Source organism: Centrocercus urophasianus, unplaced genomic scaffold (genome assembly GCF_019232065.1).
Source record: "Centrocercus urophasianus isolate 14NV4802_14NV808 unplaced genomic scaffold, USGS_Curo_1.0 seq_30, whole genome shotgun sequence".
Lineage (NCBI taxonomy): Eukaryota > Metazoa > Chordata > Aves > Galliformes > Phasianidae > Centrocercus > Centrocercus urophasianus.
The window spans coordinates 10,015,865-10,304,222 of record NW_024884867.1 but is presented as its reverse complement, the minus strand read 5'-3'; the positions used below and the strand labels follow the sequence as shown (position 1 = coordinate 10,304,222).

General features: G+C 41.8%; 1 protein-coding gene across 1 annotated transcript; it reads left to right on the top strand.

Annotated features, from left to right (window-relative positions):
* The first annotated feature begins 115,812 nt into the window (after positions 1–115,812).
* GALNT9 (polypeptide N-acetylgalactosaminyltransferase 9) lies at positions 115,813–232,655 on the top strand. The gene is made up of 11 exons (XM_042828845.1): positions 115,813–116,053; positions 139,700–139,880; positions 160,930–161,096; positions 163,200–163,374; positions 172,720–172,917; positions 179,930–180,047; positions 216,484–216,669; positions 220,111–220,248; positions 222,469–222,564; positions 229,472–229,639; positions 229,919–232,655. The coding sequence occupies exons 1-11, from the start codon at positions 115,813–115,815 to the stop codon at positions 230,063–230,065; spliced, it is 1,815 nt and encodes a 604-aa protein (XP_042684779.1). The 3' UTR covers positions 230,066–232,655.
* The last annotated feature ends 55,703 nt before the right edge of the window (positions 232,656–288,358 follow it).

Sequence of the window (288,358 nt, the reverse complement as noted above, 5' to 3'; positions counted from 1 at the left end):
TCTGGTTGCCATTTGTATCAACTGCTGTTTAGAATGTAATGAGTGAATGGTTCTTAGTCCAGTGGTGGATGGACAAGTTTAGTCTGAGAGCTGCAGACAGGGCTGGTCCCCAAGGAGTTGGCTGACACTGCTGTAAGCTGCCTGCGTCTTTAGAAGCAGTGTGTCAATTGGAAGAGTAATAAACATGAGTGCCTGGAGGTGGCACAGGAGTGTATGATGGAGGGGATTTTACTTTTGCAAACTTAAGCTTGGGAATCTGATGCCATCTCTAGAAAACCTTTCTGAGTCTAAATTCAGTTTTAGGTCAGTATATTTGTACATATACACATGTATTTGGGAAAGGAGCTGCTAAGCTGCTGTTGCCACTTCTTGCTGAATTATACCAACAAGCTCCTTCTGGTGTTAGCTTTAAGTGACATTTACTGTGTAAATGACGCTGACATTCAAGATGGGTTGTTGGCTTTTGCAGCAGCTTGCTAATTCCTTGTAGGATCTCCCAGGAGAAGAGCCTGCAGCAAAGAGCTGCTGCAACAGGTGCTGCTTTGGCCTCCCCTCTTTAGGGAGGTGGTGAGCAGGTACAGCCTTGTTCTCACCTCAGCACTTTTTGCTTCCTTTCACATCTGTAGGAAACATGGGAACACATTGACTGACTTGTTGGATTTCCATGATCGACAACAATGAACACTGCATGTGTAGTGAAGGAACCAGCGTGTGTTTGCCTTGCTTACTGAATGTCTTCTGCTGGAGATGGAGTGAAGGTCAAGTGGTTGTGGATTGATCAGTTGAGAGATGGGGTGATGGAACGATATTACCACAGATTGCTGTGCAGTGACTGATGCTTTGAAAGATCAGAAATTTGTATTAAAAGATACGTAGCTTTGCAGAAGAAATTGGGATTTTTAAAGTTTATTTTATCTTTTTGCCAGAGGAGAAGTTTTAATAGCTGTGAGAAGTGGTTTTGGTTCTCTTTTCTTTCTTTCTTTTTTTTTTTTTTTAAAGGAGATCTGCCTGCTGAGCTGCTCTTCATGTATTTCAGAAATCTCTTAGTCTGCTAATCTGTCCATAACCCCTTTTTAATTAGCCTGTCTTTCTGGAAATCATGTTCAAAGATTATTGCTCTATCTAGCAGCTGCTAGAATAGACCAGTTAATGCTGCAGAACAACGTTCCAGGCCCCAGCAGCAAGTCTGGTCTGCATCTCCCAACTAATTTGGCTGAGGGATTTAAACTTCTCCCAAACTGTAGTTCAAACTCATTTCTGGTCAGTGATGCTCAGTGCTGTGGCACCAGCTGGTCACTTCATCAGATAGCCTAGCTTTGAATTTCTTGGCAGAGCAAAATATTCGAAAGGGAAAGAAATCAGTGACTGGGGGAGCTACAGAAGATGAATGCCAAGAGCGTGTGTGAGCCAGGCAGGAGATAATGGTGCTGCCTTTACTGTCCTGGGCACTCCGTCTGCAGCTCGTGTCACAGCCATGCTCCTGCTGCTTGGGATCAAGAGAGACACGTCAGTCTTGCAGGCAGGGTTGCAATCTGTATCTTGAAGTTGTTTGGAGGAAATCAAAGTCTGTTTTAATGGCAAGCTGTGCTTCTCTAGTGCAATTCTGTGTGTGGATGACAAGAGGTTTTGAAGCTACTTACATCATTTCTGCAGCTATAATAATAAATTCAGCTTCGCACTGGTATGTGGTCTTAATGCAGGGGAGAAGGAGAAAAGCAAGGACGGATCTTAGGGGTGGAGGAAGGAGTTAAGCAGCTGCTGTTTCTCCTGATTTTTTTTCCTGGCTCCTGCAGTTAATGTGATACTGATCTGGTGACACAGGAGCTGTTACGATGACCCCACTCACTGCATCATTGATGACTGGGAGCCAAGCAGTTGGGTTTCTGCTTGAGCTAATTCAGAGCTGGTGTGGATGTGTGTGGTGCGGCCTTCAGGCTTTTCTCACACCTGTTGAGCTCTGCAGTCAAGTGTGAAATCTGCCTGAAAGTCATTCCAACATTCAAATATGCACCAGAATTTTATAACACTTCATCTCAGCTTTTGACTGTTGAAGGTCTCAAGCCCATTTCCCTACATGCCAGCAAGGATATTATGGTTGTAGAAAGCCGGATTCTGCAGTGACAGACCCTGCAAGCAAGGGTCTGGTAGTTGTGGTGGAGCTTGTCAGTAAATGTGGTGGGAGCCTGAGGGCTGGGTCAGCCTGCAGCCGTCCTGTTTGGAGACATCCTTAAATGGCAGCACAGTAAAACTGAAACTGTGGTCATGAAACAATTGCAACATTTTTTTCCTTCTGTAAAAGTAGTGAAGAGGAGACTGAGCCCTGCCAGCCACCCCCGAAAAGGAGACCCTTCAGGCTGAGCTGGCTGCTGTCAGGCTGCTCGGGTGGGGGAGAAGGAATAAACTCTCCTATATCCTTTATATCCTTGCTCTCAGCAAGTCCTTGAAAACATCACCACATCCGAAGCACATGAGCTAGGAAAAACAACTGCCTTTTCTACTCCTTCTCTGCCTGATGAGGTTAATAATAACTTTGAATGCATATGTGCAGCATTAGCTTTCATGGTAACATGCATAATTCAAATCCCCCAAAGAACAGTAGAGCTTTGAGGAAGCAAACTTCCTTAATGTACTGGGCAAGGATCCAGCTTTTACCAGCTGTTGAGGGTTGATGTACAATTTTTGGTTAAGTGAATAATTTATCATGGATATTATCTGCAGTGTATCACATCCGTACAGTTTGTCGGTCTGTACATATGGCTCTCGAGATGCCACAACACTGCCATATGCTGCATGGCCCATTACCACTTCAAACTCCCCTAAGATGTTTTTCCCCTATGTTAAGCATGTTAGGAGTACAGTGGGACCGCTGGCTCGGTGCAAGAGCTGCCTGGCTGGGTTCTTTCCCTACTGGGGGGGGGGAAAGAAAAGGAAAGATGATTTGCTGTTCAAAACATCCACAGCTTTATCGTCCTTTTCAATAAGCTGTCTGTGCTTCGTGATGCAGATGTGGATTATAAATCCTGCACAGCACCTGCCCTGATCTCATCCCCAGCTATCACTGGTGTGGAGTCTTTGTGTGGTTACAAATCCAGTCACTGTAACCAAAGCCTGCTGCCTGTGTGAATCAAGCCTGCTCTAATCAAATGGCAAGGCTGCTCTGCCCTAGAGCAGAGCTGCAGCTCCCTCCCAGCTGTTGTAGGACTATGTCCCAAATTCCTCCTGCAGATATCCTGATTTTTGAGCAAGGATTTTTGGAACTGAGATCTTTGGACCCTCTTAGTTGAGGTGCAAAGCATCCAAATGCTATTCTTTAAAACCTTTGTGGAGAGAAGGAATGCTGAAGCTGAAGAACTTCCTGGCCTGTGCAGCAGCTACTGTGCAAAAGAGGGCAAAAACATCTGGGTGGTTTGTCAAGCTGATTGCTTGTATAGAGAGCAGCATCATGTAATAAAAACAGCTGAGTCAAGAATGAAAGCAAGCAGCTGCTTAGCAGTAATTATAGCTGTGTGTCCCTCATAAGGACCTGTGAAGGTTCTTCAGATACAGAACACACTGTTCATAAGCTCAGCGCTGTCATTTCCAAGAGAAATATCTTCAGCTGCATGTCAAGGTGTTGCTGGAGTTGTTGGTCAGTGGCTGCCAGGCTGATGGGTGCAGTTTGCAGTGAAAGAACCCCTGCATGAGTGTGGTTTTTCAGTTAGGAGAGAGAAAAGGTGCTTCTAGAATAGGAACTGTCACTGATGTTGGAGATGCTGGAGAAATTATTTCCAATTCAATGTCACGTGTGCTTTTCCTTCAGAAAGAAAGGGGTGTCTTTCTGAACAGATTGTTTTTCAGACACTTCTCTTACCTTCCAGTTAGTGCAGATTTCTGTGGGGAGAGCTGCAATCAGATTGCTTTGGTTGCCTGTGATGCTGTTTTTGTTTCCTGCTTGGATCAGAATTTTTACATTTTCACACCTCTTTTATTGTTAGTGTGAATATTGATCATTGCAGCATTGCTTTTAATTGCTTCAACCTTGGAGGTCTTGTGGGAAGTGGAAAAGGGCTGCAAAGTCCAGCACCACTGCGATGGGTTTCAGGTGACAAAGACATCTGTTCTGCTGAGAGCACCACTGAGTCCTGGCAGTGAAAATCCTCCTCCTTCACACCTCTGCTGAGGGGAAGGCTTGCTCTGATTATTGCTCTCCCTTCAGAGTTATGCAGAGAGAGATGCAGAGGATGCTGACAGCTAATTCCTGCTTGGCTGCAGAAAGGAAAACGGGCCCAGAGGAGCTGATCCCAGCTGGAGGAGCTGGCAGACAGCTCAGCTGGTTCTGAGGGTTATTTGTACAGCCCTAAAAGAACTGAGTGTGAATAAATTGCAGGTGAGGTGCTGAGTTAATCCTGCCAGGACTGAAATCTGTGTTTTGCTGAGAGCTGCTCATGCCAAACCCACTTTCCTAGGTGAAGCTGTGACCATTCCTGGCTGGAATTGGCTCAGTGGGCTGTGGCTCCATGGCTGGGCTGAGTGCACTTGCTGCCAGCAAGGGAATGTGCATCCAGTGTCCAAGGTTCATCCAACCTTGAAAAAGGACCCACTCAAGCATCTAAGTAACCTTCAAGGCAAAGCATGCAACCGTGTGTGTGTGAAAGGGCTGTCTGTGGCCCTGCAATTGCAGTGGTGCTATGTGGACCTTCCCATTTTTATACCCTCGTGGTCTGGATTTGACTCGGAACACTTTTTGTTTCTAAGGCACTTTGGTTCCATCATCTTATCCAGCAGCCTTCCCCCTAAAATATGAGTCATGCAGTAAGGTGTTGCTTTCTTCTTGTGTTTCTATAGGGATTAAACAATGCTGAGGTTAAGATCAATATTTAAACAAGCAGTTCTTGAAGCTGGCGCTCCTCTTAAGACGATCATGCACTGAGTTGAATTATGAGCAGACCAGTTCCCATTTCTTACAGGGGGAATTTAGTATGTGTCTTCTCCCATAATCATTACGCTCAATATAGTCTTTTGGAACCATCATATTAAATTAAGATGTAAAATGACAGCAAAGCTTTCATTCTTTGCAGCAACTGGCGTAACAGCTGGGGGAGGGGGAGGAAACGATTGCTGCCACTGAAAGTCCAAGAGTGACATCTGGTGGCTCCAAGGGAGGCCGTCAGGGTAACAGCAGGATTTACATTTGCAGTTGTCCCACATCATGCGAGGATCAGGCTCCGACATTTGAAGCCTTCACACACAGCCGTTTAAAAAAATAAGTACTGCAAGCTGAATATTTGTTCTTCAGGTGTGCTCTGCTGCTGCTGGTTTCAGTGGTCATTTATGGGTCTTTTCCAAGAAAGAGTAATGAGCACAGCAGTGCTGCAGGACGCACAGGTGTGGGTCCGTTTACTCAGTGCTTCTTTGTGCTTCAGTGGAGCGGCTTGTTGGGCAATAAGCGACGTAGCACTGAAAAGAAGGGTTTTGTGAAAGCAGTTCATGATGATATTTGAGTGTTCCCATCTTCTGTATGTACAGTGGAGAGGCTGATGATAGTGTCTGTGACCTTTGAGCGCCTTAAGAGCCCGTGGGATCTGATGAAGGTTGCATACAGCGCACGGATCGTGGCCAGCTTTCTGATCCTGATGTGATGCAGCTAATTTGGGGTTTGATTTGTGCTACGTGTGTCTGTTTTGGAATTAGGGCTCCACCTTTGCTTATGCTGCTGAATAGTAACTGGCTCTGCCTTAGTTTGGAGACTAGTTAGCAATTGGTTAACTTGCTCTTTCAGAGGGAAAAAATGCACTTTAAATGTGGAGCACATATGTGGCTATAATGCTATATAACTATGTAAATAGTTCGTAGTATTAACGCTCTACTTCCCTTTATTAAGAGAGTTTAAACTGATAGAAGTGGTGTCCTTTTATCTTTTAACCCAGCAGGCAGCAAATGAAGTGAGTTAATATCTTTGGAGTAAGGGCAAACTGTTACAAAGGGAAATCTTCATCAGGGTATAGAACTGAAAGGAAAGGACTCCTGGAACAATAAGTGGGAACACGAAGGGATAAGGGGTAAAGAAACAAACAAGCAGGCAGATACCTGCAGCAGAAACTGAGCTTTTAATCAGGAGCTCAATGCAGAATATCAAACACTAGTAAGTGCTTTAATTTCCAAAGGACACTCCCAGTTCTAGCACAGTCCTTATTAATCTCCGAAGTCTTCCCAGAGGGACTGCAGAAGGACCAAAAACTGTGCTTAAAGTCCACTGTTTTAATGCTCATATGTCCCTCATCCAAAGACAAGGAATGCAGCCACACCACTGAGCATCTTTTGGGAGAACAGTCAGAATCTTAGCGGCACAAAGGCAGTTCCTAGTGACAATATTGTCTTAGGAATAGAGAAGTGAACCAGGAGGAGGAAGGAGAATCCAGCTGGAGTGCAGCTGATGGACTTAGTGATGGGCATCCAGAGTAAGATCTGGATAAGGACATAAGCACTGTGATTCAGGAGCAATCAACTTGGTTGCAGCCCTTTTAGGCTTGGCAGTTTTGCGGCTCTCTTCTGGAAGAGAACTTAGCAATGGATTAGTCACCGCTTAGAAAATTTTTGCTACAGGTTTCTTTGGGAAGCTTTATTTCAGATGGAGATCCCTAGTGTTTGTGGACAAGCTTTAAATAGACTTGTCCTTCCAGATATGAGTTCGGGATTTTTTTTGCAGGCTGAACTCCCCAGTTGTTGCTGAGCAGAGGGCTTCCAGGCCGTTGCAGAAGAGAAACGTCAGATTCCAGTCGGGGCAGTGGGGAGGTGGAGGGGGGCAGCAGCTCTGCCCGGCAGGCGGACGTCGCCCAGGGTGTTATGGCCGCCCATGGCCGCTGGGTGGCGCTGCAGGCACACGGACACACGGCTGCAGCACAGCGCGGCTGGCGGCTGCTCTGCACGGAAGGCAGCCGGCGATGAAAGTTCTATGTAAAGAAGAAATGATTTCCCCAGAGGGCAGTGAGGCTCCGGCAGTGCCCAGAGCTGTGGTGCCTCACCCCGGGAGGTGCCCGAGGCCGCAGATGGGCTCTGGGCAGCCTGAGCTGGGGGGCACACAGCCCATAGCACTGGGTGGGCTTTAAGGTCCTTTCTAACCCAAACCATGCTGTGACTCTGTGATCTTCGTGTCTCTAAGTCCCCTGGCAGAGGTACAGCTGTACCTACAGTACAGTAGGGAATAAGAGGGCTGGAAAGTTCCCTTGATATAAATGAGAACCAGGACATGACTTTGCAGAGAGGCCTCCACTGAAATTTGGCAGGATTTGGTGTGGTGGTGTGTGGGTTTTGTTTTTTTGTTTTTTTTTTTAATTAGTACTGATTGGAAAGAGTGCTGAGTTTCAGAGCTTGCTGTTTTCTCTACCTGCTATACTCAGCACTAGTCTAGATAACGTGCTGATTGATGTGGAGTGATGAAAAGCAAGCTCAAGCAGAACGGTGCTTCGAGGATATCTGCTGAAAGGACTTCCCTTCAGCATCTGCCAGATGGACGGAGTGGATATCACAATGCAGACTTGTAAACAAACTCATCTCCATCTGGCTTAGAGATGAATTCCATTCCCAGCAATGTAATTCTTGCACCAATTTCCCTCTACATAATCCATCTTTCTCAACGTGTGACACGCTCTTTGTATCATTGACTTGCAAATAGAGAAGGTTTGCTGTGAAGCTAGAGAGCACGATGCTTTCCTGCTCCTCCTGATCGCCGTTTCCCTACTTTCCCAAAGGGCTGCAAGTTCAGGCAGCGTTCTGTGCCCAGCTGAGCATTTTCTGTCTCCCAGAGGGATGTGCAGAGGTGACAGGGAGCAGTCAACTCCAATTCCCTGCTCCTCAGAGCCTTTTGTTCTGCACGTTTCTCTAAATGTAGCCCGACTCTGCAAATCTCATTTAAGATAGGGAGTTTTTTAAAGAAAAAAAAATGATAATTGCACAAGCAGAAGCATCCCTTGTAACCGTGCCATGTCTCAGTGCAGACACGTTTCTCCTCACACTGCTGCTCATTGCCTGCCCCTTCCTGCAGTTCCTCCCTGCAAGCTGCCAGCACGACTTGTGCAAGAGCTTGGAAGCCCACTGCCACCACAATTAGTCAAATTGGTAAAATAAATAAATCACATCTTAGGTCCAAGTACACCAAGTTAAAAAGGATTTACTTGAACAAGTGTGAGTGGGATGGGCAGTGAAAAAGAGCCTGGAGATGGATTTATTCCATGTAATCCTTTGTGTCTCATTTGCCATGCTGTTCCTTTACTTATTCCCTCTCCCCCAAACACAAATAAATATTTACCCAACATCAGCTGAGAGCACAGCCTGCGTGTGCTGGAGATCCTGTCAAATTTCTGAAGTGCCACTTGTGAAGCAGCTCTGGCATTACAGCAGAATAACTTACATCTGTTAGGGTTAGGGTAGGGTTGGGGTTAGGGTTAGGGTGAGGCTTAGGGTTAGGGTATGGTTAGGGTTAGGGTTATTGTTTGGGTTAGGGTTAGGGTTAGAATTAGGTTTAGGGTTCGGGTTAGGGTTTATTCACATCTGTTTGTGGCTGTCGGTGGTCTTAATTATTTGGGTAACATATTCCATGGCAGTGAGTCCATCTGCCCAGAGCAAGGTTAAGGAATGTTTGGCATTTTATCTTTAAACAGCAGATTCCAAAAAAAGGAGGAAGAAATAAAAACATGCTGTTATGACCTTAGCTTCTCAGCTAGCATTCTGGAAACATTAAATTGCAGTGGTAGTGCCCTGCTTTGACTCAGTATGCATCCAGTGAAATGCTATGTAAATTATTTAAGATTGATTTTAATTAAAGCCAGACCTCTGACAAGGCCAAAGTCAGATGTATGGTGTTAGTGAGATGGAATCTACTTGCAGATTCATAGGTACGGCACAAAAACACGGCTATTTGTCCAGCTCAGCCCATCTGCACTGAGTTTGGAGGAAGAAACACAATAAAATTCATGCTAAATTTGCTCTTAAATTTGCTCAGTTTGTTCCTTCTGAAGTCAACAGGAGCTCTGTCCCTGGATTCAGCAGCCTGCTGCTTGTGGCTGAGTTTTCTCCATAACGCCTGCAGTTTGATAGTGGGAGCTGAGCTTGCCTGTCCAATTGCCCTCTGCCATTCCTGCTCCATATATTTTTACTATTGGCTCACTTGCCCTGATGTTTGTTCTTATTTCCCTGTTCTCTTCCACCTCTTTATAGAAATCCTGAGTCTTCGTGAGGGCCGACAAACCTACTTTCCTTCGTTGTGATTGGGAATACTTGGTGGGAAAGCTCTTCTATTTCGCCACTGATGGCATCCATCTTTGTAATAGAATTGGCAGATCAATTTCTCTGCTTGCAAATCAACATCCTTGTCTCCATCAGAGGATAATTTGGGAGTTTGTTTCCAAACAGTTTGCAGTTGTTGCTGTTAGCGACTGGAAAATCAGGACTTTGCTGTTAGAAGCAGTAACGGCTCTGGACATTTATCCTCTGGGCAGCACTTCTCTCCTCAGTGGATATAGTGATGCCTTAAAGTTGGTAGGGAAAAGATTACATTTTGTCTTCACAGGCATCTCCAGCAGTGTTCCCTGGTGTAGGCACCTGTGTAATGCTGTTTGTGATGTTTCCAAGGCAGATACAGGAGCAGAAGGAGAACTGGGGACACGTCTGTGGCACTGCATGGAGCAACAAGCATCCCTCCCCACTGCTGACACTCCTGCTGTGCGCTGTCTCCTTTTGACCGTAGTGGGGAAATTTCTGCTTACAGGGACCTAACAGAATCAATCACTGTGTTTGAGGGAGCAATGTATATACTTATATAAAATAGAGAAAAGCGTTTCAGTTCAAAGCTTAGCATAAATAATACATCAGGTTTCCTGTCTAAGCTGTGGCCTACCATCGTGCTGAGACACAAATGTAAAAGGGGAAGGAAGCTATTATACAGAGCCCAGCAGGCTTCCATCTTGTTACTTGTACATAAACCCAGGTATGTTTCTTCTCTGTTCACATGACGAGGTGATTAGCGTGTTGTTTAACATCAATTATGCATGTTCCATGTTTACAGTCACGTTAAATTATGCAAGCTGTAGTTTTTAGACTTTTTATTTAATTTGCTAAAAGGAAAAAAAAAAAAAAAGAGGAAATGTTTCAGTTGTATGGTCTCTCCTTCTCCATCTGCATGGTTTTTGCACCCTGGGCCATGTGAGCCCATGAGGCTCTGCCCCAGCACTCATCCCCACATGTCCCAGCCCAGCCTGGTGCACAGCTGGGTGGCAGCTGAGAGGGCTGGCGTAGCTGCAGCAGCAGGAGCATGGGACACGTGGCTCTTAGCAGAATAAGGGCTCTGTGGCTGCGAGGAATAAGTTTCCTCTAGTTTTTTTGTACAGTTATGGTTGACTGGGAAAAATAATTGAGTGTAGGTGGATTTTGAAATGCTTCCCTACCAGCAGTTGCCTTGAGTGCCAGGCACAAGTGAGCTCCTGCTCATTCTGGGACAGGTAAATGCAGTGTTCTGACAGAGGGTGCTTGAACTTAGATAGGGTCACAGGCACTTGAGCACCATGCTGCATTTATGATTTAGTTTCTACACTGGAAGGGCCTTTGTACAAGTGCTCCTGACAGAAAGTGCCAAAATGTTGCTGTGTGTTCAATGGCACTTCAACCTTACTGTGCTCAGGCCTGGGAAGTGGGGCTGGGAGCCTGACCTGTCAGCAGAGGCCATGGAGTCTTCTGAACTGCTGTGCACGTTTCCCTTAGGAATAAGTGATAGTTGCTGGTGGTTCTGAACCGTGTACTTCAGTGTATTTCATCTGCAGGGAGAGGAACACTCACTTTTAACAAAAATATGTTGGTTTTGAAATTCAGAAAGGGATTTATTTTTTTTTTACTTGAGTATTTACTGCAGGTGAGTGTCCCCTGACTTTTAGAAAGGCACGTCAGGAATGAGATTTGGATGGAGAGAAGCTCTGTGTCTGGAAGAACTCATCTTTCATGGCTAGATGTAGTCATAAAATACTGTGCAAATTTGAGATGTGTAATATAAAAAGAAGCACAAACTACAGCTATGCTGTACTGTAAGAGAAGAGCAGGAAGGCCCAAGGGCGTGCTGAGGGTTGTAGGTCCCTGCAATAGCAGCAGCTTGGTGAGGTGAAATTCCCAGCTGAGGGCCTAAGAAAAGAAACATGTCCTGAGTTATGAAAAATCAACAAAGGGGAAGGAAAAAGAAAGAGAGAGAAGCCTAGTGGTGTCTTTTCAACCCTTAGTATGTCAGCAGCTGGGAACGCAGCGCAAGCAGCCTGCTGTGTGCTGGGGGGGTTGTGTACAGTGCTTCCCTGAAAAAACAGCCTTACACGTTTTCTCTTTAAACCCCAACCAGAACAGTGGAAAGTGCTCTGCAGACAATGCGACAGCTTACAGTAGATAACAGTGCCTGCTGGGACCAGTGGTCTGAGAGCAGATATCTGGCTGCTGCTCTCTTCAGCTGAACTAAGTACACAGAGCCATCCCAGAAACGTGACATAAGCTGTGGTTTTTGCATCTTGTGCTCAAAGCAGTAGCAAAAGAACCCTTGAAACTACATCTTGTTCCTTAGGCTTTTTCTAACTGCTGAGCTGATGCCCTCGTCCGGACAGCAGGATGTGGTAGGGCTGGATCCAGAGCCCAGCCACCTTGCACAGCAAGCTCAGGGGCATGTCAGTATGGGCTGTTTGTGTTACAGGCATTAATGGCGTTTTTGAAGGGGTAGGAGGACCTGTTTTATTCAGGCTCAAGGCCAGTTAGGACTGACTTTCATTTAATTGTGCAAGATGTGTCTCCCCAGGGTATAACATTAAGCAGGAGGGTGGGCAGCGCAGTGAGATTACTCAGCAATACTTTGGTGCTGTATTGGCAAACAGATAAAGAGGAATGTGGTGCTAATAGTCTGCTTTACTATCTGCATAAAAATCCGGAATAATAACGGGCCAAAAATACATGCAAAGAGCTCGTAATCCCAAAACAATCTGTGTGAGACTAGAGAGAGTTGTTATGTGGTAGGCTGTGATTTGGTGATGAGAAGCTGGGATGTCCAACGTAATTTATTATGGTCACAGATATTAAATGTGTGGCAGGATCAGCAGCAAAGCAGATTCAGAATCTCATTTTACAGCATTGTCATGGCAGCTCCTGACAGGCTGTGTACATGCTGTGCAGTCAGCAAACATGCACATGTCTGGGTAATAGCTGTGTAGAGAGATACGCATACAGTATGTGTGTGTGCACACATCTCACAGAAACAGATGTGGAGGCTCGTAAAGTAAGTTTATGGAAAAGAGAGATTAAGCTGGAGAGGCAGCAAAATGCTCCAGGAACCTAAATGAGAAATATATGTTGGCAATGGGACAGTGCTTAGAAAGAACAGAAAAATCAATTATTGTTTAGCTGCAGTAGAGGACATGGATCATTTAGCAAAGGCTTTTAAAAAATATCCCAAGAATAGTAACATCCCTTCAAAGGACCTCAGAGAAGCTGATTATTCTGTGAGTTACTGTTCCCCATTACATATCACCACCTGCCATATTGTACAGAGAATAAGTCTGTTGAACCAAACTGGAGATGGATTTGAATATAGCAAAGGTTATTTTACGCAGTGAGCAGCGCAGCATCTCTCAGGATCCAAGATGTAGGATCTTGAAAATTGGACTTGTTTCTTTTTTTCACAGTCCCAACCTAGAAATAATCTTAAAGGTACAAGTAATCTATATATGCAAGGGAGTAAACAAACAAAAAACCCTAGGAAACCTAAAAGGAAAATGCAGCTAGTGATGATGCCATCTACAGTGCACAAACATAAAACTTTCTCTTAAAAAGAAGAGAAAAAAAACAGCAACGGAAAGAATAATTAGTAGAAGTCTAGCAAGGGCTTATGACTGATTTACTGGAGCTCTTGCAGTCTTGGGTTAACCTTTGGGTTTGCTATGCAGACTGACAAGGAAAGCAGCTTCTGTTTCTGTTCTCAGTAGTTGTTTGTGCCCTTTGCTGTGATTAGCATGAGCATCAAAAGTTGTAATCACGTTCTAAACAAATGCCAGCAGATAACTTCCCACAAGATGTCGAGTGGTCATTTGTTCTCTCTTTGCCTAAAACTTTACATGAAATGCTGAACGATGCTCCACCTCAGCGGGATGTTGTCCAGGATTTACAGTTAGTTTATTCCTCCAGGCACAAGGCTCCAAATGGTTCTGCTGTGCATTTGGAAAGGAAATGCATGTTTACTATGCTCCTGTACCTGAGACTTAGCATTAGGTACAAACACTGGGGATTCTGGCAGGGTATTTTGATCCAGTGCATAAATGAATGTTTACAAAGATTCTTTAGCATTGTTATTCACATAGTTGTTAATTTGGTTTCCTTACAATTCAGGTTTAATCAGCGGGAGATGTGTTTATTTATGTATGCATGTGCATCTACATGTCTGTGGGCACACAAAAATAATTTGCACTGTGTTGTCCATTATTTCCATCACCATTCATCAGATTACGCTACCAATATAATGAATGAAATAGTGAGAGCTTGCTTTGCTTTTATTTCCAGGGTCTGCATAAGTTACTGTGTTTATTTGTGCTTTACTGCTTCATCTTGCTACTCTTGCACCCCTTCCCAAGCATTTAACCTCTCAGCTTCTTCTCAAATAACATTGTTTGTTCTTAGCTGATCTACCTTTTCTCAATGGCACCCCTGCTCTGAAGAAAAGCCTTCCAATAAAGTGAGAAGCAAATAAGAAGCAGATGAGTTAGATTTAGGTTATTACTGAGAGCAGGGTGTTTCAGAGCAATAAACATCTGGAGTTTCTTGTGCAGCTCTTGTTTTTTTCAGAGTGACATTCACCAAATGTCTTTGCAATTCAGTCCAGACCTTATAATTTGACTTTGTCTGCAATCTTTGATTACAGAGCTGTGAGCTGTTGAAAGACTTTTCAGAACATAGTACTGGAACTGAAAGAGAGAAAAGGGGGTAGAGTCAGCAGATTGAATGAAAGATGTCTGTAAATGGCATCAGTGGTGATTGGCTGAGAATTGCAGCTCAAGGTCATAAGGAACAAAATTTTGCTGGTCTTTTCAAAACTCTAAAGGATCTTAATTTGGTGATACATGATGTAGTGACGTTTTGCAAACTTTGTCAGGTGTGTAAGTGTTGTGACGCTTCATTCAAGGGAGAATTAGCAAGAGTGTGATCACTGTAGTGTAGATCTATTGTATATGACACAGATGATAGCTTCTGTCTACCTCTTCCTAGTTAAATAGGACTGCTGATCAGTCCTATTTAACCTTTCCTATATATCACATATTGTTTCAAATTAGGACCCATATAATAGACTGGCAAGAAGTTCTCTGAGCTGAGAATGAGCAGAGCTGTCCCTGGGGACTCATCTCTACAATTTTCTTTTGTCTGTGGCTCTGAAGTTTTAAGTGCCACTACTTTCTAAGATCTCGTAAATGGGACTCAGGCAATTTTAAAGAGAGGCTATTTCTGATTATAGCTCACAGGAAATTCTGCCTCTGTGTAATTTGCAGCATTGGTGCTTCTTGACTGAAGCTCAGAAAGAGGCAGCTGGTTTCTAAGCCTGAGTATTCAGATCTCGTGGAAGACAGAGCCCTGCTTTGTTTCTATTCAGTTTATGTCATCTCAGTCCCTATTGCCACATCAGTGGGACATGAAAGCAGGTGATCGTGAAGGTAGGGTTCAGAAAAATAGATACCTTCCTCTGTCCAGCCCTTGAGCATCTCCGTCAGTAGGTCAGTTACACCAGAAAACAAACAAGACCTGTATCTTTGTTTTTGAAATGAACTCCAAGATGCAGATGATTCCTCTGTAAAACAAGCATATAAAAACGTAAGTGATATAACAAAACTAAGCAGTAGGCCAGGTCCTAACTGCTCTTGACAAAAGCACAGGAGGGTTGATCTACAAATGCAGCATTGCCAGGCTTTTCCTTGGAGAGCCAAATGTATCATCAAGTTCCTATTTTAGAGCTTTTTTCCATTTCCTCTGCTCTTCTTCTAGGTAATTGCCATCTGCAGCATACAGCACTGTACTTTGCCTCCCAGTGGATTCTTCTTAGGCAAGACAAACTTTAAGTGTCTTATTTTTGTGTCACATACACTGTGGTCTTACTCCCTGCTGTAAAATGGCTCCCAGTTCAGCTTTGCATGTCAGTGTTTTCTTGCTGTTCTCCTTGTTCATCCTTGGGATCTGCTGCCAATTCCTACAGGCAGTGTAAAAAGGAAAACAGTGCTTTTTGCATGGAATCCATTTTGTACCTTTCGTTCGTGTTGATGGCGCTCTTTTATTCCTAATCTTGAATTCTGTGTGATGGCTTCATACCTACGTTTGAAATGTGGCTGTTGTGATCGGATGAGACCTGCTTAGGATTTGTTCCGCACCGGTAACTGGCTCCGTAGCCAAGGGAGCCGCATGTGTCACTGTGACAGACCAGTTTCATACTGATGTAAAACCATTTGAATTATGCTGGAATAAATCAAGTGAATGACTTAGTGAATCTAACCTTTGTGGTTTGGTGGCCTGAAGAAACAACAACTGAACTTGTATAGGTATCTTAGTAGTCATCTCAATTTTCCATTTCCTTTTTCTTTAGGATAAGGAGAGGGAATCTGAGGCTATTTGAAAAATGAAGCCTATAGAAGAAGCAAACAAACTGCCTGCTTTTGTATTAGACTCATCAATCTTGGTCAGGCATTATTGCCAAAGGAGAACTGGGCTGGAAAAATATGCATGTCAGTATTCAATCATTACGTCCATTAGATACTGCTTGGCACTGAGACGTATTAAATAAAGAGTGTGAGATGTAGCTGCTCCAGTTTTCTCTGTGTGGAACAGCCAGTATAGTGATAACAGGTTAAAAATGCTCTCAGCAGCTCATTTCTTTATGAGTTTGTGGAGAGGAGGGGTGTTGGCAGCTGGACAGAATTTAACACTGTATAGAAGAAATTTGATCACGTGCCGTGAGATCTATAGGGGCAATCAACAACTCCTAAAGGATTCAGGTCTGGAAGAGAGGAGTGGTGCCAGGGCCAGCTGAAGTTACAGTGATGTTGGATGTATATGTGTGTGCATGTGTCTCTGGGTGTATATTTAGGGCAAGAAACAGTGATAAATACCATTCTCCTGAAGTCAATTGGAGGCTTAGCTTAGAAGCCTGTAAAAAGAAGTTATTAGCTATCAATAAAGCTCTACTGGAATTACACCTGCAGGTTTGAACTTGAAATGAGTGGTGGTGGGCACCAGGAGGTGTTTGGTGTAAGAAAGAAGAAAAGCAAACAAGTAAATGAGGTCTGGGCTGGGGGCTTTTTTTGTTTGTTTGTTTTTGTTTTGTTTGTTTTGTTTGTTTTGTTGTTTTCTTTTTTTGGTTTTCCTTGAACCTTGCTCAGCAGTAGGAAAGAGCACTGTTAGTGATCACTGTTAAATGAGAGTAAGGGCAGCACGCAGGGGGCAAGCAGCAACAGGAAAAAGTCTGCAGACTGTATGTAGCCAAGTTTTGTCTTGCTTTCTCATCAATGAAATGAATTTCACGGTGTGACTGCTCCAAACAAACGGTGTTCTGGCATCTGCACTGTAGGTATCTTAGCAATAGGTATACAGATGTAGGAGCCTGCAATTGCCAGCAGCAGAATTGCCTCCCTTCAAGGCAACATATCTCTCACTGGTAATGGATATAGCTAAGGTGGCCTGCTCCCTTCTCAGCACACTGCAAGGCTAAAAAAGTACAAGTGTTATATTAAAAAAAATGAGCATGGCTGTTGCTCTCCTTAGAGGAAACTAAAAACACTCGTTAAAAAGCAAAATGTTCCTTTTGGAAGATGAAAGCAAACATTTCTGAAGTTCCGACTGCTCTGAACAGAAATATTCCATTCCTGCAGCTCCAGGTGGAAGCTGTGCTTTGAAGGCCCGGTGCCCCTTTCTCCTTACAGGCTGCCATTCTCTCATCATGTTGTGTCTCAGTCCAACCAAGGGCTGAAGAAATCAAAGCAGGGAAGGATCCTGCAGCGAAACCAGAACACCTCCAGGCAGACCCCGTCTGAATCTTAGTGAGATTTTTCTGTTGGCAGGTAGCAGCAATGTCTGCTCCTTTCAGAAGGACACAGGGAACGTCGCTTGCCGGCTGTGTTTCCACTGCTGGATCCTAATCTGTTTTCAGCAGTCCCTCTGTCTGGATGCACAACGTTGCCTTAAAAATGGCCGTGTCCCTTGTGTCCATTCTGAGCAGCAGTTGTGCTAGCCATGCAGTTTCTCCTCTTTAGTCTGGTTTATGACATAGCTTTTGTTTTTCATCTCCATGTTTTCCATTTCACCACGATGAAACTTTGTGATTGCAAACAGAACTGATGGACAAAGTTTGAAAGACCCAGCTGGGAACAATTTCATTCCACAGAAGTGTTGGTTGACTCAGCTGGATGCCAGGGATGCCACACCCTGAACTGGATGTCAGGACTACATTTCCCCACTGACATTCTGTGGAGAGAACACCGTGTTAACTGACTTATTTTTCACAGCACTCGCATTCAGCCATTAGCAGCGATAGGGCCACGGATGTTGCAAACATGGCTGGATGTGCTTAAGGCTGCCATTGCTTCATTTCTGTGCCTCGATGGAGGACAGGAGGTGCTGTCTCTCCAAAGCAGAGCCTCTCAGCTCCTCCTTACACCTTCCCCAGCTCTGCTGCTGTCTGCCCGTGGTTTGCATGGGAATTCCTGCCGTGGTGCGTGATACCACGCGGTGCTGCGCGGCCGCTTCCCGCCTTTTTTCGCTCCTCGCGGTGCTGCGCGGCCGCTTCCCGCCCTTTTTTGCTCCTCGCGGTGCTGCGCGGCCCCTTCCTGCCCTTTTTTGCTCCTCGCGGCCCCGCTGCCGTTACTCTCGCGCGCTGCCCCCTCAGCGCCGCCTCATGGGGCCCCGCTGGAGCCGCTGCGTGCAGAGCGGGCAGCTCTGACATCGCCTGCCGGGGACCCGTGGCTACGTTCATCTGAGCAATGAGGGTAGGAGCTGAAGGAGCTGAGCGGTGCAGCTGACCCCGACGCACACACACGGCCACCCACTTTGAGACATTTCCTGAGGCGGCCCGGCAGTTCCCACATGGGTGCACTGGAGAGGATGTGCACAGCTCTGGCACCCACTGACTTTAGATCGTGCTCTAACATCAATCAAAGGATCTTTGCGAACTGAAGAAACAACTTTTATCCATGCTCAGCTTGTTTAGAAGCAGCAGTCAGACAAGCATGAAGTTCTAGTGCCTAAAATACCCAGTCCCCTGGGAAACCATGTCGTGTTTGTTTCCAGCTCTGTTTCAGGATGCACAGTCCAAACTGCTTGTGTCGCGCTCAGGATCACAGAGAGCCGATCCGCCTGAACCAGAGGCAGCATGGGCCGATGGAGGCTGTGCAGTGCTGCAGTGCACGCAGCCGGCCGTTGCTCTGCAGCTGTCAGGAGCTGCAAAGCGCCGTGTCTGAAATGGCAGACGCAGAGACTGCAGCTGTAGCACGGCTCTGTGTCCCATGGCTGTCCGCTGACACACTCCCCGTCACTGCTGTGCTCGAGGTAAATCCCGTTCTGACTATGATGCGAGTCACGGTCTGTCAGGTTTGGGTGACTTCGATGACCAGGAAGGTGAGTGGTTTTAACTAAATGAAAGAATTTGGGTGAATACTGCATTCACACATGGCCTTGGGCTCCTTTCTGTAGTATGAAATTATTCCCAGGGTAAAGAATGACTGAGAAGAGGTGTTTACAAGAAACACGAGGTGCTGTGGGTGAGCTCTCCAGTGTTCGTTAAGCATTTTGTCCTCAGAGTCTCCTCCCATCCAGACTAAGCTTGGTGTAGGTGCTAATGAGCAAAATTATCCTCGCGGCTTCTTATCTGAAATATCTTCCATCAGAATGCAGCTGGATGGGTGTGATCCCTCAGATGTGCTGGCTGTGGTTAAACAATGTTCCTCCTAAAGTTACAGTAGCTGTGAATACCAGCAGGTAATGCTGAGCCTGCCTAACCCTTCTGTTACAAGTATTTATTGCTTTCTCTAGATTTTAATTAATTTTGATGATTGATGCCTTAGGCTGACTTTGTTAGAAAGATTCAGGCCAAGCAGCAATTTCAAAGTTCTGGTCTGTAGGGTAATCTGTAGAAAGCAAAGACTATAGCAGTTTCTCCTTGAAATAAGTAAATACATCTTTTATGAATGGCAGTTGAAAGCAAGCTTGAACACTGTCACCTACACCCTTTTTTGGAACGCAAGAGCAAGGTTGAACTCATGGGAAATGTGGTTTATTTGGGTCACTTTTATGGTCTTCTGGTCTTTGGACACAAGCAGCTGTGCAGGAAAGCAGAGAATTGCCCCTCTGCTTCCAGAGCTCAGCTGGAGCTTCCTTGCGCTGGGGCTGTCCTGCAGGTGGACACTGGTTATCCAAGAATGGCTGTCATGCTCAAGAGGTTACCCTGCTATTTTGCCATCTCTTTTTAGACTGCTGTACATTGAAAGTAGGGAATTGCGTAAGAAATTTATAGTTAGCTAAGAACTCATTTTATAATCTAATTTTACCTTTTTTATAATTGGCGCTGATGAGATTTACTCAGTCACATTCTAAGTCCAGGACTTTGAAAATGGGTTTTAGCTTTGACTGGAAGTTGCAACTGCATTTTTCACATCCCTCTCAATTATGCTTATGAATAATTTGCTTATGATATTTTAGGATGCTTGCAGGGTATAAGAAATCCATCTTTGTGTCTGGTTTTTGTGAATGGCATTCTCCATTTCCTGAACCACAGCAGCGTGTGCTGGGTGCACACTGCCTTGTCTTGTCTTTATATCCCTGCTGAAATGTTTCAGGTAGCGAAGCAGAAGCAAAACTGTGTTACAAAACTGCACATCTCAAATTGCGTGCTGCTGAAATGGATGTTTCAGTGAACTGCCCAAAGTCTGGAAATGATTCATGCTGACTGTTTGGGAAATACTTTCAAATAATGAATAAATTTGCAGGAATCATGGGTGGCTCATGAAAGATTAATGATAGAAGAGGAGGCCTCTTTTTTCCTCCTTAAGCTTCAATGTCAGGCCTTCAGTTTGTATTGCTCTTGCTTTTGAAGTAACTGCAACAATGCTGATTCATTCGAGAGGAGAATTAGGCTCAGAATACTTTTAGGGAGTACGGTATACTGAAGTGTGTGGAACAAGTTCTGAAACCACCTGGTAGATCTGGAAAATATCACTTTATCTTCTGATTTCCAATTTTTGCTTTAGCTTTAATTTACCCTCACATTTTCTTTTAATGGTAAATTAAGATTACGGTATCACTAGAAATTATTTCCTTCTCATGATTAGAATGCGATGCTTCTTTTATTAGCCTGTTTTATTATGGGAAGTATACATTTCAGTGCTTAATAGTTTCTCCTCCAATCTGCTCATAAATTTGCTACTCACTTAGAAGCATTTTCCCTGGCATTGGCTTTGGTGATGCTTTGTTTTCCCTTAGTGTGCAATACAGTCACCTTTATTCTAGGTCACACTGGGCCTAGTAAGGGGAAAATCTGTTCTTTAGGGTGGTAAGTGCTCAGTCCTCCTATCTAAGTCACCAGATGTGATGTCTCCTCAATGCTGGAATCTGTGGGAAATGTAGCTGTGGATATGCATGTAGTATAGAATACTCAGTGTCCTTTTGCTGGGTTGAAGGCCAGGGGAAGCAGGACCTGTGGAGCCTACTGTAAACTGTTTCTAAAGGAACGAAAGCCAGAAGGGCCATGGAAAGAGCTGCAGTTCCAAGATGTGGGCAGGCTGCAACTGAGGCTGAGACCTGAACAGCAGGGACAGGATTTGGGAAGGCAAGAGAAAAATCTAAAGCACAAAGATCCAGCTGGAGATGCCAGTGGGGACCAGGTGGCAGAGCAGGGGATCAGGCTGACAGTGCTCAGGGGGAACTATTGGGCAAATCTGTTTGTTAACGAGTACAGTGCCAGGCACTGACTACATCTGTAACCTGTGCTACCTGAGGCAGTGTGACTGTGCAGTCAGCAAAGGGCCTCATTGATCAAATGGTGGCATTTCTAAATCTGAGTGAAGTGCTACTTGGCACAGTTTGTTTCGTTATCCATAATGATAGGTTGGATTGCCGTGAATTTCCAGCTATTCTTTTATACCCTAAGCCATGTTTGAAAGGATTGGTGTAGTTTGGCTGATAACTGTGGAGCAGAAAGAAAATGGTTTCTTAAAAATAGCTGAGCCTACACTGGGGAGCTCATTATTTTTGCTATACTGAAAGACACTTCATTCACCAAGACAGGCTTCCATCAAAGAAGCCATCAATGCAGCCTGCCATCATCTGTCAGAATACCTTGTTCTCTTCCCCATAATTAAAATACAGTACGGCCTATTCGTTACCCCCTTGGCAGCGTGTTCCCTGCTGCTTGGCTTATGCAGTGCTGCTGAACATAGGACCAAAAGCTAAGAGAGAATTCTCAATGCGCTGCCCTGTGATTGATACACAAGCGGATTATAATTCCTCTGTAAAAGTGGAAGTGTCTTTGAGCTGTTACAGGGGCACGACTAATACGTCATTTCAATTCTTGCATTGTAAACCACTCACTCCCACTTTACATTGCACTGCAGAGTGTAAACTTATAGGGATGCAACTTGTCATTGCTCGTGTTTCTATGTGCTGTGGGGCAATGCACTCTACTCGCTGCTCAATTTCCTTGGCTTTACTCGTCACCAAGTGATGTGGCATTCTGTGAAACCAGGTGGAGCACGTGTGAACTGCTGCACTAACCTCTTAAGTGGATTTAGTGGATGACAAATGGCAAATATTGAGCAGGAGTAAAAAATGCTGCTCTGTTGTGCTAGACAAAGCTTGAACAGGTCTTAAGCTCTTCTGTGATCTCCTAGCCTGCTGTGTTGCTACGTAATTTATCATAGAATCATAAATCACCAAGGTTGGAACAGACTTCTAAGATCATCCAGTCCAACCACCCACCTACAACCAGCATTTCCCACTAAGCCAAGTCCCTCAGAACAACACCTACACGTTTCTTGATCACCTCCAGGCTTTGTGGCTCCACACCAACCTGGGCAGCCATTCCAGCACCTGAGCACTCTTTCAGAGGTTTTTCCTAATGTCCAACCTGAATTTTCCCTTTCAGCTTGTAATGGCTTAGAGATGAAATCACCTGCATATATTAGAGGATAAATTAGTATAGTATGAATTAGAGGATGCCCGTTACACTAAAATACTCAGCATGGTGTGTGTCATTTCTGTAGCACTTATTTCCCTGAAAGTCAGTGCCAAAAGTGAATTAAATGATTTTTTTTTTTTTTGTTTGGGGGGGGGGGGGGGAGGAATGTGAAGGAAGTAGAATTCATTGGTTTGTTCCTTTTGTTAGTAGGTAGCAGTGAAGCTAATAAAGACAGAAATCAAGTTGTTCTAGAAAAAGCTAACTAGTTTGACTATAATTTATTTGCAGTATAGCAGCAGCCCATTTTTTCCCATATATGTATCCATAAAATTGTTATTACCACAAACTTCTTACAATTAGACTTTGCAAATGAGGAGTACATATTGGAATGACAAATACCTGCAGAAAGGACTGGCTGGATTTGCTCTGAGAATGAACATGAGGCATGGGCAGATTCTTTTCCTACAACATTTTTAAAGGAATAAATGGAGAAGGGGGAAAAAAAAGGACAAGAGAGGATGAAGCATACTGGACTGTTGTATTTTGGAAATGTGGAGTTCTCAACACCCATCTCTAAGTGCAAGAGAACTGTAAGATGACAGTGGCAAAAGTAAGTTCTGTTGTCTTAAGTGAGATAATTGCTGCTAATAATTAATGTAATAATGAGAGTGCTGAAATTTACCTTGTGTTGATAATCTGGAATGTAATTAGCTGCTCTACGCAAATGCCATCGTCCAATTAGCCATCTTGTCTTTCAGTGTCACTTTCTGACCTTACTGTTCTTAGGAGCATTGCAGATCCATTTACAAGTCAAAGATGCTATATTGCTGGTGCAAGTGTTGCACTTTGTACTAACCTGTGCAGCTTCCTCTTCTGACACTAAAGAACAGCAAGGATTTGCTACAAAGGAAGGGCAGATGGTTTTTCCACAGAAGTGATCCCCAGAGAGTCTTTTCTAAAATGGGAATCTACCATCCAGCTCTCGTTTTTCAGCAGTCAGTGTAGCTGCATCTATCTTTTGTAAACCTCAATTTTCTGCCAGGGCTGTGCTCCCTGTTTTCTTGCTGGGTAAATGGCCCAGATGTCTGTACCAGAGATTTGCACTAGCGCGGTTATATCAAGATTTGGCCATTACCGACAGTGCTGAAAGTAGTCCCAGAGGCAGATGATCCACGGTTTCTATCAGGGAATCTACAAAACCCTGCTGACAGAGTCTGAATCAATGATGATACATCTGTTCAGGTCCACTTTGCAGGCAGTGCCAGTAGGAAGCTGCTCCCGGGGGCATCTGCATGGTGAAAAGGGGATGTGAGATCACTGCTTTGTGAGCCCTGGGAAGGGCTGTTCATGTCTGGTTTAGAAATACGCTTCTAAACGTCTCCTTCTTAAAGCAGAAATCTCTTCTGTGTACCCATGGACCCTCTGCAAATCACTGATTACCTTAGGCATGTGTGGAACCCAGGTTAATAAGATGTGATCCCAGAAACATGGAGGGAGGTGTGTCTGACTGTGATAGCAAATGGCAGAAATGGGCAGAAGGAGCTGAATATCATTACTGGTGGTTTTTTTCCCCTCCCCTTCATGCTTCTCACATCGTTCCTCATACCCTTATGTATGCTGCTTAAAACAAGACCCTTGTATCTCAAAGCTCCCTTTCAGATATGTGGGGAGAACCTTATTTCACTTATTTTGCACCAAAGAAAAACATATTACTTTCTCTTTGCAGATGTGTCAGTCTGCCTTGCTTGCACTTTCCCCCAGTCTGAATTATTACAGAAGGTGATATCTGGTGGTGTGAATAATGCTATGCTCCTGCCAACAGGCACAGAACACATTGAGTATAGATCTCTTAAATGTCTGAGGTATACAAGGAAGGTAATCGGGGGTAGTTCAAATCCAAAAAACAAAAGGGGCTGAAGTGCAAAATTTGGCTCAGTTCCTCCTGAACTTTATGGACTTCTAAGAAATGAGTGTTCTTGAAAAGTGATCTGCAGTTACAGTTTAGCACTGATTTATCATAAAACATCTTAACAAAGAAATTCCAATGAGTGTATTGCAAGCTGTTACTGAAATTCAGCATTGAAACTCATGGGGACTCTTTGCTCCCCCACAGTGCACAGGCCCCTTACCAGCAGTTACTCTCCTATCCAAGAGAACCTGCAGGCAGAAAACACTGGGAGGCTCTGAAGAAGTCATAGCATTAAGCTGAGCAGAAATTAGGTCCCCCTTCTTCTGGAACTTATCACAAGAGAAGTTTGTCCAGTTAAACTGATATAATATTTTTCTGTGTTTATATGCTAATGTTTGCAGCCTGGAAGCTGGAGTCTGTGAAGGGGCACAGAATTCTCACCACATGTGGTACATATTGCTCTTCTTTAGTATGAAGTAATCATGGTCATCCAAACCTTTCTCAGTGCTTCAGTGCCTTTCTGATCTGCCTCTACAGGAAAGTCTGGAGAAATGTCCAGGAAGTCCCAATCCTTTTTACTGAATGAAAATCTTGCCTTTCATTTTCTTCTTCCCTATCCTGTCTCTACATGGTTGCAGTATCTGCCCCTACATATCCAGGTTTTCACCTCTTGCTTTCAAGCCACTGGTGACTGTTTTGACTTCTTTTTTCCAGGTCCCAGTTCTCCATTTCTCTATAGCTGTAACTCTGCTAGGTCTTGATTACTTGTAGCCAGTGTCTTGCTGCTGAGGTTTTTTTTCATACTTTACGTTTGCTTTTTTTCCTCATTTTCTTCATACAGTTGACCATAGACATCTCAAGAACAGAGATGTGACATGCCATGTTTTCTGTCCCGTCAGGATGTGTGAGAGCAATGACTGACAGTGGATGCTGTTGTCTCAAGTTAACTGTTCACTCTGAGCTTAAACGTGGATTATGCTACCATGTATTTCTCACTCATCATCTGCTCACTGTGTCAGTGATGGTATCTGCCTTTCACCTTTCAGGAACTCTGTAGTGACACCATTAAATTTTGAAGCAGCATCCATCTTTAGAGTGCAGTGAATGCCTCTACACTCTTCTTTTTAGTATCGTTTGAGCAGATAGTGATGATAGTAATGTAACTGGTCTGCAAAGAGTGCTTGGCTGGAACAGAACAGGCCACTTCCCATCACAGTAGGAATTTCTTCCAGTGATAACATTGGTAGCTGTTAGAAATCATGCTCTGTTCCTAATTACAGTGTGACTCATGATAACTCTACCATCTTCTAGATAACCGTGCTATTAACTTGTGTCACTGCTGTAATTTCTTAAGTATGATTTAATAAGAAGAGACTAATTTTTGCAGCTCTGTTTAAGGCATGTTTAGTTTTTCACTCCACAGAGTCGGGAAAGATAGACAATCTTTGTTGTATTTCGGGCTAAATGAAATGTAGAAATCTCATGAAATGTAATGGATTCAATAACTCCAGGAGGATTTCCTAATGTTTCATTTCATGTCCTTAGCTGTTATACTGCTATTCCGAAGTGAGAGTATAAACTTGAATCTTTTTCAACAGAGAAAAAGATTCTGTGTTAACTCCAATTTTCCCTTGCACTGAATGCCAACAGCAAAAATCATGATCTTTGGGAGGCCCAACTGAAGCTCAGAGAAAGATTAGCATGAAACAGTTAAAAGTAAGGATGAAAAGAAAGCAGATCTTCTAATGACATGAAGCAATCATTGTATTTTCTTTGTTTAGAACATGGCAATGTTATAATAAAGAATATCTTTGCAATATGGGTTGCTGTTACTGTAAATGTTTAGCCAGGAACTTCAAACTGCTCCAGAGCTTCCTGCCAAAAGTGGCAAAGTTCAGATTTGAGATTTGGATTCTAAGTTTGGTTACAGTTTCACATCAGTGGTCGACTTAAATCTTTACATTTTATGGAGAGATTGGGAAGTAGAAGCAAAGCTGAAGTGCTTTGGTAATTCAGTTGTTCAGAGACAAGTTTCAGATGTTTCTGCAGGACACAGTTTATCTTTCTGAATGCCTGAGGCAGCAGTGCTGGGATGAGGGTAGTTTGGAGGAAGGGAATGATGGTTTTGTATCTCCCTGTGGCTACCACAAAAGCCTAATGGATGCATGAAAGTACTATTGGAAGAACACTCTGCAATCATAAACAACATTCTGGTAATAAAAAGAAAAGAACCCTGATTAAAGATGGTGTATGATTTTATTGGAGGATGTGAAAACAGCAGTTTTACAATATGCTTTGTTTATGGAATTTATTACAGCCCAGCAATGGCCTCATTTGTGCTCTGGAAGAGCTGAGAAATTCTCCTAACGTGTCTCCTGTTGCGTTGAGAACAGGGATTTGCTTTTTAGATGGGCTTCGTTGGCACCGAATGTATCTTTCCATACTCCTTGCTGCCTTATGTAATAACATCTCTGCCCCCTGCGAACCTGCCTCTTGATTATTGTCCCTTTGAGGTTTAGGTCCAAAAAAACCAGTAGAATAAACCCGAGGCTATTATTCTTAAAGGTTTACAGCAAGAAAATGGGTGATTCCAATTAGGTATTTAAATAGTTTCATCACCAAACTTAGTGACTTCCTATTTATTTTAATCAGTAGGAAACTATTGTCCTCTGTGGTTGCTGTTTTACCCTTTAGATGGGTGGTCACTGTGTCTTGCAAATGAAATACTACCTTTCAAACTTGCTTATGTTCATCTGAAGCTGCTTCTTCAGTGCGGCTTAACAGGCATAATAGGCTGACAACTGGCAGCCTGTTAATTCGCCAGCATGTTTCCCCTAGGTTAATGAAAATGAGGGAAATGCGCTGTGTCTTCTTCTGTCATCTTAACTCTGTGAGCTGAAAGATGTCTGGAAAAGTGGCTCAGAAGTTTCTGTGAACAGCTCTGTTTTTCAACAACTGGTGGCAAACTACACTAGAAGAATCCACTAAAGTTTTGCTTGGGCAACTTAGGGACGTGTAGGCCTCTGTACTGCTCTACTGTCCTGATGGCATCCAGGATATGAGGTTCCTTTTTTTCTTGAGTTTGAACTATGGTAAATTTGCAGTGTATTCCAGTATTGGGCTGCCAGGAAACAGATGCGGAGGCTGACTGACGTGCTCTCAGAGAGAAGTGCTTGATCCCTGTCTGTGTGGGTCAAGATTGAAGCAGGCAGGAAAAACAATTGAAAGGAAGTTGTTCTGCTCAGGTACCCGCACTCTGGAAAAGTGATGAGGCTGCTTTAAATGAAAAGCTTATCAAATGGGGCATCAAATTCTTACCATTCCCATCCATGGGCCAGAAGCAGCTGCAGGCAGTCTGTGCAGTGTGAATAGATGAGAAAAAGAGACTGAATCCTGTGCAGATTAGCTGCTCCCATTTTGTCACTGCCGAAGTATTGAATCTTAAGGATCTACCCAGGCTGCAAATGGTTGTCTGCTTGTGTCTTATGCAGACAGGGAGGATATGGTGCTGCTATTATCATTCTTCTATTCTTTTTAATAAGTCTCTTTCCACGTGCCAGAAAAGAGGCTTTTGCCACTAGTGGTTTGTTCTTATTACAGAAAGCATATTGAAGAATTAGAAAAGGTGCGGGTGAGAGCAACTAGTAGGATAAAAGGTCTCAGTGGTTTAGAGCTATGTGGAGAGGTTAGGAAAATTAGCCTTGAATTTATTAAGAGAGCTGATTTAGAAAGGACATGATTGAGATGTAAAATTCTGGATGGAGAAGGTGGATGGAACCAAAGCTGTGTGGGAACAGGTTAGAAACAGGAACATATGAACTGAAATTAAGAAAGAGTGGGGGGAAAAGGGTAGAGGAAGATGGAAAAAACTAATACATCAAGTGAAATTTTAAAAGAAACTGCAAGCTACTACTTTTGGCTGGAGGGTATTCAAACAAGGATAGGGAAAAGAATGAAGTGTGGAGACAAAGGGTGAAGCACTGATAGAATGCTGCTTCACAGCCCCAACAACTGATGCCAACAATGGTTTAGCTGTTGTAAGACTGAGATAAGCTCACATGGAAGCAAGTGGTTGACATGGAAGTTGTTCCATAGAGCAGGTGGTTTTGTACTGTGTCTCATGTGAATATGTAAACGTGCCTGTGCCTTACAGCAAGGCCAGATCCTTATCCTCAGGCCCTCTGTGTTGGTGTCGTGTGTGGGTAACCACATAGTTGTGCTCACAGTGTTTTTGGTTTTGTTCTGCCTGTACTCAGTAAACCTTTCTCACAAGTCAAAGTCAAATAGCTGTCTTTCATAGATGCTACCCAGCTCTCTTTTTTTCAACTGAACACAAACCATTTTAGAACCCGCAGGTGATCTTGCAGCTCAGGAGATTTAAATTACAAACAAATCAAAACCCAGTCAGGTTTTTGGATATCACATTTAATTTTGCCAAGTGCTGTTTAATTCAAAGGTAATATTTCCACATGCTGACGTCTTCTGTTGCCAGAATCTGGCATTGGAAGGAAGGCATAGACACAGCTGCTGAGCATGTGCGGTGCACAGCTGCAGGAATGAAGGAAAATCTTAAGTCTGGAAGGATATGCTGGACTATCATTAGCTTTACTGAAGTGACAGTGGGCTGTGAGAGCTCTGCCTCAGTCCAGGCATCACTCAACTGCTGTGCAGTCTCCATAGCTGTTGCAGTAGGCGCTAGCGAGGCATTGGATGTGACGCGTTAGGACCTCCCCTGCTCTGTGACGAATTTATGACACATGCTTTAGGGGCGTAGGCGAAGCACGTAGGATATATAAACTGCTTTGTAGTTACAATAAAGGCCATTTGCTACATCCTCATATTGGTGTTTGTGTCGCTATGGTCCTAGCGAGGGCAGATGGCTAGCCCCCAACGGGATGCACCTCGATAATGGGGACAACACATACCTTAGGGGAGTGTTGAACTGCACGTTTCAGCCTGTCCAGTGCTTTGGCCACATGAACAAGTTGCTCAATTCCCACTTTTGCTCAAGCTTAGTGCAAGATAACTACGTTGGTTAAATCACATTTTTGCTTAAGCTGTGATTCTCTGCTGATTCGGAATTCTCTGTCTTAGCTCTGCTGGAGCACTAAGAAGGGACAGAGCACCTTATCCTTAAGGACTGTGCTAAACGGTGCCTAAGAACTCTGTCTCATCTTGAAATAAACTCTTGTTTTCCCAAAGAACAGCTTTTCCCTGGTGGAAAAAACTCCGGTAGAATCCTTCAAATTATTTCCTGAGGGCAATTAGCACGTAAGTCTGGGACTTCAACAGTACTGGATCACTTCCAGCATCCTCCAGTCAAGCTAATCCAGCTCTCTCCACCTAATTAAGCTAACGTCTTGTTTCATCACCAAAGTGCCTAGCAGCCTAGAGTTTTGCTTTGAAAGGACCTAGCCAGAAACCACAGGTATTCCAGTGATTTTTTTATTAGAAATATTTATCACTAGCAAGACCTTTCAGGCACCAGTTTTTAGAAGTCTGCACACGAGCAAAATGAAAGCTGAAGCAAGCTGTCAGGGACTGGAGAGAGGCCTTCAAAACAATCTGCCAGCAAAGCTGGCAGAGAAGTAACAGTCCTTAAAACATCCACTGTGGTCACTGTTCCCCTAGGAGATACAGCCAATTCCTGTCCCAGCTCTGTGCTTCCATCCACGCGTGGCAGCAATGCAGAGAACGCTGCCCCTGCTGCTATTGCTCACTCATCCCTTTAGGTCTCAACTTCTATCATATGCTTAACTTGCGGCCTTACGTGGGCACCTTTGGTTTATCCCTCCCTCCTCAGGGAAGGAGGAGGAAGGTCAGGAATCAGGAAGGTCATTACAAAGAAGTAACCACATACATCATACGAAGCATGGATCTAATTAGAAAATGATTTAATGGACATGCTTGTAACATGTTTCCCCCTGCCCCCAAGAGTTGACAAATTTTATCAACTGTGTCTCTGAGGACATTTGCTGCCTGTTTTCCTCTGGAAGTTGTTCTGAACTCTGAGACTACCTGTGAACATTTCAGTTCCTCTAAGTTTGTCTTACTTCCTTTCGCTGAGGTACACATTTCCATCTGCTCTTGAAGTCACACTTGAGTCTAGGATGAGGCATCATGGACAAGATGGTTTGGGGGAATTCATTTTAAAATCAAGTAAATTTGTATTTTCTTTAGTTATCTGCTTGGAACTAGTCACAGATCAGGAGATCTGTATATAGTCTGAAAACAAACTGGCAGTCCCCATGCTGAACACTTCGTGCCGTGATTTGAGGCAGTCAGTGAACACTCCAAATTTATCTGCGCCATATTTCAGGTGTTGATGGCTCTCAGGTACTTCACGTGATGACAGCGCTTTTATTTAAAAATAAGCAAAACTAACAAAGCAAGAAGTATCACTTTGAGCCACTTCTAGTACAAAGGATTGCACAAGAAATTAAGAAACATTAAAAAAAAAAAAAAAAAAAAAAAAAAGATGGTTGGGCAATGGCACCAGCAAAAGCCTTTGTGCTGTTTCTAAGAGGAGCTGACAATTTTCTTGATCTTCCTTCAGAGCTCAGGTAACACGCAAAAGGCAGAAAGCCTCCAGCTAACCCAGAAACCTTCAGAAAAATCTGTTTTCAGATGTCATCTATTTAGATAGCTCCAGGGCAGCACTGCTAACAAGACTAAAGTTCTCTCCATCATTTTAACCACAAGCCCTCGCATGTGGCAAGTTTCACAATGCCCATCATCAGCGTATTGTTTACACTTAACCTTAGCATTTGCCCTCTCTTAAAATGGAGATAGGTTAGAAAGGAAAGATTTGGCTTATTCTTCACAGCATTTATCGACATGAGGAGGCTATTATGATAGACTGCAAGTCCACAAGGTCACTTGCACTGCAGCTCTAATTTCCATAAAGCTATAGATTGTGTGAGCACAGCTGCTCTGTATAGGTATGTGTAGTCAACAGCTGCACTGAACTACACAGTTCAGCTCTGCTGAAAGCAGAGTCCTTGTGAGAAATCTTAGTGTACTGCCTGCTCTGAACTACCATTTATCATTTTGCCTTGTAGAAACACAAAGTGTTTGTGCATGCAAAATTAAAGTGACTTCATGTTGAAAACCTGTAAGCCCAAGGATATGTCCACATGGTGTCAGCCAGTACCAAGGCTGGTATTTTGATTGCACCACAGCAGCACAAGTATTGTCAGGATCGAGTATAAACCATATGCAGCTCACTACAGCTCACTTTGGAAGACCTCACTTTGTGTCTCACGTTACCATTCCTTCTCTGATCTAGACTAGACTTGCCTACAGCAAATTGTGTTTGGGACATCTTTGTGGCATCGCTGTCACTGGGGAAAAACCTGGCCCTGCTGATATTTATCTTCCTTCCATATCAAAGCAAGGGAGAAACAGTTTCTTTTCTGCTTTCCACGGAGAGGGCCAGATAAGAATAGATGTTGTGTCTAAGCCTTCTTACAGCCATGCTCCAACCAGTTATGCTTCAGAGGCAGAGCACCATGCCAGGCTTGACATCCAAACTCTAAGCCAACTATTGCATTTCCCAGGCATGCCTCCTGGACTTCACAAAATCACCGAATTTTAGGAGTTGGGAGGGACCCTTAGAGGTCATTGAGTCCAACTCCCCTGCTTATGCAGGTTTTCTACAGTAGGTCACACGGCTAAGAGTCCAGATGGGTCTTGAATATCTTCAGACAAGGAAATTCCACCACCTCTCTGGGCAGCCCGTTCCAGCGCTCTGTCACTCACAGAAAGTTATTTCTCTTGTTAGTATGGAACTTCCTGTGTTCCAATTTCTTCCCCTTGTTCTATTGCTGCACACCACTGAAAAGAGCTTGCTCCCTCAACTTTCGCACGTTAGATGTCTGTGAACAGTTATGAGATCCCCAGAGAGAGACCTGTGGTGTTTAGTGCTTCTCAAGCCATTTTCACCAGTGCAGCTTCAAGATGTAGGAATAAAATAATCCATGTGAAGCTGCAGCAAGGAAAATGCTGATTGGACTCTTAATGCATCACAGCCATTGCCTTCTTCCTTTTAATGATACCAACCAGTATTACAATAGTTAACAAGTTAACAAAGAAAAAGATCCATCCACAGTGCTATTCTAGTCAGAAGCTGCAGCTCTGTTGGCATCTAGGAGTGTCCACCTTTAACACTTGTGTATCTGCTATCCAGTCTAAAACTGCCATGCCAGACATTTGGTGCCAAGTTTCCTCTTCACACAACAGCCCATGGGTACAGAACTGGCCTCTGTTTCAGCACCAGGAATGGTGCCTGCGTGCCCAAAAGCAGATTATTTCTTTCTTCTGCTGTGGGTTTAGCAAGGATATTAGCCCCAACTAACAACATTGCCAAGATTTTCTCACATCTAGTTTCTCAGATAAATCTCCTGAAAGGCTAAGGCACTGGCAGGATGAAATAGTAGCTTATATCACAGTTGCTTTTCACATTAAAATACCGTGACTTACGTGGTATTTTTATTTGCTTGTACAAAATACTATAAAGCGATACTGAATTTTCCTGAAAATCTCAGGGACCAGAACACTGCTGTGGAGCACTTTTTCTGCATGGCAATATTTTAAAGTTTCTGGTCACGAGACCTTTTAGAAAACATCAACTATCCCTAGAAAAAAGACACTTTTTTTTTTTTTTTTTTTTTTGCTAACTGGGTTGGTGCTTGATTGGTTCCTTCTAAGATCCTGCTGAATCTGCTTGGCTCATGGCCAAGGGATGCATTTTCCCTTTCAGTCTGTATCAAATGAAGTATGACCATATTCCAGTTGCTAGGGATAGGCTGGTAGAAGTACAGACTACTAAATAAGCCTATCTCCTTAGCAACAATCCCTTTTTCTGCAGCACTTCTAAAACTCTGGTTTTCAGTGTTGCTCCATGCTGACCCACTCTGTCTCTTGCCCTTAAGTGCTGACACAGCTCCGGTCTGCTAAGCATCAAATCCAGGTGGTGTAAATTGCTCTGAAGCTCACCTTTCCCACTGCCTAAACAGTCAGTGCTGGTGAGACCACTATGCAGACAGACCTCTGGAATTCAGTGCAGGTGAGCCTTGCCCAAAGGGCACCTGGACATTGCACTATCGCATTTGTTATTTAACCAATGACATCCTTAATTAAGGCCAAGTGAAATCTTAATCCTGAGCACATCGTTTTTCAGAAGAAGACAATTACTGCTGTGTGCTGTATCTGAACAGGATAGACATTTTTTCCATGCTTAACACAAAATGCTTACTAGGAACAACGATAGATTCAGTTTGGGGTCTGAGATTTATATGCAATTGTCTTGACAGCCAAATGTACACCTGGTCCATTCTCACAAGTCTGAGTATTCACTACAGTCTGAAAAATTGGGAAATAGATGTTCCAAAGCCACAGCCATCATCTCCCCAATTGCTAGGATAATACCTCACCTGGTGCTGAAAGCCTACCCAAAGTGTGCTTTGTATGGCTTCAGGGAAATGGCTGATACACAGGAACTCTAACATGCGTCCAGAGGATTGCTGGAAAAGCACAGCACCAAAGAAGCAAAACAACAAAAGGAGCAGCACTGCCACTGTACAGCAAGCCTTTCATTTACATCCAGGAGCTGCTCCTAAACAGGTGTTCTGCTGGGCTTCCCCGCTGGATATGCAACTCACTAATTATCAGATTTGTCTTAGGACTACTGGTACTAATTAACACGGCAGTGTAATTAACCAGCATTTCAAATTCCACTGAACAGCTTTTATGCAGCTATTTTTGATATACACAATAGAGGGATTTTTTTTGGATTCAGAGTTTTTATTTGTTTTGCTTTACACTAGCAACAAGATCAATAACCTTGAGATTAGAACTGATCACTTTCTATTAAATATCTTCTTGTATTTTTGTTTCTTGAAAGAAAAACTAATATTGTTCTTGCCAAACTCAAGCACATACACTTCCCCTGTTATTTTTTTGTTCTCACAGTGTTTCTTCACATGACAGTAATCAATTCCTTAATGGTTGCTTGCTATAGATCTTGTTATCTCTAGCCTATAAGCAGTTCATGCTTAACAGGGGAGTCACCCTGCCACAACCTTTGAAGTCTGTGATATCTACAATTCCCCCAGTGCAAAACCTCACATTAAAAACAGATCACATTTGTATTCTCCAGTTTAGCTCAACTATTGTTTCTTCAGGGACGTGTGTGTTCCTTTCACTTGCTTGATGGTGTTTCAAGGACAAATGGGATATTTAATCTGGGCTGCAAGAGGTCAGAGCCCAGCATAGCCAGTCCCCAGATACTTCAGGAGTCTGCAGTATTGACAGCAAAGTACAGATTATCACTTGCTCAGACTAACAGTTTATATTAAGCCCTTTCCCTCCCACAAATTCTAAATGGATATTTAGCTTCCCAATCACCATTTTTTGCCTCTCAAGCATTTGAAATTCTGGTCTTCTCTGATAAGAGATCATCATGGGATAGCTCAGGACCCCCTGCATCTCCTAGAACCTCTACTAAAACAACTAGACAAAGATGGAAATATTCTTTAGTTGCTCCCTGGACCACATTAATTTCAGTCACGTGGGGAGGAAATGTCTGCTTTTATTTTTGTTAAAGCAGTGATTTTTAGTAGACACGACTGAAAAAAACAACTAGCTGCTCTAACTAAAAAATAAACTGAACTGTGAAATGCATAGATGGCTACAAATGCTACGTGCCTTTAAATAATCCACTTTCCAAACTGATACTCCTCTACATTTCTATGCAAGTTTGCCATAATCCTTAGCCCTGCAATCTATTATTAAGGTGCCCTGGTAGCTAGTTGTACTTTGTACTGCTTAAATAATTAAAAGGCAAGCAAGTAGGACATTACACAAACCTACAGTATACAGGCTGAGGGCACACATGGCTTTAAACAGTTCCAGTGCAGTTCAGTCCTTCAGTGCTTCATGAGCTCCAGACAACTCTTTATTTGCCATCCAGAAAGACTTCACTGGGAATCTGGTGTCCTATAGGATTTTATGAAGTAATAGAAGTAGGAACTGGGATTGAAAAGGTGCATTATATTCAGATCAGATAAAATCTAGGCCAACTCCAAAGTAAAACTCAGTAAAAGAAAACCTCCCACTCTACCTATGGGCTGTTCTGGAAGATCTGCTCTGCTGAATGATTTAGCAGCTGAAGGCAACAGAAGCTACAGGTGCTCAACCTGTCTGAAACATCAGCCCTAATGAGGCAGGCATGGCAGTGAGAGCAGAACTGCCAACTAGCACAAGCAGAGCTAAATCCTGATGCTGTTATTGACTCAACTGGCCCCAAGATAAACAGAAGTTAACCCATGTGTTAAACCTTGCTGTTTTTTACATTCAGTAGCACTGTCCTCACTGGTTGCACAATGAAGAACACTTTACTTGACCTAACAGATTATAATCTAAATGCATCTAAACAAGGAGAAAATGTAGAAAGGAAGATCTTTGTGCCCTTATGAGCACCAGGGGCCCAGACATGAAACCTCACTGTACTTGTCCATGTCTCCCTGTTCCCTGTGCACAACCACACTGAGAAATGCCAGTTCCTGATAAGCTGCAGCTGTTTAACACCAGCAGTTTGTTCACTCAATACACATGAAGCTATGTGCTTTTAAACTTGCACAGGAATTATTTATTGCAGATCCTCTGTCCCTCTGAAAGTTGTTTCTAATCTCCTGTTGCACTTCCATGCATCACTACATTTGTTTTTCAGAGTCTTTCTATGGAAGAAAGAGGGACTTGGCAATTATCCTGCTGATTATACCTACAGCTGGTGAAAATTAGGGAAAGGCAGATGGTGTCTCACCAATTGTTCTGCAGCTGGCCGCAATGAAGGCAGCTGGGGGAGACAAATGGCCCCACCATGCTTGTCACAGAACAGCACAAAAAGGAAATGTATCTCCTCCAATTTGTTTTTTGTTTGTTTGTTTGTTTTTAATAAAAATTGTTTCGTGTGATTACCAGAGGGGAAAAACAAGAAAATCAAGAAGCAACCCTGTAAGGTCTGTTATTTTGTGAAACCTGGGTAACAAAACATAGATTCATGTGAGCAAATCCCAAGGCACAGCAGCCAGCAGTGTCCTTTAACTGTAGATAAAGCCATGTGTCTTCCATGTGATGCTTCACATTTTACTTCTGGAAGACTGAGTTCCTATCATCTTCTGAAATGCTATCTTCCTCTCCCAAGGCAATGCTATTGAGAACAAATGCAGCTCTAAGGTTCCATATGTATGGACCATATGTATATTTTAAGCAAGCACATGATGGCTGTCAACCATTCATTACACAAATAATGAGATTAAATTAGGCTACAATGGAGCATTGCTCTACTGAAATGCTAATCTGAATGCTTGGCCTTTGATTTCTCTTTGTATTACACATGCAGACCTGCCTTTGAATGTTACAGACACCCTAAGCATCAGTCAGCCACCCTCCTACCTGAACTAATCCCAAAAAGGTATTTGTGTCTAAAGTTTTCCATAACTCTGAGGCTTCAGCTGACTGAGGTGGGAACTGATGTCTTCCCGATTTTACAGGGGATTTGGAAAGGCAGTTTCTTAAAGGGTCACAGTCTCATTTCTCTATGCCTTTAGTCTCAATGTATCCAAGAGCTCTTCAGGTGCCAAATCCATTCCCAGAGCACTTTCCATTGTGTCTCTCAGGCCTGTTGTGTCTTTTGTCTTTGCAGCCTTAACCTGAAAGTTCCACTGAAACTTTTTCCAGTGATGCTGGCAAGCACTTTAAAATTTCCACAGCAGTTGTACACATCTTACTGTTTTTTCTTCTTCACTTCAGCAGATTCTCTTAAACTACTCATGAATGCTCAGGAGCATTTACACACCTGCTGGACCTTCACTGAGCTCAGTGGGTCAAATAACCAAGTCGGGTACATTACAAAAAGGATAAAAAGAAAAAAAAAAGGTAATTTCAGTCTGCAGTAAGCTAAAAGCCACCAGCATCTTAACCTCATGACAACTAAACAGTGAGTGATGTCTCTTGTCTCTATCAGAAATTGCAAAAGATTGCAAATGAAGCTGAAATGCTCATTCTCTTGAGAAGGAAAAAGAGAACAATCTCCAGAGATGTGGTGACAAACTGGCACAGTCTGTCCATCACTCCACGTGCTCAGGCCTTTTGCACTCTTCTGACAGTCCATCTTTCCAATGTACTGATTTTCTTGCAGCAAAGTACCGTGCAGTGCTGCTTCACAGCATTAAAACAGCCTCTGCGTTTCATCCCAGAGTCTTCCCCACTTCAGTAACAAGGAAGGGATTCTCATGCATGCAGATTAGCTGGTTCTACTTTGTACAGCCAGCGAGCACGAATCTGAGGCTGTTGTGACAACCAACCTGTTTTCCAAGTGGGGGGAATCTCACTGTTTGTGCATCTGACCCCAGTAAGAGAGAGTATGTGCAGTATGTTTGAAAAAGGCCAACGTGTTCATTGCCACTGTGGCCACAGTGGAGACTTTTTAATCTGTAGTCTGAGAAATATTAGCTCCCACCTCAATCTATCTAGACATTAAAATCAGAAGTCCTGCTAGATATATACCTAGTAAGAATTGCACAAAAGAATAGCATGCAGTGAGAACATTTTCTACCAAAACCAGAAAAATTATTAGTTCTCCCCATGCCTGCTCCCTCTTAGGCACATCTGATTTGAAGGCAGCAAGGTTTCTCCAGTATTCTAGGACAATACATGACAACATATTTTTCTCTGTTCACTTAATAAAAGCAAATGTGTAATGTGCTGAGTGTTTTCCCAGAGTATCAGGTTTATACCTGCATGGATTTAACAAAGTGAGGGTGAAGAGAAATAGGTCAAACACTTTGGTGTTTCAGCAATATTGCAATGTTTATTTTTAATTGATATTGCTGATTCATACACCTCTGTAATAAACCAGCGAGGTTGAAGACATAGTCCCACGAACTTTTGTCCTTAAAGGTAGATATCACTGATGCTCAGGCCCGAAAAATGGAGAGAATTATAAGTAAAAATATTTCATGCAGGAAAGATAAAACACTGTAAAGTCAGTCTGTGTAGACCCAGATGGTAATTTACTCACTTAATCTAGAAACATTTTCAGACATTAAAGTGGAATGCAGCTGCAAAGTCTGTGTGGGTACAAAATAACGGGAAGACTGAAGAGAGGGGTAAGTTGAAGTGTTAAGATACTATATCTAGAACATATATGTTTATGCTCAAATCTCAAAAGTTCCAAAACTTTTGAAAAAATTCAAGGTTCTGTTTCTGCTATGTTTGATAGATTGTCTCAGGAATGTTTTTTGGATGGAAGAGGGAATACATTTACTTTTTAACCAGCTAAGAACTGAAATACTATGTGGAGCCCACACAGCTTCTCCCCATGTTATCCAACCAAGGCAGTCAGTATTTCTGTGTACACCTAAAAGCTTAACTACATAGTGCTGGCTTTTGCAGACTTGAGCAACCCCTTTCATCTCGTGCTGGAAAGGTAGGTACATAAACATAATGTATATGTGGTAAGATTTTCATATGCAGACAGAGAGATAACTTGTAAAAATAAAGTACCAGAAAGTACCGAGAATACAGTGGTACTGGAAGCACGTTGCTTTTACTCCAGGCTCTGCTTTCACTGTACAGCTACTACATCCCCAGAGCACTCAGCCCACACCACGCCATGCGGACCAGTTCCTCATCTGCAGCAACTGGCACTGCTCCAGTGACTTAATCAGAATTTCACTAATTAACACCAGCACGGGGCTGATGGCTTTGTGCCTGAAGAGAAGTGAGCGTTTTTCCTGCCTGCTGGCCTGTGAAAACCTTTTGTTAGCACAGGATGATCTTTTCTGGTGTGGTGGAGAAACTGTTGTGCGTTGTATTTCCAGAAAGAATTTCAGTGACTGCTTGCTGTGCCAACAAGGCAGGCTTCAGCTGGCTGTGGGCCTGGTAAGACCCACTGATGTCAAATGACCCTGTGACCACACAGGTCGAGTGGAAAAGCATGCTTCTGACACACTGCAAATGAGCTCTCCTCATGCTGAGTCAAGCAGTCTCCCCATTGCAGTGAAAACCCAGCGTACGTGCAAAGAAATGAACAGCTACCATTTAGCTCTGGAAACTAAATGAACAGAGATGGAGCTGGAGAACATCAGTGCCAGGAAACAATGGACCAGTTCTAGCTGGGAACAAAGCGCTGCAATCCCTGCTCCCACTGCACCCAGGTCTGCCTGCATACACAGTTCTGCAGAAGATAACTCTTTCCTACCAACCTGGCAGTATGTAATAGTGACATCTGTGACAAAGAGCACCTATACAGTCCAACAGAGATGGAATCCAACTGCACTACACACAAGCTCTTCCTTCAAAAGCAAAACACAAATTCCTGCAATGACAGTCAGAGTCCAGATTAAGCGATGTGACCAGGGTTATGCAGACAGCCAAAAGGTGCTGAAAATTTCTATTCCAGTTCCCTTCCTTTCCTACATTGGTAAACTCTAAATGCAATCCCAGGAGGATGGAAGAAACAGCCAGTGCTGCCAGGGACATTAGGCTTAATCAGAAGCACACTGATTTGTATCAATATGAATAACAGCATATAGAAAAACTCATGAATTGTATTGAGTGAGAGCTTCATTATATACAAAGAAACCAGACAGTAACGGGCATGGAGCTAATAGTATAAAAGCAGTATGGGGTCATAAAACTTCAGACTGATTTTTTTCCAAGAAAAGATGACAGCAAGTGATAAAGGCATTTCTACTAATTGATTAAAGGTGTTTGATCCCATCCCTTCTTTTAGGTAGGACTCAAGCTTATAGTTATATGTATTTTAAGATAGATGCGTTAAGAATAGAGGCAGAGGAAAAAACATGCGGTGCAATTCTTTCAGTTGACTTGAAAATGCAGGGTTGCTATTCTCATCCTCAGCTACTGTTTCTTTCAGTGTTGCCAAACGTTGCAGACACTCCGGAAACAAAACTCATTAGTCAACCTGGTACAATTTATAGTAAGATCTTTGCCTACATATAATAGGGCTGTGCCACAAGCCCAAGTTACGTGGATTTCTTACAGAAGATGCAAAGTCTGCATTGACTTCTAAGTCATAACTTAGCAGAAGAGCTGGAGCAACAAGGGTACTTTATTATTAGAGACTACAGGCTTGATTGTTTATCCATACTATGCACCAACTGGGAGCTAGAAAGCAGGTACAACCTTTCTCCCAGATTCATACACCTGAACCACTACAAGTCTAAGCAACCCCACCTCTTTACCAAGCATTGCCTGCAACTCCTCCTTTATTTAGCAAGACAAGCCTCACCTGATGCCTATCAGAATACATGATCAGTCCCACTGAGGTAAGAGTATAAATCTGGCCTCTGTGTGAGAGATGTTCTGGAGTGCTCTGTGACTCAGTGCCTGGGGATCCCTAAGCAGCCCCATGGGGGACTTGTATCCTTAAAGTGACAGCAGGAGTGGCTGTGGGATGACTCTCCCTGGCCCTGTAGCCATTCTGTTGGAAGAGATCTACTGCTGAGATGCAGCCTTTGAGTACCTGGGAAAAGCAATGGCTTTACTAGAAAAGGTGATTTTTATTATTATCTTTCACTATTTTTGCTCACGAGCTTCTATCTGATTTCAGTCTAATGGTATTCATTGAGCTTGGAGCATGATTTTTCTTTTATTTTATTTGGGGAAACTGTCACTTCATTAGACCCTTTACAGCTGAGTGACAGGGAATTCAATTTTCTTCCTTTCTTTGATACTGCTGAAGAATTCTTCCCTGTCTCTATGTCAAACTATGACATTGCAGTGATGCTTGTGAGGCAGAGATACTGTAGCACAACTCCTCAGCTCAGTGCTAATAAGTCTTCTCGCTTTAGTCTGGCGTCACTCACAGTCTTGTCTCTTATGCTATAAAATTTTTCATTTATTTGTTGTTCGAACAGCTCAGTGATTGATATGCTTTCTCATAGTACTCTTGGAAGGGTCAAGAAAATGGGCACAACACTGGAGGGGTTAAAGGCCTTTCGCTGTGTGATAGGGAGACTTTAGTCACACCTAGCCTGGCTGCTGGGTAGGGTCTAGTTTCTCAAATAATTATGTACTGGAAAGATGCAGCTATGGAATAATGTACTTGAGTAAGTGAGGCAGCTCTTGCCCTAGAAGGTCCTCCATTATTTCTAAGGAGGAAGAAAGGATCTAATTGTACAAGTTTTATGAAGAAAATGGTGTCCTACTGAGGATACCAGAAATTAATTTGCAGGAGTGGGAGGGTTGCCTATGCTCAGATCTGATCACTTGGGAAGAATGAGAGCATAAGTGAATTCATTGTTAGTTAGCTCATAAAATGGCTTCTTAAAGACAAACAGCATTTAATCCAGCTCATATTCCGTGGTGTGAAGTTTCAGTTTCAGTGCTTACCATCTTGCACAGACTGCTTTCCCTACCTCTCAGCCAGTCTCGTTCCCTCCCCATCCCCACTTAAACCAGTGCTGGAAGAGGAATGTTTCAGTTGTTTTCTTTCTTACCCCACGGTCCCGTGATCCATCACTCCCTTTATCTATGAGATGAATGAAGCAGACTTCACTCTTGATACCTATACTTGAAATTCCAGAAACTGAATGAAGAAAAGAGTGTAACAGTCCATTGGAAAACTTATGTTCTGCAACTTTGTATTGCTGCTATATAGCAATTTTCTGCTTCTGTTCTCTATCTGACCTATACCTATAATAGAAAACTTTCTCCTAAATTTCTCATAGTCAAGAGTTGCCTTATCGTCACGGAACAAGAAGATCGGTTCATTACTCAAAGGAAGAAAAGGAGGCGTCATTCCATGCTAGGGTTTTGTGAGTGTTTTGTTTTGTGTTTGTAAGTGGCCACTTACTGAATGGAAAATTACAGAGGAGAAAAAAAAAAAAGAGGAGAAAGCACAGCAGCTTTTCCCATTACTATTTTGCTTTCTAATTAATCCTGTCCATTCTAGCTTTATCTGCTTTGCTCATGTGGTGTTTGCTTTTATTTCTTTTAAAAAGGTAGAAGGGGGGTGTGAATGTCCTCCTCCACTAATGCATTTTGATTGCTTTTCCCCCATCATCTGGAATGCTTTTAGAAGCATCATGGCTCTCAATTTTTCACATGACACTGGTTTCCCACCACTCTGGGCTATTCAGCCTGGTAAACATTTTGTCTGAAGGGTTACGTTTACTTTGAGGCACAAGGTGGCTGAATTGAGATTTCAAACCTTTGTGGTTGCATTTGATGAAGATATAATTAAGACAGGCTAATTGTGTGTGTATGTGTGTGTCTTTAATAACTTTTGGATCGTCATCTGAGAAGTGAGTGATTGCTGTGGCTAATCACTACAAAGCAATTATACATCGGGCAAGAGCTTGAAGAAAAGGATTTCCCAATGGTAGGTGTGACATGGAAGTGTCTGTAAGCTGGGTGGCAGAAATTAAACTTCATCTGGCAGCTATGATTATGTACTTTATTTAGAAATACTGTACTGTTGAGTAGCTCTGTCCACGATTTCTCCTTTTGCAGTTTCTTTCAGATTGGACTAGCATGTGCTTCTAGGAAGTTTTGAATTCGTCTTTACAGTAGGTGTCAGTTTGAAACTCAACTTCAAAAGAAAAATGGAGTTCAAATGTTTGAAGAAGTTCAGCTTTTAAAACTTACAATGTTATGAAACAGATGTCTTACTGACATCAATTATTGCTGTAATTTTTCAATTAAAATGAAGCAAAGTGTGTTTAAAAATGCCTGTGAAATGTATTCAGAATGATTACAGTTTAGAACAGAAATTGCAGTCCACGATCCTTTCTCATGGAAGAGAAATTCCAATTATGGCCAGTGTTGGTCGTACTGAAGAACAGTTTGGAACTCATTGGTTTCCTATTTCCTTGTAGGTAAATGCCTGTAATGTGTCAGAGTTGAATAGGTCCATGTAAGTGCTATTGTTGTTTATTACTAATTCGCATCGGTGGATGTAGATCTCTCAGGTACATAATTAGAGTAGAAAATAGTAATATTCAGGCCTTAGTGCTCCCATTTGTTTCTCAGTGGGTCTTATTTTGAGACTTGGTGAGGAATGTTTTCTAGCTTTCCCTTGGTAATTCTGCAATCCATTAATGCTCAAATACCTTGGGGAGTCCAGGCCTCAAGCCATTTTTCACTCTGTAAATCTCTCTTTGGAATAACTAAAAAACGAACAAAACAACAACAACAAACCCTTGAAAGTGTTACAACAAATGCCAGATGCTGTAAGTATGCACAAGTTTAAGTTATAAATACCCTAATTCCATGGCAGACAAATCCTACTTTGTACACAGTATTTCTTTCTCAGGTTCCCTATCTGCTATCTTCCCTGGATGAAACTGCCAAGTCAAAGTGCGCTACAAAGCTGAAATGTCTCAGTGTCTGCCTGTCGCTACTCTTTAATGTGATATTTAGAGGTGAGATTGAAGATACACAGTATATCCACAGCTGACTCCATTCTAAATAGCTGTCTTGAGGACTTTTGCAAAGGCCAGGTCTCCAGGTGCTGAATGGCTCCAGCTGAATTCAGTGCATGTTCTGAGCAGGTCCTTGTTGAAGCTTCCCAGCTCCTGGCCTGTTCTACCCAGACTAAAGCTCTGGTGTGTACGCATCTTATAGCAACATCCTGCTGCTGCATCTTCCAACAGCACTGCAGGCGTTCCCTCAGGAGCTGTGAAGCTTCATCAGTGTGCTGCTGGGAGAAAGGTAGGCTAGGAAAACTACTTTTATACTTGAATCTGAAAGCGGTGCTGTTTCTGATCTGGTGGGGAAGGAACTGGCACAGTCCGTTGCCCAGTTTTGGAGTAATTACGTTTTCAGGACTGTTTAAAGCTCTCTTCAGGCGTTGGTTTTATTATTGCTCCTATGTCATCTAAATGGCATAGTTGTAGAGGCAACCCTATAGTTGCTTTGGAAAGGATGCTCAAATTTAGAAGTGAGATTAAGTAATGCCATACTCCAGCTATGTCTCCAGCAAGACAGCTGGAGTTGGAAGACACTTGTCTGTGATGGTAAGGCTTCTGTCTGTCAGAGCCAGAGAGCATCTCACCTAATGGAGGCAGATTCCCCTTGCTCTGGAGTTAGTCAGTGAAGCAGCGAGCAGAACAGCAGGGCGATGAGGGCATGGGGGGGAGACCTGTGTTGCTCAACAGGTAAGCCGAGCTGAATGTGTTTCAGTAGAAATGTCTGGGTGATTTAAGGGATTTGACTAATTGCCACTCTTTACCATGCAGGTTAGGTAATGTTCTGTAGGCATTTCCATTTAATGGACTCATTTTTCTCTTATGGCCAGTGCTCCTGAGCTGGGTGAAATTTCCAAGCATTTCTTTGTTCTCTTGGCTGTGCATAGGGAGAAAATGTGAGATGTCAGCAATGGTGTTGTCTATTTGAGTTTTAGCCCAAGGTAGCTTCCCTAGATAAAGACAGCAACACTTTTCTGTTTTCAGCTACAAGTCTTCTGCTTCCAGTCTGAAATTAGAAAACAAATTTACCGTTGAAAACAGATACAGACAGATGTATATGTTGTTTCCAGTAGGATATCTTCAAGTGGAAAAAATCTGTGGACATAGTAGATTTGAAAATGAAGAGCACACTGATAGTAGAAAAGGGAAAGATGGTGGTTGGCTTATTCAGATGAGCATCTTCCTTTATGTCTTCTGTGCATTACTATTTGTAAGCCTCTATCATATGCACGTTTGTGCTAATTTCATAGGTAAGGCACTGATAACACTCCCAGAAAGCTGTCATCCTATTGTTTGTAAAGCATCAGTACTGCTTTCTTTCTGCCAAATCTGAACTTTTTATACTGCAAGTCACTGTCATGGGTGATAAATGACCCTACAAAGCTTCAACTTCTGTGTGAGCATATTATCTGCCACCCCTTTCAGTGGTTGGTTTCCCAGTGTGTGTACTTCTTCCTTCACCTCCCAAACTTCAGTTTAGCATTTCGTTTTTTGCAGCTGTATGCAAAAAACACATTGTGATGTATTACCTGGGGCAGGAGAAAGCTTTGTTACCACAGTAAGTACACTTCAGTTCTGTAAATGCACAGTACTGCAAAGGGTGCTGCGACTGGGGCGGGCTGGGTCTGCCTTTGGTCACTGCAGTCCCGTGACTCTGATGCATAGGTCAGCAAGCAGCTGGCAGCTCCTGATGGCAGGGTACTTTCCTGAGGTGCTAGGATGTGGACTGTTACTGGAATGGACTCTCCTGCCAGATACCTGGGCTGTCCTCATTCCCTCTGATATGGTAATGCAATGTGCAGCTCAGATGCACCTGCCAGAAGGGATGATGAACTGTCTTTCTTGCTTGACCAGCTGGACACATGCTAAGTAAATCTTGTTGGTATTAACAAGGCTTTTAGGGGTGTTAGGAGAAGCTAACTCGCAATCTGTCATTGCACCTTTAAATCATGGTCAGAGCTAGAGCACTGAGTCTTCCCAGAACTGTATTAATTGGATTTTGTGCTACTGGGAAGATGTGTGTTTTGTGTCTTGCATAGCAATTACAGGCACAACCTCTGAAGATCTTAGTACCTCATGTTTTACTTCCTCCAATACTGCCATTTCTCTTGAAACTTTTAATAACCACCAGCTGCATGCCTTTGTGAATCAATGATTTGAAGGAATAAACAAAACCGGACTAGCTTTTCAGCTAATGCAGATCAGCTAAGGTTTTTGGCTGACTCTGTCAAAGTATATTTCTTTCTTTAACCTTTGGATGGTTTTCTTTCACAATGGAATGCCTGACACTGCGGTGGCCTTAGGTCCATAAAACAAAGTAAGCATAACTTATGCATCTGAAAACTGTCATCTTCAATCTTGATTTCGAGAGTGCATTGCTGACCAAAATGCAATTTTAAAAGCTTTATTCCCCCTTTTTCTGTCCAAGAGGTCTACTCAGAAAATAGTGGAGAATAAAACCATTTTTCAGCTCAGATGAAGTGCGTAAAAATTATAAATTGATTTTATAGTGCTAGTTGAACTTGCTTGTTCCATAATAAATTATTCCATTTATAAAGTAACCAATGCATTCTTTGTAACTACCTACTTTCTGAACAGTGACAGCCTACAACTTGTATTAATATAAACCATATTGAGCAATCAGCAGAGCATATGCAGTGTTTCAATGCAACATCAGCACTGAAATCATGATAAAATGCTTCAGAGAGCCAGGCTGGTCTGTGGCAGGGAGCTGGTGATTTAGTCTGGGCTACAGCAGTGCTCTTCAGGAGCCAGAGTTAAGTTAATATGGGGGGGCAGGGGATGCAGGTTGGCTGCCGATAAGAGACTGAGTGGCAATTTGTTTGTCTGTTCAAATCAAGTATCAGATGCCAATTAAGGAGGTCTCCTGCAGTTGCTAATTAAGAAGCACTGAAGGATTGATTAGCCTTTACCAATGACTGTTGGTGCAGATGCATTTGTTCTATTATCCCAACATGTACTTCAGGGAATTGACAGGTTTCTGTTAATGAATTTGAGCATGTTCATGTGATGAGCATGAGAGTTTGGCACAATTTGTTTTAATATGTAAGCTATTAATTTTATTGCGTGGCCTATGTTCTTCAGTTGTGGCTGTGCTTTCTGTGGCTTCAGGAGTTTGTCTTCTAAAATTATTCTCTTGGAAGACAGTAGCCGTTCAGGTATCAGCCACTGATTGGGAATGGTCAGGTTGTTGTTTGCATTCTGCCAGCTCTCTGGGCTGTCCTCTCCCGAGTGCCACGTCTAGGAGCTTTGTGAACCACAGGCTGTGTGCAGGGAACCTTTGGTGTGGGATGTTTATGTGGCACTGCTTACAGCTACCAGCTGAGCCCAGAAGAAGAGTTTGTGATTTCATGTCTGGTGAAGACAAAGGCACGCTATTGATGATTCAAAACAGAGCCTGAAAAAAACCAACCCAAAAACACACACACAAAAAAAATCAGGAAAACAACAGCAACAAAAAAACCCCACGTAATTATGTACTTGAAAACCTTAGGAAGATGAAAGGGGAACTCTCTCACAGGGAAAAAGCTGAGAATGAAACATGACTAACGCAGTCACTCAGATCTGTAGGATGACAACTTTACCACCTCATGCATCAGAAATCAGTCCTCCTCGTAGTGCTGAGATGGGAAATTCCAAGGGCTGTTCAGTGTTAGTACAATCAGGAATTACAAATTGGATTCCTCTCTCTGGGTGAAATTACTGTGCAATTGCCTCAAATAGTGTTCAAGTAATGCTAACTGGGACATGGCATTGGAGGGAAATTTAACAAAGATTGGAGCACTCCAGATCTTACTGTCTCAGAGTAAAATGTAAAAAGCCCTAGTGAAAGGAAAGCAAAAGTAGATGTTGAAGCAGGCTGAGCTAGCTTGCCTTTTTAATGTCAATATATTTTTGAGTTCAGAATACTGTATAAATGGCTGGCAGGTTATTGAGCTGAAAATGATCACACAGAAACTACTTCAAGTCCCAGTGGCATTGGGATTCTAGTGATATGCAGCTGAATTCAGAGAAATCCCTTGATAACCTCAATATATGTTTGGTTTTTATGCACAGAATGCTCAGGTCCTGCTATTAGCTACAGTGAGGACACCCAGTACCAGATAACAAAGCGATGGCGTGGATGTACTCTGAGGTCTGGATCTGAAGTGCTCTTCTTTAATCACACTTTTCTCCTGATGGTCTCATTCTGTGTTCCCCCCATCAGTTCAATCCACAAATAAGGCTTTGTTTTTCTCTTATCAATATGTTGCATATGCTAGAGGAAGGGGAGATTTGTACTTTAGTAACATTTGTGGTTACCACTAGAGATCTTGAGCTCATTCTTCTCCCTCCATTCCTTAGGCATTGCTGCTTCTGGTTCCTTGAGCAAATGGCTGCTGCTTGCTGGGAACACACTGTGTCCTGCGTGCCCGAGGCTGCGCAGTCCAAACCGTTGGGGAGCAGCCTTCCTGTCTGCCAGCCTTTCTAGTTTAATTTGGTTTTCTGTTATGGCCACGGAGAGCTACAACTTGCCTCTGTGATCTTCCAATTCAGTTCTTCCATCCTTCCTGCCTTTATTACATATTGCTCTCTGGGAGGCTTTGAGGCTTCCTGTAACTCAGAATGGTCTCAGATCAGAGACTTGTAACTTAGCCAAGAAGTTTAATAATCTAATCCATGGCCAAGTTCAGAGAGAGCCTTTTAAATAAATACCTGGGCTGGTGACACTTTAAACTTGGGGCTTTATGTTTAAGACAAGCAAGATCAAAGCAGCTGGTATTGCAGAAGGATGAATGCAAAGCCCACACAAGCTGATGGAAGGCCAGCCTGCCACGCACAGTGCGTGGTGTGGAGACAGGGCACAGAACCCTTCCTCCTGTGAGTGGTCTCTTTATTGCAGTGCTTTAATTGCTTGTTAGCATCATTCAATGAACTCTATTTGACATTAGCAACAGTGCGGAAAGGTGAAGATGAGTATTGAAAAAACATTGCTTTGAAAGGCACTAGCTGAAGATCTTTGTTGTGGTTCCACATTGAGACTGTAGCTAAAATTGAGAAGACTTTTGGGTCTTGTGTTGGCCTTGGAGACTCCTCCACTGTAAAACAGTAGAAATCCTGAGAACCCCAAGGACGGGATTGGGATTTTCAATGCTGCTTCTTGGGGTCCTTTTCGACCGTACCACATTCCCTAAGCCATGGGAACTTCATTTGGCAATTTCTATCCAGGGCTCTTGGAGCCTCCATTTTCTTTAGAACATCTATACAGCTGTGTTTTGATACAGTATAATACTTTCCCCACTTTATAATACTTTTCCCACTTTTCCCAGTTTATCTTGAAACTGATCTTTTTTTTAATTTGAAAAAAATGCTTTTCTGTATCAAAGTTTCCCACATCATAGAAAGAAGCATTTGGCCAGTATTGTTGCCTAATGCTGATATGTCTCTCTGGTGTAAAACAGCTGTAGCTGTCTCTTCCAGGAGCTGCATTTACACTGAGGTGCTGGGTGCACTTTGAGAGAGTAACTTGTGTATCGTGCCACCTCTGGTGCTGAGAGGTGGCGATCAACCAAATGCGTGAGGAAGTGCGTGTAGGAGAGCAGCTACCACCCAAGATCTTCATAAAGACAGAGTCCTGCTATGGTAGAAATTTTGATTGCATCAAAGCCTTCAGTAACACTTCCTGAGTTGAGTGGGAGCCACTTGAGACACCTTGGGAAGGGGATAAATGCAGGGCAGGTAGAACACGCCATCTTTATTTTAACCAAAGTCTGGTTCTTATTAAAAAGCAAATAAGAAAACAGAGACTTCCTTATGCCACGATACTTTGTTCAGCATACTGCTTTTTGATGCTTGTTTCAGAGTTTGACCCAATTTTCGCCCGTATGAAAGTCTTCCCTGGTCTGGATTTAATGTTTGCTGAAATTAAATTTGGAATGAGATCCAGTAAGAGGAAATATATCTTTAAATTTGATTGCTGAAAGAAATGCCTTTAATCTCTCTTGTTATTAGTACTGAAGGGGCTTTTGGAGAATAATAAAGCTATCACTCTAAGCCCCTTAATTCTTTTTTTTGTACTCATTTTTTCCTTTGCTTCTGCTTTTCTTTATTCTGATACACATTTTCCTGCTGTTTTTGTGTCATTTTCTCCCTTTTCAAAGCCCTACATCTAGTGCACTTTTCCCTTCCTTCTCCCTAACTATTTTTAAAGTCTGTTTGTTTTCTCCTCTCCCTCCTCCCTTTTAAAGCCTTCATTCTGCTTCATATTCCCTGCCATAACTGAGCTCTTTGCTGCCATGTCCCTATTTCTATCAGCCTGTCACAAAGGCTGATCCATGGTGGGACACAGCATGTCTGCATTTGCTTTTCCATGAACCCCCTATGCGGGGCAGCTGCTGGCCTTGCTGACAACAGCCACTGCCTGATGTTAGCCCAGAAGCTCTGCTTGTATGCACCACTCTGAGAGCTGTACAGCACAGGAATATAGCTGGCTGTTATTTTTGCTGTGGCCAGTTACATTGCTCTCCTTTTACTTTGGAATTAACAGCGTGCAGTTAGTAACAGTTAGCTACTGGCACTGCTTGTGTTAAACAGGGAGCTGTAGTAAACGATGTCACTAAGATGGTTCGTTAGAATCAGGAATATCAGAGGAGGTAATCAAAATTAGACTCATCTGATGATACATACATAATCCTCAGCCTTTTCTTGTGTCTAGACTAAGGAAAACTCAAGCATCACAATTTCTATGGCGTTTGCAATGGAAATGCTTGCACATAGAAATAAACCCTGCAAAACTGTGTTGTTGCTGATCAAATTATTATTTTATAATAATAAAATAATGTTGCAGTTACAGGTTACAGTTGTACCATCTCCTATTTGATACCTTGATACAAGCAGTTTGTGGTTGAAGAAAAGACTGACTTTTGTGGTAGAATGAAGATAGTTCTGTTGCCTGGTCTGTGTCGTGTAATAACGACATTAATGCGTCTTTCTGAGTGAAGAATTGGTGAGAGCTGTTAGCCGTTGCTGCAGTACCTCAGGGTGGCATCCTGTGGTGGATTGAGCATCAAGAGAATTAAACGTGAAGTGAAAAGTAGAGGCAGACAGGAGAGCAGGAGTGAGAGGCAGATGTGGGGTTGCAGCAGAGTGCAGGCACAGGGCTGCCTTTTGGGTCCTTCTGCCCAGCCAGAGGATGACTGATTGCCCTTCTCTGTCAGCACTGCTGGAATGGCAGATAACTGTACATCTCTATGCTGACCTTTCCTACTTAAATAAGGGCAACTTCTGCCCAGAAATGGTTGGTTTCAAGAGCTAATTACTGCTGAATTTTGCATGATTAATGCTTAGCAGAACAATTATAGTGGACGTTAAAATGTTTTTGGGTCTTTTTCCTTTCTCTTGAGAACATCTTGACTTACAAATTTGTGCTTGAAGTTTTGCCTGATTTAGGCATTTCTGAATCTCTATCTGAAATAAAGAATATCATAGTTTATTCTCTCATTTTAAAACTCTGCTTAGAGAATTCAGAATTCTAGTGAACCAGCCGGACTGTTTATAAAAAGTCTTTGAACAAACAGAACAGTAGGCTTTTGGCAACATTCCCTCTTCTAAAGGAGGGGGAAAAAGAATGAGAGCAAAAGCCCAATTATTGCTGAGGGTAAAGTACAATTAATTGTATGCTAGGATAAGCTGCTATGCATTGGCTTATATTGTGAGAGAGATGAGTTTTGATGATAAACAATCTCATCTGACTTTCATGTTGGTGTTTTTTCTTGGTAGTAAATATGGAAACGAGGGAAATGCAGAGCTGCCCTGGTACTGGGCATAACGAGTTGGATCTTTTAGAGTTGCTTTATATAGGGAACTATGTCTAAGTATTGAGAAATGTTCAATCCTGGTAATGGACATCAGGTAAAATAATGCATGCCAGATAGTTCAGTGCTCAAGCTTCTCAAAATGGGCAGCCCTATCTGGGCTGGCATCGCTTGGCTAAGAAGGATTATGCTTTTTCAGTGCTGTTTCCAAAAGCTAACCCTTGAATTCTTGTTAAAATTTCTGCTTTATATTAGGGATTGGGAGACAGGAGCAGGGAGGGGGGAGGAATAAAAGGACCTGTTCTTTTGAGCCTGTGGAGATAGGGACATGCTTTAATGAGGAATGAGATACAGGCTGTGGGCTCCTTCTGAAGCACGTAATTGGCATTGAAAAATACTCTGTAATACCAGGCAGCATTACCAGGGCCAGTATGTCTCAGAAAGATCCAAGCTGTAATGAAAGCTCTGTATTTTGTAAACAGATGTTTGCATCTAGATGTACTACAATCTGCCACATGTTTTATATTCACCTAGATTTATAGTGAATGTATGTGGATATGCAGGTGCACATCTTTATATGAAGGAGCCTAAACTGGATGAGTGACTTGGAAATATAAAACAAGGGGGCAATGGCCTGTTTCTGTGACCTGGAGTGACAAATTTCTTTCATGAAACTGGACTTCATTTTTAAAATCCCTGATAGGCTGCTTTTCCACTTAATTTAGTTTCAAAGATATCTTGGTTTTAGGCAGCTGTCTAAAATATCTGCTGATCAATCCATTCAAATCAGTTTAGGCTATCCTTAGGTAGAGAACTGAACAGGGAAAATGGTTTACACAGTGAATCCCTAATAGGGTGAGTTTGAATAAGCAAACTCCATGTAACTTTTGCCTTAAATATTAATGCGTTAATTTTCATTGACTGCAAGATCAACAATACTCACTCTTGTCTCCTACCATTAAAATGTTATCATGAAGCAAAAGGTGAGATACTGAATGTGAAAGCAAGTGTTTTAAGACTTAAGGCCTTAGGGATGATCAGATCTCAAGTGGCTTGGTAGAAATATCATGTAGAAGAACAGACGCAGCCTGAAGGTCCATGGCGTTCCACTGGTGCTGAGTGCTGCCATCAGATAGCTGGACAGGAGGTGGGTGGCTTCAGTGTCTGTCTGATGCTGAAGTGCAGTTTGATGCATTGCTTCTCAGGACCGTCCTTACCTGTTGTCAGTAACTCCGTGTTGGATGGTCACCATCCTGATGCAGCAGAGCGACTGTCCCAAGGCCTTTGCAATAGAGTGCTTTTGGAATGCAGGGGCTGAGCTCACCTGAGCGGCAGCGACTGGTAGAAGATGCAGTCTGAAGTCCCCAGATTTCTGAACTGATGAACTGCTTGAGGGTAAAGCTCATAAACCCTACTTGCCCCTGTGATGTTTTGCAAAGAGGATGGGGTGTTTATCTGAAAATTTACTGATGTGCTTTCTTAAGTATAAATATCATTTCCTTTCAGATACTTGCTGGCTCCCATTTGTCAAAGTGACAGCCATCCAGAAAGCAAACATCTCAAAAAATGATAAAATTAGCTGCAATTGATACTACATTCAAAGTAACATGATCAAGACTGCAAGCTTAGGTTCAGTTTTATCTTGCAGAATGCAGATGGCACCATTTCAGAAGGACTTGATTTTTACAGTAACCAAGAGCTGATAAGCACAGATCAATTTACAGTTCTTGTTGGCCAACTACGCTTATTAGGAGAATAAAATGTTAGGGGAAACAATGCTGACATCTGCTACAGGGTGACAGTTATGAGCTGTCACTGACTCCAGAACAAAATGCCAGATTACACAATTTTTGAGGACTGAATGCTGATTCACACTATTGCTGGTGCACGCTGAATTTAGTGAGGTGGAATCCAGTTGGGTCTTCACAATTGGAATTTTCATTGCAGGTGAATATAGCACTGACTAATTTCACTACTACTCCAGTGAAGAACTCAGGCAAGAGCCTAAAATTTGGGTATTTGAGATAACACAAGGTTGTTACTGTTAGTAATAACTTGGCAGCTACTCTGGTCAGAAGTAAAACAATTTTCCAGTGTTTGGGTCTTTACTTTCATATGTGATAGCTGTGCCTTTTGATCTGTGTTAATGTGACTTTTTGTTTTCCTGCTTGATGCCTTCGGGTCACTGAGATCTCTGCAGTGTCACTGGTTCATTGCCAAAAATTTCTATTAAGCTTAAATTTAGCACAGAATATTATAATGTTGTTAACTCTTGCATCATTAAGGTGCCTTTTGGTCATGGTCTTGAACAAAAGAATGGAGGGTTTGCTGGCATTGCAGATACTTATTTTTTCCTGAGTGCCTTCACATTATTGTCACATGGCCTGTTTCTTCCTTTCCCAATTGGGTGTGATTGATCCTGCCTGGAGAGATGCAGCTCTGGGGTTGTCTTGTCACTGTCACCCACTGCTATAATGCAGTGTCAATGAAGCCGTAAATCAAGTCTTCTCTGTAGTAGATACTTTGAGAAAGCTAAGTGTCTTAAAAGGTCTGTACAGTTCACTATCTAGATGGTAGATTGATCATCTTTTTCCAAGTTCGTACAAGCAAGATGTTTCCTGGTATAAGTGGAGGGGTGGCTGCTGGCAGAAAGCTCTCTGTGAAGGGATTTTTTTTGTGAATCTTTCTGATCCTTTACCTGCTTGCAAGATCCTTTCCTTTGGCTCTTTGAGGTCCTGCTGTAGGTGTAGGCTGAGGTGTTCCTGTCCTGTGTGGAAGTATTGGCAGCAATTGCAAAAGGGAGTAATGCAGAGTTTGAGAATAAGGCTTTTTGGCAGCTTTTGCTAGCAGCAAATCCTGAGTTTATGAACGCCTACAAAAAGAATGTCAGAAGTCAGTGCCATGCTAAAGAAAGCCTGAACTAATCTTTCAATTTTGGGCTGTAAGAGGCTGTTTTACAGTGATGTGTGCATGCACACCACGTGCTTTTGTATGTGTGTATAAATAAAACCTGGCCTCTGATTCTTGTAATCTCTTCCACCTGGAAGAAAAACCATGGTATTTTGTGGGGTTTTCAGTACGCTCAGAAGAAAAGCACATTTTCAATCAATGTGTGCAAGACAGCCTGTAGGTAATGTGTACAAAAAGCCTTGCAGGGAAGCTGTGAACTACCTTGAATGCTCTGCTCATGCGTTTGGGAAGTGGCTGTGTTGTTTCCATTATAGGTCACCTGTAAATGCTTTCTTCTGAGTGCATTGCTCCTACTCAAACTGTCATCTAACCATCAGCTCAGTGAAACACCAGACTTTGAGAAAATTTTGAGAGCACAGTTCCTTGTCAGACTCTTTCATGTGTCCAGTTAGGTTAAAATAACCTGCTGATGTGTGCTGCCGTCAGCAGCTTCATTGGCTTGGGCACACTGACACGTGGAGTGGCTATATTAAAATGTGCTCAACTCCATCTGTCCTTGATCAGGTTAAGTTTTAAGCAAATTCACCAATAGGAAATCCTCTTGCTGAACTCCTGATCCTGGAGAGGGTGATGCTGGGAGTGAGCACATGTCCAACTGCACGAGAAACAGACTTGTCCAGGTGATGCAGCTGTTTAATGATGTGCTGGGGTTAAGGCTGCCTGTGGTCTTGAAACTGTCTTGCTGTAGCAAGAGGTTGGCCAGAGCTTCCATTCTTAACAGAGGTAGCACTGCATCACACTGCCTGTTTCCCAGCCCTTTTGTAAAGTGTCAGGTAGAAATGTGTGGTACACAAGGACTTTGTGTTTAACTTCTTGCTCTTCAGCTTGACTTCTAACAGCTTGCTTGTAGCACAGAACTAAAAACATATTTGCCTTTGGTGTCAGGACAGGCTGACTCCTCTGCTTTGCAAAGCAAGTAAATGGTGCTTGCTGATTGCTCTGACACAAAGCAGTGCCTGTGCTTCGGCTGCCTTGCTTGCAAGGCAGGAGAACGTGTACTAACCTTGACTCTAATGTGTAGACACTGGAAGGTCAGTGCGTACTGCACATGAAAAAAGAACCTCATGGGTGGCAATTGAGAGAATCTGACCGTACAGCTCAAAAAAAAAAAAAAAAAAAAGCTACAGAGATAGGTTAATAGTAGCTGAACAATGACCAGAGAAGGGAAGATGGCCCAGCTTTCATATGCTCCTTCAGAGCTCTCCAGAACATGGCTTTCCACATGCCAACAGAAAGCTGATGATGACTTCATCTAAAACATTGTAAATAGCAAAGGATTGCAGAAATTAACTCATCTTAAAAATCAATAGCATTTAAGATGTGTGTTCCAAACAGTGACAACACTAATCTGAAAGTGTTCCCTGATTCAGCTGAATGGAAATATCCATTAGAGAACAGGATGCTTCCCACTGTTCCACCCACGCCTTTCTCTTGCTCGGAAGTAATTCATGTTCCTTCGCAGCTGGTAATGGCAATGAATTTCTCTGCAACTCTGAGGTGCTGAGGAATGAGGAGATCTAGCAAAAGAAGTCAGTCCTAATGTGCCTTTGCCAAAAGATAGACAAACAGCTTACATTTGATGTCAGGCAGGTAGGGTTGGTTTGGTTCCAGAGAGGTCTGGGAGTGGGTTTTGAGGTGGGCTTCAGGGGTTTGCAGGCAATGATTTTTAGCCAGATTTTTTTTTTTTTTTTTTCTGAATTTAGAAGTGCTTGGTTTTAGGACTGGGGAGGGTGAGTGAGTAGAAGTTAAAATGACAAAAAAAAAAAAAAAAAAAAAAAGGGGGGGGGGGGGGGCAGAAAACCCAGGCAATTTTTTTTAAAATGAAGGGTGGAATGCCTGATAGCATGGGTAGCAAAGGGCTGACAGATCTGCCTGAGCACATTTTCCTTGCTGCTAGCAGGTGTGGCTGACACTGGCCTGGGGTTCCCACTGCTGGGACAATGGGGACTGTCAGGTCACAAGACAGTGATGAGGACTTGATGTAGGATGATGTTTGGAAGAATATTTCGGGACCCCATCATAGGTGTAGCAGACATGGGCTAGGAGCATCTAATCTGGCAATCCAAATTTCTTGCAGGATTTTGAAGGGATATATAGGCCATGGAAGACTGACTACAGGTGTTTTTCTTTAATATTAAAATGGGACTGAAAAGTGGGTCTCTTTTAAAGGTAGTCACTCATGTAGAAATCAATTACATTTTCTCAAGGGCATTAGTGATTCATTTCTCTGGAATGAAAGGAGGGGAGGTCATTCAGAGAAGAGCGCCTTCATTTCACACAGATTTTTATTTAAACTTAAGCTGCGTTTGTGGGTATGGCTTCTGCTTCCTTCCCTCCAGAGTGATGGGCACTGCTGCTGGCCATGAGGTGCAGTTCTGCTCCATTACATCATACCTTCTGGTCTACTCACAAAAGCAGACTTAGCAGTAGCAGAGACCTGAATGCAACAGCATTACTGCAAAGCAATCTGAGCTCCAGAGTCACTGCTTCAACAGCCTCCTTAAAAGTTTGGCGAGACAGCAACCTGCAAGCTGCCAGGGTAAATGCAGAATGACTTCAAATTGGGCTCTGTTTCAAATGTAGTTTAACACTGATTTCAGCTGGGTGAAATTCTCTCTGTGGGGATCTGCAGTATGCGGAACCTCACTCCAGTCTTTCTTATGTTGCATCACCTTAGTTTATCTGGAGAGAGCTTGTGTGCTCAGTTCTTTATGCATTAGCTGATTCTCTGCTGACCTCAGTGCTCCTCCATTACTCCCAGCAGTCGGCTTCAAGAACAAAAGGAAGTTTCTTTATTACAGATCAGCTGCAGCCAGAGAGAAATGGGCTGAGATTCAGGGAGCAGCAGACAAAGTGAGAGTGTATATATGCTAAATTCTTTCTTAAACACAATAAAATAATGCTGAGGGGAAAACTAGAAACTCAGGTGAAATGAGAATCTTTAACTACTAGAAAGCATCCCCCTAGTAATTTATATCATTAAAAATATATTTGAGTGCTGATCTCTGCTTCTTTTTATTTTTAAGGCAGTCTGTCCTTGCAGAACTATCCTTTGCTCTTTCTAGAATCCACCAGTGAAAAATAACCCAAAGACAAACATAATGTTAGGACAAAATGAACCAACGAGTTCTATGTGGAGCAAAGAATTCTCTTGCCCTTTTTATACAACCCTCTTCTGTACTTCTGCTACACAGTCACTTCCAGGAAGAATCCTCTCTCCTTCAAAATGTCCATAACTTGGTGGAGATATCTCAATCTCTGCTCTTTAAGAGAATCATCCATGAAGGCACTGCTGGTACTGCTGCTTGCAGTAGGACTCAAGTGCAGATTTTGCTAAGTATGCTTACACAGCTCCACTGCAGGGTTTTGCTTTTTGATTTCACTGTGTCTGCTGTGCTTGGAGGATCAGTTTGTTCCTGGCTAGACTCCCCAGGTATTATTTTTCAATGGCTCCTGCACTGCCTCTGAGAAACCTGTTGCAGAAAGGGCTGCACATCCTGGTCTGAGAAGTCTGTAACAGTTGTAAAGGAAGTTGTGCTTCCTCTCTTTCCTGGCACAGTCTACCTCTGATGGCACACTCCTGCAAAACTGTGCAATAGTTTTGAGCTGCAGCACGTTTTACGTGGTAATCTGGTGATGGGACCCAGAGACAAGGGCCTTACTGTTGGTACCTGACTCCTTCCAGCTCAGCTGTGCAGTCCCTTGAATTGATTTGGATACAACATCTTTCAGAGTCTTTGTACATCTGAATAAATTTTCTTTATGCTGCTTTAACTGACATTGAAGTCTATGTTAGCCCAGATGAAATATTAGAGGTTGGTTTTACAAGAGAAAGTTGAGGTCCTTAACATAGCAGCAGGCTACCCTAACATGCTATCATTAACTTTATGCATCACACCAATACTAGATGCTGGTTGAGTGATCCTGAACACATAGCAACTTCTTCTGTAGTATCTTGGTATTAAAAATATATCAAGCAGTTTGCCTTTTCAAGTGCATTCAGATGCCTTTTGAACCAAGCGTGCTATCAAGTCAGCAAGCAGCGTGACAGTCTCTGTAAAAAACAAAACCAAAAAAAAAAAACCCACCCAAGAACAAGTCCATTCTTAGTTCAAAGCAAAGGAACAATGTTTTACCAGGGCATATGAGTCAGCACAAAATCTGGGATTTCTTTATGTTTATCTAGGCATTGTAATGGAACGGTGGCACACTGATATTGGTCTCTGTGGGAGTACAGTGCATCAAAATCACCTACTCCCAAGAAGCAAGCTTCTTTTTAGTTTATGAAACATGGTGTGGAATTAAACTGCGTCTCTGTCCTGGTTGCATTCCTCTAGCTCTAGCCTGGCTTAGTAAGGTACAAACCATTTGTGTGGCAGACATCTTAAAAACCAGCAAGAAGTTTCTGTGCTGCAGAGCCAGCTTCTCACAAAGCATCTTTCATGTTGGGAAGATGAGTGAAAGCCTTGGGGTTAGGCAGGGCAGCAAGGCCTCAGGGGTGACTGCAGCTGTGATCCCACTTGAGACTCTTTGAATCTGAGGGAGCAGGGCTGACCTGGCAGCTGCCTCGCAGAGGCTGCCTGCAGTTCCAATCACAGCTCCTTTGGGGAAGGATCTTTAATTCCAGAGGCAGCTGTGCTTGAGGCTAATAAATTTTCTTTTGCTCTTAATGCTGCAAACTTACAGTAAAAATGGAAGTCTTGTGAAACTATTCTGCAGCCAACCCCATCTTCCTGGGGGTGTGGAGGCACAGAATTCAAAGTGCCTGAACCAAATGAGGCAGCAGGAGCCCAGAGAGTGGAAAAAGCCATTTAAAGCTCTTCTGCTTGTCTCTTTTACTGCTGAACTTGTTGTGGGGGTAGATGTTAATTTAATGAGTACTCATTAAATGATGTTTCAGTAGCTGGGATAGGTCCCAGCAGGTTCCTCGAACATGACACAGGATTTTGTTTTGTATTGTTTGGCTTAATTAATTTATCTGAGGGGCTGTTACAGTCGTAACAGGAGAGGGTATAAAAATACCATTGGACAAAACTTCCTGGAGAGTACTTCCACTTGTTCCCACCTGTGCCCCTGGTATTTTCATGATGATATTTGAAATATAGTTCAGCTTTCAATTTTGATTTTTTTTTTTTTTTTTTTTTTTTTTAATCTAAAACCTTTGAGCTAAAATATTTTTTGAAATGTTAAAAGCAATAGCTTCACATAAGGAAAAATAATGCAAGGCAATTTGAAGTTAATCAGTGTTTATCTGAGGATTTTGCCTAGGAGGTAGGGGGAACCAAACCAAACACATTTCACTTGGGACCAACCTGAAGCAGTTTCCCACAATGTTTTTTTTCCCATTTCCCAGAGAAGAGCAGTTGTTCACGCAACGCTGTTATCAACATGAGTTGAAATAGATTAATTCCACTGCAGATGTCCAGTTGTAAGTGAAGCATGACATGCTAGAAGCATCATTTTAAATGGAAAAAATAAGCTGCTCATCTGGAATTGAAGCTCAGTAGAAAGGAGGAAAAAGTAGTAGTTTTGAATCAAGGAAACTGCTCAAAACTGGCCACAAATGGTGCTTTTCAAGACTGCCCCTGAACACTAATAACTGACATTACCTGAGCAGCCATCTTGCATTAGCAGTAACTGAGGACTAGTTAATAACAAGGATTACTGCTTGTACATTGTTCAAGTCCTTTAATGACTCAATATGCACAATAAGCTGTAAAATATTTACCATTTTCAGGATTCAGAAGGCTGTCAGTAGGCTCTGGAGGGACGTCTGTCTCTGAGATGTGTCTGCAGGCTCCAGCCTACCCATAAAGGTGATGTTCCAGCACCCCATTCCAGAAATATCTCTTGCTCATGTAAGGTGAAATGCAGATTTAACATGTGAACAGTGCTCAAACAGTCAAGGTCCCTTTCCTTGACAGCACAGCTTATTTCACTTCTTCAGTACTGGCTGTGCAATGTCCTCTGGGCTCCAGACCCTCCTCAGCTAACAGGAATAGAGTAAAAACACCCCAAGGTCTTCAGTCCTGCTGTTTTCCATATCACTGAGTGAGAAAGCTCAGATCAGTCACAGAGCAAATGAGTAGAATGCTCTACAGCTAATTTTGTGTTAAAACCCACATTTTTCCTTACTGGGACTAACAGCTTATCAGTGTGAGTCAGGCCTGGAGAAATGAAACGCTGTTACGTGGGTTTACATATAAATTAGCTCATATTTTCTCAGAGGCAGGCTGGACCTTTTCCATTAGTCTAGCAAAAAAATTCCCAGTGATTGGGGTTTCAAAGGCCGATGCAGCTTGTGCAGTGGGAATACTTGCTGATATTACAATGGAGTTTCTAGAGGAGGTAAGGTGCAGCCTGAGGGTTTACTAATAGCTAAAATGATGTGCCTTCTAATTGGAAAGGCAACATTATTTAAACAAACTCAGCTCTCTGTGGTATAAATATTTCAGGGAAATACAGAGACAATTTCAATTCCTTCTGGTAAGTAACATGTCAGAGGGTGCAAATTTTATTTTAAAATAAACTCTGTGTTAGTGTTTTCATGTGTCTGAAGCAGTCAAAGTACATCCAGACAAGGAAAACTAGAGGGTTGAAGATATTAAAGACAATTCAGGATATAAGGACCAGAATGAACTTATTAATGGGTGAGAACGTTCTGTATGATGAATCAGTTCTGAAGTGACTAATCCTCTGGTATGAAACATGGCAACTGAGAAATGTTGACTCCTACAAGGGCCACTGCTCAGCACTTTGGCCTCAGTGTGGATGGGAGCAGCCAATTTTGTGCTGGTTGGTGCTGGAGGTTTCTGATGATTATAATACAAGTGTAGTTGGGCAGATGGGGAGCTGAGATGAGAGAAGGGTAACTGAGGCTTCGACCTGGCCAGCTGGCATGAGTCCCAGGCTGGGAAGCATAAATACTTGGTGTTTCTTGGGTAGAAGAGCAATGCCTCTTTAGGAAGGAGCAAGGAGACTGCCAGAAATGAGTGCGAGAATGGTGGTTGTAGTTGCTTTTTATTACTTTCTTTTAAAAATAATTTTTATTACTTTCATTTAAAAATAAAGCTGGGGAAGGGACTCACTTTCCTGAGGACATCTATAGTACTTTACATAATAGACCTGTAGCTTCTGGATGATTTAATGATGATGTAGAATGTGATTTTATAGCAAACTTCCTCTACTTCGTGCCAGTCCCCAAAACAACACCTCCAGGAAAACCTTTCATTTTCTTTAAAAGTTCCCACTCCTGTTTTTTGTTCTTGCTTCCTTTGTTTTAGCTGAAGCCCCAGTGCTTTTCCACATTGTAGAAGGGAGAGTGCTTGGTTACCTTGCTTCAAGAAGCAATCATATCCCTATAAATGTTTGCCTTAAGTTATCTGCTTCTGAGGCTTCCTGAATGGAACTGGAATCTGATAAAACTGAAGGCGATCTAATACAAGCAGACAAGTCATAGCAGAAAATCAGTGCAGTGGTGTTAAATCAACAAAACCCTGGTAATGAACTCTTGTCTTGTAGACAGAGAACAGCTCTCAGAATTGCAAATTGTTTTCATACTCCAATACTCTTTCCATTATAAAGCAATTAACTCTCTTCCATATTTTTTTTAAGAAAAAAAATTGTTTCAAACTCAAACATGACATTTTTCTCTCTTTCCAAATATCTTTTTGTAATTTCTTAGTCTTTACTGCTTTGGATGAAGGATTCACATTCTTCATCATGTCTTGGACACAAGAACAGCTGAGGTGAATTTTCACCTATTCAGTTTCCTAGAGAAAATGCGTTGTTTAGGATTGACTTCTAATAATTTTTTCCATATTTGTTTCATACGTATGCAGAAGAATTCCTCCATCTTCACCAGGTAGATTTCAGCAAATTGATTTACCTTAAGTTGTTATTTCCACAAATAGTCATAGCAAATCTCAATTACCAGCATGGTATGCATTAGAGAGTTTATGCCACATCTTCAGAACAGCTGTTATTGTTCATAACTGGAAGTACTTGACTTGGCCATCGTCTTTCAGTGTGTTTTACTTCCCCTGCATGCTCTTTGAACTAATCAACAGCAATCAAGAGGGGAGAGGAAACACTGCATGCAGAAAGAAACAAGCTGCTCTAATTCATTCCATGCTTGAAGAAGCAAGAAGTACACTTGGAAAATAAAATTTTATCTTTCTTAATGCAGCAGCAACAATGACAAAAAAAAGTCCAGCTGCAAAAGTTCTATGAATATGTTTAAGACAGATTCCTACTGATTTGGAAACATGACCTCAGACTTCCTAATTTAATCCTTTTTTAAGCTTCTCTATGTGCTACTGTTCATATAATTAGACAATATTCTAAATGAAAATAGAAATTGAGTGTTTTCCTCAAAATGAAGCATGCAGCTTTACGTCTAAACTTCTACAGGATGAAAAAAATATTTTGTGCCTGTGTTTTATTTTATTTAATTTGTTTTCTTCTTGGCAAACATAGAAAGGTTTTGCCTTGAGGTGCTTTGTTAGGGAGGTGACCTCATCACCTATAAACATCCACTATTTATTCTTCTTTTTGGTGGAGAAAAAAAAAACAACAACAAATATTTACTGGCCAAAAAAAAAAAAAAAAAAAGTTATGGGGTTTATAAAAATGCTCTATAAGTTTTGCCTTTTTTTTTTTTTGGCTCTGATTTTAGTGGCAAAAAGGCATGGAAAAGGCACTTGGAATCCACAGGGGAGAGAGAAATTAGACAGCAGCTGACATGACTGAATTCTAAACTATTAGAATACTGAATATTTTACAGTTAGATTAGATAATGCTAGGTTGTGCTAAGCGTAGCATCAGCCTGTCTGGGGCTTTTGTTTTCAGATGCAATTTGAAAATTGAAGCCAGCAGCCAAAAACATTTAATATCTTTAACTCAAGGCATGAGTCACCATCGTGCCCCTGGCATAAGGCCCCTCTCTCACAGTGCTTGGCACTTGGTTCTAGGCTGGGAATTCTCCTGTTTTAGTTCTGCTTTGTTCTATTTCACTTTTTTTTTTTAGTAGAAAGTTGAGCATTCAGTACTAGCGTGCCGAATTGGCTGATCCAATAGAAACAGCAACGTATATCATAGAACTGAGAAGATGTACTTAGTTAAACTCAAGATGGTGTCGCTGAATACAAAATAGCCGTTTACTTTGATATTTTAAATATGGTCACAAATGTTTATGAGGCTGAAAATAAAAGCACAAAGCCGCATATTTTGCAGTCAGACAATTGCAAGTTCATTAGGCTGAGACGCAGCCTAGAGCATCGTGTATGAATCCCTTTGGATGGAAATGGGGTGAGGGTGAGTGCCAGACATCTGCTGGTGTGGATCAGTGAACTGAGGATAATTTTATTCTACTCTTTATTCTTCCACTGTAAACCAAATGAATGAAAATGAAAGTTCTGGAAGTCTTTCTTGACAATGGTGAACACTTACAAGTTGGATCGAAAGAGAGAGATGCCTGGGACTTGCTAAGAAACATTTTTTTGTGGCCATGTTGTGCCTTTAGGGCAGCCTTGAGGTTCTGCTGTAGGATGAATCTAAAGGCACCTTCCCAGTGCAGCTTCGCAGTTGTTCAGGTGTTGCAGATGGAATCGTGTCCCCTCAGTCATGTGTTGATCATCTCTCCTCTACAAGTGGGGATTGGATTAGGGTTAGGATTAGGTTGGATCTGTTGGTTTGCTAGGTGTGGATCTTCCTCCTCTGTTTGGAAACAGGCAGTGTGTTTTTCACCCTTAGGGCTGTGGTAGGTGCTCAAGGGGCTGCTGAGTTGAAGGTCAAGCTGCTTTTTCCTCCTGTAAAAGAAAAGATGTGGTGCTTATTTCAGTGTTGTAACATTTTGCTGCCATGAGGGCCCCTTTACGAGGTAACGCCTCTTAACATGTGGCTCTGGAGCCATTATTTGGTTACTGGAGCACAAAAATTGTTTGGCAGGAACTTGTCAGTGCATATGCTACCAGGAACAGCAGGCCAGGAGTGTGCAAATACATATTTTCTCCTTAACAGATCTGAAGTTATTTATTTTCAGGATTGTTTTAAACTCTCCTGGATTATTTTTTTATAGACTGAATTGCTGCTGCTGTCAGCAGGGAGGTAAGGAGCTGGCTTTTGAGGAGTTTTCATGCTCTTCAGAGGAATGCAATGAGAAAGGTGTTACGTCCTGCTGCAGCACCAAGGCTGTGAGTTTAGGATCTGTACCCATGTCACTGGCCCTGAATGAGTTTGTGCTTCCCTGGGAAGCCTGCCAGGCTGGCAACACCGTGCAGATGTGATCCTACTGTACAGTACCCACTTGCTTCATACAAATGACTTGGGAGGGAACGGTGCCAATACAACACTGGAATGAAGCCTCCCTCCGTTCTTACAGCATTCACATGTGAGGAGAGGACAGGGATTAGAAGGGTTTGATTTTTGTTGCAAGAAAGCATTGTCTTCTGCTCCTTATGCTCCATAGCAGTGACCACCCAGGTATCCAGCTCTTCTTCACTCTGCCTCGTGTGAAGTGCCTTGACTTGAGATCTGTGGTCAGTTCACACCGCCTGCACTGCCTGCTTTCTCTTTCTCTCTTTTTTTGTTCTATTTTTTAGAACAGATGTGTGCACACTACTTCTTCTGTTGGCCTCTTTTTTTTCTCTCCCCACTACACAGCCACAGTCTCTCGCATTGTGCTGACATGCAGAAGTTGTGTGGGGAGACATTAGCATATATGCCAAGCTCTACGGAATGTACTGTGTAACCTTTTATTGGGCAAGCTGTTTTCATTTTCTCACCTAACAGTCTTCCTCTGCCGTGTCCTCCCTGATTAATATGTTCAAGGCATCACCCATTTCTCCAATAAAATAGCTTTCTTTTTTTTTATGGCAGCAACAACTTGTTGTCCAGTGCATTCAGTAGGAAAGGTGCCTTAAATCTTTTCATTATCCGTGTGAAACCTGTTGGAAGTTGTAGTGTAAAAGGCAGAAAGTGATTGCCAAATGCAGTCACCACTTGGTAGCATGAGATGTGCAGCTGAACCCCCAACAGAGGGGCATCTACAGCATGTTAGTGGCAGGCCAGTATTGAAGGAGGGAAGAGGTAAGGAGTTGTGTGATCCTAACCAAGGATGAGGTTGTAGTGCTGAATTTTCGTGGAATAAAAGAAAGTAAGTAAAATTAAGGATGTTTTTGCTTTAATTGTTGTGGTTTTTTTCAAGGCACTTTTCAAGTTGAGGGAAATTTCATAGAAGTGGCAGTTGTACGCTGAGTGTAATTGCAATTATCACACATACACAGCAAGAATCCTGCAAGTCTGTAAGAATCTGTATTAAAAAAAAAAAGTTGAAAATTTGAATAATATATTTATGTGAATTCTTGGCATTAGACAAGCAAGATGCGCAGTTTCTTCATGTCCTCTTAGCAGGCTTTAAGCATGAATGTGAGTTGAAATAAAGATAAGAATAATAAGTTCTGCTGGTGATTATGGGGTGCTTAGAGGGTATCTTTCCATGTGAGCATCCAGTTCATGCAACCTTCAAAAAGGCCTCCGTTACTGCAAGTGCTGCCAAGCTGCTCGCCTCGGGATGTTTCAGTGTTGGAGGCACCTCGAGCTACTAAAGCTTTTTGAAAATCTTGGCTGTGAAGTCTGGAGCTGTGAATGTATAATAGATGATGGCACGAGGCCCAACTGGAGACCAAACACACACATACAAAGCCACGCAAGAATATGAGCAGCACTAACAAGATGTGTGCTCTGCTGCTGCTCTCATCACATTTCCAGAAAATGGCACATGGAAATTAAGAATTTACTCTGCCCATTTCTTCTGGCCTTAAGGTTAAATTCTGAACTTTATGGGACTTCCTGGTTTCCTCTGTTTTTCATCTCCTTTTCCAGCATAACGCTGCCTTTTGGTTTTATCATCTTGAAAGCTCAGAGATATTCTGAATTTTATCTGCAGGGAAGCTCATTTGTTTTTAAATGATTTTCAGTCTGGAAGCTGGGAGATTACAGGCAGCTGTAAAAGAAATCGCCTCCGAATAAAGATGAGTTTCTTGGTTACCTGAAAACCAAAACTAGTTCAAAATAAGAGTTTAAAGTATGAGATTATTTTAGCAGGTTGATCCGATGAGTTTAGGTTGCAAGGCCTGTAAAATAATGAAGAGGAGGACTCTGGTTTCTTCATCTCTTGTGGTCTGACAAGTGAGTCAAATGCTGAGCTGGGGCATGGCAAAAGCTGTGTTAGGTAACATGTGAGGGAATGCAGGTGCTTCCTCTGCGGCGCTGTGCTTGGCAGCTCTGTGTCTGGGAATCGCACAGGGTGCTGAGGGAAGTGGTTTTCTGTTCTCTGCAGGTCCAGATCCAGTAAAGGCAACCTGAAGATCTGTGGCAGCTGAGATGGGTCAGGTCCCCAGGTGTGGTGTCACGCTTGTGCACACTGCTTCCTCCAGTGAGCAGCAGAGTGCATAGGCATGATGGGGAAGGAAAATGAGGTGCGCTGGGCTGGAAACTTCATTGCATTCATATCAGTGGCAAATCCAGCTCATAACTATTTGCTAGGAGGGTGATACAGGCCCTCATTTATTCCAAGTTTTCCTTTGATATGAACTGGAATTCATCAAGGAAGGCATCTGCAACAGGGAAGGATGTAGTTGTCCTAGGGATCTGTTGTTGCATGAGGCAGGTATTAATATAATACTTTTTAATGGATGATTGAGTTTAATGTGGTTAATAGAAAATCATTTTCCTGTGCTGTGTATGAAAAAGCAGAATAGAAGCCCTGGGGAAGTAATTTTTTCTCCTTCTTTTTTTCTTTCTGCCTCCCCCAGTTTTAATTTCTTATTCTTTGCTTGTTTTTTCTTCTTTCTTTTGTCACTTCACTGTCATCAATTTTCTTTTAGGGAGAGATAATTGTGAAGGGAAAGAAGTTTAAAATTAAGACATTTCGAAGTTTGCCTTCTAATATTTTCTAAGGAAACTCAAATTGCCTGTGTTTTTCTATTTTATGTTCTATGCTGTGCTGTCCCTGATAAGAGACTTCAGTGGTTTGAGTGAACACCAAAGTATCAGCCTAAAGCAAGAAAACAGTCAAAAAAAACAAAACAACTCAAGGCTGTCTTTTAATGGACAGTGTTTGTTCCCGTCTTCTGTGATTCTCCCGCAACTGTGATCAGGAATTCTAAGGACAGCAGTACCTGCCTTGCTCTGCCAGAAAACTGGTGCTAATACACACAGGCACGCACAGTGGGAGGAATAAAATTGCATTTGATCTGAAGGATCAAACATCTTGGGGAATCATCTGATCTCAAGGATATCTGCTCCTTCCCTTCCCCTTATTACTTTTTAAAGATGCATCCCTAAGCAGCCTTTGTCTCTTCTCTGTAAACAGCAGTGCTGGAAGATAAAGAGATTGGCAATGAAAGAAGAGAGAGGTTGTCTTTTGTTGGTGTTTCAGTTTTTGTTAAATGTGCATCAGACCTCTTTCTTCTGAGTGTGAGGGAAGGGACCACAAGTGCTGAGTGATACAAAACCAGAGAATTAGTATGCAGGTTGTAATCATTGTTTGTTTTAGTTCTACAGCATACATTAGCTTGTTAGGTCTCCAAACCTGCCCTGTCACAGCACTGGTCTCATTTCACCTCCTCTCTGTCAGTGGCCGGGAGAATCATAGGATCATCAGGTTGGATGGGATTTTTAAGACCATCTGTTTCCAACCCCCTGCTGTAGGCAGGGACATCTCTCTCCAGCCCAGGTTGCCCACAGCCCCATCCAGTCTGGCCTTGAGTGCTTCCATGGAGGAGGCATTCACCACCTTGCTGGGCAACATGTGCCAGTGTTTCACCACTCTCACTTATTGGAATGTTCAAAAAGCCTGCAGAGTACTGAGCAAGCACTGGCCTTTGTGAAGGTCTTCTGGATTCCTCCAGGCCACAGCACCGTATCTTATGTTGCTCAGGATGCTGTGAGCACTGCTCGTGCAGTGCAGTCATCTGTATTGTGTGCAGAAGAGATCATTTTGTCTTCATTGCAAGGGGGAATTGGAAGCGTTTGTCCCAGTGAAACATTCTTGAGAGCTCTAAGCAAGATAGAATTATTCTTATTTGGTTCTCTTGTGCCTCCTAGCCTGCTTGTTGCTTGAATACTTGCCTTTGAGCGTTGTGATATGCTGGAAAGTCCTTGCTGGTGTGACTACATTTAACAAATGGTACACAATGGACCAGCCAAAGTACCTTATTGACACAGACAGCTTCTCCAGTAAGAGGGTTTAAAATACTTGGTAAGTTTCTCAACAGACATGAAGCAACTTCACCTCCTCCACCAAAACAGACGGTACCAGTAGAAGCCTTTTTGCTGCTTTAACTGCATCTGTATTAAGGCTTTCTCTGGTGTAAATCAACTGTATAAAATCAAGAGAATGGTGGTGACAGAGCGTGTGCTATGAGAGGAGAGCAGAGGGAATAGCGACTGCTGCAGTGTGCCACTACCTCTGGCTCATGCTGTACCAAGGGTGGAGAACAAGGGGTTGTAGCAATGCCACTGATCAGCTGGTGAACCTGCCCTGTGGCTATGAATGTCTGGGATACAGGGAGAGTTTCAGCCTCTGTTTTCATATAGGACTCAGGCTTAAAGACGCATGATAAAAGGTGCCTCAGTGCTGCAGTACTGCAAGTGTGGTACAGTTACAGGGCTGTTCTGTGTGCTCATCTCCTGAGCAGCATGGCATGCCTGCCAATAAATGGAGAATGAATTTTTCACCCGAGGGCTCTAATCCCTCTGGGGAAAAGAAGGGGGCTCTGTAAACATGGGGCCAGCCTTTCTTTTCACAGACTTTGGCAACATCTCTACCTATCTGTCTTTTAAAAGCATCTGAATTTGTCTAGGCGGCTGCCTGCCTAAAACTGCTACAAAAGCCATGAAAGCCTTTTTGCTGCTGCATCAGAAACCCAGCAAAATCAAGGCAGAGTTTTTTTTTTTTTTTTTTTTTTTTTTTTTTTGTCCTTCAAAGGCAACTTCTGTCTTATCGATGTGTCATGGTGCTCGGAATGGATTTTCACTCTTTGTATATAGCACTGTAGTTCTTTCTGTCAGCAACGTGTAGTTGGAAAAGGAGAAAGTGTGTAATTTCTTCAGTCTGCATATAACAACTTCATAAATTCTATATGGGATGATTTATCACTGGTTGAAAAAGCAGAAGTTTTTCTACCCTTTCCTGCATGAATGGTTACTAAACTGTTCATGTTGCTGTAAAGTAGTCACATGCATTTTTTTCTTTCTTTCTTTTTTCTTCTTTCTTGCGAGCATCAAAAGTTGACTTTCTGGCTGCACAGCAGAAATACGCTTTGCCACTTTACATGAGCATAATTTTGTGATGAAATTACTGAAGTCAGCAACTAATTTCATTGCTGCCTCAGACCTATTTTAAATGAGCAGGTATATTCATCAATCATATCCTCGCTTCTTCTAGTACTGGCCTAATCAATACTTGAAAGAGCTATTAAAACACTTTCCAATTGCAAACAACAAAAAGAGAAACTGTGGGTGGACAAAACAGTAGAATGCAGAGGGAATTCTAGGGGCAGACATCAAAGTTTGGTGTTATTCTGCATTAGGACTTCATAGATAGTCTCTGAGCGTGAAGAATTTTTTATCGATGCCCTTCCATCCAGCACTTTTAAAATGCCAAGAAGTGATCACGTTGTGCTTAAAAACTGGTAGCACAAAACAGTCATAAAGGGCAAAGGAAACAAGTGGACAATGCTCTGTGCTGGCCATCAGATACTCGGCTGTGTTGTGCTGGATCTTATGAGTATGTTGTTAATGTAGGTGAAACACTGTGCACTTGTTGAAAAGGGACAAGTCAAAGCTGAGCTTTACCAAAGGCTCCCAGAACAACATACTGACTGAAATAGGTGAGACAGCTTAAAATACAGCTATTGAAGGGATTACTCTGCAGTGTTGCTTAATCCAAGAGAAAACCTCATCCTGACAACAGGTACCCCTATGATAACTCCTTTCCTCCTTTCCCACCAGCTGGAGACTCTGTGCCCGTGTGGCTTTAGTAGGGTGCCACTGATGAGACTGAAGGTGGAGTGGTACATTATGTAGACTTCATAGCAGATCAGCCTTGGTGAGGTGGTCTGCAGTACCAGACCGGTACCAATCGGACCTGTGAGCCCTGGAGAGGAGGCTTAACTTCCTCTCCTGTTTTACAGCAACTACATTTTTTTCCCAGAATCTGGTGTTACACAACACAGACGGGAGTGCTGCCTAGTATTTCTCTTCAGAATGTTTTTTCCAGTGTTTTAGGCCTTTCCATACTTTATCACTCTGCAATACCCAGCAGCAAGCAATGCTGAAATGTAAACAGTGAGGACCGGCAGGCTTTAGCACAAACCATTTAGCATTATGGGACCAACTCAGTTCTCAGCGTGCAAGAGTACAAACCTATGTTGTATTCACTCTTACAGCTGGCTTCTCCTACATCCTCGCTTGCACTGTGCTCTGGCTGCTCTGTCCCACCTTCTGACTCTGCAACAAATAGAGCCTGGTGGTTTGTGTGACCTGCAGATGCCGTGTCTGCAAACACAGGGTTAGAGACCCTCTGCTCGGTAGAAGACAGTACAGAAAAGGTCTCTTCTGTTGCTATGGAACAGTGGAACAATTCAGATGAACCTCCACAAGCTTAGAGATGTTGGTTGTCTGCCAAAAGGCTGTTTCTCCTGGGAAGAGGACAAGGCTGACTCCTCAGAGATGCTGTTGTGGCCCCTTTCAGCCACTAATAATTCCTTCTGTATGTGGTAGTGAACTGGCTGTGAGTGATGTGAGATCTAGGCTAAGTGAAGATGTCTTAGCAGTAGCTATCCCTTGTGCCATATTTCAAGCCTCTTTGTTTCCTTCCTTTGAAAAATGTCTGGGGCTGCTTTTCTTCTATTTGCCTATACTAAAATCAATGCCTCTGAGAAAGGATTCGTTTTCTTCCGTGCAGTAGGGTACAACTCTGCTATCCAAAACCCTGAGTAGAAAGAAGAAAACCAATGCTGAAATATTCCCTCCTGCCGCTCCTCTAAATCCCTGTTGCTCTATAGGGGACAGAAGAGCAGAGCTGTTCCCTTCAAAGATGAGAACATTCAGATGAAGAAATTTTAAAGCTGTACATTTGCTTCACATGGATTCAATTTCACTTGACAGTAGAAGAGCCACAGGGCTATATTTTATTACACATTTGTGCAACAAGCATTAGATATTTCATGTTAAGAATGTATTAGATTGTTTAAAAAAAAAAAAAAAGCATGGAGACACACTCAGAACAGATACAGAAAATGAATAGTATTCCTGGGAGACTTTTGTTCATTTAAAACCTGAAGACTGAAAAAAGAAAGTGCTGAATATGATACAGAGAATTTCATCACTTCTTCTGTCCTAGGTGGCTCCATGCTATTTTGTGCGTTTTGCCATTTTGAAGGAGCGCTTCTCGTACTTCAGATAAACCCATCCTTACTTCAGCATTTAGTCATGGACTTGCTGGTCTGTAGCCTTCGTGAAAAGTCTGGCCCAAGGTGTGTTGGTCTGAGTGGTGTGAAAATCAATTTGGTGTATCAGTTCCAAAGAATTAGGGTGTCCTCCCATCTTTCTTTGTGCAGCATCTTTGATTCAGGTATCCTTGTGTATATTTGCTGAGTAAAGGTGGAAATCTGCCTGTTAGTCTCAGCATGGTAGTCTTCAGAGAGAATAATTTCTGGGCACACATGAAAAGGTAGAAATGGACCAGAGCAAGCAAAGAAGTGGGCAAAATCTGTGGTGTGATAATGCCCTGACTTCAGTTTGAGCCAAGGGAATCTTTCCTGCTGCAGCTGACTACAGCATTCATGGAACTTCAACCAAGAAAGGCAAAATATTTCTCTTCAATATACTTGTGAGGTGGTTTCCTTGCTGTTGTCTTCACTAATGTAGTAACATTAACACTGTAGTGGGGTTCTCTTGTGTTTGCCACTATTGGTTGTTTTGGAAACTGGATTTTTAGGAGGTTTTTGCTTCATATCTTCCTGCAGTAGTAAAGAAATACTTTCTTCTTTGCTGCAGCAAAGTGAGTGTGTTCTGACCTGGGGAGTCATAGTGAAGCAGATGCACAGATTGCTAATTGCATTGCCTATGATCATCTCCGTTTCATAGGCAACTTATAGCCTTCATTCTTCTTTTTCCATCTGGTATTATGCACACATTCCTTCATTTCTCCTTCTGCCTCCTAGCACCACAGCATTAACTACAATATGGATGCCAGAGAGGAAAAATGCCATCCTTGGAAACGAATGGAGGGATTGGCAAAGACTGAATGATTGGCATTAATCATGCTACAATTAGATTTCCTTGTTGGGACTTTGATACGTGTCTGGGTGTCCAGGCTAATGAGCTGCCAATTTCTTGTCATCACCAAGCTCTGTGCTGATTAGCATTTAGCCTTCTCAACATGGGTTTCTGTTTTCAGCATGTTAGAGAATCCAAGATAAAGGCCACTGTCTTGTATGCTTCATGTTGGTGCTACCTACCCTTCATCAACTTACACATGTTATCAGAGTCGTTCCTTTGGTGGCAAAGGCAGTGACAGTGCAGGCAGGGTGTCATTCTCTAGGCTGATTTACACAACTAAGAGCATTTAAAAGATCCTGGTGTGTTCAGAGGACAAAATAAAGTGTGGGTTCGTTTGTTTAAATTATGCGATAACCCCTGAGGCAACATTACTGGGGAGCTTGCATAGGGCAACAACCCAGGGTTTCACAACTTCAGCTGCAGCTGAATGCCTTTCCAAAATGCAAACAGTGAACAAATACAAGTTCTTAGTGCAGCTTGGCAATAATTCAGTAAAGCAGAACAATCTTACCTACTCAAAACAGGTCTGATCTAGCTCTGTGCATTAGTAACACCAAAAGAGAATATTCCGATATCGTAGATATCTAGTAGTGTCTTCTGAATAACTTTTCTGGAGCACCAACAGTGCAGTATTTGAAGGGTGATGTGTAATTTTAGCAGATTTGGAACAGCTCTGGATCCATTCTGCAAGTGGAAGCCAATATGACTCGTTTTAGCGCTGGAGGTTTCTCAGAGCAATGCCGTTTTGACGGCAGCAGTACGGCTTTTGTGTTATTGCTTGGGTTATCAGAGGACTTTCATCTTTGATTTGTAGTGAAGACTTCATTTCATTCACTGTCTGGGAAGCCTTGTCACGTTATGACCATTTGCTCATATGAACAGCTTACAACTGTTGACAAATGCTCTTATCTAGGCTGGATTATTTTCAGAGGCCTTGTGCGTGTTCTTTCAAAGGTGTGGAAGCTGGCACAGACCATAACAGCTATAGACAGGCCTAAATATATTAACCCTATCTTGACATCTTTATTTGGTATCTTTATATGGCAAAGATTTACTAATACAAAGATCTACATGAGCTCTAAAGCTGTTACAGAGGCAATGGCCTTAAAATATCTGAATAGCATTTTTTGCATGACGTCCCCTCATGATTATTTCCTCTTGTTTATCTTACAATAAAAACATAGAATTATGTTCATTTTCTGGGAGCCACAGGGCTGTTTGGTAGTGTGGTCTCTGCCTTGAGAAGCTTGGAGTCCTGTTAAGACAAAGAGTGAAGCAAGCATTACCTGTGCATGACTGAGGAGCATGGCACAGAGAGAAGGCTAGGTCACACAGTTACCTCGTGCTGAAGCTAATAATTAAATTATGGTGTCCCTGATTTTGATACAGAATCTTCTCTAGAGGAGCTTCCCTTTTCTTTGGTACGGGATTTAACTTTAATTACTTGTGTAGTTCTGGCCTACAGCAGAACTGAAGAAATAAACTGGGCTGGCAAGTAAGCATGTTCTTCTCGTTCCTGGAGAACCACTGGCTGTGCACAGATGTACACACTTCAGCTTTCGTAATGAAAGAAGCTGGCTACTGTTCTGACTGATTTATCTGTTCAGCCATTCTTATGTTTTACACGCACCTCATACGCCTGTCAATATTCTGAGGTACTTAACCACAAGCCTCTATTGCCTATTCATCCTCTAAGTTATGGCAGGTTAGAAAACCAATTCCAAACTTCCTCCTTCCTCTGCTATCACAAAGTTGATTTTGTTTTGGCTTTCAGTAGGCCTTGGAGGAAAGGGCTGAGTGACTTGGTCATACTGGAGCAGTAACAAATCAGATTGAGTCTTCATTTGTGATAGGCCAGGAGGCTTTGAGGCCATGCTTCTGCTTTTAAGAGTCAAGCCTAAAAATGAATTGACAGTCACGTTGGATGGGCTACAATGATCTACTCAAGCAGGTGATAAAGGGGTTACAATGCAGAAGACTTCTTTGAATTTGCCAGTGTGCAATTTGTGTGCAGCCAGCAGAATCTGAATAGGAAATGAACAATGCAAAATGTGTAGCGTCTGGCCAGGCTGCTATTCTCCGAGACAGACCCTAGATTTAAACTCGGGAATTTCATTAGCTGTTGCAGAGATGCTTGAAAATGTACCTCCTCAGGAATGAAATGACCATTTGTGCTTTGTCAGGAGGTATCGTGATAGTTTTTTGTCAGCAGCATTCAGCTTGATATGAGATGCGTCCCCATCGCTTGCTAAGGGATTTTGCATACAATACAAATAACTCTTGGGGCTGTAACAATTGCATACACTGTGTTCCTAACAGGACTTTGTAGCACATCTCACTGCTGCGGCCTTGCATTACTGAAGGCACCCAAGAAGACCAGCAAGGGCCATCTAGCAGCTGTGGCATCGGTGCTTCTTTTTGTGAAGCCTCACTCTGCCACCAGTGCTTGCTTACACAGCTGCAAAAGATCCTGCGATGTCAGCATAAAGAACACTTGAATGGCTTTGTTCAGAGTTACAAGCGTCCATTAGAAGACAAGACATGGGAAATCCTCTGTTCGTTTGAGCTGTTTTCAGTATTCCGTTCCCCTCTAGGATAAGGATCATCAAGCTTTTAGTTTTGGCTACAGAATTGCTTTTAAGAAAATATGCCAAAAACTGTCCCTGAAAGCAACTTCAAATAATTAAGTGATAGGGAAAGATTTCAGAATCCGAGAACCTGTATTTTAATGCACTTGAGGAATTTTTTTAAGCTTCTTTGTGTGCTCTGTAACATTGTAATGTCGGTCTGTTCTATTATGCAAATGTTTAATGGTGGCCTTTTTGTGAAGGCAATTTAAGGAAAATTATTACTCTGCATCCTAGAGCTAATCATGTTCTTGCTGCAAAATTCTCTTATTTTTGTGTTCCTTTTTTTTTTTTTTTTTTTTTTTTTTTTTTTTTGGAAAGGTTTTTACAAAATACACTGAAGCCAATGAGTTCAGCATTACTTCCACTGCTGTATAGCATCAAATCTTACTTGCTTTAATGGGAACGAGACCAAATTTGTACAGAAATACAGCTGTACTAGATGTCACTGAATCGTATTTGTGTTACTATTTGTGTTCTTGCTTTACTATAAATGCCTGCATGTGAAATGCAAGCAAAGCACATGCAAATTGCAGAAGAAACTATGCAAAATAGAGTTTCAGAATTAAATATGACATGGCATGATAACTTCACTGAAGGAGAAGAGTGCAACAATGCAGAAGACTGAATAATTCATTTGCCGATCCTTTGTACAAATGGTAGGTCCTGGTAAAGGAGGGCTTGGTGCAAAGTTCAGCTCAGGTGGGAATAAAAAGACATTCTTCCATTCAGAACTCGTGCAGTCCAGCTACCTGTGTCAGAGAGATGGCTATGGGGGAAAAAACCCACTGCACTAAAGCAAAATCCAGATTATCAAGTTCTAGAATCAAAATTCTGAGTCTTATAAGTTTTTCCAGTATCTGGTCCCATCTCTCTCCATTGCTCTTGGGGCCAGTTTGCTCTGCTCTCTTTTGATTGCCATTTGTTGCAGATATTTTTAACATCTTCCTGTCTTAATTATAGGAGTCATTAGAAGGAAAGATCGATACTGAGGATAATAAAACCACACAGATAATTAGAATAATAAAGCTCCAAAGATAATGAAAGCAATTAAACTACTTTTCTGGGTGGCGAGAGGAGATGGAGTAATCCTGGTAGGTCTGATATCTTGATTTTGATGAAATTGACCTCAGAATTTGGAGCAGAGTGTGAACAACAACAGAAGCGATACTGAAAAATAGCATTGATCTTTCCTTTCTTCTTCTTCTGGTCTGTCCATGTCTGTTCACCTGAAAAAATATTTAATCCACTGTCTTCAGGATCAAGTGGTGATCATCTGCTTTTCCCTTTGAGATGTGGAGCACCTTGGAGTGGTTAAGTTATGCTTGTGTTTTTCCCATCATTTTTGGCTTTTTATTCCTACTGTCAACCAAAAATGCTGTCCAGGTCCTCCCTCCGCCCGACGCTTCACTTTTTTTCTTGGCATTCAGCTGCTTTTGTACGAATAACATTGTGCTGAAGTGTGGTTCAAGTGGGAAGGGGAAAAGTGAAGCAGTTGTTCCCTGTAAGAGCTTTGCCTGACAGGGGCTCCTGCTGGGCTTTGGTTGTTTGTGTTCAGTTTTTTCCTCCCTGCAGAGCTGGTACTTTGTCTTATTTATGGAAGCTAAACTTAGTTATTTCAGTAGGCAACAATAAACCATCCCTGCAACTCTGGTCAGCCACTGCTATGTGTTGCTGTGTACTGGGACCTGCAGAAATGAGGGGAAGACAACTCAAGTGTTGTTGCAGCACTGTTACCTTGGTTTTGATGCCAAGAAAGGGTAATGCTTCAGAGAAGTAAAGGAAAGTCAGAGGTTTGTAGCGCAGTCCTGTGGAAAAGGTGCCTTTGTGAGCAAGAAAAGGAGAATAAACCCCAGTTCCTACTAGCACAGCTGTAAGGAAAGTAAAATTGATGTTCAGAGGCCACAAGAAAGCTTTGGTGTATCAAAAACCAATTTGGGGATGAAATGTTAACCAGTGGAAATGGAAGCAAAAGCTATGCTTGTATGACTGCATGAAAGAGAGCTTGGCCTGGGGGGAGAAGCAGTGTGCCTGTGCAGCTGCTGGTGCTGCAGGAAGATTTACTTTTATTTTTAACTCTATTTTGATTTTATGTTATGTTACTTGCTGTTATCTGGTTAAAAAGAAAGCTTCCCCTTTTCCCCCAAGAAGAAGGGCTGCTTTTCACAGAGAATTACTTGCGGATTTGTGGCTGTGGAACAATGGATCAATATTGGTTTGTGAAAAGCTTCAGTTAAAGTGGGACAAGTGGAGATTAGCTGGATGATCTGCTGGTTGTCCATCGCTATAGATTTTATGTTGTCAGCTTAAGAGGTTTATCTTGCCCTTCCTGTTCAGAGCCAAGAAGTGGTCTGAGCTGGACAGTGTAACTCATAGAAATTAAACATAAAAGCTGTAGGAGCCACAGTCAGTTGGAAAGAAGGAGCAATGTAGGGCAGATCTGAGCTTTTTGTGCCCTGGATAAAGTCTCCCTGCTTAAATACTTTGCATCAAAGGAAGCCCGAGCAGGCAGAGGTTGTGGAGTTGGCATGAGGTTGGTCAGCCTCCAGTTTTGTAACTGCTGCATAGAAATGGCCAAAAAACAGTGAAGAAGACCTCTTTAAGGTTTTTTTTTTTGTCATTGGACCTTTGTACCCTAAACAGAGTTGTTTTTTTTCCTTGGCTGCTTTTGCCATTGTGCCAGCTGCCATCTCTAGGGAGTTGACAATTGGCTCTTTTTAGAGAAATACTGCTGTATGCTTAACAACCTGCTGAAGCCAGCATAGCTCCAGTGGAACACGAGGGTTCAACCTTGTGGTGCACTGTGACAGGGAGCTTCCTCTGAGATTTGGAAATGCTCAGGTGGGAGTGGAACACGCAGTATTTTTCATCTAAGATTGTCATACAGTTGCACTCATTTTTAAACCATTTGGATTTGTCCTGGTGTTTGTGTTTCAATACTTAATGGTGGGACTCGGTGGTTTTTTCCGGTGACATAGATGTATTAAGCAGAAGTGTCTAATTATCTGTATTGATTAACCTTATCTTATAAAGAAGTAGCCACTCATTAGAGCAGTCCGTATTCTGTACAGTGCAGAAAATGATTAATTTACTCCCTGCTTTCTGCTATTCTGCATGCTTACAGGAGTAAGTGATGGATAAGGGACAGCCTGCGCTGTCTTAGGTCAGAACAGTAGGTCAGATTCATTATTTACCTTCTGAATGTAGAGAACTTCTTCTTTTTGCAAATCATGACCCTAATTCACTTGTTTACAGGAAGAGGTGGAATTGGGCACACAGCTGTTCTGTTCTGCCCTGTGTGTATATATATATTTGTATGTACAAATATATATGAAGTGCTGTAACATGGGCCTGTGATTTCTGAGATGAATTAGAAAAGCTTTCTGTTAAGTCTGTAGAGCTTTACTGTTAGTTTCTTTAAATTATACTGTTCAAAGTGGCATTTGCTGTGACACTAAGAAAAATTGGCCACAGCCAGAGTGCATATGTGCTTAGACCACTGATTTTTGTCAGGCTGTAATGTCCTGCTTTCTCGTGATCCACCATTTGTTGATCTTCCATCGTGCTCGGTGCCGCTCTTTTGGTTTACGTTTTGGTGTACGTTTGTAAGCCTGTGGTGCGCTAAGATCCTGCTGTGCAGCACCATGAGCACAGCTCAATGACGCTCTAGCCTTAGCCGGCTTTTTGTGTGGTATATCTGGTGTGAGTGCACCTGGGTGTGATCCGTGTGGGCTCCGTCCACATTTGGAGACATGTCCTAGAGAAGTCAAGCAGGAATGTTCATGGTATATTTAAGTCATGAATACATTGTAACTTAATTTATTGCAATGGAAACAATCCCAGAAACAAAACCAACAGTGACACAAGAACGCTCTTTGCCTGTGCCACGCTGGCTGACAGCTGAAGGTTTTGTAGCACTCCTTGGTATATCTCTCAGCCTCCCCTCTTCCTATCCCCTATCTCTAGGGTGTACAGATTTCTTTCTGCTCAACCAAGTAAGATTTTCCTCTAAGCCTTTTCTTACTGTCATGTTTCCTTCTGCCTTTTGAGTTCTTTTTTGCACGAGAAATTGTTTCAGACAAACATGAATGAGGTTGAGTTATCTTATTTTGTTGTTCTGACTGTTCAGCACATGAAGACAGGCTTTCTCTCCTCAAGTCCATCAAATCAAGCTTCACAGTAAGAATTTATCTCTGGGTATTCATATAACATTCCAAATCATATTGAGGCATACAAAATATTTCGTGTTCATCTTTAAGAGGAGGGTGAAGAAAATCTGTTCTGATAAGTCAAATACTTTTTGATGTTGGTAAGATAAATGTAATGAAGTCACTTTTGTCTTTGAAATATTTCTCTTTTATTTTATTGCACAGTACACAGCCATTTTGATGTGCCATACTTCTGGTTTGTGTGACACATCCATCTCACAACAGTTTGTTTTTCACTGGTCCAAACAGTGCGATTAAATGTTCCATGGAATAGCTCTGCTGTAACTTGAATGGTGCCTTTCCCATCTAGATATGACTGAGCAGCAATGGCGGCTTTACAGTGTGCCAGGTCCTTCACAGGGAAAGGCACAGCCCAGACAACGCAAACACACACCGAGTGTGTGACATGTGCTGTGCTGTTTGTGCTAGCTGCAGTTTGTACATGATCACAAACACAAATGGGCTGCTGGCTCAGCGCCTGCGTGCGAGCAGTGTGGCAAAGTCAATGTTTCAGTCTGGCATATCATGATATAACAAGCTGCTGGGTTATTTCTTGAGGATACTGCTCACTGGTGATGTTCTGTAGTTTGGGAACTGATGCCTGTAGACACAGTCAGGGAGTTCATGTCCCCACAGCATCTATATCGGCTCAGCAGCTTTATCTGTTATCCGGAATATATATATTTTTTTGGCCTTCAAGGATGTGAACTTGGCCTTTGTGTCCTCCTTGTTGACACAGTCCTAATTTTTATGATTTCTGACAGAGTCCAATTTATGCATTTCCTATTTCATTTTTTGTACTACATTTATTTCAAGACAACTACACAAGTAGATCGTAAGATTGAGTGATAAAGAGATAAACAGTAAATAGCATTTTTCACAGGTCTTGCATATGAAAATTTCTCTTTAAGTCAAGTCTTGTTTGACCTACTGACATGAGAAGTAGCACTAATGGGACCGAAGAATAATAGGAATTTTCCTTCTATGGAGAAAAAGAGTAATCTGCCTAGCACTGCTGATAATGTTTTCTGTTGATTTCTAGCTTTGATTATAGAGGAAAGCTGGGAGATTTGTTTTTTGTGTCCTTTTCTTTCCCCCTTCATGTATTGTAAGAGGATTTTTTTGGTTTCGTCTTTTGTTTTCCAAAGTTAACCCCCAACATTTGTTCTAGATGATTGTATCACGCAGTATAAAGTAAGCTGGTGCTAGATTAAAAGCCGTTTTATAGAGTTTGCACTTTGCCAGTTTTATAGACTAGCATAAAACATAAAGGTATCTTGGGATTTGTTTTGTTCCTCTGCAAGAAATTGGAGATGTTTTTCTAGCTGCTTGAAAACAGAATGCTTGGATTTGCACAACCATTTTCGTTGTGTTAATGCTGCTCTGTGGGGCAAATTCTGCCTCATGAGGGCAACTTTAAATCTGGAATAATTATGTTCAATTACAATCTGTAATCCAGGGCTTAATTTAATCTGTGGATAAAATATGTGCTTTGTCTTCATCTTCACTACCCTGTTGTTAAAAGGAACAGAAGGGAAACTTGTATCACAGAGAGAATTTGTTTTGGCAAAGTTCATGTTAGAGCTTTGCTTTATCAAATTGTGTGTATCAAGGAGACCTTCAGTTTCATCAGTGAACCTTTCTCTGCCTGGGCAGTTTAACCAGCACACATGGGAAGCCTCTCCTCCTGTTGGCCTTGCTGAGGGCAATGCCCCCACAGGTCGCTGGGCTCGGGGCCCGGTGTGAACTTTGCTCTCAGGGTCTGACTGACTCATGCTGCCATCACGTCTCAGCACCTGGCCCTGTTTCCTGAGGAAGTTGGCCCAAGGAAATGTGTGCTGAAGCGCCATGCACGGTGAGCTACTGATTTAGAGAGATCTGTAAGTCCACGAGTAGCATTTAGTGGATGGAAATCTGCACGTTTTCTCTAACATAAACGGCTGTGGTGCGAGAGCTGTAGGACCGTGTGTGGAAAGGGCAGCACCACACCATCTTACTGAGCAGTTAACAAAGGCTCTGAGTTGGGTGAGGTCAGACATGACGTACAGAGATGTGAGCTCCTCCCCCTGTGGTCAGATACCATTTGCTGTCTATCACAAATCTTGAAGTTGAGCTCGATAAACTTCTGCTCTTTTTGTATTACACAGGACAAAGCATCACTATTGATTTTTACAGCCCAGTGATTTTTATTTCTGCCTTCTTGCAGGATCAGCATAAAGGGAAAAAATCACAAATCATTGCACAGTGTTAGGGTAAATTTCCAAACTTCAATGGAGTTTTGTACTTGCCTCTCTGAAATGTTAAAAAAATATACATTTTGCACCATCCTGTTGCTAATAGTGTTTTTCCAGAAAAAAACATTGTTGAAAACAAACTGATTACTCATTGGACCACTTGCTATGTAGAAAATCAAAGTGTCATGAGCTACTGCCTGTGTTTTTCATCTGTTGAGTGAAATAGGAATGCACACCAGTTGCTCTGGCTGAATGGGCTGAAGTTATTGGATATAACCTCTCTGTATGGTGTCTTCATCCCGTGATCCTGCAGAGATCATCTTGAAGTCAGTAGTAAACTTCACTTGTGAAATCAAGTCAGCGTGAGCTTTGTGCCTCAGAACCTCAAAATCATTTCAGTTAGGAAAGGCTTTATGCTGCTAGCAATCACGTGAACCAGTCTGACATCTTAGTGGCTGGGAAAGCATAGGTAAGGCTGATTTTTAGCTAGCACTTCACTTGGTAAGGGGGAAAACTTTTCGCCACTTCAGACTATGCTGATATATATGTTAGGTGTCCTTGCTTAGAGAACTGCTGCAGCAAAAAGCAAGCAAACAAAATATACAGACCCACTTTAGATGTGATATTAAAGACAAAAGAGGAAAACTGTTCTGAAACTATTTGATCCATTAATTTATATTTGAAATTAGAACACTGTCTGTGGTTCTATTATCTTTTGCCATACAGAGCTGTCTTTGAAAGGGGAAAAAGCTTAGTGAAAAGTAATTTCAGAACCTCGGCTGCTTTTTGATTACAATTTGGGATTACTGTTTAATCACTGCTTATCAAGTAATACCACAAACCTCAGAGCATGACCATCTTTCTCAGGGGATGCCAGATTTAAAGGCCAATTTTCAGCAATCCCTCCTCTTTCTCCCAAACCCGTATAACAAATAGGAAGGGATAATATCTGCGGTGTTACGAGAGACCGTAAGCAATGTTTGAAACTCTCCACATTCTCAGATTTCTTCTAGGTTTTCTTCATTGGTAATGTACGTTTATTCAGCAGAAATACTGTTCTCATGTCTGAGCAAGCTCCTGTTCCAAGGCAATCTCCACGTGAGCCCAAGACATCACGCTCACTGCCCCTTTTGCCTGGCAGACGACAGGTGTTACACATGAAAACTTGTTCAAATAGATGCGCCTGCATGTGTTGAGAGGAGGTCTGAAATTAATCCTTCGTATTTGCATGCAGGTAGATAATTCAGACTGGCTTGGTGCACTAGCTGAAGCGCTGGATAAGATGTGTATTGGCTAGCAGCAATATCCACGAGAGATACTTGAGTTAAAAGATGTTTCCACTCAGAGTTAGTGATGATGCATGCAGGAGTGGGTGGCAGCCCTGTGTCTGAAGCAAGGTGAGAGAAGAGGGAGCTCTCAGTTCCTGCTGTGCAGCAGGGCCATGACTGCGGGGTTGCAGGGAGGAAAGGAAAAATTACATTCAGTGTGGTGCTTGGTGAGGAGGCAAAGAGGGAGATCAACCCTGAACCTTTCCTTGCATTTGCTTTGGTGACTGCCTCACACTAGAGTGTAACGAGTCTCTGCTGTGGGACACCTCATGCGTGTTCTTTTAAGTAAATACTGCACAATAAAGACAAAGTGCCTTCACTCTAGCATAAGACACATGTACCAAGATCAATCCCATCTCACAATTCTATCCCATCTTGGGGCTGTCTTAAATTTCTAGCTAGAGCCCAACAGTATTGATGTTTACAGAGATACTGCTTAGTGGAAATACAGTACGATAAAATTACCACTGATGGAGAGGTACATCTTGTGCATAGCTTTCCAAACACAAATTTGGATGGAAAGGAAGTTCTCTACCAGCTGGGAGGGCAAGGGATGCTAAATCCAACATAGTGCTGCTGGAGTAGAACCCCATCTGTGTTTATTGTGTAACAGCTTTCAGTCTCTCTAGAGTAGACAAAAACTCTCAGACAACCCAAACAGAAGCTTTTTTTTTAGGTAGCCTGGAAAGGGACATTCAGCAGCAGAGAAGATTGTTATAAGGCAGATGATATGTTGGCTTGGTTTTGCACAGTGCAGAATCACTGGATGTGCTGAATGCTTTAGCAAAGTGATCTGTTTGACCAAGCAAAATTTGGCTGACTGCTGACCTTGACTGTTGAAAAGCTGGGAGACACGGTCTCACAGCCCATAAGATAGGAGAGTTGGTGCTGCCCTTTGAGAATGCCAGTAGTCTGAGGAGTTTGGAGAGACTGAATTGGATTCAGAGCCTTCTGCACCGTGTGAGCACTGGAGAGGACGATTTTAAGGGACGCCGTTAAGTGATGAACTTGTACGTATGGCACAGTTCGCCTTCTGTCTGCTGAAATGTATGTTGTCCATCTGTTCTCTCTCTGCTCTGAGAGCAGTTGGGCTGCTGATCAAATGATCATGCCTAGCTGGTGAAAATGTCAGTAATTAGAGATCGCTTCCTGGTCTGCTCTGCATATAGATGGCTATAAAGAGAGTGGGGAACTGGCACCTTCAGATGAACCGTGCTGTTGATTGTGTAAATAAGTTTTGTGGTAGAGTCAGGTTTGGAAATGGTGAAAGTGTTCTGGTTTCTTACAGGAATACAGGGCTACAGACATCTGCACCTGTGTATGCAATAGTTTAACTTCTGTCAGAATTTGCCCTAAATTGTTTTCTCTGGTGATTACCTTAATTTGAGACATGGATGAGAGCAGGATGTTTGTACTGATTTGATTAGGCCTGGCAGCTGTCTCTCTTGCCGTAAGGGGTGCTCACAGAATGTTCCTCATCCTCCCTGTGTGAGAGATACCACAGTGTCCTTTCAGAGAGCTCTCTCAATTTTCCTTAAGGACACTGAGTTGTGTGATGTTGTAAGGTTCTATTTTCAACAGCAAGCTGAAAGCATGACAAGCAGTGCTGTAGGAATGCTTGTGAGTGCAACTTAATTTTTATGTTAGGATAACAACGATTTTAAAATATTCTTCAAAAGAGAGTAAAAATTTCTATTTATAATCAGAATGAGGCAAGCTGAGAGTCGTGGAGTCCTGAGCTTGTCAGTGTGCTAACCGATGTGATGTCTCAGGCTTGGGGAGCCTGGCTGATTGTTTCTGCTTACAAAATTAACATCATTTTCATCTGCGCCTTCTGTCAGACTGAATTAATGTGCCAGTCTGCTCCCAAAGAAAAAAAAAAAGCACAAATCCCTCCACCCTGCGAACAAAATACATCAATGCCAGCAGCCCCTACACATGAATGAACCTCAATAAGCAAAGTACTGTGCATGGGTGGCAGAGGAGGAGAAAAACAAGGAGTTGATAAAGAAATGTATTTCTCTTTCAGCCTTCTAAGATGTTGGCTTAAAAAAAAAAAACAAAAAAAACAACAGGGAGAGAAAATAAAGCCAGTCATTTTTTAAATCATGAAAAATACAAAGACAGTGACCTCCAAGCTGAAGTAGTTTTTCGGGGCTTTGTGGGCTTTTTCTTGGTTGGTGTTATTGTTTTTTGTGTTGTTTTGTTTTGTTTTTTTTGCCTATGGATTTAGACAGAGGCCTTCAGGCTGGGAATCTTTTTCAGTTGTTATTTCTGCAGCTCTGGTTTTATTACTCAAATGTGGATTGATCTTAAGCTATCTAAAAGCCCAATCTTTGAATCTTTTAGTGCTTGTAGCATTCTGCTGAGATACTGTGTGGGTCGGGCTGAAGCCCCTCATCTAAGAGAGCTGCAGGAAGTGATGATGTGCATGTGGTTGTGCAAAACACCAAAGCAAAACAACCTCTGAATTTGGATGCTTTGCAAGTAAATACTCCTAAGAGGACAAGCTGGATTGTGGCTCAATTCCAGTTAGAAAGGCTTGAGCATGATTTCCTCCTTAGTTACCTGCCCAGAAAGACCTTGATGGCTGCAGATTGCCCAGCCCACTCCTGGCCAATGGACGGATAAGTTGGGAAGAAGAGTTCCCTCTTGAGGCACAGCAGTCAGTGTGCACACAGCCTTCCTAAAGGGACAGTGCTGAGCCTTTCCTGATCCTCTGGCAACAGTGTAGGATGTCAGGACAGAGACAGGTGGCAGATTTAACTCTAAATGCTGGGGTGATATATAAGATGTATTCTAGCATGCACTTCATGGGGACAGAACATGTTCACTGCGTCAGAGAAAAGTGAAGGTAGAAGGTTTTGATTTTGTTAGTACCAATTCTGGCAAAAGCAACCTTAAAAAGAGGGGTTAATCTGGCTGCAGGCTATTTTGTGTTCAGCTTGAACACATCGTTTTATCAAACAGAAGCTCTGGCCTCTGGACTTTGAAGAGAATGACTGACAAGCTCAGGCTTTCATCAAAAGGGTGGGAAAAAAACCGAGCAATCCCTTTTGTTACATCAGTTCTTAAAGTCAGACTGTGCCATGACACCCAGTCCTGCTCTGTGTCCTGATGAAAAAGGCAAGTCCTGATGCACAGGTGTGTTTCCCTGCAGGATCCAAGCACTTTCTAGACTTCCATTCTGTCTCTTCAGAGGTTAGATCCTTGCTTTCCTGTACTGCTAGTAATATACTGAGACATAAAGTCTAAGAGCCAAATACTTAAAACTTAACTTGCCTCAGACTGTAGTCTTTTGGTTGATTTTACAAGGGTCTATTTGCATCTTCAGAGGTCTGAGTACTGCTTTGAAAACCTGCTTCTAGGTGATATGCCCAGATCATAGCATTAGTTCACTGCCTGTGGGCCTTCAAACGTCAGGTGAGACTTGCCAGCCTTATTACAGATATTGCAGGATAAGTCGGTGGCGGGGAAGGAGGAAGCAATGCCAGGGGACCCATTCACACCTTCCTCCTCTTTCTTGGTGAAGAACGATGCCCACAGGGCGCTAAGTTGGGAGGGTTGCCTTGCCCTGTACAGGGAGCGGTTTTGTAGACTTCCTTCAGAGTTGTGGTCATCTTTTACAGGATCAGAGCCTTAGGAGAAGGTATTTTGTTTGGGTTTTTATTTTTCTCCCATGCCTGGTGCATTACTCACCGGCACCATATTTGATTTATTGTGGCGTGCAGGTTTTTCCCCATGCATCTGTGGAAAACATGGAATAAATGACATAGACTGAGTGGAATCATATCCCCCAAGCTGCCTCTGAAATCTTAATTAAACCCACAGGGTCTTGTTTAAGGATAGAAAAACAGCAGAATATGAAGTACTGAAGACCAGTAAATAAATTATTGGTGCTTCTTGCTACTTCACTGTGCTGGTAGTGATCTGAAAAAAAAAAAAAAACAAAAATCCAAATCTATCCTTTCTGTTTGACCATTTTATTATTAGCAGCTACTGTGTTTTAACCATGACTTCTCGTTGAAGAAAACTGCGCTGGGGAAAAGAGAGTTTTTAAAAGTTGGACTTAGGCTCATAAATACAGAGGGAGCTTCTCCACTCAGCCTGAAGTTTGCTTCTCCCATTTTTCATCCATGGGATGTCACAGCACGCGCTGAGCTGGAGACTTAGGGAGGTGGCTTGGAAGCTAACGCAGCCATAGACAGGCTGCCTGGATTCAGTGCTGGCTGCAGGAACCAGAGGGCAACTGTGCCACTGAGAACAGAACATGCTGACATCTGTGGTATGGCATGCACAGCCAATCAGCTGGAAAATGTAGGGGCATCCTTTTATCATTATAATCCCGTGTCTGGTAACTTATTTGTATAAAGGAATTGTATTTTCTCTTTCTTGTGCTCTACTGAAATAAGAACTTGATGCCTCCCAGGTGAAGAACTGAGGTGAAGTGACCCGGTTAAGACCCCACAAGAAGTCTGTGTCACAGCAGGGGTCTGCCATGTTTTTCTGTGGAGTAGGCAGTAATGAATGGGGCTGAATAAAAGCACATGCTCTTTCCAAACTCTGGCAGCAAGCAGAGTAAGGAGCTGTGTGTAAGGAATGAGAGCTGCTTGAGTTTCTGACAGCCACGGGAAGGGCTGAAAATTATATCCTGCGGTTCCCTTCTTGTTTCTACAGAGGTGGTAGAATTGGAAGCTGACCTGGCAGTGTTTGACATCTTTACTGTATTTTTGGGAACCATGTGCTATGCTTTAGCCTTTAGAAATGGTGGAAAAAATGCAACATGCCAATACAGTCGTATTCCACAGGAGTGATGTGCCTGGAGGCTGTGGCATTATGGGGCTGGAGGCTGGCTAGAGGCATGAGCAAGGCCTTGTGATGCTGCAGCTGCTAGATGACATCAGTGACATCATTCCTTCAGGGTGCAGTGGATCCACCTTACTTAATTCTGCCCTCCTTTAGGTAGCTATTAATGAAAGGACACAGAGCCCTGGTCCTTTTGGATTCTAGTTATTAAATAAGGCAGTTTATTCAATTTAAGTAACTGTTGAGATTCTTTTGCTTAATGAAACTGAGGAAAAGGAAACCTCACAGCTTCTGTTTTATGAGTACAAATCACCCACCCTTCCCTCCCTTTTTCTTTACAGCCTTCCCTTTCAGCGTTGTAGATGCAAATAGAGAACATGCAGTGCTTGCCATTGCCATGTGGAAATGAATAATGGTTTTGGGCAAAGACCAAACTGAGTTTCCAGAGGGCTGCTCTTTCCTGCTCATTCATCTATATGATGTATAGAGCAAACATATATGGAATATATAGAATTTATATAGATGTATAGAACAAAAATATACTGTCAGGAAAAAAGGGCTGTTTAGTATTCAGAGGTTCAAAGACATTTAACAATATTGTCTTCGCCTAGGAACCAAGTTATTTCTTCAAGAAATGTACAGAGAACACTTTGCTTTCAATTTACAGCTTGGTCTGCAGGAACATTGCAGTGGTGAGAGTCCTGTGTCAGGAACATTGAATTTATACCAATAAAGGCTCTGAATAACTTCTTGCAGATCTGCCTTGTCAGTTGATAAGATGGAGATTTAGACCAGGAGAAATGCTCTTTGATGCCTTTTCCCAGCATTGTTACTTTTTCTGAAGGATGAATGGTTTACGTGAGAGAAGACAAAGAGGCAGCAGCCCTTTCAGCAGCAGATATCCCTCAGACTCTGGGTGACCTTCAGTGGGTAAATGGCTTAATGCATGCCTCAGTTTCACTTGAAAATTAGATTGGTTAAACTGGGACAACCTTCTCCCTTAGACGTTTTCTTCAGCTTGAATAGGTTACAAATTCTCAGTTCTACAAATGAGAATTAGAAATGACTTCAGTGTTTCTGAGTGAGTCCAAGACTTAGCAGGGCTGATCTGTAATAGACACCACTGTGCTGCATACAAATATGAGGTCAACATTTTTTGTTTAACCAGGATTTAAAAAGTGGTAGACTGACCCCTAGAGTTCTACACCTTCGTTTGGACAGAGCAGAACGTTTGATTATCTTGTTTCTAATTTAATTTATTTAATCTTTGGCCTTTTGCTGAGATTGCTTATGACAGGAGAACTGACTTCCAAATTTGCCAGCCCCCTAACGAAAATTAGGCTGTACTCAAAAGTGCTTTCATGGGCTGTTCTTCTTATTTGACTGTTCCTGGTCTGCTTTGATTTGGGTCTTGAGGGGAAGAAGGAAAAACTGGGGCTGGGATGGGAACTGAGAAGAATGCCAGAGATCTTCGTGCTGATACGTGCTGCTTCTGTTAATGCTAGGGACCTGATCGGAGTACTGCTGTGTTGTTTCTTTAATGCCACTGTCTTCACTCATTCCTGGAGGTATGAGGTATTTATTCATTTCCATTAATTAAATTCATATCTAAAGGCTATTTCTATCAGAATGTTTAGAAGCAGAAAATTTGTCTAATGGGTTAATCTCTTAAAGGAGAAAAAGAAAGGGAATCATGCCAAATCTAATTAGTATTATTGGTTAGTTCAACCCTTCCTTCGATTCTGGAGCAATTTGCTAACTGTGTGATAGCTGACGTGCCCAAGCTGCCTCTCATCTGACTGAGTGAGGAGTACAGCGTGAGCGTATGTGGAAAGAACATGCCCAATTCAGTGGGGACACAGAGGTTTCCACAGCAATTTTGTAGAAATCCATAACAAATGCATTGTTAGGTTGGTTTATGCTTTCTCTTTCCTGCTGTGTAAAGTATTTGATATTCAAATTAAAATGGTGCTTGTTTAGGACAATTCAGTTATAGAATAAGCCTGGTAATTGGTGCCCATGGGACTGTTTACACTCTGCTTGGTGTAATCCACTTATGGAAAATTAATGAAAGGCCATTTCCTCCTCAGTTGTAGCTGTTCTAATATGTAGGCTTTCTGTGTTGTTTCCACTCCCAGCTGAAGCTACAGCTGGCTATTTTGGGACAAAAGCTCCAGCAAACTCACATGCTCCCTGGAGAGCTCCTTAAGGTTAAGGGCGACTTTGGCAGCACAGAGGTTGCGTGAGCCCCACAGTGCTGTGACTCAGAATCGCCCTCTGAACCTCCGCTCTGGCCCCCCCAGGAGCACCGTGAGGAGTGCTTCGCTACCACTTTGTGTCCCTTCTGGAGCATGGTGCCAATCTGCACCTGTGGATTCAGACCAAGGGCTTCCTCCCTTCCCCAGCACTGGGGGTCTGCCTTTACTCCACAGGCACAAAGCTTAAGTCTTATTTGAGCCAACTGCGATTGATTTTTCAGCTCTGTCAACTAGCAGCCAAAGCTTCTTTGGTAAGTAATATGGAGAAGATAGAGAGGAAAATACGGGTATTATAAGATGCCTATACAGTCTGTGATATACTCAGTACACAGCATTTAAGGTGAGGTGATGCTGATAAGCTTTGTTATGTACTTGGAAAGATTTTACTTGTCCTGTGGACTGGTGAAGGGAGAAAACCTTTCATGTGCCTGAGCCAGAGCATCACTGTCACTACCCAGGGATTTCCTGTCATTTTGTCAGATGAGGGGAGAAACCAAAAGAAGCAGAAAAGCCAGCCCTACTCACTTTTCTTAGGAATATTTTCTGGTTTCACAGGGAGCTGATTGTAAGTGCAGGCTGTGTGTGAAAAGGCAAGTATTTCAATAAGTAACTGTTCAATTTTACAAATGGTACTAATGTGCAGCTTTAGGCTGTGGGAGCCTGAGTCAATATGGCCAAAGCAAAGAGCTCCAGTTCCAGAGCAAATAGCAGCAGAACTGGGAATACTGAGAGCAGAAATAGCATCATTTTGTTATTCACAGTGGCTACAGGAAAAAAAAAATTGCTGAGGAAATGCAATTCCTCCTACAAATCCAAATGCAGAGAGCTGGAGGTCAAAAAGGAGAACAAAATCAAGACCAAGAAATTACCATGCTGTATTGCCTGAAAGAAAGTGAAATGAAATCATTGCATCTTACTTCAGTAGTTAAATATCAGAGGCAACACATGGGAAATGTGCTTAGTTTGACCTGGGCCCATTACCTAGATACCATCTCTTCCCTGCCTTGCCCCAAATTCCCTTCATTTTCTTCAGGCAGTGGACAGAGTACGTTTTCTTTGTCATTTGTAAGAACTGCCATTTCTCCTTCTGCGCTCAGCCAGACTGACTATCTAGACTTTTGCTCCTTTGAATCAAGAATAACAGCCTTTTCTTACTACCCTTAAAAATGGTTCTCCCTGACCCAGGCATGAATGCTGAAGTCCTCTTTCTGATGCTCCCTTTGCCTTTTCTGATGGGAATTTCTTCTTTGGAGACCTGCCATTACCACTGCTTAGCATCACCTTTGGAAATTCATGCAGTTTCTGCTGTCTTGTACCCTATGTGTGGAGCACCAGCTCTGCACTGGGGAAACTGCTTTTTCAGCCCTCTTAGGATCTCCGTTTTCTGGGCTGCTGCCGCTAAGGAATGACTTGGGCTGGGTTAAGTTGACCACAAAGATAGGAGGGGAAATTCTGTTTCTGTGTTCCCCTTCATAACTTCCCAAGCATTATCTGCAACCATGAAAAACAGTAGTGGACAATTGAGCCCAAACCATGATGTGGGAAACATGGCTAAATGCAGAAATGTACCTGCATCTTTCTGTGTGTGGCCTATCAATGTATTCTTATTTGGGAAATGTGATGTTTGCCAAACTGGGACTCTGTGAGTGTGGGCCACAGCTGCTGTACTTCGTGTGAGTTCAAAGCTTTGCTCAGCTGTTGTTCTATCAGGCTCAGCAACGTCTCACAAACCGTGTTCCACAAACCATGCAATAGACCTTACCTGCACGGCGCTATGTTTCAACTATTAAAAGCCTGATATATTGCACGCAAGGTCCAACCCATAACAGCCTGCGTTCCACAGCTCATTTGATATTGTTCTGAGGAGCATCTGTCTTAGCTACTGGCAGTGCAGTCTTTGAAAACAAGCTTCATTTTGCATCTCTGGCCTTTGGAAGATGGGAAGGATTTATGACCTGCAAATAATGATGATAGGTGAACTTGCATCCTAGGGAATGGGAGGAGGCAGTGAGCTTGAGAGATGAACAACTGTAGGGTCATTTGGGTGTTCTCACTGGCATTATCAAATAGAGATGGATCAGATATGCTCTGCCTCACCACTCAGCTCTGCTCCCATGCAGGAGCTGCACCTCTTTGTAATGCATTTTCACGCGTCTGGGACATCTACAGGATGCCCTTGGAGATGGGCTGGAGGAGAGATGAGCAGCTTTGAAGGGATGTTATTCAACATTCAAAGAGAATTGGGAAGAGAAAGTTTTGGGGAAAATTATTTTTCTTCAGCAGTCTCTTGAATGTCATTGAGAAGGACTGTCTGTGATCTCCAGGTGATTGACACCTGCTCTGGAGTGAAGGGGGCTTTCTCTTCATATTAGATTATCTCTTATTCTTTTGTCACTTTTGAAATCCCTGCAGACTTTAATTTTTTCTTTGGGCATGATGAACTTGATTATAATTTCATTTGAAGAAGTTGAAGAAAAGGGGATGTTTGAGAAGTGTCCTTTCTCCTCTGGTTTCCTAAGTTCAACGACTGCTATCTTCAGTTGCCCTTTCACAGGCTGTTCTTGGCTTTTGCTTGGTATTGAATTGTCTGTGGGGGTACCAGATGTAATGGTGAATATTCATTATCTGGAGGGAGGTGTATTGCATCTCTTGCTGCATAGGGACCCAGTTGTGGAAGGCAGAGTGTAGTCTGTCCCACTGCATGACCTGGGCAATGTTTTCTAACTGGGGAATTGTTTAAATAGAATGCAAAACTCAAATCCATCTTGGAGGAAGTTGATGGAAGCTTTCCATTGAATGGAGTGGTAACTAGGCAGTTATTTGCTACGTATTAGATCTCACAATGTGGACATGAGGGCAGGAGCATGGAATGACTTTCTGCATGTGGACCAAGCTATTTCTTATCCTAGGAATCACTCACATGAGCAGCTGAAGTAGTATTTTGCACAAGGATCTGTCCTGAAATTATGTTGAACCAGTATATGAGGAAAGATATTTGGCTCTATAACGTAGCCCTTCTAAGCAAGTGAAATAAAAAGAAACAAACCACCCCTGGCTCACCCCTAGTGACTAGTTCTTCTCTCGTCCCTGAATGTTATGTGCAAGTCATTGTGAACAAAAGAACAAAACCCGAAAGTATCTGAAAATCACTGTCCATAAAACTTCTGGCAGATACTTTTCGTTTAATTCATCCAGGAAATCAATATGTCTTACAGAATCATTTGACTGTGCTTGGCAGTGAAATGATAAATATACATGAAAACAGAATTGGATTAATAATTTTTGACAGGGAATACAGTGCAGCTGTTGCTGGATGATATTAACAAGAGGAGGCATGTTAAGTTCCAATGTCAGAGTAAGGCTAGGTGGTTATAACGTCTGAATATATTTCATTCTCTGACTGAAGACTCTCAATGGCAGATGGAAATCAGCGTTATAAAGTTCCAGTAAAAGTCCTTTGCTTTGCTGATTCTTGCCTCCTTTCACCAGTCAGAAGTCTGCTCATTGATCTTGGCTGACTAAAATAGAATTTCCCCACTTTTTCTACCTGAGCCAATAGTTTTGGTTTGCTCTGTACCGAGTTGTGAGGAAGGGGAAACGTCACCCTCCTGAGATCAGCGTCCCAGGGAAGGCTGCTGCCATCTGAGCAGGGCAGCTTTCTGACTCCCGAATGAGACAGATTTTAAATTCTTTTCTTTGAGGTTTATGAAGTGATTGAAAAGCGTGTATGAAAAACCAAATGTCCTCTGTGAAGGACCTGAGGTCGGATTTTCCCAGTTTTACTCCTTACACTCTTCTTCTCTTTTCTGTTCTACCCCCGTTGCCCAGTTCCCTCTCAGCTCTCACTTGTGGGAATATTTGCCCCCAAGCAATGCAAAGCAACCACAACCCACCAAACCTGCCTGTGGATTTCACATCTACACCTTCTCAGTAAGGTTGGATTTTTTTTGTTTTTGAGGAATTTCTTATGGAAAAAACTCCTGCCGGGTTTCTCCAAGCACTCACAGTCTAGCCTGCAGACACTAGATGAGTATCAGACAGTGAAAGCATTGTAAAGAGAAATTGATTTCCAGTCATTTTGCAGGCCTTTGGGACATAGAGTAGTGCATGAGCATATGACATGATCATCTGCTGTGCCCAAACATGGAATCCCTTCTTTAAAAGGAAAAGATATGACTTTGATAGTATATTCACAATTTTCTTTAGGCAGACTCCTTCGAGACAAATTGAAGCCTCACTAGGGAGCTGCGGAGTGCTGAGAGGGGCTGATCAACTTGGAGGCCAGCTGCTGTGCATTTCAATACGTATCACCATTTATTCTGTTCGCTTTTAACTTAATCATGAAATCGCTTTTTCCCTCCAAAAGCTCTTTGTCTGAAGCCTGAGTATCTCAGCCTGCATCTGCTTCCCTCTGCAAGGCAACTTAAAGTGAGAAAACTCGCAGTACCTACAGAAATGATGTGAAATGCACCAGCACAGTGTTGCCCCCAACCTTAGAAGCATTTTAGCACCTCTGTAGCAGGGGGCCTTGGGGCACCAATAGGTGTTTCTCTGTGGAAGGTACTCTCCAAACCCAGTGAAATGTCACTGTCTCAGTGCAGACCCTCCCAACTAAAGCTGCATTCCCTTGAATGTTTTTGGCAGGTTACCGTAGTCGTGTAAAGGCTGAGGTTTGCTGTGAAGTGACTGGGACTTATAGGAAGCACTGGACTAGATCTTTTTCTAACAGCAAGAAATGGTTAACACAGGGAGAGACTGAAAGGAATTGTAGCGCTTCTACTGTTCTGTCATGAAACCATCTCAACCAGGACCTGGAAGAATATTTTAATGAGATAGAGTAGGTAAAGTGGCAAGGAAAATAATAGATCTAATTATATCCTAGTGTGCTGCTGGCAGGGGCCCAGATGGGAGCTACCAGCATTTTAATGTCCGTCATATCAGCCACAGATATCTTTAAAAATAATTTTCCTGATAGAAAAAATAATGTTTTTAACTAGGGTGTTACACATTATATTTACCAGATTGTTTGAATCAGCATTTAGAGCTGGCTCAATAATGTCCATCTAGAAAAATTATGCCAAGCGAACAGCCGTAGATCTCAAGACAGGCACATTTTGAGTAGCTTTACAGCATCACACATGACTTTTACACTGATCAGACCATGTTGGGAGACAAAACTCCAAACCCAGATTTCATTTTCATTGGTTAGAAACTGTTTTCTCAAATACATTTATTGATGTTTTCCTACTCTTCTTGTCATATTCATCTTTATCCCTTCAACACATCAGAGATTTCAACGTAATGTTGTCATGTGAGACTTTGAGCAGTGCAGTCTGTAAGGTGAAGAGACTTTTGTTCGTAGCTCTCTGGCCGGATCCTCAGCTGGTTTTGTTGAACTGGTTGCCTCTTCCTTTCACCTCCTGCTGCTGTTCTTGCTGCTCTGGACTACTAAAATACAGAACGTTTTCTGATGCCACTTTTTTATAAAGGTGGCATCTTTCATTGTGGTTTCAAAGCTTTTCTGAATGAAAATTCAACCTGCGTAAATATCATCACCAGAAGAGCTAGTTAGATTCAATTAAATGAAATGTTTTCAGGAAGTATCATGTCTGTCTAGCAATATTTTGTCTCTTATTCAAGAGAAAAAGCCCAAATTCTTTTAACTCAGCTTTTGTTGTCACCTTCTTTGGCTTTTGTGTCAGTGGTTTGCAAATGTACTTTTGAGAGGAATAGAAAAAGCTTTGTTCAACTTTCCCACAAGACAGAAAAAAAGGATTTCTAGCTAGCTCAAATTCTGTCTGTCAATGCAGAAGCACAGAAAAATGCACTGTTGCAGCTGTTGTCAGCTGAAGGCTGCCCAGCCTTCTCTTCCTAGGAGCAGTCATAAGAGGAGGCTATGCGACGTGGGGCCTGGGCTAGGTGCTGGGTGGCAGAAACACATCTGTGAAGATGAAGCCTTCCCTAACCTTTAACTGTATGTGCTGCACTGGCATTTTCCTAGGAATACGGGCGGTTAATATTTTCTGGTAGCTACTTGGAAGGGTTCAGCTGAATAATGAGTGGATTTTCAACTCAGGAATCCATTTAGCCTGGTTCTTTGTTTCTATTTCATGCTATAATGAAATGAGTTCCTGGCCAGACACTCAGGACAAATGATGTGCTGTGATTTTATTCCCCCCCGCCGTGCTCTTCAGGCGATCATTTACACCTGTGTAGAGTGGATTCAAAACAGCACAGACAATTCTTCCTGTTGCCTTTGTATTATATATGCTGCTATGAATAGAGTGAAGGCAGTATTTCCCAAGTGGAGCAAGGAGAGTGCCTACTGTTTCCACTCTTACTCATGTTGTGTGCTGCAAATTGATCTGTCTATATAACAGTGGGTCCTCCTGGTTTGTGACACTCAGGGAACCTGTGCAAATATGAGCCACCCTCCATTCCAGGGCAGTCCAAACTGCATCCTAAGTCACTGCAGCCTTGAATTCCTGGACCCATCCTTCCTGATTTTGAGTCTTTCTATTTAGCTTGCAGAGCACAAAGTAAGGGACTTCAACACAGACACGTGCTAACTAAGCAGTGGGCTTATATGCAGATGACTGTAAAGGTTTATAACCAGTGGAGCTGTGTTGGGTAAGTTCTTCTTATTTCAGCAGGAGACTTGGAGATGAGATGTATGCGTATTACCTTCTTATTTAGGGCAAAAGCATAGATTTTTTCCCCCTACCATTTGTAGTTTTCATTATTCTTCGGAGAGAATGATGGGTACAGTACAAAAACTTGAGGATAATGAACATGTTGTGTGCATGCCAGCTGTACCTGCCTAACAGCTGCAAGGAGGAGCAGTGGAGTAAGGGGTGAAGCAGATCTGCAGGATCTATGGCTGTCGTGCTTCCCACCCCAGGCAGCTGGGTTAGTGCCAATCCCAACACGGGGCTCTGAGCAAAGGCTCAGCCCAGGTCATGATTAACCACGAGGTGAGTGTCGCTTTGCGTTAAATGTGATGCTGGCTGGAGGCTGCTGGCAATGCACAAAATATACTGGGACCCTGAAAAAAGAAAATGCACAAAAAAACCCCTCATGTCCATCTCTAAAATGATATCAACATATCTGATTTATGAAAAATGTATAAGTGTGACTTGGGAACAGCTTGCGCTTTCACACTAAATAAAATGAGGAGACAGAAGAGGGAACTTGAATGTCTGTGAGCATACTCATGTATACAAATGACTGTCATAAATCTTTTTGCATGATTGCTTTGCTTTGTGGCACCTCTTTGGGGAGTTCTGCAGGGAACAAAGCCCTGCAGTTTGGGAAAGTGGGAAAAAAAAAGCAAAAGAAAACGGATTTGCTGATACAATTTTGCAATTCATGTAGAACATATTTGGTCTAGTAATCAGAATGGAAGGGGAAGGAGTGTAGTCAGTACTGTTGGTTTAAAGGAATTGAATTAAAAGACCAAACATCCTGAGTGAGATTGTGGCCTCCTGAGACTTCAGGAGACAGGCCTGGCTATGGAAGGAACTGGGGGACAGAGCCCTGTAAGTCTGAACAAAGAAAATGCTTTATGCTTACAAGATGGGGAGAAAACAAATTCCTTAGCCAATGTAAATCTGCCTTGACATTGGTGCTCATTTGCATTACCTGCAGATTTGGTCCACAGCAACCTCAGTCTGGTTTTAAAGTCGCTCCTGACTGTGGTCCAGCTCCGTCAGCCTGGAGCTGATGGGGAGCTCCCCAGAAAAACAGGAGCTTGTCTGCCATAGGGAAGAGTGCTGTCGTGGCCAGACCAGATCCTGTGCCCAAGCCAGTGCTCCATAGTGACTGTGCAACTGCTTTGTCCTGCTGATTTCCTTAAACAGTGCTCCCCTTTGCCTCTTCAGACTGGATGGTGGATGATTCCTGGTTATCTTTTTGATCTGGGAGCGAGGGAATGCATTAAAGGAGATCATTCAGAAGGAGATGTCAAAGAGGGAAAATGAAGGTAAAGGCAATGAAAAATAACAGCTAAACTGTTTTTTGCCCTGTAATATGCTCAATAGTAGTTGTGCTCTATCAAGAAAGCTCCTTCCTCAGCAGAGGAGCAAGCAGCTGTGCCATGGTAGCTTTTGTCCCACTAAGGAGATGTGACTGAGGCTTGTTCCCGTCTCTCCTGCGTGGTCCTGATGTTGGCGTGAGCTGCACATTCCTGCCTCGCTCACAATATGCTGGAGCCCAGGGCATGTACCTGAGAGGTTTTTCTGTAATTAATATTTTGCAGAGGAATTCCTGTTGGTTATCTCAGCTTCTGCAGCACACTGGTGGGGTAGTTTTGTAATATTTAACTATTAAGCTGCAATAAAGCATCTCTAAAAAGCGTATTTAGATGGTAATGAAGGATTTACTTTGATACTGAGGAGTTTTTGCAAACCGTGGTGAATGTCATTTTATTTTCTGAGCAAGAGTAAGCACGCAGAACTGCTCAGAGCAGCACTCGTTTTGGTGCCCTCACGCCTCTCCTGAAATGACAGTAAATGATCCCAGGGAGTTCAATCAAGCTGATCTCTCCTGCTCTTCCTAATATCAGCCATCTGGCTCCATTGCCTTTGTGCTGTGCATGAGCAGCCAGCTGGCCAGCAGTACCTCTCGTCTCCCTTCAAGATCACTTGCTTGAAGAACTGCTCAGACTGCCACAAAGGTGTCAACTCTAGAGAACTCTTTCCATCATCCACTGTGAAAAGAGTGGTAGCTGCTCAGGAAGGCTATCACTTTTTTCTTTCTGTCACTGTAAAATGGAAGAAAAGCAGAGACTATGGTGAAGTTGCTCTTAGTATAAGAGAAGTCAGGTTCTCACTGCTATGATTATTTTTGGAGCTAGGCTTGCCTTACTTATACTGAAAGACTTGCAATTGTCTTTGTTAGAAATTTGCTCCTTTCAGTTGAAAGGATCCCTTTCACCTTCCCAGCGTTTGGAGAAACTGAAGACATGGAAACTACTGAAGCCTGTTCTGTGGTCCTCTCTTACTGTATTCAGTTTCTCCATTCAAAGCATTTTTGCAACCTGAGCATTCCTGGCAAAGCCAAGCTTGGTCTGACACCCCTTAGCAGAGGTGAGCAGGGGCCACCTTGGCTCGACTACCAAGGCATTTTCCAGAGACTTTAAATTCTCTTGCAAGTCCCAGCCACAGCTGCAGGAAACCTGCCTCCTCCTCACCTCTCTGGCACAGGGAATGCAACCTCAGTATGAAGGACTCCCCAGCAAGCAGTGATTTCTGCTTGGAGCAATTTTTAGGCTGGGAGACTTGTGCTAAAGGGGAAGTATCACATCCTGGTGCTCTGAAGAACTGAATAACAGAGAGAGGCTGGGATGTATCTTGCTGTAAAAGCCTTTCTGCTGGCATTTGAAATAATCTTTAATAACTGAGAAAGGTGCAGATGTGCCTTTCATCGAACAGCAATGAGGATGGTAAAAACTGCTTACCCCTACTTTCAGTGGCTTTTATTTTGCATTAATAGCCATCCCTCTCCCTGAGCTGTTGGACTAATCGTTGTTGACTCACTTAATTCATGTGCTCAGCAGACTGGCAGCATGGAAACTGTGCCACAAGCAGTTCTTGCTGCTGTCATCCAATTTTCCATGGAGTTGTGTAAAGTTAGAAACTGGATGCAGCAGGATTTGGTGGGTCATTTCCTCGTGCTGGGAATCTGTCTCATCTGCCCTAGTCTCAGGCTTCCTAGCATTTTTATTGGAAGCAAGGTCTGCTGCTATTTTCTAGACACAAGCAAATAAGGCAGAACAGCATTTTATTACTATGATTATCTTATTGTTCTTTGTGTGACGCTGACCATGAGTTTGAAGTGCTGCATAGAACAAGGCCCACTCATAAAACAGTCTTTAGGTCATAACAGGTCTGGTTCTGCAGATGCTCACCTTTACAGACTGCTAGCTTTCTGTAACAAAATGCTTTGTGTGTGGCTCTCTGCAAATAGATGCAGCATAGTTAGAAAAGGAATCGAGAAGGCTTCAGCAGGGATTTTCTGAAGCTCCTGACACATTAATGAGTGTAAGGACCAAAGAAATTTGGTGACCTCTGTGCTCTTGATGCCAGTATGTGCTTTAGAAATCCCACTTAATTCTGCTGGTGACCTTATCCTGTCTGTGTTACTGTTACTGCAGTGACTTTGAGCATGTTGGTCTCTGTCCTACCTGTTCTATTTAACCTTGCTAGATTGCCTGTGCTCTGGAGGGTGGCTTCACCACCCTGTGTTTCTTGGGATGAACCACAGTGTGCCCGTAAGCCTTACCAATTGCAATGTATACATACCTCTGAGTATGAATTTGAAAGAGCAAGAAGAAATGTGCCCCGAGTTGTTCACTCACTCACTGACAAGGAAGGAAAGTGCCCTTGCTTGTTCAGGAGCTCACAGCTGAAACACAGCTGGAGTCACGTGGCACCACCAAGGCTTTGACTGAAAGCCAGAGGTGTCAATTCGGCTGCTGAGCCTAATAAAATCTCTAAAATGTATTTCATGAGGTAGTAGGAAATGCTAATTGCCCCATTCTACAAAGAAACCTCTGTTTTAATATTTTTTACTGTTTAAAGGAACATTAAGTCACTCTTTCCACTGCCTTGAAAGTAGGAGTCTCATGCGCAAGAACATCCTTTACCCCATTCATCCCCTGGCACAGCTGAGAAGCGGTGCCATAAGCAGTTCTTGCTGCTGTCACCCAGTTTGGCATGGGGTGTGTATTGTCAGTTACTGCATTCCTCAGGACTGGGGGGTTCTTGGCAGGGCTGGGAAGTGTTGCAGACTTGATGCATCTTCAGCCTTGGGCTGTCTGTGAGCATCTGACTGCGTGAAACATGTATGTGAGAGCATCCTGAGTCATAGCTTAGTCTAAACTGAAGGAATTGAGAGCCTAAGAAGTTGCTCTTCAGTGTTACATCTCAAATGCAAAGTTGTTTTGTTCTTTATTAAGGTTACATAAAGCTGATTTCCTTTGTCTGGATGTACACTATGATGGATTTGTTTCCTTCCTCTGTGGTTTTTGTCACCCCTTCCTACAACTACTGGCTAAACAAATAGCTCCGTGGCAGATACTAGGTGCTCAGCATTTCTTCAGAGCCTCTGAAGGGCCTTAACTATGAAATTAAGTACTTGTTTGTATTAGGGTGACTATTATATTGTATTAGGTAGGACTATTATTGTATTAGGTGACTATGCTTCGGTTTCTTAGAGTCTAGTTTATGGTATTGTGCTATCTAGTAAGTTAGGGGCTTTAATATCTCATTAAGGATGAACTCTTAACCTCACTGAAGCCCATAATGGCATTTGTGTTGTTTTTCAGTCTGTGAATCACTCTGAGATGAAACTGGATTGAGACTGCTTCAAAAAATAACTGAATATTCCTAACTTGTACCTCCCGACCCTGTTGCACTCTGCTCTTTGAGAGGAAAGTTGAAGGAACTGAAAAGGGATTGGTTTTGTTTTTTTGTTTTGATTTGTTTTTCCCTTTTAATATAGTAATATTTGAAAAACAACTATACTTTGTGTACAGACTGAGTGCCGTGGATCATTTCCATCTCCAGAATTTTCAGACTTGCTAGAGTGAGTCTGGAAACCTACCAAATTTAGAGACATTGGACCTATTTCCCACTGGATTTTCTTTCATCTGTGCACAAGAAGTGCAAGATCTACCCAGGAAGAATAGCACAGATTTAAATGACTGCAGAGTGCCAGAGTGAAGAGAATATGGCTCTGCATCTCTCTATGCAAGACAAGCAGTTCACAAAATAGGAATTTGATGTGGTTTGTGTTTTGGCTTTGCTAAGCCCGGGGGCCTTGTCATGTTGGTTTGGGAGATTGATGCTTTCTTTACAGCTTTCTACCTCCAGGATTTGGTTTTGTAAGGAAAAAAAAACTTCCAGAGAAAGTAGTTACTACTGCAGCTGCTGATCAGGGATGTATTAAACGTGTTTACGTTTTTTTTTATAAGTAAAATAATGGTTGTTTTCTTCTAATCAGGAGGATTTGTCTTTTCACTCAATCTCCAGCCTCTCAATCATGGTCTCTTTTTTTTCCTGTTTTTTTCCCCTTTAAGTACAATCAACAGTGACAAACTGAGTCTACATCAGCTTGATGTTTATAAAGTGGTCCAATCATAGCTTCACTTCTGGGCAGGAACAAATAAATTCATCAAGCAATTGATGCTTTTGCACTGCTGTTATGATAAATGTTGCCATCCATTATACAAGTAGGCTCAGGCTGCAAGGAGCAGAACTGAACATTGCTGCCTGATAGGAATGACAACAAGACAATATGTACTGCCTCTTTTTATGCTTTGTATTCGTAAACACAGCTCTCCAATTATACTAATTTTGTTTGTTTGAATTAGGCAATAGATTAGGAAATGTTTTCAGTTAACGGTGGAACATAACACACATTAATATTTTGGCAAATGTGGCACACTTCTCTGCGTTGGGCTGCAGTCTTATTTACTTTGAATTTCCACCAGATGCAGAGCATGCTATGAGAGCCATTCGGCTGGCTGGGACCTGTGCTCACTGCAGCATGGGAAGAGATCCTAATGTCACATGCACGGTTAGCGTGGTGCATTTGAGAACAACCTGCCTCCCCAACTGCTTCCTCTGGATAAAATGATACTGATAGCAATACTGAAGGTGCTACTATATTGTTGGGTTTTGAGGAGGTTATGAGTGGTAGTTCATAGATTTCCTGCTGTTTTGGCTCTGGATTGACAGTAATGAGGTAGGAGCTCACTTTTGTTTGATTTCTGCACTGGACTCGACTCCTTCTCTCCTTTTTTCCTCCATTGTATTTTCATAGCCCTTGTGTGATGTGATTACAGAACAAAAGATTCATTAAAGAATGGGAAACTAAGCTAGCAGTTAGTACACTGCAAAATCTAAAGCAACTCTGGCATTATTTAAGACATCCTTTCTTTGAACACAAGCACTGACAAAGGACATGCATAGTGTAAATTAGAGGAAATTAATTAATTCAACAGGGAGAGTTCTGTTTCCTCCTTAGAAATTCCAAGCAGCATTTCAGAATTGGGTGTCATCTACTGAAATATCTACGACAAAGTGCACTGTAAAGCTCCAAGTAGAAATAAACATTCAACATCTGCTTTTTTTTGATCCGGAGTTTGTCCACCGAGTCATGCGATAGCTCTTGACTTTTTTCTGATTTCAGAGTTCTCAGATGCAACCACTGCATGTTTAACAGTTGGAATTTCACAGTTCAACAAACGTGTGTAACTCATATAAATGGCTGAGGTACAGTTCATCTAGTGTTTAAACTGTGCTCTAGGTTTCTAGATAGCTTGCACACAGCAGTTGAAGGCAGCACAGAGTCCTGTCTACATTGCACAAGCTTTATTCGCCATCTCCAAGTGGTTGCTGTTCAGATGCTGTGGTGGGGTAGCATTTGTTGTTTTTATTTAGGTGGGAATGAAGAGGAGCCATGTCCAGGCAGCCTTTAATGGCTACTATTGGCATGTTTTTTAGGCCTGTCTGCAGGTAGCTTCTGGGTCAAGGAAGAGTTTTTGGCATAGCATCAAACCCAAACTTTCCCTTTCTGTTTGCCTCAGCACCTCTGAGCGGAGTTTGAACAGAGGTGATAATCTCATCTATGTAAATAACTGTTGTTGTTTGCAATGTTCTTGGCAAGCTGTGAAGTTGCATTTGTAGTCGGGAGACTCAGAGCAGCCAGAAATCTGTGTGTGCATGAGGGCGCTGCTGGGTATCAGAGGGATCGGCTCACTTTTCTAATCCAGCCACAATAGGTGGTGCCTTGGTGAAAGGTAATAAGTGCAAATTCACCAGCTGAGAGTGCGATCCTTTGCCTTTCCCATATCAGACACTCAGCAATGCACTGGAGTTGATGGGCAATGTGGTTCATTGTAGTGTGGGAAAAGTCATAGCCACTGAAGCAGAAATGGAAAAAACACGATATTCAGCATCCTTATTAAACACAGAGCGTGGTCTACAGGCTGAAAGAAGGAAGACTGGACTCTGCAATCTACTCTGCAGAGAACAGCTGTACAAGGATTTCTAAATGACATTTACAAATGATGAGAGGAATGCTGTGCTAATAACATCCGGACAAAAAATGTATTGGAAGATAAGAAATGGATTTCATTCCTCATAGCATTTTATTGTCTGCAGCAAAAGCATTTTGTCTTTTTAGCATTTCTTCCAAGTATTCATCTGCTTCCTTATCGAGAACTTAAACTTTAATCTAGTGGATTTCTGAGTTTCCAAGGGTGCTTTTTTGTGCTTGTAAGTTAAAGGCTGGTTGTGGACATCATTTACTCCGTTATTCTGCCAGCTACTTCTTGATCAGCTCTAACGCACATAGTGAATGTAATTATATCAGGATAAAGCAATTAGCTGATTTACAGCCTCTGCTAAAGAAACAGTTTGAGTCTTCAGGTGCTGTACCAGGCTCGCTACCTGCCTCTGGATGGTGTAAGCACACTGCTTTCCTTAGCTGGAATTAATGGAAGCAAGCAAGAGAAAGCGTTGGCTGATCTTTCAGATTAAAAAAAATCCACCTTCTACTTTCATGGGTTTCTGTAGGAATGGAAAGTGCTGAGATTTTGTAATCAGAGCCAGTACAGAAGTGGATTTTCAGACTTCTGGCTATCCCAATTATTGCAATTGTGGGTTTGGGTGTTTGCAAACAAACCAAGAACTTCTGTGTGTTTCACATCCTCCTTACTCTCCTCTCTCTTGTAACATGGTCAAGGAAAAACTCTGAGAAGCATTGAAACTTCAGTAGAGATTTGAAATTACCACGTGTTCGGTCTGAAAGTCAGATTTACTCTCCCTAGGAATGAAAGTAACATTTCTCTGCATTATTTTCATTGAAAGACCTTCTGCTGTTTGATATTCTGGACTCCCAGAAATTCAGCTGCTTTAGGAGACAAAGGACATTTTTATCATTTGCACTCTTTAATTGCCCACATTTTTTGTGCAGTGTTTCTAGAATGCTGCAAACTGACCAATATATATTGATCTAATTGTTAGTTAACCTCAGCTTGACACATGAAGCAAAAATTAATCTAATTTTGAAGGGAATTCCTTTTTCTTGAGCAAATGCTCTGCAGGAGCAGCGTGGATGGCACCCAGTGCATGGGTTCCATGCATCAAATGACCAGTGTCTTCTTTCCTTTAGAAACAAACTTCAGAAATAGTTGAAACAGTGCTGAATATCAGTGCTATTCAGCTGCAGAGGAAAGGCTTACAACGATTACAGGCAGAAATAACAGCAGTACAGTGCACCTTGCCGAAGGACTCCATAAAGCTTTCTTGACTAAGACATCAACTAATGTCGCAGGGACTCTGTGTTTCCAGAGAAGGTAATTTCAGTCATTGTGAAAGAAGTGAGTGATTTTGTACTTCCTTTTCCATCTTGCATGACTTCTTGTAAGCAGACACATCTTAAATACAGATAATTAGGTGGAGAGGGAAGAAAGCAGTGTCTATATACAAGCAATTGCTGTCATGGCTAGGTACTTCTGAGACAGATAACCAGCTTTGTTCTTGAATTGCTATGCAGCTGTGGTTTGCACTTGCCCCAAAGAGTGCTATTTTGCATTTCCCTTCCCTAACTTTCAGGAGCAGTACACAGTAGGCTGCTAAGCTGAATCTCCAGGCACGACGTTTGTGTTTGGATGCCTCAGCTTTCAGCTGCTTGCTGTGAGACAGCGTGCCCTCTGCGCCGATGTGCCAGTCCTCCTTTTGCACTGGAAGAGCTGTGAGGGTTCAGCATCTTCTGCACGTCTCACTTCATGGTGTCTGCATTGGGTGGCAGCAGGTCAGGACCCAGAATTAGGAGGTCTCTATTGAAAATCTGTCTTCCCTCAGCCGCTTGTCCCAGCGTGTGGAACTGATCACAGTGTTCTGAAGGGCAATTTTCTTCTGCAGCTTTGGCTCTTAGTGAGGGACTGTGTTCATTAAGGTTGTGTTAACTTACTTTGCGTCCTCCCTTCTTTGAACACAAATCCTTATTTTTATAAGGAAGAAACGATGGCTGTTGTGCAGGACAGGAGTGAATGCCAGATCTTCAGCTAAGGTAACTACTTACCTAACAGCAGTTTTGGTGAACGGGGGCTGTTTTCCCACATCTTCACCTGAAGTTTTGGGTATATTTTTCTGTTCAATATGCAATTTATATTTCAGTTTACTGTACGTGTATTACAGCAGTACCTCTTACATCAGCTAAGCAGATTTATTGTTCCTCCAGCTTTCTGCTCTGGCCATTGATGGCAGTGCATTTACACAGCCACACTGGGAACGACTGAACAAAGGAAACAACCTTTTCAGTGCAGGAAAACAAGGAACCATGCTGCAGCCAGTTGTGAGCTGGTCTACAAAGGGGTTTGGGCAGGTAAAGAAAAAGCTGTTTTGAATTTCAGACTGATTATAAATGACAAGTTATCAAGGAGCACAAAGAAATAGCTACTGTACATTTCCTAACACCAATACCCTTTGTTAGACTACAGACAAAAGTAGGCTTTGACTTGAGACTACAGGAGAATATAAGATGAGAGTCTATAAAGATGGAACGTATTGATCTTCCCTTTATCTTTTCAAAGCATTACTCTTTTGTCAAGGATTCCTGTTTTTGTATAACATTATGTCCCAATCTTCTAATATTTTGAACATTTCAATGCATTTCTTTTAGGGAAATAGATATTTTCAGTAATCACATTTTTGGGAAATATTACTGAATAATGAAGCACCTGCAAACAAAGTTATTTTTCAAATGAGTTGATAAAAATGGGTCAGTTCCTGGCCTGCCTGAAGTACACAGCTTCATGTCCCTCACTAGAGGTGTATTGATTTTTAAGCATCTTTTTCATGAGGCTCCAAGTCAAAGTGGGTTATTTTGGAGTGTGCTGGCTCCTATTAAATTTAAAAAGGGAAAACTTCGGGAGGGAGACTGCAGATGTAGAAGAAAACTAATTTGCAGACAACAGCTACAAACAGCACAACAACACCATTTGACAGAGAAAATTCTCAGCTACAAAGCACTGCTTTTCAACATAGTCATCACAATTAGCTGTGCATCTTTGCTGGTGATGAACAAGAGCCTGCATGTCTGAGGTCAGTGTTTTGCAACATCTGCACGGGTTTTTGAAGCCAGTTCAACTGTTTGTTGTCAGTGCTGCTTGAAAATATCAAATATGCTACTGTCTTCTTTATTTTGATGGTTTATTCTGAATGCCAGTAGAGCTGGCATTTCTGTTCTGTGCCAATTCTATGCCCAACGTGTGTCATCAGAGGAACAGATAGCAAGAGAAAAATTGCTATTTTGTCCTGTGGCCGCAGTGATCCTTCTTTCAACTTTTCAATACATTTGAAAAAGAAAGAATTCCTTTTGGTTGCCTTGCTTGAAGGGCTGCAGCACATCAACACTTTTGTGTGATGACGTGGAAAGTTTATGGTGCTCAGAGATTGTTGGCAGGGAGCTCTGCCCTGAGCTGCTGGAAGCTGCCATACCTCTGCTGCAGGGCAGAAGACATTTTAAAAAAGATGTGAAGCTTGGGATTTATCCGATAATCAACAGTAATATTAAATAAAGTAAAAATGAAAAAGAAAGGAAGTTGATATGGAAGAGCAAGGGAACTGCAAGAAACAAAGAAAACATAACACATGTTATAGGTGGTGTGAAAGAACATAGGCTCACTAATTTGATACTGATTTTCTCTAGAATGAAGGCTTTACCTGAGAAAAGTCAGATTTAGTACTGCTTGTTGTGTTTTCTTGTTTGAATTCATACTGATGCTATGCACAATTAGTGGCAATGAATTTACACTTTCAAGGCAGGGGCTTTTCTCACTAAATCAGGTCTTTATGTCCCACTCTTCCAATTGCAGTACTATTACAGTGTTACACGGCAGTACTCTCTTAACTAATTTTAGACTAGGCTATTTTAAGAGTAGTCTGATGCATTCATTTATATCATACGTAGAGTGGATGTTATAAAGATGTGCTATTCTTATCACTGCTGCCCATTATTATTTGTCTTGCCAATGTGTTATGTGTCAGATGGAAGCACGTTCCTCTCCCAGCCAAGAGCAGGGAGCCATCCTAGATAAATGCTCCATTTGAGCACTGAGAACAAAAACATTTGGGAAAACGCCTCAGGGGAAAAGGGCGATGTAAGATACAGGCTACAGAATTGATCAGTAGAATGAATTTGATAGTAATCAGTCGTTGTGCCTACTTAAAATGATTGCTAAGACCCATTTCTGTAAATGTTATTTTTTGTTCCTACTGCCAGCCGAATTTACCAGTTTGTATTGAATGTCTTCTCTTAATCTCAGTTCCAAAACTCATTTGTGTTTGCAATGATACCTTAGCATCATTGCGTTTGAAATGAAACCTTAGTTTGACCATTCTGTGGGCTTCCTAAACATTATTTCCTGAAGGCAATCTTGCAGATTGGTTTCTGGGCAGACAATTAACTCAAATTAGCCGATGATAATATTGAATTTATATCAGGTTCTGGATCTTTGGAAAACTATTTTAGTTTAGAGTCTGTTTTCTTATGGTAGCAAACGTTACCACTTCCGGAGATATTTTATTCTCCCTGTGACACTTCGTCACTTTGGCTCTCACAGGAAAACAATCCATGCTAAATCCTCCCTTGCTTTTCTTTGCTGTAAGAAAGAAATTCCCTATCCACCTATTGACCACCAAAGTTCTTTAGAAGGAGGAAAACAGCCTCAGTTGCTTTAGCTGCAGACACATCAGATTAATTTCAGGGCTTTATTTGCTCGTTTTTATCCTTTTTCTGTCCAGTCTGCCCAAGGCTCCTTGTGGTAAGTTCATTAAGTTCCTCTATATTAACCTACCCACTTCTAGTTTCCTCTTGACCTAATCCAATTCATACTGTAGTTTCTTCCTTCGTGTGTTCAAGAAATTGCAGTATTTCATTTGACAGACAATTACTGTTTTCAAGAGAATTCCCCCAACCTTCTGTCAAAAGTTGAATAACCTTTCTGTATCACCTGAGTTACCCTTCAGTATTTAGTCTGGCAAGGTACCATACTAATTGTATTGAACAAAGCGTGCTAGCAAGCAGTGGGCTTGCTCAGTGCCACATCCCTGCTAAGCAGCAGCTGAAACCCCTCTATTTTAAGCTGATGGAGGTCCCTGCTGAGCTCATGAAGGTGCATCCTCCCAGGGGTTGTGTGCCTGAGTGATGAAGGGGAGTGAGCAGCACCAACAAAAACACTGCTTGGCGCTGGGCTGCCTGCACTGCTTGGTGCTCATCTCTGGTTTGTGTAAATCGAAAGCAGCTCAATGGACTTCAAAGGATTTAATGTCATGAAATGTTTTGAGCTGATACAATTGGGCACATGTTGAGCGTAATGTATGATAGCAAATAGCATAAAGAAAACTACAGGCTTGATCCTTCCCATTCCATGTTTCCTTTATGCAGGTGGAATGTGGCCTGTCCTTTAAGGCTGGTGTTAATGCCTTTACTTGGGAATATAAAAAAAACCAGACACAGTATCTCCCTATGCTTAGTATAAAAAGCAGTAAGTGTTCTGTGCCTACAATTATATGCCATAATGGAGTGATTAAAGACATATGCACTCTGAAACGCTTGGCCAGAGGCTTTGAGGCTGTGATTTTACTGTGGAGCGTTTTTGGTGAGCAACACATTTTCCTTAAAATACATAAATATATAAATAAATGAAGCTCTTCAACTTCGTAGCCCAAAGCAAGATTAATTAAGAGGAAAAATGCTTAATTTATCTGTTCTCCATAGAATTAATGAATAATGGAGATTTTCTTCCCAGCATCTACAGCTGAAGGGGTTCTGAGTGCCTGTGCATGTCCTGCCTACATGTTGCTGCTTGCAGCTCCCAACACCATGTTTCTCTTCTCATGTCTTGTAACAAATCTACTGGCTTTCCATGTTTTACTGGATTTGGGCTGCAGTTGATTTTAAGCTGTGTATGGGCTCTAAGTCAAATGAAGTGAAGATGAATAAAAGCAAATTCTGCCACTCCTGTGGCAAGCTGTCACTGATTTTCAGATGGAGAAACTGAAAACCAGGGAAGTTGTGTGGTCTGGAATAGGGAAAAGCACAACAGTTCTTTAAATGTTTTCATAGGGCTGTAGAATCTTCAATGTTCTGTTTCTACTGTCTAGTTTTTTTTCAAGGGTGTTTAAAGACAAAACAGCAACCACAAAAAAAAAAAAGCTCCCATCCAATGCTGTTAAATTAGACTTTGTCCTTTACTGGAAATATTTGAAAACTCAGTTCTACTAGATGAGTTTGACTTTGCTGTCATACATCCGTCTGCTAAGGGTGCCCAGTGGCACAGCACTCAGGGTGGAATTTCACCATATATCTACTATTTTTTTTTAAGACTGTATTTTAAAAAAAATGCATTGAAGACTTTAATGCTGGAAATGGTTTGATTTCTTCTTAAATATGCTGAACATCTCTGACAAAGCCAGATAACAACTGAACTAAATGTTCTTTATTACTCATGCATTGTTCCTATGAAAAACGTAATACCTCAGAGGCAGCAGTGATTCTTCAGATTTGCCCAATGACAAGCCACTCTATCAGCTAGTCTTTGCTAAAATTGTCAGTGTTAACTTTATTTGCCAAAACATGTTTTCTTTTTTTGAGCTGTCGGTTGTTGTATTAAAATAAATGGAATCTAAAAATCTCATTATTTTTATTGTTTAAAGCCAGCATTGGGTGCAGTTCTGGGGTCAGATGGCAAGTATACTAATTTACCCCTGTGCTGCTGCACTTAGAATCTTCAATCTCCTATGACTTTGACATGATGACTGGCTGTGTTTCTTAATTTTGCTGCAAAGATTTTGCTGGAGGGCTGTGCATCTCTTAATAATGTGCATGAAGGCACAGACAAGGAAGTAAATGAATATTGTATGAGGTTCTTTTCCTACATGAGGGTCTGCCTGGGTGAAGATCTGCAGAGGTCCAAGAGCCTGCATCTCGTGGCAGGAATGGGACCATGATGATGATAGCCAAAATGAATGCACACTATTGAGCTCAACGCACTTACAGCAGTTAACTATTCTCACTTCTCAGCCAGATCAGACAGGGAGCAATGTCCTTCCTGCTATGTTTGCTCCTTTGTTGGGTCCACTGGCTATTTTGGTGCCAGTGGAGAGCTGTGACGTTCAGCAGGAGAACTGTTACTGAGAAGCAAAGTCAGGTTGGATGGAGCCCTGGCAGCCTGATCTGTGCTGTGAGCCCTGCCCAAGGCAGGAGGTTGGAGCTCAGTGATCTTTAAGGTCCTTTCCGACCCAATATTTTAATTTAGTCTTGGTAGTTATTTATATTCTGCTTTTACAATGACAGATCTATTGTTTATTTTTTTAATGCGTGTTTGTATGATTGTTGGATTTTATCTGCATGTTCTGTGGTCATCAATGCAGTGTCACAAGCATGAAGTCCATGAAGGCAGTGCATCTGCTTGCAATTATGTTGCATTTTAATGATCTTTGCAAAGTAAAATCTGTAGTTTAATCCTATGTGATGGTACATGGGCTGTGCATTTTCTTATCGCAGTGCGGAGGCTAGAAGCCAGCAGTCTGTGCTGTATTTGAAGAACTGCCTCACGTGCAAGTGGGAATTGCTGCAGTTTTAGAAGGAAGGGTCCCAAAATTCCTTTTAGGAAACGTCTGTGTCACTGTAGTAAGTTAAGTGAAATGGAGTCGAGGCTAATACTGCCAAAAGTAAAAGAATATTTGCATCTGCAGGAGTTCTGAAAGATACCCAGAGATTTTAAGCCATCACATTTGATTTTGCAAACATGAATTTTCAAATCTCTCCTTCCAAAATCTGTTGGAACTACACAAGAAGAGATCGCACAAACACTACTGCAGTTCTTCACTTGCCGCAGTACCTCTTTGCAGCAGAATGAGGGCCTCAGTTCTGTATGTCTGGGTAATTTAACACTTTTTAGTTTCCTGATGTATTCATTACTGTTTTCTTCTAGATAAGAACTACTTAAGACATAAAATATTAGCTTATATTAAAATTCTAGGTGATTGGCTTGCAAATTCGTTTGGGATTTCATTAGGAAAATTGTAGTTGATGCTAATGTGCATGAACAGCTACAGCTGGAATCTGTAGTTACAGATCATCACTGGCATCATATTTTGTTCTTTACTTTTTTTCTCATTAAAGCTAGCATTCAAACACTTACAACATCAAAGTCTCTCTTCATATTATTCATTCTTGCAGAAGTCTCACATCATGCAGTAGAATGATCAGAAAGGTATTTCTCTTTAGATGTGGTAAATCAGTCTCATTGTGTCCTTCTGGAGAAGTGATTGGGAATGATTTCATGGTTATCCACTTTAATATTTTATTGTCTTGAGTCTAAGCTTTATTAAAGTTCGGAAACTTTTAAGCTGATATTCAGTCACCATCTCCTCATCTTACTTCTACCCAAAAGTAACGTCTTTCATTGATCACCTTCTGCAGACTCTAAAAATCAAATTCTACAGAAAACATCTCGTGAAATAATTGAAAGTCCATAACTCTGAGTATCTGAGTATGTATCCTCCTCACCTGGAACTGAACCCCAGAAGGCATAGTAATTCCAAAGCTGCTGCTGTACATAAGGTACTTTGCAGGAGAGTCTGATATGGTTATCTGAAGTGACTTTTTCTGCCCGCTTTTGGGGAAGAATTGAAATCTGTACCTGTTGAGGTTAAGATCTTCCCTAGCTCTAAATGAACTTGGGGTCAAGCTGAGTTGTATTGCCACTACTAGTTCTATTCTGGGCCTGCAGGTAAGACTACGGCTGCAGGACTGGTGCTTTGCTAAAGGTTCTTTTCAAAATCTTTTAGTTCTTTATTATTTAAAGTGAAATTTACTGTCTCTCACCTCAGTAGCTAAGCACAGCAGGACTGTAAATGCAGAAGCAATTGTTTCCCTCTATACAAATATCTCCATGCCAAGCTGGCATGTACTGCAGTAATCAAGGGTCAACAGAAGCAAGATCAGTATTCTGGAAGAGCAAGCAGAGTTTCAGAGAGAGACAGAGAAGAGCAAGGTGGTGGTGGTGGTTTTTCTCCTGTTATCATTGATTATTAGCTTTAACTACTTGGCAGTCCAGTAACAGCTGAGGAGTGCCCCAAGGCAACAGACCATCTTTACTACATGAGGGGAGAAGCCTCTGTCAGGTATCTTTTTTACAATGTTTTGTTTTAGAATCTTCACCTGTGGCGACTTCACATCAGTCAGCTGTTCTTCATCCAGATGCCTATTTTGACTGAGGACAGTGAAAGCAGAGCGTGATCAAGTATTGACTGCCATTCAAATACATAGGATCTTGGTGTTTCTTTCTAGAAGCTTCCTATTCATCTTGGTTGGGATGAGTGAAAACATGAGCCTTATGGAGACGAGTAGGAGTAAAAATCAATGAGTGAGAATAATAGCCTGGTAGAGAGAGAGAGAGAGAGAGAGAGAGAGAGAGAGAGCGAGCTGGATTTGCAATTTGGAATGGGATCCCAGATTTGCCTCTGGCTTGTTGCATTGATCTGGGGCAAATTACCAGTGCCTTTCCATGTTTCCCATTTGTAGGATGGGTCAGCAATCAGAGTTGATTAGTATGTTTTCAACAAAAGTCTTTTCATTGAAACCTAGATGTTGCATATACTGATTTTTCTTCTGGCAACACAGGCCTTTCTGAGAAAAAATAGGAACCTGACCCTTACGAGCAGGTAACAATGGTTTCAACTCACTGCTGTCTCTGTGAGAATATTTCAAAGCTTTCTGGCTTTGTTCCAGTGCAATAAGAAAACATGTTTTCTGAGCTTGAAAGTTTTCCAAAACAGTACTGCCATCCTTCAGTCAGCTCTAATAGTACGTTGTTTGTAAATTGCTTTGAGCTCCTTGACTGAACAGAGATCTATAAGAGCCAGCAATTATTTGAATGGCGTTAGGTAAGGTTGCAGCCATGTAAGTATGCTCACGCGTACTTCTGTATATGCTGTAGGCTATTTTAAGTGACCATTTAAAAACATTTGCTTAGTGAAAGAAAATTTTGACCCAAATCACATCACAAATAAAATCCTATCTTTGAAAGAGCCCATTTAAAACTGCAGTGATGTGAAAGTAAACATCAACTGGTAACTGTGATAGTGGAAAGTGGTTTTCAGCTTTGGGGATAAACTACAAGCAGATGAGTTAGAATCCAAACTGAATTCTTCTGGGCAACTTGGAGTTTATAATCTAAAACTGAGCTAACAGTTTCTTGACTATATCAAGACCAGCAGGTGTTGCTATAATATATTAAATGCTGTGGAGGTACCTAACAAGCTGCACTCCAGCGTTAGTTCAGTAAGCATTCAAATTGGTGTTTTCCAGCAAAGTGTAATGCTATGGCAGGCTTGTGATAGCAATAGTACTAAAAGTATCAAAACAGTAGAAAATTGCAGATTCAGAGCTACTTCTGCTGAGCTGACTGTGAGTTTCAATATGGCTACAGGGGAACGACATCTCGCCCTGGATTTACATATTGAGACTTCAGTGTATCGAAGAGTACAGAACTGTAGAAAGTAACCATCCTTTATAGACCTCTGTAGAAACGTAACTACTGGTGAGAAACGTTCCTGCAGAAACTCTGAATGGGATGGGGTACAAAGAGAACCATAGTGAGCAATAATGCAGAAACTGCCAGTCTGAAAGGGCTCAACTACCTCGTGTCCACAGGTCGCTGGCTAAGTGATCTGGATAGTCCTTCATAGTCGTTGTGTGTGTGTTTACTGATCAGGGCCTAGGCTGCTTCTCTCCACTTGTATATGCTTGGCAAGAACTTCTTTTGCACATGGAAGCCATCCCAGACACTTCACTTCCAGGTAGAATCACAAGCCAAGGTTGCACTTAGGCTGCTGGGAAACCCATGGAGCTGAGAGCATTTGCAGCTCTCCCTCTTGCTGGAAGCATGTCAGCTTGATTCGATTCATTTCCAGCCACAAGACAGGTGGGTCATAGTCTAAACTCCAGGGGTGCAGCCATAGGCAAGAGAAGACTTGGTCCTGTACTTTCCCAGGAGCTGCCTGCAGTGTTGCTTGGGTAGGATATGGGCCCCCTAGGTGGACAGCAGAGAGAAAATGGCCACTGGTGGAGAAAACCACGCAACGCCCGTGGCTCACTCACCCATCCATCGCGCCGAAAGCCAGCGGCAGGGGAGCAGCGGGCGAGGCGGGGCGGCGCGGTCACGGCACGGCGGCTCCACCGTGTGCATGTAGATGAGATCCCCCGGAGCACGTCACTCCGCACCGGCGCTCTGCGTTTGGGGCGGCGGAGAGCGAGGGCGGGCGAGCGGGAGCCGCCGGCGGAGGAGAGGAGAGAAGAAGAGAGGAGAGGAGAGGAGGCGGCGGCTCGGCAGCGGGCAGCCAGCAACGGCTCCGCGGCGCCCCCGATGCCGCCCAGCCCAACGCCGCGCGGGCCCCGCGGGGCGAAGGCGGGCGCCGGCGGGCGGGGAGCGGCGCGGTGGTGCTGAAGGACAGCTCCGCTCGCATCCGCGCCCCGCCGCGCCCCGGCGCCGGGTGGCCGCGAGGCCGCCGCGCCTTGATGTGCCCCCAGCGCCCGCGGCTCCCATGGCGGTGGCACGGAAAATCAAAACTTTGTTGACGGTCAACATCTTGGTCTTCGTGGGGATCATCCTCTTCTCCGTCTACTGCAGGATCCAGGATCGTTCCCAGGAGCTGGTGCAGATTGTCCGGAGCGCGGACCGACGTGTCAGGAGCCGAGGAGCTAAGGTGGGCAGCCTGGCTGACAGGGAGTCCATCCTGCAGCGCCTGGACCACCTGGAGGAAGTGGTCTACAACCAGCTAAATGGTACGGAGGGCTGGGGGGGAGCGCGGTGCTGGTCCCGTGGTGACCAGCTCTCCTGGGAGGGTGCTGTAGGCTGGGAAAATTGCCCGAAGTGCCTGCTTGCTGGGGAGGGAAACTGCACTGAAGCACTGCCCTGAAGCCAAAGATGCAGGGAAAGTGGTAGCTGCAGAGGTTTGTTGGAGGGGTGCGTGAGGGCACCCCCTCAAACTCTTGGGTCAAAGTCAGGACTTTTGAAGTAGAAAGTTAAGGAGGCTGCAGAGTTCATGGATGTAAGGGTTGGTGGATGTCCTGGTGAACTGTACCAGCTTTTGCAGTTGCCCTGAATATATCAACTCTGCGTGGGTATGTGTTTTTATGGCAAATACACTTTAAGTTTTTAGCTGCAAGTTGCATATTTGGTCTCCTAATTAAAAGCACTCTACCAAGTTCTTATGCTGTGTACTTTTAATAGTCATTTTAAGCATTGCTCCCATATGTTTCTTTAATGACTTTGCCATTTAAATTTTATATTATCTTTGGCGAGGAAAGGAAGCATCCACTAATTCCTTTTGTTACATTCAGTTTTAATTCGCTAGCCTTGAAAAATCTTGTTAGGTAAGCAAAGAACCCTTATGTGGTAGTTAGAACAGGCTAAGCCATACCGGTTGCCAAGGGACAGATAATGTTTCATATGGGAACTAATTCTTTCAAAGAGGTCTGTATCTGCATAGATTCATAAGGTTCTAAATGTGGGACATCAAAGAAATAAGTATGTGATTAAATACATCCATGCTTTCCACACGAAGCTGAAGGAGCAAACTTTACAAGAGATTTTAATATAAATGTGGCATTCAGTGTTGAGCACCAAATAAAACTTGCAGTGTAAATATTTTTAATGATACCAAATGTGCTTCTAGGCTGCTTCTGAAAGTCTTACTCATAATATTGATTTAACAAAGGCTACTGCAGTCTCAAAATGCAGACAATTAGTGTAAAGAATATATACTATTACTACTTTCTGAATGAATGACCCTGCAAATCCAAGCATGTTGGATGGTTACAGTAACACGCCGGTAGTGTCAGTGACTGTTACAGAACTGGCATCCCTCACACTTTCACATACGCATTCATGTGTGCAAAAAGAGAAGGGAGGACAGGAATGTGGAGTGGTGGGTGTTAGTCAAAAGTAAGCATTCATAAGTTAGAGGAGGAGAGTCAACAGAAGGAGTCAGCAGCTGTATTTTCTAATGATAATTCGGAGAAGTTTTGCAGAATGTAAGTTTTAAGAGAAAAATTCTCCTCCCACATTCAATATATCCATCATAGCGCAATCGAATGGTTTATTTTCCCTCTGAATTGTTTTGTTCTTGGTGGTGTTCACAAGTGAAATTTTGGGTAGGATTTTACCAGCTCTGGGTTCATCTCAGCATAGCAACCCCTGAAGGATCAGCAGGAGTCCATAACGTTCTAGGCAGGCATCGTTGCATGTAATGGCTGTGGCTTCAGAGTAAACAGAAAGTTCTCCATAAGCTGTTTCTCTGTTTTGGCGGCTGTTTTTAAAGTGTAATTACTTTAATTAAAATGTTACGTTGCTCCTTCAGGTTGTAAAAGCACTGTAGGCAATTTCTTGTTCTAGAAAGTTCTTATACAGAAAAATACAGGAAGTTAATCAAGCTGAGATGTTCAGATTTCCTGTCCATTTCCCTTCAGTCTCTCCCTGACGTGTCTTTTGTTTATTACACAGCAGTTTATCAATGCAGATGAACTATTTGGTTGTCACTGAGAAAAGATACTTTCTCAGTTTCATCCTTTCTTTAAGTATTTGCTCATTTTTCCATCTTGTGGTAACAACTCCCCAACTTCTTTGCAATTAGCAGGTAGCCAACTGAAATCATCAGAACTGCATCAATGTAAGTGACATCAATTATCAGTGTTTGGGTTTAGCTGAATGGTGTTGCTTTTTAATATCATGACTCATTATTTAATGGGCATAATGCTGCTCTGGAAGCATTGAAATTCAAGGCAGTCTGTCTGTGACAGTGCTCTGCTGTGTTTTACCCAAAGACTGGTGTTACACAAACGCTCAGAGCCGTGCCTTCCAGCCCAGTGTCGAGCAGGGTTTCTCAGATGCTATCCTGTGCAGTACTTCACTGCAAGTTAGAGTCATCTGGTGCCTTCTTGAATGTTCCCTCTTAATGAGGTGAGCCAAAGTCACTTTTATAGGACAGGCAGATTTTATTCATAAGGCATATGAATTCCTGCAAGCACCACGAGTTTGAGTCAAGTCCAGTGATCTTGTTGTGATAGATCTGTCCAGATCACAATGCCATTTTTTTTACTCCTTATTATTTCTTTTTTGAGATCAGCAGATGTACAGCCAAATATTACATATCCTACCTTTTTTGTAATCAAGTCTTAGTATTCTTTTATTTATTTGTTTTCTTCTATTCATCTAAATCCTAACCTGGTAGGACCTTGCCTGGTTTTTCAAGGGACGCTGTGAAGTTTCAGTGTAAAAGAAAAACCTTGGAGAGAACAGCCCTGCAGCTGCAACAATATGGAATTTTCTTTCTGTCATGCTTACTTATTTCCATGAAATCAAAGAAACATCATTTGAAAGTGCACTTTTCTGTGAGGAAAAACAAGGACAAGCAGTTATGCTGAAAGAGCATTTCTAGCATGAAAGAGTAATTTCTACTGATGAGTATCATTTATTGTCAGTCAACAGTGAACTAAAGCTTGGTAGACTTAGTAACCATTCTTGAAATGATGTGAAACTTCGGTATTTTGTTGCTTTGCCTTTTTTTTTTTTTTTTTTTTAAGGAAAAAAACCACCGAGATTTAATTGGCTGGTTTTTTTTTTCCCTAATCAGTTTTGCATCTAAGTCTGTTGCTAATGATTTATCATAGAAGATAAAGAATTTTTGATGCTCCAACTACATAATAACCTTTCATGCCAAAAGCAATTGAAGGGTCAGACTACAATTTCACTGTAATTGCCTTTTTCCCTTTTCACTGTCTCTTTCCAGTAATCCACAACAATCAATATAGCATGTAATTAAATTTCATTCAATCTGCAAAGATTAAGAGAGTTTTCATCTTCTCATTATGTATGCTCACATCATGTCTTCCTACCCACATCTTCTACATTAGACCTCTTCGACCTGTTCTGTTGCAGATGTGGAGGAATATGTCTGGAGTATTCCCTTGAATTTCACAGATTACCATTCTTTACACATCGTAATTTGATTTTGCTCTCTTTAGGAAGATTAAACACAACAGCAATTTCCAGTTTGATAAATGGGTTTTGTATTGCATATGCATTTCATTGAGGGGGCTGAGGGGGGAAAAAAGAAAGTGGACAATTCACATAATTGCAGCACATGGGCTTAAAATGATGGAAATAGCAGGTCCTAGGTATGGAGGACTGATTCAACGAGACTGACTCCTGATTTTTTGAGTGTACTGGAAGCAAAGTGATTGCATTTAAAATTCAGCCTGGCAATCTGCATACTTAAAAGGTACAGTAGTATTTTTAAAAAGGCCGTTTACCCTTCACAGGCTTGAGGCTGGTTGGAAATGGTTCCAAATTTCTATATTAAAAGTAAGAGTTGGGAACTGGCTGCAGTTGAATCGTGCGAATGTCCGCATCAGATTTGTCAAAAAGAAGCATTTATTGCTGGCAACTTTCAGTTCAGTTGCTGAAAAGAGGGGGAAAGCCAGGTGTGCATGGGGATAGATTAAGTGCGACTGCCAGCCTTGCATTAATGAAAGCACACCTTCTCTTACCCAACACAAGTTCTCATAAATGCTCGATTTCATTATGAGCCAATGCTAACATGCATCTGACCAAATTAACACATAGTAATTTCCACACTTATTTGTGTAGAATAATCATTTGTAATTTGTAATACATAATCAGATAAAAGCAGTGTTTACTGATGTGGAAGGAAGATCTTTGGCTGATACAGTGGTTTTTTTGCCATTTAGAAGCCATTCAAGACATTCCTGTTCAGCTCCTTTCAATTTCTTTGTAAGTGTAGCTGGAAAAGCAGAAATGAGGCAGTCACTTTTTTTAGTCAAGAGCTGCAGTGTAGTTGTTGCACATAAATAAACAACAGGCATTTTTCACAGGATTAGGAAACCTGGCTTGACTTAAAGGCCTTAATACAGGAGGTGGGGCTGCTTTTGAGTATTTGCCGTTTGTTTTCTTTAAGTAAAGACAGGTAGTAGCTAAACCAAGAGCATCATTTAAAAATGCAGTTCCAGGCACTGAGTGCATGGCTGTTCTCCAAGGAAATAATAAGATTTATGAAAGGAAGGGAAAGAAATGAGTCATGTTTAACAAATTTTTCTTTTATTAATGCCCCTCTCTAACCTTACTAATGGGTACTCAGTCTCTCCTTGCTCAGTATACTTGGCACTTTTTTTTATTATTGTTATTATTTGTTGGGTTTCACTCGTGAGTCGTTCCTTTTACTTATTTTAAACTAACAAACCAAAAGGGGAAAAAAAAAAAAAGAAAAAAAAAAAGATTGTGCAATGTTCTGGATAACAGGAAGAAAGTCAATGACAGCTGAGCAGCTTCCAACTTCACTGTAGTTCTATTGATCAAAACTGTCCTCTGTAATAAGAGTATTTCAGCTTTTGAGAATGAAAACCAGAGAATCTCCCACCGACCCCAAGTCTCTGTTGTGAGAGCAGGGAGCTAAAAGCAGAGTCTTAACATGATGTGTGGATGACATCTGTCTGGTTTTCCTAAAACCTACAGCTACAGTGCCATAGAACTGTGTATGAACGTCGGAAAGTCACGTGGATAGAGGCAAAACCTGTTTTATGGCAAAATGGTCTTCTTTCCTTCCATTGGTACGCATGAAAAGAAAATGCAGCAGCATTTCTTATGAGAAATCCAATGGATCATCCATCCAGAGGAGCTCTCACACAAGCTTCCTACCTGTTGTTGCATTTCTCAGGCCCTTTTGTTTCTGAATGGTTCTATGCATCTGTCGTTCAGACAAGGATGAGCCTGAGATCGTGAATTTGTGTCCTCAGCAAGTGGAGTCCTGAGGGAAACACTGCAGCAGAAAAAGCCCAGTTTAGGGAATCTTTGACAAATGGCAATAGGCCTAACACATGTTGTTCTTCAAGTATGTCCTTGGTTCCTGGCTTTGGAGGAGAGACCAAGGGTAGCTGCAGGGGAGAACAGACCTGTGTCTGCTTTGTCATCGTGAGCAGCGTGGGCAGTTTTCTCAAGGGCTCAAGGGAGATGTCCAAGGAAATGAGCAGAACATCTGTAGGAAAGGTGAGAATATAGATTTCTGAGTATTTTAAGCCTTTTACCACCTCCTTTGGAGCCATTTTCTAGAAGGCCTTTCATTTGCCACTGATCTGATTTATACTTCTAATATTTGAGCTTTGATTTGCATGTCAGCTAGAAAGAATGGGTAATTATTAAGAAAACTAAATGAAAAAGAAAAAAAAAAAGAGTTTTTTGAAGCAGTTTCTCTAGGCATTGCTACTTAAAAACTGATTCTGTCAGACAGATATATTGGTACCAGAGGGCTGGAGGAGAGGGCTACCTATTTCATCACATTGTTTGGAAATTACATCTAAATAACTGAACACAGTGAGTGAAAGATGCCCAAAATATAAGGAAACATGCTGAGCCTCTGGGATTGCTTCAGCCTTATCCTCGGGTTAAATGCTAGAGCACATGGGCACATGTGTAAGAGGCTGCTGCAATGCCAGTGTCTCCCTTGGGTTGAATACTCACTGCAAAATAGCACAGCACTGGGAAAAGCCATGCTATGCAACCCTGCAGCTCCCTGACACCTCCTTCCTCTCTCCAAGCCTAAGGCATGCCTGCCAGAAGCAAGGTGCGACTGTAAGCCTTGGTTCTGACTGGGCCACCCAACCCCACTCAGCAGGAAAATTCTTTGGCTGTGCGAACCACCACTGTTACCTCTTCAGTTAGCTGCAGCAGGAGGGAGTGAAGAAAATCTGAACCTATGTAGGAAAAAGCAGCTGTGGAACTTAATTATCTACCTTTTGCTTGTGTTTCAGAGCTGCTTGTACAGGCAATCCAGTTGTCTTTGCTGGAGTACTCAAAAGAATCAGTGCTCACCAGTGTAAGAGCCACACACTTCATAAGGGATGACTCAAACCAGGTTTGCTGGAGTCACATTTTGAATCACTGGTACATGCAGCATGAAGGCTATCCCTACTGGGCTTTTATGTCTGATAAACTGATCAGGGAAGAAAATGGATCCTTCCAGGTCTTTCTCTTCTGTGAAATTCTTTAAACATTCAGATGATGTGAAATGCAAGTGCTACCTACACAGGTTCATGCTGGGCTGTGTCAGACTGTGCGGAGATATCTGTGAGGGGTGTTGTCTTGTAGGCTGGTCTCTGTGGAATCATCAGAGAGTTGCTGAGTTTTGTTCCTGAAAAAAATGCATCTTTGTTACAGCCAGCACTTGTGCTCATTTTAATCCAGTAAGGTATAAAACCCAATGCTGTTTTCTAAGCAAATCACAGATTCTGCCATCCCCTGTTCTGCTGTCAGCTGAGTCGTGTGGACAGTGACAGGTATCACTGGCTGGATGGCATAATATGTTCACATCGCTTTCGTGCCTGCAGCAGTGAACACAGAGCGACTCGGTTCACCCATGCAGTTACTCCTCTTGAAGTCAGTTACCCAAATTCACTTGTGCTTTTGATCCAGTAGTTAGAAGCAGAGTAGTTCCATTGTGAATTTGGCCAAATGAAAGTACTTCTGCTACAGGATGAACGCTACCGGTTAGTTCCAATGAAGTCTGTGTTTAAAGGATGACTTCCTGCTGTGTCCCTACGTTGCTTTATTATGGCTGAGAACAGGATCTTTATTCCTTGAAGGTTTTGGAGTGTTTCCTGTTTTAGTACACGTCTAAAACAGAATGAACTTTTCTTTCTGCCTCTGAACCTTGTTGCTGGCCCCAGTTTGCATTTTGCAAAAACCAGCACACAGACCAGGAGGTCAGATAAGCAGCCTTGTCATGGCTGTCTGACCCCCTCGTGTCTGAGTAGGCTGTATTTGGAAATGGATTGATCTGTTGCCACAGAAGTGCACCATGGAGTAAAGGTGAATCCTCTCCTTGCACACTGCCCATCACATACACTGCTGGACACCACTTCCCACCTATCACCTGCTGTCTGTGCTGCCGTGGGCACCATTCTCCCATCCCTCAGCCACTGCCTGCATTGCAGGAAGTCCTGGATCTCTCCCTGGATGGAGAGCTGGTCTGTATGCAAGCTCTCACCTTGCATCCCAGAGGATGGTACTGAAGGGGCAGTGCTCGGGCACTTGGGGCTGTGTCAGAAACTGAAACCTGTGCAAGATTACACAGTCTCTAATTGCTATTTCCCACAACCTAATCTAGCATCCTAGCCAAGATACTGGGATACCAGAGCAAAAGGGGGTGGGTTGCACAGGAGCTCATTTTTCCTTTGGAAAGTTTCCACCATGACAGCTGGAAAGCCCTCTCCTCCAATACTGAGAAGTTTGCTTCTCATTTTGTCTCTGTGGCATTCTTGGTAAGGTGATGGGGTTAATTGGTTGTTTTTCATTTGGACTCTTTACTCTGGTTTTGTATTTTACTTGGCAGTGGGGCTGTACTGTCCTTTTAGAAATTGAATTTATTTTTTGCACAGCTCTTGAATACCTCTGGGTTGTGAAGGTTTTGTAAATAAAGATGTATTTTTGCTATATTAACTCATTTTCAAGCAAGCTTTGTGTTGTAGAAAAGATTGGTGGCATTCTTTCCTGTGTATGCTGAACTGAAGCCAGTGATAAGACTAAAAATATCATCAATTGAAATAGCATTGTATAACCTAAAGGTTACTCTTCTTTAGGACTAAAATTTGATGCCTTGTGGGGCAGATTTCTAGCCATCCAGCTATATATAAAATGAGGTTACAGATAGCTGCATAATTTTGCATCTGCAAAGAACCTGAATCCCATTGGTGACTATGACAAGCACAAACCTGCAGGTGAAAATGATTTTGATACCTTTGCTGGTGTCAGCTAGCCAGTGAGGTCTGCACATTCCCATGTTGTTTGTATTACAAACACTGTACCAGAGGTGCTGAGCAGGGATTAGGTACTGTTCACACCTCTAATAGGAAAAGCAGGCTCTTCTGTTAATCTCAGAGCATGATGATAGATTGCAGGTGGCTCCAAGAAACAGATGGGAGTGGAGTGTAAGGTAAGAGTGAGCTGACCATGTCCAAGCTATTAAATAACCTAATACTAAGGTGCCTAGCTGCTGAAACAGTTGACACAAAATTTGCATAAGCAATGAGTAGGTTTGGCTCGGAAAAAAAAGGATGTCTGAGTGGTTTGGGAAGCTCCGTTATATAATCTGTGTAGTGTGGAGAATCCTCTGAATGCAGGTTTGTGGATTCGGGCTTCTGACTTTCAGCGCCATCACAGGGACTTGGACAGCCCAGCACTGCACTGAAGCCTGCTTCTGTGTTTCTTCCTGGTGACTTGTCTTTTCTCCCACATTTAAAGGAACTTCTACATCTAAAAAGAAAAATCTGCTAGTGATTGCATCTCAGTGCTTGTTGCATATCTTTCTTTTATTCTCTCTTAGTACTGTAGGGAGAAGTGAAAAGATTTCTAGGTACTCATAGAAAAATTTCCATATTTCTTTAATATTTGGCAAACTGCTTTCTGGGAAGCTCCTGTGGTGTAGGCCTGAACGTGTCAGCACCTGCACAGAACGCTGTGCTCTCAACTGTCCAGCTCTGAGTATACAAAACCAATAATCTTTGATTTTAAACCTGTGCCAGCCTGATCCTCCTCCTGAAATAGATCCATCTGGCTCAGTGCATTTTCATCCAACAGGAAATGAATTCTGGAATGGAAGCAGCTTTTATAATGCCTCATATCCAGTGGAGTTATATGTACAAGTTTCCATTTTCTGAAAGAGTCCTTTGGGTATGGTTCCTGTATTCACAGCCATGCTCTCTCTGCAGGCCTACAATACCCCAAATCAGACTGCAGAGAGCCCTTTTGGATGGGTTCAAGGAATTAAAAATTTCTTCTGTGATTCATTCAGAACTCAACCTGCCTAACTGCCGAATTCTTTGTCACCCTTTCTGTCACATGTCAAAGAGTTCACAAAGTGAGATTTCTAGTCATCCTTGCACAGTGTGTAGAGCAAGAGAAAATACACAGGAAGGGAGGAGAAATGTTCGCAAGAGAACAAAGACATGGCCTGACTTTGAGGCTGGGACAGCAGGGCATGGCAGTAGACTCAGGTTGGGTGATGCAGCCCTCAGAGAAGGTGCTGATTAGTGCAGAGGGCATTTCTGCATGTGTTACATTACTTGGTGTTTAAGCTTCTCTCAGCATTTAATTCTGCAGACAAGAAACTAGAGAGAAGTGCTGTTGTCCTAGAGACGCAGTGCAGGTTGTGGAAGAATGAAACTGGTGCAACTCTTGTTGAAGTTGCCTCTGGAACATGAAGTATGGGATTAGTGAACTAGAATTCAGGTCTGTGTGAGTCCCAGTGGGACTGCTGTAGCCCTAAGGAGAAGCTAACGTAGATCACTGACAACTGCTCCAAACCAGAACTTCAAGGGATATGGCACTGCAGAGGCAAGATCAGACTCAGGCTCAAGAACAGGACAGATAATACAGGATCAACACCAACACATCCAGTAATTACCACAGTTAACCCCACAGTATAGGCTCTTAGTTCCTTGAGCAGCAGAATGAGTGAAGCTCATTTCTTGTGGTCTGGTGACCTAGAGGTGAATTCTTAGGGTGTTTGGTGCAGCTCTGAGAGATTTCTTGGATTTTAGCTTTCCCTGAATCTCCTCTCTCAGTAGGAGCATTTTAATGCTTTTTTTCTTTCCAGATGTTGGCTTTTGTGACACATGCAGCAATGTGAGTTTTGGAGACCTCTGAACGTGTGCCAAGCTTTGGCTGAAACCAGGCACAGACCTCCAAATCTAACAAGCAGAGGAGAGGGGAGGGAATGAGAGAGAGAAGCAGACTGATAGACAAATGTAGACAGCAGAGCTCCACAAACCATTTTTCCGTAGCAAACCAGGCTAAAAATCATGTAAGTGACAAACAAGATTTTTACCATTTAAACACAAGGATAAAAATCAAGTCTGTAGATTGTAAAGGAACCAGTCTTCACTCTGTTGGCTGGAGATACGTTAACGCCAGCATTTTTTCTGTTTTCCTTCTTATTTAGGATAATAACTATAGCAGCATGCAGTTTTCCCGAGACTAAATCAGTAGTGCACGACAACCTCCTTTATTTTTATCTTCCTAAAATGGCAGACCTGAGTCTCACCAGCCTGTCTCTCTGCCTTTCAGTACCAACTGAAGAATTAAATTATGCAAGGAGCAGAGAAAACGATGGTGTGCTGCTCTTTGCTAGGCAGAGTAAAGCATGCCCTGCTGCTCATCTCATCAGATAACTCTCATTGCCCAGCAGGCTCAGCATTGGCTTTTGCTGGGACCATTTGGTGCTAGAAAGCTCTTTTTGCCTCTAGAAAATGTGGCTTTGTCCTGAAGTGTAAATACTGGATAGCACATCTTTTTGTGTCCTTGAGGAGCAATGAGTCCAGGCTGTAAGCTCTGACCTCCATTTTGTGACATTCAGGTATGTTGCTCTGGTTCATACCTGTCTCTTCTCTGAACAATCTTCTCCTGTATAAAGGTAAGTTGCATCACTCTCCTTGTCACTCTTTTTACTGTGTAATTTAACATCTCTTAATGTAGCCAGAAGTACAAACCTGAGACTATAAGGGGGAGGAAAATTCATTCTGTGGAATTTCAGTATAAAATAAAGGGAAGGAAATCGTGGAGGAAAATTGAGACTCTGAAATGTAAATTTATTGTTGCATTCCCTTAGTGTAAACCAGACAAGTACTGTTGCCGTCAGTGGGATTAGTGAGATAAATTGGAGAAGTCTGGCCCCCAGTTTGTAAAACTCAGCCATTGTCTTATATGGTTTCAATTCTGTATGTAGGTGCTTCCTATAAATGTGCTCTGTAGGCAGATCAAAGTAGCCTATGCTTACCAGATGCATCACCTTTGCAAAAAAACCAACCCCTTCGTCTTGGGAATAAGTTTGTCAGGCCTAGACAAGCTGTAGGTCACAGCCAATTCATAAAAATCCCAACGTGCAATGATGCCAATCTATTTAATAATGAATCAGGTATTATAGCAGTGTGTTTTTGAAAGTGCCTGTAACAGAGGGCTGTAACTTTCCTACTCCTGGAAATTGAAGTCAATTTATCTTTATATCAACAATAAACCAGGAAGGGCAAAACCCAAAGTATTCAATGGTTTTATTATTGCTTTTAAATAAAACATTGTGCCAATATTTTGTTCCAACATTACACTTTCATTTTCTCAGCTTTACTGACAATTGCTATTTATCCTCATTGCTCTGTTCATTTGCAAAACTAGCACCTATTTTGAATTACTTTCTCCAGAGAATACTGTACCTAATTCTTTTTACTTTTCCCTGACAAATTCCTGATTAATTGTATGCAATAGCAAGACACTTCAAAACTGAGTATGACTTTCAGCTCTGTGATCCCTTCTACTTCTCTATGAATAGGTCAGAATCAGACCTTCAGTTGTCACAGATCCTCTGGTATATCTGCTATTAATGTGCTTGCTGATTTATCTTGCTAGTGAGGACCCTCTGCATAGGTATAGTCTTCACCCAACGTAGCCATAACTTAGTGATTTGTAAGCATTTTGGTGTAGATGCTGGGTAATGGGCTGTCATTTAACTGTTTCAGATATGCCCTGTGTTTGTTTTTGGATTGATCTCTCCTACTGGTAGAAAATTAAATCATATGTGTATTAAGAAGATGGAAGTAGGCACTGCAGCCTGGCTTTGAGAAGCAAGGTACAGCTGTAGTGTACATTGATATAAGATGTGGAAATACATGTGAAAGAAGGAAAGAGGAGGAAAAACAGAAATAGAAACCATCTCAAGCCAAATTTATGAGCTAAACTCCATGAAGGTGGCAAAGATGTGTATGAAAAAGAGGCAAACAAATGTAGATTAAGAAAAATTATATATATACATATATAGATAATGTATCTATAGGTGTAAAATAGGTAGCCTGTCAAGAAGATGAGCATGCTGAAGCCAGCCATCAATGTTGCCATGTAACAATGCAAAAGAAAAGCACGTCACCTATACAGGGCCTACAAAGCAATATCACAATCAGAGGAAAATGGAGAAATAGAGGCTCTCTTTGCCTCCTGTCGAAACCAATATCTGAATTAACCAATTTTCAAGAGCCCATGAAGGGATCTGACCGAAGTACTCAACATGTCCTCATGTCCACAGTAGCAGCTGATCTCTGGAGGTGTTCAAGGCCAAGTTAGATGGAGCCCTGGACAGCCTAATAGAGTGGGTGGCAACCCTGTCCATGGCAGAACATTGGAACTGGATGGTTGTTAAGGTCCCTTCCGAGCCAAACCCTATGATTCTTCTGCCATCTGTTCCCAAGAAGGAATGTAGATAACCAGCATTACTCAAAAAGCTTGGGAGCTTTTCAGATTGCTTGATTCAGTTGTGATCAAAGCAGACACCAGATGACGACTTAGAGAGTGAAAGGGAGAACAGAGGACGTAGCCAGCAGGTCTGTAGTTGTTGAGTTATCTCTTTAATGTAGCTGCCTCCCCACAGGTGGAACTGGGGACTGATTTTAAAGTTACAGAATAAAAGCATCCTACTTTAAAGAGCAATGTGATTTTGAATTCCAGAAGCTGCTATGTTTGGATTTAATGTTGTTATCTTCCATTGTATAAAATGGGTTGAACAACAGGGAGCTTTTCAGTCATGCAAATGGCAAATGCTCTATGCAGATTTGTTAATGAAAAAACTGCCTGTGCATGTGGTTTAATTTGATAGCAGGCTGTTTAGGTAAATGATAGGGAGGCATATGAACGTCTGCAAATAATGGGAACAATGACTGCAAATAATATTGCAGGAGATGAACTTCTCTGGCCCTTGCTGGGAGCTCACCTCAAGTATGGAGAGGAGTGGTGGGGGTCAGTGTTTGCACTTGGTGATCTTAGAGGTCTTTTCCCACCTTAAGAATTCTGTAAGTGTCCCCCTTGGTTTTGGGCACAATCCCTGCCAAAAAAGCAGGGTCCCAAGGGTGAAATCCTGGGATGACAGGAATTAATTAAACAGATTTGGCAGGATCAGATGTGGTGCAGCCTTTGGTTAGATCAGACTTCAATATCAGTGCAATGGAGTCTGGACTGGGATAAGCCTGCGTAGGATCTGAAGTCAAATGGGCAAGTTTATTGAGATTCCTTGCATGTGATGATAGATAGTTTCTACCCTGTGGATCCCAGTCCTGTGGGATTTACTGCTGCAGTCAAGCCGTGGGCTCCATCCCCAGCCCAATTGGACCTTGGGTCAGAATCCCCTTCCTGCAGTGATCTGCCACCTTCATTCCCCACCTCTGATTCCTGCAAGAAAAATCCTTATTTTTTTAAAAGATCTTTTGCTTATTTATGAAATGAAAGCTCGTTAACTTGGCTTAGGGGCAGCTTGTTCCTGAAGCTAATTAGGCAGCTCTGAAGTTTTAACTCATGCATCTTGGGATGTTCAGGCGGAACCTCCTTTCCCTTTCTCCAGAATGGTTCTGTTATTGTGTTAGTAAGCACTTTCCTCTGAAGATTTCACTGTTTCCCTAGAAAAATAATAATTAAAAAATTGTATGTTGATACAGATGATCCATTTCACATGAACCAGTGGCACTCTGACAGTGATATTACTGGAGAATTGCTGCAGAATGCCATTGAATCCTATGTTAATGGCTGGGATTTTACAGGAAGCTGACTAGTTTTAACCTGTATTTCTACATGCCTGTGTTAAGATAATGAGGGTAATCTAATATTATGCTTCAGGGCTTTAGTTACATGCCTGTGGGGTTCAGAAGGGAACTCTGCTTCTATGGACTGTGCAGTTTAATTGGCCAAGTGCTTTATGATTTGTGTTTTGATTCCTCTGAAGCCTCAGGTATTGACTATTGCCAGAGGCCAGATACCAAACCAATGACACTCAGATTTTGTTTACTTTTAATATCCATGGGCTGCTGGGCTGCTACCCCAGCGCTGCAGCTCCTGCTTCTCTAACTCCAGATTTATGCCATTGCCAGAGGAGAACTTTTCTGGCTTTCTTCCAAAGCCCTGAAGAGAAAAATCCATTTTCTGTATTTTATCAGCAAGCCACAAATCAACTGGGATTTTAAAACTTCTAGAAGAATCTTGGCATCTGTTCATCTAAAAAACCAAACCGATCTTTCTCTGTGAATGAGGGTTTTGAACACTAAAATTAAAATGTAGGAAAAAAAAAAAATCCTCACGCAATTTAGAGTTGTGTGTATTGGGCATGGTCTTTTTTTGGCTGGTTGTTACTCAAAATTTAAGTTTAGAAATATATTGCTTAGATTTCCCCTGTTTACAAATTCCTTCTCTTAGGAAATTGATTTTTCTTATATGAAGGCTCTCACAAAACTGGCATCTCTCTCACTATCTGTCAGCCTGAGATCAGCATCCTACTTCACAAATGGCTTTTATCTTCATCTCCAAAGGTCTGCGTGGCTCCCATCTCGTGGTCTTTCCAGACATCAATCTGTTTATCTTCTCCTGAATTATCTGTTGTAATTAGAATACATTTTCTCCTCTCAAGGGGAAACCAGCTTCAAATGAGTATTCTATAAAAGCAATTACTTTTGATATTAGATATCTGTACATAAAAACACAGTATTTCTTCCAATTAAAAAGCGTTAATGAATTTGTGTCCAGAAAGGGAGTAGCTGACGCTATGGCTCTGTTGCTGGCAAAGCAAATAAAAGAAAAACTGAGGTTTGTGAGGGGGCTGTTGAAGCCAGCAGTGGCATGCATGGAGCACGTTGCCATAGTATGTTAGGGAACAAAGGCTCTGTAAAGACATGTATTGCCCTTTTTCCCAACATGCAGTCCTTTTGCATTGATGCTCTTGGTTGTTCCCTGCATTATGACAAGATGACTGGTGTAATTTTTCCCTACTACGCTTGGCTCCCCATTACACATTTTTTGTATTTTCTCAGGTATTCCTCTCTTCTTGAAAGTCCCAAGTCATGCACTAGGAATATTGTATTTGTCATGGAGCAGCTTTGCCAGAGGTCTCCAAGGACTCCTTTTCCCTACAGACACAGAAGGAGTTGTGCTCAGCCTTCTCAGCACGAAACCTGACCTACGTTTAGCAGAACTGCCATCTTTCATCTTCTGAAAATAACCTGAATCAGTAGGGAGCTTTTTTCCATGAGCTTTTCAGCAAAAGGAATCAATCATTTCAGAACCATCTTGATAATGAGTGGGATTTGTTTGTTTGTTTGTTTTTGAGAAAAAAAAAAAATATATATATATTTTTATATATATAAAGCCTATCCCTATGTTATTTTTGTGTAGGAGCCCTGCCCTTTTCATCTCCAGGGTGCCATTTGTATAGAGGGGACAAGACCTTCTTGTCTTCAGTGTTTATAATGAGCTCTTTGGGATAGGAACAGTTTCTTTGGGCTCATATAGTGCCTGCTGCAGAGGTGCTCTAAATCTAGATCTGCGTCCTATGAAAAGAGTAAGGAAAAAGGCTGTTCTGACCAAATCCTGTTCTGTTAAGGCTTACTGTAAAGAGTTTAAGGATTAGTGTATCAATGTGTTAGGGATAGAGTGAGTAGCATGGACTGTCAGAGCCTGCTTCCAGCCCATATGCTCATAACAACCCTGGTTTTTGGCCTGGCAAAATCCGTATGGCTTTCTCCATCTAATGTACCTCAAACACTTGACAGATGCTTACAGGCTGCACCTCAGAGCACCATCTGAGACCAGGATGTGTCTTGATTTTTGGGAAGGCAAAAAAACAACCAAAAAACAATGGGTAAAGCACATCATGGTTTGGATATTTGTCCTAATTGCATCACTTTCAAGGCTCCTGATTCTGCACTCTGACTACTTTCAGTGGGCAGAAAAGGAATATCCTTCCTGTAGGTAGAGCTGCCATCACTTCATCCCTTCACCTCCGTTCAGCAATCTTCTCACAAAAAGAAAAGTCTTGCAGGATTGTCGGTCATCTGTGGATGAAGGCTGAGAAACACTATTTTTGGCTTCCAATTGAACAGACAAGAAAGGTCTGGAAACAAGAGGTCAAGGCACACTGCTGCCTTGTAGTTTCCAGGGCCAAAAAGTTGTTAAGTGTTTCAGCTTTGCAAGGAGTTATTGCACTTTTTCCTTTCAAACTGTTAGTCACAGGATACTGTTTGTCTTCTCCATGGTATATCTTCAGAGATACTTGATGCTGATACTAGATACCAGGGGACATAAATCTTTCAGGTGAGGAAGCAGCAAACTTGATCACAACCATAAAGAATGAGACTGTATTTTGGATTTCAGATAAATGGAAGTGCTGTAGTCATTTAAATTGGATGGGGTTTTGTTCTTTTCTCTTCATAAGGAGTTGGAACTTCTGTCTCTGTGGAGTGCAATTTGTTGACTGTTTCTGTATGTAAAACCAAATCTCATTCACAAACATCATTCATCCTAGCCTAGGAAATAAGTACCTTTGATATGGACAAAATTTACATCAGTTCTCTGGGCAGCAGGACTTATATATTAAGTAGACTTTTTGCAAGGTGGTGTCAAAAGAAACTGATTTGGGATATGGAAAGTTGGGATATGCAGGAATTAGGAACCAGACTCTGTTTAACATTTAGATTGAATCCTTGAGCAGACTGCAAGGATGCTTCCTGCTGCATACTACTGTTTGCGAAGCTGACTGAAGTAGTAGTGAATAGTAGTTTCAAAGAAGCCTTTCTTTTGTGTATTTTTGTTCATGGTGCTTGCAAATGCAAAGTAGCTTACTTTTCCACATTTAATTTTGATTCACTGAGCTGCTATTGAATGTGCCAACTTCTTTGTCTGGATCAAACTAATTTTTGGATATTCCATAGGGTAGATCTGTTCTTGGCAAATTATGGCATGAGATCCTCAGCCAGAAATGTAACATACAGCATGGGAGAAAGAAAGGAAAGTGCAGATTCTAAAACTTGTTCAGCATTTTGGCAGAGTTAGGGTGATGTCATAGGATGGAAAGGAGAAAATACCATTCTGTACGTGATAGCTTAATGAGAGTCCATATTGTTAGCATCTTCTGACCTCAAGTGAGCATCTGATCAGAGCATCCCTGATCCGTATATGAGAGGCAAAGCATTGCTTATGCTATTGAGCCATTCTCTGGTTTAAACATGGCATTTTGGAGACTCTTTTCCTCATGATTATTTTTAGGGATCACCAAAATGAAGCTATAAGTATCAGGACTGGTGAGCTGAGATCTTTTGCTTAGTGTTGAACGGCTTCTTCACATTGCTCTTTCTTCCTCCTCCTCCAGCCAACTGCTTCTCTCATGCATCTGCTTCTTTCTGACCTGAGCTGTTAATTCCTGAAGGAGGAGGAACCATTTTTAATCTCATTGCCTACAGTTACACCAGTCAGTGAGGCTGCAACTTTCATGTGAAGTTTCTAGTTGCAACAGTATGAGATCACGAAGTCTGCACAATCCGGTAGTAATTAAAGATAGAAACATTTGGGCTGACTCATTAGATGCAGCTGATTTGGTACCTGCCTCCAGAAGGAGTGGTTAACATTTCTGTCTTGTACTGTGGTTTTGTACAGGACCAGATTTAAAAAATGCAGAGATCTGGGGCTTGTATAACTGTGTTACTGAACCTCTATGAACCTTTTTCTTTTCATTCAAAAAGTCAGCTTTGTCAGTCTCTGTCAAGTTGCTGTTGCCCCCGAAATCTTTGTAAAACAAGGATCTAAAGATTTTTTTGTTGGTATACAAGCATATTTTCAAGTCAGTATTCAGAGTTGGAAAGGGAAGGATACAGCTGTAACACTGAGGTTTTTTGTTTCCTCTTTAAACCTGGAGTTGCAGGTAAAACTGCTGGGTGACTATGCCAACTGTTTTACAAGGGAATGTTTTATTCCTTCCTTTTAAGGTCCTGGAAACCAACATTCATTTCCAGAGCTATTCTAGAATGCAGACGGTCTAAATGAAGAGTAGGTGAAGCTCAGAGATTTCCTTTGGAATCCTTCTCAATCTTAGACTGAGACAGGCCAGCAGTTGTCAGTTATCTGCTGGCCCTGGTGGTGGAGCTGCCCTTGGGATTGGGCTCAGCAGCCCTGAAACCACCTGCCCAGGTTTTGGTTGGAGGAGGGATGAAATGTGGGAGCAGAATCACAGCTGCCAGAAGTGACAGAAAGGCCAGGGAAAGGCCATGAGCAGATCTGTGCTACTGTGAATGTGGGCATATAATTACTCTCAATTGCTTACCTTTATTTTGAATTGACAAAAGGTTAATCATGTCTAAGAACCTTGGCTGAACCTGATTTTATAGCTATCTGTAGTGGTGGTGCATATATATTTAAAAAAAAAAAACAAAACAACACTATAATAATTACAGATGTAGTTGATCTTTTGCCATAGTTTCTCACTTAAATCTCGTCAGTAATTTTTCCATTGTGACAGAATTTATGGTGAGAAATAGAAAGCCTCTTTTCTTCCTAGGAAATTATGCATCCTGCAGAGTAATTAATCTGTTGGAGAAACTAAGACCAGCTTGTTCTGCTTTCTATTCTCCTAGCAATTTCTGTCATATTCAGAAATCTTTGCAATAAGAACAATAAATTTGAAACGAGTGACAGACACTAATTGTTTGTGACCTTATTGTCATCTGTGTCATTGAACAGGGTATGACTGATCCCAGTGTACCAGCTGTAGATCTTTTAGTCTAAAAATGTAAAGAAAAGACATCTTTAAAAATTGCAGCTCATGGGGCACTGCCACTGCTGTTCCACCTCTGCCCATCACTGTTGCAGAGCTGAGTCAGATGGCAGTGGGATTTCTGTCAGCCCTTTGTCATGGCAAGAGCCTCAGGGTGACATGAACAGCATCGCTGCCTTCCCTGCCCACAGCAGCTTCACAGGCTGTGGGAAAATGGATCCTAGTCACAGCCACAGGGAGACAAGTCATAGGAGGAGGATCTGGAAGTCTGCAGCAAGGTTAAAAAGAAGGAAAAAATGGAGAAGTTTTGCTGTCTGATCTGCTTTTGTAAGAACCCAGGTATATGCTGCAGTTTGAACCAGAGACATTTTTCCATCTGTCTTTTTTAGGTTTTGCACTGCTCTCCATCACTGTAGGACCTGAACGCACAGCATATAAAATCAATAGCAATTGTCTCACTGCCCAGCTGCAGTATTTTCAGAAATGCACCCATTTCCCTGCTGTTCCAGTAGGTGAGACCCTTGGGAATGAATTCTCCCGTGAGCAGCCCCTGAAGCCTGGCTTTTCATTGAGCAGGGCACAAATAACTTCACTTAAATTCCTGTGCTTGGGAACCCAGCTCCACTTCCTATGGGAGCACTGTTGTGGTGTTCTGTGTTCTGTGGTGTTCATGGTTAGCATCATGAAGAACTAGAATATAAGGCTTGGGAGCAAAGTAGGTGAAGCAGTTGTCATTATGCATGCTTTGGAAGGCTGTCTAATTCTCATAAGAAAAACTGAAAGCAAACTGCTTGATGCTTCTGCTCTGTTGAAAGTTTCATTCTCCTCTTTCTTATGCCTTAAAGATGCAAGTGTTTTGTTCTGTAAACTGCAAGAACTTGTAGTATAAAGAATAAAGTTTTAGCTGTTTGAGCTGCTGGAATTAAATCATTGCTTGAAGTCAAATGAGCACACCACATCTTGGAGTTCCTTTCATCAAAGCAGGTCAGTTAACTTTAATGAAGTCATCTTCAATTTGCTTTGATGTAACATCAGAACCCAGCCCAAATGATTCTAAGCGATCAGCAAATAAATTTCCACATTGCAGTCTTTCAGGGACGTAGCTTAATGAAGTGTCTGGTTTTCTGGGTTCTTTAACTTCTAAAGTGCCTAATTTGACTTGCTTTTAATAAGGCCTGTTTGTGGTTTTGGGGGGGAAACTGCTGACTTTTCATTGGAAACGGAGCCCTCTTTAAGATGCCATATGTTAGACAAGTAAAACAGAGGCATGCGGCATCACTAATTGCTATTAGTGTTGTAAGTCTGAGACTGTGCAATGCAGGAAGATTAGGCTGCAGATTAGGTTTTTCCTTTGGGGAGAGAAGAGATTTAGAGTCTCAAATACATAATTTCTGTAATGACTTGAGTGAGGACTACTTGTCAGGCTAGAGATTACAATCTTAGATCCTTCTCTTTTAAAGCAACAGATGTTAAATAGCAAATCTGGTCAAAGGGCCCTATGTCCTCTCATCCTAAACTGAAATAAAAGGAAGAAACACAATGAAGCTCCATAAAATGCGTTCAGAAATATTTAGTGCCAGAATGTGCTTCATATAGTAACTTCAAAGGAATTCTGTAATGTAAAATCAGTAACTGTAACACAGTTCTTGAAGAGTTTTTCAACTCAAATCATGTCTGTGTTTCTCTGCTTTTCTGGAAGAAAATTGTTCATTAGAAAGGACACAGGCCTTAAATACCCCCAAATTTCACATGCCTTTTTTTCTTTTTTTTTTTTTTGCTTACAGCTTTCTCCCTTCGCATGACCCAATTGGAGACATGATTATATCAATCCCTAATTGTAAGCCTCCCTTGTGCTAGTTTCTCTCTCTCCCTTCAGACTGCAGAAATGTATTACTAGCTGCAGACTGATCACTACTGTAAATGTAGACGCCATAATATTTGTAATAGTTGAAACAGAACCAGTCAGGGCTACACTAGAAGATTGCAGCTGGAGTCATAAGTCCCGTTCAGATGCAGTATGCACATTTGTGATTCCTAATAAGTGGTGACTCAACATTGGGCTATGATTTGGATTTGTATCTCAGACTGGACTGTTGCCAGTGTAAGTCAGCAGCAATCTTTGGCTTGTGAGCCAGACTCAGACTCAAACCTCTTGACAAAGGTTTGGTACTGTGCTGTTTTTCTGTTTACATATGAAAGGAGAAATCAGCTTTTAGCTGGGCAGTGATTCGTGTGGCCACCCTAAGATCACTATAAAGGCTCTTGTCCCTGCTGCTTTTGCACAGAGGAGCGTGGCTAAGCCAAGTATGCAAAGACTTTCCAAATACTTCTGCATATACCTGAAGAACATTTCCATCAATCCGAGTGTAGCACAGAGGCATAAATGAAAACTGAAGAGAAGCCTGAAATAATTGTAATTATCTTACAGAAACTGTGAGCTGACTTTTTTTTAATTTTTGATGTTCGGTCCACAAAGTGGCTTGCATTACTAATTCCTTGTGATTTTTATTTTATTTATTTCTTTATTTTGCCAGAAGGATCATGGGCTGGAATAGGCACCGTGCCATCCTGCTGGCTCACCTCAGTCTATCTGAACTGATTTTCTTGCATTCTTGTACATTTTGAGACAGGTTTTGAACAGTTTCCTACTTGTCTTTTGGATTAGCTCATCCCTTACTGGAGAAAAATATGTTTGAGAAAGGAAGACAGCATCGCTGGCCTGTTTTGCATTATTGAATGTTGGGGGATGAGTCATCGAAGGTTGCCCAAAATCCCAGTTTTGGGACTGTGACTGACTGAAGAAAAGAGATGTATGCTGATTAGATGTTCCGTTGCCTTGAGCATACCTTTCATTTTCACTGGTTTTGTTTCACTTAAAGCTTTGAAGAAGTTTGTTGTTGACTAAACATCAGTATCTCAATCCCAGTAGTTCGGTTCTTTGGTCTTCTCTCTCTGTGTCCCAGCAATATGAAACTCTATCAAAAGATGCTGCTGTGAAGCTTCGTCTTTCTGCTTTCCCCTCCTGCCTGAGTGGCCTGTGGGGTTCCTGCTCATACCTCTGTTTGATCTTGCTCACTGGTGAGACCCGGAGCTCACCTCCCACACACACCTGTAATGAGACCATGGCTACATCAGCTTCTTGTTTTCCTTTCTTTTCAATGATTCATTGGGTTTGAATGCTTAGAGCTCTCTGAATTTTTCAAAAGCTTGACCATGCCAAGGATATTTTTCTGTAGGGCTTCATTTTTTTTTCCTTCTTTTGTCCTGCTGAGACAGTTGATCCTTTCAGCATATTACAATGAGGAACATGAAGGAGACATCAAAAACATAAATATGAGGGTCAAGTCCTGACCTGGGACCACTGATTGCAGTACGATGTGTGCATTTTAGGAGGCAATGTGTGACATTCAGCTGGTAGTTCATGTTCAGGCAGACTGTTTGTGTGTTGCACTTAACCTTAGCAGGAGATTTTATCACAAGCATCTATAGTAGAAAATGTTAACTTTATCTGCTCAAACCACAAATGAGCCTCTGCTTCTCCGTTCTGTCCTTCTGTAATTAAGCAGAGATGATGACAAAGCTTTAGCAAATGAGAGCTGTCTTAGCAATGAGATAAAAGAGAAATTCCCATACGAGGGCTAACTTGTAACAGACCTTACTTGACTTGGAGAAGCCAGTCCTAGCTTTGTACTATCGTGTTTGTCTGTTACTAGCAAGCGTTGACAGTTTTTCTTCTCTATTTCTCTTTAGTTGTTTATTTGAAATACTGACATATTCATCTTGGAAAATTCTTGATTTGAAATACGTTGAGCAGGTCAAACTCCGTTTTGCTCTGCACTGTAAACGGTTTGGAGGTTATTTACACAATTCTGTATGGTATCCCCAAGACTATTATAAATAACTTTTTAGCTTATGACAACTTGTTGATAGTCAGCCTTTCGGGAAGGAAAGCTTTGACGTGAAACATGGGATATTTGAGGAGCTTATTTATCAGAATTCAACACCTAATTAAATAACTGTTACCATGGAAGAGGTTCTTGGTGATGTGATTGTATGGGTATTTTTTTAGTGCCTGTTTCATTTTGTTTTAAATGTATTTTTGAGCTAAGCAGTAATATATTAGCATACGAAATCTAACAAATGGATTGTTGACTGGCTAATGCCTTAGCACTAAGCAGTGCAGGGTTAATCATTTTAGCTCGTGTGTCCAAACGTTGTGATCCTAGAAGCTTTGTGGAGCTGAATATCTGCACACGATATACATGGTCCATTTGACGTAGTTCTGAGGGGCAGAGGAAATCCAAAGCAATTTGTGGAGCTGTATCAGAGTACACTGGGAAAGGGTCTGGCCTCAGTTCACATGTGAATGACTTGCTTTTTCACCCCATATTCCTTTTCCAACTCTTCTGAGTATTTGACCTCTTACTCTGAGATCTCATTTTGTGGATTTCCAGTGTAGATGTAGTGAGATGAAATCAAGGATAATTAGGCATTTTGAGATGTTTGGAAACAAGATTCCTGTTTTCAGGGAATTATCTGGGAAAAAGGGGAAACTGAAAGCTGATAATTAGTTCTTTATAGTTTGCTCATTAGCAATTATGCAGTAATAACGCAAGGTGTGTTGATATGAACTCTGGCTTGAAAAGCTGAGGAAAATTTCCACAGAGCCAAGAAGCATTTAGAGATTTTGGGTTTTATGGGAGTTCAGATCTTGTTCTCTAAAACTTCTGTGGGAGCAGAAGAGGTTAGATGTATGTTCTTGGATAATTGTTTGTCTTTTTTTTTTTTAACTTCTATTTAGGCCTTGCAAAGCCTATGGGATTAGTTGAAGGTCCAGGAGGCTTGGGCCAGGGGGGAATGGCTGCTACCCTAAGAGACGATAGCCATGAATCGGAGACTAAATATGAAGAATATGGTTACAATGCCCAGCTCAGTGACAGGATATCTCTCGACAGGTCCATCCCTGACTACAGACCAAAAAAGTAAGTTGAATTCCATGTTGTTATTAGAGCAAATGATTGTTTTTCTTTGGACTCTTGATGACAATTGATTTCTCCCATCCCTTTCCAGTTAGTCTGCCAACATTTAGTCATACACATACCCTTGAGTTTAGTGAAAATTAAAATGACCAGCTGCCATCTCAAGCATGAAGTGTTGTGTCAAAAACAACAGCAAATCAACTGCCTCTTCTTTAACTGCACTTGATGTTCTTAGAAGTGTTTAGTCAGGGTCTGCAGTGCACTGAAACATAGACTAAATATAATCCACAAAGGTCTTGTGATTGCAGTGAGATTTTTTTTTAGTTTCTGGAGTATGTGTACATTTTTATTCTAGTATTACAATCTCCATATGCCTGTGTTAAATTTGGAATTATGTGTTTATTATATGTAATGGTTTATTATATTTTGCATTAGATGTCCTTATAATCTTCCATATTGTGGAGTTATGCATCTTCCAGATGTGACATCCTCTCTGTCAGCCAATGAATGACAATCAGTAATGTCTTAATGCTGAGAAAATCAGCAGCAATGCCTAGCTACTCTCAGGAGACAGAACTGAAAAGAATACTTAATTAATTTCTAATAATAATCTTCTGTTTTAAAAAACCCACTGGGGCTCCTAGGCAGAACTGAAAGTTAAATAAAAAAGTATCGTATTAAGCAGAGAGAAAAGTTTAGCCAAGCAAAACAGCTGTGCTCTGTGTGTGGATCGCAATAGAATTAGGATTTTAGGCAGCTCAAGCTGCCAAAAACAAAATCCAGCAAAACAAAACTTCATCTTAACCACAAATTTCATTAGCTGTGTTACATATTAATCTAATCTCAGTAGTATTGACTCAGCATTTGTTTTCTCAGATACTTGCTGTACAAAAGAAAACCTAGATCAAAGAGGTGGTGAAGAGAAGGGAAAAAAAAAATGCTGCTTTGATGTCACATTTGGTCAATGTATCATAAAAATGTGTAATGAAATTATCCTGGAAAAAAAGGTAGACTGCGATCATCATGCAAATGTTTGAGTTGCACATCAGATTCTGGTTCAAAGTCCCTTAAAAGCAATATGAATTTTTTCAAGTAAACGTCAGTGAGGTTTGACCAGGCCTGTTGTTAGCTGCTGGTCAGGTGGGTGATAAATTAGAATGATCTGCCTGGAAATATAAAAACGAAAGCTGCAAAGTTTGAATCTAGCTTAACAGCTCTTAGAAGCATGTGAGCATTCACAGCGCAGTGATGTTTGACTTTAGATCGTGCTCTTCCACAGTTGAAAGCATTTATGATTCTTTCAGCTAAGCTTTTTGATATGGTAATCTCATAAGGCAGTGCTGCATGCATAACTGTCTGAGTTATGAAGAACTGCCTTCCTTGTGGTGTTCCAACATTCTTTAGATGATTTTGGTTAGACCCAGATTCTGGAATAGTGTCTTATGGGTGGCAGGGTAATTGCTATGAAAAATGAGTTTGGGGAAGGTAGAAGCTCTTACATGAAGTGCTGATTTTGTATTTTTGTTGTTAGTCAGTTTGCTTTTGTCTCTGACACCTTCAGATGTGCAGATAGTAAAATACAGGGTCTGTAATGTTGAACTCAGTTTTCTCTCCCTTCTTGTGCCATGTATTGGCATGCCAGAGTAATCAACCTCTTCTTATCCAACGTGTCCTATAATGCTACTTCCAGCTGTGCTCCATAGCCACAGGGCAAACCTGAGCCTGACTTTGGTTTGGGAAATAGCTGTGGGGAAACCAATGTGTCCATCCTTATATGGACAGCAGCTTCTCAGTCTGCTTGTGATTTATGCTTATGTTGTTCCCAGTATTTTCCATCTTTAACAAGAAAGCACTTTTCTTTCTTCAGTTGAGAAGCAAGGTAGAATTGATGGCCAAGGCGATGTACAGAGTCCATGGCGAGTCTCTGAAGAAAACCAGACTAAAATACATGCGTATAGATTTGTCTGGATTTCGTAGACACAACTTAGGAAAGTAAACATGATTTTACTATACAAATATAGGACTTGTAATATTCCAGGTTTAATCTTGTTTTAGAATAAATTTGATCATGAATTACACCTTTTGGTTCATTTTATCTTTGAACTCTTAGTTTATCTTTGACTTATTTTTTTCCAGTATTTCATTCTGGTAGAATGAGCATTTTCTCCCATCTTCTAGCATATATTCAGTAAACGTTTGGAAGTGTGATTGGTTTTCAGGAGGTATTTTCGTCCCCACTCAGCAAATTGAAAGTACATTAGGCTACACAGGGAGTGTGACTGTGAAGGTCCCTAAATTGGAGTCACCGCCATGTCCTTCCACTGCAGTAAAGTCTGCAAGCCTGTGTGGGCAATGCTGTGCCCAAATGCTTTTCCCATAAACCGCCGCTGGTTTCTGCCTTCCTATCTGCTGCCAGCTCAAATATAACTGCGCTCAGAATGCTTCTCTTTGAGACGAGAATCGTTAAATCGGTAGCAGATTTTGTGCTGTGTTTGAAGCAATGACAGTAAATATCTTGCTTGCAATTACAATTCACATAATAATTGCAAAATGATAGTTTGATCCAAACGTGGTGTAATAAATGTCTCAGCTTTTTCTTCTCTATTGCACCTCCCACAGTTTGAATGCTTGCCCTGTCTCTCTGCAGAGAGCAGTCAACCCTGGGGAAAGCAGTTCAAAAACATACTGTGATTTGATATTTCAAGCTGTTTAGTTTCAAGAGACATGTAATATATAGAAATTGCAATTTTGCTATATAAAACAATGCAAAACCTCTCCAACAGTTTGTGAGTATATTCAATGTGACCTTGAACAGTATTTTCATTCCATGTTGGATTTCACATGAATAGAATGTGCTGGTATCAAAGTTGTGCTGATTTTTTAGCAGGTTTTTTAATTCTCAAGTAACTTTTTGCCTTGAAGCAGCTGAGTGCTGTGCTGCTGAGCTCAGGAAAGATGCAAAGACCAAGCAGCAGGAATGAAAGGTGTTTGAGTTCAGTGTGGAGCAGAATATTCAGGATTTCTTATGGCTGACGAATGGGTATTTACACACATTCAGCTAATAACCCTAGAATTGGACTGACTTGAGATTTTTCACTTTGTTCAGATATCTTTCTGATCTGTTAAAATACATAAAAATAACTGTGAAATAGTGGTCCAGTCACTACTGACTGTTACTATGTAAATTTTGGAGTAAATTTTCCAGAAGTACTTATGAAGTACCTCAGAAGACTTTTGCGTGATTATTTTTGCTACAAGGGAATTGTTAGCACTTGTGATGGGATTACTTCCTCTGTCATACAGGCACATAGGAAGGAATAGGTTATTTTCCCCTGGCAACACATGGCTAAGCCAGGGCGTGCTCTCTGACTCTCCAGGTTATTCAGTGGTCAAACGTTATTGGATTCAATTCCATTTATGTTTTTGATAGTAAAAATGAGGGTTGTGATGGCATGAACCTGAGTGCTGTATTGGCTAATGGCCCCAACACATATGCATGGGAAAGCATAAGCACACGTATCTGTATCAGCTGACTTTACTGACGTGTGTAGCTGTAGAATAGCCTGGAATCCTGTCCAAGGACATTCTGTGAAACCTGCTAGGCTGTGTGTGCATCCTCCTTACTATGATGTCAAAGGACGAGTGTTTGACTGAATGGCCAAAAGTAAGTCTGGAGCAACACAGCCAAGATTTAGATAGAAATCTCACACTTAAGCTGAAGTGCCCGGCATCAACCACCCAAATCCCTGCTGAGTTGTTTGACTTCAAGTGACTTAATTTGTTGGGGTTGCTGAGAGGGAAAAGAAGAGCAGGTTTAGCTGGAGTACGCTGGACTGCTACAGCAGATCCAGGAGCAGCCATAGCCATCCTTCTGCCTTTCTGGGTATAACAGCCTTCACTGCTGCAGCACAAAATACAGGTCTGTGCTCCTGTAACAAGAGATCGCACTCAAACCTTCCCAGCCATGCATAAAGATAGAGGTGCTGCAGTTCTGTATATGGCAGTAAATTTTTGACATTATCAAGGATTAAGAATACAGAAGTCAGAATCCTATGGAATTTCTTACAAAGACATGGAGGGAAAAGGCTCTCAAGCTTGCAAACACAGTTTATTTTGCAATGTGGCATCCTGGTAAATTGGGAAGTGTCAGATAACTGAGTGCTTCAAATGTAAGCATCATCTCCCAAGAGAACATCAACTCCTGTGTTCTTTTTGATATAGAAGGGTGGATTGCAAGAGGTTGAATGAAACAGGGTGAACACCTGTAAATCCAGCCTTCTCTAACTTCCTAACATTTGACTTTACAATTCAAATAACTGTGGGGTTTCTCTGCATGCCAAACACATCCACACACATGCACACGTGCACTTGTCAAAACCACTTGCTGTGATGCATTACGCGTACTTTTGAGGAAAGCTAATATGATCCTGGGGCTTCCATAAGGGCTGAATTGGTTTTGACAAGAAATTGTCGCTTGCTGGAGATCTTCAGTGTAACTGATCTCTTCTGTGCAACTCGATGCCAAGAGCACTGTGGCAGTTCAGTGATAACAATAATACTAATAAATGGATTCAGTCTGCTGGCTCTATCAGCCAAAGAAAATATTTCTTTGTGTTATGGTCATGGATGTTTGTACTGAGAAAATTCAACCCTAAAGAGCAAACTTATTAATGCTGAGGCAACTCAAGTCTTTAGCCATAAAAAGCAGAGGAATCTAGGTCTCAAGGAAATTACTTTCATTTATTCAGTCCTTGTATAGAGGCAGGCGTTTCGTGGCTTGCTATAGAGTTTCACAATAGAAAAAGAATTGCATCTCTGGGGCTCTGAAGTGTAATTAATGGTTCACTCCACACTATAACTAAGGAAAAGCTTTTTTAATTACCTATCAGAAAGGATTCTGGAATTGATCAAATAGTGCTATCAAGGGGCAGACTTGGTAAATAGACATCTGATTTGTTCATTCAAGGGTTTAATAACCGCAGCTCGTCTGAGGCCAGCAGATAGAAACGGCCTTTCTATAGGAAATTCTGCTCCAGTGCTGAGCTTTGGCTTTGGAGGATGCAGGAAGCTCCCTGTAACTTTGGCTCTTCCTGCAGGCTGCAGAGCCCTGCAGGCTCACTGTGGCCTTTGAGGCATCCCCAAGGCAAATGATGCACACGTTATCCAGCTGTGTGTCACCAGGGCAGGAGCAGCAGCCTGGTGCCTTGGAGTAGGCAGCTCCTCACCATCAAGGCAGATGGTGTTCAGAGAGCATCAACTTCTGGATCAGTGCGTTGGAGAGGGCTGGACCTGATGCTGTTGGATTTTCTCCACCCCTGCAGCTTTCTCTACCTCATGACCCAGTTTTCAGATCCTCTGGGGACACAGCGTGTTCTTCACATCACTTATGATTATGGTGGGAAAATCTCCAAATTACCTTTAAGATTCCCCCCAGGTTGACCAGAGCACATTGCTGTGGTTCCCTTTGCAGGAAGCATTTAAATTGGAATGGATCCAAGGCTGTTAAGGAACCAGGATTTCTGATTACCAACTTAAAAAGAAGAAACTATGCTCTGTATCAGACTGAATTTCTTCTGTGAAATGATTGTTTAAAAAAAAATATTTAGACCTATTAAGCATTTAGATTCCCATGAAAAATTTAGCTTAAATATAACGACTTTTCTAACAACAGCCTTTTCCAATATTTTTAGCTTAATGTCGGGTTGAAGTGAAGTGAAACAGTCATTGAAATTAAACAGTTCCTCTTTCAGCTTAGTGATTCACTGTTTCACAATCACAGTACAGGTACAAGTGTATTTTAATTTCAGTGAGGCTTATTTTAAATAGGAAATTTTTCAACCTTTTTTTTCCCCCTCTTAATAAATAAAATAAAAGCAGTTAAAATTCTGAAGAAAAAAAAAATATTACATTCTGATTGCAAATATGAAGCAGGGAGAGGAAAAACCAAAAACAGAAAATGGACTGGTTAGAATCACCTCTGGGCAACAGATTGGGATTGTTTATTGAAGGGAAGTTGTGTTAGAGATGAAACTAACTGAAGTGTTCTAATTAGATCCCAAACCAATGTACAGATGTGGATTTTGAACAGACCAAAGGGAGCATGTGTATGTGCATGCTCTGGGACTTTCTGTAGAGCTTGGCCAGCTCTGCTCGGTTATGCAGGCGGGGATTTCCTCAGGCTGTGTTTCCCTAACAGCACAGGAACCTTTGTGCCTATGAGATGTGCTTGCTCTGTGCTGCCTTTCTGCCTTGCCTGGGAGTAGAAGGGACTGGTGTGGGCTGAGCAAGTCCCTGTGCTGCTGCTTCGGAGAAGAGCTGGGCTCTGACCACCTCACACTGCCTAGCACTCAGCTTATTGGGGATATCAGTTGACAATCTAAATTTGCTCATACTGCTGCCTGTGGGCCAGCTGTGCTTATTTGTGCACCCCTGTGTAGGCCAAAAGCTTTTAGCTGCCATTTGAGATGTGTTTCTTGTTTGGCTGTAAAGGACTGAGACTGGGACTATGCAAGCCCACAAAGGAAGGGAAACATCACCCATTCCTTTGGCTGGCAAAGGAAACTCTGTGTGGATCACAGGTGCCTCAGCTAGACCCTGCATTTGTACTCTACCTTCACAGCTCTCACCAAGACCTGTAGTTGTTATTGGATCCTGGTTATGAAGGTACTGTAAGTCTTCTCCCAGGCTCTGCTGGAGTATGACTCTAACAGTATATTAATGGGAATGCAAACTTGAAATTTTGTCTCCAGCATCTCAGGTTACCATTAGGTCTTTGGATATTTAATTAGTTAAGCAATGTTAAATTTCTCCAGTGAGAAGACTGATTACACTATGGTTCTGTTTTCCAATAATAAAAACTAATTATTGAGAAACTTTCCAACCATTTGAGGCCAACTGGTCATCAGGAAGGTTCTCAAACTGCTTTTGCTTGATCAACAACAGTAGAGCACGGCCATGAGGTAGGACCAGGAGACTGTCCAGGTTGCAGCCCAGTAATACTCTGCCTTCTACTTGCCTGTGTATAGAGAAATTTCCTCAGCTTTTTTCCCATTTTGATTCATTATTGATTCTCTTCTGTTTAGCGCTAGCTAGGCTTTCCTGTTAAGTAGCAACTTTAATTATATCACAAAGTATGTAACATAGACCTTGATCATTAACAGTGGTCCATTGGATAATGAAAGGAGTATCGGCAAGTCTAAATTGAACAGAATTACAAAAATTAACAACCTTTTCCAAAAACTCACCTTACACATTATATGCAGTAATTTTCCTCTTGTTACATTTTTGCAGTGTCTTTCTGTGTATTAATTGTTGAAGACGAGTTCTGCTTGACTGTCAGCACTAATAAATGTAGATTTAGTGGAGGCTGAATTTGATTAACTAGGGAGCATGAACAATAACTGATTGCAATGTTGTGTTTAAATGCAGTAAGGCTGGAAGCCATTCCCTGTAATTTGTCTGCACCAGAAAGTACGCTTGAATGCATGAATAACTTACCTAAGCTAGGTTGCATAACAGTGACTAACAATTAGACATATAATTTGAAGTGGTCAACTAGGCTGCCTTTATATACAGTGGAGGAGGAGAAGATGTGGAAACATTGCTTTAGATGTGTGCAGTGTGTAATGTCCTCCAGAGATCTCTCCCCCAGAAACCTGGGGCAGACAGTTTAAATGGGATTCCAAGTGAATCCAATACAAAATGTTAACAACTTCAAGGCATAAGGAAATGAGGGAACTTCTGCATTGGTAACACATATTGAAAAATGATGTTCAACAGAGTTGCAAAGTTGAACTAGCTTGCCAGCATTGGAAGCTGCACAGGGTCCTCGTCCAGCGCAAGGCTGGAGGCAGCGTGGTTTTCAGCTGAGAGAAATGGAAGAGATGAGCAAAAATCTCCTTTTGATCCTCAGTTTTTCTTACAGATCATAAAACTAGATGTGCCTCCTGTGTCCTGCACCTTTACAGGTGTCTTAACCACCCTTGCCATTTTTTTTTATTTTTATTGTAGAATGTAGTAATTTCCTGAACTTGAGAGTTGTAATATTTTCATAGCAGGAATATTTTCCCCTTGAGAAGAGCGATTGTGGGGTGCTGTCTTCAAGTTGCGTGTGTTATTCTCTTGCAGATAAGTATGTGTCTGTAATGCTGAAGCACTACTGAGGTCAGCAGTGACTTGCAGCCAAGTGCCTGCAAATGTGTGCTAGCATCTTAGTTTCTTCCGTGCACCTCCCCTGAGCCGGTGTCTGATGGTTGCCCACTATCAGTTCCAGGCAGAAAAGGATATTCCTGTAAATTTCTGAACTGTCATGTTATGTTACACTCCACGGTATTACATTACAGAATGAAAAGAGGTAACAGAACAAGTCAGGCAATGAATTCAGAGTGGTGTTTCTTTTCCTTTTATGTCATCTTACATGTATCGCTATTACACTGTACCCAATATCTTTCTTACAGCTTTGAAGGAGTTCTAATGTTTTAGAGGATGTTCTTCTTTTCTTGCTTAAAATGTGCACACAAATTTAGTTCAACTGATGATGTGAGGTATGGATACACATTATCTCCAATTGCTTTCATAATGTAATTTTAAAAATAATCGAATTTTGGTACTCATTGCAGTTGGGTCTGTTTCAGAGTGTAAAAAAGTCAAGGTTTCAGGTCAAATAACATAAAGGTTTTTTAGTTGTTGTTTGTGTCTCTACAGCAAAAACATGAACAGGCCAAGATGTCAGACAATTTACTCTTTTGTCTGAAATAAAACTGAGTTGTGGACTCCAAGTTGATGCCATGTTTCATTTTAATAGTGTCACTTCTTGCTTGTTTTGTCCGTGTCTCTTGTTTTGAGTGAATTTAGTGCTAATAAAAATGAGAGACTCTTAAAGCTCTCCTTTGCCAGAGGTACTGGACTGTTGCAGGCTGCAAATGTGAGCTCCCTGTCTTGAGTAGTTTGATCTAGATGCCTTCCAAGGTTTTGTTTCTCTGAAACAGCACCTGCCACTTAAAAGCTGTTTGATAGTTTTATGATGTTGAAGTATGGGCCTCTATTTTCCATTACTCTAGCTTTCTGAAAAAAAATCTTGGCTTCTGTTGTATTGCCTCTAAACCTTCTGCTGTAGGCTCAGAAACAAACCTGTGCCAAACCAGGTCACCTTGCCGGGTGCAGCTCCAGGGGAGGTCCCAGCACAGTTGCTTCCCATGCAGTCTGTGCCCTATTTTCCCTTGATTGACCAACTGGCGATCATGGGAAGAAATGATTGTTCAGGTGAATGCGTGCAACTTTGATCTGTATCCTTTTGGCTTCAAGAAATCCTGCAGCAGTTCAGAGTCCCCACCTGGACACTTCTTTGAAACATGGAGCAAGCCCTGAGGAGCTTCGTGTCTCTTTTGTAAAGCCAGAGCCAGGTCAGGCTGGGCCGTCTCTTTCTTGTCTGCGTAGGAGCATACAAGCAACCCCTGTGGAGCAGGCAGCTCGCAGTGTGTGTTCCTAAGGCTCAGCAAATGCACTTTCTATGTATAAGAGGAGATCAGTGTGTGAAATGTGGTGTAAAATCAGATTCCTGATTTCTGTGGTTCTTGACGATTCTGTGCGTTGGGAGGAATAGCCTTGTGAGCACTGTGGAGATTCAACTGAGAAATTTCCTTTAGCACACAAAGCTTGTAATGGAACTTTAACGAGCTGAAGTACTGTAACAGCAGGTCATTGGGGAAAAGCACGGCATGCTCCCTTTTTCTAGTGTATCATTTCTTTCATTCAGTGCTCAAGTATGTGCTCTGTCTTAGAAAGATGAGTGCCTACGATTGTAGTCAGTGATTATATGAGGCAAAGTTCTCCTTTGCCAAGGAACTTGCTATGGGCTGCAGATTCTAAAGCTAAGAACCCTCGGTTTGCCGTTCTGACAACCCCTGGTCTGTTTGTTTGGCACGGACATGAAAATAGCATTGGGAATATGCTCCCAATCTGTGTTTCTTATCTCTCCTCCCCTGAAAGGAAGCGGGGAGGTCCTAGCTCACCAAAAGATTAACATTAGTGGCAGAAGGGGAGGCAACATCTTTTGCAGTTTCTGCAGAGGATTTTAGTATAGTTGATGTATCACAAAGGAATCGCTTAAGCAATGACAAGAAGCCATTCAGTGGTGAACAGCAGGGCTGGCTACCCAGGCAGACACATCTCTCCTTACATGTCTGAATTAAACGCAGCAAATGAGGGCGATTGCCATGCAGTCAGCAAGTGAAATCCAAACTCCCTTGGTCTTAGCAGCACACACAAGGCATGAGGTAACTAGAAATTACAAGAAATTTCATCTCTAATTTTGTATTGCTTATGCAGAAAGCTCCCTCAGAACAGAGCCCTGTGTGAGCTGCCTTCAGATTGTCAACTAGTCCCTTAATTAGTTGATTTTCTTTGCTCCGAGGGATGAGTATATTGTTTGTTCTACACTTGAAGACTTCCGTTAGCCTGCAGTTATGTATTTTGTCTTCAAAATGACCTAGCACAGGGCTAGCCACTGGGGTAGTGTGAAGCAGACCTTCCTGGCGGCAGTGGCAGGTCAGACTTGAGTGATGATAAAATACTTGTAATACCAGCAACAATAATTAAAACAGTGCACCAAAATACCCTTGGGTGCTGTTGCTGAGTTGGGCTGTACCCCTTAAATTCCAAAGGAAAGCAATAAGTTTCAGTTACCTCTATCCACAAAGTGAGCAGCTGTAGCTTTTGTTCCTTCCATTGATGTTCTGTTCGGACACAGTTCTCACAGAGGGTCATGGTGCAGTTCACATTGAAGTGGAGGTAAAAACGACATTGAAGCTTTGCTCCTGTATTTTCTACACTGCCTGGAAATAAATACATGACCTACAGCTAGTTCAGTGGCTTATTGCCTTGGTGTTATTAACCCAAGCGTGCCCAAGTGGTAAGGAATATGCATTCTGTTTGCTCATGGAGGAGCACTCAGCTCTTTGCCTGACAGATCTGGGAATCTCTGGGAACAAGGCGGGGAAAGTTTCCCTGTGAGATGGCTTGAGCAAATAGCCCAGCTGCAATAGGTGAGTGTGTCTGTTTGTAGGTGGGGGATGAAGAAGGACGTGGTTGTGAACAGGGCTTCAGTCTGCTGGGCAGACAGGAAGCGGGAAGAGTCTGCTCCTCCTGTGCAGAGCACTTAGTGCTACTTTTGTATCTGGTGGCAAATTAATGTCACTCTTCAAATACTGAGGATGTGACTTCAAAACAGCACAGAATAACAAAGGGAGTTGCTTCTAAGCAGGCAGATTTGGGCAGGAGCAGTGCATGAATGTTAAACTGCTGAAATGGGAGATGTGAAAAGCCAAGCACTTGTACCTGGTTTGGTCAAATATTTGAGGTCACACTCAAGTACATTGCCTGGTCAGGACAAGTGCCTGATTTCTGTCAGCCACAGTGAAAAGAGGGCACACACTGAACTGCTCTTTTCTGAATTGGGATGAGAGCTCGTAAATATCAAAGCTCCCAGTGTGTTAAACTGTTTTGCTGTTACGAAGTGTACACCCTAGATACCAGTCCCTGCTAGACAGCAAATGTTGTAGGATTTTTTTTAATGTTTTTATTTCTAAATGTAACAAAAATGGAATCTAATGTAAATTTTCTGAAGTGCTTGAAATAATTCTGGGGTAAGAAATTCTTCTTAACATTTAACTTCTAAACGCATGAAATAGTTGAATACTGTGCTGCTCACCTCTAGCTAGCCTTTAATTTAAACAAAAGCTATAAAAGTGCGATTAGGCTCCAGTCCAATGAAACACTTAAATATGTTCCTAGTTATAAGTGTATGAGTAACCCAGTGAATATGAGGCGTGCTTAACTGCTTTGTTTGAACGGGGTGTTTTGCAAAGTAGTTGTAATAATCGAAGAACAATCCTGCCTTGTCACTGAGAAAGATGTAAAGAGGAGTCAAGTCCCATCAGCACATCAGTATCCAGCTGCTGTGAGGTTTTCACAAAGCTGCTTGCCCAGTGATTTAATCTGCAGGGTCCTGCTCCCGAGTCCATGGAGCTCTCCAGATGTGCTCCATCATCTACAGTTAAAGAGGCTCAGTTTGTCGGGCAGTTCCCTCCCTCTGTGTGATGAGGAAAGAGCCCATGGCACATGCACCTTCATTTGTCCTCCCTGCCTGCCTGCCATGCCTTTTCATAAACATGCTGTGACTGCTGCCAGCTTCTCATATAAAGCATCTAAACATCATGGATTTAATACTCCCATTTTCAGTGCTAAATCAATGTTCTTTATGCATTTGTTCTTGGAACACTGCTCTGTCTGAACCATAATTCTTCCCACATACCATAAACTTGGGTCCGTTTTCACTCTGATAGAAACCGATCTATTTAAAGCTAGAGGAAAAACCCTGTGACTACTGCTTAAACATTTCAAGGCCGTTGCTTGTTAATCACATAGGCTCCTGCATCACCTCGATGCACTGAGATGTCTGAGGAAGCGCTGCCTTTCGGGGCCACCACTGCTCTTGGTGCTGCTGGGCCAGGGCAGCATTGAGAGCTGCTCAGTGCGTGTTCAGCAGGCAGTGAGGGATGGGTTTGCGCCGTTTATGACCAACCTTCTGTTTAGTTGTTTACTCCTTCAGCCATCCTGTATTTGTACATAGATATAAAGAAACATTCTGCTGCATAACTGGATTGGACCAGAGATTAAAGCTGCTCTCCTGTGAAAAACATTGGAGCCCATTAAAGAAGAGATTGTTTGCCAAACATTGTTGTATGTCCTCCCGAGACCATAAAAAACATTGTTAGCTGAAGTAATAGCGGGAAATGATTGCATTCCTCTATCTTCCTCCTTACCACCATGCTGCAACGTGACAGCAAGCCTGTAATGAAATCTGTGAAGAGCTCTGCACAGTTACCTTGAAAACTTTTTTATTGCCCTACATTTCTCGATAGCAGTGATACTCAGCTTCTGTCCAGCGCTGAGAGTGCTGGCTGAGGGATTGAGATAGTCAGAACTGAGCAGAACTACCTTGAATTTTTAGCATTACATACTTGCAGCGATTTTTTAATAGTCAAGGGTAACTTTCTGTATTTACATATCATTATCTGAATAACGAATAGCTTCAAGGACATGGCAAATGCTTCTGTGCAAATAGGAAACAGTGACTTTACTCTTATAAAGCATTTATTGAAAATTATTCTTCTGATTTCATCTCCTCTGTGTTTGTTTGTTTGTTGTTGTTTTTTTTAACATATGTCATTAGCTTGGAGTGTGATGGGAAAGAAATTGCCAAATGAGGTGGCATCTTAGGATGCAAATTCTGCTTTTGCATCTCTAGGCTGTCAGAAATGCAGCTGAGGAGCTGACTGCACATTGCAGGCTGGGCAGAAGGACACAGGGAAGCAAAAATCAGGTCTTGGTTTTGGCAAAGCACTGAGGTGAAAGTATGTTCTGTCTCCTACACAGGGAGTGTAGTTCCCAGAGTTCAGTTGAAAAAGTCATGCAAAAAAGGTAATGATTTCTGAATATATTTTGCTGGTAAGAACTTGGCATTGAATGACTCTTACTGTGAATTAGAAAAATTCCTTTGGTTTTGCCTTTATTTAGTACAAATTCATTGGGTTCAGAGATGTTTGTGTTCCAGTTGAGCTTCAAGTTTCAAGACATCTCCAGTCTCAAAGCAGAACTTTGTAAGATCACCACTGTGTGCACAACACTTGTCTGTTTTTCACTTACGATGGGTGCAAGCAAAAAATCCAGTGGGAACAAGGACCAGAATCTTTCCGAAATCTTGAGAGCCTAAAAATGCTGTTAGCGTCCAATAAGTGATCTGAAGGCAGAATACATGTCACTTGAACTTTAGATGGGAATCTTCCTTAAATATGTCTAGTACCATTAAAAATAAAGTCACATTGAGAATAAATTCTCTTTGGGGAGTTTTGAAGAGCACTGGAAAGCAGATTTCAACTTCTCCATTAATTTGCAATCAGCCTAATGCTTTGTGATGCAGCATGCATCCAGCCATAGGCAGATCTGAATGGGCACACTAGGGGGTAGGGTGGAAATTCCTTACAGATGGTATTTCAAAATGTATTGGTGATTCAAGTTGTTACCAAAAGAAGAGGCAAATACTACGGCAGGATCTGAACATGTGCTCTTACCCATTTTTGTGTTAATGAAGGTGCTTGTTTTAAAAGCCATTGGAACTAGTTTATAGCATTGATATGTGTATAAATCAATATGTTTATGAGACATGCTGACACATTTATGGTGTTATTTCCCCAAGGAAAGCCAGAAATACCTCGCTGAAACACAGAGCCTCTTACTTGATGTGCGTGGCAGCTGTTCTTGAGGGGTCCAACAATCCTCAATGTAAGGGTTAATGGGCTTTGCAAGTGGGACCTCTTCATGCTGTGTATGTTAATTGTGCATATATAGTCACCCATCTGTCACTTATTGGCAGTTCTCAAGGCTTCCTACCATGCACATAAAGTAACCTATCCTGTAGAAGGAAGGAATTAAGCCCAGTAGAACGGTAATCAACATCCTGTTTTATTTTTGGGGTTTTTTTCCCTCCCCAAACTAACTGCACAATGCAGAGCAGTTAGTCCCAGTTGCACTGAGCTGGCATTTAAAAAGAAACAAATAAGGACAAAAGTAAATGTCTGATTCTCCTGAAATCTTTTCTGATGAGCACCACTGCAGTTTCATGAGGAGCTTTGTCCTTCCTGCAGAGCTGCCAGTTTACCAGCCTGAAATGGTTCTTACTGGAAGCATTGTAGGAGAGAAAGTGCTGTACATCCGGGCTGTTTCTATGGGAAGTGTGACAGAGAGCATTGCAAGGTATAAAAAGGCTGCTGCTGTTCTTCTTTTTGGAAATCCCATAGGCATGAGTTGCAGTTGTTCAGCCAGGGAAGGTGGGAAGTCGCCAGGAACAGACGTGTGCTGTGACACCCCTGGCCCTAGTGCAAGGGGCATCAGCGTGGTTGCATACAGTTGTTATTTTGGCGTTGATTTAATGCAGCGTAGGTTAATCAGCCTCCACAGGCTGCAATTCTTCTTCTGCCAGGTTACGTTTAGGAACATGTTGAAAAGCTTTCTGTTAAAGTTGTATGCAGCACATCATGGTAAAGCTGCAATTCATCTGGACAAATTGGTTCCAGGTGAGCAATGCCAGGTGAGCTTTGGAGAGTGGTTGCTAAGAAGAAAGTGCATAATTGATAGAAAATATGTTATCTTTTTTCTCCCACAAGTTGTTTTTGATCAATATTGAAGGACAGTTTTCTTTGATAAGGTGATTAGCATATAAATAAGGATTTGGCCTGACATTTTTTTCTGATGACTGTGAGTGATGATTAGACTTTCGGGTACAAAATAAGGAAAAGTGCATCAAGGAGGCAAGAGAAAAATGCTGCTAGGAACACTTATCACATGGGGTAGATGTAAGATCTGTTAATTGTAACCCTGAAAATGCTCATCAGTATCACTATACCAGACAAATTAGTAGACTTGCCTTCACTCCCCTGGAGTACGAAGTGCTGTGGGATGAGGAACAGTTTGTGCTGAAAAACAGTTAAGGAGATTGCTGAAATTTGATGGATACAGTAAGTCAGTGTCAATGCCAGTGTCCAGATACTGACATACAGGAGTGTCGTAGTGCTTGCAGGGGTGGAGGGAAAACTATCCCAATTTATTTAGCTGTCATTCAATGGAGGAAAAACATTCTCTCCTCAAACCCTTTAATGGAGCTGCCTAGACTAACAAGCTTACAGCCCTAACCAGAATTGCACTATATCTTGCACCTGTGCTTCTCCAGATAAATCCTGGAAGAAAGAAAAGCTGCTGATGCACTTTATGATAAATCAAAGTGAAGGTTATCCCATAATGGGAACGCTGGGAAGGGACAGGCTGGGAAGGGGTAGCCATGGTGAAAAGGCACTGATCACCTTACCAGATGTCCTTGGCTTTTTCTGAAAGCTGTGACTCCTTCTTTTACCTGGCCCTTAATTACAGTGGTCCTCTTCTCTCAAGACATGCAGAGTGTTAGTGTTCTGCCACTGCTCCCTTGCTCGGTTCTATTTATGTTATTTCATTCTTGCAGTGCCCTCCTTAAGCTGCAAAACAGGAAGAGAAAGCAAAAGTAGGCCTTGCACCCAAATGTTTACTGTTTATTCTTCTTTCTTTGGGATAGAGGAGAAAAATCCATCCTCAACAGAAAAAGAATGTTATGGCTTTACACAGTTAACACCTTTGGGGAAGGAGAATTAATTAGGAAGGAGTTGGAGCCCTCTGCCTGACAGATTCGTGACCCATGAAGCTAATCAGTTCTGTAGCCTGTCACTGCCTTTTGCCTTGGACTGGCCAATCTCATGAGCTCAGCACTGACTCTCATGCTGGGGAAGGAGATATTTGCAACATGTCAAATTTTCACTGTTTTGCCAGCGTCGAACAAAAAGTAATGATAGTTTATTTCTGCACCTGGAAAGTTACTATTGCACCTAGCACTGTTTGTAAAAGCTCAGCAGATTTCTGGAGAAATAAAGGAGGCATTGAACTAGCCTTTAGATTTACAGATTTAGCTGCTGTAAATTGTCCGTGGTTACTAAATCAGAGCAGCATTAAGGTACTAAAAGGTAACCTTGTACGTGAGAGTAATCTGAGCCTTTGGTTTAACTGGATTCAAAATACACATTGAGCTGATGTTCAAAAGTAGTATTTGCCAGCACTAAGGAACAAGAGATCCATTATATTTTAATATTAATATTTGTCTTTTCATTGGTCGTGTATTTGTGGGCGCCCCGTTCCCCCTCTGTGGCTTTAAAACATGAATGCAAACCATCCTGCAGCTCTCAGGGTATGGAGCAGTTTGAGGCTTTTTTTATGCCAGAACTGCAGAGGAGATTTCTGCATGCCCAATCAAGTTTGTGAAGGAGAGAAACCCACAATCATTTCCATCCCAGTGGTTCATTGGAAAAACATGTCTTGTATTAAATACTTTAAAGATTCATGAAGCAGCTTTAATTTTGTTTGCATTTCTTCCTGAAGGGTAAAGCTGTCAGAAATCTCTAAATGTATTGCCTAATCCATTTCTAAACTCAGTACATTAAGATCTGCAAGCAGAACTCATTTTTGGTGTTAGCAAGTATACACAGACGAGAGAAAGCCAGAAAAAGAGAGTAGGAATTCCTTGCCTTGGAAATCCACTGAACTACCAGCATAGCAGTAGTGTCAGCTGCTCAAAAAAATAGTGCAACTCAATTGGACTGTAAGAGCAGCATGAAGAGAGGGCACGTATTTCTGCTGGATCCGATACGAATAGAGAAAATACAGCAGCTGGGCAATGGAGGCTCAGACAAAAGAAAATATCTTTCTCTTTTCTGCCCACAGGCTCACAGGCTACCATGAGCAGGCTACTGTTCAGCTGAACAGCTTTTGTTTTCTCATTGTCTCTGTTTCTAATCTGTGACCCTTTTTGTGTTAGTACATGATTTATGTCCAAGGCTCCATTTCCAAGCTGAAGATCCTTTCCTCTTTTCTTGTGCCTGCACAGACAGTGCTCACATTTGGGCTCGGGGGGCTGGCTTGGAAATGTTCATTTAAGGAACTGGTTCAATGCAAGGGAAGGAATGAGTGAAAACCATCTCCAGGGTAGAGAGAAATGATCTGACATCAAGCTCTCTATCATGTGCAAAGGAAATACCTCTGGGTTTCCAGCCAGGCTCTGCAGTAGTCAATGCAGAGCAAGAACTCTCAAAGGCTCTTCCCAAGACAACAGCAGCATGCCTTAGGTCTGATGCTTAGCGTGTTGTATGAAAGATGCCTGAAGGGCTGTTTCACTTATCAGATCTAATCCATCCTCAGCTGATCCGTGGAAGTGATTAGCCATGGCATCATCAGCCTTTGTTTGGAACCACCGGTCCTAGATGCATCCAGTGGTGTGTTTCTCTGCAGTGTGCTCGTCTGCCCTGGAGAGACAGTACTGCTTGTGTGAGCTCACATCCTTTGCTGATGTGCACTGAGACGGCTTACAACCGCAATTCAACATCATGAGAACATTAAACATGATCCGTGCCTGGCCAGCTTAGACCTTTGCTAACTGATATGTAGGTCAAACTTATGCTGTCTGTTCTCTCCCAGATCAGTTAGTGCTGGTTAATTTGTTTTCAATACTGTAATTGTCCTCCTTCATCCGATAGCCACAGTTCCTAACGTGATCAGACCGAGTATAGAGAAACAGAGGGCATTGCAGCACCCTGCTCCTTTCCTGGCCAAGAAATGGGCAATTTCTTCAGTTCTGATGCTTTCCCTCCATCTCCGGGCTGCTACTCCAACCACTTTTTGGAAGGATGTCCTTTGCTGTTATAAGTAAGTGGGCTGGTTATGGCCTTATCTTTTTTCCAGGGACATCTCTGCCATGCTCTGGGGCCAAAATCAAGGGCTGCACCAAGGAGGACTTCAGTATCTTCCTGACACTGACAAAGGATTCGGTTCTCCATGTAGAGCTCTTGGTCTGTTGTTGGTCTGCAAGGCTGTCAAGGGGCTGTAAGGATACAGTGGGCATGGCTGTGCTTTGATGGTGGAGCATCTTTGATTGTGACTTGCTAATGTCTTGGCTCAGAGTGTCAATTGCTGGTTAGAGTTTCTTGAAATGAAGGAAGTATTAACTGTAAATTGCTGCAGCTTCTATCTAATTACCGAATACGTTGGGAAGGGCTTGGGCAGCAGTCCAACAAAGCACTTAGGCACCCTCTGATTTTTAAGAAAAGGTCCCTGGTCTGGGATTGCTGGTGCTCTCAGACATCATGAGCAGTGTTTGCTAGTAGACCACTGCCTTCTCCTGACTACCTCAGCACATCCATCTCATTTTCTGAAGTGACTTAAGGAGCTGGGAGTTCAAGGTTGACTGGAAATCTTTAGGAAATGAACTCCTAAATCACTGCTGTAGTTTGAGAAGTTTGCTCAGGCAGACAGCTTCTTTTGCAGCTCTTCATCTTGTAATAAGTAAAATGATAGCAGCATTTAAACCACCGTTGAGTTCTGAGGTTTGCCTTGGCCCATCTAGATGTTCCTGCTGTAGTTGTCTTTGAAATATTCAAATGTGCAATGGTTGGAGCATTTTCCAAATAGAAACATAATGGAGTTTTTGGTTATGTCCTGCTAACAGAAAAAGGGGAGAACAGATGGAAGGGAGACAGCAGTGAGAAATGATAGAAATTATTTAGCCTTGGAGGGATAAATTCAAAACAGCCCTTTATAAAAGCATCCAGTGTGTCTGGGTGTTCCACACCAGGTATTCCAGTATACTTAGTAGAAAAAGAAGTACTTCTTATCCCAGAAAGGCTCAGCCAAATTTCTTGATCAGAAGTCAAATGAAGCCCAGCATAAATCACTGAGGCCTTGGGCTGTTCTCCCATGTGGCTCCAACTTTTCCTAGACAAAATACTTTGGTCCATCTACCCATGCCTCTCTGCCCCTGATACTGTGTTCATTTTGCCTTGAATTGCTTGTCTCTCTCTCCACTACAAATGCTGCTTTGGCAGCCCCCGTTCTCACTTGCACTTTCTCTTCTCCTTGCCCTCTGCAGCTCTCAACATGATTCCTTCACTTTCCCTCTTCCCTTTTGGCTCTGGGTTCCCATGCAGGACTGCCCTCTGCCTCGCTCTACTGGCAGCACACCCAGCCCTTGGGTACCAGCCTGATTTACTGGGATGCAATTTGCTGTGTCCTGCTGATATAAAGTGAGGCTCTGAAGCAAATTGCTGTCAGATCAAAGCTGTCCCTCGTCAGGGGAAATCTTGCAAGATCCCTGCTTTTAGCTGATGGCTCTTTCGTGTCTCTGAAGTATTCGTAATGGACTTCTTTGGTACGTTGGTGTGGTCAAGAGGAAAATCATGCTCAAGGAGAAATTCCAAAAGGAGGCTGTGTCAGAGTGTTCACACCTCCTGTAAATCTTTGTCCTTCTTCCAGGTGCATGTTTAGATGGTGTGAGAATGCAGCTTAGCCTGAAGCTCTACACAGAGGTCCTCTCAGTGGTACAGGCCTTCAAGCGAGCTGTCAGTTAGCAGCTGTGGTAGCCATGGAATCAAAGGCAAGTCATCAGCTCTCTGTGCAAATAGTGCAGGAATGGGTAGGGATTATAAATAATTGCACTTTACTAGAATTCATGACAGATTTCCAAAGGTGATCCAGCAGTCAAGTGGCTGCCGCTCTCTCCACCCCCGTGACTGCAGGTAGTGAATAGAAAGAGCCATCATTATGCCAAAGTAATAAGCAAGAGGTCAGAAAGTTTGACAAGAGAAGGAAAAGTCATTTCCTGTGATGCAATTAGCAGTATTTTAGAGAGCAGGTTCAGAAATCACTATGGTAATTCAGAATGGCTTTTGACTGTGACAACATGTAGGCAATTTTTTTATAGTTGGCCTCTGTGCTAGAGGGAGAGAATTCTCCTAAAACGTGGCAGTATGGTGTTGCAGGGTACATGGACTGCTATCTATGATAACATGCATAAGTGGGGATAGCTGCATACTGAGGTGGAGCAAATTCATTTTGCAAATACTTCAGTAGGAGCTTGCGTGTTCAACAAACAGCGTGCATTGGTTCCTGCTGCACAAGCTGCAGAATCAGAAAGTGATGCATGTGCTCTGTTTGGGCACGGTTCACTTTAGAAGGTCCTAGTTTTAAAAGTATGAATTCTAGTTACAGATTAACAGCAGGCTTTCTTATGGGTGCCCTTGGAGCACAAGCAAGCTCTGGGGTTGTGGGCTTTCTCCAGGATATTTATGAGCAAAACCTCTGATACTCTTTTGTTTTTCAAGAGATGTTTTTCACACCCCAGAGACTGAGATCCATTAAAAAAGTATGACATACAGATAAGCTTTGCTTTTCACCTGGTTGATAAGAAGTTAGCTGCTCCTAGCCATGTTGCTTCTTTTCAGTTTTTACCCCATCTTCATTTGATGTCAGAAGTAAGGAAGCCTGTAAACCCCTATTTGCTGGAAAGCAATGAAAGATGAGAGGACATTCTGCGGTGTATTTCACCTCCCATTGGCTGCTTGGGTTTTAATTGTTTTTTTCTTCTTTTCAGGTGCAAGCAGATGACCTACACAGATGACCTGCCCCAGATCTCTGTGGTCTTTATATTTGTTAATGAGGCACTGTCTGTCATCCTGCGCTCTGTGCACAGTGTTGTGAATCACACCCCCTCACATCTGCTCAAGGAGATCATTCTGGTGGATGACAACAGTGACAATGGTGAATGCACATAAGCTTTCCTCTCAGTTCTGTATCTCGTGTCATTTGTGAGCATGAAATACAAATCAAAAAGAGTTTTGTCACTTCTGCATGATACATTATTATTATTTTTAGCTTTGGATGAAGCAGCGTTGAGATGGCGTGTATTTAAACAGCTCAAGGAGCTGAACAGCCACTGATGAATGCTCACAACCACTGATTAATGGCTATTAAGGCAGACCGTACGTTGGTGTGAGTTAACATACCTCCCTGAAGTCAGAATTTCCAAGAGTTTGTGTTTGATGAGGAGATGATTCACTGAGCCACTTGCACAAAGCTGTCAGTAAATATTAACTATTTATATAAGAAATAAATACTCTGTGAATAAGCCCTGTTGACTTTGTTGGAATCCTCACAGAATTAATGACATTTGTACAAGTAATCTCTATACAGAGACAAAACTTTTGTCCAAATTTGGAGAGCCAGAGCAATATCAATATCAGTAGACCAAAAATTGAAGTTCTGTTTCCAGAGGAATGTGAAATTACAGGTTCTCTTTGAAAATGGTTTATTTTACATGGAAGCACACTTTGCTGCTTCACAATTTACACATGAATTGACACAAGTTATGAAATCTGATTTCTTTCTTTTCATTTTGGTAGGAAAAAAATTAGACTTTGCAAATGCAATGCAAATGCAAAATGACTGTTGGGTCATGTAATTCCTTAATGTAAAAATAGCACTTCAGTTAGAGCCATCAAAACTCAGACTCTTGGTGAGCACGTAGGGTGCTACTGATCAATATATTTTATAGGATGGTTGGAATTGCCTTTAGGATACAGATAACTAGCAATATTGTTGTGCTTTAAATTGTTAAAAATGAATCTTCTAAAAGTGTTGCAGCTTCTAAATCCTATTTATTTTTTTTAAGGCTCAAGTTGGGCATTTCTGCCGCTACTCAAGAACTTTAAATCTTTCAGTTTTTAGATGCTGTTCTTCAAGACGCCCAGACAGAAAGGATGCTGAAAAGAACAAATCACTAAAACAAAAATAAACCCCAGAATAGGGAGTTTTAAGAAACCTTTTGTCCAATTCTGCTTTCAGTTACTGTGCTGTAACCTATGGAGTAATTACGTGAGATTACAAAGTGTTTCAGTCAGCATAATGCAGAAGAGAATTGGATTCATTGTTTCTCAGTGAACTCTTATATGGCTTTTCTCTGTCATTCTTCTAGATAACTGGAGATTTATCAGGTCTTTTATTTGGATGGTAATGATTCTACTGTGTAACATAGATCAGAAGAATGAGGCTCCTGATATCGTGGAAGCTTCCTAAGTTTTCCTAATAAATATATTTGAGTAAAAGCTTCATTATGAGTAAGCTGTAGTGTAAATGAATTACCAAGCTAGATTGATTTTTAAAAAATACAGTGACCATTTTAGTAATTTGCCTGTTTGTAAGCCTACTGAAATGAAGGAGTGAACAAGTTCAGCTCTATCTGTGGTTGAAGCCTGAAAATGAAAAAAAGAAAAGCCTATTTTAAATCTTCAAGATCCATTTAGCTTAACAGAGAAGAAGCCTGGTATCACATAATATTAGTCGTATCTAAGGGAGAACTTAGAGTGAAGGGAAATTAATTCTGATCTGAATTAGATCTTGACCCAAAATCCATTGAGGTTATTTTTCTAATTCAGTAAGGAAAAGTGTAAATCAGACGCTCCAAAAACACCAATAACTCCCGTGTTACTCTGCTCCAAGTTCAGAATTATTCCATCAGGGGCCACTTGCAACCTAATGCAAATCATCAGAGAATTGAAACTGTAATTATTTTAAGATATTTAGACAAACCAGCTCTTCAAAACAATGCACAGATCCTTCATGCCGTATTCTGTCTTTGCAAGGCTAACAGCATATGCTCTGATGTGCAGTGCTTTTTTCTGAGCTGCTATCTCAGGAATTGCTCTGTCCCGTGGCTGTGGTTCTTCCTTTGTATCGGTGAAAGTGACCAAGGATCTGTTGCAGAATAAATCAAAGTAAAGCACAGCATTGCAAGACTGTTGCAGTGATTTCATTCTGAATGTTTGTGGGTTCTTATTATTATTATTATTTTTTTTCCCCCTGTAGTTGAGCTCAAATTTAACCTGGACCAGTATGTCAATAAAAGATACCCAGGTCTGGTGAAAATAGTGCGCAATAACAAACGAGAGGGACTGATTCGAGCCAGAATCCAAGGCTGGAAAGCTGCAACCTCTCCTGTTGTTGGGTTTTTTGATGCTCACGTGGAATTCAACATTGGCTGGTAAGTCCTTGGCTGTTTCCACAGGGAGTGGGGAATACCGTGCTCTTACAGTTTGCCCTGTGTCTCACAGGCTGTGAAAAAGATTCACTCAACAGGGCAGCTGAAGAACTGTATGATGAGACAACTATAAGCTTGTGTTTTCACATTAGCAATTATATTTGAATAATATCTGTGATTATTGCAATATTGCCAACAGTCTTCTGCATTGGTTGCAAGATTCATAGGAAAAGCATTTGTCCCTGCTCTACTACAGCTTAGCAGAGAGAGAAGTAATTTAAACTGAAAGGAATGCAAAGCCTCTGAAGCAGGCAGACGTGGACATTCCATTAGGGAGGCTCTCTGCTCATGGCAGATGCATGTTTTCAACTACTTTTATTTAACCTGCTTGACCTTTTCTTTCTTTCCTTCTTACAAACTTGAATATAAATCTGACTTGCTTGTAAATTTTCTTACATTTACATTTGGAAGGAAATATTCCCTGTATTTTTAATGGGACTTGAAATCAGTGTGCCTTTGCTCATCCTCTCCGTTTTGGAAAGGAAGGGTGTTAGCTGTGGTTAGCACCAGTACGATCTTAATGGACCAGATCTTCACAGCACCACTTAGCGGCCAATATTTGGCACTGTTAGAACCTGAACTTTCAGTCAGCTGAAAAAGGGCTGGTGGGACCTTCAGTATGTAAAATGTGTATTTTCCAAAGAGAGTCTGGTATTTCATAATGATGATGGAAGGTTATGGTGGAGCTGATTATACTCTGCAGTTCTGAGAGAGAGATCCCCAAATTATAACTAAAATTAGCTGTACTTGCAACCAGAGAGCAACTTAATTGCAAAGGAGTGGAGCATTTATTTTTGTATGCTCATGAATGGAAGATGCAATAAAGTGCACCTGGTTTCTATTCACCCTGTTTTTTGCCCCATCAGAGACTTTAATAACAGAGTTATTTTTTAGAAGCTTAAGATGTTAATTTGTTTATTTACTTTTAGGGCAGGTGGATCTTTGAAGAAGTTTATGTAAAGTAATATCAGCTACTGGGCAGAACTGGAGGCTGCAGCCTGGTGCTGGGGAGAGCAAGCTCCTGGTGCTTAGTCAGTCATGAGCTGCAGGTTCTGAGACTTGCAAGGAATTTTGTTACCTATTTTGTAAAGGACATTGGTATCTTATTGATGTATTCTACCTAGAGGAACTAGGCAGTGGTGTCAGGAAGCACAAAAAGGTTTTGTGGCTGCGTCTGGCTGTGTTCGTTGATTTTTTTTTTAATGCTTACTTTGCATTAATGTCAGAAGGAGTTGAAATCAGCACAGCAAGTTCGTGGACTACTCAGTAAATGAGTGTGTGTATATCCAAGATAAAAAGTGTTTGTGTATACCTCATTCTCCCTGGTGTACTCTCCTTTCAACAAGTCTCAATAATACTGTTGAGCCAGTCTGTGCAGCTGCTTTGAGACCACTTGGCTTCTGGAGTAGCTGCAGAAGATGGATGAGAATAGCAAATGCATACAGAAATGTAATATATCCACTTGTTTGAGTTGCACATGGAGGCTCAGTGTTGTTCCTTTCTGGTATTTCCTCTGTTCTCTGGTGCTGGTGACAGCCATCTCAGTCCTCATCCTGTCTGTCTCCCCATAGTTTAAGTTCTCCCCATCATGCATTGTGTGTTTGCCTGTCATTCCAGTTTTCATCTCATCTCCTTTTATTAGGAGGGACTGGAAGGTTTCCTATGTGGATTGCTTTATTTTTTCCCACCAGGTTACCAGTACCCCCACTCAAGATCTCTACCAACTTGGTAGTCAGGAGGGAATGGCTTGTTAAAGCACTGGTGTCCCATTCTCCTGCTAAGTCTTATCCTGTGTGAATATTTTCCCCTTTTTACTGAGTGTATTCATGTGTTCAGTGGCCAAACGGATTATTCCCACTCAGAACTGCCTATGGATTATTTGTGAGGCAATTAAAAACCAGCCAATTCCTTTACCACAGAAAAGAGCATTAACTTTCTGTTTGGTTTGTGTTCCATCTAACAGTCAGTTACCTGCAGTGTAATTTTAGCCTTCCGTTCTGTGGCTGCTTTACCTGCCTAATCAGCTGGCAGATAAATTCAAAGGGAATCAGAAAAGGACTTCATCAGTTTCTCATGAAATATGCAGAACTCTGGCAGTAAAAAAACCTACATCTTTTCTTTAAGCAATAGTCATCCCATTGTGAGTGAGCTCTTGCCTAGGATCACGCAATAGCACTCAAAGGCTGCTCTCACAGCATAACTCTCTAGGGACATTTCTTCTAAACTGAAATACAATATGGTAAGATATTTAAAAAATACTCCACAACCTGGCAGGTCAAATTAACTGTTGAATTATTTATCTTACTGTGCTTAATTGCCGCTTTTCTGCTTCTCAGGTGTTAAAATGTGTTAGCACAGAGCAAAGAGTTTCTACTGACCCGTTCCCCTTAAGGCTTTTGGCAGTGAGAGCAAATGCTGCTGCTGTGAAAGCAGGAGTGGAGAGGAATGGAAGCATGGGAGGAGGCCAGTGTGTAACAGTTTACTGGAAAGGCAGACACTTCAGTTTTCACAAAAACCAACTCCCAGGAAAGTTGCACATTCATGCCTGAAGAGATATTTAAGCTTGTACTGTTTGATTTTCCCTTCATTCCACTGCAGATTTGAGCACTCCTGCTCTGACTTTTGTGTCCACCTGCTGTGCATGAAGCGCCACACAAGTAACATTGAGCACAGACAATTGCATCCTGGCTGCTAATTATACTGCAGAAGACGTAGAACATTATACAGACTCCTGTCTTTGAGAGATGGGAAGGAATAATATGACAAGGAGAAAAGAACTTCACTGCGTTATATGTGGGAGCAGGAAAGAAGAGAGAGAAGAAATGGGGTGTTAATTCTGTCGATGAGAAAAGGGGCATATTGAGTGAAGGAGGGCAGAAGTCAGTAAGAGAAAGGCAGAGACCACAATATATTAGCAGCCATAAAAAGGATGCTAGGAGCCGTAAAAGAAGACATAATGATAGAGTATTATACTTGCTTTCTAGCTTAGGACTTGATTTTGCACGTATCACAGAAGTAGTATTGGAGGATTGAATGGAGATATGAAGTGCTGTAGTAATTAAAATTTTGTCAGACAAAAGGAAGCAGAGGAGTAAGAGCATTTCATCAAAAAATTTCAATATACCAGAGAGAGATAGAGACAGCCCAACGTGAGAAGGAAGACCTGAAATACAAGCTCGGTATCCATCTGTCTGTGCTACACACAGCCCATCAATATAGATTATCCCTGAAGTTGTCAGTGTTTTAAAAAGATAGAAAATGGGAATTTTAAGAAACTAAGAGCTGAAGATCAAGATGCCAGGTCTGCAGATAGCCCCTTGCAGATACTATTTCATGCTGTAATATGTACTGCAATTGGCTACAGTGGCCTTAAGCAGTGGATTCTTGAGAAACTATATAATGAAAAAGGAAGTTGCTTTCCTCCTAATCTTCTGTTTTGGCTTTGGTTATCCCAACTGCTTCATGATTACATGTCTGTAGGACAAAGACATAATAACTTCACTCCTTATGGAAGTTCCCTTCCCTATGCTTTCATGTGGTACATTGGAAGCCAAACTCGACCAGCAGGTAAGCACCCTGTCCTGCCTGTTCTAACTGAGCTCATGTGGTTCTTTGAGAGACTGCCAGAGTCTGGGTGGCTTTTTCTTCTAGTGAGAGAAGCACTGAAGCCAAGGGTGAAATAGGTTGTAGTCCTCCTATGCAGTCCCTCCCTTAGGATTCACACCTAATTATTGCTGATCAGGCCATGCTTCGTTGCAGCATCTGTGATAGCAAGCTGAGTTTGACTTGGGAAGGAAGTTCTATTTATGCAAAAGCAAAGGAAAGGATGTGTGTTTATTGAAGGAGTTCTTCCTCATCCGAAGCTGAGGTTCAATTTGGTAACCGATTTATTTCAGATAGCAAAAGCAAACTAATGCTATCTGAGTAAAGAGGGCAGCATGCAGCAAACGTCATGTGGGCCTTCTGCTTTCTTGGGGCAGCGCCAGTTTGCATACAGAGAACACATAAGAAAGTCAGCTTCAACTATGCATCTACCTAAACAACCTGGAATGCTCACTGAAGCATCTTCATTGCCTTTCAGTGGTGCTGAGAAGAGCTGTTCAGGTTCGGCAGCCAAACAGCTCATCTTTACTCTCCAGCAGGCGCTGAGCTGTGCTGCCTCTGCTCTGCTGTGGGCTGCAGGTCTGCACCTCCAGGGCACACAGGGGTGCTGATAGAGATGTCAGGGAGAACAGATGAGTAATTTCCCCTCCTCTTTGAGATCGAGGAGGGGAGTATGATATATAGATGTATATATATATATAATCATTACGATGTATATTCATTTTTTTTTAGTTCTCTGAACACTTATTTACTGAAAGGAATTCTGCATGAAATATTCTTCGTATGGCCTCAGTGGAGAATTATGTATGTCTTTAAATCTGCTTGTCTGCATCTGATAAATGTATATTGTCAGTAAAATCTGAGGTGGCGTATAAAATCACATGCAGAATAAGCTTTCGGCTTACACAGCTTTCTTTCTTATATTTCTCTTTTAAGTTTTTAGTTAAAATGGTAACTGACAGTGGTACAGCCAGAGTAGAATAAAGTGTTAAACCCACTGAGCCACAGAATTTAGCAGATGAGACCATTTTGGCTTTCTTTTAATGTCATACAAGAACTCAAGGAAGATTTGCAGGGAGAAAAGAGAATCCCCCCGGAAAGGGGGAAAAAATTGTTTTTTAAGGTTCTTTTTTCTTTTATTGCAGTAAAAATTAGAATGGTTATAATGGAGAGTAAAAAAAAGGTGTGTTTATCTCAGAACAACCCAGAGACCAAGATATTCAAACATCTACTTAGGACAGGGGCAGAATTTAGGGGGAAACCTCCCCAGTGCAATTCCTGCTCTTTATGAAAGTGTTTGGTTTTGGTGGTTTTGGACAAATACATAAAAAGTGCCATTTAGGGGGAGGAAAAAAAAAAAAAAAGAAGGGAAAATGATTTCCTGTGGAATGTCTCTTAGAATTGTTGTATTTAAAGAACTGGAAGAGGCTGTGGGTCTGCTTCCCGGTAGTGCAGGTTGGCAAAGCTTCTTGGAAGTCATGAAGTCCCATGAGCAGAAGATTTGGGTAGCAGCAGCAGATCTGCCTTGTGGCATGCTTGTGGTTTCTTCTCTTAGACCACGTACAATTCTTCCTATGTTCATTTTAAAAAGTCTGCTTGAAGTCAGTAGGTGGCTTTACATATTTGAGGGGTGAATTACATACTCATGTGTGCTGAGGAGCTCATTACTAACTTGTTTTTACCCATTTCTTTTATCTGGAAGAAGCTGTTCTTTTAAGCATTGTAAAAAATCAGACTTCCCCATTGGCATGAACTCTGGCAATCTGATGAGGATGCAAGATAGCATACAATTTTTGTTTGCCCTGATGTCTCTTGGGGTTTCTGCTGCTCTGCTTCAGCCCAGAGTTAAAGAGAGAATGAATATATTTTCAGAGAAAGACTTACAACGGGATTAGGGAAGTGAGTATGATCACAGTATGACCCCAGCCTTTACTCTCAATCTTCTCACAGACTCATTTTAAACTCAGTTAAATTCTGCCTCCCAGATCTTTTTCTAACTCCAATATTTATCTCAGGAGCATTTACACAGTACCATCATTGCTGGCGCTCCCATAGCGGCCAACATGGGTGCTCAGCACCTTGAAAATTCCATGCTTTGACCTCCACTTTTCTCACTGGTAGGTGAAAACGTGACATGTGTGTGCTATAGTTAGAGAAATGCTAAACAGTCACTGTCGAATCAACACATCCCTGTGTTGTGATTGTGTTCCTGATCAGATTCTTGCCACAAATCCTCCAGGACAGTTTCTGCAAGGAGCCCCTTAACAGAACACGTGGATGCTCCTACCAGCATGTCACTGTGCTTGTGGGAAGCCCACCAAGATTAGGGTAAAGCCCTATGCTCTCTGGAGTTTCAGTCATGTACTGTTAGCCACAGGACTGAATCCTGGGAATGAGACATTTGCAGTGTGTTACTGCATTTCAGGAACTGCTTCGGGGAAATAAAACCCAAGTGAAAATAGCCATTAGCTTAGCAGAGTCTGTAAGAGAGTTAAATTTACTGTCCTCTCTCTTCTGACTTATCCATTCAATAGCCATATATTCAGAGTGGGAGGACACAACTGACAAATATATTCTTTTAGTAGAGATACAAGGGAGGAACTTCTTTGTCACTCAAATTCTAGCCCAAACTGTCTGCCTGTTTTTCATGAGTGGTGGAAGGAAAAAAAGCCACAGAGCTGTATGAGGCGAAGTACTACCTAGAAAGTTTAATCTTGTGATGATATTTAGCTTACTGAAATCTATCATGTCTGTGAATTTGCCTGGAAGAATTTTTTCTCTTGCTCTAGTAAATAACTTGTTAATCTTGTTATTATTATAACTTGCATCTGCTACCCTGTTCCTATACCTTGGTACAAGCTAGGAACCTTGTGTTTTTTTCCATCTGTGAAAAATAGGGGTGAATCTCAAAATTCACATCTGGCTTAACTAATCAGGCAGAGCTGAAGCCTCACTGCCAGCAGTGGCCATGTGGAAAGGAAATATTCCAACCCCATACTGCAGCTCATCAGCACAGCATGGTGAGCCCACTTGCACTGCAGCTAGCTCTTCCACTCGGTCCTTTTTCTTTGAAGCTGCCAGGAGCACCTGCCATCTCTACATGTGCAGTGGAGACGACAAAGCATGAGGAAAGAAAATAAATAAATGAACTTTGCTGCCTGTAAAGAGGATGAGTAAATCCACATTTAATGTAGCAGCTTAAAATAAGGAAAAAAAATTTCTAGGAAAGATTTAATCGTAATCCTTTTGAAAACTTTAAGCAGTTAGACAAAGCCAGAATTACCAGCAAGGTTGACAAAGGATTTGATGACAGTGCAGCTCAGCCTACAGACACAAAGCTATCATGCAAGTCTGCTGAGTACAGCAGAGCTGTTCCAGGGCTGGACTTCTGTGGCAGTGAGCAGCGACTAAGAGGCTTGTGTTTCATGAATTACCTAAGATAAGCAATGTAAACACAATCTATTACCCCTTCCTGTTGAAGCTTGCAGTAGTACTTCATTAGAAACACTGGCCATTGCCTAGAGATCATGGCAGATAGAAAATCAGCACAAGCAGTGTTGGTGGCACAGAATGCATTGACGAAAGCTGGGATTTGAATGTTCTGTAGGTCCATTTGAGATGCTCTAAGGCTTGGTGTTTGAATACCCCTGATTTCTGCCATCCCTGACTGGGCAAGACAAGCTAAAAAATCTCACAGGTGTGCAATGTTAGCTGAGAAGTCACTCCGTTTTGAGTTTTGCCAAGTAACAGAGAACTCTGAACTGGATTTTCCCATCCCATCTATGACTGCTCTCTGGAGGGTGTAATCCCTCTACCCTGTGATATCTCTTCCACACTAAATCTGCTAAAGCAGTGTCCAAGAGCTTCAGAAGTGGGTCCAGGGCAATGCCCAGAGGCTGCTGCAGTGTTGGTCAGTTTGCAGGAGAGCCAGTCAGTTTTGTAACAAGGCTCCTGCCCCAAATGCTCTCCAGTGGCCTGCTCCAACTTTTTTTTCCCCACAACTGCAAAGAGGAGGCAACCTCTGCCAGTTTATCAGTGGCCTGTCACTGATGATGATATTTGATATATTGAAAGCCTTTATTCCAGAGGCTAGAAAGGAGTGAGAGAGCCTCCTGTTGACATTATGAGTGAGGGTTTCCACAGCCATGCATGGTGGCGCACAGTCAGCGATGGGAGAAGTGTGTCTGGTTGATGCCTGCCTCTAGGAAATGTCTTTCTTATGGAAAGAACAAGCTAGATTCATCTTTTTTTTGTATTCTTTCCTTCTTTATTGGAGTTACAAGAGTTTCTCTGGTGGACACACACTGGGTTTTAAAGCAGTTAATCTCATAACTATAATCTCTTATTAATAGTCAAAGCTGCTTAGCCTGATTTGGCAGGTCATATTGGCTCTGTATGGGGGTGCATGTGTGTGGCCTCAGGACTTTCCAGATTGGCATAATGAATAATGCACTGCACCCCTGGGGTGGGGTAAAACAAGAGTGTGATGTCACATAAGCAGTCAGTGTACACAAAAGAGGAATATTTTGGCTATACCTGAGTACAGAGGAAATGCTACCTTCTTACTGATGGGATCAGAAAATTTTGATAGTTCAGACTGAGGCAATGCAGAAGGGAAATGGAGGTTGAGTTAATTTCATAACTTGTCCCTTTCATTTAGCATACACAAGAAAGTACATGGTAACAAATAAAGTAGAAGATAACAGAACATAAAACAACCAACTTGAAAGCACGAAGGAATGATTGCCTTTTAAGCTACAAAAAAGGGAAAAGATCAGTGCTCAGCTCCTACTGCCTCTGTGAATCCCAGCAAACCCCCTTTCCCTCAGAGAAGGTACACGTGAGAGCTCTGCAAAATCTTCAAAGTTTGTTTCAAGGGGAAACAGTTACAAAAGAATGAAGTGATGGCTGTTTCTAACACTGCTTTGAGAAGTGCTTTCCACCCTTATATATGTCTGTTACCTTTAGGATCAGTTCCTCTCAAACTTCTTAGCAATTTCAGACTACCTTGGCCAGAAGCGAGTGGTTCCTGAAAGACTTTGGGATACAGCTTCTGTTGAAAGCACACTGATGTTTTAAAGCCTTTTGAAATGATGGCACATTTCCTGCAGGTTGCTGCTTTGCACCATCTGGCTATTGAAACCTTCTCATCATCAGAGAGGTTTTAGAAGACACAATGCAGCCTTGTTTGTCATTCAAACAAGGTCCGATGGAGTCAGTCCTTCAAAAACAAGATTTAAATCTTTGAGTAACCCTCAGATTCGTTCTCTGTTCTGCATTTTGTTCTTCATACCTCATCAGCAGGAGGCAATCTGGTGCTGTAGACATTAGGGGACTGTTAATACTTTACTCTGGTCATGGTGACTCTCAACACTTGCCCATTACAAATTGAAATGACATTCCCAAAGCATAAGAATAAGTCTTTGGTAAATCTTGTGTTATTAAACACAAAGTGGTACAATTCCATAGGGGCAATGATTTGTGTGAGTCTGCTATGTGAGTATTGCCATGCCAAACCTCAGCCCCTTTGCTCTAAGACGGTGACATGCATTTGATCTTGCCATGCTGTGTTATGGTCTGCCATCTCGCTCTCAGGATTAGAGAATGTTGTTTTATCAGACTGCAAAGAGGGGCCCGGGATAACTGGATGGTTGCAAAATGTTTTGCTGTTTTCACTATTCTCAGGGTGGAACCTGCACTTACCCGTATCAAAGAAGACAGAAAGCGGATCATCTTGCCAGCAATTGACAACATCAAGTACAACACTTTTGAAGTGCAGCAATACGCCAATGCAGCCCATGGCTACAACTGGGGCCTCTGGTGCATGTACATCATCCCTCCACAGGACTGGCTCGATAAAGGGGACGAGTCAGCACCCATCAGGTGAGTCTACATGCTGTCACTTTGTGCTACAACATCTCTATCTGCCAAGGGGCAATTGAAGTTAAGCAAGGCTGCAGACTTTGTGCCGGGGCAGTTTAATGAAACTGAGAAACATGGATGGGTCTGCAAAGCTGTGAATGCATGTGTGACATTTCAGAGCTGCACCACAAAGTGCTGGCTCTAGTTGTGAAAATGTGATTCAAGTTCACTTTGTGGCCCTTGCTAGGATAGAAAGATCTTTTTCACCTGTGTTTTATTTTCCAAATGGACCCTGTCATGAGTAGTGAGTCAGATAAACATTGTATGTATGAAAAATGAAGGTATTTTGTATGTGATTGCAAGGAGGCTGTTGTCACTTTGGGTCTGTAGGCAGCATTCTTGGACATCAGCCCAAACCAGAGCTTCCTGGCAGCACTAGTAGGAGATGTGTTAACCTCCTGGTCTCATTGGAGAGTTGCTCTTTTTTTGGAGAACTTTGTGCATGTTATGGATTTTCCCACTGGATGAATTTTAAAATGAAACCAGACCATATAAGCAGAGCATCACTTTATTTTCTTTGTAAGGTAACATTTTTCCTTACAGAAATGAAATTTTCTAAGGAAATAGTGATTCAGGAATTGTCATAGTCAATTTGAGAGTTGTTAAAGTTACAGTGAGAAAATGAGAACTGAGGAGAATGAGTCTTTCTTTCCTCTTCTTTTGAAAATTCACATCCAAACTTTCTTCTCTGGTGCAGATCGTTGTCTCATTGCTCCTCTGAAAGGTGCCCTGCTGAGTGAAGGGTACTTTTTTAGCAACTGCTGAAATAAATGATAAAATAGATTTTACTCTAGGGTTCTCTGCCTTGTTTTTGAACTTTCCTAGGAAGGATACAAACTACCTTCTTAGAGGCATCTTCATCCTGATGTTTATCAGCTCCACCCTAAAGTGAGCTAAAACTCTCTCGTATGGTGTCAGTGCAGGCTTTGGCAGAAAAGATGGTGTACGTCCCTTCAGCATAGAGCCTGAGTTGTCAGATTCTGATATGCCTGTTCCCAGTCCATCCAAGCAACCTCAAACAACACAGCCAACTGGGAAGACCCTTGCTGGTCTTTTAGAAGTGTGAGGACACAAGGTGGGCTGTTCACATTTCTAAATGATTGGTTGGGTGGGACCATCACACCGGGTCTCACCCTCATACAACGAATATTTCAATCTGTATTTGAGCAAGTGTTGCAAGTTGCTGTTAGGTTCATTCTCCTGCCCTGCGACTGCAAAACAGATACACAGCAATACTGACCTTCCTTATCACAGCACAGCACAGTCCTTCAGCTCTGACCCTTCACTCAGCTTGAAACCTCAATAAGCAGGAAAGTAATTACTTAGAAAATCACTGTTCTTGGATAACGTGCCCTGTCCTCCCATCATTGTTTTAAAAGCGCAGGCATTGTCTATCTATTTCACTCAGCTCTGAGAAATAGATATTGAAGAAGGAAAATTAATCAGCCAAAGCTTTCACTCCTGAAATCAGGGTTTCAGTCTTTTATTCCCAAAAGATTTTGCACACTTCATTACTTCCAGTTTATATGTGGAATCACTATATTAATTTTCACATCAGTTGTTCTCATATTTGAGTCTCTTCTATTTTGGAGAAACATCATCAAATATCAGATAAAACCGAGCTAAGAGATTAAAGTTATATAAACCTCAGCAAGTTCCTTGGACAAGTTTTGTAGCAGGGGTAGTTAGTGCACTCACTGAAGTATAGAATTCTGCAAAGTATTTCTGGATTCAGCTATCGATCTTTCCAATAGAAATTAAGCGATTTCATCCCTGTGTTGCTGGGAGAAGAGTTAGTTTTCATTCAGCAATGTTGCCTCCATTACCATGGGCTTTCCTCAGGTGTGTGTTCAAGTACTTGCCAGAGTTGCAGTGGTGCTGAGTTGGACAGGTACAGAACTGAATAAGGTTCACAAACTCGAGACACTGAGTAGTGTTGAAATCTGATGCACGTAAGCAGCTGGCTCTCAAGAGCTGTGATTTTATTCTGAGCAGAAACCCTGCAGTTCAACAGTGCATAAACTGCACTGAGGGAGATGAGGCAAGCAGCAAGAGCAGGAGAGCGCCCGGCTCTTGCAGATGCTTCCCAGCAGCACTGAGATGTTTTGGATACAGAAGCACCTCTCTGCAAATTATGAATTACATGCTCTAAAATGCAGAGACATCAATGTTGAACCGTGAACACTTACATGGCTCCCTGGGAACACGTGCTTTCAAGGCAGTGATCTAGGAGAGCGGGGCTTCTGCCTGATAGTCACGCTGCACTGATTTCTGATGGATGGATTTGCTAAAGCATTTGGCTGTGCTGTTGTGTTATGCTGGCCTATAGACACACAATGCAATTCTGTGGCTTTTAAATGAGATGCCGGTGTAATTATGGTGATGAGAAGAGGGAACGTGTGAATTGATGAAAAGGATCAGGAAGTCTGCACACAGAACTGAAATTTGAAGGCACGCTTGATATGAACTTAGTAACTGTAAAAATGTAAGGTGTGTTTCTAAAAGCAAGGGGAAATCAGAAAAGTGAGCAGGCTTTCAAAATCTCCTCAAGTCTGATACAGTCTGATACAGGCCTAGTTTTCTAACCAGCATCCCACATGGTGAACTGCAACTGTGTCCAGTTTTCAGGACACACAAACTGTTCCACAATGATTGTGTTTAGATCCACATGTCTTTTCAATGCTTTCATAACGTTGTTCAAGAACAAAAAAATTGCACATTCATTCAGCCTCTGTTGACACCCTCCCTCTCAAGGCTTCCTTTTACACTGTCTTTTCAAACAGGGGGTTTGTTTGGAGACTGTGTGCTCTGTAAAAGAAAAGACCAATAATTAGTAACGTTGTGATTGGTTTTGTGTTTGGCATAGCTGAATACTTACTCCTGGATCTCCCAAGGGACCGAAAGTTTTCAGTGGAATCTCTGTGTCCTGGTATCAGCAAGGATCAGAGCCCGGCTGCTGCAGTCCAAACGACAAAGGGGATGTAGCCTTGAAGTGCAAGCAGCAGTAAAGGAGTAGCAAGAATAAAGTGTGAGATTTTGTAAAGATTTCTGCCACAGTTCAAAGTCAGTTCCTTTTCTTCCCCTGTGCTAATAGTCTGAAATTTTGGAGCAATTGATGTTTCCCAATTCGGCTTCTGCAGGCAATTCATTTTACATGTTTGACATTTAAGATGTGAAGAGCCTCTAACGTGAAGATTTAAATGAGGATGGTTATTTTGACACGCTGTGTCCATCACGTCATTTTCCATTTGTGTTCCTGAGAACACTGCCCAAAAATGTCCTTATCATCTGGCAACAAACTGTGTAACAAAGGATACTTTTTCAGAGGGTTTCTAACGAATTTGGCTATGCACTGAAACAGGTTGGATTTTTTTCTGCATACAAAAGATAATGCTGCATTTTGGAACAGCTAGGAAGGTGCCTTCTCTTCAGAGCTCTGTCTGGCTCCTCTTCCCTCATCTGCCGTGATTTTGATGGACTGCTCTGTTTGATTTCATGATCAGCAGCCACCAACACTGGAGTCATTAATCAGCCTCCCTCAACCAAGCACTGCACAGCTTTCTGTTTTATCTTCCTTCTGCAGCAGTGGTGCATTTCACTGTTGCATATGTTCTCACTTACCGCTCTAATATGCCATAGCTTGGTACTGCATGCAGTGAGTGTGTGTGCACACTGAGTCAGCCATTCCAGAGAGCATGTGTGTCTCACACATGGATGCAAACGAGCACCTGACATGCCCACAGGCTGCCTGCTTTGGCTGGAGCCTGCGTGCCCTTCTCACATGCAGTCAGACCTTGTGCTGGTCCACCACACTGATGGTGATGCAGCCACCTTTAGGTGTCCGATGGGCATCCTGCCTGTTCCATAAACTCTACTAAACCCTACTCCTGCAGGGCTCCAGAATGTTATTCTGCATCCTTACTGCCCTGCCATTCCTAGCCAAGCTTTTTGGGTCGCTTTATTTCCCATTGCTGTTTCTCTCCAAAGGAATTAGCATACCTTCCCTTCATTATGCTTGACAGTTTTTTTCCTGCAGCTCCTGAACACCAAATCTATCCTCGAGTTCTGTTCCTATGACCTGGTGTGACTCTTCTATTGCAGAAGGCATGATTTGTAAGAAAAACTAAATGCTTATGCAGGCTCCCTAACCTATCTGCCAGGTCAGGGTTGAGGTGCTGCTTAGGAGCCTGAATTTCTGGCCAGTGCACCCTGACTCTGGTAGCCATCCCACAGCAGCACTGCTCGTGGCCACATAGTGCCCCTGCTCTGGTAGCAGCATGCTGTGTCTTTCAGCAGTGCAAAATCATGCTATTCTATGTTGTATTTTAAGATTTTAGCTGCAAAAGCCATTTTAGTATGTTAACTTTTTACTCCTGCTGTTGATTAAATTTAAAGCTGATCTTCAGTTCTGTGAAAGAATATTCCACCCATCAATCAATTAATTCTCTCAACACCTTTTGAGGTGTTGCTAATCAGTAATACACATCCAATTGCTGTTCCGTTCTGACACTTTCCTTCTAAAAATGTCCTATTTTACTATGAAGTCTTTATCTTAAGGAAGAAGGTCCTTTTATAGGAAGCGTCTTCAATGCAAGTTTATTCTACTTTGCAGCCACGATGTGCAGAGGGCAGGCACCTTCTTGTTTGTCAACCCTTGGGTGGTGAGCAGTGCTTAGGATGTCCTAACACGGTTTTGCTCATATATCTAGTGCTGACTTTCCAGGAGAGTGCCCGATGCACTGTATTGAAAGCAGTAGGTATATTGGGGTTTGTTAGGTGTGAGAGGAACCTGGTGCTTACAGCCAGGCAAAGGTCTCATGGTTTATGAGGGGCAGGTTTGTTAAAGGTGTTTGCAATATGACAGTTATGCTGCAGTCCAGTATAAAATAAAGCTCGAAGTGCGTTTATAAATGAATGTTAGGCTTTTAGGCTGCTAAGGCAGACCTGAAACTTTTACTCAATATTATCTGTGCTTTGCAGATAGAGAAACAGGGGCAGGGGAAGGTGATCCACTGAAGATCAAATGAATGACAGAGATGAGAGCAGAGTTGAGGTCTCCTGAGTCCCAGCACCGTTACCAGCTCACTGGGCTGTGCAATCGCATTACACTTAGTTTACAGTTGGATCAGTCAAAACACAGGAAAGTTAAGGGCCTGGGCTTGATGAGAACTAAATGTCTGAAACTCTGGTTGAACCTGATAGAAGTCTTGGCATGCACTGTTCAGAAAGCTCAGCAGTTCAGCTCCTGGACAGTTTCTTCCATTGCATCAGGATGTGGCTGGGGCAAAGCCTCAGGCTTTTCATTTCCAGCCATCCCTGCACCGATCACTGTCCTGTTCAGCTTCCAGGGTTGCAGCCGAGCAGATGTGCAGATGTGCAGTGGCTATAGGAAGCCAAATTCAAGTGGAGATACATTGGCAGTGGAAATTTTTTAACTGGTGTCTCTGATGAGCAGGATGTCATTTCTTCTGCCATTGCACAGCCATTGTTGCTCATTCCTGAAAACATTTTTTTTCAGAATATGCCATGAGGGCTTGTGGAGTCTGTTTGCATTTGCATATATTGAATGAGAAAAAATAAAACATAGAAGAGAGGGAGGGAGTTGCAAAGGTAGTCCTCACTTGGTCTGTGAGTGATGATTATGTAGTTGCATCCAAAATATATTTCCCACCCCCATTCAATTAACAGGTTGGTATTTTAATGGACAGAGCTGGAAACTGCAAAAATCCATCTCACAGGGAGAGAGATTGCGGCACCTGAGAGCAGCCTGCAAAGCCTACATGTTCTGCTCCTCATTAGGAATTGAGGGAGAACATCTTCAGGGGAGCATCCTACTGCTTTAGGGAGCTGCCTCTGCAGGATTTTTTTAGGGAGCTAGAAAGGAAATGGATCCCAAATCCCAAATCCCAAACTAGTAGCTCCATTTTGCAAAGCAGTGGTGCTCTAGCACTCACCCAGTGACGTCTGTTCTTAGCTTTATGTGCATAGAAGGCAAATGAAGATAGTGGCTAGGGCTGTTTCTCCCCATTCCCTTCCCTTTTTGTCCTAAAGAGATACCTAAACCCTCAAAAGCTTGTTTAGTTTCAGAGCTGTTGAGTTTTCTTTCTTTGGTCACGCAGTTCTTTTATTTCAGTTTCTAGACCTAATTATTCCTTGGATGCCTAAAAGTGATTTTTCAATGATGGAGGATCTCAGCTTTTGTTTAGGCAAGTCTGTCAGACATGACTACTATAAACAAGGATACTATAAAGGAACTATACTAAAGGAACTATATGACTACTATAAACAAGGAACTATAAACAAGAATACACGTTTTAGGAATTAATTTGTATCTGTAAGTTTCATCTCTCACAAAAATCCTGGTATGTAAGCATATACATTAAGAGAAGATGATGTTCCACTCAGCCTCAGTTTCCTTTGACCTTTTGGAACAAATGGGTGCAGGAAGATGGCTTCCCTAAGGCTGAAATTCCTCTGTTAGAGTTGATTCCAAGAGAACCAAACTTCATAGTGATTGATCCGTGGCTCTCGTCGCAGCCTTAATTTTAATATGTGAGTAAAGGGAGTCCTCATTTCTGAGAAAGTTTATGTTATTGTGCATTAATCTTCAAATGAATCATCATCTAGTTCTTGTTCACCACTATCTTGAGCAGCACTTCAGCTTCAGTGCGTTGTGTCTATAAACCAAAGGAGAAATATACCAATGTTTCACTTACTTGAAGAGAGTACTTAACCTCACATCCCACGTGTGTCTCATGGACAATTGGCCCAAGTGTGTCTGGCAGTGTGCTTGTTTTTTGCATGGCTCTGATTCCACAAGTCACTGTCCATTGGAGGATGGAAGTACACGCTAGCAGATAAACTTTATTGACTTCAGGACTAAGTAATGTTTTGCGTGTGTAAATTTATTGTGAAATGGTTTCTGTAGTAGCTAAAAAATGACTTCATTTTTTTCTTTAATCTCTCTGTGCAGGACACCAGCCATGATTGGATGCTCATTTGTAGTAGACCGAGAGTATTTTGGTGAGATTGGCTTGCTTGACCCTGGCATGGAGGTCTATGGAGGAGAAAACATTGAATTAGGCATGAGGGTGAGTAAGAAAGAAGACACTTTGTGCAATGTTTATTTGCAAAGAAAAATGGGAGCCCGTGGCCCAACAGAATTGCTGCCTGACTGATAGGCTATTATGCTGAAGTAATTGTTACTGCAGTGCTATCTAGAACTGACATTCCCAGTAAATGGATGCTCCTGGCCTTACTGGCATTGCAAAGACTGATAACAGTCAGAAATATGGTCCATTGGTTCGTTTTGTCAGTGTCTGAACTCAGTGAGACAGATTCGCCGCCTTTCCCAGTAGCTGGGTTTGTGATAAGAGCTGTGCTAAGTCTGTGTGTGCTCATTGTGCAGATGATGATATACGTATGTTGTCTTAGCAGATGCAGTGGTAACAGAAAACTGAGGCCAGGCTGAAAGAAATCAGCTGTAGTGTGCTATGTACTGCTCATAATGAAGGCAGTGGCATTTTAAAAAGTTAATGGTCTTCTTTGTAGAGTAAGTATTACAGGGTATAGGTATCCAATCCTGCTGGCCTCAAAGGCTGTGAGAATAATGTTGGAGAAGTCACAGAGTACACATCTTGAGGAAGGCAACATTGGCAAACATCAGCAATCTCAGAAGAATGTACAGAAATCAGTATACTTCTGTGTGCATCCATCTTCCCAACTGCCTCCACCCCTTTCAGCCCGGTGCACGAGGACTGCTATGGAATCAGAACTGAGCACCTGGCTGTCTGCACTAGTTAGGATCTGGCTGAGCTTTGGGTGGGAGGGATTTGGGAAGATGTTCTTACATAAAATGACACTTCACAGATGCTGAAAAGGTACTGCAGGATGGAGGGATGAATTTTGCCTGGTTCTTACTACAGTGCAGAGCATGGACAGATGGCTTCTGCACAGCATCAGGCTTCTGAGCCTATAAGAGGTTTGATAGTTGTGATCCTTTGCCCTTGTTTTCAAGGTGCTCCTTTCCAGCAAGTCCTTCTAACGTCCAAGGAACCTGCCATTGCTTAGCACTTGAAAATTAGTCTACTTAATGTTGCATGAACACAGTTTCCTCATTATAAAGCTTGCTGTTTAATTATTTTCCCCTTACTCTTTATTCCCTATTTCACAGTAACACGTCCCTAGCGTGTGTAATGTGCTCATTAAAGCATATATTCTGCTCACACTGAAACACTGAGCATCAAATTAGTCCATCCTTTATCCAGCTCTTTTTTTCTGAAATGATTACAGACTCCTTCACACCAGTGGGCTGGGGGAGAAGGTCATCATCGCCAGCACTTGTTTCCACACATGGGTGTGTGTTTGTTATTCCAGCATCACACGAGGGATAGAGTTTTTAATGGCACCGTGCAGCTACACTGCTTACACTTTAAGGTTCAGAATTCACACAGGGGACAGAAAAACCGCTACCACAAATCATCCAATTTTCCTTAAGAGGGTCAGGCTATTACCAGGATTGTGTGAGCTTTCCTTTATCATTGTGCAGGGCTTTCAGCTGTTTGAAACTTTTTCCACATGGCTGCTTCCAGAATAGATTGAACGCTCTGGCGAAACTCTGGTGTGGCTGATGAATAAGTCTCCTAAGAAATCTGAAAGCTGTCGCTCTTCCTTAGATGAGAAGAACTTGCTGGGTACGATTAGGGCTCCTGGTAAACAGAGGCAAAGGTTTTAATAGGATTATGAAATGGCACTTGCTTGAAAAGCCAAGGATTTGAGTCTGCGAGGACGGATTTTCAGGGGAAGGGAACATGTTCAAGTTGTAAACACAGAGGATCTAGAAACAAGTTCTCAGTCTTTGTACTTTGGCACTTTTTGGTTGTGTTTTTGTCTGCCTGTGTGTTTTTGGTTGGCTTGTTTCTTTCTTTCTGTATAAGGAATAATGAACCCTACTCATATGTGTTTGAGAAGAGCTCCGTGAAGTTTAGTCTAAAATGAGCTTGTCCGTAACATGGACATTTATCTGCATTCTCAGCCTGAATCTAGCACAGTGAGTAATGTGAGGTGTGCACCTGGTAACCCACAAGTCCTGCACTGATCCCCTCCTTTGTTCTCTCTGAGGTGTCAGAAACCAGCAGCATGAAAATGCACAGAGACCTCCTCTCTTCCCTGAAGGATATTTATGAAATCACTGTGAATTTAGAAAGATTTTTTTTAACTGCAGAATCTCAAAGTACGTTGCAAAACTCCTTCCTTTCCCAAGGCTGATCCACACAGGAGCTGCCACAGAACGTGGCCAGCTGCAAACCAGGGCCTTGTTCCTTGTGAGTGTGACTGGGATCCTGCTGTGTCTCCCTGTGTGCAGGGGAAACTCTGCCAACATGGTGCAGTACTGGAGGCTGCAAGCTGAGCAGGGAGCAGAGGCAGGCAGTCATCAGCCTGTCCACAGTGCACGAGGGATGTTGCTGCCCAGTGTGACTCTGACTGTGTGGAGCAATGAAAGACAGAAAAGGAAAGTGTAAATGGATGAGTAAAGAGCAAGAAATAATGGTGGTGGAACGTGTTCAGCTGAAAACAGGCCCTCTTTTAAAAAGCTGGAACACTAATCCTTTAAACTTCTTTGCATATTATCACCATGTTATTACTAAAGGAAAAGGGATTAGGCTCAAAGTGTCTGAATTAGATTACACTGCATCTAATGAACCTTCCTTTAAATAGTTTTCATAATGTGAACTAGGGAAAGGCAGTGCAACTAATGAGCTGATTTGGGAGGGTACTGTTTGATAACCCAGCTAATCCCCCTCAAATCTATTGTTTATTAAAAAAAATGATGATCTTGGGTATTCCACTACTGGCTTTTCCCTTTTCTAAATTCCAGAGATGGGAATAGTTAGATAATTAACCTAGGCAGTTTTCTGTGTTGACTAAGCAGTGTGTAAATGGTCTGGGGCTACCACATGTATTGGAAATTGGACCCAGTGCTTTGCAATTCTTTATTTAACTCATATTCATCTTTCTGCTTAAATCAGAGCTGTGACGTTCTCCTGACAGCTTTGCAATGAGGCCAATGTCTGCCAGGCTATGGAGGTTCTGCTTTGGTTGAGAAAAAGCAGCAGCCATTCTGGGAAACAGGAGGGAGTTGGTGTTGGTGCTGGAGTAGGAGCTGGACTTGATGATCCTTGTGGGTTCCTTCCAACTTGAGAAATTCTGATTCTATGGGGAATTCTTCTCAGTGCTATCTCAAAGATTTTAAAAATAGTTATAAAACCAAAAATGACTTGTCCAGTTGAGATTGATTTGTCCAGTTGAGATATCTTTAAGAAATCCTGTGTTTAAGAAGTCCTGGCCAGAGAAATCCATTGGAGGTATCCATAGGTACCAGTGTGACAACGTAGTTCTGTAGCTGATAGTCCAGCAGGGCTCAGCTGGATCCTTAAGGTTAGTTGTGACCACAGCTTGTGCAGAGGTGTCACACGTGGCTTGTGCCAGGTTGGGCAACTGGTAGCAGCGTGCCTTTGGGAACACACAGTACCTTGGGATTGAGAAGAATGCCTGAAAAGAGAATAAAAGTTCAGATTATTTGCTCTCTCTGCTGTTGTGATTTCATGGTGAGCAGTGCTCAAGCAGCCTAGCTGAAGGCAGACCTGTTGTGTACAAAGAAATGCAGTCCCAACTCAGACCATGCAGAAATACTGTTTGTACTGCTCAACATCCTGATGCAGCTGTACTGGAATTTCTCTACCAGGAAATAAAACCTGTTACCTAATGCACTTTCTTGCACAAGCAAATCATACTTTCCAAATTTATGTGATCTGACCCAGCTTTGCTTTCCTTAAAAACAGATGAACTGTATTTTCTCTGAGCAGAAGTGCTAATGGCAGGTTGTTGAGTAGTGAATTCCTGACCTGATTTTATTACTTTCAGCTAAGGAGATTTAGATTCCTTTGAGCAGTCAGTGTTTTAAACACAGATTCTGGGCTGGTATGCTGTAATAAAAATGTCACAAGATTTATGGATGGCAAATTTTAATTCTGAATTCTGGATGCTTTTTACCCCGGTGATTCATGAGGTCAGACTCCCTTTGCCCTGGAGCTAAGAAGCAGGAATGCCATTTTAGAGAGTTTTTCAGAATTTCATGCTATTTTTCCCACATGCTGTGATGGAGTAGAAATGAAAATTGCACAAAAATACATGTTAATCAAAATGTTTATCTCAGTTAATAAAAAAGGCTTTATTTTTATTTTGACCTTTTCTGAGCTGCAATTTTTAGTATAAAGAAATTCCGGTTCAAATTTAATTACTTAAATGTCATCTAACATTTAAGTATTTTATTAACAATTCCTAGCTTCTGAAAATGCAGTTCACAGTGTCCTTACACATGCCTATTCACAGTGGATTGCAATAAATCAGCATTTTCAGCATGAAGTTAAATGCTATTAAAATGATTGTGCCCAGTTATGCACAGAACTCTGCATTGCCTGAGCAAAATCCTATTAAGTGATGTAATCTACTGCTAGTTGAAGTTACCCCTTTGCACAGGTTGCAGAGATCTCTGTGATAAATCTCCCAGTCTCACCTCCCAGATAAGCCGTGTAAGTAAAGGTGCCCTCTTTTCCATCTCCAGTTTAATTTAGCATTTTTATAGGCATTTCCAAAGGTAAAAGAATGTTAAGGTTGTAAAGTCAAGTACTAAGAAATCATGAAAGGATTGAATTCACGGTGTCTGGATTACATTAATTTGCAACTCCTTTTCCTCTTTAAAGGAGGGATTGGAAAAATCTATTCTATGGTGATGTGCATATATGAGGAGCCAACTCCTCTGCCCATCTAAATGTTCAGTATCTTTCAATTCCTGAGAAGTTACATTGATTCAAACAGGATGAGATTAGGCTTGACATTTGTATAATGCAATACTGCATTCTGTCTGGAAAAGGAGACAGACTTGGTTGTAAGTGGAGGTGGAGATGCTCTTGCAGACATTTTATCCCAGGATGCTGAAGACACAAGTCACCCCCAAGCCATTAGAGATGGCCTTTGGCCCATAGCAAACATTTTGTGTCTTCCTTACCAGAAATTTCTATATTCATAACTGTACTCAAAATGGAATTCACCATCTTTTTTTTTCTGGGGAGAGAATCCATCTCCCTACCTGCGTGCTATGTCTTTGAACCAGATGGTGCCTTTTTTAATTATTATTATTAAATTGAAAATAACTGTAACCTCAAATGGAAAACAATGTTTTCATCAGAACATAGTGCAGTGGTGCTCTAGCATGAAATTGCCAGCAAACTACAGAACTAGAGCTTGTGAATACTGTTAAAAACATTTTCTAAAGTGGAAGCATTGGAAATAGCTCAGAAAAGAGCATCTGGCCATTTGGCTTCAATATCACATCATGCTCCATCGAGTGTAACATTTTATGTTACAAACTCTTTCATGTACTAGAACATTATAAAAGCACGAAGCTGGAAATTTCAGAAACAGATCAGCAGCTAAAGAACTGAGAAAAGAGAATGCCTCCTTAGTCCTCTCTGCTTTCTTCTCAGCCATTTCCTGCAGGTTTCGTCTAATACGGGTTCTGCTGCAGCATCAAGTGTGAACTGAATGGCAGTGAGTAAAAATGCAGAGAAATTGTGTGTGCTAATTGTGCTGAGATTGAAATAGCTTTCCCCTGCCTAATGATGAGACTGAACCAAAAGCCTGGAGATGAGCTGCAGCTGGTGAGAAACTTCCTGGTACAACCTGTTTTCTATTGAAAACCAAAACTCATCCAGGGCTCCAAATGTTCCCTAGGATCTTTAATTTTGATGATGGTTACTGAAAGCCTGACTTGGGCTGCTGTGTATCCAGAGGTTCCTGACTCTTCCCTTAGCTGCATGCCCAGCACACCTGGAAAAAGCTTTTTGTCAATGAACTATTTTGAATCTTTTTCAGAACTCTTAAAAATGTCCATAACATATAAATCTATTAAAAATAATTATGTTTCATGGAAAATATAAAAATGGAATGCAGTGTGTAAGGCTATCTGTTGTTCTCAGAGCAGGAAGAAGCCCATTTGCTAGTTGACTTTATGGCTAGCTCTGCAGGAGGTTTTCAGTCCTTCTCTGAGACCCTGGGCAGCACTGGGCAGAGGCCACTTCTTGGCTCCAGTCATCAACTGTCCAAAGGGGAAAAAAAAATGAAATTACTCATCCTACTGAAGTTTATCATTTCCTTCAGTTCCACACCCTTTAAAAGCTTTGTGGAATGTATCACGGCAATGTTTTGGGATATGATGTGTGCAGTAATACATCTTCAGATCATACTGACTGCCAGGAGTGGGAAACTTGATGGCACCCATTTGCACATTTGCTTCATACTTTTTTATTGTTATTGTGGAGCTGAATATCAATACCTGCTTTGTTTCTGCATGAATAACATTATGAAAATTAAGGAGTTTTAGTACAAAATGAAGGAAATGAACAAGAATTCCAATAAGATATTGAAAGTCTCTGGTAAAACATCATCAAACTCTCTGATTTTGCATCCTCCATTGGAGAAGTACTGAAACAGGGTGACTGAAAGGCTTTGTTGGCACTTTATTGTAACTTACACAGCTCCATATGTAGTGTCAGTGGTTGTGCACTGCAACTATTTTAGATCCATAAGGAAGATTATCTTTGTATCACCATATGTCATTGTTTGTCCTCACTGAATATCAGATTGGACTGCGTGGCAATGTTAGGCACATCTATGCCCAAATGCACATATCTTCACTGGTAACTTCCTCTAACACAGCACAAAGGTGTTAGCTATTTCAAACAAAGGGAGAACCAACACAGAATGGCAATTCTGTCATTTCTGTTTCTGTTCTAGGCTTAGAAAAAGCAAATGCAGCAGAAAAAGTACTAATACTATGTACAGAACTTACAGTGTGAAAAATGCAGTCAAGGAGAACTCAGGGAAGTATCAAAATATGACTGTGAAATCTGCTGAATTGCAGAATTCAAGTGTTTTTGGCTGTAATAAGAAGGTATTTGTGTGTTTTAGCAAAACTGTAGCTGTGTATTTTTACTTGAAATGGAAGAGATTTTTTTTTTTGTGTGTCTAGTAGGGTGTCATTTTTGTTAATGTCTTTGTATTAACAGAAAAATAGTTAAATAAATTCGAAGTGTGTTGTGCCCATAATTCCTGGCCTGGTCTGGAGAGCAGATAAGTACATGTATCTCCACCCAGCAGAGGAAAAACTGAGCCAGGAGACTAAAAATGTCCTTGTAGGACATTTGAGTGTCATTTGATGACAAAGCTGAGGCTGGAACTATTTTAAATAGACTTCATTATATTTCCCTACCAATTGCTCTGATTTCCAAGCCTGAAATGATTTCTGTAGGATGCAATACATGTGTGTTAGAGGAACTGTACTTAATGGCTGTGTGTGTTCAGGTCTTGACTGAGTGATGAGAAGGCAAGAGAGATGGACTAAGTGAATTCCTAAGCACATTCCTGGGTAAGAGGGCACACTCAAATCCACTCTTGAGATCTGTTTTTCTGTTGCTGCTTCCAGCTGGCCTCACCGGATTGCATTGACAGGTCACAAGGTTTCTGGTGCATCTTCTCCCCACCCGCCCCTGAGTACTTCAACCTTTCGTGCTCCTTGTCTGGGCACTCACTGCTATTTGCTGGGCCCAGTGAGACTTGTGACAAGTTCAGCCCCAGTTAGCTGCGGTTCAAGGTCAAATGAGACTTTAAAGTATGAATAAATGTCAGGGTTTGCTGGCACATCGATCTCAGTCTTTTTGATTACTGCCAGATTGCATGAATAAATTAGCCTTGACAGGTGCGATAAATTGTATAGACTACTGATCTCCAACAGTAAATGTTAAAGAAGGACGTGGGAGGCATAGAGGGGAAAGTACCCTCTGCAGATGCATGTATTATACAAGGTGAGTTTTGATAGGATGCTTCAGGGACAACATTTGGGCACAAAGAGGCCTTTTGTTCACTTGAAGGTATTTGCCAAGCTGGAATGCATCTCCTGCTGAAGTATTGCTTGGCTTTGTTAGGAGGCGTTTTGTCCCCATGCATTAAGAGGAGGTTTCAGCTGCCTTGCCCCCCAGCTGCCCTACCTACCCAGGGTGACTCTCAGATGTGTTGATCCTAGGCCTTCTGGCTCTCATGTCTGGTCATGGGCAAGCAGGTCTCTAACCAAAATAGAACTGGAGCAGAGGGCATTGGAAGTAGCACTTCACATGTGGTGACAGCGTATTTTGGACTATCAAGCTGTAATTTGTTTGCACGTTAGATCTTGTTGTGAAATCAACACAGATAATTGGAGCAATTCGCGTAACTCATAGTATATGCTTTCTTCTGCATGATTTCTTGTATGACATAATTGAGATTTCTTCATTTCCCTCCTATATATAGTATAGAAATCAATCATTATTTTGTTTATTTTTAATTGCTCTTTCGTTGACTGCTAACTGAGCATGTGACTACCAGAAAGTCAGTCTTTTTGTCACAAACATAACTTTTTTCTGTGTACTTTCATTCCCTTAAATAAGCTGCTTTTTGCAGCACCATGCACACAATGTCTCCCCAGATCTTGATAACTCATCTGCATGTCTCTGTATATGTGTTGATACGCATGTCGAGGTTGCAGAGCAGTGCTTGTTCTGGGCCATCCCTCCCTTCAGGGCTTCTGTGAAATCCTTGGGTTTGCATAGAAATGCTGAACTTCATAGCATGATTAATTCAAAATGCACAGTTTCAAATACAGAAATATTTTTTTCTTCAAAAGCAGGAATGTAAGGAAGTGCAATATTTTGTAGCATTAGATTTAAAAGGAGAGTCTTTGTTTTGACTTCAACCAATTTTCTAAAATGAGCAGATCTGCCTTTAAGGGGGCTTTAAGTTTCATTTCTCAATGCTTTGCGTAGCTGCAGCTCTGTTAGTTGTAAATATGCAATCATCACGTTGACGTGAATGACTACATTAATATGCATAATCAATAGCATATATAATTTAAACAGGACTATTATAAATCTGTCCTATATATGTCATGCTGTTTGTGTGCTGTGACAAACTCTTACACACTCAGTCCATGCAAAGTGGTAGAATATGAAGGAAGGGATTACAAAAAAGCATTTTTCCTTTCAGAGAAATACCTTTATTCGTATAGAAATACAATTATTTAGCCAGAGGTTGAGAAAGAGAAGTCTGGGAAGGAAAAGGTGTTTCCTGTCCCAAGAACTCCAGCAGAGGGATGGTGTGCATCGTGCACCGTGCGTGTGGTTGGTGCCAAGAGCAGCCATGAGAATGGGTAGAAGAAAGATCAGCCACAGTGCTGAACCCTCCAAAGCAAGTTACCTAATGAGAAGAACTGTGAGAATGTGAAGTAGCTCTTGCAAGATTAGCCAGTGCAGGCAGGTGGCTCCAAGCCTCAACATGTGTGCTTTTCTGATTGCTGGCTGGGAAGAGGGGAAATGTTTACAAAGCGGTTGGGAAGGGGATGGAGATAATTCTTCCTTGGCCCTCAAAATACAGCGCTAGATTTAGAAGTGAGGCAAAGAAACTGTCAAAGTAAATAGATAAGAAAAAAGCAACAGGATTCCTAGAACTGGAGCTTCTTAAATGCACACCAGATGTAGCAGACAGGGGATTTCTCATAAGGGTCAGAGCATCCTCAGTCAAAAAGGCTGCATTGATTATTAAGGATATTTTTTGCACGCCCACAAAAGTGCTTCTTGGAATGTCTGTTGTTTTCAGATCTTGTAAACATTAATTCTCAAATGGCAAACCTTTAAAGCTTCCGAGTAAGCCAGAAGATGAGCCTTGGGGGACTTATTTTGTGCCACGCAATATAATACAGTGAGAGTGGATTCGCATGATAAATTGTGGCTGTGTGATTTGCATGCATTACACTGCTCTGACTTCTCTGCTCCTCCCCAGTGATCCCCTGCTCCAACTGATGTGCCGCTTTCTCAGGAAATTTAAATTTCACTCGCATTTAATTTTTGTCTTCTGAGCCATTTTGCTGATTTCTGTTCTGTGGCTCTGGGAAGAGGCTGGGCCATTGCACAGACATTTTACAGTCCAAAATAAACAGCTCTCCTTTCCCAGCCTTGTGACAGCCAGACCAGGAAAGAGAACTAAGGTTTCTCTCCCACCTTGCCTATCCCTTATACAGACACTTGATGGTTGAAATGTTATCTTCCCATACAATATAGACATTAGCAATTCATGCATACCTGTAAGGTAGGTGATGAACCTGTGTGGATTTTAATTAAAATATCAGTAACCAATTCCTCTATAAAGACCAATAAAGTCTTTATAGAGGACCAATAAAGACCTGGGTCTGGTTGTATCAGCTAATAAACATATTTTATGAGATCAGGTGCCTGCTCTCTAATAGACACACATAGCAGCTGTCAGATGTTCATTCTTAATAGATCTGTTTTGACCTATCAATTAAAAACTAGTGATCATTCAGTATGTCTTGAAATTTTATTTAAAATTAGATTCAACATTCTTAAGCTAAAATGCCTTCTGTATGACTTTGGCCAATATCAAGCTGTATAATAATTAGTCACGGTCATGTTTACAATTCATGACCAGAAACTTAATTATGAGCAATGCATGAATTTGTGACAATGTTGCTTAAATTGTGACTTAATTGTAAACAGGAAAATAGCTAAATAATTTATTCTAAGTGATTAGTGGCATCAGTCCAAGACTCGCAGTTCAGTATTTGCAGCTCTCCTTTTCCTTCACGTGTATTCCTTTTCTGTTCCTTTTTTTTCTTCATCCCAGTTGGCACCCAACCTTCTTTCAGTCAGGAGTAGCAGGCAGTCAGATCCTCCTCTTGTGTACGACCCTCCCTGAGTACGAGGACCAAAGATTTAAAAGGTGATTCTTTCGGGTGTCCAACTTAGTTCCTACAGACTGTAGGCATTGTACTTCAGCAGGAATTTAACTCTTAACGTGGCTGCCCAACAACAGGAACTTCAGGTCATCGGTGGCACTCAGGACTGAGTCAGCAAGGCACTCTAGAGTGGCAACTTCATATTTTTCTATGAATCCTTCAGCCAGGTTCTAGTGACATTCTTGTATTGTCTCTTGATGCTCAGCACTCCAGAAAGTCACTCGTAAAGGTCTGTTTGTGTCTCATCCTCAGCACAGGACGAAGTGTTAAATGTCATTGACCGTGACAATGTGGCACCTAGATTTCCAGCCTAATTTTCAGACTTTATATTTATTGTATGTTCTGCTATATGTGGGCATGAGGAATCGAGGAGCCTGATAAACTGCTACTGGGGTTCATTTTCAGAGTAGTGTCTGGCAACATAGCTGGGCAATTCTCATTAATATTAATAGAAATTTAGGAGATAAATCTCCTTGAATAACTTTTAGAAAATTTACCCGTAATGTGCCTTACATTTCAATAGGCCGAGTTGTGTTTTGAAATTACATTTGTGAAGGGTGATGTGATAGGTATAATAACGAGGGATATGCAAAACCCAGTAGGATGCATATTTCTACATGACATTGGAGGTTTACAGTACTTTTAAATCAGAGCATCCTAGAATACTATTTATGCAGCCCCCTTTAACCTTAAGGGGTAATTTTTTTCTAAGTGATCCATGGGGGATTTGACTGTTAAATTTCCATTAACGCTAATGGGATTCACAGTGTTAGAAAGCAAGTTCTCCACTAGCTGTGCTGTAATTTTACCCCCTGCAGCAATTAATCATGCCCATTGCACTCTTTAATGGAAGTATGAAGCAGATTATCGGGCTAATCATGATATGTGATCAATGGACTCTTCTGCAATAATTGCTTGCTGACTAGTTATAACCAACTCAGTTTTGGGATTTTATAGATGAGTGGCAAAAGACAGGGTGCCCCTATCACTGTTGCATGAGGATTAAAGACAGGAGGCTATGAAATTCACCTTTTTCTTTCTTTCCCCCCCCATCTTGTGTGCTAGGGTAAACCTATGCCATCTAACCATTGGTTTGGATGTTTTTTTTCTCTCTGGCTTTCTCTGAAGGCTTACCACTTTATCAAAGTGCAGCTTTGGGCTGAAACTGTCCTCCTGAGGATGCTCTTCGTCATGCATTATAGTATTATGGTTAAAATAACTGGCAAACATGCAAATCCAGGAGCACCATAGAAAATCAATAGCATTTCTTCAGGCAGAACACTAATTTGTAGCTACTCTGCATGACTGTGTCTTTTTCCTAATGAATTCTCCAGTGCAGAGGTGCACTAAACAACAAAGATAAATACTGTTGTGCAGAGGAGCATAATACAGATTTATAGCCTTAACAGAATTCAGAGTGCAGATGTTTTGCATATAACCAAGATTGCTTTATGAGTTTTTGCAAACAGGGGTACCTGTATTCCAAGATTTTTTTTTTAATTCCCCAATGGAATTTGAAACGAATGAAGTGACAGAAACTTTGTAAGTACACTTTGGCACCATCCAAATGGCAGTGTCCTCCACACCCCAATGCAAGTGATTCAGCTCTTCTTAAAAGCTGCCTGCTAACATAGGGTAACTTTGAAGCAGAGGCATCATTGGAAACCAAATACTCTTACAAGAGCTCTTAAGCAATTTTGAAAATCCCTCCCAGAATATGTATTAAGTTAGCCAGGCCCCAGCTCATGAATAGCTTTATACTGCCCTACTCTGTCATTTGGCATGGAAACATTTAGTGCTTTGTTATTAATTCTTACATGTGCAGAAGCTGCTTTCTGCAGAAATCCTGATTATTTTTTTTCTTATGGGGGAAAATAAAACTAGCTGCTTCTATTATGCTACATTTCCATGGAGGAACCCTACTAATGTGCATAATATACAACAGCTGGAGGCAAGTGACGATCAGTTGCTTATACCAATGGAGGCCCTGCAATGAGCAGTTTACAAAGCTGGATAAGTAATGGCAGTCCATGAACAAGGCACTCCACAGAGAAGCACGCTGACATAATTTTGGCTCCAAGCTTGATTCTCTTTGGTTGGTACTGGAAATCTATATAACACCTTTCCTTCCTGGCATCTTCTACTTTGAGAAGGTTCGGTTCATTGCAATAAGGAATTTCAGCTAAACTGCACAGCAGTCAATGGCCTGTGCAAAGGGTGGCCCTGCCGTACCTGGTCTCACTCTGGTGGGTGCTCCAGGACGAGGCCTTCGAGGTCATTTGTCACTCCCTGACTCTAGGCAGGGTACATGTACTGATTTGTAGTTAATGTGGGTGATCTCTGTAGCCTTTCTGATCAATCCAACCTAATTAAAGGAGTAATTCTCAGGGTTTAGGGCCAATTTACCTTTCCAAAATGGGATGAATGCCTGGAGCTCAACTAATAATGAGTAACATCTTAGAGCCAATTAAGTGAAAATGAATCAGTAGAGCGCATTAGGCTTGATAAAGTTCAATAGGAGATAGATCAGGTATATTTTTCCTCATTAGAAACTCCTATGTTTTATGGAAAGTTGGAAAACAGCAACTTCTCACACAAGGATTTCAAGCTCTCATTCCTGAAAGCAGTCCATGTCCTTTAGTTCCAGCCAGCATCCTCATGGTTTCCCAGCACTGAGCTGTACTTCTGAGGGGTTAGGGATGCAGAACAGCCCATATGCAATATTTTTCTAGATGTTATTTTAGCAAATGTTCTTGCAGATCAGCCCTCATCTATGAAAAGATTCTATTAATAAAACCAGCTGTGGAACAGGAAGACAGAATGGTGTTATTTGTAACTGCAAAACCCTTTCAAAGCACTATTCATCATCCAGATAACTTACTAAATGGTTTCTGAGAAGAACTATTAATTAATTGAGAAGAATGAGCCACATTAACGTTTGTTTATTGCACTGTCTGTTGGCCTTGGGGGCTTGGACCTGAAGAGAAATGCCATGAAGAAACTGAGGGGTAAATTTTAGCTGTCCTCTCTGCGAGCAGAACACTGTGCTTTGTACTGTGAATACTGGCTTCCATGAAGGCCAGACATGAAGGTGCTGAGAGTCAGTTCTGCCCTCTTGGTGCCCAGTTGACTTCCATCCCCTCCAGCAGAAGGCCCTTCTATTTGGATCTGCCAGTGAGTTTTTGTGTGTTTCTGTTTTCCACTTAATTCTTAGCATTTATTTTGCACTGTAACTTTTTGCTTTGTTTCTGGTGTTTTAAATGTATTTCATATCAATCTGTCTTCTAGAAGCAAATGGTTCGTTCCAAGAGTGAAGTATTGGAGCTGCTGCCATTTTCACTCCAATTGCAGGGAGATCTTCTGAAGGGCTGAGGCCATTAGTATCATCCTTGCAGAATGAATTTGCACAAAGGCTTGCTATTTGTGGCTAAATTACATGCTACCAGGATGTAGCATAAAATCTGGAGTTGCTGTGTAATGAGAAATGTAAGGACACATAAATGTCCTGGCTTACATTGCACATGGTTTGCAGTAGCTCTAGGAAGCTGCTCTTGATAGAATTGGTGTGAGATCTCTGTATTTCTGCTCTATCCCTTCCCTCCTGACATTTAAACTAATAGAATTGTATTTGATTGCTGAGTCAGTGACTCATCATCAGGAATGAGCACTTTGACAACCCTCTTCAGACCAGAAATCCTCTTGCTCTCCAGGCCTGAGTCACAGCATATCTGTCGCCTCTCTTTAGACTGGTAAGTTTTCTTTTCCTCAGTACCAAGAGGTTCCAGAGAGAAATATTTCAATGGCCATACTCTAATTAGATATATAATACTGTGAAAATCAATTTAACTGGGAGGAAGAAAACATTCAGTATGATGTAATGTAAGCATTTGGTTTTTCTTCTGAAATAGGATAGATTTGAAGCATTTATTCTTTCTATAATTTGGTTTTCCTGTGAGTAATGCCCTTTAATAATCACTATATTAAAAACAGATTTGTTTTCCCCAGTCCTTCTCTTGTCATTCATTCACATATATCCCTGTTTACATGTTGGCTTGTTTGAGCAGAATCACTGAGGTTTGTTTGTTCAAAAATAATACGTATTTGTTTGTACCAGAGGAAACCTGTTTTGGTTTTGTCTTAGGGACTTTTGTCTTAGACGCCACTTTGCCTGTAGCAAACTTTATGGAATCTGAACACCCAGCAGCAATAACAGCAGCCTTTGGTGTTCACTTTGTGTGTTCATTGACTGCATCAGCAGGGTTTTACTGCCACTGGTAGGACAGACAGGGACAGAAAGGTTTGCTGGCCTCGTGCCCTTGCAAGGCAAGGTAACCTGAAGCGGTGTCAGTATACGGGATGAAAGCAGTTAAAGGCTGCAGTGAAAGGATCTGTTGGATGACTACAAAATAATCACATAGCGTAGTAATCTGTCCCCAAACATTTACAGGCTAATGATTGTGCACTGCAGCCAACGTCTCAGCCTCCTCTGCTTTAAAGCTTTCTGTACCATCCTTTTCCGACCTGATGGCAGCTCCCTTTCCTCTCCAACAGAAAGAAAATGTGTCTCCTTTTCCCTTAGTCTGCTTCATCTAATGGCAGCAAGGTTGGAGGTGTATCTAAGAATATCACTTAGCACACAGAATTTTGTATTTCTTTGCTGCTAGCATATATGTAAAGCCTTGGTTTGTTCTTGCATACAAAGCATTGGTGGAACAAGGTGAACCAATTTGGTTTTCAGTTTTCTACTTGAAGTGAGGGAGTAAATAAAAACATCCTGGGTCTACCTGAATACTGAATACTGAAATAACTGACCACACAGTGGCAGCCTTTGTTACTGTATTTCAGCCAGTTTACAAAGGGCTGGTGAGGCTATTTGTGCTTTCTAACAGGCTGTTCAGAGCAAGGTGTTTCTATGTAATATAAACCCTGGGCTCAATCCACTGCAGCTTTTCATGTGGGATACCCACAATGTCATTCTCTCAGCATCTGTAATCAGATCTGCACTGCTATTTTTCATATAAGAAAAATATATAAGAAAAAATAATTGAATATTTCAGATGCATGAACAGAGCTGGCAATTGTGAGTCTTGCATGACTTTGTCATGTGCGGATGGGAGAACATAGCTAAGTGTGTGATGAGTGTATTAAATAGATCTACGACATTTCTTTTAATAATGAGATCTAAATCAGAAACACAACTCTGTGTTAGTTTGCAGGTTTATTTTTGATTAATACCTTATAAAGAGTTCTTACCAGCAGGTGCTGTGGGCAGTGATTCTGGGCTGGTCAGGTGCACGAGCTGTTCAGGACATGTGGCCCTCAGTGCTCAGAGCTGCGTGTGTTTGGTTGGTTGGCTGTGGTTGGCTTTTGCTTGGTGGACTTTTTGTTGTTTTGTTTTTAACAAATCCTGGGTGGGGTGCTGGAGGCTTTATGTGCACTCGTTTCAAGTGTCCCCAGTGAAGTTGTTTTCCTTATCTTTTGTCTAAATATGTTTACCAACTCTGGTTTGAGACTGCTTTTCCAACCAGCATAAATGCATTTCGCTGTTCAGTGTTTCACTTCAGCATTTCAAAAAGGTAACAATAAACTGTTTACTTGTATCAACGGTAAAGACTAAATCACTCCCCTCAGTTACATGTCTGTGACAGATTTCAAAGTGTTTTCAGAATTTGACACATCTCTTCAGAAGAGGATGTTAAACTAATGTCTTGCTGATTTGACAGAGAGAATCAATTCAAAGTGTGAAGCTAGCAAATATGTGCAAAGTGACTCCAGGTTGCTAAACCAAGATCTTCAATGTAATGCTGCTATACACTCAAGCTAGAGCTTTCACAGTTGTCTAATACATTTATTTAATTGTGTACATTCACTTTGATATCTTACAGTTAAATCAATCTTAATTATCCCTGTCCTGTAAAGCCCTAAAATACCTGGCCCAAAAGGAAAAATATGTGTTACATTGAGTCCTTGGCCACTGGAACCCTAAGGTGGATTTCCTGCTATGCCTGGGCCACGTGCTGCTCTGGTGTCACAGCCAGTGACTTTGTCCATGGGCAGATTTATGTACCATAGATCTTTTTGTCAAATTGGTGAAAGAGGCAAAGGAGTTAGAGGGAAAGTGAGTATGGAAGCATCACCTACTAAAGGTCATGCAGAAGGCAATGGGGATGGAGCTGCAGTGGCCAAAGAGCCCAGGCTTCCTGAAAATCCCGTGAGGACACACTGCTCTCAGTTTTAATTTGAGGTTGTCAAATGCAAATTCAGAGTGGGGAGGCATGGACATGAGGGCACAGGTAAATCTGGGTTGCATTCTGCCTTCAGAGTCATGCAGATTAAAAATTTGGTTCTCATTTCATTCTCCCCTATGGCTATTTATTCTCATTCTGCTTTTGGCAACCTGAGTCTTCCTCGAGAACTTTCAAAGTATCTGGTAGAAATGGTAGCACAACTTTTGGAGGCAAACTTCCATGTAGGATGAGAATCAGCTTGAAGTTCTAGACTGTAATTGTTATTCTGGCCATTAGATCTGCAAACCTCCAGCTGAAGATGGACCAAGAAAATAACATTCAGTCTCTTGATAGATGTCCTCTGATTTACAGTGGTGACACGAAGCTAAGAACTGAGTTATCATCATCACTGGATTTACTGCAGCACTGCAGTATCTTTTTTTTTTTTTTTTCCATAGTGTTACTGTATGATTTTTGCATGATCTAATAATTTTTCATGCACTTCTGCTATTATTTGTCCAAGATTACATCATTCCCATTAGGCTTTTATTTATCTGTCCTGTGTAAACCTGCTGATATTGCATTTTTTTTATTCCTGAGATGTCCCAAAGCTCTGCTATGGTGAGAGATGATGGGGTTGTGTCTCATTCTCAGTCAGATCAGTGTGCTTTCCTGGAAGCCAGCGATGAGATGCTTCCTCACACCTGCCTTAGGTGTGCACTGGGAAGCTGTGATGTGCCCTGATTTTCAGCCTAGATTTTGTTTATTCTTCAGTTCTCTTAAATAGACTTGAGTCAGATGCATTAGCAAATAAAAAGCCGTTGATGCTTTTCTAGGCATGGTCCTTTTAGAACTGTAATCCTGAAGAAAGCTGAGAGGTGCCAGACTAGCTATTTCTGTATTCATGTACCGGAGAATCAGAACAGCTTGAATTTAGAGCTAGGTTCAGACAGCTTGGAAATGCTTCGTGCCTTTGGAACTCATACTCTGTGCATGTGCTGCTTGCTCCTTCACTTGCTCAGAGGACAAGCAAGAGAACAAATCTAGTTTGCAGTCTGCACCCACCATGGGCCAGTTCCCAGTTCTATGGCGTGAGGAGAAAATAAGCTGTTCTGAAGAAAATGCAAGAGAAATATATTACTTACGATGTAGCCTGAGATGCCAAGATGCTTCATATTTTCCAGAATCAACTTTGACAGAAGTCGATTCTTTCACTAGTAGCATCTAGTAGCAGTGTTATGGGACCATGCAGGCACAATTAAAGCCATGACAGAAAACTTACAGTAACTGTTAAGCAGCAATTGAGAAAGCAAGGAAAGAGGAGCTGGTGTTTGGGGGCTGAGAAGCCTATTCAAGTGAAAATTACTTTAGGAGCTACTACACTAATTTTTTTTCCCCACGTGCCTGCATTATCTTTCTGCCTCTCAGAACATCCTCGAGTATTACAGCAGCTGAAACTGCTGGAGGGGAACAGCATGAGAAATAACAGAAAAATAATCGCTTTGTAAGAAGTGGGGGCTGATACCCAGAGGCATCTTGACGACAAACAAGTAACAAATCCTTCACACAAAAGAGAGGTACTCAAACAAGGCAGCATGCCTGCATGACACCAAATCCTGTTGAACAGAGCTTCTCTTGTAAGCCCTGCCCACTTGCTTACAGTAGGTAAATACTACTAAACATTTCCAAAAGAAGCTTTAAATAAAAAATAAAATTTGAAAACACGGAGTCTTGGCTGCTTGCCCAGTTGAATGCCCAAGTCATATTTTGACAGGCAACCAGTAAAGATAACTCAGAAGAAAACTAAGGGCCAAGTGTTCTGATAATTTAGAACTGCCTGGATGAATTCCGAGCCCCCCAAAATCAACTGGAGTGGAAACTAAGTAATTTTATTAATATATTCAATGCCATCCTAGCTTGCAATTTAATGTCCCTCCCTTTCTCTCCTACCTCCCAAGCACAAGTGCAGTTGCACACATCTGTTCTTTATGATGCCAGACGTGCGACTGATTTAAGAAGAAATCAGTAAATACAGTGAGATTTTCCAGATGACACTCAGTGATCTGGAAGTTCAAATTCCACTGAATTTCTGCTTGGAAATTTCACTACTAATTTGACCACAGTTCCACATCCTCTTTGCGTGAAGTTTGCACTTAAATAACACATCTCATGCTTGAGTTCATATTTCTGTTGCTGCTTTTGGTGAGGTTTGTTCAAAATGGAATAATCTGGAAGCCAGCACTGTGACAGCTCCCCTCAAACAGAAACTTTGTGGAAGTTGGAACTGAATTCAGTGCTTAGGTATAATTTCAATGGTATACGATTGCCTGGAATTAAATAAATATTTAGGCCCCAATTCAGCACAGCCCTGGACTGCCTCTTAGCTGTGAAGCACTTCAGTCCCCTTGATGTCAACAGGAACTGAGTGCTTGGTTAAAATGAGGCACGTGCATAAGGCTTTGCTGCATGGAGGTGAATGCAGGCATGCTGTGAAGCATCCTGCCTTAGCTAGTGGAATGACTGCCTGAAAAGCAGCAAGTGACACATTTGACAGATGTCGTGGCGATATTCTGCACAAAGACACAGCAAAGGAAACAGCCAGTGAGAAAGCAGCAGGGAAACATTCAAAACAACATGGTTCTCTATTGGAAATGGAGGATACATCAGCTAGGAAGGGATAACAGTAAGAAAAGACACCTTAACTGGGAGGGAGGAAGAAATAACAAATCCTTTCTTCAGATTGGAAAGGAGAATTGAATAGGAATATCAGCTCCACTGTTGTCTCTAACGTCAGATAAGTGTTGAGTTTATAGGGAAGGTTCCTTTCATTTATTTCCTCCATTTGTCTGTGAGGGCAGCATGCACCTTGAAGCAGGCACTTCTTTTCCTATGATGTATTTCTACAGCAGCAAAGCCCTCGTGATGCTGTGCTGGTGTGAGCAGCTGTTGCCTTCTGAAGGTGCATGTCACCACCAAATGCTGCCCTGGGGATGCATGAGCCCCATCCAGACACTACTAGGCTTCGATGTTTCAAACTGAAGGTTACGTTTAGAAACAGCACTGAAAGATATGCTGAAGTATTTTCACTTGAAGTTCATCGAATTTCCCTTGCAGCTTCAGTTTCAGCTCAAGGGGAAATGCAGGGTGCTGCCCCAGAAGGGCACAACCGCAGCACCAGGACGTGCTGGGAGCAGCTCTGCAGAGAAGGACCACGAGGAGTCAGCTGCAGAGATGGCACAGGGTAAGAAGTAGCTATATCTCTGGGCCATGGCTTTGAGCAGACTGGCTTTGTTCTCAGCACCAAGCAGCAACACAGGATCTGGCGTGCAGTGCTGTCATCCCTGCGATTTCCAGTTCCATGCAGCAGGGTTATTCACCACCACCTGTCAATGCCAGGCGTTTGTTGGGCAGCAGTGTGATTGTCACACTGATATTCAACAAAGAGAAATAGAGCAGTGTTGTGTACGTACTCCATCCTCAGTGCCTTTTGATCCTCGCTTTAAAATTTCATAACTGACAAACGATGCTACATGGCTTCTCAGCAAATACAATGCATTACTCTTACAAGGACTTTTATCATTTTAAAACCATGACATTTCTCTTGTTCTTTCTTCTCTTTCACTTTCAGGAAGCAGATGCTTTATGTTTATAGATTCAGCTTCTGTATTGCAACTGATGAAAATGGATTTTCTTTCTTTTGAACTGAGGGCGTTACCTGCAAGCGTGCCGGTGCTGCTGATCCCCTCAGTGTGGGACAGCCAAGCACCTCCAGTGCTTCTGTGCTTGTAGTTCTGTTTTCTGATATCAGCAGCTGGGCCAGCAAGTCATAACATAGAGGAAACTGGCACCCAGGGGACCACCTAGCAGCGGGGTGTTGCAAAGAGGCAGGAGAAGCCAGTGACTGAATGCCTTCTCCTCCAAACTTCAGTGAATCTCCTCCTTTCTACCCATATTCTCTCCCAGAATGGCTCTCCTTTATCATTTTGATGTAGAGAAACATGGAGAAAGCAGGGCTGCAGTACCTCATTACACAAGAGGGGAGCTGATCCTCCCCCAGTTCAGGCAAGACCTGTTCTGGGGCTGCAGATGGCTGGAAATGGTGAAGGCCATAAAAGCTGTATTTATAAACAGTTTAAATTACAGTCCTTGAAGGTCAGACACTTAGAGAGACGCAATATACTTAATTCTTTGTGTAGATGTCATCTATTGCTGACATAAAATGCTGGTTTGTCCTAAGATGTGTCCTGTTCAAATTGCTGGGAGTCGTAACCATTTCGTACAATGGCACTTCAGTTAAGGCTGAATTATGAGAATTACATGCATTTATTGGCATATGCCCCTATGCCTGTGATGATCCATCTGACAAAAGGCAGTGATTACAATATAACATGCCACATATTAGGAAAAAATATGGAATGGGAAAAAAAAAAGGAAGCTGGCAGTCTGTATTTTAAAAAATCCGTGCCATTTTAATGACCAAAAAAGCAAAGTATTTCATTTCTATGTTATTTCCCTCTTCAGAGCCTCCTGTTTTTAAGAGAAGGCAGTTCATTATTTGCCCTTTATGTATGAGTACATGGAGGTGGTGGGGTTAACTTACTCAAATACTTCCTCAGGTTTTGGTAGAACAAAGGATTCAAGCAAGATCCCCTTCTCGTAAAAATGTCCTACCCACAATGTTATGCCATCTTCTTACATATGTATATTATGCATAGTTAACATCCATGAAATCAGTACCTGAATTTTCTGCAGTCTCTTTATCATTCTTAGACATGTTTTTTCAGCTTCTTGCTTTAGAAAACATGCTTTATTTTGACTTGTTTCATAGTTTCTATTAGAAGTAGTCATGGTTTGATATTAATGTTTGCAATGCTTTTGACACAGTCTAAGTCATGAATATATGAAACCAGCTTTCCTTTGTATATTTTGTCAGCAGTTTAATGTCATTTCAGCAAGGGAATTTATTCTGAATACAAAATGATTGTAAATACTTTTAAAAACTGTTCCTTGTGTAGTGACTTGTACAAGTTGTGCAGTATCAGAGAAGTGCAACAAGACAGTATTTTGCTTTTGTTGATAAGCGCATCTTTTGCCAACTTAGCCTACTTTTGCTAAGCTCAACATTTCAGCCAAAGTAGCTCATCAAATTTCGCATTCATTAAGTGCTGTTGCTGTGATTATTTTTTTATTTATATTTTTTATATGTCCCTGGGTCATAGTCAGGATGCCCTTCACTGATTAAACACCATCCTCGAGTGTGTAAAAGACTCAGAATTTATCAAAACAAAAGATGAAGGCTTCCTCCTAATTTGAAATCATGTAATCACAGTTAGGTCGAATTGTGTTTTGATTAAGTAGGAGATGATTGCAGAGATCCATCACTCTGCCTTTAGGCTCAGATAGTTTCAGACTAACTTCACTCAAGTCAATTACTTTATTGTAAATTTACAGCAGCTAAGCTGAAAGTACAATTAAGTCATTTGTTGTATGAAAAGTATTGGAGGAAAAAAGCGAAGGTAATAGGGGATACAGACTGTGTGCCAATGATGGATTGAGGGCGTGTGTCCTACAAAGCATCAAAAGGGGAGTGTTAAGAACTTAGACAGCTTTATGCGTAGAGAGGCACGGACAATTGGAGCAGGGCATTTTCACAGGCAAGGAAAGGCAAGGAAGCCTTTCATCCGCTCTGATTGTTGAAGTTCTATTGGAAACATTCCTTACAGTTTCGTGAAAAGAAACAAATTGTTACAGTGCATCAGACTAAGTGCATAATGGAAAATTTTACTTGCACGAAAGATTTGTATAATTCCCTTGTGGCTGGGGCACTTGTGTATTAGCAGGCTTTCAGGTGTGAGAAATAACCCTACCAGGTCATTGCTGCTATTGTGACCCATCCTCTTTTTATTCACTTACATCATTTTTCTTCCTTACTCTTCTAGTTAAAGTATATAATGACTGCTTGAGTAGGTCTGCTACAGGCTGCTCATGGCAGTGAAAGGAGGACACAGTTCTCCAAAATGAAGTTAAGTTTTTTTAAGAATGCTGATTTCACCTTGGGGATGGGTTACAGTATTTTCAGTTAAAATGAAATCCGAAGGTGAGACATTCTGTGCTTTTTCCAGCCTCGCTGTTATGATGAAAAGGAGAGTTTGGAAAGTTCATCCAACCAAACCTACTGACTACACAATTAGAGGAGCTCTGCTTGCCTCCTCACTGTAATTCTTTGTGTTACGTCCATTGTGAAAAGGGTTAATAATTAATTGGTGGATGCATTGCTACAGCCTTGCCAAATTGGGCTGGGCAACCAGATTGTGCTCTCTGGTTTTGTGAGGTTGCTGATGACTGCTCCAAGAATCAGCATGTACTCTAGGTGGCTCTGTACAGACATGGGGCTTTTCTACCTCAGGCATCTTTGGCCAGACTTCATTACCAAGAGGCACTGCTTAGAAGTGTGCCACTTTCTTCACAAAGTTTACTAGGTATTAAATCCTTATATTGGTTATTATATTGGTGTAGAGCATTACATTCCAAGCTTCTGTAGCTGTAAAGATTGCAGTGGCAATTCATGAGATTGAAGGAAAATCAGAGGCAGCAAGACTTCCTAGGTAATCAGAAAAATGAAAACCCACCCACACTGTATGTACTGCCCGAGGTGACGGCTGCTAATGAGGTAAGTGTGATGTACAGTTCTGCTATGAAAATTGCATAAATAGGAAAGATAACAGGTTCTTCAGTAGGTCTTCTCATGGGTGTTTTCAGAAGCACACTTACTTATTTGACTCAGAGTTAAAAGGCTTTTTTAGTTCCTGTTAACACTGAAGAGCCTGACAACAGCCTGACTGCATCAGGATCTCCCCCAGCCCAGCCAGATCACACCATGTAACCCACAGCTTTGCCTCGGGGACGTGCCACAGGCAGCCACAAAGCTCTTTCCTCTGTAATGATGCGGGGTATTCTCATCACTCTGTGCTGAGCATAGTGTCCTTCAGATAGTAATGGAATTACTTGGCATAGTTCACTTGCAGAGCAGAGGCTGTGACCAACATTGGTTGGCAGAAGGTGGCAGTGACAGGAGAAATGGGAAAACCAAAATAGTTGTTGCCATCAGCTGACAAAACAGATGATAAGAGTGGAATTCCTCTGAAAACGCACACAGCAGGAGCAGCAGAGCATGTAAACATTGACACAGGGCAAGAAGGCAGGGTTTTGATACACTGGACACCGTAGTTAGAGAAAGCAAAGAAATCCCTGAGGGCCTCAGCTGTGTTTATTGCTTTTGTCTTATTTCATCTTTGTGAAGGTATTACCAGCCTGTGACAGCCTGGCTCTGAGAGAAGATGAAAAGAGATTATTCAGAGGCATTAGGACAGACAAGTGGATTGTATTCCATGTTGCTCACAGCAAAGATGCTCCAGGGCAAAATTAAATGAACTGAAAGTCCAGAGCAGCGCCTTCATAAAAATGATGTAGAGCTATATTCTTTTTTTTTCAAATTTTCTTGTAGATGATAGGCAAAGCAATGCAGCCCATGTAATTGTTTTTCATCATCTATCTCATTTTACCAGAAAAGGTTTTTTAACAGTGAACTGTCTTTAGCTTGAAAAAGGATAGTAGGAAATCTTCCTTATTTCTTTAGCAGCCCAAATACTTTCCAGCAGATGCTCCATACACAAATATTTGGATAAAACCCAGAGCTCGGTAAATGAAGACCACTTGTGCCCCACTGGGGTAAAACCCATCAGCTGTGCCATGAGGGAATTACTTAAACCTGTGGCACTGTCCCTTTCAGTTCTTGGAAATTCAAGATTTGATGAAGCAGAGCACTATTTAATGACTGCTACCATTCTCCAGAAATAAAAATTACTGTTTTTATTTTGTTGTAAGTGTATATTTTGGAGTAAAATGTTATCAGCTGTCTGAGAACTTAAACTCTTAAACTAAACTAGATCATTAACTGCAAGATGTCCAAACTCCTGTAATCTTTTCCACGCCAAGAAAGTCACAGAGGCACTGGATTTTGGTAACTACAAAGTCATCAAGGGCTGGCACAAAAAACAACTCTTTTCCTTTCCTAGTGTGCTTATTGGGATGCTTTCCTCACTGCTTACAGTGGGTGTCTGCAAATCACTTTCAGGTGTCAGGACAAAAGTCCTTGCATAAAAGCAAGGAATGACGATGCCAAATGCTTCTAACCTCTGCTGAGCTGTGTCTTACAGTTGTCTCCAAGGACCAGGATGGAGCTTCTCTCGATGCTCAGTGTGATAAATGTCACCACGTGGCCCAGCGTGAGGCAGTCCGATACAAGGGTGGAGAACAGGAGATAAATTTAGGGGAAATTCTTTTAGCTGTAGCTTACCTTTCTCTTTGGCTAAGCAAGAAGTAATGAATCCAAAGTGGACAACGTGGGCTTGGTCCAAAGCGTGGGGCTTTCTTCTGCGTTGTTTATTTTCAAGACTGTCTCTAACTGAAGGTTTTTTAGAAATCTGCTCAGAACAGAAGATTGGTATGTAAGCTCCTAGCCTAGGAGTGAAGAGTTGTGATAAATGACTCAATTGTGGAAGCTTTATAGCCAAAAGATAAGCATCAGTGTTTTCTCAGTAATCAGTTAGTGTTCTTTGAGCCTGCAGCGGGACAGTAATTTTCCAAACAATTTTTTGGGGACAAGAGAATGCACGTTTGGCCAAGGATATTTCATATCTAAGGTTATCCATTGATAAAGGAGAATACTTTTTTTTTTTTTTAATTATGTTCTCAAAAATAGATATTTTCTGATGTTGATCTAAAATATTTTGCTTCATCTGAAATGACTTTTTTCCCCGTTTTCAGTTGCCCAATGCTTTCCTGAAACCATATCTGTATCTCTTATATTCAACTTATAGAAATCTCTTGCAAACAAAGAACATTCCTTATACGCTCAAAACTTTAATAATATAGGACACTACCTTCCCAATAAGCTGAAGCCAATATTTACAGTGTATGATTGTGGTGACACTTTTAGCTCTTGGGAAGAATACTGCCAAATGTGTATTTTCCCATTCTCATGCTGGATGGACTGTGTCCTGTTTAGTTTAAGGTAATAAAAACACACCTAGCTAGTCTTACAAGTCACAGTCAACATCTTTCTGTTGGTTTCATTGTGAGAGAAAACAAAAAATAAAAACAAAATCCAGAAAGAGAAATCCTCCAAACAAAATATTTGTCAACTGAACAAACCTAAATCTTTGTGACTGAGAATAACGAGTCTTGAGGAACTGAAGTGACATGAGCCGATACAAGGCTGTGGCTGGAGATAGATGTACCTCACTTCAGGTTTCCCTGGAGAGCCATGCAATCTAGAGAGGTCCTTTGCAGCCCCAAAATTTGGATATTCTTCACAGAATTGTCTGTCAGATACTCAGACAAGATTTTTCTTTCACCTTTTTCCCACATCTCTCCTTTTCCAGCTCCTTAGGCGATGTGTGAAGCATTCTGTTCAGATGAAATAGCTCGGTTTGTCAGTCACTTTACAGCCTGTGATTGATGCCATTATCTGTTCATTAATAGCAGCAATAAAGCATATAAGCAGAATGAATGAGTGGGACATAATAGTCCTCCGCTAACATTCGTCTTCTCTGTGCCTTTCCTCCAACGTATCCAAAAATTGTTGCAGACCTGCACTGTCCTGTATTCAGAAAGATGGATTCAAAGCGTGCTGTAACCATCACGCGCTTGTTGGCATTTTTGTTTTTGGCAGCCAAGCGTAGCAGGGCCTGGCTGGGAGGGAATGTAACACAGAGGCACTGCTTTCAAACTTCAGAGAGGTCTTTCAGTGTTTGAATTTGAGCTCTGACTTTCTCTGTACGAGTTATCCTATTCCAGTTGTTTTGGGGCAACTCTCCTCCTGCGCCTTCTGATAGCACTGGGAGCTTTATGTTTTTTGTGGGAAGAGAATCTTAATCATGGGTTTGTCAGCTGAAGTAAATAAGCATTCCCAGTGAAGGTCACGCTCAGATCTGCATTTTATGTCTAATAAGAATTTGGCATTTGTTGTATGAAGGATGACATCAGCTGAATTCAATAATCATTCTTTGGTTTAGTGAGCAGGTGCCTATTTCCAGCAGATGAACTTGTCCATAATATGCACTTGATGATTTGTGAATTTGTTATCTTAATATATGTTACATCTTCAGCTTGCTGAGGTGATTTAGGATGGGAAGATAGGAAAGGATGACTGGAATGTCTAAAATGATTTGCCTACTGCTGCTTTTTTTATTATTATTATTATTATTGCATTGCTCACCTCTTTTTTATTAATTATCCTCATAGAGATCAGTTTTCAGTGAAAAAAAGTAAAAATTCTACCTTCGGTTTGAGTTCTGCTAATCAGAGTAAAGGAGAGAATGCTTTAATGTAGTCTCACCAGGCTGGCCGTTTCCTGTACTTACGAGAGATGGGTTCGAGCTATTCCTTACGGCTGTATTATCTCTGCTGTGCACTTGAAGTACTAAGACTTAGTGAGATTTATAGAACTATTAAGAATGACTATCAGGTATATCTCCTAGATGATAATATTCATTGTTCTGTGTTCCTACAACTGCTCCCTTGGGAAGGTCATAGAGGAGGAACAAGATAGAATTAATGCTTTGAAAAACAAGAGTGCACCCTGCACCATCAATAACTCTGCGGGTCACATCTGACAAACTTGAATTTAAAGAGCGTTCCCAAGAGACAGAAACTGGCGCGGCTCCCCGAGCACTGAAAATCCAGCATCAGAACTCACTGGGTCTGCTTCATTCTGCCCTTTTTTCAAGTGATGTTTGTCACGCTTCCCCTCCTCTTTTTACGTTGGCACTTCTCTGGAGATGGTTGCGTAGCAGAGCTGGTGGAGAACTCGCACCTCTCATCTCAGGTTGCTTCCACCGTATGTCCTGGTGAATGAGCACCTCTGCTGGCGAGGCCTCTCCACTTCAGGTGCCAGCACTTGAGCAAATCAAGCGCCGTGCATGTCAGGCACCGAGTGGGCAGTGTGCCCCATCTGTGATGGCTTCATGATGTGGCCTCTGAGCCCTGTGACTGACCAGGGCACTTCTTTGTGCCTATTAGGAACACTGAATCTCTGTGGCTTCTCGTAACCGCATTCAAAGCTGTATTCAGACTGACAACCCAGATGACTTCAGGGTCTAAAATATTAGTAATTAATCTGAGTTTGTAGTGTTTCTGCATTAGAGAAAGCTTTTGCTTGTAATAGCCTTTGTTTGAATGTATTATTCTGAGTAGATCGGCATGCTAAAATTTGCATTGTAAAAAAATTGTTTTGGAGCAAAGTAAGATCTAATGAGCACATAGTAAATCCCTTGGCTCTGCAGCAGAGTCACAATATGCATAATAGCTCTTCCTGAATGAATCCCTTGCAGCCTAAAAGCTTTTTTCCTTAAAATAAAATAGCAGGCCTGCAGGATTTAGTGCAGACAATATGCAAAGATCGTTTAAGGGGCTGTTGTGGAAAGAGAAAACAAATGATGACGACTCCACTTAGGCTCCTTTGAAAGGACCCTTTGTGATCACTTCATTAGGCAGTCTGTTTAAATATTTTCTTTATTCAAGAATGACTTTATTCTAATGGAAGCATCAATAAATTCCACTTTGTCTTTTCTTTCTCCCTGTGGTCTCAGCTGAAGTGCCAGGAAGCATTTTATCATTTCTCAGGCTTTTTACTGGAGGTTCAATGTACAGTAAGTATTATTCCTTTAGCAAAAGAATGGAAATGGGAACTAATGATATTACACAAGAACACTGAGAACTGTCTTTCATTTAAAAATAAACCAAAAGCTGAACTCCTGCCTCTTTCATCCTGAGCTAGCTCAGGTAATGATTGAAGTGTGATGTTAGTAGAGGTTCTGCCTAGTTTTTGGCTAATGTCTTTGTCAGAAAAGGCAACTCTGAGTAATGTGCTTGCTGTCTGCCCTTATTGCAAGGTTAAAAGTAGTTTATCTCCCAGATGTACTAGCTTAGGCATCCTAAATAATGTGGAAACCATTGCATTTGCCGTTCTGAAGAAAGTTAATTGAAATCAGAATGATGAGAGCCCAGAGGGGTTGTGGAGTTTGCATCCTTGGAGACATTCAAAGTCTGGATGTGGTCTGGGCAGCCTGCCCTGGGTAACCTTGCTTAAGCTGGGTGTTGGAGCAGGCATCCTCCAGTCATAACCACTGTTTTCTGGTTCTGAGTTCAGCTGCCACCTGCCCTGATATGATTGACTCTGGACCTGGGATAGAATTTTTTCTTTATTTAACTTCTGAGTTTAAATTTGAAATCTATGTAATGCTCAGCTGATCTTGTCTTGAGCCTCTCTTAAGCAGTGTCCACATGAGTGCTGGACTTCAGAAGGTTGTACACTGCTTTTCTTTCTTGAAAAGCTTCTGAAGCTTTTCGGTCAGTGTTGTTTGGTGTTTGGGCTGCAGGATGGTAAAGCTCGGAGTGTGGCAGAACAGGTATTTCCTTAATGCTGCAGGAGCTCATCTGCAGATTTTCTGATGTAAGCTTGATGTATGCCTTTATCCTTTTAGGAGACTTTTCTCTGTGATCTTTTGGGATAAATGAGAAGGAGCAACCTAAAGCAATCACACAAATGAGATGTGAGGAGCAAGGATGACTGACTGGTCTGTAATGCCGTTTCATGAATCCCACGTGGATTGTGTTTTTCTGGGGCCAATTGGTTGGATTTTAACAGTTACTGTGCAAACAGTGTCTGCACTGACAGATTTGCAGGAATGACTGACAGTGGTTCTATTGATTTGGGAAAAAAAGTTGAGAAAATTTGTAAAAATGCAGAAAATTATTTTCATCAAGTGTATTCTGAAAGAATATATGATGAGGAGCATCTGGCTGAGACAATTACCAAACTAAACCGAGACACCCAACTGCATTTGCTTTGTGCAAGCAAAAATGTTTGGGGCTGCAGAAAATGACATTATCTGGTATTACACCAGCAGACATCTGCAGCCTCTTTCAGAGCTGAGGAGCATTCAGAGAAAGCAGAGTAGTTGTCACTAGTCCATGCAGCTTAAGGGTATATCTCAAAGCAGTCTCCTTGCCTGTTAGTTGTGTGGTAGGGACTGTTAACATCTCCTGGAGCACTCTGAGGTGCCAACGTTCATCCATTTGCTAAGGAAAAGAGGTGTTTGAAAATTAAAGCTCGCCCTTGGGTAGACTGTCCTTTCCCCACTCCCATCCCTCAGTGCTTCCGCCCCTGTCAGACCTTAACGTCATCCATAAGTGATTATGTCAACAAGCTTGGTGGCCCAAAAACAGCCATACCTACAGCTGGCAACACAGCGTGCCAGCATTTCCCACAGCCTAGGCCTGCGAGGCTGCCCGCTTTGCAGCAGGAAGCTGTTAAGTTTCCATCTCACAACATTTTGCTCCTTAAGTGGCAATAACAGATCATCATCTCCATGTGAGATGTTCTTTTAGTCTTTGAAATCCCAGTTCATGCTTAGTTAAGTCTGTACCCAAGGCATGGCCTATACAGCATGGCACCTGCTGTGTCCACCAGCCCACTCTCATTTCTCTGAAGGTTTTTCTATGCCATTTCCATCCACCATCACCAAGGCGATGCAGAAAGTCTGTACTGTTTTACAGGAGGGAATTCTGCACAGAGAAGCATCAGCTTCTTCCCCAGACAGGCCTGTGTCAAAGGTGCAATATCCTTTGCAAAGTTGTGCAAAATGTGGATTTAAGGAGATCGGATTAGTGCTTAAAGTATAATGGGACATTTTAATATAATTTTAAATCCTATCTTCTCACTCCCATTGCAGCCAGCACGTTGAATTATCAGACTTCATTCTTTACACACAAAATTTATCTCTGCAGCAAGATAGCAGTTGCTGAGTGTGAGTTTCTCTGGAACATGTTTCAATTTCTTCACACTCATCTATTTCTCTTCTATAAGAGGGTTAGTGGGAGAGTTTTAACTTCTCAGTGCTGTCACACCTGGGATCTTAGCTGGCATGAGGGCTGTGTCACCTCTAAGAATATTCCAAGGACACCCTCTAAATTTGCTCCTTGAAGAGCCACCAGAGAGATTTTTAAAATGTTCATCAGCTGAATGTTTCATTGCGAGATCATCACAGTCCCACTGCATTTTTCTCAAAAAGCAGCTCATCTGCAAATACTAGAAAACCCAGGGGGAATAAAGCAAAGAGGTCAAACTCAATCGATTCTAACAGATTCTAAAGGCTAGTCAAGTGTCTGTGAAATGAATTTCTGACTTTCCTATGGAAAAAAAAAAAAAAGGTCCATTTTAAACCTTTCATGAATGCTCACAGTAGGTTACTCTATAAGAGGATCTACTGTGTCCTGGAAAATAAGTTTCAAAACCAGCCAGATTTCAAGTGCTCATACTGGGGCAACCAAAATAATAATAGCAGTAATTAGATAATGCTGATGCCAAACACATGGAAGTTATATGACTGCATCTACTTTATCCTCCATAATTGTGCTGCAAGTTTATGCTGTGGAAACTGCATGAGCCAGGAAAAAACATGAGTGCCCCGCATGGAATTCAGCCCTCCAAAATCAGCAGTCTGCAAATGCTGCTGCGTGTTCCCAGCTCCAAAGGCAGCAGGAGCAGCAGGGACTGGGTATTTACATATCCGTGTGATAAGACTATTCTGGGGACAGAAATAGCTTTTATGCATGCGATCTTGTCTCACTCCCTATATATCCACCAGTAGCAGATTATCTACAAACTGCTGTTAGGAGGAGTGGAAATCTCAAAGTCAGAGGCTGTGATAGAGAGTGTTGTGATCAGTCAAGCAAGGAAGGACCCATTTAGGTCCTTTAGTGAGCAAGCATTGTCAGATATTTATCCTGCAATCTTGAATGAAAACATATAATCTGTGAATCTTGAGATGTGATTTCTGCATTTTTCACTTTTGTTTTTTGGCAGCCAGAAGTCTTTCTGATGTAAGCTGCCCTGTCCCAGCATGGAAAGACTTCTTGCTCTGTAAGTGCCCCATTAAATAGCACAGACTGTTCTGAGATCCAAGAGTTGAGACTTTTTAAAACCATAATTATGGATGTTTTTAAAGCTGATCACAAAAATGCTGTCAGTGAACAACATGAGGCCATGTGATTAATTTTTCCATATGAGCTGTTTGATTATGACAGCTTCCTAGTTTCAGATAGCTTCCAATGTGGACTGAAAAGCAGACAAAGAGCACTTTATCTAGCACTTCTGATTAAATGTGACACTCCAGTCAGCACTGAGAATACATAGAGGAAAGAAAAGCCGTAAAACCCCATTAGAAAAAAGAAAATGTCAGGCTATAAATTATTCTGAAATATCAATTTTCAGCAAGCTATGTAAATTGTCAATAACAGGGATGCAAGAACCATAAGTGTGCTATATTCATGCTAATTTTTTGTTACCGGAGTGTGCATGAGAAGAGTTGACACATCCATTAAGGACTGGAGGATAACTGGAGGGCTCCTGCACGTTGGGTGAACAAAGACCTTATTGGCACTGCTCACATTTAATTTGAAGGATGCTTTTTGATTTAGACCTTGTTGGTGCACGGCTGACCAGAGAGAGGCCAACAAAACAACATCATCTTCCTATGCATGTTTTTAATGTTAAAAGGCTTCTTTGACTTCATCAAGGCAGACATTTTCCCATACCTTTGCATACAGATGGATTTTATGTTACACGGTGGTGTTTAAGAAGCTGCACCTGTTAGGACTGCGCTGCCCACACTGCATCCTCTGCCCTTCAGGTGCCACAGAAAGCTACCAAAAGTGCTGAGACTTCTTTCACCTTGAGAAACTGCATTATGAACGCTGTCAGATCTCCTTATCTATAGCAATGGTTTAAGGCATCTTTATCTCCAGGCCATTTGTGCGCTGAGAAGGGCTGAGAGCCTGCTGGCCTCCTTCAAATGTAATGGACAGATTTTCAGGGCATTTCCTGCTGATAAATTAAAACAAAAATGCTCCTGTGGAGCAGGCTGCATTTTGACAAAATTTCTAATTCAGAGCAAGTGCATCTCTTAATGTTGTCAAAATGTTGGGTTTTGCTATTTTTGCAGTGAAAATGTGGAGGATTGGTTTAAACTGACCTTTCAGTTTGAAATATGTTTATACTAAACAAGCTTTTAACACAGAACAAAACATCTCAAAATCATCACTGGTTCAATTTAGCAGAACATTTTGGGATTTGGGGGGGAGCAGAGGAGGTTTAGGGATGACAAAGTGCCTGCATTCCTACCAGTGAAAAACATTTATGTAATTCTTGACAGTTTAGGTCAGCAAGATTTCTGAAAGCTTTGAAAATTCTTTCATGATAGGAAAATCCTTTCCAGTCGTTGTGGGGTCTGGAGGACATTCATCTTTGACAGGCTTCGTGTTGAAAATGGAAGAAAACCTGAGATTCCTGTCTTGTAAGAATTCCCACGCTGGGATATGATAAAACATGGGTATGGATACCTAAGCTGCTTTAAAATCTCTTTCCATCTCATCTGTTGGCTTCATGCGGAAAAGAAAGTCTGAAATCTGAGAGGTTATTCCTATGGAGTGCTGCTCAGGTGGAGTTCAGCACTTTTTCTATAAAACATCAGAGTCCACTTCTAGCTTAAGGATGTGCTGAACATCCACCTCTGAAGCACTGCCTCTGGCAGAAACCACTGTAGAAAGGCCAGGTAACATGCTCTGCTGGGCACAGCAGAACCGAGGGGACCTTGCTACCATGCGCCGCTTGCAAAGCTGATTCTCACTGCTTTCTTACAGCTGCCTACGAGTGATTTTTCCTTTCAGCAAAGAACTGCTAAAGGTGCCACTGGCTCTTGGAAAAGGATGAAACACACAGCTGCTACAACACAACTGTGAGCTGTATGGTAACAGTCTGCACAACCAAGTTTCTTCTTGTCTGGCAGCAATTCAACAGTGGGAGCATGGGGATTTACAACCTCTTAAAGTCATGTACCTTAGCTGCCTTCAGAGAACTTTGGTAATGCACAGCTTTAGGCCATGGTAAACAAGGCACTCTATGTCTCATCTTGGTTTTTCTATGACAAATAGGATACGGTGTCTAACTGGCTTCTTTATATTATACAGTGTAAATATATTACATGCAATAAAAATATTCTATATCAGTATAACATAATAGTTACATTGTAGGGCAGCCATCTCTCAGGTGTATAGGAATAGCTAATAATTAGCATGAGTGAATCGTTGTAGCACAAACCACAAACATTATCATTCCACGTGTAATTTATCCCTGATGTGAGTACTTGTTCTTCTTAATACTTAATATGTCTGTTTATAGAAAAGTTGATTGAGATAATTAGCAGTAAAAATGCTAAGGTAACACAGCTATGGTAACATTTATATTGCTATCAATTTTGTTTATAGCAGCCTAAAGACCAATGCCGAAATTAGAAATTAACTACAATTAGCAAATAAATTGAGTGTCTCTTGGAATTACTTGATCATGTCTTAAAACGCTGCACAGTGTGATGCTCACGGAGGCAAAGCCAAGTCTCTGGGCTGTGCCAGCTGCACTGTTTGCTTCTCTGTTCTTCCTGCTCATCAGCTGCAGCAGGGCAACTTTGCTGCCTGTATCCACCTTGCCCAGCACATGGGTAGATGGTGGCCTGCTGCTGCCCAGGGATCTACGTGCCTCCCCATCTCCTGTGCTGTGCAGGGATTAGGAATGTCATCCTTATGCAGGGAAACATCTCCCACTTGTGTCAGAAGTTGCACATTCCCAGAGCAAACAAGTCATCCAAGGTGAATGGGCATCTTCGTAGGAAGCAAAATTTCCTTGGATATTTCCTAGCTGTCTCCTTTGTCAGAGGCTGTTTCATTCCTTTTCTCTCTGTAACACATTCTGTCACCTTAAAGAGCAAAATGGGGCTGTGAGGGGAGGGAAAGAGCTGACAGAATGTAAATGTAAAGCAATTTAGACGACCGCAGATGGGGCGGTCACAGCACGGCGCAGATCTGTGCTGACTGCTGAGCACCGGGCTGACAGCGGGAGCGTTAGCTGGCCTGAGGCTGCTGCTGGCTTCTCTTCTTTCTCTATTTCTTTTTCTTTTATTTTCTGCCCTGCTTTCTTCAAAGCTAGGTGTCTCAGTTCCCTGTGGATTTCTTCTGGGGAGAATTTATCACTGGTAAATAACTATTTGTGTTGAATTTGCAGATAAACTGAAGTACTTTCTTTAATGTTGCAGTTTAGTACCCTTTCCTTTTCAGGTTTGCATGAGCACAGGCATCTGAAGGCAGTAAATCTGTTGTTCAGATAATGTATTTGCCCTTGGTACCAAAATATAAAAATAAAAATTACAAGGTCATTAACCATATCAAGAGAAAGAAAAATGAGCTGTGTATTAAGAGCTGAATGCTGGGGTGGGGTGGGCCAATAGCAGAATACTGAAGGGGACTGCTCATCTGCCCTTCTCATCATGAGAATCAATTAATTCCTTTCTTTCTCGTAGCACTTCTCCTCTGCACTGGGAACCCTCAGCATATGCCAGTCCAAATTTATGAGCAGTGTGTTTTCTGGCATTTTTCATTTATTAAGTGCAAACTCCTGTGGCCAGTGATTTACTGTAGGACGGCTCAGAAAGCAGCAAATAAGTATTATCTAACAATGTATTAAAAAAATACAAACTGGAAGAGACAATTTTATCTCTGCTTCCCAAGCAATTTATCTCTGTCCATGAGAAGGCAGGCTGGGGGGAGAATAGCCCTAGAATTGTTCTGGAGTGCATCTGGTCTGGAAATGAGTTCTTATGTGCAGTAAAGGGAAGCTTTGGAAAGCAATAGATTATTTTTAAAGTTTTAATATATTTTATTTATTTCAGTTAGACTGCAGTACCAGGTGCAGACCTGAGAGCGTTGGAACCTGAGGGTATTCACTGCATGAGTCCAGCCTCACTGATTGAGAGGCAGCTCCTCTTTGTTTCCCACCATGGAGTTGAGGCTGTAAATAATCAACAGGGAAAAATGGCACTTTTTGAGGGCAGTGGTGTTCAGAAGGGTTGGTATAGTCCACACTCACCCTTTTATCCATCTTCTTCAGCTCAGAGGTATTTTCACTAACAAGGACTAGGTTAAATTCATCTGCATGACACAGGTTACCACCTTGTAATATGTCATCTTCCAAATAGTTCCAAGAACAGTGACATTATGGGGAACTTGGATATTTATGGCACCTAAACCTGTGTATCCAACACAGGCAGCAGCATTCATCTTTAGTCAACGAGGGTAAGAGGGGTTTCACCCTCAGAGCAGTCTCTGAATTACTCAGTAGTACCCATCTCAAATGATGGAACATTGCACGCATTCTTAATTGGAGCAGTTATATCCACTTACAAAGAAAAGGGAAAAGAAAATTGTTTGTTTTTCCTCAAACTCTCCCAGGTCTGGCAATGTGGAGGAAGTATGGAGGTGCTACCCTGCTCTCGTGTGGCACACATCGAACGCACAAAGAAGCCCTACAACAATGACATCGATTACTATGCAAAGCGCAACGCCCTTCGGGCCGCAGAGGTCTGGATGGATGACTTCAAGTCCCATGTTTACATGGCGTGGAACATCCCCATGGCAGTAAGTATGGGCCACACTAGTCCTGAACAAAGGCAGAATTCTGAATAGTTGTCCCTACTTAGCAATTTGGGGTGAAGACATTACAACAACTGTATGCAGTGGGCAAAGAGTTGGAGGAAGACTTCTTTTGTGCTGGTGAATGCTCAGAGCAGAGTGTCATAAACTTGCTTCCTATATTGCTTCCTTGGTGTGTGAGTTTTGTTGTAGGCTCTGGAGTGGTGACACAGACTTACAATTTAACTGGAGCATGATGTTTCAGGTTTATGCGCTTTCTCAGAGAAAGTCTTTAATTTAGGATGCCATTAAACTTTGAGGTGTTCATATGCTACAGTACTGAGAACTAGAGAAATGTCCATAAATAAATATCATGATTCATCATGAGACTCCGCGGACCTCACCAGGATAAAAAACAATGTGTGCAATAAAGGAATCCCACATTAACTAGCTTTATTTTCTACAGGGTGAGAGTTGCAATGTGGACACGTTCCACTTCTTACTGTGCATGTGAATTGTTAATGGCAGGTGGGGGCCCCCAGGAATCCACGTAATATAAATATTAGATAAACTGCAGGTTCAATTTACTACTTGATTCTGGAAGTATATCTCATGCTATATTTCCACAGAGCATAATTCTTTTAGAGAAGAGATATGCGTTATAGCACAGTCAGGTGGAAGCCGACTGCTGTTGTATCTTTTAGTGATATTTCCATCCAAATTATTCATGTGAAGGGGCACAGAGAGAGCAGCTGAGGGGAAGCACACACACTTCTGTAACTAAGGATAGTTTTGTTAACCCTTACATGAAGGATTTGGCCAAAGATGATTGGTTGAAGTAAATGGAAACAGAAGATGCTTCTATCTGAGCTGAAAAATATGCCAGTCCAGCTGTATCACTGTGAATATTTACAGTTATGACCTAGAGTCCATCGGAGTCATGGGAGTCCTGGCATAGATTTCACCAGATTTAGTTTTATCTTAAATACCTACTTGTGCTTTGATAACTAGATAATATATCAGAAGGTATTCTAATTAATTTGTCATGTTTTTGAAGATACATATACCTAAAGGAGTCATGTTTCATTCTCCTCTGTGATGTCTGAGTACGTTAGATGTTCACACCCATCAGAATTTTAATTACTGCTGTTTAGTATTGGGCATTCTCATAATATTCACAATACTGTGTTGAAAGTTAGGTCTCTATGAAGATGTGTTTTGGTTGCTACTTTTGGCTAATTGCAGGGAATTATCTTGCCGTAGCAAGGCAATGCTGCCTAACACAACGTTTTTGTGATAGTAGGAGGAAGACAAAGCAGGGCTCACCTAAACTTTTAGGGGCATTTTGGCCCTGCCTGCGTCCATCTGAACAAATGGTGAGTTTCTAGCAGGAAGGTGAAAGAGAAATAATCTTTGAAAATTTGTTTACTTGATGCTCTCTGCAAACGAATTCTGAGAATATAAAAGACATTTAAATAAGCATTCACACCAAAACACGATTTCCTTTAATTTCTCTGAGATCACTTATTGATGTAGTTTTCTGCACGGAGCCATATAACAGTGTTTTAAAAAAACAGGCACATCTATATGCAAAAGCATAAAATCAGCAGAAGTATTGAACATTAAAATATACTTTCCATAAAATAAATTGATTGATAAAACGTACATCATAAAAACAACCCCATTAGCTTTCAGGAAAAGGAAGCTAGCATGTTAGTGTCCACAGAGTCGTTCTGCTGTAGTCAATCTAGTTGACCTAAGTAGTTTACTGGCCAAAGCCGTAAGAAAAATTTTCTGTGAGAGAACTAGAAACCTTACTGCTGAGTGAAAAAGGATGAGTCTGCATACTACATCATATGGGCTCCTCGTTCCTGTACCATCATGCAGCAACCCCGACTTAATGACTGTAGCTAGTATGGAACAGGCACAGCATTTTCATAGCTGCTCAATTTGCTGCTCTTGTGATCTGTAGAAATAGCCTAGCGAGCAAGGTGTTACATTTCTTCACTATAGAATGGAAGAGAGACGAGTAAAATACATGTGTTCTGTATTTAAAACCCATCCAAATTAACCCTTTCATAACACACACCATCTTTTCCCTTCTAAGTTACTGAGGGTCTGTTCACAGTGTGTACCTGGTTGGTGGCTGGACACACCTGCAGTCTTATCCCATAGCCCCCTGTAACCTTCAGCAGCAGGTCAGTGTAGCACTATTGCACTTTGCCAAATATTTGGTACGTCCTGTTTATGATCTATTCCTCAACAATTTTTATGATAAATAAATCTTATACTGAATGATTTATTGTACTGAGTGCCTCCAAGAATTGCTCTCCTTCCATTTAGCCTGAAGTAGAACATAAATTAACATTCATTTGAATGGATGCTGCATAGAAAGCTCATGACAAAGTATGCATCAGCAAGCAGCACTGAGCACAGCAAACTCTTTATGTGGCAAATGGAAAAACCTGTTCAGTATTACACTCGTATTCTCTCCTGAAAACAAGGCATCTGTTGGGGATTCTAATAAACCCCGAGCTAAGACTTGCTGCTGTCTTGTAACCCTGCATCAGACACCTCTTGAAAACAAATTTTTCCTCCAGAAAGATTTCTGTACAGGGCAGTTAAGATAGATCCATGCAAAAGCCACCAATTTCACTCCATTTAATTCTTTCAGCATCAGAAAAGATTTATAAATTAGGTAACTCAGTGTCTTGATGTTGAGCTACGATGATTTATCCTGGTTTATCTCTACAGACAATAACTGACGTGGTCATTTTGAAATGTTTGAGTCTGATCATATCAATTTATTTTTGATATGCTTTTATGGAATTTTTTAGTCAAATGTGATTTAAATTCTGGGATTGAATTACAAAGAAGGTATTGAGCTTAAGTGCGTTTTATAGCTTAAGTCTGTGAATGAGCTCCAGTTCCAGTAAAAACTGAATGCTGGTCTATGCAAATGTTTAATGGGGCTTAATTGCTTTTTGAGCAGCTCTGCTTTGAAGTTTTAACAGGTCTGTTCTCATTTACATTCGTGAATACCCAAGGCTGTTAATAGTCTAAACCATGATCAAGCTGCTAGATCTTAGATCAGAATTACAGCTAAATTCCTTATAAATCCGAAAGCAAAGGAGTTCAGGTTTGATTGCAAACTTTTAGAATTGCTGAATGTTAACAGCATTCACATTGATTTTTTTATATTTTGATTTATGTTTGGGGTTTTTTTGCTTGTTCATTATCCTTATTTTTCTACTGACTTGCATTAATATTTATTGTCTGCTCTCCGCAGCAGCTGTTTGATGAGCTGCTACTTACAAAAGAGAAAGTAGGGAGGGAAATACAACTTGGTGCACAAAATGAACACCAATTTGGTTTCAGCAAAAAAAAAAACAACAACAAACAACTGTAAAGTCAGTGTGGTGACTCTATTGTTTTTCTATTTTGTAGAACCCTGGAGTTGATTTTGGAGATGTTTCTGAAAGAATAGCTCTACGACAGAGACTGCAGTGCCGGAGTTTTAAGTGGTACTTGGAGAATGTCTATCCTGAAATGAGAGTCTATAATAACACAGTCACTTATGGAGAGGTACTGTATGTCTTTAAAAACATGATGGCAGCATTACAGAATTCTTTCCATCTTAGTGGTGGGTGCCTGTATTTGCTTCATTAATTCATTTTTGCAAATCCTCCTAGTTGGGGATAAAAAGCCACATGTCCTTGTTCAGATGCAGTTGAGGCTACCATTTGGCAAGCTTTTATCTCTTCAGAAAAAGCCATTAGAGAAAAATTATTCTGCTGTTTTGTGCTCAGAATCTGTATTTTAATTTCTGCCTGTGCACAGTAATAAGTAAGACCCTGGAACAGCTACTCTGAGACAGCTGAATGGCCAGTTAACCCTGATAAAATGATGAATCCAAATGCACTGGAGATGTGTAGATGATTTGGTTCAGGTCAGCTTTCTGGATCATTTCTTTTCCACCTGTTAAATAGCCAAAACCACTGTATATGGTCTAACCTGATCTTTTAGGTCAGACATGCCTTCTGTAATTTTTTAAGGGTTCATCCAGTGCATGTAAGGTAAGGACTGCTGTGTGTCTGTGAACTGGGACGACGTTCCAGGACAGTGTTTTTAAGACTCTGTGTTAATTGTCTGCTTGAATTAGGCAATAAATTTTCACACCAGACAACTACATGGACATTCTTTCCTGCTGTCCCATTTAAATGACTTCATATAAAAATAAGTCAGGCCCTTCAGATATTGATACAAAGTGCAAGTTTTATTGCATAACGCCGCTCTGTATCCTAATACAACTATCTCTGGCAGTAACCAAGGAAAGACATTTAGGAAGTTCAACAAGAGCTATTAGTTACTGTCAGCTCTGAAAATGCTGCTGAGAAGAATATTGGCAGTACTGCCAATGCTGTGTCAATTACACCAGACGGGTAGGAAGCTGGGCTCCAAAAATAAGTTTGTTTCTGTTCAGTGGTCGCATTCAAAGTTCTCAAGTCACACAGGAAGTTCAACACTGCAAGTATCCAATTCATTAAAATTTATGATAAATTGGAGCCACACAAGTTATCTAGCGAGTACAAACTGGAATCGTCCTCTTTCTTACATGCCCATAATAAAAAAACTACAAGCTTCATCCTAAACGATATAAAGCTTGTTATTAGTATTTTCTCTTACGGCTATTTTTCTGGAGGAAAAGGTGTTTGAATTTTCAGGACTTTAAGGAAAATAAATGTATTGAGTAGATGTGAAACATATTGAAACAGTAGTAAAAATATATTTCCTAGTGACTCAATTCACATTTTTAAAGCTGTGTCATAAAGCTGTCTTCATGTTCTTTAGCCTTTATAGTATGAGTCATAAAATAAACCTCCTGAAATTTAATTGCTAGGGAACCCCCTTATCCCATCAGATTGCCTGTTATGTTCATGCACTATAACATAAAGGATTATTTACTGATTTTCCAACAAATCAGGCTGCAGCTATTCCTGTATTGTAGGGGTGGCCAGACAAGTTGATGAGTCGAAACTCAAAGCAACTTGTTGACCGATTCAAATCGCCCATCTAAACAACTTCTCATTTAAGAGATCTGTGAAAATTTTCTGTGTCCAAAATGTGCATTAGTACCTGCAGCCTGAAGAGCTCACAAGAGCTCCAGCACAGTTTCATGGACTTGTAAACTCTTCTTATCTGAGGAGATGCCTAAATTTTTGACTTGACTGTTTCTCTGAACCCCGTCTTCAAATATATGAACCCCTTCTGTGCTGCTTATCATTGCTGCATTCTTTCAATGATGTAAAATGTGTTATATTCTTAATTGAAATAAAATTGTTTAATATGCTCTTTTTGTTCTTATATACACAATAGGAGCAAATAAAAGTGTGCCACAGCCAACACCAGCCTGGGCAGTTCCTTTGCTGTTGGGTAAAGCCACATTTCAGCATGTAGGGTCTACCTCTTTTTCTACACAAGGGTAATTTGGAGCAAAATTTGGCCTGAGTTTATAGAGTGCATTTTATGGGGTTTTGATCCTTGAGTAATTGATAAAAATAAAACTCTGACTTCAGTTAATAATTCTGTAAAGACAGGAGGTTGTCCAAATGATCTGTCTTTTCCTGGAGAGACTGCAAAGTTAAAGTCCTGTCACGTATGGAGAATGTTCCTCAGAGAAGAAGAGAATAGTTTTATCCACCATTTGTGTCAGCAGTTGTGGTACAACTAAGCTTTGTCTGGGAAGGACTTGCATCTTACAGAACAGTTTCTAATTCAATTGTTTTCCTTCTGGTTGTGCTATAGGTGCGTAACAGCAAAGCCAGTGGCTACTGCTTAGATCAGGGAGCTGAAGAGGATGATAAAGCAATCCTTTATCCATGCCATGGAATGTCCTCTCAGGTAAATAATTTAAATCCCATTATTATTGAGAGAACTGCAACTTTAAGAAATTTTCAGAAGAAACAAAAGGTAATTTATTGTGTTTGAGTATGGCAGTATCTCTTCATGTTGCAAAAGAAAATCTTTGACTTCCCTCTAGTCTTTTTGAGTGCCCTTTCCCAGATCTTACAACATGCAAATCTATACTCTGAAGATGCTAATAAGGAAAACAGAAAAATAATGATAATTTGTTTCAATAATGGAGAGATGATTATCAAATTTAGACTGTTTGTTTCCACAAGCAGCTCTTCTCATTGTGACTTGGCATATTTTAGGAATCATACCTCTTTACCTTCAGTGTTGATCGGTCCAATAGGTTCCTATGCAGAAACATTTTAGCAAGATGCTGATGTGATTCCCTAAATGGGCAAAAAGTTAAGCACATATTTATCATTAATTTTGAATGCAATTGAGAATATCTTTTAAATTGATATTTCTCTAAAATTGAACATTTGGGGTTTTTTTAGGTCCCTGTGAATATTATTTTCTTACAGATGTCTGGTGAATTTGAAATGACGTTTCTTCTTTCCTTGCTTAATAATGATATTGTTTTTTAGATACAAGTTGGTTATTATTTAGACCTAGGACTTGAGCTACTTCTAATTAATCTAATTCTAGTTTCATTTAAAGTACTGTCCAAATCAAAACTACATTAATGAATGTTCTCATGCGTAAATAAACTCTGACCTTATCAGGGACTTACGGGAGTTCACCCATATGTGTATTGATTTGGAGTCCTGGCTCATACATTGCCATGGAAGCATAACAGGAGTTGTGAAATATAAATATTGCCTACTGTGGTTAATTGGAAGCTGGTTAAGAGTCAAACCTCATTAGAGCAAAGAGGATAGACTGTAATTCTTACTGACAAAATGTCCAGCCTTGGCAGAATCATTACAGACTCCTGACTGACACTTTCACAGTAAAGGCAGAAGGGACAGAGTAAGGTAACAAAATAGTGTTGTTTAATTAGATGTAAATGAGTTTTCCAAGAAGAGTAGCCAGAGATATCGAGACATTCGGGGAGCTGAGTATCTTGCTCCATTCCAATTTTAAACAGAAGGCTGCAAATTTAAGCCTTTCTCAAAAGTGCCTTTCCAACACATAATCATGCTAGCACTGAAAGGAAAAATGAAATAGATATTTTGCAACCTACATGAGATTCTTAAAATTTCGGGGCCTAAAGCAGCTCACCTCTCAGATAGCATCTAGCTCTGACCAGTTTCTTTCATCCATCTCAACCAAGCTTTCTGTTTACTTTGGACTAAAACTTAAGGAACAAATCATTGCCTGTAAGTAATTGCTGAATAAACTGGGCAGCTCTTCTCAGGTGCAAATAACAATCTATAAGTTACACACTGCCCAAAACATTGAAGATGGGTAGTGACCAATTCAGTCTCTTCTGGCTCAGTTCCACTACTTGTCTCCAATATCTCATCTGTTTGAAATTCCCAAAAAAACCTTTAAAGTACAGCCACAAAATGGAGCCCTCTTATACTAGCATTTTATAAAGGCATAGAAAGAGAAAGTCACTCTTCTCAAGCCCTTACAATCCAAAGTAATCTCTGCATGTGAGAATTATTAAAGTATGAGTAAGGCAAGAAGTTAATCTACCAAGTCATTCTGCAGCAGTTTCCATTTCACTCAGTAAGAAACGCCAGGCAGAAGGCAAAGGTGATGTTTTATCTAAGTTGAGTATTTCACAGACAAGTATGGGTTGGAGCCACTCAAATGCAGCCAAGTTAATTAATGATTACACAGCTGGAAAAGTTCTATCATCTCATCACAATTTACAAAATTAATTCAGTATGAGAACTACAGCTGCACAAACCCTAATCAAGGATATTCAAGCACATAGCATAAAAGGTGTTGACAGCAAGCTTTTTAATATATTAAATAAACATTTTTAAAGCCCCTCTTATGATCATCCTGGGTGAGCATAGTTATCTGTTATGTTTAGCTTTCAGTTTCTGACATTTTTCCTTCAAGCACAGGGCGTATAATAACCCCGCTGAGTTGAGATTTGGGTTAGTTGTACACGCCTACTGAATATTAATGGCAATTAACATGGCGCTCATTCTCCCAGTTTAGGTTATCACTGGTGCTTGATGTATCCTACTGGCTTGAAAACTTCTCAGTAGTTAGGAATATCTATACAAGGTTTTGCATTGGCCTGAGTTGATTTCAGAACTCACTTTACAGAGGAGTATTGTCATTTTGATGTGGGTTCGTGAGGCCTGAAGTTGGAGTCTAATCCTTTCAGGAAAAAAAGATTTGCAAATGCTCTTGAAAGAGCAATGGGAAGCACCATCCGTAGCTAGAGGAATTGTCAGGAAAAGAAAGGAATATACCTGGGGAACCCAAATGGCTTGTCATGTGCAATCACCTGTAATGCCCACTGGGTCTACAGCAGTGCACCATACCCTTTTGTTTTAAAAAACAGCTTAAAAAAAAAAAATGGAAAAAAGAACAACCCCAAAAGTGGCACACAGGTGTTGAACCATCTGAGAGCAACTTGACAGCCTCAGTGGAAGTATTCATTGTCCTGGAGTTTATCTTGAATGCTGCGATGTGGAGCTGAGCACACAGCATGTGAACTGAACAGCATCCTGGATGCAGGGCCTGGCTACCACCCACCCACCCCCACACCACACCCTTTAACACCACACAGCAGTTGTGGTGCTGAGAGCTCCTCGTGCTGAGATCAAGTAGAAGGGAGAGAGATCTCTGTGCTCAGATTCCTGGAGTTTGCGGCCATACAAACAGATGGAATAAAAGCAGATGAAAGGCCTCGCTTTAACTGCTGCTTCAGGGCAGATATTTAACATTTTTCCAGGCAGAGCTATGTTTTTCCATAGCACACTGGATAGCATATCCCATCGCTCAGAGCAGGGCAACGGATGGAAAGGAAATTGCTCGGCAGAAGCAGTGGGTGGCATTCTTTTAAACAACCTGTGTTTGTTATGACAAGCATTCTGGATATTTAAGACATTTCAGGCTCTGTTTCACTAATGTTAGCTTACAGCTCACCTTATCTGGCATTGCTGAGAGGCTGTTAAGTATTTTGTTTTGCTGGGGAAATAAGAGCGAGGGGTTACATTTCCCATGGAACCCGACTGGACTCATCTGTGTGTCTCCTCCAAAGTTGCCTGCTGATCTGTGCTTTACTCACTTGACTGGAAATCGGCAGGGATGGGTTCTCTGAAGTCAAACCCTTCAATTAAGAGCTGACATTTACCTACCAGCTTATGCTCCTGAGGACCACCTTCCATAAGCATCACTGCCTGCTATTTTTTTAATCAGTTGTAGTGACTTTGGTAAACAACCTTTGATGTCTCTTCCATTCTGCTCAGATTTCTGAAAATTGAAAGGAAAAGTGTCCTGTGTTATCGTAGGCAGAGCAGATAGCATCAGGATTAGATCCTGGAGTGGGGAACACTGAAGCTCTAGGCTTCAGCATGTGAGGTCCTTCATCATTAATGGGGCATTAAAAATACATTTCTGTTCTGCAGCTTGGGAATGCGTGGGTATGTAAGGCTCACAGCCCATCAGGACTTGTGTAGAGGGGTTTTGTTTGTTTGATTTCACCAGGTTTGAATATGCCTCAATAAAGGGGGGCTGCCATTTGATTTTGTCTGGCAGGGAATAGATTTGGCATGATGCATCACACCCACAGTTCTAGTGCAAATGCAGAGGTTGTCATTTCGTTTTCAGTATGGAAGGGACAGTTGAGATTGAATTTGAACACAGAGAGTGTAATTTTCATTACTCCATTGATTTGTATTCCAGTTCCTGTTTTCTAGTCTGCAGTACTAAGCAACTTATTTTAATACTTATCATATTTGTGCAGTTTGTATTGTCTCTATGAAGTGATGATATCAAGTCCTTGGAGGGAGACATTATTAATCATATAATGAATCTTAATTTGAACTTTGATGAACCTTAATTTCAGATCTGATCTTGCAGAAGCAGGCACTAAAACGTTCCTGCATCACATGGCTTGAATTGACAAGATGGCTTGGATGCGCTCTCAGAATTTTGCTTTATTTTATTTCAGATGTGCCTCAGTTTTTATAATTTTTGGAACTCTCAGCAGAAAGTACAGATTTAGGAAAATTATGCTGATGCTGTTCCGTTTGTCTCATCATTGTAAGGATATCAATTTCATGTGCCAAGCCATCTTTTATTTTGTTGAGCTGTCACACATCTGCCACTTTTAATATTGGAGACAGTTGAGCAGAGTTACTGTGTCTTCCACTTCCAGGGCTCAAGCAGCAGCAATAGTTTCAGCTTCTTTACAACGCTGCCTTTCTGAGGTACCTGGCTGCTTGATGCTGAGGAATGCAACTCTGGCTGTAGAGATTCCAAAGACAAAGAATATTTTAGACCATTTTAATATCTGTATAGAAAACACTGCTCCTTGTGAACCACAAGGGAAATCAATCTGACAGAGCCGATAGCCCAATATAAAAGGTGGCCCTGATTATCTTGATAAGGCAAAGCCAAGCAGGGTGGTATTTTTAGACCCACAGATTATAATGAAGATGGCAAGATGAGCATATTTCCTACCGAGTGTAGTTTTCAGCAATGCCTGCAGTTCAATTGAACTCTGCTGAGTACTCACTGGTTCTTAGAAGTGTGAAGTAGACATGTTTTACTTAAAAACAGGAATGTGGGATTTTTTTTTTCCCTATGGGAAAAACACAAGTTCATGTGTCAGAGTCAGCAGTCCATTTGAATTTTGAATCACTTTGTTGTTGAGCTTCTTTTCCATATGTCCCCAGTATCCCTATAGGCAGAAAAAAAAGTCTTGATTCATTGTGCAGAAACAGTGCCTCGACTGATGCCACTGCTCATGCCAAGGAGAATCCTCCTGTGCTTATCCCTGTGCTCCCTGTGGTGTGGGCTCTGCCCTAACTGTGTGCTTCAGACAGATGCTCTGAACAGAAGTGGCAGGTGGAGAAAATGAGCACATGCTCTGTCAGAGGGCATTTGGTTTGGGAGCGAGCAGACGGGGCTTTTTTACCAGCAGAAAGATATGATTATTCACAGCGTGGTTCTTCTGAGGTTAATAAGGACGGGTGAAGAAAGCTAGACTCTAATTCAGGTTTTTTTGATTGACTCTTAATGATGTCTCATACACTGGCCAGTAGCATCCAATAAATGCCAGACATTTCTGACCTGCCTTCCCTTTCCTGTTAAGCAATTCCAGCCACATGAGAGCAGTAAGATGAGGCAGGCAATGAATTTCCCAGGTGATAATTGTGCCTCTCCAGTGGCTCCAGCAGCACCCCAGCCATAAAGCTGACTCCGTTGCACAGCCTTTTGGCCACTGTGTGCTGCACTTGAGTACTTATAGGGCAAAATATTGTGCTGGTGGAATGCCTCTGGACTGCAACGCAGAAATGAGAAGTGGATGCTTCAGACTCAGTAGAGCATAATTCTGCTGTAACAAACCTGCACAAAACAGAGCCATGCTGGACATTTATTGAAGAGGTATCTATAAGTTAGAGAAAGAAAACAGAAATATTGTATTTCCAGCTGCATTTCTGGCTGCATGATCTAGAGAATGGAGAGCACAGGGATGCCATTGGGATGCCGCTGGGCCTCTGCTCAGTCTGCTGCCAAATTAACATCATGCATTTTCTGTCTCAGAAGACTCTCCCTCAACTGTCTGGAGAGAAGCAGTAACGAAGGTTTTGATGTTTGTGATGCATAAATGAGGACTCCATCACAGTTATCTCAGTGCTATGTGCTAGGCTGTTGGTACAGCCTGCTAAATGAACATCCTAAACTCACCCCACTCTGTAGGAGAGGGAAATCACATCTTGAGGATCCGGCAGAGAGGGTTTGGAATCAGCCATCCTTCATCAAGGGCAGCCATCCACTCCTTTCACCTGGAGCCTGCTTCCAGCTCTCTTCCATCACAAATTTGCATTGTGACAATTAGCCCTGCTTGACAGGAGCCACTTACAGATACTTTCTTTGTCCTTCAATATTTTTCCTTTGTCCAACATGATTGCAATAAAATACATTCTGGCAGTCTGAGATTCCAAGAAACCAATTTTTCACCTCTCCTACATGCGGATTTTCTTTTCTTGAGGGCCACTGATGTGAGACAGGTGAAATCATCACTTAAAATGGAATAAAGATAAAAATGACTCTTGCTTTGTAAAAATTCATGTCTGATTGTGCTGTACATGTTAAACCACTGGTACTCGCCAAAACTTTTATCCTGATTAAAAGACAAAAAATACTCCAAAATAATCACTGGCTGTCACCTGAAGCATATTTACTGCCTGCAGCGTTTATCACATCACCACATTTCAGAACAGTTAAACCTCACAAAAAGCTGAAATATCAGTGTCATTCTTCAGTGTGTTATTATGGTGACCTGAAGAATATGTTAGCAAATTATTTATTTCCCTCAGGATTTTTTTTTTCTCTTTTATTTTTGGTTACTGGATTTTTTCAGTAGCGTTTATTTACAAAAACTAATTAGAGCTGTTGCTATCGATAGCCTCTAACAGAGCTCTTAAGAGCAAACTGCACAGCAAATTGACATCGTGTCCTTGTTCCATCAAATCCTGCTGAGTGGGTATGATTTACATATTGATTACTTCATCTTCTTGATTGCCCTTTTGCACGAAATATTGGGCTGGGAATGGTGGGGAGCATACTGTGTCCTACGAGAGACCTCGGGTTGCTAAACCAAGGTTCTCAGGCTCTGCCCTGGAGCACAACGTACCGGAGTGGGAAGGGCCTGACCCACAGCACGACAAAGAACTGGAGCTGCTGGTTGGCCTGGTGTCCCATGGCTGGGACTGTGGGGCCATGGTGAAATTGTTCCCTTTGCTTTTCTCCCCAGCTCGTTCGCTACAGCTCTGATGGTGTCCTGCAGCTGGGGCCGCTGGGCTCCACAGCCTTCCTGCCTGACTCCAAATGCCTTGTTGATGATGGGAAGGGCAGGACGCCGACTCTGAAGAAGTGTGAAGATGTCCTGAGACCAGCACAGAGGTTCTGGGATTTTACGCAGGTGCGGAAAACCTCAGAGAGCCACGCGGAAGGGAACTGGAGAGAAAGTGACTGGGAGGATATTTAATGGAGATCAAGAAGGTCTTTAGAGGACTACTCTAGGAATCTCCCTGATGCTTTCTAGGATTTCTCCCCTTTAAACTTTTTATCACTTGAACTACAGAGAATGTTCCGGGCTTTTCAGAGTGCTTTCTAGAAATTACAGATCTAGCACTTTTTTCTCCAAGTCTTTCTGACATTTTCTTGTCCCTTCTTCTAACCCTTCTTTTCTTTCTTTCAGAATGGTCCAATCATCAGCAGAGACACTGGCCGTTGTCTAGAAGTGGAAATGTCAAAGGATGCAAATTTTGGGCTCAGATTAGTTGTACAAAGGTGCTCGGGGCAAAAATGGATGATTAGAAACTGGATAAAACACGGCCGACATTGATTGCTGGGGCTGAGAGGCTGCTTCTCCTGCCATTGCCCATTGCTCAGTGTGCCATATCTTGCAAGGCATTTGTCCTAAAGCAAACTAGTTTGAACAGGACTTGGATCTAAACTCCATAGTTGAGCAATCAATGGAGGAAAAAAAAGAGGAAGAAAAAAAAAGCAAATACATACATGCTCTCTTTGACTATTTCTTGCTACAATAGACAACCTGGGAAGCTTAAGAAAAGTTTTCTGCTTATTTGGAAGTCTTGGGAAGATCAGAAGACTCAGAAAAGTGTGTTCCTAAGCTCTCCTAGGAGAATTAATAGACAGATGTTTCTATGAGTTGAGAGATCCCAATACTGCCTCATAAAGAGAGTTCTCTGATGGGTAGCTTTTTAGCTTTAAGTTATTGACTGGTGCACAAATCCTATGGTGAATAATCATGTGCCTTTTTTATTGTACTTCGTATACGAGAGGACTGGAAAAATCCTACCTTTTCAGCATGTCTGGCTCATTGTACTAAAACGAAGACCTGTAAATAACACTGGTAAACATGATACAATATATGAGAAATTTCAAGGTTGATTGTTTAGGAGTCTCTATCTCTAGAAAGAGACTATTCTGCATATGTTTACAGGTGGTTCTCAACCTTCACGCTGCTAAAAGGCGGCATTTTAGAGACCTCTTCCATAGACACAGATAAACGTTGAATAGGTAAAATAACCACGTTCCATTGTATTGCCACATTTTACATTTCTTGACTGTAAAGGAGTCACAATATAGCACTTGCATATTTAACTCTTTAGAGGCAGTAAATGTATGGGTGGATATGGAGAGGCCTCTGCTGGCCTTCAAGCCCCAAGTACAGGTTCAAGGCTCCCATCCTGCAGGGCTGTGCCTGCAGGTACACTTGGTGTTGTTCCAGCGACCGTCTGGAAGCCGGAGGCAGGGAACACTGGATGCTCGTTACTTCTGCAAATAAGGTGACTTAGTTGCCAACTGTGGAATTCAGCAATTTGAAGCTTCCATTTTGTTGCCCATCTTGTGAAAATGTCAAATGTGAGCAAACATGCTTTGTGAGCACTGTCTAGACAAATTTCCTGAACAAACCAACAGAGGCTTTTCAGTATTTGAAAACAAACACAAACCTAGTGCTACGAGAAGAAGTTCGAGCAGGCATGAACTAGGCAGCTTATATAAGAAACGTTACTCTGAAATATAGATATTTTACTGTATTTGACCTGATGACAGCATATCTGTGAACCTGCATTTAATAATGTATCCAGTGGCTCATTGAAGCCTTGCCCAAGAGGCGGTCAGAGCCGATGACCACAGCCATGGTCAGCAGGCTTTGGGTGCGGGTCAACGACAGACGGCTTTTCACTGCAGTAAATTCAGTCACACTGAATGACAGAGACAGCATCTTAACTTTGTTGTTTAATATTTTATAGTACTTTTAAAAAAGGTTTTGTTTTGTTTTACTGAGCTAGGAAAATAGGTAATTGCAGACACTGCAGTACCATAAATCTTGGTGATCTGTTTCTTGAAGAGCTTTTGCCGTTCCTATTTCAAGGCATGCTGAACAAAATAAATTGGAAACAAAGTTAATTTTTCAAGGGCATGGTATGTAATAAAATATTTACTTTTAACATGCAAATTCCATCAGTTGTTGTCAACTCTTGGTTGGCATCCAGAGAGCACATCACCATATTTTGCCCCATTTTATTTTTGCAATTGTGTGTACAATATGTAATACAAAGTCTGGATTTTAATTTTTTTTTAATTTTTTTTTTTTTGGTGGCTAATAGCTTATCTTTATTTATGTCACATGCACCAGGTTATGCATGAATATATACAAAAGAATAATTATGGCTGAGGTTCTAATATAAAAATGGTTTAAATTCTGCATTTATGGTTACTTGACCTCTAGAACAGCGTGCAGGGAGGGGTAACATCTTGAATTAATCAAGCATTACATTAAAATCATGGATGGGCTCAGTACTCAATCCTTCTTGCAGGGCTGAAACAGAGGTAGGAAGATTCAGGCTAAATATAGATTGGGAGCAGTTGCCCTGCATTTAACCTCATTATGTTAATCTACCAGACAATTAAAAAAGCCAGTCACCGTCTACAAGGCAGGTGTTGAATTCTTGGTATAGAACTTCTATTTGTAAGTGACTTTTGATCTTCTCTCAGATACAATTTAAAAGGGGAAAACCCTATGGAAGTTTTATTTCTTCTTTTGTTTATTCTAACAGAGTGTTATGGCATGGCTGAGGGAGACAGGAAGACAGAAGGGAAAGTTACTTTTACCTGGTGAGTTCTGGGGGGAGCAAAGTGGCAAGTTGTTCACGCCTTGTGTAGTCTTTCAGTTAAACACAGCTAACTGTGAAGGTGGCACAAAGGTGAAAATAGTTATATGTGTGCATACAGTGTGGCAGCTCGATGCCTCACTCCTAGGAATGTAAAGTTACTGCACCCAACAGAAGCGAATGTGCTACATGTTGGTTGTGTTTTTTTCTTGACAAATGGTCAATCTAGACTTGATCCTTGGTTAGCAATAGGGCAGCAAGCTTTTCAACCCTTTGCCCAGGAAAAAGGAGAAATACCAAATCTGCTGCCCTGAAAAATAATGCTGTATTTGCTGTTTAGAAGCTTTGAAGCTGAGAAGACCAGATAGATGTGCTTTTACTGTCAAAGATTTTAAGCAAAAATTATTATCCTTCATTATCACACCACCATAACGAACATGAATTGGCTGTCCTGGGAATTACATGGCTGCACTTTTTTGGTGCTCAGTGCAAAGCATTGGAACGTGGCCACGTGGTCTAACCAAGGGTCAGTCCTGGCAAGCTTTGAGTGCAGAGGTCACGCATCGCTGGAAGCCTGCAAGAACCAGGCTTTCGGTATGAGAAAGAATGCAGATTTCTGCGATAGTTAAATGGCTCTGAGATTTATGGAATAATATAAAAGAATTCAAATAACTTAAAGGTAAGGTTGGTTTTCTCTGTGATTGTCAGGGTGTTTTTTTTAAGACTTAATGAAACAATTTCTTATATTTAAGAAATACGTCTGTTGTGTTCTTTTTCCTTTGGTCTTTATCTGTCTGAACCACTGCTTTGACTGTGGTATTAACATGGTAAATCTGCATGTGAGAGAGTCTTAAATATTCTCTCATAAAAGGAGACAATAATAAAAAAGGCTTGAGTATTATCTGTTTTAACCAAAGTCTATGGGTCTCTTGTCAGTATTTCACCCGTAGTGTAATCCAAAGTCCTGCTTCATGTTGTTTCAAATGCTCAGTCATGTTTCCTGCAGTGCAGATAATCTCCAAAGTGTTTAATGCCTTGTAGAGGAAATTCAGATAAGAAAAGAGTATTTTTTGTTTAAGAGATTTTGGAGTTAAACACTATCTCCTGGGACAGAGGAATGGAATGCAAGGAGCACCAGTTTGGGTAAGCTCCTATCCTGGGCAAGCATGACAAAAAATACTTCTGTAAGCATGTCAAGATCCTTTTAAAACGAGTTTGAGTCTTGTATGGAAAAAAAACCTTTCAGAATTCTCTCCTTTGAGAGCTATAAACTGTCTTTCAAGCTGAATTTGTTCTTGGCTGGAGTGAAGCCATTTGTTCCTCAGCCAGACTTGTTAACCAGCTTTATCGGCTTAGTGGTTCTGAGGCATGGTCACCTCCAGTGGAAAGGAGCTGAGAGAAGGAAGAAAGTTTTTTAAAGGTGTCACTGAAGGATTTGATTGATTGAACTGGAATTACATAAATGTTGTACTCCTCCATGAGGCATGAGAACTCTTCAGGAGTGTCCCGCATCCCAAAACTAAAAGCTGGCTCCACAGACAGAATACAAAAACTAAGGTAGTTCTTCACTCTGAAAGCATCGAACCATCTATCACAGTTTAATGATTTGGAGCTTGACATGTCTGAACATCAAGCCCTCCTTGTCCTTTGGAAACTGCTCAGATCTCTTTTCATCAGCCTGCTCCTTTATAAAAGCAGTTTCAGTAGATGAGAACCTCAAGTGCTGTGTGACAAGGGTTGTAATCCATCTGACATAGGACAGCCGAAATTTTAAATGCTTAGGCCACGTCTAATAAGCATTAGTGGAATAGCACAAGTCCTAATCTGTTCTCCAGATCAATTACACGTTCCTTCAATATCCATCATTTAGTTGAATCCATTCATTAGCACCCATACCAAAGCACCATATAGCCCGTTTGGGGACAAAATGAGTTCCACTGTAAGAACTTCAACAAAAATTGTGGTGCAGGGAGAGGTTGGTCCGTTGTTATTCAGGTAGGACACAAATAGCTTTGGGTTGTTTTGTGGTTTTGTTTGCTTCTTTGTTTTTTTTGTTTGTTAGGCAAAAGCCTTTGTGAGGAAGAACAACTGTCAGAATTCCCTCAGTTGAAAACGGTTCTATTTTTGACTGCTGCTATTTTGACTAACTGCTACTTAGCACTGACACAGTCAGTCCTGAGGTCATGCTACAGATAAAAGATGGTATTTCAAATTGGAGGAACTAGCTAACAAGACGGATAGAAACCATGGGAGGATCATGTCTTCACACATCTCTAAATGTGGATTCACAAAAATGAACCTAGTGTTATGTTCTCTCAGGATGGAACCACAAACTTTATATAGTTTTGAATTCCTTCATTAAGAATACCTGTTCAGGAGGCCAGATCTCACCTTACAGACTTTTTTTCTTTCTGATGATATTAGTGGACTTAGTGTGGCAGCCGTAATCATTGGGTACATGGAAAAATGGATTAATTGGCGACAATGTACTGAAGCATTCATAGCATGCATTACCAATGTGGTAACACAGATATTCATCAACCCCCAGTGCACTGACTGTTTTTTCTCCTGGAGATGGGGTCTGCTTACTTAGTGAAATAAGGGAACTCAAGGAGTCTCTACTGCAACGCTACAGCTAATAATTCTCAGTGAATTTGGCACAAAGCACACCAATATTTACACCTCTAGACTCACGTAATTAATTAGCTTCAGGTTCTCTCTTAACGGTCTCCCATCTCTGGCAACTGTTGAAAATACCTTGTCCTTCTGAGTGCCTGGAGTACTTACACCATGTGAAGATTTTAGCTGTCTCTGCAGTGCAACAGCCTTAGATAAAAGATGTACGATGACCTCTCAATGCATTGTAACTGATATTAGAATGGTTTCACAAAATATATTGACTTATTTAAAAATACTACTAATATGTAACTAAAGATATTGTCCTCATGGATTACCCTAAGCAAAAACAATGTTTTTTCTTTGCCCAAAAATATCTACTCATAAATATCCCAGTGAAGCAATACCTGCCAACCTGATTTCAAAGAGCAGAATTTCTGAATCACGATTGTGCTTCAGAGACGTGAAGAAGCACTTCTACATTTCACAGAGCTGCAGTTTTCTCTTGGCCATCAAAAAGTATTGCCCAGTTTTAAACTCATTGTAATAAGTTTAATTAAAAAAAAAAAAAAAAGTACCAACCAGAAGGCAAGTTGTGACTGCAAATAATTTTTCATTATGTGGCACATCATCAAATCAATTTGTATTTACACTTGAAAAGTTAATAAATTACTATGCATTTTGCTGCTGGCAGGAGAATTTTTTATTAGTGTACATCTGGACACCTCATTCTAAAATTCAAAGCTGTCACATAAAAAAAAACTAGGAAAGCAAATACTCTACGTACATTTTAAAGTGTAAATTGTATGTAATGTGTTCTGAAAGGCAGTCAGGCCGTGTTTGAGATGAGCACAGCACACCGTGCAGCAGATTGCAGAGTTTGAAAGGAGATGAGCTCTGTGCATGTCAGAGAAGATGCATCACGCCCTCATCAGAGACTTGGCCCTGAAAGTGCACATCCAAAAGTAGACTGATAACAGTACAGACTGAGAGCTGCTAGACCTCAGGGGTGGTCTGTCATGCAGTCGTGGTACAAAGACACACTTGTGCACATTATACTTGCAGGTACTGATCCACAGGCTATTACAAGTTGTGCTCACATGCAGTCCCTTGCAACCAGTAAGTGCTCCACAAGAAGCATTCAAACATGAAAGAAAAGTATCTCCATTAAAAAATTCTGATCTCCCAACCAATGTTCCTGAAATCATTGAACCATGGGGAAAAATAAGCTACAGAATCACAGAGAGGAAGCTTGTGATGGAAGTGTTCTCATGCAACAAATTTTGTATTGGAGCTATGTTCTGAATATTCAAATCTGTACAAGCACATCAATCTGTCATTGATGCATTACTGTTCTAAAGAACACTCCTGTAACCAACAAAATGAAAGGATTAACAGTTCCCAACTTGCCTATGTTGGTACAGGACAGAAGGACAGATCCCACACACTGTGGTTTGACTTGTATCAATCCAGAGGCTAAACTTGCAGATGACATAAAATGTCATTACTGCAGTAAATGGAGGTTCTGGGAAGTACAGTAATTTACAGGTCTGGTCAGTTTGTGATTGGTAATATTGTTATTGACTTGATTCTTTTCTGCTTCCCAAGTCACTTTCATCTTCCCAAAGGCAGCAGAAAGAGAATATGAAGTGTTAGTGCAATGCCATCATGCTTCTACCAGCAGCCTACGCAGTCCAGTACATCATCTCTGAAAACTGTCAATAACTGATGTTTAGAAGAACAAAAATGCAGAACAATGATCATGTATATTCCCCTCATTTCAGAAGGCAGAGAATTCCCAAGCTAGAGTCTATACACACCAACACTGCCTTTACGTAACTAATCCACTTATATCTCTAGATATCAAAACATCCTGTTGTAAAAAATAGCACAATTGCTGCGTGAGTCACTATCTCTACTTTTAAATCTACGTGTCAATTCATTCCAGAGGATGCCCTGTGGTTCTCTTACAGTTAAAAACTGTGAATAATTGCTGCCAACTCTTCTTCTCACCTCTTCTTAGTTTGACCCCTGTCATCCCTTCTCGAACATATTTTAGAACTGATCGAGTGTCACACTTATTTTGTATTACTGGCAAATAACTTCATAAAAGTGTAAGCACATGCTCTGTGTCATATATTGGACTGGGTGATAACACAGTGAGAACAGATTGGGTTCCTGAGCTGTTCAGCTGTATAAAACATACATTACTGTTTTTAACATTGATTTTGGAGCTCAGCCAGGCTGCTTCTGCCCTGCTAGCATGTATGCACAAAGTTTGCAATTTGTGATCAAGGAGCACAGAGCATCTGTGAAAGCATCTAACACCTTTCATTCTGCTAGAGGCAGGAGAAAGACTTCCACACCTGGTCCCAAGGCCCACCATGGGCTATGGCTGTGTCACCAAGCTGGGGACTGACTTCAATGTCCCCCACTGTCATTCATATCTCCTTTCAATTGAACTACCTTGGTGAGATCTGAGTGCAACAGGCTTTCTCCTTCCTGGTTTCTAAGAGGATGGTGACTTCACAATTCAAAGAGCAGCTGCTAAGTGCTTCCCTGCTTTATCCATAGGAAATGAGGTTGGATGTAATCTTCAGGTGGGCAACAACAGAATCAGCCTCTGACGAATGCACTGATGGGCTTAGCCTTGGCAAACCTATCTCCAGTATTGGTCTTTTTTGTGCTGGGGTGCTTCTTCATAAATCCACACTGAGGACTGTGTATAGAAACGCTTCTCTGTTGCTAGCTAAGGTATTCTGTGTACTTAATTTATTATTAAAATCTAATCCAGCATTTCTTGGAAGGAAAAATGTTGTCTTTAAAAGGTACCATATGCTTATTAGAAAGAGTGTTCTGTGAATAATAGCCAGCAAAATTAGGTTCATGAAAATATTTTGTTAGCAGTTCTGCATACAACAACATTTCACTACAGAAGTTATCACAAGTCTCAGATTATTCACTGCGAAGGCAGTGTCTCCTCTATCTTTTTTAAATCAATAATTTGTTGTAAACCAAGCATGAATCACACACATGTGTCTATAACTGAGCACTAAGTAGCAGAGAGAAGGGTTTTTCAGCTTACATGTTGCTTGGCAAGTTTTTTGTTTTGTCTATCTGTTGATCAAGTAATACAGCCCATCACCTGTATCAGGCAGACTTTGCACCCTGACTGGTCAGCTGGAACTTAAAGAAGACAAGAAGGACTGACGTGATTTCCTCTCCATAATGGTAAGGAAAAAACAAACAAATACATTTTTATGCTGGAACGTAAGAAAGATTCAAAACCTGTGAAAAAATCCCAAAACTTATTTCAGTGCCAGCAAACAAAACAGCCCTTTTCATGAAAACTCAGTGCAACTTTTTCACAGGCCATATTCTCTTCTTATTATAAGCTCATCACTGTTTAACCAGTCTCTAGCTTTCGCTTTACGCTGTTCTCACTTTTTTCTGTCATCTTATTTCCTTAATGTAATTGTGTAGGCTTTTTGCAGGAGGTAATAATACAGATGACTTGCACTGAGGAAAAGGGCCCTTTGATTAAAAGAAGTAATTCTGGTATGTGAAGGTTTTATTTGAGAAAAGCCAAACAAAAGCCTAATATGGCCCTTACTTTGCTACCAAAGGAGGCTGCACCAGTGGGACTTCTCAGGTGAGGCCAATTGGCAGAAAGTACTCAAGGAAAAATTCTTAATTTAGTTCCATAACTCCCAATGACAACACTAAGGGGATGAGGGAAGGACAAATGCACCCTGGGATTTCCTCGAACTGGAGAAGTGGATATTAAACATAAGAGACTGAGCTGAACTGTTCAACCTAGAAAGCATGACGCAATACACAGCAGTTCAACCAGTGAGCAGGACCTGGGTTCTTCACGTGAATAATTGAGCTTTAATAAAGAGACTTCGATGAGGATTCAGGAAAGATTTCTCTGCTTTTGCAGTTTATTGCAGTGAAATCTGTCCAATCTATTGACAGAGCTCCAAAACACACATGGGTTGGTGCTCTGGTAAGCTTGCAGTGAAGCATTTGCCAAAAGCTGTTGAAATTCTCAACGTGCTTCAAGCGTTGGCATTCTGTGCAGAAAATGGTGCCACCTATCAGTGAGAAGGAGGAACCTGAACAGCAAAATGATTTGTTTGAACTGAAGAAACTGCTATTTTCATTGCAAGGGTGATGGTTTTCTGCTAATGAGCAATTAGCGAGATGTTTGGCTTGTTCAGAACGGTTTTGGGAAAATGAGGTTCTGACCTGGCTGGCCACTTCCAGGCTGCACGAGGGGGACTTGGCCAGACAAACACTGGATGTTCTCCTCTTGCAGACCGTCAGGGTAGAGTTCTGAGGAAAGTCTGCTGCCAGGGTGCAAAATGCCAGTCAGCCAGGTAAGCTGAGGTCCAAATCACCAAAGGTTAGTAGGTTTTTTTTTTTTTTTTTTTTTTTTTTAATCTGAATCTGAAGAGATTTTGATTGAAATATACATATATATCTTTTTATATGGTATAGGTCATTCTGAGATGCTCTCCAGAGCAGAATGTAGGCTTGTAAGTGATTCATTTCTCCATCCCTGTAAGCATTCAGCTTTTCCAGCTTCTTACCTATATCTAAGTCCACTGGAGAAAGTTTGTCTTAAAGAAGTCTTTATGCACCAAGATTTCTGTCTTACGGAAAGAAGCATACAAGGGCTGAATTTCCCCAAGCTATATTCTGTACTGTATGTACCATTAATTAAGAGACCTTTCAAAAAAATCCTCCTTCTTTTATTCCTGTGCTTGTGAAATTTGATTCCAGGTTAAGATTCTGATTTACTCCATGTGTATATATCAGAGATCTCATGATCTCATAGAACTTCTGTGTAGCAAAAGTATACAGCAACCAAAAAGAAAAAGGGCATCAGCAACATCAAAAAAGTGAAGAAAAAAAAAAAAAAAGAGAGAAGAAAAGTGAAGAGTGAGTGGATTGTAAGCTACTTTTAACACGTTTGTATGGTTTGCACCTCTACCATCCTTCCGTCCCTTCCACAACATGAGGATCTTGCAGCCAGAACTCAGTTCTGTTGCAGTGATATTTTGTTGTGCCATGGTAAAGTACACAGAAAAGCTTTGCCAAAATCTTTGTTACAAGGAAGCAATAAAGTAACTCAGCTCTCAGTTGTGGAACCCAGGCTTACAGGAGAGCATGAAGGACTCCCTTCCTATCTCATGGACTGGGAAACGCAGGATGCTGTTCTCTGTAGGATATGCAATCTGAAACAATTTTATCGGAACTGCTAGGCAGAAATCTTAGGAAGTTGGAATTAAACAACTTGGTGTTTCTATCTTGGAGGCAAAAAAAAAAAAAAAAAAAAAAAGTGCATTTAAAAAATCACCATATGCACAGTAAGTGGCAGTTAGTAATTAAATTCTCACAGCATCTTTTCACAGTGCCAGGCAGAGCATATTGGCTTAGCGTGGCCTGGTTGTCGACTCTGAACCAAAATGATTTCTAACAGCAATCAAATACATTTTGAGACATGCTCATAAAAACGCTAGCTCAGAGGCTCAAAGCAATAATGATTCATGTATTAGCAAATGAACCTGTCCTCTGCAAGCTAGCCCTGAAATGTAATAAGGGATCGGTCCAAAGCAAGAAGGAAGTGTATTTATTAGGATGCTGAGAGGTAATATTTTATAATGGAAGTTTTGGGTGACATCTCATCAGTGGAGTAGCTCTGGATTGAGGTGTTGGATCGGCCTCTGGAAGCCCTGTTCCATCATGGATGCCTCTATCAAATCTGTATCCATTGGGGGATGCAGGTAATGCAATGGCCAGCAGCATCCCCATCACTGGGCAGCACGAGGAGAGGTTCTTCAGTCAGTGTTCAAAAAAGAAATCATGCTCCATTTTATCCCACTGGTTTTAATTCTTTGCTGGAGGCCGTTCAGCTAACCAGCATTTAGCAAATGGAGGGACGAAGGGAGCAGAGCTCAGCTCCAGGCATCGCAGAGCTGTGATCTTTCCACGCACGAGGCACAAAAGCCGCTGATCTCCTGGTGAGGCGCAGCTGTGGCTGCACCACGCCTACAGCTGCTGCCATTTGCCAACCAATTGCTCTCAGGTGGGCTGCAGGGCAGGCTGAAGCACCAGAGCACGCCTTGCAAGGAGCGCTCTGTAGCTCAAAAGCATTGAGAGCTCTTCCCTCGCTATGGCGGCGTTCTCTGAGCACGTAGCGAGGCACCGCACTGGCTCCATCCCACCAAAGGTAAGCTGCCGGCAGCGAGGCGTGCGGGATGGTCTGCGGTGCTGTGGCGGCCGCCATCTTGTAGTGCTGCCACCTCGTGGGGAGCGCGGGTGCAGCTGCTGACGAAGCTTCTGGAAGGAGGGTGAGGAGGACTAGCAGGAAGGAGGCATCTCCAAGGAGCTGGGAGGAGAAACGCGTGCAGCCCGGAGGGAGTGGGTTCTGTGTTTCTGAGTGGTACCGTGAGGAAAACCTGGCTTTATCACTGTGTGCTTTGGAGGGGCTGAGAAGCTGCAGCCCTTTTCAGGTAGCTGGTCTTCAATGCTGCTTTCAAGTGCTGTGGGGTAGGAGGTAGAAAACTTGCGTGCGCTCCTTTGTTTTTTGCTGCATATTCGCTGTAATGTGTGTGCTGGAGCAGTCTTTATGCACTTTCTGCACTTAATTCACTTTCCTAACATGTGTAGATGTATTTGTTTGCCTCTCTGCAGCCTGCTTGTGTCTTTTATGCTGGGTCCTACTCACCCCCTGTGGTACCACATGTGTTCTCCCAGGTGCTTTTGATGCAGGGCAGTATTGAGTCAAAACTTCAGGAAAAATAATATTTTTTCTTCCCCAAAAAGGAGCACAAAAAAAAAAAAAGTATTTGTGGTGCTTTCAAGCCAGGTGGCATTTAATAAGGCTGGCAGAACCTGCAGTTCTCTCATGTGCAACAGTGCTGTGAGATGTGTGGTGGAGATGGGATCAGGATGAGGGGCAGCTCTCAGAACAGGCTGTCATGCCTCAAAAACCTCAAATTATGTACTAATTATCCACCTACACTGCCAGAGTATAAATAACCAATGACTTCAGCTTGCTGAGGATAGTTCCTGCTGTAACGAGTCTGTAGGCTGCGTGGGGTTTGTTGGTTTTTTCCCAATGTGCTGGAGGTGCCATGATCAGCAGTGAATTTGTATATGTGGTGTGTGTACTGTTTTTCAGCAGTAAAAATGGTTAGTAAAAATGATCTAAAGGCAGTTCTCTATGAAATTGAGTCAGTGCTTAGTGTTTTCCTTACTGCAGTTGGTTCCTTAATTGTTCTACTTGCTTGTTCTGTAGTGTTGCATTTAGTTGTGGGAGGGAGAAACAGATTCAGAGGAGCAGCCTTTGTCCTCACCTTGTCCTTGCAAACCAAGGAAAGTGCTGACAAGAAGGCCCTTCCTGAGTCAGGGCATTAGAAGTGTTGCTCAGAGCTGTAAATTTCCAGGGCTGTCATCAGAGGATACCAAACCAGAGTATGCTTATGTATGGAAGCAAAAAATAATGCTAGAAAGGGTTTGAACATGGATTGAGACTGCTGTAGAGCAAGGAACTGTGAAATAATCAATCCAGATGTTTTGACTGCTGAAAGCTTGCTTTCTGGAGGAGAGGTTTTGACCCGGTATCTTTCAAGTATGCTCAGTTTTTACTGTGCTTGACACTAGCATCTCTCATAGCCTTAGCTTTACTTCACAGTGATACCGGTTAAGAAAAAATAAATCTCCCTTGTTGAAGCTAGGGAGACTTCTTACAGCTATTGCAATTTTTAATAGTCACTTTATTTTCTATAAAAATATTCTATGTTAAAAAAAATTATATGGTTTGCAAACATGGTAATGTTATCATTTGTAATCACAATTTTCCATCAAATGAATGCAGTGCTCAGTGCCTAGAAAATAGTGAAATATGTTGCAAAGTGGCTGCCACGCTTCGAGTGAGAATAGGAAGCAGTGCAGCTCAGATTCGATGCCAAGTTGTTCCTGCTGTATTAATAAACCCCTCCTGCTCCCCTGCCTAACCCTGAAGCAGATCTCATTAGCTGGCACCTTTCACCAGATGAAGACAGAGGTTAAATCCCAGAACAGATGTGTGGGCCCACATGAAATTAATTCTGACCCTTTGCAGTCTGAGCTCTGTCCTTGGGGGGCTGGGGGAGGGGAACAGCAGCTTTGTCCCCTTGTTCCCAAGGACTAGAAGTGAGCTCTGGGTACTGATTCAGCAGTCTCTCCTGGTGAGGTTAGCATGGTGGCAGAGTTTCATAATCAACTCTGATTGCATGCTCAGTCTGAGCTTCGGAGCTCTTCTAATTTTTTTAATGATATCTTCCTGTTTATAAATACACTTCAGGTGCCATAATGCTGTAGAATACTAATTCACTTGCATTATTTATTGCTTTCCTTCTCTGAGACTGGAAACCTAAGTTGGAAGTGGAGGGTCCAAAGATGGTTTTAATTAGATAATTTAGATATCTCTGATTTCCCCCTTTAAGGTAGAATTTAAAGTGGGAGGTGGATGGGTGGAGGATGATAGGGTCTGTATGGCCCACCCAGCTCTATCAGGATGCCCCCTCTTCTTCTGGAGGCATTTAAAATGAGAGTTTGTGTACTTGTTTCTTTTTGTAAGTAAGTGTAGTAGAAATGCTGGGTCACAGCCTGAAGCAGTGATGGAGCACCTGTGGGAAGGCAGGGCCAATCCAGGGGAGCTCAGGTGCAGGCAATGTACCTCAGTGAGTGGAAGGGGTGGAGCCAGAATCCTCCCCTTCCCAGACCTCATTTAAGAGTTGGTAGTGGAGGTGAGGGTATCTTGCTGGAGGTCCCTGCATGCCTGAGGCTTTCTGAAGGTAAGCAGCTTTTTGCCTTCATTTTTATGTCCACAGCTGCTTCATTTGGGCTTGCCCTGATTTGCAGCAGCTGAAGACTTTGCCACCCCACTATTATCACTGTACTTTCCATCATATCATAGTGTTATAGTAAGAAAAAGTAGCTTTTGCATTTTAAATATTCCGTGTTTGTTTTGCTGAAGTTTGATGCTGGGCTGTTGGAGGGATTGAAGTGTGGCAACGTAAAGCAAGGCTACCATGTTCTACCAAATATTACTTGGCAAGTATTGTTACAGTTTAGGTGTTTGGATTCTCTTAATAGTATTCAGTGTTTCAATTGCTGTTATTTTTTTAATGCTATTGTTATTTTCTCCTAACTATTCAGTCTTAACAGTGAAACTTTGTTCTCTGCTCTTGCTTGGGAGTAAATAGCATCTGGGATGGAGGGGGAGGGGGTTGGTTCAGACCTTGGAAGCAAGGCAACAGGAACAGCTGGCTCTGAGTGCTGGCTGTGCCCACAGGGTGAGCTTTGTGTGTGCTTCGTGTGTTTGGAGTCCTGGACTTGTGCTGTAAAGTATTGGGAAAAATGGCCCATGTGGGAGAACACTGACTGTTTGCCCTTCAGTGGTGAACACTGCATGACTATCTGCTTGTTCTTTGAATTAAAGGAACAATAACAATCCAATATCTATTTTGGTTTTCTCTATATGTGCCAGTATGACAGAGCTCCTTCCTAGACTTCATATAAAGCAGAATCCAGAGAGGTTTCTTCTGTGCAGTGGATGACAAAAACCAGAGTAATATCTTCTGCAGAAAGTCTCTTGTGTTAAGCTGTTGTAGACACAGTTACGATTTTCCTTTTAATTAGGTAGTTGAGATGCTTTCAAAGCCATTTATGCAGACAGAATTGTATACCTTGCACATCTTCCTTCTTACCATTAAGATCCCCTGGCCAACTCCTGAAAGATGTGAGCTATGATGACTTGGAAATATTTGTTTTGCCCATTTGTGAGCCAAGCTGCAAGCTCCTCACCTACAGACTCTCTTTGGAGCTTTTCAGAAATACATTGGCAGAACAGAAGCAATGCTCAGCCTGCCAAACCTTGGTCTTAGCTGCAAGCTGTTTATTTATTTTTTTTTTCCTTTAGAGGAGCCCTGATGATCTCCGTGAGCAAAGTCAATGCAATTAAATGTGGGTTGTTTATTTTTTTTTCCCCTAGAGTATAGGCAGTCTGGTTAGTTGTGAACATGGTGTGCACATTGCTGTGCCCTTGCCCTTCTGCTCGTGCTTCAACAGAGCTGGCTGCTTCTTCCCCTCAGACAGAAGTGATGCATCAAAAGTGAACGATGAAATGCTGCGCAAACATTAAGTGCTGTGGAAAAGGTGTTGGTTGATGGGAGGCTGCTGGATCATGAGGAGGGGATGCTGTTTGTGGTTGTGTATGGAGGTAGTTATTGACCCAGACCCCAGATACTGTGTGGTGATCTGCTTGCAGTGATCTGAAGGATGAGACCTGATTTATTTCTTGCAAATCAGCCAGAGGAGAGAGGAGCCCAAAATGTATGTGACGCTTCAGTCTTCCGTTATGCAGCTCATTGCAGCAGAATTCTGTTAAAACAGAAATATTCAGAATCTGTCTCTTCAGTGTTACAAACTGGTTGCTTTGGTGGTACTGACTTATTGCCAATGTTACTGCAGTCCCTTTCTCATGGCACAGAGCAGCTGACTGAGGTGAAGCATGCATTGAATTGGAGTAGCTGATGCATTTTATGGGGCTACCCACTATATTCTAATTTCATGTCTACTCATCAGGTTTTGTTTTTTTTCTCTGGTGACATCAGACTGGGACTTGCTTTCCTGGATCCAGTCTGAGTTCCTCTACTGGGAGAAAAACTGGTAGCATAAGCACAACTTCTGGAAGAAATTCATTGCTCACTTGAGTGAGGCTTGGAATGTCTCTTGTAAGGTCTGAACTTTGTTACACAGTTCTGTGTTAATGATTACCTCTGTAATTGCTGAACTCTGAAGTTGTGACTGAAGGAATTTGAGTATTTTTGACTTTTTTTGGGGGGGTGCTTCATATGTTTTGTGCCATTGTCTTTGCATTATGATGTCCAGTAAATAAGTGGATAAATCTGGCTCAGGAAATGCTCGAGACAGGAGTCTGGCCAAGAAGCTGAATTCACCACTAAATGGTCTTGAGGAAAGAAATTGGATTTAATTTAAATTAATGTGCCCAGTGCCTATCACACAGCATCTTGCCAAAGTTCAGAGTGACCGCTTGGTAGACAAGGTGTCTGATAGAAGACCTGAGTGTTAACTGAGGATTTTCCTGTAACGCCAGAGCATTCAGAATACTGGTGCATGAATGCACCTGTGGAAGGGTTCTGCATTGAGGAGAGCAGAGTGCTGGAGCTTGCCATCACCTGTAGCAATAGCTGGCCAGGCTCCAAGCTGTCTATTTACTGGTTGGTTAGCTTTATTTACTGCTTCCATCAACAGAGCATTTACAGCCCCTGGTTTGTTTCTTTGCTCTGATTGCTGTAAGTAAATGGTGATGATTTCTCTGGTTGCAGTGGTGAGATGCTCAGGTGCCAGACCCACACCTATGCTGCACAGATAGCAGTGTCTGGGCCTGGTCCTTCCCCAAGACGACAGCATGTTGGGCTGCCTGCATGCACGTTTCTGTAGCAGTGCACCAGGAGCAGTCTGCCAGCGTTGAATTGGCTGCTGCATTTGCAGTGCTGAACAGCAAGAAACATTTATAGTTAATAATTGCATTTTATTACAAGGCTAGCAGTTACGGACTGTTTCTCCAGTACTGCCAAAGCTGGCCCATCTAATGAGAATGTATTGCCATGGCAACCAATGGCATTAGTATTTTTTATAAGAAGTAATTAAACTCTCCAAGTCAATTTGCCCTTACTTGTCAGGTTAGGAAATAGAATGCTGTTTATTGCTTTCTGCTGAAGCTTTGTGGTAGTTGGAGGGCCAGCAGGACTGGAGCTGTGGAGGAGATAACAAGGCTGCAAGCCCTTTATTTTATGAATTATTCTCTTTCTAACACGTGACAAGTGTGGGAAGGCTCTGTGATGGCTTGGGAGTGCTCCCATTCCAGGGGGATCCATAGGATGCCTGCTGGGTGGGGACGTGTGGTTAAATATAGAGGCTTTGCTTTGTGAATATACAAAAATAGACAAAAGATCAACTTGCTGTTGAGATATATGCGTGAACATGATATGGAAAAACAACATCTGTCAGAAATATAAGTAGAACGAGACAGATATCTCTGTTTTGCTGCTGCCAGATCTGTTTATCAGCCCTCATATGCTGCAGGAGGTGAAGTCTGTTTGTAAGACATGCCTAAGAATTTCCCAGAGGGAAGGGAGAACCACGGCCGGCTCTGGTGACAGACAGGGCTCTGAAAAGTATCCAGCTCGCTTTGTTTGCTCCAAACGTGGCTGTTCAGGTTGTTCTGTACTCAGGGTGAGCTTGGAGGGTGCCTGGAACAAACGGGCCAGCCATGCAGCAGGAAGGGATAGGGCAGCCCATTTCGTGCCACCTTTGTTTTTTGCTTGAATGTCCTCAAGTGCTGTTACTTATTCCTGTCAAACAGATCTTAGAACTGCAGCTGTCAGCAATCACATCCTGAGAGGTTTAGTTTGGCTGCCCTCCTCTTGTGCCCTGTAACTCAAAGAGACTCAGTCTCTAGCGGAAAAGGAGGAAGAGGCACCTTAAGTGTTTCCACTTCTAGCTGTGGAAGGGCTCTGTCTGATCAGCCGAGATGAAAGCAACCATCCCAGAAGGTGTGCAAAGTGCCCCTTGCTTTTTGCTACTTTGTTGAACTAGTACGAAAGGGGTATTTGATACTTTGGATAAGGGAATACTTACACAAAGACCTTTGTTTGGTGGCTGGCACTAGAAACAAATTTTATTTCAGGTTTGCCTGACTGCCAGATTGCAGTTTTGAGCACCAAAATGGAGTTGGAGCAAGACTGGACAAAGGGGTCTGGCAAACATTCTTGTATATCCCCAGACTATTAACATGAGGGAAGATAAAAGAATAAAGCAATGGTAGCAGCTGCAGATATAAAATTATGCGAATAATTATGCAAAAATGACAGCAATGGGGAAAATCCTAAGAAATCTATTGCATCTGTGCTCATGGTGTCAGGACAGCACAGATAGCTGCTAGGAAGTCACAGAGCATCAACTCAGTACTTTTATGCAAAGGCTGTGGTAATGAAAGCCACTCTTGCCAGAGAGTGATTTATTTATTTTTGTAAGATAAGCACAAAGGAGAGTTTGGAGTATTTTTATTTTAATTATTTTTTATTTTTTCTGAGGACAGTAAATTGGAGTGCGATGTTAGAAATGATCCCTGCCTAGAATAGTTTGCGTTAAATCAGCACACAGGTGGAGAGGGGCAGGTTTGGGGCGGAATATATCAGGATTGAGTTTTGGCTCCTGGAATCACTGCTCAGTAGGGTCACTCCTTCCACTCAGTTCCCTTTTCCCTGCCTCCTCCGTGCAGTAACTCCTGCAGATAGAGCTCCAATTAATAAAACGTACCTTTATGTATGCATTATCATAATACAAGGGCTCGAGGGGCGAACAATCCCTTCATGTCTGAGCAAATTTAAAACTCATGATCCTCCTGGGATGCTTGCTGGGAAATGAAGAAAGGGCATTGGAACACTTCTGCTGAATGATGGCTATCCTTTGCAAAGTGCTGTGAGGCTTGTTAGGGTCTGAGCGTTTATGGGAACCTTTCTGCTATTAGATCTTGTGAAATGACTGTAATTTAAAATGCTGGCTCTCTTAAATGGGAGATCTGCATTATGCTTTAAATCATTCTCTTGGATGAGCCTGGGAAAAATTATAAATGTGATCACTGCAATAAGAGCAGACAACCAGAAATATTTAAATTTGCCAGTATCTTTAAATGCAAAATACTGCTAGTGTGAGGTTTGAGTGCACAAGTATGTGCTCCTCTGCTTGCTCTGTGGGACACAGCTGCTGGCTGACTATTGCTGTTAGGAGGGAGTAATCCTCCCTGTGTAGTGCTTGGGCTGTCTCATGTGCATACAAGGCTTGGGCACATCCCAGCTCATGCTGTACAGCTTGTATAGACAGGCAGCTGCCCCAGAAACTGTTAAAATCTGAGGTGTAATGACAGTCAGTTAAAGAGATGAGGATGAGGGGAAAGTCAGTGGTCCAGTAATGTGCTAATGGCAGAGTTCTAATTAGTGATCAAAACACTCCAACTTCCTATATCCATTGCCAAGTGCTCATCAGTGTGCCAGAAGGGAGAACTGTATGCCAGGATTTCACAATAACTTAATGGCATTGGAGGGTTTTTATGAGAGCATCTACTGCACGTGCACGTGTAATGCAAGTTGTTGTCCATTAGCCAGATTTAGTAGTGCTTTGCAGAAATAAGACTTTATTAATAATCACTTCTTAATTCTTATTAACTTGATTCAGTTATTAATAATCGGGGACAAGTGACAGGATGCTCCCTTTCAATAAGTAAGTTCTTATAGCTTGGCCTTCTGAATGGAGGCTGTAGTGACTTCCAACTGCTGGAAGTGGTGCAGAGGGTCTGGGGGTGGTCAGTGCAGTGTGAGATGCTTACAGTGCTCAGTGCCCGACTGCCAGGAAGATCTGTAGCGCCAAAAAAAAAAGGCAACAGACTTGGAATCCAGTGCACTGAATGCCTGATAGTAATGCTTGATACAAATCCTTGGTGTGATCAAGGCCTCAGCTCCATGTTGTGGTCGTGTATCGAGTGAGCAGCCAGCCATGGTTTGTGTTCTGATTTTCATTTGTAGTGTTTCATCCAGTCTTGCATGAGCTTATTTGTAAAGAGCCCAACTGAGTGTGGGGGTGTTCATGGTTTTACAGCTTGACTTCATGTAAGGTTTGTCTCCCTTCCCAGTACCTAAACATTCTTGGAAAGACATAGTTGTTTCGTAGTGACTTTGTGCACATATTTATTCTTACCAATATGAGAGATAAGCTCCCATAGGGACCAATCTAATTAAGCTGACAATCTTGCTAAGTCATGTAGTTACTAGCTAGTAGATAAATAAAATGAACTCGGAGTTATTTGTTATTTGTTCTCAGTCTTTAATCACCCAGTAGTAATTTCATAATTGAATTAAAGTGCTTAACCATTCTAATGCAAATTGACTGGCTTACAGTTCTTCCCTGAGTAAATTGTTGCAAATCTGGTACCCATGGTATCAACCTTACTCGCTTACAGTTAATTTATCTTCATTGTTGAGCTGCTTGTTCTTCATTGCAGAAGAAAATGTCTGGTTGTTGGCTTCTTGGTTATTTTTTGGTTGGCTGTTGTTTTTCCTGTTAGAAGTTGGAAATGCTTGAGACAAGAGGAGCCAGAAAGGAGGCAGGTGACAGAAGCAGCCTGGTTTCTGTTCCTTCTTTAATAACATGCAAACAAGTGAATGGTAGACACAAATTAGATTGCTAGAATCTGAAGAGGCAAAATGAGTCCTTATCAGAGTGCAGTAAGAATTCCTCTTTCATGGTTAAAAAGAATACAAAAGCTTGCCTATACAGAGAATTGTCCTCATGAGGAAGGTGTTTTAATTGGAGAATCTGCTTGTGATTTAAGAGAATCTTTTAGCAAACTTGTGTGCCACTTAAAAGTTTATTTGACTATGAAAATAATTACTAGGAAGGATGTACCAAAGAAAGTGTGTGGATCTAACTGCACATTGCAGAGACTCTTGAATTTAGAAGTCAGGAAGGCAGGAGTTAATTTCAGACAGAAGGCGGCCTTCCTTGCTGGTTAGCACAAGGTAACTGGACGTGCTACAAGTACTGGGGCTTTGAGAGTCAAGAGGTGGAAATGTAGCTTCCATAATTGTCTTCAATCAGCATTTTGTAAACAGGTGCCCTTACCGTACAGGAGAAGGTGGTGAGGGGACAGAGCTTTTGCTGCTGCATAACTTATAGTGTTTCTGAGAGCTTGTTTGCACAGAAGCCTTTGGAAATCATAGCAAAAGGTAATTTATTTTTGTTTAGCTCATTATACTTAACTCTCTTCTCCTAGAAATAAAATAAATGCAAGTAAAATAAAGTACTTAGAAGCCTTCCTTTTTTTTTTTTTTTTTTAGCTGTTTTGAGGGACCTTTATCAGGGGGTGGGCTATAGTTCTGGGCTGTAGGTTGGTGTAATTAGAAGAGGACAGTCAGAGATGAACTTCTACAGGAATTAAGCAGAAATTATTTTAATTCTAAAACAGTAGTCAAATCTCAGAGAGGAGAAGATAGATTGTCTTCCTTCTTTTGTCCTGTAAGATTTGCCTGCTGTACATTCTGCTGAACAACTTGGCCCAGGAGACTGTGAGCTGTAAGCATGAACACACTGGGGGGCTGAGGGGGGCAGGCTGCTGGTGTGAGGCTGTATTGGGATTCTTTTGGTCCTGTGTTAGGTTGGCTCAGAATCTTCTCTTGTTCCTGCTCTTTGGTGACTGGATTTGTAAGCAGCTCTTCCCTACCAGGGAAGCCATGTAATCACTCAGTTACGCTTATCTGTACTAAGACTGCAGTGGCTGATCCCAATAGATGCTTGGAATGAGATTTGGGGCTCTTTAGCAGCATCTAGAGTACCCTTACTTCTTAAACTTTTGGAGTTATAGCATGTTAGGTTCTGGCCAGGCACAGTTGGAGCTCAGAGCACATAATGGCTTACTTGAAAGAATTTTAGTCAAGGTTAGAAATTAAGGTTACCGTCAAAGGCAGCTAATTGAATTGCAGGGCGTGCTTCCCATTTGAGAAGCATCAGACGTACAGATCCTCCCACGTTTATGCTTGCCACGTACTAACAATTAAAGCTTCTACCTGAAAACACCAGATAATTGTATTCATCTAAAGGGTGGAGAGGGGAAATCTTTCTTTTTGTGATATCCTGGAGAGAAAATGATGGCCGGTACCTGATTGGGGTAACAGATGCACAGGAGCTGTAAAACGCAGCTTCTGTTTTGTCTGGACATTCTAAACAAAAGGTTTAATTTGGAAACATTACGAATCTGACTGGACTTTAACTCTCGCTAACCTCTGGCTCCTCGACTTTCTGCTAATGAGGTGCTATTTATCAAACTACTCAGCTGTAGTTTTTTGGGTTTTTTTGGAATGGTTCTGCTGGTAATGTGCTTATTTGATTCTGAGACTGTCACCTTTGCAGTCTCTGTTCCTTGGAGTTATCTTCTCTCTAGTCAGTTGCTTTCACTCCACAGTTAAAAATAATTTCTATCGTGACAGTGGGTATATGTGGTTTAGCCTGGAATGTGCTGGACAACAATTTCTTGAGCATATGTTCTTTTCTATCATATGAGAATGAAACATTTTGCATATTTAATGTTCCTGTGATCTTTGAGGGCTGGTCTCTTCCTGAATATTTCAGTGTTGTGTTGTGACCTTACCTGAGTGTAGCAACAACTTAGAGATCAAGCTGATGGCAAGTGGGGGTTAAGTATTGCCAGCTATTAAATACTTTCTGCTATTGCTTCAGCCTATCTACCATGTGTAGAGATGTGCAGGACGTATTAGCAAACTTGCTGATCCCCAGTTCTTCTGTTAGGAAGAACCTGCAACAGTAGCATAGATTTGTACATGACTGGGGAGGTTGCTGGAAGAGATCAGAGAAGCCTCAATATTTCTAGTGAGGAAAGAAAAGCACCAACAAAAATAAATGACTCATCTCTTATCACAAACTGTCATTGGCCATGGGTTTCATTTCTGTGGTCAACCTGTGCTGATAAATCTCTGTCCTCATCCATGCACATGAACTTCTAGAGTGGAGGGTCTTGGTTTCTTCAAGTACTGCAGCCCATTCTGCAGTCAGTATCTCACCAGTGTTTTTGAAGTTTTGTCATTCATGTAGGCATAATAATAATAATAATAATAAAAACATTGTGATTGAGTCAGAGTGATTTGGGAAGCTGCTGTCTCTCTTAGCTGAAGATTATGGATGGCTGTATGGTTGTTCCCCTTTTATATTTAACTAGGTTACTTTTGGTCTCTGCAGCTAATCAGTAACATTTCACTTCAGTGATCTCATCTTCTCTGTGAAGTGGAGCTGTTGGCAGTCTTCACAGCTCCTGGCACAGTTGGCATCTTGTGAGACATCTCTGCCAGTGTGAAAGACAAGCTGCTGGGTTTTGGAGCGGTCTGGGAGGGAGGTGGGTATGCAAACTGAACTTGGAGTTGACACCTTTTCTGCATTGTCTGTAGGGAGAAATCAGCATTCAAGAACAGCAGAGGTTTCAGACTAGTTGTACAGGAAATGCATTTTTGTTGCAAGTCTTAGCATCCTTTTCCTAATTTTCTTCACACTTTACTTTCCTCAGTAATAATAGGTGGAGATGTTAATGATGATATCATGTGCTATTTGTGACTGTGACTTAGTGTAATTGAGAATAATGATAACATAATAATGATAACGGCCTCGTACTGCAGCGCTGATGTCTCTAGGCAATGGAAGTAGGATGGTAGCTCCTTGTCAGTTAATTGAAAAAATAATTTTGCTTGGGATCTACAAAAGGAGGGAAAGGAAGGGAGGAAAACGGTTACAGTCTGAAAAATCGGGCACAATATGTTTAGGATGTGCCAAATATGTTCTGGGGACTGTAAAAAATAAATAAATAATAATAATAATAAAAAATCGTATTTAATGAACATTAGTGTGATCTATAAAAACAGATGTTCTCCCTCAATGAGGCATTAATTAAAGATAAAGATGAGTTGAAATGAAGACTGAAAAACCTGCTGCTTTTGGAGTCTTTTAGGGGTAGAGCTGATTTATTGAATCTTGCCTTGGAATGCAAGTTCTAATGAAGATGAACCTTGAAATCGGGCAAGTAAATGTATTGTTCTATGGCCTAGCACAATATGTTCTATTTACATCATGTTGGAAGTTAAGCTTGGTATGAATTGCAGTTTGCCCTGTGGTTTCAGTGGAGGTACCTGATGGTGATAACAGCTTTACAATTGCTAAGGACACAGCCCTGTGTGGAGCACGTTAGTTACAGCATGATGGAGCTGCAATGTGCCTAAATGAAAATGAATAAATTCAAGTGGGTGAATAAATATTGCTGCCTCTGGTAACTATAAAGTAAAAGAACTGCTTTAACTAAAGACAGAAGAGGTCAATTTATGGTTGGGTTTTTCTAGTCTGAAAAAGGTAGTAAATAGAGGCAGAGGACGCTCGCTCCAATAACAGCTTGTAAATTTAAGCAGGAGCAGTGGGCTGTGTCTGTAAGTGAATGCTGGAAAGTGGAACTCCAAACAATGACTGCAACTTCCTGGTAAGCAGGGCAAGACGTGGAAATGTGGAAAATAAAAATCATTCTTTAAAAGCTTTTTATCTCTTTAATTAGTGTACTGGCTCAAAATCTCCTGAGTGTTGCTGATGTAGTTCAGGTTTAAAACAATGGCTAATTTGCTTAATTGCATGCTTGAGCTTCTTTTATCTCTCCAGAAAGCACAATTGAGTTTCTCTGTGCTGTTGCAGTTCTACCTGGCATACCCCAGAGCTGCTCGGAGGGATGTGAGCATTATTTTGGACCTGTTTTTCCTGTTAGCTCTGCCCAGGCAGCAGTAGATGTTTCAGCACATAGCTATATGTACAGAAAAAGCTGACTGGCTTTTGTTCTCTGCTTTGTTTAACGCACAGAATATTTTTTAAAAGCAATTCAGAAGACTGCGCAAAGAAAATCGTGTGGCAAGTTTTTTGGGTCCTGAGATGCATCTGTGCTGAAATTAGTTGGGAGTTTCATGTAGTTATGGATGGAGGTGCATAGGTAAACCAGCTTAGAGTTCATCTGTTTTCCGTCCTTAAAGGTAAAGAAAATGGGACAGAAAACAGTAATCAGAAATGAAATCTTATCTTAGAGAAGGGAGAGGAAAATGGAATTCTTCTGAAGGAAGAATACACATAGTAAGATGAGAAGTACTTATTTCTTCTGTTGTAGTGGAAGGGAAGAGGCTTAAGTAAGAAAGACAAATAACTGGTTTGAGAGTCGTTAGAGAATTCACTGTAGTCTCTTACGCTCACTGCAGTCATCTAATGATGTTATTTTATATTCAAGCAGGAGTTCAGAAACAGGCATTTCAAAATTTATTTGCTTTTTGGTCTTTAAGAGTAGCATGTCTCGCCTTCATTTATTTTGTTCACTAAAACTTGGCTTCTGCAAGTTACGCATCTGGTAAATATCCATCCTTATTTGTCAAATGATTTAATTCTGAAATAAAGTGATTCTTCCTTGGAATCTGCTTGCTTTTGTAGGTATCAGGATCAGAAAGTATCTTCAAGGATTCTTCAGTTTGTGAAGTTCATCTTTTCCAAGGGAATCTGAGCACAGATAGGAGTAGGTGCACATCAAATTTGACTTGCAGTTGTAGGTGATCAGGTGTGCTGAGCAGTGTAGCAGCAAGGGTAAAGGCTTGAGGAAAACAGGCATTGATCACACAACTGTAAGTATTGGCAAAGTTGATTGCAAGAGGACAAGGGTCATAAATCGATCAGGTTATAATGAAGATTGAATGTGGAGAAACTGGGAAAGTAGTAATCTGTTCTTAGAACACACAATTCTACTGTGAAGGAAAGAGGATTAACTGCTGCTTAAAATATTGCAACTCCTGTGTTCTGGGCTTCAAGGCCATAATGTGTCACAGCTCTCCCACAAGTGTTGGAGGCTGGTTATGCAGCCATTTATGCAGATCACACCTCTGATACCTTGAGGGTACTTAATTCATCTTCCAGCACCGGCTCACTGCCTCCTCCAAATCTTTGGGTTTGCAATACAAGATGCATATGAATGGCATTGCTTGGCAGAACTGAAAACCAAAGTACCTTGCTATGAAGACCCTTCAAGCATTAGGAATAACAGCTGATTCAATAATACAGGAAGTGTGTGGTTTCTTTAATTCCAGACAACCTGCTGAATATTGGACTGATCTGTTTTCTCTTTTGAGAGGGCTCAGATGGACTGAATTAATGCAAACATATTGATTGTTTTCCAAATGATTGACAATAATTGGTGTTTCAACTCCCCATGGGTTTCTCAGTGTTTGGTAGTTTCTCAGTCCTGCTTCCAGTCTGTCAGTTCTCCTGTTGTATCAAAATCTAGTTTTTGCATGGTTGCAGAAGGAAGGGTACCAGTGGAACTACTGCTACTTAACATTCCACAACGTAATCCATGAGATTATGCATGGCTGGACTTGACTGGGGAGAGAATCCATTTTTGTTGTTTTACTCAGGGGCTCTCAGAAGTTTTTTGGTTTTTTTTCTCAACAAGATGTCAGGATCTCAGCAGGCTTTCAGAATTCATTACAACCTCTCAACAGTATAAGACAAGAAGGCTGAGGTAGAGAGGAGAAGAATAATTGAAGATGATAGTTGTCAGAATAGTTTGCATGCCTGCACATCTGCATTGCTGTATTGGGATCTCTTCCTCAAATAAAAGCTGATGCTGCAGCAATGTGTTGGCTGTTCCTAGAGAAAAATGGTACTCCTTGGTTGATTAGCTGTCAAGAAAATGCTGTTCTCTTCCAAAAGCTCTTGATGAGTATTTACATCTTACAAAATAGGATTATGGAATCGGGCTGGACTATCATCTTCAGCTTTTCCTGTGGAGCAAGTTAGAGAGAATGTGCCTCTAAAATAACGTCAGTCCTGAGGGAACGTTCATTTCATCCTCTCATTCATTTGCTTTACTGTTTCTTTGATGAATACAAATCTTTAATTTGTAAACACTTTGCTGCTGAAACTGATTTTTGCACTTGTAACTGTGAAACTTATGGATATGTCTGCTGACTGTCAGCCAACTGCAGAAGTACAAGTACTGTTCACTGAGGTATCCTTGACTGTGCTGATGCTGAGGGGGACTTAAACTCTGAGCTCTCTGATTTGTTCTCAAGCTCAAAACACTGTAAACAGCAAGGACATGTAGTGACCAGCTTCCATGCACTTTATTCTGGCTTCTCCCTCTACCCTCTTGTTGCCCCAAGGCTCTTAGGGGCCTTCCTACCAATAGGAAATGGTGAGGAACAGAGCAGTCAGAAACTGGAATGTGAGCTTTTTTAAAATAGACAAGGGTAGTTCCTGTGTCTTGTTTCTGAGAGCAGTATTCCTTGTGGGAAGAGTCCAGCCACTGCTCTGAAGACAGATTTATTCCCAGCTCTACCATTTCCACTGCAAATAGAGGCAGATGGTGCAGTGGTGTCTCTGGACCATATGTTCTTTGTTTGCTCAATTGGTTCTTTTGTAATTCTGCTCTGGTTGCTCCACCTGCTTGTTTGTGAAAGATGGATGGTTTCTTTGCTGATTTTTGTCTGATTTTACTGTATTTTCCCTGACCACACTTCTAAATGTCACTTTCTTGGAATTGTCAAGCAGTGACTTTTTGAGCACTTAAATCAAAAGGATATGGCTGAAACGGCATAAGGTAGGAAGGTTGCATAGTCCAAGCAGTTGCAGTGTGTTTCTGTCAGATTTATGGATACATGTTCTTGCTTATGCTGGCTTAACTTCAGTGACTTTGCTGTAAGTGTTCCCAGTTTGCTGGTAGTTCAAAATAATTAATTGAAATTGTTTTGTTGGCATTTTACTTGGCTATTATACATCGGGTCTGCCCAAGTTGGCCATCACTAAGAAAACAGTATAGTTTGATAAATATTTTTATTAAATCTTCATTCACTAGCTGGAAGGCAGAATTACCATTTTAAGATAACTGACAGGCATAGTGCTAAAGCAAGATTACGCTGTCAGGATGCAGAGATAAATTTAGTCAAAATAGGCTGTTAGTACTAAAACATCCTCTTCTATTCTGTAACACAAAGTAATGCACATTCGTAATAGTGTTGAGTGAGCTCTTAAACAAGTAATTTCTTTTAAAATTCCAATTAGAGTAGATAGTCGCTAATAAAGATACCGTTTTATCCTTTCTCTGACAAGCAGTAGAGACATAATTTATCAGTACAATGGAAGGAAGCTTCAGAGAAGGAGCAGCGTGCTTCTGGTGCCCACAGGCTTCCCCAGTTCCTTCTTTGTTGTTCTTTCCTGGTGGGTATTATAAATAAACTCCTGCAGTTCTGTTATGAGTGGGTTTCCTAATAATCCCACTGATTTAAATAGAAAATGGTGTGAGAATTAATTGAGGGAAATATGTAAGAAACAAATGAGTGTTTCCAGGGGCTTCTCTTCAGCACTGGTTGAACCCACTGTTTTGGAACCTGCAGCCCTTGCCGTAGTGGATGACTGCTGGAGTGAAGCTTCTTGCTGAGCACTGTTTGCTCGGCGTTGGCTGTAACAGGGCTGAATATCCCTTTCTGCTCTTCTAGTGGTTCTAATCATTGCTATTTGGACTTGAATTCTCTTCACCAGCACATCCTTGTAGCTGAATGTGTCCTGCTACTGCTTGTATTTGGTATACTGTATGTCCCTGTCCCAAGAATCTCTCTCTCTTGGCTTTGCTCTGCATCTTCAGGTAGGCTGCGCTAGCAAGCTTTGTCCAAGTGTGGTCAGAGCTGTGTTCTGTCTGTGGCAAGCTGCAGACAGTCAGAGGAATGAACTGATAAAGAGGAATCTAGTAGAGCAAGTAACTGACTGACATGAATCTCCTTTTCCTTTTTAGGTGTATGACAGATGTTTACTGACATTTATGAGCAGGACAGATTTGATGTGGCACTTGAAGCATGCTAAGACTAAGGGACATTGTAAAGGACAAGTTGATGAATAGGCCAACTTGTTGAGCTAGACTGGCTGAAAAGCAGTTTTGAGGTGCAGAAGGAGCTACAAATGTGAGAGAGAGCTCTGAGATGAAGAAAAATGCTGGCACATGACTAAATGGAGCATAAGCTGGCCCTGGATGTGTGTGAATCCAAGTCTGAGGGCTTAGTTTAAATGATGAGAATAGCATTTTGTAGTTCAGCAGTTCATTTTGTCAAATCAGATCTCTAGAGGAAGACAACTGAAATCTGTTCTATTTGTGGACAGCTGCACAGCTCCTATGTCATACCAAGGAACAGGCTGCTGTTGTTTCAGGCAAACACTGAAATGTGCACTATCTTGAATGTTTGTCTGGAGAACTGTGAGATTTCACTTAAGTATGATCTGTTTGCCAAAAGATTATATATCTTCAGTCTTTTAACTAAAAAAACTGATTGCTATTGATCTTTTCCCTCCCCCTTACATGCTAGTCAAGTTCAGAGATTGTTGTTTTGTTAAATTCAGCCGTTTTTAATTTGAGATGTGTTTTTATATTATCAAAACTAATGTGAAATCATGCCTACTAAAGCAGGCTTGATAATGCTTACCTCAGGTTTCTCAGGTAGTTTTGTAGTTTTGTGAATCAAACCTTTCCTTCTTTTGCATCTCCCATGGGGGGGGGGGGGGGGGAATATTGAAAGGCATTGCCAGTTGGCTCTCCCTAGTAGCACACAAATGACAACCAATGGAGAAAAGTTACCTGCTTCCACCTGTGGTTGTGCACAGTGTGCAGTCTGAGGGTGTGCGTTATCTGAAGGCTTTCCTGAGATTTGTTTTTTCCATCTTTCCTCTATCACCATTAAAAGACAAGGCACATGTGAAGGCTGAGATATGAATATTAAAACAGTGTCAAGAGGATGCTCCTGCAAACCAGTTCAAGGGAGGTTTTAGTAGTTTCCATCTAGATGGTGATGATGTATGTTGATTAATCCATATGACTTCACTTGAGTATGTGCAGCGATTCCATCAGATGCTTTATTGCCTACAGAGGGAGTTGCACTTAGAGTTCACCTGTCGTCTTCTCAAAATTTACTTAAAGAAGGAAAACAATGCTTCCCCAAAGAGCTGCAAATTTCCTTTCATTACAGGGAATACTCAGTCCCCTACCAATCATTGTTGTCCGTAAAGGACAAGGATGTTGCCTTGTTTTCTTAAGAAACTTCCTTTTCTGAGATGCCATGTACTGAATGGGCTGTGGAAGACAGGTTCTGCTTGCTGGAGAAGAGACTTCCTGCAGACCAGGGCCTGGAGTAAGAGGCAGAAGTTGAGATGCAGGTAGGGAGATGAATTGACACAAGGCAGGGAAGTCTGCAATGGGAGGAAGAGTTGAAGTGTAGAAAGAGCAAGAAAGAGCTCTACTATTTGTTTTAGGTCTTTGGGATCGCATGCTGCTCTGTATAATGCAGACAGCACACTAGTGCAGCACTAGGAAGGCTCGTCTTTCAATGCATGTTGGTACTTTGTAGTTTAAATTCTGTATTTGATTGAGGGTCTGAGATTACTTCAGGCTAAGTATTTTCATAATTAAAATGCCTCACTACCTTTGGATGAAAGTGAAACTGCAGAGGATTGTAGAGATGTGAAAGGAGCCTGCATAACAAGAGAAAAGTTTCTTGCTTCTACATCCTTCAATAAATGTTTGATGTAGAAGAATGCAGTGAACAAGACTCAGCATGTTTGTTGTGATTTAAGGAGTTGTGCACTGTGGCACAACTAAGTGTCCATAGTATGGCCACTGTGCTAATCTGTGTGCTTATTACTGGCAGTACTCTTAATTCTAAAGCAAATGACTTTTACAAGAGTAATTGTCATGAAAGTGAGCACTTGAATTGGCAGATTCCTGGGGATTTCATTCCTTTAAGGATGAGGAATCAAAGATATTTTGTGTCAGAATGAGTACTGTAGTGAGGGAGGAGCTGCTACCTGTGGGTGAATAGTCCAGAGGACTTAAATTTTTTACAAACAGTTCAGAGACAAACATCTTTTTTCACTGAACCACTCTCCTTACTCTCACTGCTGTTTCATGTCTTGTCACTGATACAGCTGTTTCTTACAGGTGGAGAAAATGCAGTTTCCTTGTTTATGGGTCACTTTCTTGCCATAGAGTCTCTAATCACCTCAAATGGTTGAGACCTTGATTCATGTTCCGTAAGGCTGCCTACCCCCAAGCCAACTTCAGGATTAAAATAATGATTGTAAATGAACTATAGAGCAAAGTCAAACTGTCAAGTGAGAAGGAAGAAGGGCAGTGTGAGGAAACTGTTTACAAATAAATGGCCCACCAGAAATATAAATAAATTATTTTTCTTCCCACATCCAGCAGGGTGGAGAATCACTGAAGCTGCAGATTTATGTAAATGTGGGTATACATATGTATTCATGCAGCTAAATTTTGTCAGCATTCCTGTATATATTGGAGGATTAGATGACAGTTGCTTTAATTTAAGTAGTGTCTGGCATCCAGTCTGTTTGCTTTGGTTGCGATTATGTACTTGTTTTCCTTCCTTCTCCCCATCATCTCCATCTGTGAACTCACTTATATCCACCTTTCACTTTAAATTGTAACCTCATCAGGAAATATAAATTGACCACATTGTTTTCTGGAGGACATGATGAAATATCTCTGCCCTCTGCAGCTTGACTTTTGCTATTGCTGCACTGTGAGCTGCCTGGCTGGGGAACAGGGACCTGGTCCAGGGCCAGCTGAGCCCCTAACAACTCGTTCACAGCACATCACTCAAATGGTGTTCCTGTGCAACTGATGGATGCTGTACTGCTGTACCCAGGAGCAGGAGGGAAGGTAGGAGATGCTGCCACAGGCTTCGTTCCTGCTTGGCACCCCTTCCCTGCGGCACAGCATTCTTAAGAGTTGCTCTACCTCTGTGTCTTTGTCTTACATTGCTACAGCATCAGTGCTTGAGCTATGGGCTGTAGGATTGCTGTACATGTGACAGTTGAACTCAGATGGTTAGAGGTCCTCTGAGTGTTCCCCATCACAATGAGAAGGGAGCTAATACTTCTGTCTTTTCTTTTGGGGTAAATCCTGGCTCCTTTGCACTGCTTTTACTTTGTATTTTACTGAGCTGGTGTCTTCTCTCTCATTGGGACTGTGGCACCTCATCCATGCAAAGTTACCTCCCCAGGTGCCTACCACCTCCCCTGTAGCTGTGATTATGGGCACAGAAACAGGAACTGCACAAGCATGCCCTTGGTAACAGAACAAGGCATGTGCAGAAGTGCATTGCTGTCACCTAGTGATGAACAACGATGGACTTGCCAGTTGTCAATTAATTGTATGGATCACAAGCATAGCTAGTGCAGCTGTTACCAGGTTTTGTAGCCAAAGCTGTTACAAAAAGAGCAATGGTGAGCTCTCCAGCAGATGCTTGGGCCTGGGTTGCAGCCAGTCCTGCAAGGAAGACCTACTAACCCTTCCTCTCTTGTGATCTATCCAGTTGGAAAGGAGTCTACAAGAGTCCCTGTAGAGGGGGGGAAAATGTCATTACTGTGATTCACCACTTCACTGTAGTAAATCCTTGAGGAGATTTCTCTGGATCACTCATTGCAGGCAATATTTCAGCATCCATGTGCTTTGATATTTGCTATAAGCTGTATATTTTACTAATTAGCTTTTTAGGGGACTACATGTTAATGTAACGTGTTCAACCTTTCCAAGGTGAAATGCCAGGAGCAGGCTGGGCAGTGTGTTCTCGCTCGTACTGTCCCAGCATATGGGAGAAAACATCTGAAAGATTCTTTCTTTACTGTTTTCTTAAGGTCCCCATATTGATCCCTCCTGTTTAGCAGCAGGTACCAGCTCTGTGGGAAGATGCAATCGATAGTTCAGTGCAACGGCCTGACAGTTATTTACTCATCAGCTCATTAGGGTGGGGAGAGTAGATTATGCTTCTCATAATTTCACTATTGACTAGCATGGCACGCTTGGCTTTTCTTGCCCGTTTTCTGTTTTAAATTACCAAACAATGAATAAGCCTGAAGAGGTGGGGGGAAAGTAGTCTATAATGAGAGATTCCTGTGAAAGTAAAGAATGATTCATAATAAGACAAAACTTAAACAGTGATCAAGTAAAAAATGTGATAGGAAGAGTGCTGGTAGCTCAGCATTGGATAAAATGGAGCTCCTGCTTTGCATAAATATGATGGATGGGACTGGAGCTGGCTGGGTGTGCCAGCTGGAATCCCTTGCTGTGATCTGTGCTTGTCCAGTGCTGCTGACTGAGGTGCGAAAAAGCAAACTTACTCTGAACTCTATTAGTGCCTGCAAATGGAGGGGGAAGACAGCTTCTTGCTTCCCTGGACTGTTGCCATTAATAACCTGTACAGTTGATCCCCTGCCCCAAAGAGCCGTGCTCATCTCCCTGGCGTTGTTGTGACACAATATACACGCATCCAGTTAGAAACAATGGGATTTGGGCACGTGTCTCCATACTACAAAATAAGAGCACTGTTTCCCTGGTTCAAGCAGACCTATAAACCAGACGTGGTTTCCTTGATTTCTTTCGCAGTCGAGTTGCTGCGTCTTTATTTGCCTATAGAGAGTGTTTTCATCATTTTGTACCTTTGTGACATGAAACATAGTATTGAAGATTGATCCTCCTTATTTGGTATGATTTTGTGGATTTTTTAATTTGCTTTCTGTATAGCCTGTCTTGGGGTGAGCAGGTACATTGTCTGCTGGGGAGTGACTGGAATGTTGGATCCAGGCACTTCAAAATCTTTTGTGAAGAAAAGCACGCAATGAAGCTAAAAACTAATTTATGAGAGCCATTCAGAAAGGGAAATGCGTCAGGAGTAGTGTTCAGCCCTCACATTGATTTTCTGTGACTGCTTGTGTTCTGAGCTTGTGCTTACATACATTGCCTGAAAAACTGTCTCCTTTGCAGCTCTCCTCCAAGGTTGCATTTTCTATTTTTGATTATAGGCTTTATAAGATCTTTTTCTCGTCTATTTTTCATCGCCAGGAAAGAACCAATTTTCCCATTGTAAGAACTAAGTGGCACTAAGGGCTTTTTGTAAAGGCACTAACTACAAGTTTTACTTGCTGGGTATTGTGAAGTATTGAGGCTGGCTGATTATTGCTCGTCTCAAAAGCAATCTTCCAAAATTAGACTGTAGGCTATATGAATGAGAAGGTTTATTGCTAAAGCACTGGAAATTGACCCAACAAAAAGGAAGCTTTCAGTGGAAACTTCTCGATTAGATTCAGTGAAGCCTAATCAGGTCCCTGTAATAAAGCAGCATTTCAGAAACAGGATACTTCAGGAACAGGTATAAATTATCTATAGAGACCTGGATAGCAAATATTAATAAGAGTTAACCAGGAATATTTATGCAACCACATCCTTAAAGCAGCGATTTTCTATTCAGAGCCATTGCATGCAGGAGTTTATGTCTGTCGATGCGCTGTGTTCTTTGGACAGTTAAATATTAATGAAATTAAAGCTCTGTAGCATCCCAGTGGGAGAATGTAACGGCACATCATTTTGGCGAGCGGTTTTATTTTTCAATAAAGTAAGCTTGGTTCTCACACTGGTGCGTGTGCTGAAAGCAGCAACGTAGCCATTACAAAGGCTGCTGCATCGCACCGGTGTCACAAGAAGCTGTGGAAATACTCGACGCAGCAAGGTTGCTCAGCACTGACTGGTAAAACGTGATTGCAGGCTTGCCCAGCTCCCTGTGCTGTTGAGAGCATGGCTGTCTGCCTCAGCAGAGCACTTTGCACAGGGCCCCACTTCAAGTAGCTGAGAGGCAGAAAAACTGACAGCTCCGTTTTATAGAAAGAGAGAAAGTGAGAAACCTCTAAATGCAGGATGCTGAACATTTAGACCCTATAAGTGGGGACAAGTTTACTGGCCAGGCCTGAGCTGAAGTGGAGTGCATTGGTTTTGCAATGGAGGCATGTGGCTATAAATTCTGCTTGTTTTTTTTTTTTTTTTTTTTTTTTTTTTTTTTTCAGTTTCACTGGGCATAGGGAAGAGTCCTTTGCATGCATGGAGTGAATCCATAGCAGAGCATTGTTTTGGGGTGATGAACAGGCCCTGTGTCTCAGAGTTGTCTGTCACTTCTACTTGTTTACATTTAACACTTAAGAAATGCAAAGCATCACTCTCCTTCCTAAAGCCCTTCAGAAGAGTCCTAATTGACACCATGCAGTAAAAGCCAAGTTGTTGGAGCAGTGACCCGTTGTCATTGAAGCTGAAGTGAGTCAGCAGTGGTTAATAAATGATAAACCTATTTTCCAAGCCCTACCCTAATTATTCTTTGATTCTAAGATCATCTTGCCAAGACTTTTAAGGCAAATAGAGCTTGAAAGGTAAACGCCAACGGTGAGCAGAGCTGTTCTCAGGGGGATGTGTGAAGGGAATGGCTGAGAGCAGGAGCTCTGAAAGGAGCAACTGTGGGACTGACTGCAGTGCTGCCAATAGTGTTGACTGTGTTTCTGTGGGAAAACACAGTTGTTTGGTTGCTTGGTGGTTTTTTCTTTATGGAGAAAATCTTTCTATTTCCCTTTTTTTCCTTTTTTCATTTTCTGATAATTAAGTGGAAATTGATGCCCAAAGCTGGCCACTGAGTTACTGCTTAGGAATAGTAGAATTCAGTGATGGAAAAAACACACAAATACAGCAGTCTTTTGCAGAGTGGTCCTCTGTGTGGTGGAGATGGCATTGGTCTCTGGTACCACTTTGCCACTGATAGTTGCTTTTGACTTTTAGTTTAACCAGATGTAGGGGGCTGCTTGCTGCTGGAAGTCTTGTGAGCTGCTGTGCCAAAGTCAACACATTTTTTTCCCTGGGAAAGCTTTGCAATTTAGGAGCATCTTTGGGAGTGTCAGGCATTTGAATTTTTCATGGGTTCTTAATCTCTTCTCTGGATACAAATACGAGAGGAAATGATTGTGAATACTCTGGAGTAAAATCACAGAAAATGTCTGGAAAAATTAAATTAGCCAGATGGTTACAGTCAGCTTGTCTGGAATGCCACTGAATGCACACAGTCACCTTACACAGTCCTATGGAGGAGGACATAGAGCTGACAAGTGCAGTGGGGACCAGCAGCCAGGAAGAAGAAGCTGCAGTGCCCAGGGCAGGGGCTGCATGGCAGTAGGGCAAACATCTTGTCAGCAGCTAAAAGAAGGCTGGGTGCACTCACCTAAGTGTGCTGGAGCTGCTGTATCTGCTTGGAGGTTAAGTGAATTAAGAATATGAACTAAATGTTGCTGTGCTGGATGTCAGTAATCCAGCTGGTATAGCACTAACTCATGGAAACACAGCCGTACATTCAGCTCCAGTGGTGGCAACTCCTGTCGTGTTCAGTTAGAGGGAATTCTGTCCTACATCTTATCCTGGAATGGGGATTTCTATAGCAAATGTGATCCTGCTCAACAGAACCTTTGATAAGCCCCACTTTCACTTTGTAAATTATTTGTGCCATTTTCTCTCCAAATATCTCAGTTTGAAATGAAAGTGGTAATTTAACACTGGTTAGGTGACAAATGTGTTGCTCACAGATTCGGGTTTTATATATATAGATGCACACACACACACACATATATACACATACATTTTTAAAAAATCCTCTTCACATGATGCTGCAAAGCAGATAGAAAGCAAGTAGCAAGCTCTGCTGAAATGGTATGAAAAGAAATACAAATGCATATTGCTGCAACCCTTCCTTTCACCATTGATGTGCAATTCTAATGCTTGCGGGCCAGTATTGGAATTGTTCCCATTCTGCTGATGAAGACAGAATGAATTAGTTCATTTCCATGCCCTTTGAAAGTGGATGATAAGCACATTCACAAGGTCTGAGATGCTGTTACACTTATCTGCGTGCGTTCTCTAAAGAAATTGTTTCTGTTGGCCTTTTTAAAGTAGGAGAGTTGAACAAAGCAGTGTGCTATCAGTTGAGTGGCACTAGCTACAAAGCTTTTCCATGGGAGAAAGTATCTTCTTATCATCCTTGAACTCACTAAAAAGAACAAAATCCACCCACTTCACCACTTTCCCAATCAGAGCTCAGTTTAGACCTGAGCTCATAACTTCTCTTTGGGGCTCTCAATTTAGATTAAAAAAAAAAAATTAATGGAAATCTGCAAATGGAACATGCAAGTGACTTTGGTTTTGTGATCGTGCAACACTTAACCTTTTTGTATGAGTTATTTAGCACCTTAAGGGGCAAAACATTTTAAACCAGGATTATGTTTAGTCCTTTTGATAGTTAGGCTAGAATGAAGTTATCTCTTAATTAAAATTGATCTGTCATCACATGACATGAAATGGGTTTGTCCAATCAGATTGGAAGAAGCCAACACAAATGTTCAGGTCTTATTATGTCCTTTATTTCAAAAGCTGCTAAAACCTAATGAAGAGAAAAGGATTTTCAGCCCAAGGTTATAAGTAAAGGAAATTTTTAAATGACTAATTATTTTTTTAAGTGGGAAAATTGCATCCTTGCGAAAGCTGTGAATTCACATTTTTGAATGAGAGCAAGAGGGCTTTGGTTTTTGGTTGGTTTTGAGGCCTTTTTATCTGCATTGGTTGTTTTTCTTTAATAGCTGGATAAACCTGCTCTTTCTGTAGCTTTTGCATTCTGCACAGCATAGATGAAACTCAGGAAGCACAGAGACTCTGGATTACGTGGAAGCTTGTCCAAACTCAGTGCTGTTTCCCTGAGCACATCCTGCAGGCAGAGCATCTTCACAGCGAGGTGATGCTTCTGAAGTGTATGTGACAGCGAGCACCAGCAGAGGGCTCGTGAACGGTTCCAAAACAACTTAATGTCAAGTTCCTTTTGTCCTAGCTGTGCTGTCCCCAGGATGAGGAGTAGCACAGGTTAAGCAGAAATGGCAGGCCCTGCTATGTGCACTCACGTGCTGCTAGTGGATGCCTGTGTCAGTCTCCAGCACCAGGCTCTTCTCACACCTTCATTCCCAGAGCAGATTGTGCTGCTCCTCAGATGCGTGCTCTTCCTGTGATGTAGGCTGTGTGGTTAGGGGCTGGATAGTTTGGAAGTTGTTGGCTTGTGCACTTATCTAGTGCGGTTTTTCTGGCTCCCAATCCCAATGGCTCTAGGAAGGGAATTAAAAAAAGGCAAAAATATCACTGACTAATTCTGAATACGTGATGTTTTGATGCATGTGAGCAGACTGGAGCTGAAAGGCAGATCCAAGTGCTGATGTTTGAGACTTACTTGAGCTCGTGCTTGTGGAGATGGATGTAGGTCAGTATCTTACCACTTGCTATTATCACTGAAGCCATCCAAGAGCAGAAGCTTTGCCTGCTTGCTTACTACTTATTGCCCTCTTGGGAACAATTTCAAATTAAACGTTACTGGTGCCAGCAATGCTGCTTGATAACTGAAGGATAAGGCTGAGTGGGAGCAGGATTTATTAATGGGCAATTACTAGGATGTAAGAAGTAGGACAATCTGTTCTGATTTAGTAATATGAAGTGTTAGGTCTGGGAATTGAAACTGTTGAAGAGGTTTCTCTGCAGTTGGGAAGTGGTGTAAGTAAAACTCATGCTGAGCTCGCTGGGGAAGGCAGGAGCTACCTGTGTGCTTCAGTTCTAGCCTCCACGTTTGTGCCTGGGAAGAAAAGAATGGCCATAGAAGATGAACACAAGACAGACAGGTTATAAGCAGCCAAAGATGTCTCAAGGCCCTTTTCATTATAGCATTTATTTGCAATATAGTTAGTCATCATATGGTGGTTATATGAAGCGTGCGTGAGTACAGCAGAGAAAAGGGATGTTAAAGAACGTGGGGAAAAACAGGCCCAGATCTCTATAGGTGTTTTGAAGCTTGCCTCCAGCCGGGCTGTAGGACTTCATACTTAATTGCTTTTAAGGTTTTTTTTTGGGAGAGAAACTTCTTCCATTTAATGTTGGAGGTGATTCACATTTTAAAATAAACCTGCTGTCATGTCATGTAAAAATGTGCATTACTCACAGTTCGTGACAGCATAAGCTGAATAAAAAACTTGTTAAATGGATTTTCCAGATCGAACATTACTTCTTTGCATTTGAACCAGTGGAAAATCAATCACTGTAGCTGCCAGGAAAGAAGTGATTTACAAATGCAGGCTGAGTGGTGTGAGTGGGGAAAAAAAAAAACATGACTGCAACTGTACAAAGGCCCTTCTTGCTAGCACAGCCTGCTTTGTCGTGGGAAACCCATCCAAAAACCATGACTTGAGCCAGAAGTCCATATGGGAGCAAAGCTGACTTGAGAAAAGATATGGAGATAAACATTGATACACGAGGCCAGAATCAATCCACCTTCTGATAAGGTTGTCGGGAAACATCTTGTTTTAAAGGTGATGTCTGGTAATGGCTCTGTTTGCTGCATGCTTTGTGCAGAACTAGCAGGTAACTATCAGGTTGAATATCTGCCCTCGTCTGTCTATAATGTGTACAATCAAAATGCTTGGAATTATTTGGAACGAGGAGCTCCTTTGAATGCAGCATGCAGTTTGCTCTCTTGTTCTTTCATAGGCTGAAGTGAAATTTTTCAAATCATTAGTCCTTAAAGGACTTCTGTTGTCTTGAAATCAAGACCTTGGAAAGGCTTCATACGTTGTATTTCAGAAAACAGTGCATGTTTGTGTACAGCCAGCCTTGCATTAAGCATTTCGTACATATTTGAGAACATTGAAATGCTCCAACCTAATAGACTGAAAAGGTTAGTAAAGTTAGTGCATGGATTATTTAACAGTTTTTATCTGCTCATGATCTCAGTACATTGTAAGGCCTTCTGTGGTAGTACATTTGCAATTGGGAAAACCCATGGTTTTCTCCGTGGGGAGATGAGAGGATTTCTCAGATTCCATATGTGAATTTTATTTCTCGTTCTAGAGGTAGAGTTTCAGAAGGATGAATGCTTTACAGGCTTACTGACAGTAAGTGTGTAAAAAGCTGAAGCTGACAAGAGAACTCATTTAAAGGAATTGGTATTGAGAGCTCTTTGGCAAAGGCCAGACTTTGTACCCCACTAAGTTCGCTTCAGTCGTTCAGAACTTAAATTGTCCCTAAGTACTGGCTCCAGTACCACTGCTCACGGTGCATGTTTCACAGTCACTTTTCTCTCATGTGCCAACAGTTGTGTGGAACCTGACTCGGGGTCTTCATGGTCTTCCATTTCTTGCCATGCTCAGCTGGCAGTTAACTGCATGCCCGGTTCAAGTGGTGGAGATCTACCTAAGCTCTCCTTTCTCTTCTGTGCTCGAGCAAAATATGAAATGAAATGAAGCTGCTGCTCTTGCTGCATTCTGTTTCAGCAGCTGACTTAAGGCACGCAGCGTTGTGCCTCTTGGGGACTGCTCTCCTTTGAAAAGGCTGGAGAGACCTCTGGGCAGGATAGAAATTGTGCTCAGAAACGATTTTTGAAAGTCACACTTATATTTGATGGCTGTTGTGTTGTCTAATATTGAGAATGATTTCAGTCCAGCTTCTCACAACTGGAAAATCTCATTGCGTGCTACAACAGAAGCAAGAATCCATTATTCTTTTTATTACCTGGATGTAACATAAGGGCTTGCTTGTGTGTTACCATTCTGCTCTTCCCCAAAAAGTAGATGCCTTTTTAACCAGACTCGTGTGTACAATCAAAATGATCTTGACACATTCTGTAGCTGTTTCATGGATCTGATAGCTGGGAATTTGCAAGGTCTCCAAACACATGGAGGGATTTGAGCTGTATGGTATATCATCATCTTCTTCCACCTGTTCATACAACTGCATTCCATTTTATTTTAATTAAAACCTAGCAGGTGTTTCACTAGGGTTGATCTGAAGAGCAAGAATGCCAGTTTCTCAGCAAAACAATGACAGAGTAAACTGAAATACCTTGCCTGCCTATTACCTGGTCCAAAGGTAGTAATTCTGTCCGTAGTACAAACTACTTTGCTACATGCGTAGAAACTGGTAGTTTGCAGAGATTTTATTTGTAACAGCTGCTTAATGCCTGATGACTAAATACCCGTAACCACTAACAGAGCAGCAGTGTTCTCATCTCTCCTTGCTAGACATACAGTTAGCTTTGCTATACAAATCTTCATCAAAAAAAAAAAAAAAAAAAAAAAAAAACAAGTTTTCCTCTATGTTATTGAGATTGAACTGAGAAATAAGTAATTTAGAAGGCAGTGCTGGACTTGTGAGGTCATAGGTTGGGAGGATGGGCTTTGTTGTGGTGCACAGCTCTGTTTGTGACATGAGTGTACTGAAGTGCATCGGGCCATCTGTTACCTCTGGCTTCCTGTTCTTTTCCACCAGCAGTGCTACAGAGAGAAGGGACGAAGATGGTGCTATCAGAAAGAGTTCTGGATAGCTACCATACCTGACTGAGTTCACTTTCAGCATCAGCCAGAAGGATGGAAGAAGTAGGAGCAGGAGGCATGCTTTGATGCTGAGATTACTTTTTTCCTTTTTACTGAAGTCATCATGTAAAGTCCTGAGACTTCATTACAAATCCTTTTTTTTTTTTTTCCCCCCCTATTTCCACAAAGCCCAAGTAAAGCAAAAATCAGGGCATGCTGGGGGGGACTATTGTCAATTTGCTAATCATGAAATAGTTTTGTTTTTCTCCTCCTTTCAAAGGATACGGTGACGCTTTTTGCCAAAATTTGATGTTTCAACCATTCTGTTTAATGTCTAATCATTATTCTCCAGGACTGTCAGTACAACTTGTCTGTGGCTGCCAGACAGCATTGTTCCCACCTCAGTGAAGCTGCCATCTACCAAATTTGGTAAGACTATCAGAAAAAATTAGAGATCAGTGCAGTTTCTAGAGGCCTTTGTCATGGCAAAACCAACGCATTTTAACAATACTGAATTTGCTTAAAATGCGTCAGAGGGTTGTGAATTAGGCTCTGAAGTATTGCTCTGTAAGTAGTAGATAGAAGTGCTGTATGTGCCAGTTGATGGTCTCAGCTGAAATAGATTGTATGCATGTATTGTCTCTTCTGATACAAGGAGTAGAATCAGGGATTTCAGGCTGATAGTTTTGTGCTGCACACAGTAACTTGCTCTTGGCTATCACTTGTGTTATAGGATGAGCGGGTTTGATTTGTAAGCAATGAGAGAATCGGCCACTTTTCATAGTATGTTTTAAAGGTTAATCGCCAATTCATGGCTGAGCGTTCTGGAAAATGACTGCGTGTTGATTCATCTATTTCTGTCTGTACCAAATCATCAGCTATTCCAAGGTTTAGGTGACCTTGCAAAATATCTAAAATGCAATCTTTATTTAATAATTGTCATTTTCACCTTTGTCATCTCCACAAATAGAGTCAAAAAAACCTACAGAGTGTATTCAGTGTGTAAGGAAGGGCCAGAACCCATTATATCAAGTTAGGTCGTCTTTTCCTACAGTAAATTCTGACACTAAAGGTCTTTACACATCAGAACATCAATCCCTTTTTTCATATACGCGTGTGTATACCCAGAAATCTTGCACTGTGTGCCATTGTGATTCCCACTTTTCTAAGGAAGATATAATGGAGGGGAAGGAGAGGAACAAAGTTGGATCAGGCTGAAGTAGATGCTGCTCTTTCCCTGGTAGAGAGAAAATTTTATTTGAAGTGAGACGTTTCTGCCTAGATGAAGTTTGTTACTGGGTATTTATATGAGGATCTGAACCATAATGCAGGAGAGATTTACATACTTTACCCAATTGTTCTTGATTCTTCATTCAGTGATGAAGAGTCTTGGGCTGTGCACATACCTGGCACCTGGGCCTGTGCTATCCTCAAATCTCGAAACAGCAATAACAGTGCAAACCCAGCTTTCCAGGATTGGGAGAAATTCAGCTCTCTTGCAGATGTTGTTGTTGTTTTCTTCAGGATGTGCTGGGGAAGAAAGCCTGAGGAGCTGATGAATGTTTGTTATACAGATGTTAATCAGATCACTTGATATGGCAATAAAAGCCAGCTGCCAGGTGTGGTTGCCCATTGCTCTCTGCTAGCTGGGGATGGATGTGGTCAGCACTGTCAAACCCTCTACTGACTGCTGGAAGGAAAAACCCCTTTAATTCCTCTGCATTTGAAGGCACAAGAGGTCTTGGTCTGTGAAGTACGAAGAAATGTTAGTGTGCAGAATAGGAATCAAGTCCAGGACTGAATAATTTCTGCTTGTTACCTCTCACTTTCTGAGGGCAGAAGAGCACATGCAGGTAGCTGTGCCTGCCGGCTCAGTCATGGGAACTAAGGGCTGAGCTCTGACACGTGCTGAAGCCAGGAGTGACCTTCTGCGAGCCTTTGGAAACCAGGGATTTTTCCAGTCAAAGCATGAAAGACTTCAGTGGTTTCAAGGATAATGCGTCTGGGACAGCTCAATCTGCTGTGACCCACAGAGCTGCATAATATGGGGTAAAATGTAAATGCTCCTGGAGGTGGAAGCTTGTGCCAAGGAGCCTTATGAAAGAATTTGGCCTCTTGCAGGCGTAGTATACTATTATGTAAATTACTACTTTTTTGACAACTGAATGGCATTAAAACTGTCTGGGAGTTTATTGCTTGGAGCAGAGAGATCCTAAGAGCTACATTTGACATCATTTAAATTGCAGTGATGCTGTGTACTATGTAAAATAACTATCTTTTTTCAGAAAGTGTGCTCGCTCTCTCCCTGAAATTATTTAAAACCCCAGCAAGATCTTTTCCTATAAAATTCAGTGTTGAGTAGGCAGGGGAGTACTACAGAATTTTTAAAGGAACTTGACAGCAATGCAAAGAGCCTCTGCAAAGAGCTATGTGGGAGCTGCCTTTACCTGGCTTGGGAGGAAACTTAAAGCTGTGTTCTATGAGAGCTATCGTATGGCAGAAGCATGTTAATGAAGCTCATCACAAGAGCCTGCATTCGGCAGCATTAAACACCAGTGCTGGGTCCTGGCCTTGGGATGCCTTCTAGGAGGAAGTGTAGAGAGGATGGGTGACAAACTATACTGCAACAAAGGATGCAGTTTGCTGAAGGTGTTTTTGAAGCGTTGTTGACCAGATCTGAAGCAAAGTCTGAGCCTCAGACTGAAGGATCTATGTTGTGTTCATATCTAGAGTACGGTGAAGAATGTATTGCTCTCAGAGATGCGGTGCTTGTACTGCTTTGACCGCAGAAGAAGGATTAGCTGCTTTTATGGAGCGTAACTGGATGAGCAATTGGCCTGAGACATTGCATGGACAGAAATAGGAGACTTTTTTCACTGGAAGGTTCTGTAGGCAAGTAGGAAAAAGTTGTCTTCTGAATACACTGAGGATCTGAACCCTCCTCCAGTCCTGCTGGCCCTGTTTTTGTTATGGGGAAAGGTTTCCATTTTCCAAGCACTTCCAAGTTTGTGATTGGGGGGGGTGTTATCTGTAGTGCTTCTTAACCTTGCAGTGTATCACAGTGAAGCTAGGGCTTCATTGTTCAAGCGAAGAACCATTTAAATCTAATCATCTAACCCACCTCTCCTGCTTTCTAATTAGAAAATCAGTATGGAGCTCTTAATCTGCTCCTTATTTCCTTTCCCTGGCTGATGTCCACAGAAATTGTAACTGCTCTGGAAATGTTAGCAGACTTGATTGGAAGCATGGTTTGTTCCTCAGTGCCCCTGTTAAATACCTTGGATGAAGGAAGAATAATACATTGACTTTCAGTATTTCCATGCTGCACCCCTTGGCTATTTAGTCATGTCACGAAGAGCCATGTAAGTTTTCAAAAACCAGATGGCTGTAAACCTCTGTAAAATCTGCATGTATTCCAGTGTCAAAGGTAGCACCTTTTTTTTGAAAAGTTAATTAATAGCTGTGATTTTGCAGGAAATTAAATGCAGGAAGCATTCCTTCAGACCTTGCTCCTGACTGGATGTCTGGAACTATAGTAAGTGCCTTGTATCAGGAATGTCATTTTTCATTTCTAGCAGGTCTTGTTGAACCAGACAGATTCTTAAATTGCTATTCATTCTCTGTTCTGTAGTGAAGCAAACCTTTTAGTTCAGCTTTTCATACATGGATGCATGAATTCCGAAGATAGCCAACATGCACTCTATAAAGGTACGTGCTGTGCAAAGCTCTTGCAGCTGTGTAACCTCATCAAAGGATTATTGCCCAGTAATAGCAGGCTGCTGTTTGTCTTTCTGACTGCTCAGAACAGAGAGGAGAAAATGAAAAATATCCCACTGTTTTACAGGCTTCAAAGGCATTGGGGTTCTTTGCAGACCCAGTGCGTTGGTACACAAATAATCTAGTGATTGGATAGAGAAGAGGGGAGAGGTCACAAATATTCACTTTATCCTCTGGATTTACATTTCTAAGGGTTGGGGTTCCGTTGGGTTTTTTGGTTGGTTTGGTGTTGTTTGTTTGCCCCATTTTTCCATAGCCAGAATAATTTGACCTTTACTAGCTAACAAGGGATATTTTTCAGAGCAAATCAAAAGATGGGGGAAAGAGTCCGGCAGGCTCAGTTCTAAGGCCAGGATAGTTCTTGGCCAAAGGGGAGTTAATTTTTCCTAAAAAGTAACTTCAGAACTTTCATTTTAGTTGAACCCAGCACTAAGCAAACATCTGGATGTAACCAGCCTTACGCATGTGGGATTTCAATGGGTTTGGTCATCGTCTCCCAGATGATTCCTTCCCCTTATCTTAATCTGAATAAACCCAGTATTTTTAATTGGGTGTTCTTATTTCATTCCTTGATCCTTTTGTTCTTTGTATCCTATCAACAGTTTGTGCACCATATATGTTTTTCTTGGCTATCACTGATGTAAATTCTGCAGAGTAGTTCATGCTCTGAGAACTCCATAATCTGTGTGCAAAATCCATTCCCTTCATTCATGCATGTTCCATGCCAGCAAGGTTAGGTTTTTCATTATTAAAGTCTAATCTGAGTCTCATGACGATTTGAAATCTTGTAGTGCAAGTGATGAGCACACAGCAGATTTTCATCACGTACTCTTCATTCATTTGCAGATGTTAGAGGAGCAGTGTGCAAAGAGCACTGAACTGAGGCAATCCAATGTTAAGCCCACTGACGACAATATGAATCTATAATTCTTGTTGTGAGATTTTGGCAGAAAAGCATTTCCATTAATATCTGCCCCTGGCGTCAGTGGAGCTTAAGAAATAAGAATCTGACACATTTATTCGCCACCTAAATTTTTAAACAGCAAACACTTTTAAAGCGCTTGCTGAAATATTTAAGCCAGACATATAATAGACAATGAATGACAGGAAGAAAGAACGCACTGATTTATTGGAGAAAGGGGAATTTGAGAACTTGATGTGGAGAACCTTTCTAGTTAAGCTGACTGGTGATAATTCCCAATTGAATTGTTTGTACTAGGTTATTGAATCTGAGAATCCTTAAATGAGTTCCAGCCCAAGGTTGTAATCTGAGCCATCTAAAACCCTTGCAGATGTCCTTCACTAGCTGAGATCAATCTAGAAAGTCTTACAGAGCTGTCAGCAACTTCACCCAGAAACAGCTTCTTGGCGGGAATGAATTAATAGGAGAATTTAATGTGCCAGCGCTGCAATCTACCATCTCCTTCATCGTCTGCTGAGAGTGAGAGAAGTCAGTTTTTGGGCTTATGAACTGTCATGCACTGAATTCTCCATCAAAAAGGAGTTCAGGACCTGTTTCTGATTTAAAGCTCTTCATTCGCATCTTTTTTTTTCCCTCCCCCTCTTTTCCCTCTTCAACAAGGAACTAGAAGGGCATCCTTCAGAAGAAAAGAAAGGTAGCAGGTGGACAGCCCTTACAACACTCACTGCTGCTTGGTTTTTATTGGCTGCAGCATTTTACCATTGCAGTTGATCTCTTAAAGCAGAACTTGATCAGTGACTTCTGAGAACCTCAGGCTTTAGACTTCCATATTATTTTGATCAAGTGGAAATCCCATCTTTCTTGGAAGTCTCCAAGCTTCCTAACTCTGTTTATATCTCAGAGCAAAAGATCCGAGGTTTTGTTGATAGAGGATGCTGCCTCTTTCGAAGGCAGAGTGCGAGTAGCAGTTATGCTCATTTCCCTTCTGGTTCTTATTCTGTGCAGGCTGAGGTGAGAGATGCCATACAGGCACTCCTTGTGCCAGCAGTAGAGCTCACTTGTCAGACCTGAAAATCACAGGGTCATCTTTCCAAGTGTCTGAGGTAACCTTGGTGTGTCAAACAAGCTTGTGCCTGATCCTGTAATGCATAAAGATGTCCTGCCAGGAGAAAGGCAAGAGAGCTTCTTTGCTGAACTCCAAGTGAGCCTTGTCATTATTTATTAAAGAGTATGGAGCCAAAAACTCAACTGTTTTTGACACTTTAACCTCTTCTAGCTTTATTTGTATTTATGGTAAAGTCGTTCACAGAGAAACGCATCGCGCTCATTTCTGAGGGAGCTGAAACAGCACCGTTCTGCTTGTTTAGGAAGGGCATCTTTTTATTCTCATTTAAAATACGGGACAGCACAGTCGATTCCTCTAATGCTTTCAGCGCTCGTTCAGCATGCCTGAGAGGAGAGCCCAGCAGAAATCTCAGGAGCAAGCTGTAATTAGCTGAAGTGAACAGATGGCTCCAACTTCTTGTGCCTTAGCAATGTGACAGCACCTCACAAGGAGCTGTGACAGCATAGGACGCTTGTAGGAGAGGGGTGGGCTGAAAGCTCTGTGTCTGCAGCACGCTCAGGCAGTGCCTTATCCAGGCAAATGTTACTTGACCGTTCATTAAATTATCTGTCTAGATGGCCTTGGATAAAGGACAGTAGCAAAGGAAGGGAGAAAAAGACAAACTAAGATTTAAACTCATATTGAAGAAAGGGTGGAATGAGATACAGACTTTGAATGTGAAGTCATTTAATTGGTCCTGATTGGTTCTGTGGGTGGTTACACTTATTTTGGAATTAGAATGTGTTTTCTGAGTAAGCCTCTCTTCTAAATGGATTAAGCAAATTCAACTAAAATATTTTAAATACTATTGAGGAGTGGGCGCAGTCGCAAGCGGAATCAGTGTCTGAAGCAACTTCTGGCATAAAGATGCCCTTCTGAGAGCAGTCAAGCAGTTCTGTTTCTGCTGTGTTTCGCACAGCCTAATTTAGTATCAGTGTTCCTGACACTGCAAGTAACATTTCTGTTTTATGTTCTGTTCCTCATATTTGAGTCTGTGTAGGAAGCGCTTCTCTTTCTGAGAATTTTCCAGATCTTCAACTTCTTTGGGAGGAATCCTGGTTTTACAAGCAAAGTTAAAAGTGTAAGAAGCAATTTAGATCAAATAAAACATTCCTTTGTAATCTATCTTTGTATAAGTTCAGTTCTTAGTAACAGAAGTAATTCAGTCTGATTTTTGTAGTACTTATATTCTATCTGTTTTCTTTGTGTTTTGTATTTGGTCTTTAACAGCTGTGAGGCAGTACTAGAGCAATACCAGGCCATTTTTCATTTTGGTCTCTAAACAGTTCCATTTTTAACAAAACGATGGTGGTTAACTTGCTGGTAAATGTACTCTCGTGTCTGAAATGAAGTACCTGCAGCAGGGATGTGCTGAGTGTGTGTCTGTGCTGCAGGTTGTTCATCTGAGCCTCTGCCTTGCTCTGGCACATAAATATTTATGTGAAGCAGTCTGATTCCCCATATGGAGTGCCTCTCACAAACATAACATCTCAGTCTCCTGTGAGACTAGAATGAGACGAGGAGTCGCACCAGAATCCCCCGAACTGCCTCTTTAAATAGCATCCTGCTTGAAATGAATGGATAAAATACTGTAGTAAAAAGGAAAATAGAAAATATTTGAGGCTGCATGGTTTAATCAGTGGAAGTACGGCATCAAGTGGCACCTTATCTGCAGCATGTGTGTGGAATTTGAGGCAGGGCAAGTATTGTGGTTTTGAGCAGAGAAATTCAAGAGTCTTTTCTTTAGGAGGGTTCTTAAAGTTGTCTATAGTATTGCAGATGGGAGAAACTTGCTGAATCTTGGATAAATGCTGCACAATTTCTGTAAATATTGTAGGAGCTCCTGATAGCCAAAGGGGATTAAAGAACATTACATAGAAGGGGCACAGAGTGCTTACAAGAAGGAACCTGCCTACAGGTTTGGGTCCTTAAGCTGCTAAGGAGAGCCTGTTAGCATCTGTTTCTGGAGGAGGGCCCTACAGCATTTCATCCTGGACCCCATTATCTGCATGCTTTTGATGCACCAGCTTGTTTGCGGTGTCTGGTTGTGAGGACAAGTTGTCCTGTATAAAGATTCTGTAGAGAAGCTCCTTACTCTGGATGAAACCAGAGCAGAAAACTGGAGAGCTTTCACTGAGGCAAACCTTCAGGCACGGTGGGGCCAGGCCTCTTCCTGACAGTGCTGAGTTCCAGCTCTGTTCTGCCATCACAACTTCTGAGCTGTGCATAAGCGTAACTGATGCAGTCAGCATTGGTTCCCTGCATTAAATTTTTGACCTTCCTGACTCCAGAAGAGGTGGCCTCTGGTGCAAATATATTCTAACTCTTTTCCTACATAGTCATTTCTGAAGGAAATACTTGCTTATGTGCAAAGAAGTTATCATGTTGCTTTCCTTTGTTTCCTAGCTTTTACCTTTAAATTGCCTCCCAGCAGTTTTTGCATTCAGGTGTGCTTATCAATTTTTAACAATGTCAAATTAGCATATTTATTTCTAAACGTTGCAAATGGAATGTTGCTGGTAGGAAACATTTGATTTACTGCATTGCTGCTAGCCTGCCTGGAAAAAGCTGAGTTAAAAGGGTACAGACAGTGATACAGAGAGATCACTGAGTCAACAGTGATCCGAATCAAACTGCTGCACAGCGCACTCTGAGCAATGAGAGGAAATCTGGGCTGGCTCTCACTTTGTGCATTCCAGCCCCTTGTTCTATTAAAGGTCTTTTCTGGAAATGCGTAGTATGGAATCCCTGAAGGGCCCATATCCTTAGTTTGCACTGCGTTCTTGGTTTCTCATCCACATTCCGCTCTTGCAGTTATTAAAAAAAAAAAAAAAAAAAGGCATCTGAAGTTGAAAGAGTGAAAAAAATAAACCTGAAATAGGGGGAAACTTGACTCATACGTAATCTTTCTTTCAAATTCGCCTTTAATTTTAAAAAGGTCAAACCAATTGGAAAAATAATTAGCAGAACACTGTTGTTGTCAGAGGAGACCTTGTCTGCCACGCCACTGGCTCAGGAGGATGGTTACAGCAGAGTTGCTGCCCAGGCCTCCTTCCTGCTCTGGAACACACAGCTGACCGATTGGCAGGCCCTGAACTCTATGCTGGTGGGTGTCATGCTGTAATAAAGCACACCTCAGTTAAACACCTAAAAACTGGCTTTAATTCAGAATGAGGTACTTAACTCTGCATTGTCAACCTGCCCTATCTGTTTTAATCACACCGAAATACATACTGTCTGCAACTGTTAATGCTCCAGAGCCTGTTTGACAACTGAATGCAGCTGAAAGCCCTTAATTCTTGATTTGTTTTTGTTTTTAACATGTGGCAGCAAATCTAGATGCAAAAAACCTGACTATCCTCCACTGAAGTTTGCCCAAAACAGAAAACCAATTTGAAAGAGCAGGCTCTGTTCGAGAGCTTGTTAAGCAGAGATTTTGAATGGATTGGCAGTTGTTCGAGGCTCTTGTCTATTAAAATAAATAAAAACTCTCAGTGTTTAGGAAACATTTCCAACTTCCTTGTTTATAGAAAAAAATAATTATGCAGACTGTTCTGAATGGGATTTTAACTCTGTTAGAATTAGTCAAATTTATCTGTGCTATATAATGCCTAATATTCTACACAATAACGACAGCTCTGGGTGGGGCGTGCAGTACTGCAGCCCCACCAGTGTAGGTGGAGGTGTGCTGGCTGATGTCTGCGCCAGGGAAGAGGCAGATGAGTGGGAAATGGCATGGTGGTGGCAGGCTGCCAGCACAAACCTGACTGCAAGGCTGGACAGCAAAGGTGAGCATGGGCCATGAGCTGCCCCTACCGTGGACCCCATCCTGCCTTTTATGCACAGCAGCACTGAATCAGAGTTGTTAATGCTGCCAGCACTGGCAGCACGGTTCTGCTCCATCTTCATGTGCTGCTCACCTTGAGGAAACACTGCATGGCTCGGATTTTGCTAATATTGCAGGGCTTTGGGTCTCGGCCTCCAGCATTCCTCTGTTAGCTGACTCTGTACTGCTGCAGGCATTCTGGAGACAGGACTGTTCCCACAGCGTTTCACTCAGTATGGGCAGAGCTGTTGTTAGCCATAACCTGCATTGCGTTGCGTCAGTGTAATCTGTATTGTTCTTTGTTTCCTTTATGGTTAGTTTCCTTCGAGCTGGATTCAAAAACCAGCAAGAACCCCCTCTCTCTGGCTTTACTGGTGCTAAATCATAACGCTGATTTGGGGGCTGAAATACTTTCAGAAGTGGCGTGCTCTCTGATAGTGACCGTCAGAGATGGGATGCCCAGCTTGATGGAGCCGAGGAGCATCCAAGACCAGCTCTTCTTCAGCAATGCCTTCTCTGATAAGTGTGGGTCCCATTTGAGAAACTTGAGCAGAAGGCCCATCCATACACTGCAGAACTAGGCAATGGATAAGAAAACCTAGTTATGCTCAGTTTTGTTATCTGTCTTTTGACCTTTTGTAGTATCTGCAAGCTTGTTTGTCTTGCAGTGCTAGCAGAAGCATGAGTAAAGGAGCTGGAAAAAGAGCTGAGAGCTCACAAAATTGAGCACTGATTTAGATGAGAACAACAAGCCCAGTTTTTCTTGTGTAGATGTTCCTTATCAGTTCTTTACTCACTGAGGTAGGTCAAAACTTTTCAAACTGGGAAAATATTTTTTATTGTCTGTTGAACTCAATCAAGCCACGATTCAATTAACTGAACCGAGAGAGAGAAATGCTAGCAAGTTAGATGTGCACCTGTCAGAGTGTGTAGAATATTAATAGGAATGTTCTACAAATTCTTTGTCAGCAGCAGCTGGAGCAAATTTTTTTTGACTTTGATGAAAAGGAAAAGAAGAAATCTATTTCAGTGCAGTGACAGATGTATGTTTACTTTACAAACACGACGACTGCTAAGTGGTGCTGGAATTCAGCTGCTAGAATAAAGGCAGTGGCATTCATTTAGTTCCATTTCCAGTTGTAAGAGATCATGTTTTTTGTTCTCCCAAATAAAATCACTGCAAATGTCACTTAATTGCAAAACTGCACAGGCTGCTCCCGTCTTCTCTGGTCATCCGTCACCCCAACTACTTCAGCTCATTTTGCTCTAAGGGAAGGAAGGGCTGTCTTTGGTCCTGTGACTGTTGTAAAAACAACTTGTATTTCCTACTGCGGGAGCAGGCAGGCTGATGCTGCAAGGGATGCCCATCCATGGCAAAGCAGGAACATCCATTTCCTCTTTGCTCACATCAGAAGCTGAATCTGTGACAAGCAGTTCCTCTGACTGGAGTAAATGGTGACATTTGTTAAGCGCTTCCAAATTGGTGCTTTGTGAATTCGTAATGCCCCTACCTGGTGTCTGATCCAATTGCTGCTGAAGTGAAGTCGGTGGGAGTCTTTCTACTGCCTTCAGTGCAGCAAAGAAAGGCTCCTGCTGCATGGTGTGTGTGAGCAGGAAGCAGGGGGAGGTGGTATAATTTACTACTGCTTGAGGATTTCTTACAGCAACAGCAATTCCTGGGCAGGGTACAGAACGTCAGTGACCTAGGGCAGCAATTCAGCCTGGCAGTATACTGTGTGCAGCTCCCATTTAAAGACTGATGACCCAGTAATAAACATTATTCATTGAAACTTGATGGGAACAGGAATTGGTTGGAACAAATCCTCCTGTTACTGAAGTTCTCCATTTCCTTCCACAAAGCTCCCAAATCTTAGCTGGGACTGCAGCCCTCTGACCTTCCTGCAGAGGGTTTGGGAAGCAAAGCAGACCGTGTTGTTAGAGTGGGCATGATGTCCAGGATCTCCTGTACAGGGCCTAAATATCCTTCCCTCAGTTTGTAGCAGGAGGGAAATACTTCAGCTATGGCATAAAGCTGCTTATGTTTGTTGAGCGCAGCAATACATGGATTTATTTGACTCATTAGTAAACTTTTGTATGCAGTGGGTCTGTTATTCCTTCAGGCTTTTGCTACTATACAGTGAAGTACATGATTAAATCCAGCAAGAGTCAGCTTAGAATCAATCAGTTTTGTGTAGGTCCTTTCGAACACAAGTTACTTTAGTGCTCTTTTCAGTTAGAGTTGCCATTTGCTGATTGTTCGAAGGGAATTGGTTGGTACAGATCTCAAGAAAAGTTAATTCTATTCAGACCTAGTGCAAGCAAATTTTATTGTGCATGCAGCTGTTCAAGATTAAGTAATTATCTGATGAACCTTTGGAGGCAATGAGTCTTAGATGAAGCATGTACACATTTTTATTATGCATACATTTTTCTTGATCAGTTTTTTCTTCATTTGGTCACTCATTTATGTGGAAGCAATGTGCAAAATCTGCATATTTCACTCTTTAGGAATAAAATTTCCATTTACATAGCCTTAATGCTTTTAGCCAACATGTCCCTCGGTCCATTATCAAAACCCAATGATCTATTACACTCCACATGGCAACTTCAATAAGCAGGTCATCTCTAAAAGTCCAAGGTTAGACTTTCTGCTGGGCTCAACCAGGCTCTTGTCCTTTGAGTTCTTTTTGAGCTCACTGAGAGCCATTTCACTTTCTGTTGGGCAGAGGTCGCTTGCAGGGGATCATGGCCCAGCTCTCTTCAGGAGTGTTCTGCCAAGTGTTCTACATGCTTTTGTTGCTTAGAAAAAGATGACAAATCAAAAATTAGTTCACTTTCTGCTTTGTTCTTTGCATGCAGCTTGAAGTCCTTTCTGTTAGAACTGATTTCTGGGGGAAAAAAAAGACAAAAGGGAGAAAATGGGTTTTGAAACAATGAGTTAAAGGGGGTATGTTTCTGAGAAAAAGAGCCTGATGGTTGTTTTTAAGCCTTTGAAATACTTAACAGTCTGTGCTACCTAGAGTAGATGGATGTGATATTGGTCAAGCCTTCGTAAAGCCAATAGAAACAGTAGCTTTGGGTTCAGGACTCTGCCTGGGTCCATTCCCAAGGGCGGGCTATGATTTTGGCTCCAAATGATGTAGTATGGCATTTCCTGCCCCCCTGGTTAGCCTGGAGGTCTGCTCCTGAGCACTGTGTTCTGAGACTGTCCCAGCAAAGCCTGAGGGACCAACTGCTGGGCCGTTGCATCAGACCCATGTGCTTAGGGGACAATGCAGCAACACCGACTTGAACCATGTCAGGTCTGAGCATGCTACTTCACCTTTGCTGAATTAGCTAAAATATAAGATAAGGAGCATGAGTTTATTTTCTGGTAGCTGAAGAGACTTTGGGATCTTGGCAGGAAAAGTGCTGCAGATAGATGGTGTGTGATCCAGCATCCAGCCTGCCTGTGAAAAGTTATCCTGTCAATGTTTGGTTTTTTTATTTTTATTTTTAACAAATCTGAACCAGCGGAGCAAATTTGTACTGGATCAGTGCTTTGTGTCTCACAGCTGCAGTAGTTTTGATCTAAGTTGAATTTATTGTATCACTGAACCGTGGTGCAAGTGCGCAGAAGATGTGAATACAGCTCCGGGAGCTGTATTTCTGTCAGGAAAACACACCCTTCACATACCTCACCCTGAAGCTCTTTGTTTCTGGCTGTGTTGCTTCTGAATCTCAGAGCCTTTCTCCTCGATTGCCCTTCCTTCAAACTCAGCTCCTCCAGCACGCTGCTGTGTATCTCTATAAAGAGAGTTACATAGCAGGGTAGAACTGCTCACGTGCTTACAAGAGATAAATGGTTTGAAATTTGTTTAATCAGGGTCAGTTTGCTTTTCTGCATATATTTAAGAGGAGAGGATGACAGTTTGCTGTTTGTTGCATCTGTTGCCTGCGTGTGAAAGAAAAGCACTGGTGATCTTCAGAGTATAAAAACCAGTAACCAGTGCCATGCTGAAGGTATCTCACTGTTTGCTTTACTGTGTTAAACTTTTTCTGTGTTCATGAGTAAAGATAATAAAATACATGGGTGTAGATCCTGATACTAAGTGACATCTCTGCTCCCCCAGAACGTGGTTTGCCACATTGCAGGTAGAATTGCCAGCTTTCAGCCCTTGAATCTTGGTGGAGGTGGCAGTGTGAGCACAGCAGCACCATCTGCAGCACCAGGCTGAGGTCAGGGTGCTGTGCTGGGACAGTACGGCATCCCTGCTGCCCATGGGGAGCCCAGCAGCTTCCACTGAGCCTTTCATCTTCTGAAAAATTGCTTTTCATTAGCAGATGGTTCATGCTGAGAGAGCAAGCCTGTGCCTAAAAGCAATCTGCAAGAGGCTAAGGCTTTAATGATGAAGTGAGAGGTCTCTGTAACGAGGAGCGCTCTTTGTAGCATGCTTGTGAACACGTTCCAGGCTTCTTCACGCACCAGGGAGCAGATCGTTACGTATTCAAGATCTCTATCCATTCCCTTTTAGGCCCTAACTCTTATCAAAGTCAAACATATCGGTTTGGGCCTTAGGTAGGTTTCTCTTTTTCTCCCCTTTCAGTGTTTAAAGAGCTGTTGTCTCAAGCTGGCACTTGATTGATTCTTCTCCTAACTTCCCAGTCCACATAAAAGAAAGGTATGGAAAAAGGAGGTAACTGTGGGCTTTTCCCATCTCCGTGCCAGAAGGAGGGCTCTCTGAGAAAATGGGATTTGGGGAGATGCTCATTCATGTTCAAATAAATGCTTTTCTATATAAGCTCCTTGGAAACTAGAGGAAAGGAGGAAATAGCAAAGTTATTTGTTTTCTTTAGCATTTACAGGCAACTTGGCTTGTGGCCTTACTCATTAACTGGAGTTGGCTCCTTCACAGAAATGATAACGTGTGCTCTGTCTTTCGTTTCAAATCCAATTTTACTGGCAAAATTCAATTCTAAAGCTATTCTTCACGATGAAACCATATTTGCAAAGTCAGATGGGTAATGAGGAACCCCAAGTCATCAGCCTTCCGAGGCAGCCCTCAGCAGTACTGGGAAACATGCAGCTTCTTCCTGGCGTGGCAGGTGTTAGTACAGTCTCTCAGAGAACTCAAGGAAGATAACAAAAGAAAAAGGCATGAGACACCATCAGCTCAGAGCCAGCTTCTGAGATTTCTGAGTGTAAAGATAAGAATAAACTTATTTTTGTGAAAGATCTCAAACACCAATGGGAGGCTGCAGATGCCTGCATGCAAGGTAACCAATAGTTCCCATCAGGTGGTGAGCTATTAAACAGAGCTGTTAGCTCCTCTGCAGCTTATGAATCAAAGTAAGTCCTCACCAGCCCTCTCCAGGCAGCCATTGTGATGGCTCTGGATGAGAACTGAGTCCCCTCAGCCTTTAATGTGACCCCACGCAGGCTGTTTGGCAGGCACAGCCCACACTCCATCTGTCTGTGTGGCATCCTGCCCTCCCACTATGCACCATGTGCCAGGGCAGCTTTGCTAAACCACGGGTTGAGAAGCAGAGACCAGCAGACAGCACCAAGTGACCAATTGGTTTCTAGCTGCAAGACCATTAAGCGTCAGCCAAATTTCCTACTGCTCTTAGGGAAAATGTGGAGAGCTGCAGGGCCCAAAAGGCCCTGTTAGGCACCTTGAGTGGTTCTGTGCCTTCACTGTGGACTCAGAGACGCAGAACCATGCTTGAAGCATCAGACTCTGCAAGGCCTTGAACTGACCTCAAGCAAGAAGTGTCACGAAGTGTGTGGGGGTCTGGGGGCTTCAGCCATGGCTGAGCCCTGCTGCATGCAGTTATCGCATGCACTCTGCTCTCAGCATGGAAGAAAAGCTTCCAGAAGTTTCAAAAGAGAGCCAAGTTAAATATTTTGCCATAAAAGGTTCAGAGCTTCTAATGTCTTAGTAACCAAACTCTGCTTTTATCTATGAGGTGTGCGTGTATGAAAACTTGAGAACAATGACCTTTATGGCATGTGCCAATATTTTAGCTTAATGGCAGATGTAAATTATTATTGCGTCCTATTTTCTAAAGAGAGCAAGTGCACAGAAATTTGATTATATCGAACCTCTAACTGCATAAACACAATACTAGCCCCAGTGGACTAATTCCATTAAAACTTGACCTATCCATCTCAAAGTTGCTCATGAATACAAACCAGAGCTGCTAGCACTGCTGGGTTTGCAAAACAACGTGTACATTTTTGTGTCAGATAATAAAAGCCAGCTTTATTTAGAGGGAGATTAAAATAAACAGGCTTAATAATATATTTTAAAACTTCATTGTTAGTGATGTGTTGTTTGTCTCCACTTGAATGCTGTTCTTTATTACAGCTGTATATTACCTTCAAAACACCTCTCGCTCTGAACCTTGCAAGGTGCTGCATCTGTGAACGTATGATGAGTGGCACAGACAGGGGCAGAATTTTAATTCTTGCAGGAGAAAGGGCTGTTTCAGTATTTTGCCTATCCAAACTGTGCTCTGACTCACCAGTTTTTTAATGCTGCCTATATTTTAGATAACTCTTTTCTATCTAAATAACGTATTACTGCTGAGGTTTGGGAGTCATTAGGGAAGATCTGCCCAATTAGCATGTTAATTAGGACCTACCCAATTTGGTTGATAGGGAGGTGATTGTTTTATTAGCATTCTGTGAGATGAAAGAAAGATTAATGACTGTGCATGCACCCCTTAAGGGGTATGGAAGTAGCACTTCTCTTTTGAGCTATCTGCCTGTGAGAACAGGCATTTGAAATGGTGGGTCTTACTGAGGGAGTTACCTGCCAACCAGTTACGCCTGGAGCAGAGGAAAGTATAATTGAGTTTGTTTCTTGATGAGAAGGAAATGGTATTACAAAGCAAAGATCACAGGGCAAGAAGGTCTGCTCTTAGAAATAAGTGAAGTCCCATTGATGGACTGAAATCAAAGACAGCTTTGGTGCCTTACGTTGGGTGAGTTTGTCAGTGAGCCAGCAGGACTAAATTCATGGTTGTTGTAGCCACTGTAGGTATATGTGGTGACTAGGTGTCTCGCTGCTGTGAATGGGAAAGGCTGGCCTCAGTCCTTACCACTGCCTGTAACATGCTCTCTGCAGCAGTGGAATGGGTGTGTTTTCCTAATGGGTACAGTAAAGAATTCACCTCTGCTGGCCTTCTCTTCTGCTCCTCTTGTCTATCCGTGCTTTGTGCTTCTCAGCAGCCATGCTCTTTGTACCCCCAGCTACACCTCAGATGAGGCGCTACATACACAGAGGGATCTGCCTTTGCCTCTCCGGCCCCCTGTCCTCATCTGAGTTGGTCACAAGGTTTAAATCAACACCTCTGGATACCCCATACGTTAGGACCTGAAGAAGCAGGTCCTGAACGCTGGGCATTGCCTGATGTGGTCAGTACACCAATCATGGGCTCTCTGCAAGCAGGCTTGTATATTTCTTCCAGGTTCCGTGATTTCTCATGGCTTCATGCTCCCATACAACCGTGGAGCCTGACCTGTTGATAGGTCATACAGATTATGCCCAAGGTATTAAAATTCAAAAGGCCTAAAATGAGGTCAGCTGAAGGAGCAAGAATGAAAAGTAAGAAGAAGTCTGTATTCAAATGGAGAAAGAATGAACAGTAATAATAAGCAAAAAGGGCTCTGGACAAAACTATCCAAGACAAACACATCTTTCTTAGAATTTTATGATTACTGTCTCCTCCCACACTGTTTCAACTTTAATTCTGCAGCAAGAGAAAACACAGTGTGCTTGTAAAATGCTGAAGAAAGAAGCAAA

Bases quoted from the DNA above. Each gene is read 5' to 3' on its own strand.
- GALNT9 (XM_042828845.1), top strand. From the start codon at position 115,813: ATGGCGGTGGCACGGAAAATCAAAACTTTGTTGACGGTCAACATCTTG. The intron at 139,881-160,929 runs GTAAGTTGAATT...TCTTCTTTTCAG, and splicing joins CCTGACTACAGACCAAAAAA to GTGCAAGCAGATGACCTACA. The intron at 161,097-163,199 runs GTGAATGCACAT...TTCCCCCTGTAG, and splicing joins GGATGACAACAGTGACAATG to TTGAGCTCAAATTTAACCTG.